Raw genomic sequence first — 288,358 nt, forward strand, 5'->3', positions numbered from 1 at the left:
ACCCGCCAGCGTACAAGAATGAACCTCCGATATGACTCTACTGGTCCAATCATCAGGAACAAACAGTCTACTAGGTGGACAGCGATCAGGTCTATCCGCCTGAAACTCTTGCAAAGCACGTCGCAGATCTGGGGAAATAGCGGATAATATCACCCCATCCTTAAGGATACCTGTAGGTTCCGAATCACCAGGGGAATCAGGCTCAAAACTCCAAGAAAGGGCATCCGCCTTCACATTCTTAGAACCTGGTAGATATGAGACCACAAAATTAAACCGAGAGAAAAACAACGACCAGCGCGCCTGTCTAGGATTCAGGCGCCTGGCAGACTCAAGATAAATCAGATTCTTGTGATCAGTCAAAACCACCACCTGATGTCTAGCACCCTCAAGCCAATGACGCCACTCCTCAAATGCCCACTTCATGGCCAAAAGCTCCCGATTACCGACATCATAATTTCTTTCGGCGGCAGAAAATTTTCGAGAAAAGAACGCACAAGGTCTCATCACTGAGCAATCGGAACTTTTCTGCGACAAAACCGCCCCCGCTCCGATCTCGGAAGCATCGACCTCAACCTGAAAGGGGAGAGAGACATCGGGCTGGCGCAACACAGGGGCAGACGAAAAGCGGCGCTTAAGTTCCCGAAAGGCCTCCACAGCGGCAGAGGACCAATTGGCAACATCAGCACCCTTCTTAGTCAAATCCGTAAGAGGCTTAGCAACACCAGAAAAACCAGTTATAAATCGACGATAAAAATTAGCAAAGCCCAAGAACTTCTGAAGACCCTTTAGAGAAGTAGGCTGCGTCCAGTCACAAATAGCCCAAACCTTGACAGGGTCCATCTCAACAGAAGAAGGGGAAAAAATGTACCCCAAAAAGGAAATCTTTTGAACCCCAAAAACACACTTAGAACCCTTTACACACAGAGAATTCTCCCGCAAGACCTGAAAAACCCTCCTGACCTGCTGAACATGAGACTCCCAGTCCTCAGAAAAAATCTAAATATCGTCCAAATACACAATCATAAATTTATCCAGATATTCACGGAAAATATCATGCATAAAGGACTGAAAAACTGAAGGCGCATTAGAAAGGCCGAAAGGCATTACTAAATACTCAAAGTGGCCCTCAGGCGTATTAAATGCGGTTTTCCACTCATCCCCTTGCTTAATTCGCACCAAATTATACGCCCCACGGAGATCAATCTTGGAGAACCACTTAGCCCCCCTTATGCGAGCAAACAAATCAGTAAGCAGCGGCAACGGATACTGATATTTGACAGTAATTTTATTCAGGAGTCGATAATCAATACAAGGCCTCAGCGAGCCATCCTTTTTAGAGACAAAGAAAAACCCAGCTCCTAAAGGTGATGAAGAAGGACGAATATGTCCCTTTTCCAGGGACTCCTTAACATATTCTCGCATGGCAGCATGCTCAGGTACAGATAGGTTAAACAAACGACCCTTTGGAAATTTACTGCCTGGAATCAGATCTATGGCGCAATCACACTCTCTGTGGGGAGGGAGAGAACCAATTTTAGGCTCTTCAAAAATATCCCCAAAATCCGACAAAAATGCAGGAATCTCAGAGGGAATAGATGACGAGATAGGAACCAAAGGTATGTCCCCATGAGCCCCCCGACATCCCCAGCTTAACACAGACATAGTTTTCCAGTCCAGTACTGGGTTATGAGATTGTAACCATGGTAATCCAAGCACTAAAACATCATGTAAATTATACAACACGAGGAAGCGAATCATCTCCTGATGGTCTGGAGTCATACGCATAGTCACTTGCGTCCAGAACTGTGGTCTATTACAAGCCAGAGGTGTAGAATCAATACCCTTCAGAGGTATAGGAACTTCCAGAGGCTCCAAATCAAACCCACAGCGCCTGGCGAAGGACCAATCCATGAGACTCAGAGCGGCGCCAGAGTCCACATAGGCATCCACGGTAATAACTGATAATGAACAAATCAGAGTTACAGACAGAAGAAATTTAGACTGTAAAGTGCCAATAGAAACAGACTTGTCAACCTTCCTAGTACGTTTAGAGCATGCTGATATAACATGCGCGGAATCACCACAGTAGAAGCACAAGCCATTTTTGCGCCTAAAATTCTGCCGCTCGCTTCTTGACAGAATTCTGTCACATTGCATTTTCTCTGGCGTCCCTTCAGAAGATACCGCCAAATGGTGCACGGGTTTGCGCTCCCGCAAACGCCGATCAATCTGAATCGCCATTGTCATGGACTCATTCAGACCTGTGGGCGTAGGAAACCCCACCATGACATCCTTAACGGCATCAGAAAGGCCCTCTCTGAAATTTGCCGCTAGGGCACACTCATTCCACTGAGTAAGCACAGACCATTTACGAAATTTTTGGCAGTATATCTCAGCTTCATCTTGCCCTTGAGACAGGGCTATTACAGCTTTTTCAGCTTGAATCTCCAAATTAGGTTCCTCATACAGCAACCCTAAAGCCAGAAAAAACACATCCACATTGAGCAACGCAGGATCCCCTGGTGTCAATGAAAATGCCCAATTTTGAGGGTCACCTCGCAGCAAAGAAATCACAATCTTAACCTGCTGAACAGGATCTCCAGAGGAGTGAGGTCTGAGAGAAAGGAATAATTTACAATTACATTTGAAATTCAAAAACCGAGATCTATCTCCGGAAAATACCTCTGGTGTAGGAATCTTAGGTTCAGAAATAGGAGTACGTATAACATAATCTTGTAAATTCTGAACCTTCGTAGCAAGATTATTTAAACCTGCAGCCAAACTCTGAGGGTCCATCCTTAAACCGGAGAGATCAGAGCCATTCAAGGATTAGAAGGAGAGAAAGGCAAGGCTGTAAATAGAGCAGAAATACAACTGAGCCAACTAAGTAGCAAACATGAGAGGAAAAAAAAAAAAAAAAAATCTACAGACTTCTTTTACTCTCCTTTCTTCTGCCAATTACTTTAACAGCGGCCGGTCATACTGTCATGATTCCCCAATGGCATGGGAACATCAGAAACACAAAAATAACAGACTAGCTCTCGGGTGATGGAAACTCAAGCTGACCGTGACCTAAATCTACCACACAACTAACAGTAGCCAGGAAGCATTCCTACGGCTGCCTAGATGTCATGCGCCAGCCGGAGAACTAACTACGCCTGGAAGAGGAAGGAACAGACCTGGCTTACCTCTAGAGAAATTCCCCAAAGATGATAGTAGCCCCCACGTATATTAACGGTGAGTTCAGAGGAAAAGACATACACAGTATGAAGGTAGATTTAGCAAAGCGAGGTCCACTTACTAGATAGAGGAAGGATACAAAAGAGGACTTCACGGTCAGCTGAAAAACCCTTTAAAAAAACCCATCCTGAAATTACTTTAAGACTCCTGTGTCAACTCATGACACAGGAGTGGCAATTTCAGTCCACAAGAGCTTCCAGTAACAGGAAATGACAAAACTGTAAACTGGACAAGAAAAACAAAACAATAAGGACAAGAGTCCACTTAGCTGATCAGCAGACTAGTAGCAGGAACATGCAACTGAATGACTCAGGTTACAATGATGACCGGCAAGGAAGTGACTGGAGAGCAAGGCTAAATAGGGAACTCCCAAAACTGATGGAAGCAGGTGAGCTGAGGCAGAAAAGCACACACAAGTCTCCAGTACCACCAGCCACCACCAGGGGAGCCAAAAAGCGGATCACAACACCTGCTCCTGTGAACCTGTGTGGTGATCCTGCTACTCTGCTCTAAATTCCTGCTGCATACACCAGTTTCCAGTAATCCTCCTTCATCTGCTGCTCGTGTTTACTTCCATCTGCATTTGCTGGACATGTAAGCTGTTTCTGCTCTGCAAAAACCTGAGACTATTAACCAGACCTCCCTGGTTGAGCTAAGATATGATTTGAACTGCCTTATAAGCTTTTCTATCTGTGTTTGGACTTAGACAAGGATTTATTCGTGTCAAGTATCCTCAAGAATAACTGTGCTTCATAGACTTTCTGCGTGATTGCATTTTCCTCTGAAGTTTCCAATAGACTGCTGAGCTGCATTTGATATTTGCACCAAGTGTTGTGGACTTGAGTTTCTCTCTGCACCTGTTTGAATCACCGTGTGATAATATAGACTTTACCACTTATAAAACTGTGTCCTGTAGTTGTCTTGTTCTACGTAAAGAGTCTCCTGAGTTATCCCCTATAATTATTACAGGATACTCTATAGATCAAAAAAAGAGGCAGCACTCCATTTTCAAAAAGGTGCAGGATTTATTCAAATCCACATGTCTATGCGACGTTTCAGCTCTACTGAGCTTTTCTCAAGCCCTTGAGAAAAGCTCAGTAGAGCTGAAACGTCGCATAGACATGTGGATTTGAATAAATCCTGCACCTTTTTGAAAATGGAGTGCTGCCTCTTTTTTTGATCTATACTGAATACTGACGACCGGTGGACGGGTTGCCTGGAGGCTTTGCACCCTAAGATAAGTTACACCAGTGTGCTGTTCCTTTTTTACTATTTTTACAGGATACTCTAGCCATAAAAAAAGGAGACTGCTGGAACAATGACTGCAGAAAGCAGATTAGAGCAGATGTTTTCCATAATTAGATCACTGCAGAAAGATGTGGAAGGTCTGCAAAAGAAGTTTGGAAGCTTTGAACACAATCAACAAGTGTTTGGACAAACTTTGCAGGACTTAAGCAACCGCATGGCAGCCCAGGAAAACAAACTTGCTGGCATAGAGTCCCAATATGGACGGGCTTTTCAGGACATAAGCACGCAAATAGCTGCACAAGTGACTTTACCCTCTGGGCAACCGCCACCAGCTAGCCCACCTAAGTTGCCCCCATTCTGATTTAATGGTGATCGCGACAAATTTTGTGGCTTTGTGAATCAATATATGCTATATTTTGATGTGCATGCTGACCGTTTTCCTACTGATATATCCAAAGTATTGTGTGTAATAATGCTACTGACCTCACGAGCACTCGCCTGGGCGAATCCGATGATTGAGTCTCATGACCCACGGTTAAATAACTTGGATGATATCTTGGCCGCTATGGCATTAATGTTTGATGATCCTAATCGCCGTGCAACTGCTGAATCTGCTTTGCTGTCTTTACGCCAGGCTAAATGTTCTGTTATTGAGTATGCCACTGAATTCAGGAGATTAGCGGTAGATACCAATTGGGACAGTTATGCACAATTGTTTATTTTTAAAAGGGGTCTGTCTAGAATTATAAAAGGTGAACTAGCTCGCTCTGAGTCACCAAAAGAGCTAGAGACATTTATACAGCATTGTGTGCGCATAGACATTCGCCTTACTGAGCGTAGGCAGGAGAAATTTGCTGCATATAACCGTATTTCTAACTTTTCCCTTCCTTCCAAAGAGCCTGCAGGTAAAACCTCTCGGGAGGTGGAGGAGGTGCCCATGTAAATTGATTCCGTTCAGAGGCGCGAGATCAATGAGTGCCGGGAGCATCGCCTTCGTGAAAGTCTATGTTTCTACTGCGGCCAGTCTGACCACTTCTTGATCAATAGTCCTAAGTGTCCTAGACGGCCTAACAAGGTGCTAGCAGCAGTAGGGGAGTATGACAACTGTGATGATGAATCTGACATCTCTGAATGTAGCCTGCCTTTAAACGCTGTATTCCATTCACTTTCTATGACTTCACCGCCCAAGGAGCTGAAGGAGAAGAACTCTCACTGTTCTCTCCCTATTAATATCCTGTGTTCAGGACAGTGGATTTCCAGTGCAGCTATGATTGACTCAGGTGCAGGTGGCAATGTCATGGATATCACATTTGCCAAGGAACATGGTATTGAAATTCAGCAAAGAGCCTCTCCAATTACCATGGAAACAGTGGATGGGTCACCTTTAATCTCTGGGCCTGTGGATCAGGAGACCGTACCCCTTGATATTTTGTTGGAGCCTAATCATCAGGAGCAACTTTCTTTCTTGCTAATTTCTTCTCCTCATTTACCTGTGCTTTTAGGCATTCCTTGGTTGCATTCTCAGAACCCAATTATCAACTGGGAGACCAAGGAGATTATCTTTCCAACAAGGAGCAACTCAGCGTTAACAGAAGCTGTCCCTGAGTCCACGGCTACGGAACCACATGTACAGGTATTTTCTTTACCTCCAGCATATAAAGAGTTCTCTGACATCTGTGACAAGAAGAATGCAGACCAGCTTCCTCCACACAGGCATTATGACTGTCCCATTGAGCTGCTTCCTGGGGCAGCTATTACTTTTGGTAACGTATACCCTTTGGCGGCACCTGAGCTTCAAGCCTTAAAGGAGTATATTGATGAAAATCTGGCCAAAGGCTTCATACGTCCTTCTTCCTCACCAGCAGGGGCACCTATATTTTTTATAAAAAGAAGGATGGGACCCTGAGACCCTGTGTTGACTATCGGGAACTCAATAAGGTAACCGTACGAAACCGTTACCCTTTGCCTCTGATTCCCGAATTACTGGAAAGAGTCCTCCATGCTAAGGTGTTCTCTAAACTGGATCTTCGTGGGGCTTAAAATTTAGTGCGTATTCGTCCAGGGGATGAGTGGAAGACAGCATTCCGATGCCGGTATGGACACTTTGAATATCTCGTGATGCCCTTCGGGCTTTGTAATGCCCCTGCAACGTTTCAACACCTTGCTAATGACATTTTCAGAGATTTGTTGGACCAGTTTGTGGTGATCTATTTGGACAATATTCTAATCTTTTCTGACTCTCTACAGGAACATGAAGAACATGTCAAAGCTGTTTTAAGACGTCTGAAAGAGAACCATCTGTATATCAAGCCGGAGAAATGCGAGTTCCATCGTTCTGAGATACAGTTCTTAGGTTATATCATCTCTCCCCAGGGGCTGAACATGGAATCTGGTAAGATTCAGGCTATCCTTGACTGGTCGGTACCCAAGAACGTTAAGGAGGTCCAACGTTTTATTGGTTTTGCAAATTTCTACAGACGCTTCATTCGAAATTTTTCTGATATTGTCCGTCCCATTACTTCCTTGACAAAGAAGGAAAAGCCCTTTAAGTGGTCACCACAGGCTCAAGAAGCTTTTGATCGGCTTAAGATCTGTTTCACATCGGCACCGCTGTTGATACAACCAGATCCAACACTTTCATTCATTGTGGAGGTGGACGCTTCTGATAATGCTTTGGGGGCTATTCTCTCCCAAAGAACTGGAGAGAAGGGTCTGCTACATCCTTGTGCTTTCTTTTCCCGTAGACTAACCTCAGCAGAGAAGAATTACGATGTGGGAGACAAGGAATTGCTGGCTATTATTGCGGCTTTCAAAGAATGGAGGCATCATCTGCAAGGAGCTGCACAACAGATCATAGTGCTAACTGACCATCGCAATGTAGAGTTCCTTAGATCCGCTAGATGTCTTTCTCCTCGTCAGGCTCGTTGGAACTTATTTTTAAATCAATTTAACTTTGTTATCTCGTACCGTCCAGGTTCTCGTAATGGGAAGGCTGATGCTTTATCCCGAATCAATGCTGCGGATTCCGTACCTGGAGCCCCGTCCAAGACCATTTTATCTGTTGCCAATTTCATCGGAGTTATCCACGATCAGGACTTGTGGAAGAAGTGCAGGGAGGCCTATGATGGTGATGTATTTCTAGCCAACCCACCTGTGGATATTAATCTTGTCTTTAAGGGTGGCATGTGGTTCAGAGATCGACGTATCTACGTCCCTGAGGTCGTCCGTCTGCAGATCCTCAAGTTGGTACATGACTCCAAGTTGGCTGGTCACAGGGGGGTACAGAAGACACAAGAGTTCCTGAGCCGATTCTTCTGGTGGCCAACTTGCCTGAAGGATACCAAGGACTATGTTCTCTCTTGCGAGGTATGTGCCCGTTACAAGACTCCTCATGTGGCACCTACGGGTCTTCTACAACCATTACCTGTTCCGTCCCGCCCTTGGGGGTCTATATCAATGGACTTTATTGTGGAGCTGCCTACATCGGGGGGCATGAATACATTCATGGTAGTAGTTGATCGCCTGACTAGAGCTGCTCATTTTGTTCCATGCACCGGCCTCCCCTCAGCTAAAGATACAGAGAACTTGGTTATACAGAATGTCTTTCGGTTGCATGGGGTTCCGGATGAGATCATCTCTGACCGTGGAGTATAGTTCACTTCAAGATTCTGGAAGGGGTTTTGCTCTGCACTCAATATTAATGTCTGTCTCTCTTCCGCTTACCATCCCCAAACAAATGGTCAGACTGAGCGTACCAACCAGACGCTGGAACAATATCTAAGATGCTATGTCAGCCATCTCCAGGATGATTGGTTGAAGTTGCTGCCGTTAGCCGAATTTTCATATAATAATTCTCAGAGCCTCCACTAAATTTACACATTTCTTTGCCAATCTGGGTTATCATCCGTGTATTTTACCTAGGTCTCCAATTAATTCTCCGGTTCCGGCAGTGGAAGAAAGGCTGACTACGATGAGACAAAATCTGGAGGTTCTGAAGGAATCCCTGACCACAGCTCAAGAACGTTATAAGAGATCGGCTGATAGATTCCGTAAACCTGCACCCATGTTCAAGGTAGGAGATTCCGTGTGGTTAGCAACTAAGAATCTGAAGTCAAACGTTCCTTCACAAAAGCTTGGACAGAATGTAATACTATTGTAGGAACTCAAGGATTCTGATAGCATGGGGCAATGAACAGACAGAGACGGGTTTCTTTAGTGCAAATAGTGTATTTATACAACAGCAATAACACCCAAAACAATATACTGATAACCCACAGTGTCCTGAAATGAAACGAGTCCTTGAAATATATACAGCGAATCGGCGGAGTTCTTAAGGTAGAGTCCTCAGCAAGGTGAGTGTGATAGGTGACGTGGTGCAGATCCAAACACTGTCGGCACAGAAAGAGTCAAATCCAGGTATGAAGTAAACACAGGGAAGTCCAGAACAAGTCCGCAAGTACATCCCAGGTGTGGCATGAACACGGGTAAGTCCAGAAACTAGTTCACAAGTTGATCCCAGATGTGGCATAAACACGGGTAAGTTCAGAAACAGGTTCACATTAAAGTATTATACTGGTGTTGTTTCCAACAGCTCCCACCGGGGGGAGTAAATGAAGGATTAAGTAGCAACACACAGTCCCAAAACAAGTCCCGAAACAAAGTTCCCAAAACACAGTTCTCACCAGAAGGAGTGAACCGAGGGTTAAGTTCCAAGTCAGCAGACTAATGATAACCTAGAGAGTGTAGCTTACAAATGCAGGAAATGTCCAGAGCCAGAGACACACTCAGAACCAGCAGCTGAGCTGAAGGAGAACAGAATCAGAATACTCCAGCAAAGAGGCTGACACCTGACCCGGGTTTTAAACAAACGAACAGGAAGTAGGGCAGACAAAACAGCAAACTCCATCTTAACAAAGGGCAAAATCATTCACAAGGTGACTTAGAAAACCCGGAATACTGACACAGAAATTAATTGGCCCTTTCAAGATCAACGGTATTGTGAGCTCTGTGGCCTGCTGGCTGAAGCTGCCTAGGACTATGAAGGTACATCCAGTTTTTCATGTATCTTTACTAAAGCCTGTATCTCCTAATACCTTCCAGGGACGTGTTGTGCCACCTCCGCAGCCTGTGGTGATTGATGGGCAAGAACAATTTGTGGTGGAGGAAATTGTTGATTCCAGGATTCGCAGGAATCGGCTCCAATATCTGATAAGATGGCAGGGATATCCCCCTGAGGAAGACTCCTGGGAGAATGTGGAAAACATCAATGCCCAACGGAAGATTTCTCGTTTTCATCAGAGATTCCCTGAGAAACCAGGTCCAGGATCGTCCTGAGGCCGCTTCTAAGGAGGGAGTAATGTCAGGATTCTGAACATTTTTTATTACCTTTTGTGCATTACTGCCCTTTTCCAAGATGGCGTCTTTGGTCTCATGTGCAATGTGTCTTCCTGCTATAAAACTCCACCCCAGCCATCAGTCTGTGCTAGAGTATTCTGCCTTGCATCCAGCTCCTGACCTCTGGTGACTCCCTGGCTATATACCTTGTCATGTTCTCAATGGCAAGAGAACATAGCATCAGCATATATAGAAACTAGCTCTTGGAAGATGGGAACTGAGCTGACCATGAACTAAACCTAACGCACAACTAGCAGTGGCCGGGTAGCATGCCTACGTTGATTCTAGATGCCCAGCACCAGCCGGAGGACTAAATAATGCTAGCAGAGGAAAATATTAGTCCTAGCTCACCTCTAGAGAAATACCCCGAAAGGAGACAGAGGCCCCCCACATGTATTGGCGGTGAATTAAGATGAAATAACAAACGTAGTATGAAAATAGGTTTAGCAAATTTAAGGTCCACTTACTACATAGCAGAAGACAGAAAGGACACTTTCATGGTCAGCTGAAAACCCTATCAAAATACCATCCAGGAATTACTTTAAAACTCTGGCATTAACTCATAACACCAGAGTGGCAATTCCTGTTCACAAGAGCTTTCCAGACACAGTAACGAAACTACAGCTGTGAACTGGAACAAAAATGCAAAAACAAACATGGACAAGAGTCCAACTTATCTAGTAGTTGTCTAGGAGCAGGAACAAGCACAGAGAGGCTTCTGATAACATTGTTGACCGGCAAGCAACTAACAGAGCAGCAAGGTTATATAGCGACTCCCACATCTTGATGGGAACAGGTGAACAGAGAAGATGAAAACACCAGTTCAATTCCACCAGTAGCCACCGGGGGAGCCCAGAATCAAAATTCACAACAGTACCCCCCCCTCAAGGAGGGGGCACCGAACCCTCACCAGAACCACCAGGGCGATCAGGATGGGCCCTATGAAAGGCACGAACCAGATCAGAGGCATGAACATCAGATGCATTCACCCATGAATTATCCTCCTGGCCGTATCCCTTCCACTTGACCAGATACTGGAGTCTCCGTCTGGAAACACGAGAGTCTAAGATTTTCTCCACAACGTACTCCAACTCACCCTCAACCAACACCGGAGCAGGAGGCTCAACGGAAGGCACAACCGGTACCTCATACCTGCGCAATAATGACCGATGAAAAACGTTATGAATAGAGAAGGATGCAGGGAGGTCCAAACGGAAGGAAACAGGGTTAAGAATCTCCAATATCTTATACGGGCCGATGAACCGAGGCTTAAACTTAGGAGAAGAGACCCTCATAGGGACAAAACGAGAAGACAACCACACCAAATCCCCAACACAAAGCCGAGGACCAACACGACGGTGGCGGTTGGCAAAAAGCTGAGTCTTCTCCTGGGACAACCTCAAATTGTCCACCACCTGCCCCCAGATCTGATGCAATCTCTCCACCACAGCATCCACTCCAGGACAATCCGAAGATTCCACCTGACCAGAGGAAAATCGAGGATGAAACCCCGAATTACAGAAAAACGGGGACACCAAAGTGGCAGAGCTGGCCCGATTATTGAGAGCGAACTCTGCCAATGGCAAAAAAGCAACCCAATCATCCTGGTCAGCAGACACAAAACACCTCAGATATGTCTCCAGGGTCTGATTAGTCCGCTCGGTCTGGCCATTCGTCTGAGGATGGAAAGCGGACGAAAAAGATAAATCTATGCCCATCCTAGCACAGAATGCCCGCCAAAATCTAGACACGAATTGGGTCCCTCTGTCAGAAATGATATTCTCAGGAATACCATGCAAACGAACAACATTTTGAAAAAACAGAGGAACCAACTCGGAAGAAGAAGGCAACTTGGGCAGAGGAACCAAATGGACCATCTTAGAGAAACGGTCACACACCACCCAGATGACAGACATCTTCTGAGAAACAGGCAGATCTGAAATAAAATCCATCGAGATGTGCGTCCAAGGCCTCTTAGGAATGGGCAAGGGCAACAATAATCCACTAGCCCGAGAGCAACAAGGCTTGGCCCGAGCACAAACGTCACAAGACTGCACAAAGCCTCGCACATCTCGTGACAGGGAAGGCCACCAGAAGGACCTTGCCACCAAATCCCTGGTACCAAAAATGCCAGGATGACCTGCCAACGCAGAAGAATGAACCTCAGAGATGACTCTACTGGTCCAATCATCAGGAACAAACAGTTTATCAGGTGGGCAACGATCCGGTCTATCCGCCTGAAACTCCTGCAAGGCCCGCCGCAGGTCTGGAGAAACGGCTGACAATACCACTCCATCCTTAAGGATACCTGTGGGCTCAGAGTTACCAGGCGAGTCAGGCTCAAAACTCCTAGAAAGGGCATCCGCCTTAACATTCTTAGAACCCGGTAGGTATGACACCACAAAATTAAACCGAGAGAAAAATAATGACCAGCGCGCCTGTCTAGGATTCAGGCGCCTGGCGGTCTCAAGATAAATCAAGTTTTTGTGGTCAGTCAATACCACCACCTGATGTCTGGCCCCCTCAAGCCAATGGCGCCACTCCTCAAAAGCCCACTTCATGGCCAAAAGCTCCCGATTCCCAACATCATAATTCCGCTCAGCGGGCGAAAATTTACGGGAAAAGAAGGCACAAGGCCTCATCACGGAGCAGTCAGAACTTTTCTGCGACAACACTGCCCCAGCTCCGATCTCAGAAGCGTCGACCTCAACCTGAAAAGGTAGAGCAACATCAGGCTGACGCAACACAGGGGCAGAGGAAAAACGGCGCTTAAGCTCCCGAAAGGCCTCCACAGCGTCAGGGGACCAATCAGCAACATCAGCACCCTTCTTAGTCAAATCGGTCAATGGCTTAGCAATAGCCGAAAAACCAGCAATAAATCGACGATAAAAGTTAGCAAAGCCCAAAAATTTCTGAAGACTCTTAAGAGAAGAGGGCTGCGTCCAATCACAAATAGCTTGAACCTTGACAGGATCCATTTCAATGGAAGAGGGAGAAAAAATATATCCCAAAAAGGAAATCCTCTGTACCCCAAAAACACACTTAGAACCCTTCACACACAAAGAATTAGACCGCAAAACCTGGAAAACCCTCCTGACTTGCTGGACATGAGAGTCCCAGTCATCCGAAAAAATCAGAATATCATCCAGATACACAATCATAAATTTATCCAAATAATCGCAAAAAATATCATGCATAAAGGACTGGAAAACTGACGGAGCATTTGAAAGACCAAAAGGCATCACTAAATACTCAAAGTGGCCCTCGGGCGTATTAAATGCGGTTTTCCACTCATCCCCCTGTCTGATTCGCACCAAATTATACGCCCCACGAAGGTCAATCTTAGAGAACCACTTGGCCCCCTTTATGCGAGCAAACAAATCAGTCAGCAACGGCAATGGGTATTGATATTTTACAGTGATTTTATTCAAAAGCCGATAATCGATACATGGTCTCAAAGAGCCGTCTTTTTTTGACACAAAGAAAAAACCGGCTCCTAAGGGAGATGACGATGGACGAATATGTCCCTTTTCCAAGGACTCCTTTATATATTCTCGCATAGCAGCATGTTCAGGCACAGACAGATTAAATAAACGACCCTTTGGGTATTTACTACCCGGGATTAAATCTATGGCACAATCGCACTCTCGGTGCGGAGGTAATGAACCAAGCTTGGATTCTTCAAAGACGTCACGATAGTCAGACAGGAACTCAGGAATTTCAGAGGGAATAGATGATGAAATGGAAACCACAGGTACATCCCCATGAGCCCCCTTACATCCCCAGCTCAACACAGACATAGCTCTCCAGTCGAGGACTGGGTTGTGAGATTGCAGCCAAGGCAATCCTAGCACCAAATCATCATGTAGATTATACAGCACCAGAAAGCGAATAATCTCCTGGTGATCCGGATTAATACGCATAGTTACTTGTGTCCAGTATTGTGGTTTATTATTAGCCAATGGGGTGGAGTCAATCCCCTTCAGAGGAATAAGAGTCTCCAAAGGCTCTAAATCATACCCACAGCGTTTGGCAAAGGACCAATCCATAAGACTCAAAGCGGCGCCAGAGTCGACATAGGCGTCCGTGGTAATAGATGACAAAGAGCAAATCAAGGTCACAGATAGAATAAACTTAGACGGTAAGGTGCAAATGGAAACAGATTTATCAAGCTTTTTAGTGCGCTTAGAGCATGCTGATATAACATGAGTAGAATCACCACAATAGAAACACAACCCATTTTTCCGTCTAAAATTCTGCCGCTCGCTTCGGGACAGAATTCTATCACACTGCATACTCTCTGGCGACTTCTCAGTGGACACCGCCAGATGGTGCACTGGTTTGCGCTCCCGCAAACGCCTATCGATCTGAATAGCCATTGTCATGGACTCATTCAGACCCGCAGGCACAGGGAACCCCACCATAACATCCTTAATGGCATCAGAGAGACCCTCTCTGAAAGTCGCCGCCAGGGCGCACTCATTCCACTGAGTAAGCACAGACCATTTACGGAATCTTTGACAGTAAATTTCCGCTTCATCTTGCCCCTGAGATAGGGACATCAAAGTTTTTTCTGCCTGAAGCTCCAAATGAGGTTCGTCATAAAGCAACCCCAAGGCCAGAAAAAACGCATCCACATTGAGCAACGCAGGATCCCCTGGTGTCAATGAAAAAGCCCAGTCTTGAGGGTCGCCCCGGAGCAAGGAAATCACAATCCTGACCTGCTGTGCAGGGTCTCCGGCAGAGCGAAATTTCAGGGACAAAAATAATTTGCAATTATTTCGAAAATTCTGAAACCCAGATCTATTCCCCGAGAAAAATTCCGGCCAAGGAATTCTCGGCTCAGATACAGGTGCATGACAAACAAAGTCTTGCAAATTTTGTACCTTCGTGGCGAGATTATTCAAACCTGCAGTTACACTCTGAAGATCCATTACAAACAGGTGGACACAGAGCCATTCAAGGGTTAAGAGGAGGTAAGAAGCAGCTAGACAGCAATTAAGGGCTAGGCAGCAAAACTCTGAGGGGAAAAAAAAAAAAAAAAAAAAAAATTCCCTTAAACACTTCTTTTTCTCCTGCTTCAGCCCAAACAATTAACACTTTGTGGGCCGGTCAAACTGTCATGTTCTCAATGGCAAGAGAACATAGCATCAGCATATATAGAAACTAGCTCTTGGAAGATGGGAACTGAGCTGACCATGAACTAAACCTAACGCACAACTAGCAGTGGCCGGGTAGCATGCCTACGTTGATTCTAGATGCCCAGCACCAGCCGGAGGACTAAATAATGCTAGCAGAGGAAAATATTAGTCCTAGCTCACCTCTAGAGAAATACCCCGAAAGGAGACAGAGGCCCCCCACATGTATTGGCGGTGAATTAAGATGAAATAACAAACGTAGTATGAAAATAGGTTTAGCAAATTTAAGGTCCACTTACTACATAGCAGAAGACAGAAAGGACACTTTCATGGTCAGCTGAAAACCCTATCAAAATACCATCCAGGAATTACTTTAAAACTCTGGCATTAACTCATAACACCAGAGTGGCAATTCCTGTTCACAAGAGCTTTCCAGACACAGTAACGAAACTACAGCTGTGAACTGGAACAAAAATGCAAAAACAAACATGGACAAGAGTCCAACTTATCTAGTAGTTGTCTAGGAGCAGGAACAAGCACAGAGAGGCTTCTGATAACATTGTTGACCGGCAAGCAACTAACAGAGCAGCAAGGTTATATAGCGACTCCCACATCTTGATGGGAACAGGTGAACAGAGAAGATGAAAACACCAGTTCAATTCCACCAGTAGCCACCGGGGGAGCCCAGAATCCAAATTCACAACAATACCTGCTCCTGTGAACCTGTGTGGTGATCCTGCTACTCAGCTCTGAGTTCCTGCTGCATACACCAGTTTCCAGTAATCCTTCATCTGCTGCTCGTGTTTACTTCCATCTGCATTTGCTGGACATGTAAGCTGTTGCTGCTCTGCAAAAACCTGAGACTATTACCCAGGCCTCCCTGGTTGTGCTAAGATATTATTTGAACTGCCTTATAAGCATATCTATCTGTGTTTGGACTAAGACAAGGACTTATTTGTGTCAAGTATCCTCAAGAATAACTGTGCTTCATAGACTTTCTGTGTGTTTGCATTTTCCTCTGAAGTTCCCTATAGACTGCTAAGCTGCGTTTAATATTTACACCAAGTGATGTGGACTTGAGTTTCTCTCTGCACCTATTTGAATCACCGTGTGATAATATAGACTTTACCACTTATAAAACTGTGTCCTGTAGTTGTCTTGTTCCACACAAAGAGTCTCCTGAGTTATCCCCTATAATTATTACACAGGATTGCAATGATACTAAGGATTATTGAAGATTAAATAACATACAAAATTAGTGACCAAAATATGAAGCTGTAGATATTGGTGACACAGAGGTCACGGGGACGACATAGAACCTAGGAGTGATTATAGGAAGTGTCCGGTGCGACAAACAGGAAGGTCCACGATAACGTGAGAGGCCGGAGCAAGACAAGAAAAGTGCAATGGAGACCAAAGTACGGGACCGTGTGATGGGGAGTAAGAAAAGGAAACTGGAATGCAAAATTAATTAGAGTGGAGGTGAAGGGAGGTGTGCGGTGGAGGCGAAGGGAGTTGTGTGGTGGAGGTGTAGGGAGGTGTGCGGTGGTGGTGAAGGGAGGTGTGTGGTGGAGGTGAAGGGACGTGTGCGGTGGAGGTGAAGGGAGGTGTGCGGTGGAGGCGAAGGGAGTTGTGTGGTGGAGGTGAAGGGAGGTGTGCGGTGAAGGTGAAGGGAGTTGTGCGGTGGAGGCGAAGGGAGTTGTGCAGTGGAGGTGAAGGGAGGTGTGCGGTGGAGGTGAAGGGAGGTGTGCGGTGAAGTTGATTGAAGGTGTGTGGTGGAGGTGAAGGGAGGTGTGTGGTGGAGGTGAAGGGAGGTGTGCGGTGGAGGTGAAGGGAGTTGTGTGTTGGAGGTGAAGGGAGGTGTGCAGTGGAGGTGAAGGGAGTTGTGTGGTGGAAGTGAAGGGAGGTGCGGTGGAGGTGAAGGGAAGTGTGTGGTGGAGGTGAAGGGAGGTGTGTGGTGGAGGTGAAGGGAGGTGTGCAGTGGAGGTGAAGGGAGGTGTGCAGTGGAGGTGAAGGGAATTGTGTGGTGGAAGTGAAGGGAGGTGCAGTGGAGGTGAAGGGAGTTGTGTGGTGGAGGTGAAGGGAGTTGTGTGGTGGAGGTGAAGGGAGTTGTGTGTTGGAGGTGAAGGGAGGTTTGTGGTGGAGGTGAAGGGAGGTGTGCGGTGGAGGTGAAGGGAGTTGTGTGGTGGAGGTGAAGGGAGTTGTGTGGTGGAGGTGAAGGGAGGTGTGCGGTGGAGGTGAAGGGAGGTGTGCGATGGAGGCGAAGGGAAGTGTGTGGTGAAGGTGAAGGGAGGTGTGCGGTGGAGGTTAAGGGTGGTGAAGGGAGTTGTGTGGTGGAGGTTAAGGGAGGAGTGCAGTGGAGGTGAAGGGAGTTGTGTGGTAGAGGTGAAGGGAGTTGTGCGGTTGAGGTGAAGGGAGTTGTGCGGTTGAGGTGAAGGGAGTTGTGCGGTTGAGGTGAAGGGAGGTGTGCGTTGGAGGTGAAGGGAGTTGTGTGGTGGAGGTGAAGGGAGGTGTGCGGTTGAGTTGAAGGGAGTTGTGTGGTGGAGTTGAAGGGAGGTGCGGTGGATGATGGAGGTGGTGGTACATTATATACAGGGGTGATGATGGGGGTGGTGGTACATTATATACAGGGGTGATAGGGGTGGTGGTACATTATATACAGGGGTGATGATGGAGGTGGTGGTACATTATATACAGGGGTGATGATGGAGGTGGTGGTACATTATATACAGGGATGATTATGGGGTGGTTGTACATTATATACAGGGGTGATGATGGGGGTGATTGTACATTATATACAGGGGTGATGATGGAGGTGTTGGTACATTATATACAGGGGTGATGATGGAGGTGGTTGTACATTATATACAGAGGTGATGATGGAGGTGGTGGTACATTATATACCGGGGTGATGATGGAGGTGGTGGTACATTATATACAGGGGTGATGATGGAGGTGGTGGTACATTATATACAGGGGTGATGATGGGGTGGTGGTACATTATATACAGGGGTGACGATGGAGGTGGTGGTACATTATATACAGGGGTGATGATGGGGGTGGTGATACATTATATACAGGGGTGATGATGGAGGTGGTGGTACATTATATACAGGGGTGATGATGGAGGTGGTGGTACATGATATACAGGGGTGATGATGGGGGTGGTGGTACATTATACACAGGGGTGATGATGGAGGTGGTGGTACATCTTGTAGATTGTGAGCCTTCGCGGGCAGGGTCCTCTCTCCTCCTGTACCAGTTATGACTTGTATTGTTTAAGATTATTGTACTTGTTTTTATTATGTATACCCTTCCTCACATGTAAAGCGCCATGGAATAAATGGCGCTATAACAATAAATAATAATAACAATAATAACATTATATACAGGGGTGATGATGGAGGTGGTTGTACATTATATACAGAGGTGATGATGGAGGTGGTGGTACATTATATACAGGGGTGATGATGGAGGTGGTTGTACATTATATACAGGGGTGATGATGGGGGTGGTTGTAGATTATATACAGGGGTGATGATGGAGGTGGTTGTACATTATATACAGGGGTGATGATGGAGGTGGTGGTACATTATATACAGGGGTGATGATGGGGGTGGTGGTACATTATATACAGGGGTGATGATGGGGGTGGTTGTACATTATATATAGGGGTGATGATGGAGGTGGTTGTACATTATATACAGGGGTGATGATGGAGGTGGTGGTACATTATATACAGGGGTGATGATGGGGGTGGTGGTACATTATATACAGGGGTGATGATGGGGGTGGTTGTACATTATATACAGGGGTGATGATGGAGGTGGTTGTACATTATATACAGGGGTGATGATGGAGGTGGTGGTACATTATATACAGGGGTGATGATGGGGGTGGTGGTACATTATATACAGGGGTGATGATGGGGGTGGTTGTACATTATATACAGGGGTGATGATGGAGGTGGTTGTCCATTATATACAGGGGTGATGATGGGGTTGTTGTACATTATATACAGGGGTGATGATGGAGGTGGTGGTACATTATATACAGGGGTGATGATGGGGGTGGTGGTACATTATATACAGGGGTGATGATGGGGGTGGTTGTACATTATATACAGGGGTGATGATGGAGGTGGTGGTACATTATATACAGGGGTGATGATGGAGGTGGTTGTACATTATATACAGGGGTGATGATGGGGGTGGTGGTACATTATATACAGAGGTGATGATGGAGGTGGTGGTACATTATATACAGGGGTGATGATGGAGATGGTTGTACATTATATACAGGGGTGATGATGGAGGTGGTTGTACATTATATACAAGGGTGATGATGGAGGTGATGGCACATTATATACAGGGGTGATGATGGAGGTGGTGGTACATTATATACAGAGGTGATGATGGGGATGGTTGTACATTATATACAGGGGTGATGATGGAGGTGGTAGTACATTATATACAGGGGTGATGATAGGGGTGGTGGTACATTATATACAGGGGTGATGATGGGGTGGTTGTACATTATATACAGGGGTGATGATGGAGGTGGTTGTACATTATATACAGGGGTGATGATGGAGGTGGTGGTACATTATATACAGGGGTGATGATGGAGGTCGTTGTACATTATATACAGGGGTGATGATGGGGGTGGTGGTACATTATATACAGGGGTGATGATGGAGGTGGTGGTACATTATATACAGGGGTGATGAAGGAGGTGGTTGTACATTATATACAGGGGTGATGATGGAGGTGGTTGTACATTATATACAAGGGTGATGATGGAGGTGGTGGTACATTATATACAGGGGTGATGATGGAGGTGGTTGTACATTATATACCGGGGTGATGATGGAGGTGGTGGTACATTATATACAGGGGTGATGATGGGGGTGGTGGTACATTATATACAGGGGTGATGATGGAGGTGGTGGTACATTATATACAGGGATGATGATGGGGTGGTGGTACATTATATACAGGGGTGATGATGGGGGTGGTGGTACATTATATACAGGGGTGATGATGGAGATGGTTGTACATTATATACAGGGGTGATGATGGAGGTGGTAGTACATTATATACAGGGGTGATGATAGGGGTGGTGGTACATTATATACAGGGGTGATGATGGGGTGGTTGTACATTATATACAGGGGTGATGATGGAGGTGGTGGTACATTATATACCGGGGTGATGATGGAGGTGGTGGTACATTATATACCGGGGTGATGATGGAGGTGGTTGTACATTATATACCGGGGTGATGATGGAGGTGGTGGTACATTATATACAGGGGTGATGATGGGGGTGGTGGTACATTATATACAGGGGTGATGATGGAGGTGGTGGTACATTATATACAGGGATGATGATGGGGTGGTGGTACATTATATACAGGGGTGATGATGGGGGTGGTGGTACATTATATACAGGGGTGATGATGGAGATGGTTGTACATTATATACAGGGGTGATGATGGGGTGGTTGTACATTATATACAAGGGTGATGATGGAGGTGGTGGTACATTATATACAGGGGTGATGATGGAGGTGGTGGTACATTATATACAGAGGTGATGATGGGGATGGTTGTACATTATATACAGGGGTGATGATGGAGGTGGTAGTACATTATATACAGGGGTGATGATAGGGGTGGTGGTACATTATATACAGGGGTGATGATGGAGGTGGTGGTACATTATATACCGGGGTGATGATGGAGGTGGTGGTACATTATATACCGGGGTGATGATGGAGGTGGTTGTACATTATATACCGGGGTGATGATGGAGGTGGTGGTACATTATATACAGGGGTGATGATGGGGGTGGTGGTACATTATATACAGGGGTGATGATGGAGGTGGTGGTACATTATATACAGGGATGATGATGGGGTGGTGGTACATTATATACAGGGGTGATGATGGGGGTGGTGGTACATTATATACCGGGGTGATGATGGGGGTGGTGGTACATTATATACAGGGGTGATGATGGAGGTGGTGGTACATTATATACAGGGATGATGATGGGGTGGTGGTACATTATATACAGGGGTGATGATGGGGGTGGTGGTACATTATATACCGGGGTGATGATGGGGGTGGTGGTACATTATATACAGGGATGATGATGGAGGAGGTGGTACATTATATACAGGGGTGATGATGGAGGAGGTGGTACATTATATACAGGGGTGATGATGGGGGTGGTGGTACATTATATACAGGGGTGATGATGGAGGTGGTGGTACATTATATACAGGGATGATGATGGGGTGGTGGTACATTATATACAGGGGTGATGATGGGGGTGGTGGTACATTATATACCGGGGTGATGATGGGGGTGGTGGTACATTATATACAGGGGTGATGATGGAGGTGGTGGTACATTATATACAGGGATGATGATGGGGTGGTGGTACATTATATACAGGGGTGATGATGGGGGTGGTGGTACATTATATACCGGGGTGATGATGGGGGTGGTGGTACATTATATACAGGGATGATGATGGAGGAGGTGGTACATTATATACAGGGGTGATGATGGAGGAGGTGGTACATTATATACAGGGGTGATGATGGAGGAGGTGGTACATTATATACAGGGGTGATGATGGAGGTGGTGGTACATTATATACCGGGGGTGGTCTTTCTCCTTGTTGCTAGGTTACCGCCTCGGCCCCCGCAGGTGACGCTGTAGGGGGCGGGGATTGTGGCTGCAGTGGAGGCTCCGGTGCCCGGTTTTGCCTCTTCCCCGCTCCGGTGCTGCTGTGGGATTGTGGCCGCTCCCGGGGGCGGATTTGTCCGGACCTTCCTTTCTCCGAGCCCCGGGCTCCGTCATCGTGTGACCTGAAGGAGCGTGGAGATGAGGCGGTGACTGCCGGAGCCAGGTGAGGAGCCTGGACCGCCCGCGGGTGAACGTGGGGCCCCGGTCTGGGCCCTACAAGGGCGAGTCACAGGGGCCCCAGTACCGGGCTCTGTATAGAAGAGATGTTTTATCTGTGCTGTTACATGGGGCTGCGAGTAGTATCTTACATTGTGCTGTTACATGGGACTGTGGGTAGTATCTACTACACTGTGGTGTTACATGGGACTGCGGGTAGTATCTACTGCACTGTGGTGTTACATGGGACTGCGGGTAGGATCTACTATACTGTGGTGTTACATGGGACTGCTGGTAGTATCTACTACACTGTCTGTGCTGTTAACATGGGACTGCAGGTAGTATCTTACATTGCGGTGTTATATGGGACTGCGGGTAGTATCTACTACACTGTGGTGTTACATGGGACTGCGGGTAGGATCTACTACATTGTGGTGTTACATGGGACTGCGGGTAGTATCTACTACACTGTGGTGTTACATGGGACTGCGGGTAGTTTCTACTACATTGTGGTGTTACATGGGACTGCGGGTAGTATCTACTACATTGTGGTGTTACATGGGACTGCTGGTAGTATCTACTACACTGTCTGTGCTGTTACATGGGACTGCAGGTAGTATCTTACATTGTGGTGTTATATGGGACTGCGTGTAGTATCTACTACACTGTGGTGTTACATGGGACTGCGGGTAGTATCTACTACACTGTGTCTGCTGTTACATGGGACTGTAGGTAGTATCTACTACACTGTGGTGTTACATGGGACTGCGGGTAGTATCTACTACATTGTCTGTGGTGTTACATGGGACTGCGGGTAGTATCTACTACACTGTGTCTGCTGTTACATGGGACTGCGGGTGGTATCTACTACACTGTCTGCTGTTACATGGGACTGTAGGTAGTATCTACTACACTGTTTGTGGTGTTACATGGGACTGCGGGTAGTATCTACTACATTGTCTGTGGTGTTACATGGGACTGCGGGTAGTATCTACTACACTGTCTGCTGTTACATGGGACTGCGGGTAGTATCTACTACACTGTGTCTGCTGTTACATGGGATTGTAGGTAGTATCTACTACACTGTTTGTGGTGTTACATGGGACTGCGGGTAGGATCTACTACATTGTCTGCTGTTACATGGGACTGCAGCTAGTATCTACTACATTGTGTCTGCTGTTACATGTGACTGCGGGTAGTATCTACTGCACTGTCTGCTGTTACATGGGACTGCGGGTAGTATCTACTACACTGTCTGCTGTTACATGGGACTGCAGGTAGCATGCACTACATTGCCTGTGCTCCGGTGAATACGTGGGGCTGTAGGTGCAGAGCACTGTTGCGTGTCTCCAGCTCTGCTACATCGGTCTCTGTCAGAGGGAGTAGTGGCGGATGCTGGAGGTTGTAGTGGCGGTCAGGAGCGCTCCCTTCCTGTGGAGCAGAGGTGCGGCAGTGACGGTACACAGAGGTGCGGAGCATTTGCTTTCTCCTTCCCCCAAGAACGTGCAGCAGATCCGTGGCTCGGCCATTGTTTGCCTTCTGGTCCAGCTGTGACGTGGTGGAGGCCACGGATTATGGGCTTGTCTGTGGGCAATGGGGGCTCTGTGAGGGGCGCTGCGGGGGCTGGTGAGGAGTGCGGTGTAGGGCGCTATGTAGGATGCTGTGATGGGACACTGGGAGGACGGTGAGGGGCGTTGTGTGTGGACAGTTTTTGGCGCTGTGTGGGGACACTTTTGGGGGCTGTGCAGGACCTCACTGCTGCTCTGCTGCCTCCCAGGGAACCTGCTGCCAGGAGCCCCAGAGCTAGTTTTCTAGCAGCGTGTACAATGTGAGGCCCGGAAGAATATGGAAGTGTCAGGCGTGGATTTCCTGGTTACAGGTGCATCACATACAGCGGGAATCACTGAGCAAATGCATTGGAAAAGCTGCGGCCATGACATAAAACTGTGGCTTGAAAGGGGCATTGGTACGAGGAGCTGTAAAATGCGCCAACTTTGATAACTGCGTGCATCGGCCATGAGAAGTGTAAGAGATAAATGCACCAAATGTCAGTGCGAGCCGGCGATGCCGCGTGGTCTGACGGTGGTGGTTGTTTCTGAGCAGTGGTCACTCCTGATCCGTCCCCCATGGCTTATGTCCTGTGATGTCCCTGTGGCCCCGGACTCTGTGACACTATGGAGCTATGAGCCGGCGATGCCGCGTGGTATGACGGTGGTGGTTGTTTCTGAGCAGTAGTCACTCCTGACCTGACTCCCGTGGTTTGTGTCCTGTGATGTCCCCGGTGGCCCAGGGCTCTGTGACACTATGGAGCTACGAGCCGGCGATGCCGCTTGGTCTGTGGAGGTTGTTTCTGAGCAGTGGTCACTCCTGATCCTTCCCCGTGGTTTGTGTCCTGTGATGTCCCCTGTGGCCCCGGGCTCTGTGACACTATGGATCTATGAGCCGGCGATGCCACATGGTCTGTGGTGGTTGTTTCTGAGCAGTGGTCACTCCTGACCTGTCTCCCGTGGTTTGTGCCCTGTGATGTCCCCGGTGGCCCCGGGCTCTGTGACACTATGGATCTACGAGCCGACGATGCCGCATGGTCTGTGGTGGTTGTTTCTGAGCAGTGGTCACTCCTGATCCTTCCCCGTGGTTTGTGTCCTGTGATGTCCCCTGTGGCCCCGGGCTCTGTGACACTATGGATCTATGAGCCGGCGATGCCACGTGGTCTGTGGTGGTTGTTTCTGAGCAGTGGTCACTCCTGATCCTTCCCCGTGGTTTGTGTCCTGTGATTTCCCCGTGGCCCCGGACTCTGTGACACTATGGAGCTAAGAGCCGGCGATGCCGCATGGTCTGTGGTGGTTGTTTCTGAGCAGTGGTCACTCCTGACCTGTCTCCCGTGGTTTGTGCCCTGTGATGTCCCCGGTGGCCCCGGGCTCTGTGACACTATGGATCTACGAGCCGACGATGCCGCATGGTCTGTGGTGGTTGTTTCCAAGCAGAGGTCACTCCTGATCCGTCCCCGTGGTTTGTGCCCTGTGATGTTCCCGTGGCCCCGGGCTCTGTGACACTATAGATCTACGAGCTGGCGATGCTGCGTGGTCTGACGGTGGTGGTTGTTTCTGAGCAGTGGTCACTCCGGATCCGTCCCCGTGGTTTGTGTCCTGTGATGTCCCCTGTGGCCCCGGGCTCTGTGACACTATGGAGCTAAGAGCCGGCGATGCCGCATGGTCTGTGGTGGTTGTTTCTGAGCAGTGGTCACTCCTGACCTGTCTCCCGTGGTTTGTGCCCTGTGATGTCCCCGGTGGCCCCGGGCTCTGTGACACTATGGATCTACGAGCCGACGATGCCGCATGGTCTGTGGTGGTTGTTTCCAAGCAGAGGTCACTCCTGATCCGTCCCCGTGGTTTTTGCCCTGTGATGTTCCCGTGGCCCCGGGCTCTGTGACACTATAGATCTACGAGCTGGCGATGCTGCGTGGTCTGACGGTGGTGGTTGTTTCTGAGCAGTGGTCACTCCGGATCCGTCCCCGTGGTTTGTGTCCTGTGATGTCCCCGGTGGCCCCGGGCTCTGTGACACTATGGATCTACGAGCCGACGATGCCGCATAGTCTGTGGTGGTTGTTTCCAAGCAGAGGTCACTCCTGATCCGTCCCCGTGGTTTTTGCCCTGTGATGTTCCCGTGGCCCCGGGCTCTGTGACACTATAGATCTACGAGCTGGCGATGCTGCGTGGTCTGACGGTGGTGGTTGTTTCTGAGCAGTGGTCACTCCGGATCCGTCCCCGTGGTTTGTGCCCTGGGATGTCCCCGTGGCCCCGGGCTCTGTGACACTATGGACCTACAGATGACAGACGCCAGCAGGTGGTGGAGAGGCTGTGACCTTAGTGCGGGGCCGTATGTCGCAGGCCGTGGACCTTATACATGGGGGCTGTGGATGTTACATGTGGGGTCCGGCTCTGGTGCCAAGACCTCGATGTTCTTGCTCCGCTCCATTCTTACCCCTTGCTCAGTGTCCTCCAGTTTGTGGCACCGTGTTTTGTACTCTAGTCACATCCAGAGCTGCACGGCGGGTTCGGCCTCTTTCGGCGGCTCTCCCAGTCCTGCCTTGCTGCGGTTGGGAATCTTCTTGCTTTCTTTGGTAGCTGTATGTTCTTCCCTCCTCTTGTTTTGTGAGCAGTTTGTGGGAATCTTTCATTGCTGCCTGTTCCCAGCATTTTCTTCTCTGCAGACCCCATTGTATCGCGCCCCCCTCCTCGTATCGGCTTTCTCTTCTGGGCTCCTCTCACTTCCTCTCAATGAAAAGCTTTCAGAGATCCCATAATAAAGTGTGTGACGGTGATGGCAGCAGCTGAATGCAGCACTCTGGACAGAGGCAGGGGCGGCGGGCGCAGGGGCAGGCGGGTGCGGAGGGTTAGGCATGCTGCCTGCTCCTGAGATCTGGGCAGTGGGGTGGCTGATCCTGCTGTTGGGATGTGCCCTGGTGGGCGTGTGGCCCTGGTGGGCTGGGATTTCCTGCACCTCTGGCTCCTGCTTGTCACTAGTGGGCGCTGATGACCTGTTCGCAATAACTGCTGAGATCTGCACAGCCGGAGGATTGTGGTCTCAGCGGGTGACACAATATTTTTTAATTAAACCAAACATTAAGAATTTATTAGAAAACGCTTCTCAGTGGTGTCCTGCGAGTCTGTAAGTGGGGAGGGGGGAAGTGATGGGGCGCAGGGGGCAGCGCTTCTCCCAGCGCCGGCGTGTCCATCGCTCCTCCGCAGAGTGACCTGGACCGGAGGCTCCTGGACCCAGCAGTTCCCACGCTCCTTTCTCCCCTTCCTCCTGGCTTTTCTTACTCCTCCTATCAGCCCCAGGGTTTCTTGGTGCTGGAGGTCTCTACCTTTGCTCCGCACGGCACTACCTGCATAGCCGAGCCCCCTCCGTCATCTGCTGCCCACCACCTCCGCGGTCGTGCCAGACATGGACTAAGAGCAGCTGACGGTCCGGCTTGTCTGTCACATTTCTTTTGAGGCAGATGTCTGCGGACAATCTCATCAAATCTGGTTCTTTACCTTCCCTGTCCTCAAAGCCTTCCTGTTTGGGATTTCTGGTGCTGGCCATACACTGTTTGCTGCGTGCAATCTCCCCTAGCCCCCCATGCACACTTGTTTCAGCTGAGCATGCACGTGTTCAGAATTGGGAGAGGGAGGAATGTGAATAATCAAGTTATTATTATTTTTTTCCCTCACCTCCCAGATTCTTTCTTCTCAGCTGTGTACAGGGGTCTGGAGCTGCACACAACTTGGGGTGTCACGATGCGGATGAGGCCTCAGTCCAACATCTGGAAGCCATGCATGGGTTGTGAATGCGTCACGTTATACATGGGTCGCGCGTGTGTCATGTATGAGTTGTGTATGTGTCATGTATGAATCGTGTTAATGCGCCATGCGTGGGTCGTGTATGCGCCATGCGTGGGTCGTGTGTGTGTCATGTATGGGTCTTGTATGCAAGGGTCGTGTCTGCGCCAGGCATGGTTCGTGTCTGCGCCAGGCATGGTTCGTGTCTGCGCCAGGCATGGGTCGCATGTGTGTCATGCATGGGTCGTGTATGTGATGCATTATACACTGGTCGTGTATGCGCCATGCCTGGATCGTGTGCGCGCCATGCCTGCGTCTTGTATGCGCCATGTATGGGTTGCGTGTGTGTCATGCATGGGTCGTGTATGGAACGCGTTATACACTGGTCGTGTATGCACCATGTATAGGTTGTGTATGCGCCATGTATGGGTCGTGTATGCGCCATGTATGGGTCGTGTATGCGCCATGTATGGGTCGTGTATGCGCCATGTATAGGTTGTGAATGTGCCATGCATGGGTCGTGTATGTGACGCGTTATACACTGGTCGTGTGCGCCATGCCTGGATTGTGTGCGCGCCATGCCGTTGCTTTGGTGTTTTTCACAGTAAGGTCAAGGACCCATCTATGGCGCCCTTCACATGTCAGATTGATTGGTCCACATAAAATCAGTGCCGTGTCCGTTTTCCGTCGGTCATAGATGGAAATCGCCCACAGACGTCCCTGCGGCTCCTGGACGGCATCAGTCAGTGATTCACCCTGCAGTAGATAGAAGATTGGTCATTTATGTCTCCGGACGTGACCGTCGCTGATGGCCGAGGTGTTACAGACATCTGAATGAGGCCTACGTTTACAACAATAAGGATTGTTCTTCTTCGTTGATGCTGTGTCCCCTCCTCGCCCCACAGTCCGGGTGGTGGGGCCTCGGTTGCTTGGTGCTGGTGTGATGTCATGTCCAGAGAGACAGGTGCCGGCACGACTAGTACTGGGACTGGCGCTCTTTCCTCGGCTCCGGATGGATCCTGGGTGGGGCGCTGTACAGCGACGTTGTGGTGTGTGACCAGCAGTCACTGGTTGTGGGAGCTGCCACATGAGACTATGGAGGGAGCTGTCATGGCAGCGTGGATCGCAGCTCGGCCACTGCAGACAGGGACATTTCACGCTCTGGCCTTATAGAGAACATATACTTTTGAGATCTATTTTTTCCTGGGTCCGCTCCTGGTGATGGACAGGGCCCTTGCTGGCAAAAGCCCTCTGGATATTTAAAGGGGTTGGCCACTTTGCTTTATTCTAGCAGACGTGGTGCAGACATTATTCTGTGGCACTATTATACAGGTATGACAGTCTGTCCTGCTCACACTGCAGCTCTCCTGTCCATACAGTGGCCGCAGGTGGAGGAGCATGTGACTGGACCCTCCCATTAACCTCCTGCAATAGAAATGCAGCTTTCCGGTCACATGCTCCTCAACCAGCGGCCACTGTATGGACAGGAGAGCTGCCACGCAGTGTGTGAGGGAAGCTGCAGGAATAAGAGCAGGAGGAGAACCTGTCATTAATGAGTGGTCTCAGAGTGATAGACCCAACACGTGTGATGAAGATAACCCGGCCGACCCTCACCGGAGCCTGCAGCCAGCCGTAGACAGCAGCACAGCGGCCATAGAGGGAAGAGGGAAATGATTCATGAAACCCCACTGCATGCGTTAAGTAAGAAAAAAAAATGTCCCCAGACATGAACAACCCGATTTAAAATACGTTTCACTGTCGCCGTCATGCTTTTGTTTAGTCCTCCTGGCAGTGGCAGCATCGCCGTCATGTGTTTCTTTAGTCCTCCTGGCAGTGGCAGCGTCGCCGTCATGTGTTTCTTTAGTCCTCCTAGCAGTGGCAGTTGTTGCCGTCATGCGTTTTAGTCCTCCTGGCAGTGGCAGTGTCGCCGTCATGCTTTTCTTTAGTCCTCCTGGCACTGACAGCGGCAGCGTCGCCGTCATGCTTTTCTTTAGTCCTCCTGGCAGTGGCAGTGTCGCCGTCATGCTTTTCTTTAGTCCTCCTGGCAGTGGCAGTGTCGCAGTCATGCTTTTCTTTAGTCCTCCTGGCAGTGGCAGTGTCGCCGTCATGCTTTTCTTTAGTCCTCCTGGCAGTGGCAGCGTCGCCGTCATGCTTTTCTTTAGTCCTCCTGGCAGTGGCAGTGTCGCCGTCATGCTTTTCTTTAGTCCTCCTGGCAGTGGCAGTGTCGCCGTCATGCTTTTCTTTAGTCCTCCTGGCAGTGGCAGTGTCGCAGTCATGCTTTTCCTCCTTCGTGAACAGATTGATTAGGTTAATGATGACGTGATGGTAATGGTGGACGAGGAGGGAGGAGCGGCGACATCTGCCCCATCATGGCAGCCCTGCACAGGAAGCACACGGACGGATCTCTGACCCCAGTGTACCAGGTCCAGGGCGTCTCTGCTGAGGTTCAGTCTCCATCCTGGAGGGGACGCTCTGGTCTGCTGCTGCTGGTAGCCCCGATGGATCCTCTGCTCGGGGGCTGTGTGTGATGTTCCAGCTTCTGATCTTCTGGGGATATCTTGTGAAGCCCCCCGCAGGGCCGTGGAGGGAGGATGGCGGCTTCTTCCTGGCAGCCCTCCAGCCTCTGCTTTTGCTGATGTGATATTTTCTCCTTGCAGAGCATCATGTAGTAAGCGTATAATTGCTGCAGAGCGGCTGCGCCTCGCTGACCTCAGAGCTGCAGTTTGTTGACCGCTCATTTACTTGCATTGACTTTTAGTCAGAAGTGTCTCAGACTGGTGGGAAGATGCCCCTGCAGTATCCTCCGCAGACCCTCAGCGTAGCCCCTCTTGGCTGATCAGGTTTATAGTCGGCAGTGCTCCCCACTTTCTGATATACGAGCAGCGCTGTGTATGACTGAGAGACGAGTGAGATCAGTCGCTGAAAAGCCCCCACTATAGCGGGTAGTGACGGGTGAGCGGCGGACGCATCCCATCTCGTTGTGTCTCTGCGGCGTGGCGGTGACGCTGGCGATGTTGTGGGGCGAGATCGTGTACGTTCTGGGTGACATTGGTGATGCTCAGGGCACAATATGGCTAGGCCTCACGCAGTGGGGGTAGTCTCTCTGCCCTAAATTTGCTGGGTCGTCCTCCAGTCCCGTGGCTTGTCTTACATGGGGGTCTTGTGAACTACCAGGTATTTTTTTTTTTTCCTCCTATTGCCATTTTATTGGGAATTGATGAGTGGACTCTCCATCTCATTTGCTCTGCTACCTTCTATTCCTCATTGCTAATGAGGGGAGACCACCTGTGGAGACCCCCCAATGTGTTCACACCTCTAATAGTGAGAATTGTCCCTAATTACCATCACGGAGTCCCGGAATCAGGGGAAATCTCCTGTGTTTTATCAATGAGGTTCCAGGATAATGTGTGATATTGATTTCTGCTCTCGTGGATCCATTTCACTCATTGATCTTAGCTAATGTCCCTTGTTATGGTTCTCAATGGCAAGAGAACATAGCCCAGCATACATAGGAACTAGCTCTTGGAAGGATGGAAACTTAAACTGACCATGAACTAAACCTGCCGCACAACTAACAGTAGCCGGGTAGCGTAGCCTGCGTTTTATCCCTAGACGCCCAGCGCCGGCCGGAGGACTAACTAATCCTGGCAGAGGAAAATATAGTCCTGGCTCACCTCTAGAGAAATTTCCCCGAAAGGCAGACAGAGGCCCCCACATATATTGGCGGTGATTTAAGATGAAAATGACAAACGTAGTATGAAAATAGGTTTAGCAAAATCGAGGTCCGCTTACTAGATAGCAGGAAGACAGAAAGGGTACTTTCATGGTCAGCTGAAAACCCTATCAATACACCATCCTGAAATTACTTTAAGACTCTAGTATTAACTCATAACATCAGAGTGGCAATTTCAGATCACAAGAGCTTTCCAGACACAGAAACGAAACTGCAGCTGTGAACTGGAACAAAATGCAAAAAACAAACAAGGACAAAAGTCCGACTTAGCTGGAAGTTGTCTGGTAGCAGGAACATGCACAGAAAGGCTTCTGATTACAATGTTGACCGGCATGGAAGTGACAGAGGAGCAAGGTTAAATAGCGACTCCCACATCCTGATGGGAACAGGTGAACAGAGGGGATGATGCACACAAGTTCAATTCCACCAGTGGCCACCGGGGGAGCCCAAAATCCAATTTCACAACAGTACCCCCCCCTCAAGGAGGGGGCACCGAACCCTCACCAGAACCACCAGGGCGATCAGGATGAGCCCTATGAAAGGCACGGACCAGATCGGAGGCATGAACATCAGAGGCAGTCACCCAAGAATTATCCTCCTGACCGTATCCCTTCCATTTGACCAGATACTGGAGTTTCCGTCTGGAAACACGGGAGTCCAAGATTTTTTCCACAACGTACTCCAACTCGCCCTCAACCAACACCGGAGCAGGAGGCTCAACGGAAGGCACAACCGGTACCTCATACCTGCGCAACAATGACCGATGAAAAACATTATGAATAGAAAAAGATGCAGGGAGGTCCAAACGGAAGGACACAGGGTTAAGAATCTCCAATATCTTGTACGGGCCGATGAACCGAGGCTTAAACTTAGGAGAAGAAACCCTCATAGGGACAAAACGAGAAGACAACCACACCAAGTCCCCGACACAAAGCCGAGGACCAACCCGACGCCGGCGGTTGGCAAAAAGCTGAGTCTTCTCCTGGGACAACTTCAAATTGTCCACCACCTGCCCCCAAATCCGATGCAACCTCTCCACCACAGCATCCACTCCAGGACAATCCGAAGATTCCACCTGACCGGAGGAAAATCGAGGATGAAACCCCGAATTACAGAAAAAAGGAGACACCAAGGTGGCAGAGCTGGCCCGATTATTGAGGGCAAACTCCGCTAAAGGCAAAAAAGCAACCCAATCATCCTGATCTGCAGACACAAAACACCTCAAATATGTCTCCAAAGTCTGATTCGTCCGCTCGGTCTGGCCATTAGTCTGAGGATGGAAAGCAGACGAGAAAGACAAATCTATGCCCATCCTAGCACAGAATGCCCGCCAAAATCTAGATACGAATTGGGTTCCTCTGTCAGAAACGATATTCTCCGGAATACCATGCAAACGAACCACATTTTGAAAAAACAGAGGAACCAACTCGGAAGAAGAAGGCAACTTAGGCAGGGGAACCAAATGGACCATCTTAGAGAAACGGTCACACACCACCCAGATGACAGACATCTTCTGAGAAACAGGAAGATCCGAAATAAAATCCATCGAGATGTGCGTCCAAGGCCTCTTCGGGATAGGCAAGGGCAACAACAATCCACTAGCCCGAGAACAACAAGGCTTGGCCCGAGCACAAACGTCACAAGACTGCACAAAGCCTCGTACATCTCGTGACAGGGAAGGCCACCAGAAGGACCTTGCCACCAAATCCCTGGTACCAAAGATTCCAGGATGACCTGCCAACGCAGAAGAATGAACCTCAGAAATGACTTTACTGGTCCAATCATCAGGAACAAACAGTCTACCAGGTGGGCAACGATCAGGTCTATCCGCCTGAAAATCCTGCAAGGCCCGCCGCAGGTCTGGAGAAACGGCAGACAATATCACTCCATCCTTAAGGATACCTGTAGGTTCAGAATTACCAGGGGAGTCAGGCTCAAAACTCCTAGAAAGGGCATCCGCCTTAACATTCTTAGAACCCGGTAGGTATGACACCACAAAATTAAACCGAGAGAAAAACAACGACCAGCGCGCCTGTCTAGGATTCAGGCGTCTGGCGGACTCAAGATAAATTAAATTTTTGTGGTCGGTCAATACCACCACCTGACGTCTAGCCCCCTCAAGCCAATGACGCCACTCCTCAAAAGCCCACTTCATGGCCAAAAGCTCTCGATTCCCAATATCATAATTCCGCTCGGCGGGCGAAAATTTACGAGAAAAAAAAGCACAAGGTTTCATCACGGAGCAGTCGGAACTTCTTTGCGACAAAACCGCCCCAGCTCCGATTTCAGAAGCGTCGACCTCAACCTGAAAAGGAAGAGCAACATCAGGCTGACGCAACACAGGGGCGGAAGAAAAGCGGCGCTTAAGCTCCCGAAAGGCCTCCACAGCAGCAGGGGACCAATCAGCAACATCAGCACCCTTCTTAGTCAAATCAGTCAATGGTTTAACAACATCAGAAAAACCAGCAATAAATCGACGATAAAAGTTAGCAAAGCCCAAAAATTTCTGAAGACTCTTAAGAGAAGAGGGTTGCGTCCAATCACAAATAGCCCGAACCTTGACAGGATCCATCTCGATGGAAGAGGGGGAAAAAATGTATCCCAAGAAGGAAATCTTTTGAACCCCAAAAACGCACTTAGAACCCTTCACACACAAGGAATTAGACCGCAAAACCTGAAAAACCCTCCTGACCTGCTGGACATGAGAGTCCCAGTCATCCGAAAAAATCAGAATATCATCCAGATACACGATCATAAATTTATCCAAATAATCACGGAAAATGTCATGCATAAAGGACTGAAAGACTGAAGGGGCATTTGAAAGGCCAAAAGGCATCACCAAATACTCAAAGTGGCCCTCGGGCGTATTAAATGCGGTTTTCCACTCATCCCCCTGCTTAATTCGCACCAAATTATACGCCCCACGGAGATCTATCTTAGAGAACCACTTGGGCCCCCTTTATGCGAGCAAACAAATCAGTCAGCAGTGGCAACGGATATTGATATTTAACCGTGATTTTATTCAAAAGCCGATAATCAATACACGGCCTCAAAGAGCCATCTTTCTTAGACACAAAGAAAAAAACGGCTCCTAAGGGAGATGACGAAGGACGAATATGTCCCTTTTCCAAGGACTCCTTTATATATTCTCGCATAGCAGCATGTTCAGGCACAGACAGATTAAATAAACGACCCTTAGGGTATTTACTACCCGGAATCAAATCTATGGCACAATCGCACTCCCGGTGCGGAGGTAATGAACCAAGCTTAGGTTCTTCAAAAACGTCACGATAGTCAGACAAGAATTCAGGAATCTCAGAGGGAATAGATGACGAAATGGAAACCAAAGGTACGTCCCCATGCATCCCCTTACATCCCCAGCTTAACACAGACATAGCGTTCCAGTCGAGGACTGGGTTATGAGATTGCAGCCATGGCAATCCAAGCACCAACACATCATGTAGATTATACAGCACAAGAAAGCGAATAATCTCCTGATGATCCGGATTAATTCGCATAGTTACTTGTGTCCAGTATTGTGGTTTATTACTAGCCAATGGGGTGGAGTCAATCCCCTTCAGAGGTATAGGAGTTTCAAGAGGCTCTAAATCATACCCACAGCGTTTGGCAAAGGACCAATCCATAAGACTCAAAGCGGCGCCAGAGTCGACATAGGCATCCGCGGTAATAGATGATAAAGAACAAATCAGGGTCACAGATAGAATAAACTTAGACTGAAAAGTGGCAATTGAAACTGACTTATCAAGCTTTTTAGTACGCTTAGAGCATGCTGATATAACATGAGTTGAATCACCACAATAAAAGCACAACCCATTTTTTCGTCTAAAATTCTGCCGTTCGCTTCTGGACAGAATTCTATCACATTGCATATTCTCTGGCGTCTTCTCAGTAGACACCGCCAAATGGTGCACAGGTTTGCGCTCCCGCAGACGTCTATCGATCTGGATAGCCATTTTTAAACAGGTGAACACAGAGCCATTCCAGGATTAGAAGGAGAGAGAGAGAGGAAGGCTGCAATATAGGCAGACTTGCAAGTGATTCAATTGAAAGCACACTCAGAACTGAAGGAAAAAAAAAAAAAAAAAATTTTTCAGCAGACTTCTTTTTTCTCTCCTTTCTTTGCCAATTAATTTAACCCTTTGTGGGCCGGTCAAACTGTTATGGTTCTCAATGGCAAGAGAACATAGCCCAGCATACATAGGAACTAGCTCTTGGAAGGATGGAAACTTAAACTGACCATGAACTAAACCTGCCGCACAACTAACAGTAGCCGGGTAGCGTAGCCTGCGTTTTATCCCTAGACGCCCAGCGCCGGCCGGAGGACTAACTAATCCTGGCAGAGGAAAATATAGTCCTGGCTCACCTCTAGAGAAATTTCCCCGAAAGGCAGACAGAGGCCCCCACATATATTGGCGGTGATTTAAGATGAAAATGACAAACGTAGTATGAAAATAGGTTTAGCAAAATCGAGGTCCGCTTACTAGATAGCAGGAAGACAGAAAGGGTACTTTCATGGTCAGCTGAAAACCCTATCAATACACCATCCTGAAATTACTTTAAGACTCTAGTATTAACTCATAACATCAGAGTGGCAATTTCAGATCACAAGAGCTTTCCAGACACAGAAACGAAACTGCAGCTGTGAACTGGAACAAAATGCAAAAAACAAACAAGGACAAAAGTCCGACTTAGCTGGAAGTTGTCTGGTAGCAGGAACATGCACAGAAAGGCTTCTGATTACAATGTTGACCGGCATGGAAGTGACAGAGGAGCAAGGTTAAATAGCGACTCCCACATCCTGATGGGAACAGGTGAACAGAGGGGATGATGCACACAAGTTCAATTCCACCAGTGGCCACCGGGGGAGCCCAAAATCCAATTTCACAACAGTCCCTCCAGTTAGGAGCTCGGATGTCCCGGCGGCTGCTCGCCCTGGCCATCACGTGATGCCTCCTGGTCATGTACTCATCACCATGTACAGTGGCATCAAATCATCTCTAAAAGTCCTAACGTTACAGCATTTCATCTTCAGCTAGCTTAACTAAAACAGTAAATCTGACCAGGGGTGCCCAAACTTTTACATGCCACTATACTTAAAAGGTCCGGTGTGACGGATCATACAGGGGATGGGGTGTGTCGACCTCACTGGGGAAGGGAAAGAATGACCCAGCAAGGATCGGCTCTCTGGCACCACCACTTACCCCAGGTCAGTCAGGGAACCGCACCGAGGGCAAATAGTCGCCGGAGAAGCTTCCCTTATAGGTACGAGTTTCTGAGGCGCTCCCAGTGAAGGGGGATATATATCACCAGTCCAGGCTGGGGATACATATATCTAATATATAATTGCCTAGAATACTACTTCCTGCAATTTGTGCCAACTTCCGTGGCTTTGTCCGGAGCTAATGTCCGGAGCTAATGTCCGGAGCTAATGTCCGGAGATAAGTGACGTCACCAGTGTCCTACACCCAGGCAGAGCACAGGGGCCCCAGGCAGCATATGGGGCCCCAGGCAGAGCACAGGGGCCCCAGGCAGCATATGGGGCCCCAGGCAGAGCACAGTGGTCCCAGGCAGAGCACAGGGGCCCCAGGCAGCCTATGGGGCCCCAGGCAGAGCACAGTGGCCCCAGGCAGAGCACAGGGGCCCCAGGCAGCATATGGGGCCCCAGGCAGAGCACAGGGGCCCCAGGCAGCATATGGGGCCCCAGGCAGAGCACAGTGGCCCCAGGCAGAGCACAGGGGCCCCAGGCAGAACATGGGGCCCCAGGCAGAGCACAGGGGCCCCAGGCAGAGCACAGGGGCCCCAAGCAGCATATGGGGCCCCAGGCAGAGCACAGGGGCCCCAGGCAGAGCACAGGGGCCCCAGGCAGCATATGGGGCCCCAGGCAGAGCACAGGAGCCCCAGGCAGCATATGGGGCCCCAGGCAGAGCACAGGGGCCCCAGGCAGAACATGGGGCCCCAGGCAGAGCACAGGGGCCCCAGGCAGAGCACAGGGGCCCCAGGCAGCATATGGGGCCCCAGGCAGAGCACAGGGGCCCCAGGCAGCATATGGGGCCCCAGGCAGAGCACAGGGGCCCCAGGCAGCATATGGGGCCCCAGGCAGAGCACAGTGGCCCCAGGCAGCATATGGGGCCCCAGGCAGAGCACAGTGGCCCCAGGCAGAGCACAGGGGCCCCAGGCAGCATATGGGGCCCCAGGCAGAGCACAGTGGTCCCAGGCAGAGCACAGTGGTCCCAGGCAGAGCACAGGGGCCCCAGGCAGCTTATGGGGCCCCAGGCAGAGCACAGTGGCCCCAGGCAGAACATGGGGCCCCAGGCAGAGCACAGTGGCCCCAGGCAGAGCACAGGGGCCCCAGGCAGAACATGGGGCCCCAGGCAGAGCACAGGGGCCCCAGGCAGAGCACAGGGGCCCCAGGCAGCATATGGGGCCCCAGGCAGAGCACAGGGGCCCCAGGCAGCATATGGGGCCCCAGGCAGAGCACAGGGGCCCCAGGCAGAACATGGGGCCCCAGGCAGAGCACAGGGGCCCCAGGCAGCATATGGGGCCCCAGGCAGAGCACAGGGGCCCCAGGCAGCATATGGGGCCCCAGGCAGAGCACAGTGGCCCCAGGCAGCATATGGGGCCCCAGGCAGAGCACAGTGGCCCCAGGCAGAGCACAGGGGCCCCAGGCAGCATATGGGGCCCCAGGCAGAGCACAGTGGTCTCAGGCAGAGCACAGGGGCCCCAGGCAGCTTATGGGGCCCCAGGCAGAGCACAGGGGCCCCAGGCAGCATATGGGGCCCCAGGCAGAGCACAGTGGCCCCAGGCAGAGCACAGGGGCCCCAGGCAGAACATGGGGCCCCAGGCAGAGCACAGGGGCCCCAGGCAGAGCACAGGGGCCCCAGGCAGCATATGGGGCCCCAGGCAGAGCACAGGGGCCCCAGGCAGCATATGGGGCCCCAGGCAGAGCACAGGGGCCCCAGGCAGCATATGGGGCCCCAGGCAGAGCACAGTGGCCCCAGGCAGCATATGGGGCCCCAGGCAGAGCACAGTGGCCCCAGGCAGAGCACAGGGGCCCCAGGCAGCATATGGGGCCCCAGGCAGAGCACAGTGGTCCCAGGCAGAGCACAGTGGTCCCAGGCAGAGCACAGGGGCCCCAGGCAGCTTATGGGGCCCCAGGCAGAGCACAGTGGCCCCAGGCAGAACATGGGGCCCCAGGCAGAGCACAGTGGCCCCAGGCAGAGCACAGGGGCCCCAGGCAGAACATGGGGCCCCAGGCAGAGCACAGGGGCCCCAGGCAGAGCACAGGGGCCCCAGGCAGCATATGGGGCCCCAGGCAGAGCACAGGGGCCCCAGGCAGCATATGGGGCCCCAGGCAGAGCACAGGGGCCCCAGGCAGAACATGGGGCCCCAGGCAGAGCACAGGGGCCCCAGGCAGAGCACAGGGGCCCCAGGCAGCATATGGGGCCCCAGGCAGAGCACAGGGGCCCCAGGCAGCATATGGGGCCCCAGGCAGAGCACAGTGGCCCCAGGCAGCATATGGGGCCCCAGGCAGAGCACAGTGGCCCCAGGCAGAGCACAGGGGCCCCAGGCAGCATATGGGGCCCCAGGCAGAGCACAGTGGTCTCAGGCAGAGCACAGGGGCCCCAGGCAGCTTATGGGGCCCCAGGCAGAGCACAGTGGCCCCAGGCAGAACATGGGGCCCCAGGCAGAGCACAGTGGCCCCAGGCAGAGCACAGGGGCCCCAGGCAGAACATGGGGCCCCAGGCAGAGCACAGGGGCCCCAGGCAGAGCACAGGGGCCCCAGGCAGCATATGGGGCCCCAGGCAGAGCACAGTGGCCCCAGGCAGAGCACACACCAAATCGGAGGCCGAGGGGCCCCGCCAACCAAATCGGAGGCCGAGGGGCCCCGCCAACCAAATCGGAGGCCGAGGAGCCCCGCCCACCAAATCGAAGGCCGAGCGGCCCCGCCCACCAAAGCGGAGGCCGAGGGGCCCAGCCCCGCCCTCCAAAGCGGAGGCCGAGGGTCCCCGCCCACCAAATCGGAGGCCGAGGGTCCCCGCCCACCAAATCGGAGGCCGAGGGTCCCCGCCCACCAAATCGGAGGCCGAGGGTCCCCGCCCACCAAAGCGGAGGCCGAGGGTCCCCGCCCACCAAAGCGGAGGCCGAGGGTCCCCGCCCACCAAATCGGAGGCCGAGGGTCCCCGCCCACCAAATCGGAGGCCGAGGGTCCCCGCCCACCAAATCGGAGGCCGAGGGTCCCCGCCCACCAAATCGGAGGCCGAGGGTCCCCGCCCACCAAATCGGAGGCCGAGGGTCCCCGCCCACCAAATCGGAGGCCGAGGGTCCCCGCCCACCAAATCGGAGGCCGAGGGTCCCCGCCCACCAAATCGGAGGCCGAGGGTCCCCGCCCACCAAATCGGAGGCCGAGGGTCCCCGCCCACCAAATCGGAGGCCGAGGGTCCCCGCCCACCAAATCGGAGGCCGAGGGTCCCCGCCCACCAAATCGGAGGCCGAGGGTCCCCGCCCACCAAATCGGAGGCCGAGGGTCCCCGCCCACCAAATCGGAGGCCGAGGGTCCCCGCCCACCAAATCGGAGGCCGAGGGTCCCCGCCCACCAAATCGGAGGCCGAGGGTCCCCGCCCACCAAATCGGAGGCCGAGGGTCCCCGCCCACCAAATCGGAGGCCGAGGGTCCCCGCCCACCAAATCGGAGGCCGAGGGTCCCCGCCCACCAAATCGGAGGCCGAGGGTCCCCGCCCACCAAATCGGAGGCCGAGGGTCCCCGCCCACCAAATCGGAGGCCGAGGGTCCCCGCCCACCAAATCGGAGGCCGAGGGTCCCCGCCCACCAAATCGGAGGCCGAGGGTCCCCGCCCACCAAATCGGAGGCCGAGGGTCCCCGCCCACCAAATCGGAGGCCGAGGGTCCCCGCCCACCAAATCGGAGGCCGAGGGTCCCCGCCCACCAAATCGGAGGCCGAGGGTCCCCGCCCACCAAATCGGAGGCCGAGGGTCCCCGCCCACCAAATCGGAGGCCGAGGGGCCCCGCCCACCAAATCGGAGGCCGAGGGGCCCCACCAACCAAATCGGAGGCCGAGGAGCCCCGCCCACCAAAAGTAAGTGCGGCCCCAAAAGTAAGTGCGCCCCCGGGTGCAAAAGTAAGTGCGCCCCCGGGTGCAAAAGTAAGTGCGCCCCCGGGTGCAAAAGTAAGTGCGCCCCCGGGTGCAAAAGTAAGTGCGCCCCCGGGTGCAAAAGTAAGTGCGCCCCCGGGTGCAAAAGTAAGTGCGCCCCCGGGTGCAAAAGTAAGTGCGCCCCCGGGTGCAAAAGTAAGTGCGCCCCCGGGTGCAAAAGTAAGTGCGCCTCCGGGTGCAAAAGTAAGTGCGCCCCCGGGTGCAAAAGTAAGCGCGCCCCCGGCCCCGGGTGTAAAAGTAAGCGCGCCCCCCAGTCCCGTGTGTGAAAAGTGCTGCTGTAAAGCTGGTAGCGCTGTTCAAGCACCATGTATTTCCTTCAGGAAATGCCCATCTAATATATAATTGCCTAGAATACTACTTCCTGCAATTTGTGCCAAGAAAGAACATACCAATATACATAGTTATTGATACATATTATTTATTATTTACATTATTGTTCTTAAGCAAAGAACCGTTGTTGTGGCATTTGCCACAACACGCAAAGTTGTTGTCTGATGTCTTTCATCACTCCCCTCATAAGCATGTTCATGGATCCTGTGTAACTGTACCTTAAATAACAAGAATTGTCAAGAGCTGGTGAGTGCAGCCATTTTTTGTTCTTTCTTACTATTATTTATTAATTGTATTATTCTTACATTTGAATAAATAAAGTATATATGGATTCTAGACTCCCGATTCTTTAGAATCGGGCTGCCATCTAGTCTACTATATAATTGTCTAAGGGGTACTTCCGTCTGTCTGTCTGTCCTTCTGTCTGTGTCTGTCTTTCTTTTTGTCACGGATATTCATTGGTCGCGGCCTCTGTCTGTCATGGAATCCAAGTCGCTGATTGGTCGTGGCAAAACGCCCACGACCATTGCCACGACCAATCAGCGATGCGCACAGTCCGGAAGAAAATGGCCGCTCCTTACTCCCCGCACTCACTGCCCGGCGCCCGCATACGCTGTCCGGTCACCGCTCACACAGGGTTAATGCCGGCGGTAACGGACCGCGTTATGCTGCGGGTAACGCACTCCGTAACCGCTGCTATTAACCCTGTGTTCCCAATTTTTTACTATTGATGCTGCCTATGCAGCATCAATAGTAAAAAAATTTAATGTTAAAAATAATAAAAAAACAAAAAACCTGCTATACTCACCCTCCGTAGTTTGCCAAGCCGCTGGCGCCGGCCGCCATCTTCCGTTCCCGGCGATGTATTGCGAAATTACCCAGAAGACTTAGCGGTCTCGCGAGACCGCTAAGTCTTCTGGGTAATTTTGCAATGCATCCTGGGAAAGGAAGATGGCGGCCGGCGCCAGCGGCTCGGCGGAGCTTCGGTGGATCCCAAGTGTCGATAAACGCTTCCTGGATCCAGGCGCCAACGGAAGGTGAGTATATAACTATATTTTATTTTAATTCTTTTTTTTAACAGGGATATCATGCCCACATTGCTATATACGTGGACTGCGCAATATACTACGTGGGCTGGGCAATATACTACGTGGGCTGCGCAATATACTATATAGGCTGCGCAATATACAACGGCTGCGCAATATACAACGTAGGCTGGGCAATATACTACGTGGACTGCACAATATACTACGTGGGCTGCGCAACATACAACGTGGGCTGCGCAATGTACAGCGTGGGCTGCGCAATGTACAGCGTGGGCTGCGCAATGTACAGCGTGGGCTGCGCAATGTACAGAAAGGGCTGCGCAATGTACAGCGCGGGCTGTGCTATACGATACGCATACATATTCTAGAATACCCGATGCGTTACAATCGGGCCACCATCTAGTGTGTGTGTGTGTGTATATATATATATATATATATATATATATATATATATATATATATATATATATATATATATATATATATATATATATATATATATATATATATATATATATATATATATATATATATCTATCTAACCTCCCAGCTGTCACAGTTTTCCACTAACACGGTACGGTATGCTGCCACCAGTTCCTTGATAGATATCAGCCCCGTCCAACAACAGGCTTATATTGGGTCAGAAACCAACCCTGGGTAGCGTATAATATCCAATCGAGCGTGCAGACATGGGGATTGGTGAATTGAGAAAAAAGAGCAGCCCAAATTTAATTATGTATTTAATCGCCGAAAGGCGCACTAGGAAGATACAGGTATATATGCTAGAACCATATAAAAGTTTACAATCAGGAGTGTAGTACAAGGGTAGGATACAGATAGATTACAATTACAGTGTTATGTAGCATGTGACCACAGGGAGGCGCTGATGAATTACAGGTCCAAATCTTTGTTACGTAATTCTCTGGCTGCATCAGCTAATGGGCCTTCTGCCAGTAGAAAAACTGAGTCCAAAATGAGGAGCTGCCTATTATCCCATAGGCTGCTCCCTCCCACACGCTGTGCCAACTCCTATGGATATCCATAACTTTCCACCCAAAGCTCTAAATGGGTTGGTGGTGGCGTTACTGGGTTCTGCTGGATTTTATCTGTGCAGGGAGACCAATACAGCTACCGTATTTCATTTCTGGTAGCTATGCGTTATAACTCAATAACGCAGAGCTCTAGATGTGGCTGCATGGTATGCGCTTGTGGGGAAAGAAATACAGATTCCGGTTATGTGCTCGGCTAGGTTCATAGATATTGCATTCTTTTATCATAGCCAATTTTCTAGATTCAATATCTCAGGGCCTTGTGCTGTTGAGCGTGGGATCTGCGATGCCAATATGTCAGCCTGAGTCCATCAAAGGAAGCCAGTGGGCTGGTAACTGCACAAGAGTTCACTCCCCTGTGATAATTGCTGGACTTGGTCCTGGGGGACACAGGGCCTATGCCTTTTGGCCCCCCCGGGCAGAGTTTCAAAAGCCTTTTTGTTTGAGCTAATTAAAAAACAAACAAACATTGGTCTGCCCTGTCCAAGGAAGTGCCTTCCCTGGATATGAGGTCCCATTGTTTGATGTGTATTTGACTTCCCTTTTGGCCTGGGGGGAATGCCAAAGGTGGCGGCTGAGTTTGGGAGCAAGGATTTTGGGCCAAACTGTATCTGATAGGGAATTCCATCAGCTGATATCATTTTCCCATATCTTAAATCCTGTCCAGACAGAAAGCTGAATAATGCAGATTTGTCTCCAGTTTTCACATTATAAACTGCTGTTAGACCTGATGAAGCTGTGATACTTACTGTGCCAATCCATATCAAAATATCTGTATAATACTTTGTGAAAGTTTCCTATCAGATATTGAAGATTAGCTCCTGTACAATATAGAACATTGTGCGGCTTGTGATCCGACATGTTAAAGTGGAAGGTCGTGGGCACTTGGGGCGTCGGCGGTGGGCACCTGGCCATCAGCCCCTGATACAAGACATTGCCCTACGTGTGCGTGTCCCTCCTGCCTTTCCCAGCAGAGGTTTGGGTACGTACACCGCTGACCCCGGGGCTTGGAATGGATGACTGCTGTGAATAATTAATAAGTCTCTTACATTACAGGAGTCATTAGTATATAATACGAGGGCGGCTCTCGGGCATCCGAACTACAAGGCTCAGCCAGCACTCTGCATGACTACAGTGGAGAGATATATAATAATGAGTCTGACCAGTCTTCAGATGTAAAGAGCCTGAGAAATCCCTCTCAGAAGGAAACTAGTAAATGTTCAGCATTGTGAGAGAGACAATAACCCCCCATAATTCTCATAATCCCCCCCCCCCCCGGATCGCTCCATACAGCTCCATGGCCGGCTTCACATTGGAGTAGTGTTGTCCCAGTGTGCGGAGCGCCGGCTCCCTGAGGCCCGTCTGTGTCTCCAGCCACAATGATCGTATTGAGAATGGGGCCCTGGCCGGATAATGAGCTATTGACAGTGGTGCCCCCCGCTTCTACCAGCCTGGACCCTCATTTACATGTTTGCTTTTCAGCTTCACATCTGACACACAGCAATGAGACCTCCTTGTCCTAGTGCAAGAAAGTGTGAGCCAGACTGTGCGAATGTGAAAGAGGATCCGTGTCTGAGAACGTCAGGCGCCGTGTCTGGGAGCGTCGGGCGCCATGTCCGGGAGCGTCGGGATCCGTGTCCGGGAGCGTCGGGATCCGTGTCCGGGAGCGTCGGGATCCGTGTCCGGGAGCGTCGGGATCCGTGTCCGGGAGCGTCGGGATCCGTGTCCGGGAGCGTCGGGATCCGTGTCCGGGAGCGTCGGGATCCGTGTCCGGGAGCGTCGGGCGCCGTGTCCGGGAGCGTCGGGCGCCGTGTCCGGGAGCGTCGGGCGCCGTGTCCGGGAGCGTCGGGCGCCGTGTCCGGGAGCGTCGGGCGCCGTGTCCGGGAGCGTCGGGCGCCGTGTCCGGGAGCGTCGGGCGCCGTGTCCGGGAGTGTCCGTCAGCATACACAGCGGTGCAGTCGCTCACAGCAACTGGTCACGGACTGTCTTGATTCCCAGCTGGGATCCGGAGGATACCGTTTCTTTTGTTTGCAAGTTTTGGACATTAAAGCAACGTTTACTTTGAACTTTCCTTGGTCACTGCCTCATCACTGCACAGCGTGGACACTGCTGCACTACAATATAGTCAGAAGCCTTCACTTCTAAAGATGGCCAAACACAACCATGTGGGATAGGACCCACTCATCGTATGGGTGGTGCGACTCTCACCTGGCATTTCATATTGAATCTTCATGCCCAGTCTCCATCTGGAGGAGGATGACAGAGGAGCCTGGAGGAGGAGGATGACGACAGAGGAGCCTGGAGGAGGAGGAGGCCAACAGAGGAGCCTGGAGGAGGAGGAGGAGGCCAACAGAGGAGCCTGGAGGAGGAGGAAGACAACAGAGGAGCCTGGAGGAGGAGGAAGACGACAGAGGAGCCTGGAGGAGGAGGAAGACGACAGAGGAGCCTGGAGGAGGAGGAAGACGACAGAGGAGCCTGGAGGAGGAGGAAGACGAAAGAGGAGCCTGGAAGAGGAGGAGGCCGACAGAGGAGCCTGGAGGAGGAAGATAACAAAGGAGCCTGGAAGAGGAGGCCAACATAGGAGCCTGGAGGAGGAGGAAGCCGACAGAGGAGCCTGGAGGAGGAAGATAACAAAGGAGCCTGGAAGAGGAGGCCGACATAGGAGCCTGGAGGAGGAGGAAGCCGACAGAGGAGCCTGGAGGAGGAGGAAGCCGACAGAGGAGCCTGGAGGAGGAGGAAGCCGACAGAGGAGCCTGGAGGAGGAGGAAGCCGACAGAGGAGCCTGGAGGAGGAGGAAGCCGACAGAGGAGCCTGGAGGAGGAGGAAGCCGACAGAGGAGCCTGGAGGAGGAGGAAGACGACAGAGGAGCCTGGAGGAGGAGGAAGATGACAGAGGAGCCTGGAGGAGGAGGAAGCCGACAAAGGAGCCTGGAGGAGGAGGAAGACGACAGAGAAGCCTGGAGGAGGAAGATAACAAAGGAGCCTGGAAGAGGAGGCCGACATAGGAGCCTGGAGGAGGAGGAAGCCGACAGAGGAGCCTGGAGGAGGAGGAAGCCGACAGAGGAGCCTGGAGGAGGAGGAAGCCGACAGAGGAGCCTGGAGGAGGAGGAAGCCGACAGAGGAGCCTGGAGGAGGAGGAAGCCTACAGAGGAGCCTGGAGGAGGAGGAAGCCGACAGAGGAGCCTGGAGGAGGAGGAAGACGACAGAGGAGCCTGGAGGAGGAGGAAGATGACAGAGGAGCCTGGAGGAGGAGGAAGCCGACAAAGGAGCCTGGAGGAGGAGGAAGACGACAGAGAAGCCTGGAGGAGGAGGAAGACGACAGAGGAGCCTGAAGGAGGAGAGGACTGGACCTCTAGCTCAACCTGAATATCGGCCCTTTAACAAGCCATGTCTCATGACTTGGGATAAAAGCCAAACCAGAATCTCCATTTACAGACATGTTCCTGGGACATTGCCACTCATCAGTGCACAGCAGAAGATGTGATTGGGCTGTATCAGATGCCTCTGACAGGAGTCTAAGGGTCTCCCCTTGTGGAGAGTGACATGGCGGTCGGTGTAAGGAGACTTCTAGGCCGTGAAATGCTCCACTGGGAATTTAAAAATACAAATGTGCTGCTCAGAGGGTAATTTGTGGGATCCGTTAGGATCCTCTGGGATTTTCTCCCCATGGTCTCATCTCTGTCATAGGTGAAGCCTGTCGGTCACCTCTGACTCCCAGATTTTGTCTTTCAGGTTCAGCGTTAAATTAGTCAGTGGATAGGAAAGTGCCGGAAGCCATTTCTGCTCTCATTTAGCGTCTCCCACAGGAACTGTCTTAATTGGATCTTTTTTAGCCGTCCGCCTCTGATCCGCATTCACACGGCTGCTTACAGGAGTTTCTAGGACGGCGCTCCCGGGAAGCTTTTGTTTCTTTCATGTAAAAGGTACAAACGGATTTGACCTTTTATAAAACCTATTTTTGAGAAACTGCAGATTGTGGATGATGGGAGTGATACATCTCAAAGATTGTAAGTGGGATACAGGGCGTATGCTTCACCTTATATGCAGCGGGATAGAGGGCCTACGCTTCACCCTGTATACAGCGGGATACAGGGCGTACGCTTCACTATATATATATATATATATATATATATATATATATATATATATATATATATATATATATATATATATATATACATATATACATATATACATATATACATATATATATATATATATATATATATATATATATATATATATACATATACACACACACACACACACACACACACACACACACACACACACACACACACACACACACACACACACAGCGGGATACAGGACGTATACTTCACCTTATATACAGTGGGATACAGGGCGTATGCCTCACCTTATATACAGCGGGATACAGGGCGTATACTTCACCTTATATACAGCGGGATACAGGGCGTATGCTTCACCTTATATACAGCGGGATACAGGCCGTATGCCTCACCTTATATACAGCGGGATACAGGGCGTATGCTTCACCTTATATACAGCGGGATACAGGGCCTATGCTTCACCTTATATACAGTGGGATACAGGCCGTATGCTTCACCTTATATACAGCGGGATACAGGGCGTATGCCTCACCTTATATACAGCGGGATACAGGGCGTATGCCTCACCTTATATACAGCGGGATACAGGGCGTATACTTCACCTTCTATACAGCGGGATACAGGGCATATACTTCACCTTATATACAGCGGGATACAGGGCGTATGCTTCTTTTTATACACACCGTTATCTTGCTCTCTCATCACACGGTATTTATATGCTGGGTATACATGTTGTTATATAAGGTATATAGTCTCTCACATCGCTCTCTGCTGTTTACAAGCCCCCGTCCGGTCTGGCGGCCATTTGATAGAACTTTGTAGCCTAGTGGCCCTCACCTGTGGCCCCATAAGGGCAGTTCTCATTATCGGGGGTCGATATGTGCAGCATAGATGTGGTTCTGCTCATTTTGGACCCTCCGTAAGACCGAAACAACCTGAACATGTTCCCTGCTGTAAGTAAAAGCAATGGTGCGTATAATGAACACGGGGATGTCGTAAACATTGTGTCTCATCCAAGAACATAAAATCCCTCGCACCCGACGAGGTCCTGGCCTCTAATATTAAAGGGATTAAAATATTAACAGGGCAGAGAAAGTAGGCCTGTGCCGGAGCCGCAGTGTGAAGACAAGAAGACGACGTCATCCTATGAAGATGGGAGGCCCCGGACCGTGACACCCATTGGACCAGACCGCAGCGGGACCGCCCCTGGGTGAGTATAATTATAACACAGGTCAACAAAAAAATTTTTTTTTTCTGGTGTCCAAAATATTTTAATGAATTTGGGGTATTTTTGGGGTGCTGATTCTGAATATGCTATCAGTTTTGCCAGATTGGCTCAAGTTTTTGACATTTTTGGTATCTTATTTATAGCACTTGTTGGTAAATGCGACGCATCATCTCATTAATTTCTTTGGATTAGTACTTGAACTGAGCAGTTCTCAATATAGTTTTGTGTTAATTAGTGTTCTAAAAGTTTGTTCATAGCTTGATTTTTGCACTAACTTTATGTTGTTGTCTGTTTTCCAGTGAAAAGCATGAACTCATCAAGAAGAAGTTGTCTTAACGATCCAGACTCATTCTGTTACATTTGTGGTGAATACACACTGCCAAAACATAGAAGAAACATAACAGACTTCGTAAAAAAAGTGTATTTTGCCTATTTTGGGGTTATGCTTGGGGACCAAGACAAGTTTTGGGCACCACACATAGTGTGCAAAGCATGTATCGAATTATTACGAAAATGGAGCAAAGGACAAAGAAAAAGCTTCAAATTTGGTGTTCCAATGGTGTGGAGAGAGCCAAAAAATCATCATGATGACTGTTATTTATGGTAAACACAGGTACAGGCACATCTTCACAATGAGGGACAGGCCTTCTTGCAGATTCCATGTTACTCCCATTTTCGTTTCTTATGCTTATTGAATCCTTGCACTTGCACTGCACAGAAATAACAGTCATCATGATGATTTTTTGGCTCTCTCCACACCATTGGAACACCAAATTTGAAGCTTTTTCTTTGTCCTTTGCTCCATTTTCGTAATAATTCGATACATGCTTTGCACACTATGTGTGGTGCCCAAAACTTGTCTTGGTCCCCAAGCATAACCCCAAAATAGGCAAAATACACTTTTTTTACGAAGTCTGTTATGTTTCTTCTATGTTTTGGCAGTGTGTATTCACCACAAATGTAACAGAATGAGTCTGGATCGTTAAGACAACTTCTTCTTGATGAGTTCATGCTTTTCACTGGAAAACAGACAACAACATAAAGTTAAGGTACCTTCACACGAAACGACATTATAACGATATCGCTAGCAATCCGTGACGTTGCAGCGTCCTCGCTAGCGATATCGTTTCGTTTGACACGCAGCAGCGATCAGGATCCTGCTGTGATGTCGCTGGTCGCTGAATAAAGTCCAGAACTTTATTTGGTCGTCCGATCGCTGTGTATCGTTGTGTTTGAAAGCAAAAGCAACGATACCAGCGATATTTTACACTGGTAACCAGGGTAAACATCGGGTTACTAAGCGCAGGGCCGCGCTTAGTTACCCGATGTTTACCCTGGTTACTAGCGTAAAATGTAAAAAAAACAAACAGCACATACTCACATTGCGTCCCCTGCAGTCTGCTTCCTCCTCTGACTCAGCGCCGCAAAGTGAAAGTGAAAGCAAGCACAGCGGTGACGTCACCGCTCTGCTCTCACTGTACGGCGCTCAGTCAGTCAGGAAGTGGACGCAGGGGGACGTGAATGTAAGTATGTGCTGTTTGTTTTTTTTAGATTTTACGCTGGTAACCAGGGTAAACATCGGGTTACTAAGCGCGGCCCTGCGCTTAGTTACCCGATGTTTACCCTGGTTACCAGGGGACCTCGGCATAGTTGATCGCTGGAGAGCGGTCTGTGTGACAGCTCTCCAGCGACCAAACAGCGACGCTGCAGCGATCGACATCGTTGTCGCTATCGCTGCAGCGTCGCTTCGTGTGAAGGTACCTTTAGTGCAAAAATCAAGCTATGAACAAACTTTTAGAACACTAATTAACACAAAACTATATTGAGAACTGCTCAGTTCAAGTACTAATCCAAAGAAATTAATGAGATGATGCGTCGCATTTACCAACAAGTGCTATAAATAAGATACCAAAAATCTCAAAAACTTGAGCCAATCTGGCAAAACTGATGACATACTCAGAATCAGCACCCCAAAAATACCCTAAATTCGATGAAATATCTTTGGCACCAAAAATGCTGTTGACCAGTGTAATCTAACCTCTTTTTCTCACCTTTCAGGATACATCGGGGGCTTATCTCCAGCATTACAGAATGCATTCCAGAATGCTGGAGATAAGCCCCTGATGCCGGTGGGCTTAGCTCACCTTCGATTTTGGGGATGACAGGTTCCCTTTAAAGCCTTACTGACGGTATTTCAGTGCACCATTGTCTTTACTTCCAGCTATATTTGTGTCTCCGGCTCTGTCTGGCCAGTGTGAACACGCTCCTGCACGCTGGATATATACTAACCTGTACTCCCCATAATTTGTTTTGCTTTTTAATTTTGGACCTTGCAGAACTGCATGCAGAACTGCATGCAGATCTAGCGTCATAAGTTTTAGATTCCAGTTTTCTGCCCCATTTGGTGACTGTATACAGTTGTGTGACAGTGTTTGCCCCCTCCCTAGTTTCCTATTCTTGAACATTTTAACTTTTTTTTTTTCACAAATTTTACTTCAGACCCCATTTTTTTTGCAAAGGTAACAGGAGAAAATGGACCCTAAAATTTATTGTGCAATTTTTCTTGAGTGTGCCGATACCCCATATGTGGAGGAAATCCACTGTTTGGGCTCATGTCAGGTAGCTTTACCCTTTTTTCTCAGCGCCGTTAAAAAGCATATCCACAGTCAAGGGGTGAAATGTCTCAGATCTCCAAACAAATGTAAATATTAGACAAAGATAATACAAGTAATCACACAATGCATTTTAGAAATGTAGGTTTTTATTATTAAGGGAAAAAAAAATCCAAACCTACAGGGCCCTGAGTAAAAAAAAAAAAAAAAAAAAAAAGTGCGTGCACCCCCGTCACGATAATGTATAAAATGGAGTAAGATTTTTCATTTTTCCTGTTAGCACACATGCTGTGGGCTCTGACCCCCCCTTCTCTCTGTGCTTCTGCCTGCTGATATGTGTCTGTGGGTGAATCCTAAATCTCTCATTCCCTCTCCCCACAAGAATTTTTATGACCTCTGAAGCTGCAGTAGACAATCCTCCCATCTAGTACCAGCTAGAACTGGTATAGTCTTTCTCAAAAGACATGAGGTTCTTTGTTCTATTATAGTGAAATATTGGGCCACCAATTTAGGCTATAAAAATAATTAGTCCATATTGCGAATTTCCATCAGTAGATCTGTCAACCACTGTAAGCGCTAGCAGCTAAACACAACGAGTACAAAGTGCGGATTTCTCCGGAACCGTGTGGAACAACTAGTACAAATTTGATATCAATAGAAAGCTAATTTTAATATAAGATGAATGATGCGTGTGTTGTGACTCTGCTAGATTCGTGAGCCAAGCTATGAGAATGATAATTATTGCTGGTACAATCTGTAACTTTGAGGAGAGGGGAGGGCAGGCAAACCAGTCCCTTTAGTGATGTCACAAGCCTGGAGGTATAAGTTACTGCACTCAACCCAACCTTCATTCTTGCCTGGGATTTCACTACAGAAAGACCTCCTGATGCACTGGGATATTTGGCTCCGCCTACCAGCATAGTTGGCTAGGATGATCTGAGCACATGTAAGTTAATTTCTGTTTTAATCCCTGTTTATTTTGAGATTGCCTTGTACATACTTTGTCTCATATTGTAACATCTTTCTATATTTTTTATCAACACTGCCTAAGTTTTTGGAGTAAACTATAAAACTACTAGTTCGTATTCTTCATGTTCTATGCAAATTTTTCACATACCTGAAGTAATTACGCTACTAATTTGGGTTGGCTCGAACCCCTCTCTGTGAGAAATCTGAGCTGGTGGCAGGGAAGTGTGTTCTGGGCTAGGCAGGTGAGCTGGCAGCGACGGAACGGGGTTATATAAGCTATTGTCTGGCTGCGGCCTGAGAATTTATAGTTCCCTCGCTGCAGCATGCCTGTTAGCCAGTCCACAGGGAAGCGGCCCGTCCGGCGCCTAATTATCCCAGGTGTAGTTCCCTGACTGACCTGAGGGTAAGGGGGGTGCCGGAGAGCTGCAAGTTCCGAAGCAGAACTGGAAAGCAGGATATACATAAATCCCTACAGTTCGTGATATTGTAGCAGCAGTGGGATAACTAAAAGAAGCCCCTGCGGTAAATTGATAGGTCAGTAACCTTGTTTGTGTTTTCATCACATTGTAGCAGTGGAGGGATAACTAAGATAAGCCCCCCTGCACATTTGATAGCCGTGTGCTGGCCAAAGGTCACCCACGATCCGTGACCTATTGGTGTCAGCACGGTGGGAATCGTGACACCCCCATATCTCCCTTTAATACATACATTAACTGTGGTCTATCACATCTTTGGGAAGCGGAGATCAGTTTCTCTAGCCACACCCAGGCCTAATTACTGCCACACCTGTTCTCAATCAAGAAATCCCTTAAATAGGACCTTCTTGACAAAGTGAAGTAGACCAAAAAATCCTCAAAAGCTAGACATTCATGCAAATAAATTGTGGAACAAATGAGCAGCAAAGTAAAAAAAATGTATTAGTCTGTACAAGGTTATGAAGCCATTTCTAAAAGTTTGGAAGTCTAATGAAGAACAGTGATAGCCATTATCTACAAATGACAAAAACATAAAACAGTGGTGAACCTTCCCAGGAGTGGCCGGACAACCAAAATTACCCCAAGAGCGCAGCAACAACTCATCCAAGAGGCCACCCTAACCCTAACCCGCAGGACAATGATTCAAAACACACCAGCAAGTCTACCTCTGAATGGATTAAGAAAAGCAAAATTAAGACTTTGGAGTGGCCTAGTCAATGTCCTGACCATAATCCAATTGAGATGCTGTCCTGACCTTAAAATGGCGGTTCATTCTCGGAGACTCTCCAATGGGGCTGAATTTAAACAATTCTGTAAAGATGAGCGACCACAATTCCTCCAGAGCGTTGTGAAGACTCATTGCCAGTTATCACAGACGCTGGATTGCAGTTGTTGCTGCTAAGGGCCCAACCAGTTATTAGGTTTAGGGGGCAATCACTTTCTCACACAGGGCCCTATAGGTTTGGATTTCTTTTTCCTTTAATAATAAAGACCTTCATTTATAAACTGCATTTTGTGATTACTTGTCTTATCTTTGCCTAATATTTACATTTGTTTGGTGAATGGACACATTTAAGGCTATGTGATTTCTTGCAGAAATTTCCTGAGCAAAACAGGACATTTTCTGCAAGAAATTAGCTTGCGTTGTTCCCGCGTTGTTCTCGCGTTGTTCTCCGTGTTTTTTTGCTGATTTTTCCGGAGGTTCCCAATGCAATAATATAGTGGGAAATCCGCAAAAAATCCGCAAAATTGATGAACATGCTGCGTTTTTTACCGCGATGCGTTTTTTTGCGGAAAAAAACGCATCATGTGCACAAAAATTGCGGAATGCATTCTAAATGATTGGATGCATAATGTATGCTTTTTTTCGTGTTTTTATAGCGAAAAAACGCAAAAAATCTGCAACGTAAGCACACAGTCTTAGAGTGAGAAACATGCAAGACAATAGGAAATCAGGAAGGGGATGAATACTTTTTCACACAACTGTACAAAGAGCCATATCTCCCCAAATGTGCTGGTGTGTCCAGCGTACGTGACACAAGAGGGTATATCCAGTGATTACTTACAAGTAGGCAGGGGTCCAACTGCTGGGAACCCACCCATCAGAACAGAGGCACTTTTATCCCTGTTAACTTGTAATGGAGTTACATGGGGCGAGTTACATGGGACTGCGTCTGCACTCCAATCTAGCAGGGATCATAGTTCTTCCTTTCTTCTGATGGGTTCCCGTCAGTCAGATACCTTGTAACGGGAATATTGTCCGTTTCATCTAGGCGGCCACTTCCAATTATATCCACACAGAGCCTATCCGCTGCATCGACCCTTAAAGGGGTTGTCCCACAAATGAAGTAGATTTTAATTGATCTTTTTTTTTTAAATCAGATATTTTTTATTAAAGTTTTCAGAACATAACAGAATTTTTTCCAAAATACCCCACAGTCTTTTCCCATTCCCAACAACTCCCCCCCCCCCCCCCCCCCAACCCTGGTCCAATGATAAAATATATCACAAGAAAAATACAGACATAGATAAGGCACATATCCCAAGGCACCAGTCATGGAGTACAACTAAATCACTTTCAGGGTGATATAAACATGGTATCACGAGAATAAACTTACAGACGGTAAGCCTGGAACATTCAACCATCCTGCCCAAATTTTCTCAAACACTGCCGGTCTACCCCGTTTAAGATTAATGGCCTTCTCTCTGCATAGTATGAGGTTTAGCTTATTTACATACTCCTTCCTCGTGGGAACTTTATCTGAGATCCAGTGATATGCTATTAATTTTCTAGCAGTAAAAAGCATTCTGGCAACAGCTATTTGTGAATGATCATCTCCTCCCGCCTCCTCAACATATCCAAGCACACAGACAATAGGATCTCTGGGAATATCCTGCTCTGTGGCCATATATATTAAGTTGAGAACCATAATCCAGAATATTTGTATACAGGGACACGTCCAGAACATATGTAGGATATCTGCATTATCGAGCGTACACTTGGGACATTTTGAATTTGGCCTTAGACCTAAATCAAACAGCCACTTAGGAGTCCTATAAACCCTATAAAGGATATATAGTTGAGACAGACGGTTAGGCTCACTGAGAGACAACTTAGGGATCATTTGCATTATTGACTCCCATTGATCTACCGAAATCCCCCCCACTTGATGTTCCCATTTCGCCAATGCAGTCATCGGGTGACCTAATAGCGCCCTCGAGAGGAGCTCCCCGTACACGAATGAAATTAGTCCCCTTGTAGATGCCTGTAAACCGAGCCTATTAATAACAGTATCATGATGTATAATAATAGGGTGTATATGAGTCTGCATTATATAAGCGTGTCTTACTTGTAAATACTGATAAAACATAGAATGCTGAAGTGAGAACTCCCTTCGTAAGTCCTCAAATGATTTAAAGACACCCCCATCTATCAGCTGTGAGAGCCACCAGATACCCACTCGTCGCCATTGCGCAAACCCCTTCAGTGTCCTCAATTGCGGCAGATATGGATTATCCCATATAGGGGTATACCTTGTGAACCCAGTAATTCCCCTTAAACTTTTAATTTTACCCCACACTTTGACCATAAGCATTACCGTCGGAAATTTAGACACCCACGGTTTAAATTTATTTGCCTCTAACTTAGACAATAGGGGACCCCGACCCCCGAGAAACTGAAGAATCCCTCGACCTCCCCCTATTTCCACAGATGTGTCCTCCACTCTACTTGCCAGATGTTGACACTGGGAAGATAAAAAATATAGCCAAGGGTTAGGCAATGCCAACCCTCCTTCCTCCTTACTCCTTTGTAAGTGCTCTAACTTAATTCTCGCACCCTTTTTCAACCATATAAGTTCCCTAAACAGTGCATTAATTTTAAAGAACCTATTTTGGGGAAGCCAAATTGGGGAGTTATGAAGAACATATAAAAGCTGAGGCATAATCACCATTTTCAACAGGTTCACTCTCCCAACTATTGACAAATGTAACTTAGCCCAGGCCTTAATCTTCTGTTTAATCCTAGCCACAAGTGGGGAAAGATTTAAGTGTTCATAAGCTAATATGTTGTTTGATATATTAATACCCAGGTATTTAAAACATGACACTACTGGCACCTGTGGAGATTTTTTAATTGATCTTAGAATAAAAATAAGTTACACAATTGGATGTGAAAAAAAATCTTAGATGTGTCCCTGCTGTGTCCTGTGTAATGGCTGTGTCTGACCCTGTAGAGCTGCTCCAGTCCATGGTCTGAACACAATGCCGCTCTGGGCTAGGCCTCATTTACATGATTATTTCAGAACAGTGACATTTTTTTTCACATCCAATTGTGGAACTTCTTATTCCAAGATCTAGTGATTTAAAGTGCATTTTTGTCTTGTCCCTTTAAGGTACGTTTACACAGACGGACTGACCGCTCTAGTTGACAGCTAATCAATAGATATTTGTTGATCATCAGTGGTCACACAGGCCGACCGCCTTTGTAGATCAGTGCACACAGGCCGCCACATATCGGCAGTGTCCCCGCCGTGTGCACAGGACCATGCGCTGCCGAGAAGGCTCTGCCTGTTCTTGTGCACATTGACTTATTGGGTCGCATCGTTTATTTTGTGGTGAGTTCTCCAGTCCCAGAACCTCTGTAGAACAGTCTGCTCTTGGCTAATATTCCGGGAAACGTTCCACATTCTCTCCTCAGTGATGTATATGGTTAACTTGGCGTATATGAAGCCTTAAATGACATGTGCAATAGAAATGTGGAGTCTGACTACTAATGTACAAGCCCCCCTAGGAGGGCAGCATGTAAGGCACGTCCTATGTTACTGGGAATTCAATACCGAATTCTGGAAAAGAGCTGCCGGGCTGGTTTTGAATATATTATAGGGGAATTAAAGACTTTGAGATCTGGGGATACCTGCAGATGCTATTTTTTGCTACTAACTGACTTTTGCATGTATACATTGTAGCACCTCATATGTGATTGATCTCAGAAATCTATTTACTATATCTGGGGATCTGCAATATCTGCCCATACCGTGGACTCTCTCACTTGTCGTGTCTGTTTTGGCTCTACCATCCTCCCTCTCTGATATGACACCTACCATATGGTATCTCGGAAGCACCTGATGACTAACATGTGGTACCTCATTGTTAAGTCTTTTTGCACCCTGTGTATCTTTATAAGGTCATTTAGGGAGAGGGGGGATCGCTGTCTGAGTGTGCAGGATTGAGGGTGCCAACCTCCGCTGCTAGGCAGAAAGGCAATAGGAACATACTAGGGATTGTTTTCTCTCCTTCCTCCACCCTTACTATTAAACACAGACTTTTTTTTTTTGTGTGTGTGTGGGGGGGGGGGGGAGTTAAACTATACTGTGCTATAATGCAAATTTTATTATTGTATTAAAAGTTGTCTTATAGGAGCTATTTATAATTTGGTGCTATTCGGTCATTTGATTTCATCATCATTCTGCCTGCACTATAGAAGCTGGAACTTACTTTTCAATATTCATTTTTTTTTTACATTTTTTATTTGTACAACTGCCTTGCATGGAATGAATATCCACCTCTGTTCTGTGCCTGTATGCTGATCGACAGACCGGAGAGTGGAGACACAAAGCCCTGCCCCCAATTTTTGGACAAGGCCCCACCCCCACATCCTATATTGGGACAAGATCTCACCCCCACCTCCTATATTGGGACAAGGCCCCGCCCCCACATCCTATATTGGGACAAGACCCCGCCCCCACATCCTATATTGGGATGGGGTCTAGCCCTCAATTCCTGCTGTGAGATCACACGTGATAGCAGGCAGTGAACAGTGATGTACACAGAAGGGAGCCTCCTAGTGGCTGGTTTTCTTGGAGTTCTTTCTATAGATTGCCCTGTCAAGGACCGTGGTGCAGGGCAGTCTAGGCCTCTTGTGGCGCCATATCTTTGGTATTTTCCCGCCGTGGGTGCTGCTGCCTTGCTTGGCATTTCTGCCCTTTCTGCAGTCGTGATGTCCTCCATACTCTGTTACCTGCAGAACATCGCGGGCTTGAATAATCAACCTGTGGTAACCTGTGTGGCAGCATTGTAGTTCTTCCACTACACAGTAATGTCGGCAGTCCCCATAGAGGGTCCTTGGCCTGATTAGTCTCTAGCCCCTGTCCCCACTCCTCCCTCCATGAATTCTTCATCTCCATTTCATGCTTGACTTCACATTGTGTTGTCGCCCTGCACAGTGTAAGCTGCACTCTCTGTGCGCCGTGTTGCCCCGTGCCGTGTAAGCTACGCTCTTCATCGCATGATGGGAGGACATCACCGAGACGCTCTGGACAGGGCGTACATTACCGATCTCTAACCACGTCTTTCATGCAGTGGTTCCTGTTTTAGCACGATGTTACTGCAAACTGATTTTTTAAATTTTTTTATTCTTTGCATTTTTGTTTTTCCCAGAAAATAAAAAATAAAAAGCTGAGTAGCATCATGAGCAAAGCGTCACAAATGCAGGAAGCGACCATCACAGATCTGCACTTGTCTCAGCATTTGCATAAAGCCACAATGTAACTAATTAGACATCTGCTGGGAAATAAGCAACAATTCATACATGCCATAGAGTTACAGCTCACGACGCAACATTCTGCATTTCATCATCAAGTAGAGCGCAAGTCCTGCCCGTCCTTCTAATGCTTCTTGTTAGTGTTGGAGAGACGTGTGGTTAGTCACCTTTCATCTCAATGTTACTAAATTTATTCATAATTCTTATAATGATCTCATTCTCACTTGCCTCCTGTATTATACCGCAGAGCTGCGCTCACTATTCACCAGGAAAGGAGACGACCAGACTAGGGTACCCTAAAAGAAAAGCCCCTCCAGAGGAGAGCGGCCCTCCGTGTGCCCAGTCTCCCATACTCCAGAGCGCGCACCTTCACCAGGTCACCAAGTATGGTCCTAAAAACATCGTCCACTGGGAGGATTTTTCGTTGTGTCGATACTAAGCACCGTGTGTTCCACATGTGAGATACCTAATCACTGCACTAACTAGAAATAAGGGGCAGCGGTTCCGACCACCAAGATCTCCGAATTCTCCATAGGCCCATTCAGCCGAGACAAGCCAGTGGAGGTGCCCACCCTGTTGTACACCTCTGTGTTGAAGGGACAATGAAGCAGGAAGTGGTCCATGCTTTCCAGCATGGTAATACAATGCTCCCGGGGACCCTTCCTGTCCTCAGATCTCCTACACTTCAGATTGTCCCTCACACACAGTTTCCCATGGGTCAGCGCCAAGCCAAGACCTAAAACTTCAAGGGTATCGTGATAGAAGGGTGTCTGGGAGATCAAAACCAGGATCTCCTTCTCCCTGCCAGAGACTCTCACACTTATCCTGGTTGATCTTGGACCAGGATGCCTCCGAGTAGCATCTACTTCTGACATCAGCCACCCTGCCTTCTCACGAGAGGAAACAAAAATAGTGACATCATCGGCGTACACCACCTCCCTCCAGAGTGGCTTCCAATGCTGCATGGTCCATCCCAATCCCAGCCGATGGTCTACGTTCCATCCTCCTAAGAAGTGGGTCAATCGCAAACACGTACAGCAGCGGGCTCAAAAACGTTCCTGGCGAACACCAGACCCAACCTCAAAAGAGCTGGCAATCCAACCGTTCACAAGCGGGAAACTCTCTGCCCCACCGTACAAAGTCTTAAGCCAATCAACAAAACCCCCAACAGGCCATATTTCAGAAGGACGGACCAGAGGTACTCGTGATTAACCCGATCCAACGCTTTTGCCTGGTCCAGTGACAGCATGTACCCCTTCCAGTGACCAGCCCTACCCTGCTCCACTGCCTCTCGGACACAGACACAACACTAAATGTGCTTTGGTCTGGAACAGAGAAATGCTGGGACTCCGAAAGGCGTCAGGGTGCAAATTTCACCAGCTGATTAAACAGCACCTTTGCCAGAACCTTCCTGTTTACATTGAGAAGTACTATGGGATGCCAATTCTCAATGCAAGATGGGTGTTTACCCTTTGACAAGATGATCAGGGCAGACCTCCTCATTGATATCGGCAGAGTGCCCGATGAAAGACTCTCATTGAACACCACAGTCAAGAGGGGAACCAAAACATCCTTAAACGTTTTATAGAATTCAGATGTTAAGCCATCTGGACCAGGTGATTTGTTTGGGGCAAGCCCTTCAATCACCAACTTAACTTCTCTTCCCTGATCATCTCTGTCAAAACGTCAAGAGAGGGGTCTACCCCTGCTTTGGGGACTGCTTCAGCCAGGAAAGCCGACATCTCATCCCAATCAAGATCCCTCTTCCCCAAGAGATGCGAGTAGAAGGATCTGACAACCTCCAGGATCCCTGATCTAGATCGCATCTGGGACCCCTTAATGTTGAACAGTCCTGTAACTACTTTACTATCCACTGACATATTGCAGTTTCTGTAAAGGTCGGGTGAGAGGTACTTCCTGTAATCCCTCTCAAAAACCAAAGATGCGTGTCTACTTGTGAGGTGTCAGTACGATAAAGATTTCACTGTGGAGATCTCCCCTCGGCTTCCTTCAGTTGAGACAAGACGCTTGAGTTTCCTCCTCAGACCCTGATACAGGCGATACATGCTCAGACTCCTGAGGCTCGAGGGCTGACGGAAGAATCTCAACACTTCTTCCTTGAATATCCCCACCACTCTGACTTACTACTACCAAGATCCAGTAAGGATACCTGGCTCTGAAGAAAATCCTCAAAGGACTGTCTTATCTCCGCTTCTTTCAAGAGAGACGATTTTAGCCTCCAAAAGCCTCTTCCCATCCAGAATAGTGGTCGGAGAACTCCACCTCAACAACAGACACTACTGAAGAGACTGCTTCCTCCTTTAACTAATACCTGTCTATTTTATGCCTACAGTTACCTGTATGATAGGTGTGTCTGCATGCAAATTGAGATTCTGGTTTGGCTATTATCCTCAGTCATGTGACAAGGCTCGTTAAAGGGTCGACATTGACTGATAGGATTGTTACTTCCAAAAGGTAGCACTAGAGTTTGAGTCCTCTTCCTCTCTGAAGAGACAATTTGCATAATTCCCAGAGGAGCATTGCAGCTTTAAGTCTCCTCACCTCGACATACTTAACATGTCACTCTCCGCAAGGAGAAACGATACTTCTTGGATCCCTGTATGATAGGTGAAACCCTCCTGGCCTGATGTGTGTCGAATGTGGACATCCACCAGGCGAGCCTCACTAGCTATACTATTAAGGGCGATGCAATCGTAAGTCAGCTTGTCTTTGGAACCTCCACTATCTCGAGGCCTCTTGACAGTGTATAAGTCCCCTCCAAAGAAAACCTGTCGACTTGTAAAAAGGTAGGGCTTGATCCTCCTAAAGAGACACTTCCGGTCCCACTTAGATTGGGGACCATAGATGTTAATGAGCCGGAGCTCTTGTCCCTTCATGAGGACATCTAAGATCAGGCACCTCCCCATTTCTAACTCAATAACCCGTCAGCATTCCACCGATGTGGTAAAAAGGACCGCCACTCTGCTATACGGCTCGGCCACAAGAGACAAATAGGAGGGCCCGAGTCTCCACTCCTTCTTGGCTTTAAACACGTCTGCCATGTTTGGCAGCCTGGTCTCTTGCAAAAACAAAATGTCAGCCTCAACCTGGCTGAGAAAATCAAAGGCCACAAATATAGCTGTATTTGACTTTATGCTGGCGACATTAATGAATGCCAGCGTCAACGGAGTGGGTACCGCCATCATTGGTGTTTGAGTTAGATGGCTTTCTTCTTCCCACTCCCATTATCCTCTGCCTCAGAGGAGGACTCCTTCCCCCTCTTTAACGACACAGAGGTATCCATTCCCACATTTTTTTTCTTTTATATCATCCTTGTTTACAGACTCTGGGCCAGTCCCTCTTTCCAAGGCCCTTACATCCCCAGAAGGAGACTCTGCAACCCCCTCTAAGCCCAGCCGAAGCTGGAACCTCCCCCTCAGCTTCCTCTTTAGAGGAAGAGATGTTCTCAAGGGCTTGGAACTGGTTAGAAAGGGCAACCAGAGGGGAGTCAGTTTTTCATTCCTTAGGTACCTTGGTCAGAGCAGGAGAAGATGTTTTCTCTCCCTTCTTTCTCTTCTTTTTCGTGCCGAGCTTACGCTTGCCTTTAGCTACTGCTTATTATCCTCATCCATATTTTCATAACGGAAGGACTCTGAGGAAGTGGTGCTTACCTCCCTGTGGATTTTCCTGACCTCACCATCCAACTCATCATCCCTCAGGGCCCCAGCAGCAAGACTGGCGTCCAGGACAGGGGCTGTCCCTGTAGCCTGGGGCGTTGCTCGGCTCCCTTTCCTGTCTGCGCTTGTCTAGATGTCTCAGCTGGGCAGGCAACTTTTTATTGCTTTTCCTCCCTGGCCATTCAGCTCCCTCACCCCTGCTAGTCCCTTCCCCAGCAGAATCAACCTCACAGCTTTCTCCCATCGGAGTCACGACTGCATTACCGAAGGAGCAAGGATAACGGCTGTATCGGTGACCTAACTCACAACACAGGTGGTACCTAATCTCCACAAAAGATGCAGCAAGATGGCCGATATCCCCACACAATGCACATTTTTGCACTGTGCAGTTTGCACTGAAGTGTGTGGGGTCGCCGCAAATGTGACAGAACTTTGGTTGCCCCTTGTAGAAGACAAGGATATAATCCCTACCCAGGAAGGCAGTTGATGGAATGTGGGCAACCGTACCACCTGAACGCCTAAGTTTTACCATAAACGTCCAGGCCCCTATATCTAACTTTTCTCAGTTTTCCTTTGGCACTTCTACCACGTCTCCATAGCGGCCAAGCCAAGTCTTGATATCGTTACAAGTCATCACGGTCACTTTCTTGACTTGGTTTTGGCGAGACACCACCTGAATAGCAAAATCTTACTAGCCGGGCTTATTTTTTGTCAACACATAGTTCGACCAGAAGAGCTCAAGCTCCTCTGGCTGAACAAAGCTGACATCAAACTCCGGTGTGGAATAAGGATGTATCAAGGTGTAGATGTCAATCGCCTTGAAGCCCATCCTCAGCAGGAGCTCCACAACCTTAGACCTTGGAGGACACGCATCACTGCCCCTCCACCGAAGACGGACCACATTCCTACGCACACTACCCAGCCCGGCTGTTGGGAGGGACCACACTGGATCCCCCTCTTTGCTCTCGGAAGGCCCGAGGCCATGCTTCTCTATCCAGAAGGATAGATCAACCTCTCGACCCTCTACCATTAGTGATCTCTCCCCCTTCTTTAGAGCCTCCAAGAGACGCCGCTGCAACATGCCATCCCTGGAGACTAGGAGTACACCCTGTTTTCCCCGGAGGTGACAGCGGCATAACTCCTGACTGGAGGAAGGCAAGCGTAGGACCTGATATAAGAGAGATGCCGTAAAGTGGCTATCAGGTACACATAAAATTGGCCATTTTTATGCGCTAAACGCTCTCATTTTTCATATTTCAAGTGCAGTAATGCAGTTCAGTTTTCATGTTTCATGTTTGCATGTCTTAGCGCTGCAGTGTGCTGCCTTTTTTACTTGACTACACATAGCTTACCACTTCCTGCAGCTTTGGCTTGGTGGTTTTCTTTGCCTTTTTCTTCTGGCCTCCAGGTGCCTCCTCTGGTAAATCATCACCAAGATAGAAGTTCTGAAGGCACACTGGGGACTCCAGGAGCTTGATTTCTGCAATTAGCGCCCCTCCCTGGCCGCTGTTGTCACTGTCCTCCTCAGAGCCAGCAGAACTTCGCCCAGATGTCAGTTGACTGTCCTGCAATGAGTAAACTGCACGTGGTTTGCGGGTGACTTTGCGGGCTGGTCGTCATCATCATCATCCACCTGGCTCTCAGGCTGCAGCCCTATCTGCCTTTGCTCTCTGTTATCAACCATTTCTCTAAATCTGTCCTCATTCATTAGTTTTTTTTCTTGAAAGGACCACTCTTCTCTCTTATGAAGGCTTTTCTTACCTCCAGTTAATTTATTTTATGTTTTAGTCTCCTTACCTCCGCCTGGAGTTGCGTCGTCTTAGGTTTGGAGGAACCTACAGCTTTAGCGCTTGTGCAGCGCAGCTCCTCCCGGAGCCTCCTCAGGGTCTTCCTTGCCTTTTCATACTCACGGAGCTCATGACCCGGGAGGCATAGGTGGACAGACTCCCGGGGTCTCTGCAGCGCCCAACCCTCCTCAGTGAGGTCAGCCTCACCTCGGTGAGCACTCAGCTTTCCTCCGGAAGGACCGCCATCTTGCACGCTAGCAGGCTTCTCCTCCATGTTGGAAGCCTTGCGGCTTCTCTGGGTCTCTGCAGACCTGAGGGGAGTAGTAGTCACATTGCTGCAACTCTTGGTGGAGCGTCTCACCCCCGAATCCTCTGATGTGCAGGCTGGATGCTGGTTCCTTCTGCCCCTCGCCGGCCTGGTCCGGGAAGTAGAAGCCTGGGACTTGTCTCCATCGCTCATCCCAGGAAACCCACTTCCTCTCTGGGTAAGAAAGAGAGCAGGTCCCCAGGTAAGAGGTAGTGGTTCTCTGGAGCTCAGGAGCACACAGCAGGATCAGTGAAGAATGCACCCACAATTAGCACATTGAGCAGCAGCTGAGCAGAGCTGCACTCACTATTCTGCTGGTGCAGTCACTGTGTAAATACGTTACATTACTGATCCTGTGTTACATCTTGTATTATACTCCAGAGCTGCACAAACTATTCTGCTGGTGCAGTCACTGTGTACATACTTTACGTTACTGATCCTGGGTTACATCCTGTATTATACTCCAGAGCTGCACTCACTATTCTGCTGGTGCAGTCACTGTGTACATACATACACTATGTTCCAAATTATTATGCAAATGACATTTTTCTCTGATTGTCCTAAATGGTCGGTGCAAATGACAGTCAGTCTAATAAAAGTCATCACCCGTTAGGTTATACATTGAATTTTATTGAAGAAATCTCCCAATGATAACAGTTTAATCTCTCAAATAAATAAAAACTCAAAATGCACTGTTCCAAATTATTAGGCACAGTAGAATTTCTAAACATTTGATATGTTTTAAAGAACTGAAGATGCTCATTTGTGGAATTTGCAGCATTAGGAGGTCACATTCACTGAACAAAAAAGCTATTTAACTCCAAAACATCCTAACAGGCCAAGTTACATGTTAACTTAGGAACCCGTCTTTGATATCAGCCTCACAATTCTTGCATCCATTGAACTTGTGAGTTTTTGGAGAGTTTCTGCTTGTATTTCTTTGCATGAAGTCAGAATAGCCTCCCAGAGCTGCTGTTTTGATGTGAACGGCCTCCCACCCTCATAGATCTTTTGCTTGATGATAACACTGGTCAACAGCATTTTTGGTGCCAAAGATATTTCATCGAATTTAGGGTATTTTTGGGGTGCTGATTCTGAATATGTCATCAGTTTTGCCAGATTGGCTCAAGTTTTTGAGATTTTTGGTATCTTATTTATAGCACTTGTTGGTAAATGCGACGCATCATCTCATTAATTTCTTTGGATTAGTACTTGAACTGAGCAGTTCTCAATATAGTTTTGTGTTAATTAGTGTTCTAAAAGTTTGTTCATAGCTTGATTTTTGCACTAACTTTATGTTGTTGTCTGTTTTCCAGTGAAAAGCATGAACTCATCAAGAAGAAGTTGTCTTAACGATCCAGACTCATTCTGTTACATTTGTGGTGAATACACACTGCCAAAACATAGAAGAAACATAACAGACTTCTTAAAAAAAGTGTATTTTGCCTATTTTGGGGTTATGCTTGGGGACCAAGACAAGTTTTGGGCACCACACATAGTGTGCAAAGCATGTATCAAATTATTACGAAAATGGAGCAAAGGACAAAGAAAAAGCTTCAAATTTGGTGTTCCAATGGTGTGGAGAGAGCCAAAAAATCATCATGATGACTGTTATTTATGGTAAACACAAGTACAGGCACATCTTCACAATGAGGGACAGGCCTTCTTGCAGATTCCATGTTACTCCCATTTTCGTTTCTTATGCTTATTGAATCCTTGCACTTGCACTGCACAGAAATAACAGTCATCATGATGATTTTTTGGCTCTCTCCACACCATTGGAACACCAAATTTGAAGCTTTTTCTTTGTCCTTTGCTCCATTTTCGTAATAATTCGATACATGCTTTGCACACTATGTGTGGTGCCCAAAACTTGTCTTGGTCCCCAAGCATAACCCCAAAATAGGCAAAATACACTTTTTTTACGAAGTCTGTTATGTTTCTTCTATGTTTTAGCAGTGTGTATTCACCACAAATGTAACAGAATGAGTCTGGATCGTTAAGACAACTTCTTCTTGATGAGTTCATGCTTTTCACTGGAAAACAGACAACAACATAAAGTTAGTGCAAAAATCAAGCTATGAACAAACTTTTAGAACACTAATTAACACAAAACTATATTGAGAACTGCTCAGTTCAAGTACTAATCCAAAGAAATTAATGAGATGATGCGTCGCATTTACCAATAGGGTTGAGGTCAGGGAAAGATGGTGGCCACACCATGAGTTTATCTCCTTTTATGACCATAGCAGCCAATGACTCAGATGTATTCTTTGCAGCATGACAGCATGAGATAGTGCATTGTCATGCATGAAGATTCTTCTGCTCCTGAAGGCACATTTCTGCTTTTCATACCATGGAAGAAAGTTGTCAGTCAGAAACTCTATACACTTTGCAGAGGTCATTTTCACACCTTCAAGAACCTTAAAGGGCCCTACCAGCTGTTCTGGACCAAAACACGACTCCTCAACCTCCTTGCTGATGTCGCAGCCTTGTTGGGACATGGTGGCCATCCACCAACCATCCACTACTCCATCCATCTGGACCATCCGGGGTTGCTCGACACTCGTCAGTAAACAAGACTTCTTGAAAAATAGTCTTCATGTATGTCTGGGCCCACTGCAACCATTTCTGCTTGTGATCACTGTTTAGGGGTGGCCGAATAGTAGGTTTATGCACCAAAGCAAGCCTTTGAAGGATCCTACGCCTTGAGGTTTGAGGGACTCCAGAGGCACCAGCAACTTCAAATAACTTTTTGCTGCTTTGTAATGGTATTTTGGCAGCTGCTCTCTTAATTCAATGAATTTATCTGGCAGAAACCTTCCTCAATATGCCTTTATCTGCATGAACTCTGTTTCAGTCATAAATCTCTTCATAGTATGATGATCACTCCTAAGGTTTCGTGAAATATCTATTGTTTTCAAACCTTGTCCATGGCATTGCACTATTTAACACTGTTCAGCAGCAGAGAGATCCTTTTTATTTCCTATATTGCTTGAAACCTATGGCCTGCTTAATAATGTGGAACATCATTTTTAAGTAGTTTTCCTTTAATTAGAATCAACAGGAAAACTAATTATCACATGTATTTAAGATTGATTTCAGTGATCCATTGAGCCCTGAGATACAATACCATCCATGAGTTTATTTGAAAAACAAAACGATTAAATCTTTATGACACTTAAATCCAATTTGCATAATAATTTGGAACACAGTGTACATACATTACTGATCCTGAGTTACATCCTGTATTATACCTCAGAGCTGCACTCACTATTCTGCTGGTGCAGTCACTGTGTAAATACGTTACATTACTGATCCTGTGTTACTTCTTGTATTATACTCCAGAGCTGCACTCACTATTCTGCTGGTTAGTCACTGTGTACATACATTACTAATCCTGAGTTACATCCTGTATTATACCCCAGAGCTGCACTCACTATTCTGCTGGTGCAGTCACTGTGTACATACATTACATTACTGATCCTGAGTTACATCCTGTATTACACCCCAGAGCTGCACTCACTATTCTGCTGCTGCAGTCACTGTGTACATACATTACATTACTGATCCTGAGTTACATCCTGTAGATCTTTTATTATAAAAATGAAAAACATAACAATAATAGTAACAGAAACAAAACAGAAATATCAGCCAGAAAATAATCAGTATAATGAACACTGGTCCAGCCGCTCATCCTCTCCTCTCATACATATTATATGTACAGAATAATAACTAATAATAGCTAACATTAAGTACTTACACCTTCTGGTTCGTCACAAAACTAAATAATAGCAAACAATATAAACAATACCACACAAAAACAAATAAACAATAGCAAACAAAGGCTATATACACATGCATATTTTTTTTTAATTATTTTTATTATTTTTTTATTTATTTTTATAAATAAAATAACCACAAACTATGCAAATATATACAATACTAAGCTAACCACCACCCCACACTCAAGCACACCATTCCCAACCTCCGCACTGACCTGAGAGCTGTTCCTGCGTCTTATGCCTCAGTTCATGTCCAACGTCCATAGGCCAGATCAGGCAGTGCCAATTTTTCCCCCAAACAACCCGTGTCCCATAGTCCCACAAGATAAACCCACCTCCCCCCTTTTCCCACCACCCAACCTAACACCTACACCCAAATCTATATCCCCATATACAATATATACAATATATACAGCAGCACACACCACAATAATCATAAATCACGAAGCCCAAGTTCGGCGCCTGCAGCCCTACATCACTGTATAATGATCAAACAAAACAAAAATCTACAGTGTCAGCAGCAGCCCACCAAAAGGAAAGGAGATGACCAGACTAGGGCACACTAAAAGAAAAGCCCCTCCAGAGGAGCGCTGCACTCCGTGTGCCTAGTCTCCCATACTCCAGAGAGCGCACCTTCACCAGGTCACCGAGTATGGTCCTAAACACATCGTCCACTGGGAGGAATTTTCGTTGCGTCGATACTAAGCAACGTGCGTTCCACGTGTGATACCTAACCACTGCGCTAACTAGAAATAAGGTGCAGCGGTCCCGACCACCAAGGTCTCCGAGTGCTCCATAGGCCCATTCCGCATAGGAGAGACCGGCCAGCAGAGACCAGCCAATGAAGGCGCCCACCCTGTTGTACACCTCTGTGTTGAAGGGACAATGAAGCAGGAAGTGGTCCATGCTTTCCAGCAAGGTACCACAATGCTCCCGAGGACAATTCCTGTCCTCAGAGCTCCTACACTTCAGATTGTCCCTCACACACAGTTTCCCATGGAAGCAGCGCCAAGCCAAGTCCCAAAACTTCGAGGGGATCCTGATAGAATTTAAAAGATGCAAACCCACCCCAAGAACCCGACTTGGGCAGTCCCTGAGCGCCAGAGGCCTCTGGAAATGGGTCAACAAAACCCTATTTTCAAGGAGTTTCCTTGGCAGAGTCCTGATCTCCCACATTCCCAGACCCCACCGACGAATTACCTTCAGAACCAAGGTAGCGTAAGCCGGAAGATGTCCATGCGGTGTGCGATGATCCTTCACTTGCCCTCCTGTCTCCCATTCCTGGAAGAAAGGCTGAAACCATCCCCTACAGGAGCATACCCACAGAGGAGCCCTCTCTTTCCAGAGGTTTGCAATATTGATCTTAATGAAGGTATCCACAAGGAATACCACAGGGTTGACCATACCCAACCCTCCTAGTCTCCTCGTACGGTAAGTAACCTCCCTCTTGACCAGGTTCAATCTATTCCCCCGTAACAGTTGGAAGAACAAACTGTAGAACCGAGTCCAGAGAGATTCCGGCAAGATGCACACACTGCCCAGATAAATCAGTAAAGGGAGCAGGTAAGTTTTGATCAGGTTTACCCTTTCCCTTAGGGTCAAAGACCAACCCTTCCATTGGTTCACCTTCTGAGTGGCGATCTCTAGCCTGCTGTCCCAATTTTGTTTGGGGTAATCCCCCTGGCTAAATTCGATGCCAAGGACTTTTGCAGAGACTTTGCGTCCTGGAAGGGTGTCTGGGAGATCAAAACCAGGATCTCCTCCTCCCAGCCAGAGACTCTCACACTTATCCCGGTTGATCTTGGTAACGATCTACCTCTGACATCAGCCACCCTGCCTCCTCGTGAGTGGAAACAAACACAGTGACATCATCGGCATACGCCACCACCCTCAGAGTGGCTTCCGGTGCTGCCTGGTCCATTCCGATCCCGGCCAACGGTCCACGCTCCACCCTCCTAAGAACACCGGACCCAACCTCAAAAGAGCTGCCAATCCAAACATTCACAAGCGGGAAACTCTCTGCCCCACTGTACAAGGTCTTAAGCCCATCAACAAACCCCCCCCAGGCAGGCCATATCTCAGAAGGACGGACCAGAGGTACTCATGATTAACCCGATCAAACGCTTTTGCCTGGTCCAGTGACCGCATGTACCCCTTCCAGTGACCAGCCCTACCCTGCTCCACTGCCTCTCGGACACAGTGCACAGCACTAAATGTGCTGTGGCCTGGAACAGAGCATTGCTGGGCCTCCGAAAGGAGTCGGGGTGCAAATTTCACCAGCCGATTAAACAGCACCTTTGCCAGGTGCATTGAGAAGCGCTATCGGATGCCAATTCTCAATGCAAGATGGGTCCTTACCCTTTGACAAGATGATCAGAGCAGACCTCCTCATTGACTTCGGCAGAGTGCCCGAGGAAAGACACTCATTGAATACCTCAGTCAAGAGGGGAACCAAAACGTCCTTAAAGGTCTTATAGAATTCAGATGTTAAGCCATCTGGACCAGGCGATTTTTTTGGGGGGCAAGCCCTTCAATCGCCAACTGAACTTCCTCTTCCCTGATCATTTCTGTCAAAACGTCAAGAGAGGGGCCTACCTCTGGTTCGGGGACAGCTTCAGCCAGGAAAGCCGACATCTCATCCCAATCATCCCTCTTCCCCAAGAGGTGCGAGTAGAAGGATCTGACAACCTCCAGGATCCCTGATCTGGATCGTCTCAGGGACCCCGTAGTGTCGACCAGTCCTGTAACTACTTTACTATTCACTGACATCTTGCAGTTTCTGTAAGGGTCGGGCGAGCGGTACTTCCCGTAATCCCTCTCAAAAATCAAAGATGCGTGTCTATCGTACTGACACCTCATAAGCAAAGATTTCACTCTGGAGATCTCCTCGCGGCTACCTCCAGTTGAGACAAGATGCTCGAGTTTCGTCCTCAGACCCTGATACAGGCGGTACCTGCTCAGACTCCTGAGGCTCGAGAGCTGGCGGAAGAATCTCGCCACCCTTTCCTTGAACATCTCCCACCACTCTGACTTACTACTACAAAGATCGAGTAAGGGTACCTGGCTCTGAAGAAAATCCTCAAAGGACTGTCTTATCTCCGCTTCTTCCAAGAGAGATGAATTGAGCCTCCAAAAGCCTCTTCCCATCCGAAGGGTCTCTGTAACATTAAGAGAAAACAAAATTAAACAGTGGTCGGAGAACTCCACCTCAACAACAGACACTGCTGAAGAGACAGCTTCCTCCTTTAAATAAAACCTATCTATTCTGGACCTACAGTTACCTCTATGATAGGTGAACCCCTCGTGGCCTGGGGTGTGCCAAATGTGGACATCCACCAGGCGAGCCTCACTAGCTATACTATTATATAGGGCGACGCTATCATAAGTCAACTTGTCTCTGGAACCTCCTCTATCTCGGGGCCTCGTGACAGCATTGAAGTCCCCTCCAAAGACAACCTGCTGACTTGTAAAAAGGTAGGGCTTGATCCTCATAAAGAGACACTTCTGGTCCCACTTAGATTGGGGACCATAGATGTTAATGAGCCGGAGCTCTTGTCCCTTCATGAGGACATCTAAGATCAGGCACCTCCCCATTTCTAACTAAACCTGTCGGCATTCCACCGGTGCGGTAAAAAGGACTGCCACTCCACTATAAGGCTCGGCCGCAAGAGACCAATAGGAGGGCCGGGGTCTCCACTCCCTCTTAGCTTTAAACATGTCTGCCATATTGGACAGCCTGGTCTCTTGCAAAAAGAAAATGTCAGCTTCAACCCGGCTGAGAAAATCAAAGGCCGCAAATCTAGCTGTATTTGACTTTATGCTGGCGACATTAATGGACGCCAGCGTCAACAGAGTGGGTACCGCCATCATTGGTGATTGAGTTAGATGGCTTTGTTCTTCCCACTCCCCTTATCCTCTGACTCAGAGGAAGAATCCTTCCCCCTCTTTAATGACATGGAGGTATCCAATTTCACATGTTTTTTTCTTTTTATCCTCCTCGTCTCCAGACTCTGGACCAATCCCTCCCTCCAAGGACCTTATATTCCCAGAAGAAGGAGACTCGGCGCCCCCTGTAAGCTCCTCCGAAGCCGGAACCTCACCCTCAGCTTCCTCCTCAGAGGAAGAGATGTTCTCAAGGGCTTGGAAAGACCAACCAGAGGGGAGTCAGTTTTTCCTTCCTTAGGTACCTTGGTCAGAGCGGGAGAAGATGTTTTTTCTCCCTTCTTTCTCTTCTTTTTGGTGCCAAGCTTACGCTTTTCCTGTAGCCACTGCCTATTATCCTCATCCATACTTTCATAATGGGAGAATTCGGAGGCAGTGGCGGTTTCCTCCCTGTGGATCTTCCTGACCTTCTTATCCAACTCATCATCCCTCGGGGCCTCAGCAGCAAGACTGGCATCCAGGACAGGGGCCACCGCAGTAGCCCGAGGCTCGCCCAGCTCCCTATCCTGTCTGCGCTTGTCTAGACGCCTCAGCTGGGCAGTCGTCTTTTTATTGCTTTTCCTCCTTGGCCCCTCAGCTCCCTCACCCCTGCTAGTCCCTTCCCCAGCAGAATCAGCCTCGCGGCTTTCTCCCACCGGGGTCACGACTGCATTAGCGAAGGAGCGAGGACAACGGCTGAATGGGTGACCTAATTCACCACACAGGTGGCACCTAATCTCCACACAAGATGCAGCAAGATGGCCGATATCCCCAGACAAAGCACATTTCTGCACAGTGCAGTTTGCACTGAAGTGCGTGGGATCGCCACACCTGTGACAGAGCTTCGGTTGCTCCTGGTAGAAGACCAGGATACGATCCCTACCCAGGAAGGCAGATGATGGTATGTGGGCAACCGTACCACCTGAACGCTTAAGTTTTACCAGAAACGTCCAGGCCCCTGACCAGATACCAAACTTGTCACGGTTTTTCTTTGGCATCTCCACTACCTCTCCATACCGGCCAAGCCACGTCATGATGTCATAACAAGAAAGCGACTCGTTACATGACTTGATTTTGGCGAGACACCGCCTGAACGGCAAAGTCTCACAAGCCGGGCTCATTTTTTGCCAACTCATAGTTCGACCAGAAGAGCTCAAGCCCCTCCGGCCGAACAAAGCTGACATCAAACTCAGGTGTGGAATAGGGATGTATCAAGGCATAGATGTCAATCGCCTTGAAGCCTATCTTCAGCAGGAGCTCCACAACCTTCGACCTTGGAGGACATGCATCACTGCCCCTCCACCGAAGACGGACCACATTCCTACGCACACTACCTGACCCAGCTGTTGGGAGGGACCACACTGTATCCCCCTCTTTGCTCTCGGAAGGCGCCGAGGCCATGCCTCTCTATCCAGAAGGATAGATCAACCTCTCGACCCTCTACCATTAGTGATCTCTCCCCCTTCTTTAGAGCCTCCAAGAGACGCCGCTGCAACATGCCGTCCCCAAAGCCCAGAGACGAGGAGGATGCCCTATTTCCCCTGGAGGTGACAGCGGCAAATCTCCTGACAGGTGCTGCCACCACCGGGGGGGGGGGGGGGGGCAACCGGACCAGTGACCACATCCACACCAACAGTATCACAATTACCCACCTCCATAACCCCCTCACCCTCCACCAAACCAGCAACCACACCACTAGACAGAGTTTTCCGCATCCATACCCACCACCACATTCACTCCTGCTGGACCAGTGACAACGGAGGATGATACTTTGGCCTCCGCATCATCAAGCACAAGGGGCTGAGTCTCCTCCACAGAACTGGAGGTGACCTCACCCCTGGTTTTATGTGTGCCCTCCGCATCATCAGTTCATATTTTCTGCTGCTTCATGGTTGCTACCAGGTGTCGTTGATCTTTAGCTGCTGTGAGGCACCGCTGATCCTTAGCATCAGGATCTTGTTGACCAGCGGCACCAACACAAAATAGGACTTTGAGAGGACCGGAACTCCCAGCCCCGGTAACCCCCTCACACTGCCGCCGCTCCTCAACTAAGTGATCGGCGGCAACAGTATTCAGGGGCACCGAGGCTACCGAAGCTGCCCCCGACTCCGGGCCGCTCCTCCCTCCCACTGAGGAGCGGACCACAGTATCGTGGCCTGACCGTTCGCCCGCCGCCGAGCCGCCCTCACTGTCCAGCCTCTCGGCTGATGCACCTGCTGCTACGTCCCTGCTACTACAAGCGTGGCACGGTGGCGCAGTGGTTAGCACTGCAGCCTTGCAGCGCTGGAGTCCTGGGTTCAAACCCCACCAAGGGCAACATCTGCAAAGAGTTTGTATGTTCTCTCCGTGTTTGCGTGGGTTTCCTCCGGGCACTCCGGTTTCCTCCCACATTCCAAAGACCTACTGTTAGGGTATTTAGATTGTGAGCCCCATCGGGGGCTGTGATGATAATGTGTGCAAACTGTAAAGCGCTGCGGAATATGTTAGCGCTATATAAAAATAAAGATTATTATTAGAGACGGAGCTCTGCGCCTCATTGCGTTGCTTTGTAATCTCCCCACGCCTTTGCACCGGATCCACAGCAGAAACCGGGCTGGGCTGGGCAACAAGGCTTATACAGCGAGCTGACCCTGTAGCCCACTCAGGGGGTACAGGGAGGGGGGCATACACATAGCTTACCGCTTCCTGCTGCTTTGACTTGGTGGTCTTTGACTTTTTCTTCTGGCCCCCAGGTGCCTCCTCTGGTAAATCATCAACAAGATGGAAGTTCTGAAGGCACACTGGGGACTGCAGAAGCTTGATCTCTGCCATTAGTGCCCCTCCCTGACCGATGTTGTCACTGTCCTCCCCAGAGCCAGCAGAACTGCGACGAGATGTCATTGTCGCCTGTCCTGCAGGGACCTCGCTGCACGTGGCCTGTGACTAAGCAGGCTGCCAGGTGGGGCTTTCTGCTGGTCAACCTCCTCATCATCATCATTCACCTGGCTCTCAGGTTGCAGCCCTATCTGCCTTTGCTCTCTGTTATCAGCCATTTCTCTGAATCGGTCTTCATTTATAAGCTTTTCTTTAAATGGTACACTTTTTTCTTTGATGAAAGCTTTTCTGATTTCAAGCTCATTGATCTCAACTTTCAGTCTCCTTACCTCCGCCTGGAGCTGATTCTTCCTCGGTTTGGAGGAACCTGCAGCTTTGTTGCTTGTGCAGCGCAGATCCTCCCGAAGCCTCCTCAGGGTCTTACTCGCCTCTTCATACTCACGGAGGTGGCTCATGACCCGGGAGGCATAGGTGGACAGACTCCCGGGGTCTCTGCAGCGTCCAACCCTCCTCAGTGAGGTCGGCCTCGCCTTCGGGAGCACTCAGCTTTCCTCCGGAAGGACCGCCATCTTGCACGCTAGCAGGCTTCTCCTCCATGTTGGAAGCCTTGCGGCTTCTCTGGGTCGTTGCAGACCTGGGGGGAGTAGGAGCCACATTGTTGCGACTCGTGGTGCAGCGTCTTACCCCCGAATCCTCTGATGTGCAGGCTGGTTGCTGGTTCCTTCTGCCCCCGCCAGCCTGGTCCGGGAAGCAGTAGCCTGGGACTTGGCTCCTTCAATCATCCCAGGAAACCCACTCACTCCCTGGGTAAGAGAGAGAGAGCAGGTCCCCGGGTGGAGAGGTGGTGGTTCCCAGGAGCTCAGGAGCACACAGCAGGTTCAGTGGCGACCACACCCACAATTAGCACAATGAGCAGCAACTGAGCAGAGCTGCACCCACTCTCCTGCTGGTGCAGTCACTGTGTAAATACATTACTAATCCTGAGTTACATCCTGTATTATACTCCAGAGCTTCTCACTATTCTGCTGGTGCAGTCACTGTGTAAATACATTTCATTACTAATCCTGAGTTACATCCTGTATTATACTCCAGAGCTTCTCATTATTCTGCTGGTGCAGTCACTGTGTACATACATATATCTTTTTATGTATAATTTCTGTGTGGATGTGATGTAATGAGAGCTCCTCTAAAGTCGCTGCTGAACTGTTGTTTTTCCTTTATGGGAATCCTGAATATCGCAGACATGTGTTAACACGATCATGAGGCTTCGCGCACTTTTTGATTTCTGTGAGATTTGCTCGTCGGTGAGACTCGGAATTGCAGAGATCTGCGTGTTGGAGAGTGGAGTGAATGTGAACCCCATGACATAGGATGAAGTGTTACTCATCTTTTTTTCTTCATCCTCCAATCAGAGCTGCTGTCAGTGTAAATGTTGTGCTTCCTCTGGGGTTGCCATAGAATCCTCAACAATCCACCAGTTTTGTGCTTGGCCTTGTCATTTGACCCCTGGACAAGGGAACAGAGTGAGCAATGACCGTGACACATATGCTACCATGGCCACTCCAGAGCAGGCATGATATTGCCAAGGATTCGTAGTATTAGAGTTGGGCGCATCCCCTGAGTGGTCAGGAGATCCGCTGTCTGCAGATCCGCTCTCCGGGCCAATGACCGTGATCGCTCCCATCTGACACCTTTCTTCTCGCTGCTGACGCCACAGATTTTCTATCTCCGTCTTGACGTCTTATTATCTTGCCAGAAACAAGGCTCTCCCTCGATTTCCTGTCACATCCGCCTTTGTTTTCATTATTTTAGCATCTCCTCGTTTTCCTGTCAACAATTATTAGGATTCTCATCATCTCGTGCCCGTTCTCCGCAGCTTCATCCAAGTGCAGCAGAGGAACAGATCAGGATGGATTAATTCATGGGACACTGTCTCCGATCCTGGTGACGTGCAGATGCGCTGCGTGTGATGATCTGATAAATCATTGTGTCTGGACCGTCCCTGCCGGCAGTCGGGAGATGAGACGCTTTTTTTTTATTATCTTTTTTAAGTATCATTTTGTTTTTTGTTTTTTTTTTAACATGCAGCAACAATAAGACAAATAAATCATTGCCAGTCTCTCCATGTGTCTGTCCGTGATACGGTAACACATAGAAGCAGAATGTGTATGACGCGCACAGCCACCCGTCACCTTGTGGATCTTGTACCATGTGTGGTGTGTTCTTGGTCCTGTAGTATCTCTGCGCTGTGTTCTCACCCCTGTAGTATCTCTGCGCTGTGCTCTCGGCCCTGTAGTATCTCTGCGCTGTGTTCTCACCCCTGTAGTATCTCTGCGCTGTGTTCTCGGCTCTGTAGTATCTCTGCGCTGTGCTCTCACCCCTGTAGTATCTTTGCGCTGTGCTCTCACCCCTGTAGTATCTCTGCGCTGTTCTCACCCCTGTAGTATCTCTGTGCTGTGTTCTCACCCTTGTAGTATCTCTGCGCTGTGCTCTCGGCCCTGTAGTATCTCTGCGCTGTGTTCTCACCCCTGTAGTATCTCTGCGCTGTGTTCTCGGCTCTGTAGTATCTCTGCGCTGTGCTCTCACCCCTGTAGTATCTTTGCGCTGTGCTCTCACCCCTGTAGTATCTCTGCGCTGTTCTCACCCCTGTAGTATCTCTGTGCTGTGTTCTCACCCTTGTAGTATCTCTGCACTGTGCTCTCACCCCTGTAGTATCTCTGCGCTGTTCTCACCCCTGTAGTATCTCTGCGCTGTGCTCTCGGCTCTGTAGTATCTCTGCGCTGTGTTCTCACCCCTGTAGTATCTCTGCGCTGTGTTCTCGGCTCTGTAGTATCTCTGCGCTGTGCTCTCACCCCTGTAGTATCTCTGCGCTGTGCTCTCACCCCTGTAGTATCTCTGAGCTGTGTTCTCACCCCTGTAGTATCTCTGCACTGTGCTCTCACCCCTATAGTATCTCTGTGCTGTGTTCTCACCCCTGTAGTATCTCTGCGCTGTGTTCTCAGCCCTGTAGTATCTTTGTGCTGTGCTCTGGGCCAAGTAGTATCTCTGCGCTGTGCTCTGGGCCAAGTAGTATCTCTGCACTGTGCTCTCGGCCCTGTAGTATCTCTGCGCTGTGTTCTCACCCCTGTAGTATCTCTGCGCTGTGTTCTCGGCTCTGTAGTATCTCTGCGCTGTGCTCTCACCCCTGTAGTATCTCTGCGCTGTGCTCTCACCCCTGTAGTATATCTGCGCTGTGCTCTCACCCCTGTAGTATCTCTGTGCTGTGTTCTCAGCCCTGTAGTATCTTTGTGCTGTGTTCTCACCCCTGTAGTAACTCTGCGCTGTGCTCTCGGCCCTGTAGTATCTCTGCGCTGTGCTCTCTGCCCTGTAGTGTCTCTGCGCTGTGCTCTCGGCCCTGTAGTATCTCTGCGCTTTGCGCTCGGCCCTGTAGTATCTCTGCGCTGTGCTCTGGGCCAAGTAGTATCTCTGTGCTGTGCTCTGGGCCCAGTAGTATCTCTGCGCTGTGCTCTGGGCCCTGTAGTATCTCTGCGCTGTGCTCTCACCCCTGTAGTATCTCTGCGCTGTGCTCTCACCCCTGTAGTATCTCTGCGCTGTGCTCTCGGCCCTGTAGTACCTCTGCGCTGTGCTCTCAGCCCTGTAGTATCTCTGCGCTGTGCTCTGGGCCCTGTAGTATCTCTGCGCTGTGCTCTCGGCCCTGTAGTATCTCTGCGCTGTGCTCTCGGCTTTGTAGTATCTCTGCGCTGTGCTCTCGGCCCTGTAGTATCTCTGCGCTGTGCTCTCGGCTTTGTAGTATCTCTGCGCTGTGCTCTCGGCCCTGTAGTATCTGTGCGTTGTGCTCTGGGCCATGTAGTATCTCTGCGCTGTGTTCTCACGCCTGTAGTATCTCTGCGCTGTGCTTCTCGGCCCTGTAGTATCTCTGTGCTCTCACCCCTGTAGTATCTCTGCGCTGTGCTCTCGGCCCTGTAGTATCTCTGCGCTGTGCTCTCGGCTTTGTAGTATCTCTGCGCTGTGCTCTCGGCCCTGTAGTATCTCTGCGCTGTGCTCTCGGCTTTGTAGTATCTCTGCGCTGTGCTCTCGGCCCTGTAGTATCTCTGCGCTGTGCTCTCGGCCCTGTAGTATCTCTGCGCTGTGTTCTCACGCCTGTAGTATCTCTGCGCTGTGCTTCTCGGCCCTGTAGTATCTCTGTGCTCTCACCCCTGTAGTATCTCTGCGCTGTGCTTTCGGCCCTGTAGTATCTCTGCGCTGTGCTCTCACCCCTGTAGTATCTCTGCGCTGTGCTATCGGCCCTGTAGTATCTCTGCGCTGTGCTCTCGGCCTTGTAGTATCTCTGCGCTGTGCTCTCGGCCTTGTAGTATCTCTGCGCTGTGCTTTCGGCCCTGTAGTATCTCTGCGCTGTGCTCTCACCCCTGTAGTATCTCTGCGCTGTGCTCTCACCCCTGTAGTATCTCTGGGCTGTGCTCTCGGACCTGTAGTATCTCTATGCTGTGCTCTCGGCCCTGTAGTATCTCTGCGCTGTGCTCTCGGCCCTGTAGTAGAACTGCTTTTTGACAATGTTTAATAGAAGGCTCTATGTACTTGCCTATGTTAGTGTCACCTCTAAAACATGATGGATGTCAGACATTGTGCCATTTATTAATACAAGCATGAATGATGGGAGTGATGGGGAGATCACCTAAGAACGGGGATAATGGGAGTGATACATGTTGGGATGTGGATGATTCGAGCGATGCATGATGGATGTGGATGATTCAGGCGATGCATGATGGGATGTGGATGATTGGAGCGATGCATGATGGGATGTGGATGTTGGGATGTGGATGATTCGAGCGATGCATGATGGGAGTGATACATGAGGGGATGTGGATGATTCGAGCGATGCATGATGGGAATGATACTTGATGGGATGTAATGCATTATGGGATGTGGATAATTCGAGTGATGCATGATGGGATGTGAATGATTCAAGCGATGCATGATGGGATGTGGATGATTCGAGCGATGCATGATGGGATGTGGATGTTGGGATGTGGATGATTCGAGCGATGCATGATGGGAGTGATACATGAGGGGATGTGGATGATTCGAGCTCTGCATGATGGAAATGATACTTGATCGGATGTGGATGATTTGAGCTATGCATGATGGGATGTGGATGATTTGAGCGATGCATGATGGGATGTGGATGATTCGAGCGATGCTGTCATGATTAAGGGAGCTTAGTCTCCAGACACACGTTGAGATTCTTACCCATATGGTTTGTGCTGAAGTCTGTATCCTCTATGTTTAAAGTTTGTGAATAAAGAAAACTCTCTTTTATGGATTCGGTGAAGCTGGACATTCTCGTCTTTTATGATGGGAGTGATACATGATGGCATGTGGATGATTTGAGCGATGCATGATGGGAGTGATACAAGATGGTATGTGGATGATTTGAGCGATGCATGATGGGAGTGATGCATGATGGGAGTGATGCATAATGGGAGTGATGCATGATGGGAGTGATGTGTAGAAGTTGTCATCACTAGTTAGTAATTGGGATATGCCTGAGACTTGCCGGTGCCCCTCCCCCGGTGACAGGTGGGTGTAATGCGGGGGACACAGCCTTGGGCCCTTTGCAGTCAGGTAGCTGACCGTGGTGCATCCCGTTCTGTGTGGCCCCGTTCCTCCTGGGCCCCTGGGCGGCTGCCTGCTTGCACCAGTGCTGGCTGTAACCTTCCTGATCTGACATGTCCCCTGTACTTGGGCCGCACTCGTCCACCTGTTGGGCTCATTTTGCCCCGATCCTCGTTTTGTCGCCAGAGCCCACACAGATATTGACATCGTCATAGTAACGGGCTGTTTGGTGCCGGAGGATGCCAGGGCTGACGCTTCATTAGGCCGTGGGTGTCCGGTGGGGTGCGATGGATTTGCGGATGAATCAGCAGCCTCATATTTCCAGGCTGACTGTGCAGCTGCTTTCACTCGTTCTTCATCTTTCACGTTTTTTTTTTGCTCATTAAATCCATTCCAGGTTGTAATGAACGGCGGAGACGTCTCATCCGTGGTGTTACTATATGTGTAGGACGCGGTGTCGCTGTGCTCTTGCCTGCCTCCAGTACGCCTTCCTGCAGTTATCTGATCAGCTGTGCATGGTCAGTGGTGGACAGCGGTAGGGTCCTCGTGTGGCGCCCACTATAGACGTGTCGTGCCTCGCCCTAGACGGTGGCGAGAAACCCAAGTCACCTCTTCCAGGTTGTAGCGAGGTACAGAGATGTTCATCTTCCTCTGTTTAGCTCTGGTGGTGGTGTCACAGGCTGGAGGGTTGTTGCAGGCTGGCAATGGTGGGGTCGCAGGCTGGCGGGGTGTCACAGGTTGGAGGGTTGTTGCAGGCTGGCGATGGTTGTGTCGCAGGCTGGCGGGGTGTCACAGGTTGGAGTGTTGTCGCAGGCTGGCAGTGGTGGTGTCGCAGGCTGGCGGTGGTGGTGTCACAGGCTGGCGGTGGAGGTGTCACAGGCCGGCGGTGGTGGTGTTGCAGGCTGGCGGGGTGTCATAGGCTGGAGGGTTGTTGCAGGGTGGCGGGGTGTCACAGGATGGCGGTGGTGGGGTCGCAGGCTGGCGGGGTGTCACAGGTTGGAGGGTTGCCGCAGGCTGGCGGTGGTTGTGTCGCAGGCTGGAGGGTTGTCGCAGGCTGGCGGTGGTGGTGTCGCAGGCTCGCGAGCTGTTGCAGGCCAGCGGAGTGTCTGAGTTCTCATTTCTATCTGTATGAAAGCCACATCAGGTGGGATAAGTGGTCTCACATGTCGGGGCTCATCCCTTACCTGCACACTGCAGCTTTCTTCCATAAGCGATCAGTAGACGGACCCGCCACCATCTCCCTCCTGCACCGATGGAGGGTCCCCTATCATTCTCGGATGTCTTCTGTCCATCACTTGTATCGGTTTCTGGGAAAGCTGGGTGGTCTTCCCATAGAGATGGTCGTTGATTCCGCTCCATCTCCTCGTGTCTCGGCTCCCGGTAACATAAGCAGAGGATATTGGGGCTTCTCCCAGCCGCTCATCCTCCTCTTGTGCATCTCGGTGCTCATCCCAGAGACAAATCTGCCAGTTTTTGCTCTTATTTTATTCCCGCTCCTCCCTTGATTATTCCGGGTTTAATTTTTTCTTTACTATCTGCATCCGACTCCAGAGATGGGGCTTTTTATGGTCCTGTGCGTCACTCCTTGATATCTATGCAGAGCAGCTTAAGACGCCCCCAGAGAATCCTGTGGCCCCACCGCCTCGGTGACCGTACTCGTATGTGCCCTCCACACCCCAGCAGCTCAGGCTGCAGATTTCAGGTAGTGCTGCCCTAGGCAACATCACTGTCCTGCCTGTAGGGGGCGCTCTGGAGAACAGGGGTGATCAGCACAGAAATGTTAATATTCCTCCTGCATGTAGTCTATTATGGTTTCACCGCCTCGCCCTGGTGTCCGACATGTCCTGGGCCGCCCGCTGAACCCGGCCGGGTGGAAGACAATTGCCACTTAGATTTAATACAAGTAAATTGCTCTGAAATGAACGTAAATGGAGGTGTAATTTGTACAGAGGCTGCCGCTCCCCGTCGTCCTGAGTGTCAGTGTAGATCTGTACTGTCAGCACGGATCACAGCCTGGACCCCTCCATAACAACCACATGATTGAGTCACGGCCTGATCCGATCACTACGACTGATCCCAGATCACAGCCTGGACCCCTTCATAACGACCACATGATTGAGTCACGGCCTGATCTGATCACTACGGGACTGATCCCAGATCACAGCTTGGACCCCTCCATAACGATCACATGATCGGGTCACTGCCTGATCTGATCCCAGAGGCCACTGATCTGGCTGGATCCAGCCTAACCGGTACGTAATGCATAGATCACATCTCTGAGGGTCACGCCACCCGTCTCCATCCTGCCACCAGGGTAAAATCACATTACTGGACTTGTTCGGCCAGAATCTTACCATCGTCCTGCACTTGGGCGGATGTAGCGTGGCGATAACTGCTCTCTATGATCTAGTAGCGGGGACCCATCCCTGGCCCCCAAGATCCAGAGCGAAGATTTACTGACGCTGAGCTGCTTTGTATTGCACAGTCCGTTATTATCAGAGTGGCTGCCATGTAATAACATTTCCCTGCAGGTTTCTCATGTCGGACCTCTTTCATACGAGGGGTATTTACATGTGACCGTAATCGTATCTGATTCATTCTATCTTCGGCATTGAATCCTGCATATAGCTATATATGTTAGTCATGTTATTATGCATTTGTTTGTGTTTATAGATATTTAACTCACTTTTGCTTGTCCCTATGTAGAGAGATCACATAACTTTTTCAAAGGGGTTTATGATCCATGCAGACCTGGACATTTGTTTATCTGATCACTACATTTATTGTGTCCTGCTGTCTCAACTGAGTTAGATTGATTGGTAACAAGAGGGGGAGAAACACCCTTTTCCAAAAAAAAAAAAAAAAAAAAAAAAAGTGAGATCTAAGAGCTAGCCTTCTATAAATGTAGACATAGCTTGGGGATGCATTCATTCGTGCACTATTATTCGTGTACTTTTTTTTCAAAGTATGACGCAGTTATAACATGGCAGTTGGGCAGGAGACAGGTAAGACAATCTAAACCTACTCCCTATTCACTTGAAACAGAACAAATATACACCATATGTATCTGTATAATCTATATCCTGGCTGCAGCATTCACTCACCGCCCTTGCATAAACTCTTTAAACTCCATCCATATCGGCCCCTCTGTCCTTGCCTCTCCTATGTATAGCACTCATGCTCTGTTCACATTGCTTAACAGCGCAGATCCATTCAGTCCCACCATCCAACACAAAAGACGCTCTCACAAATCACTTAACCATCTGCTCACTCTTTCTATCCTCCTTCTCCTAGTCGCTGGAGACATCTCTCCAAACCCCGGCCCCCCATGTTATAGCCAGTCAAACCTCCCAATTGCTACACCCAGAAACCCCTCTAACCTTATTAATATTCCCTGCATGCCTTCTGTCTCTTTCAATTGTGCTCTTTGGAATTCTCGCTCTATGTGTGTAATAAACTCTCCTTCACCCATGATTACTTCCTTTCTAAGGCTCTTAATCTCCTGGCTCTTACTGAAACCTGGATCCAGCAGTCAGACACAACCGCTGCTGCTGCTCTCTCCTATGGTGGGCTACACTTTTCTCATACCCCAAGATCAGACAACAGAGCAGGTGGAGCCGTTGGGCTGCTCCTTTCACCCAAATGTACCTTCCAAGTTATCCCCCAAGTACCCTCACTTGTATTCCCTTCCTTTGAGGTCCATGCTGTCAGACTCTACGTCCCCTTCTCCATGCGAGTGGCGGTGGTGTATCGTCCTCCTGGCCCCTCTCATCAGTTCCTGGATCACTTTGCCACCTGGCTTCCACGCTTTCTCTCCTGTGACACCCCCACCCTTATCATGGGTGATTTCAACATCCCCATTGCTTCTCCCCTTTCCCCGTCTGCTTCTCACCTTTTATCTCTAACCTCCTCTTTCGGCCTCTCGCAGCATACTAACTCTCCTTCGCATGAAGATGGAAACTCCCTTGACTTGGTCTTCTCCCGACTTTGCTCAGTGGATGATTTCACAAACACCCCTCTCCCGCTCTCTGACCACAACCTTCTTTCATTCTCTATCAAGAACTGCCATCCCGCTCAGGTCACCCCCACTTTCCACACTTATAGAAACATACAGGCCATTAACACCCAGAAACTTATGAAGAACTTGCCGTCCTCATTGGCCCCAATCTCCTCTATCTCATGTCCTGATTCTGCTCTGAACCATTACAATGAAACCCTGCAAAGTGCCCTGGATGAAGCTGCTCCTCCTATACATAGAGCAACTCGACACAGACGGCGACAACCGTGGCACACGCTGCAAACACGCTTCCTGCAGCGATGCTCCAGGTGCGACGAACGTCTGTGGAGAAAATCTAATCTACCCGAAGATTTCATCCATTTTAAGTTCATGCTAAAAACATACAACTCTGCCCTTCACCTCTCCAAACAAACCTATTTCAACACCCTCATCACCTCACTGTCCAATAACCCTAAACGTCTCTTCGACACTTTCCAGTCCCTACTCAACCCAAGAGAGCAGGCCCCAACCACAGATCTCCGCGCTGACGATCTGGCCAATTACTTCAAAGAAAAAATTGACCACATTCGACAGGAAATCATCTCCCAATCTCTTCATACCAGGCACTGTCTTCCCTCCCCCACTGCATCTAGTTCACTCTCTGACTTTGAACCAGTTACTGAAGAAGAAGTAAGCAGGCTCCTTGCATCTTCTCGCCCTACCACTTGCACCAGTGACCCCATTCCGTCACATCTCCTCCAGTCCCTTTCCCCGGCTGTCACCTCTCACATAACAAAAATATTCAACCTTTCCCTCACTTCCGGTATTTTTCCCTCCTTATTTAAGCATGCCATCATACATCCATTACTTAAAAAACCCTCCCTCGACCAAAACTGTGCCGTTAATTATAGACCTGTCTCTAATCTTCCCTTCATCTCTAAACTCCTGGAACGCCTGGTCCACTCCCGTCTTACCCGCTATCTCTCAGATAACTCTCTTCTCGACCCTCTTCAATCTGGCTTCCGCTCTTTACACTCTACTGAAACTGCCCTCACTAAAGTCTCTAATGACCTACTAACAGCTAAATCTAATGGTCACTACTCCATGCTAATTCTATTGGATCTTTCCGCAGCATTCGACACTGTGGATCATCAGCTCCTCCTCACTATGCTCCGCTCCATCGGCATCAAGGACACCGTTCTCTCTTGGTTCTCCTCCTATCTCTCTGACCGATCCTTCACTGTATGTTTTGCTGGTTCCTCCTCCTCTCACCTTCCCCTTACTGTTGGGGTTCCTCAAGGATCAGTCCTAGGCCCCCTCCTCTTCTCTTTGTATACTGCCCCTATTGGACAAACAATCAGTAGATTTGGGTTCCAGTACCATCTCTATGCTGATGACACCCAATTATACACCTCTTCTCCTGCTTTCACTCCGACCTTCTTAGAAAACACCAGTGATTGTCTTACTGCTGTCTCTAACATCATGTCCTCCCTCTATCTGAAACTGAACCTGTCAAAAACTGAACTCCTCGTGTTCTCTCCCTCTACTATCCTACCTTTGCCTGACATTGCCATCTCTGTGTGCGGTTTCAATCATTACTCCAAAACAACATGCCCGCTGCCTTGGGGTCATCCTTGATTCCGAGCTTTCATTCACCCCCCACATCCGATCACTGTCTCGCTCTTCTTATCTGCATCTCAAAAACATTTCTAGAATTTGCCCTTTTCTTACTTTTGACTCTGCAAAAACTCTTACTGTTTCTCTTATTCATTCTCGTCTGGACTATTGTAACTCTCTACTAATCGGCCTCCCTCTTACCACTCTCCCCGCTCCAATCTGTCCTGAATGCTGCTGCCAGGATCATATTCCTCACCAACCGTTACACCGATGCCTCTACCTTGTGCCAGTCATTACACTGGCTACCCATCCACTCCAGAATCCAGTACAAAACTACTACCCTCATCCACAAAGCACTCCATGGCTCAGCACCACCCTACATCTCCTCTCTGGTCTCAGTCTACCACCCTACCCGTGCCCTCCGCTCCGCTAATGACCTCAGGTTAGCATCCTCCATAATCAGAACCTCCCACTCCCGTCTCCAAGACTTTACACGTGATGCGCCGATTCTTTGGAATGCACTACCTAGGTTAATACGATTAATCCCCACAGTTTTAAGCGTGCCCTAAAAACGCATTTGTTCAGACTGGCCTACCGCCTCAACGCATTAACCTAACTATCCCTGTGTGGCCTATTAAAAATAGAAAAAACAAAACACATAATCAGGTTCCTTGCATCGTGTTCTCATACACTTTATGCAGTTAATAGCCCTCTGTGTTTGTACTGCTATATACTTAGGCAGTTAACTGGTTCATGCAGCTTTACATGAACACCCGAGCCTTACACTATGGCTGGTCCAAATAACTAAAGCAATTGTTACTATCCACCTCTCGTGTCTCCCCTTTTCCTCATAGTTTGTAAGCTTGCGAGCAGCAGGGCCCTCATTCCTCCTGGTATCTGTTTTGAACTGTGATTTCTGTTATGCTGTAATGTCTATTGTCTGTCCAAGTCCTCTCTATAAGTTGTAAAGCGCTGCGGAATATGTTGGCGCTATATAAATAAAAATTATTATTATTATTAATCATCTATGCTATTTTTCCCTGTTATCAGCCATCTCAGTTGTGGAGGCTCTGCAGTATCTTATCAGTGAAGGTCTCTTGTGAAGTGTACAATGGCCTTCCTGGTGATTGACCAGCCACAATCGCTGGATACTACACCATGCACTGGAAGGCCAGGCCGTGCACTGGAAGATGTGTGATCATTGCAAGATTATAATTTGATCATAGGCGTCTTATGGATCATATAAGGGGGACGGGGATTATTCTGAAGCTGCCGCTCGCTCCTATCATGCACCCCCGTGCACTGAGCTCCTCTCTCCTGCAGCCCCCGTGCACTGAGCTCCTCTCTCCTGTAGCCCCCCGTGCACTGAGCTCCTCTCTCTCCTGCAGCCCCCCCCCCCGTGCACTGAGCTCCTTGCTCTCCTGCAGCCCCCGTGCACTGAGCTCCTCGCTCTCCTGCAGCCCCCGTGCACTGAGCTCTTCTCTCTCCTGCAGCCCCCCCCGTGCACTGAGCTCCTCTCTCCTGCAGCCCCCGTGCACTGGGCTCCTCTCTCTCCTGCAGCCCCCCGTGCACTGAGCTCCTCTCTCCTGCAGCCCCCCATATACTGAGCTCCTCTCTCCTGCAGCCCCCCGTGCACTGAGCTCCTCTCTCTCCTGCAGCCCCAGTGCACTGAGCTCCTCTCTCCTGCAGCCCCCGTGCACTGAGCTCCTCTCTCCTGCAGCCCCCCGTGCACTAAGCTCCTCTCTCCTGCAGCCCCCCGTGCACTGAGCTCCTCTCTCCTGCAGCCCCCCGTGCACTGAGCTCCTCTCTCCTGCAGCCCCCCGTGCACTGAGCTCCTCTCTCCTGCAGCCCCCCCCGTGCACTGAGCTCCTCTCTCTCCTGCAGCCCCCCCCGTGCACTGAGCTCCTCTCCTGCAGCCCCCGTGCACTGAGCTCCTCTCTCCTGCAGCCCCCCGTGCACTAAGCTCCTCTCTCCTGCAGCCCCCCGTGCACTGAGCTCCTCTCTCCTGCAGCCCCCGTGCACTGAGCTCCTCTCTCCTGCAGCCCCCGTGCACTGAGCTCCTCTCTCTCCTGCAGCCCCCCCCCGTGCACTGAGCTCCTCGCTCTCCTGCAGCCCCCGTGCACTGAGCTCCTCTCCAGCCCCCCGTGCACTGAGCTCCTCGCTCTCCTGCAGCCCCCCGTGCACTGAGCTCCTCGCTCTCCTGCAGCCCCCGTGCACTGAGCTCCTCTCTCTCCTGCAGCCCCCCCGTGCACTGAGCTCCTCGCTCTCCTGCAGCCCCCCGTGCACTGAGCTCCTCGCTCTCCTGCAGCCCCCCCCCGTGCACTGAGCTCCTCTCTCTCCTGCAGCCCCCCCGTGCACTGAGCTCCTCTCTCTCCTGCAGCCCCCGTGCACTGAGCTCCTCTCTCCTGCAGCCCCCGTGCACTGAGCTCCTCTCTCCTGCAGCCCCCGTGCACTGAGCTCCTCGCTCTCCTGCAGCCCCCGTGCACTGAGCTCCTCTGTCCTGCAGCCCCCCATATACTGAGCTCCTCTCTCCTGCAGCCCCCGTGCACTGAGCTCCTCTCTCTCCTGCAGCCCCCCATGCACTGAGCTTGTCTCTCCTGCAGCCCCCGTGCACTGAGCTCCTCTCTCTCCTGCAGCCCCCGTGCACTGAGCTCCTCTCTCTCCTGCAGCCCCCGTGCACTGAGCTCCTCTCTCTCCTGCAGCCCCCATGCACTGAGCTCCTCGCTCTCCTGCAGCCCCCGTGCACTGAGCTCCTCTCTCCTGCAGCCCCCCGTGCACTGAGCTCCTCTCTCCTGCAGCCCCCGTGCACTGAGCTCCTCTCTCCTGCAGCCCCCGTGCACTGAGCTCCTCGCTCTCCTGCAGCCCCCGTGCACTGAGCTCCTCGCTCTCCTGCAGCCCCCGTGCACTGAGCTCCTCTCCTGCAGCCCCCGTGCACTGAGCTCCTCTCTCCTGCAGCCCCCGTGCACTGAGCTCCTGTCTCTCCTGCAGCCCCCGTGCACTGAGCTCCTCTCTCTCCTGCAGCCCCCGTGCACTGAGCTCCTCTCCTGCAGCCCCCGTGCACTGAGCTCCTCTCTCCTGCAGCCCCCCGTGCACTGAGCTCCTCTCCTGCAGCCCCCGTGCACTGAGCTCCTCTCTCTCCTGCAGCCCCCGTGCACTGAGCTCCTCTCTCTCCTGCAGCCCCCCCGTGCACTGAGCTCCTCGCTCTCCTGCAGCCCCCCCGTGCACTGAGCTCCTGCAGCCCCCCCGTGCACTGAGCTCCTCGCTCTCCTGCAGCCCCCTTGCACTGAGCTCCTCTCTCCTGCAGCCCCCCGTGCACTGAGCTCCTCGCTCTCCTGCAGCCCCCCGTGCACTGAGCTCCTCTCTCTCCTGCAGCCCCCCCGTGCACTGAGCTCCTCGCTCTCCTGCAGCCCCCGTGCACTGAGCTCCTCTCTCCTGCAGCCCCCGTGCACTGAGCTCCTCTCTCTCCTGCAGCCCCCCCCATGCACTGAGCTCCTCGCTCTCCTGCAGCCCCCCGTGCACTGAGCTCCTCTCTCCTGCAGCCCCCCCGTGCACTGAGCTCCTCGCTCTCCTGCAGCCCCCGTGCACTGAGCTCCTCTCTCCTGCAGCCCCCGTGCACTGAGCTCCTCGCTCTCCTGCAGCCCCCGTGCACTGAGCTCCTCTGTCCTGCAGCCCCCGTGCACTGAGCTCCTCTGTCCTGCAGCCCCCCCCGGTGCACTGAGCTCCTCTGTCCTGCAGCCCCCCCCCATGCACTGAGCTCCTGTCTCTCCTGCAGCCCCCGTGCACTGAGCTCCTGCCTCTCCTGCAGCCCCCGTGCACTGAGCTCCTGTGTCTCCTGCAGCCCCCCTGCACTGAGCTCCTTTCTCTCCTGCAGCCCCCCGTGCACTGAGCTCCTCGCTCTCCTGCAGCCCCCGTGCACTGAGCTCCTCTCTCCTGCAGCCCCCCGTGCACTGAGCTCCTCTCTCCTGCAGCCCCCCCGTGCACTGAGCTCCTCTCTCTCCTGCAGCCCCCGTGCAGAGCTCCTCTCTCTTCTGCAGCCCCCGTGCACTGAGCTCCTCTCTCCTGCAGCCCCCGTGCACTGAGCTCCTCTCTCTCCTGCAGCCCCCGTGCAGAGCTCCTCTCTCTCCTGCAGCCCCCGTGCACTGAGCTCCTCTCTCCTGCAGCCCCCCCTGCACTGAGCTCCTCTCTCTCCTGCAGCCCCCCGTGCACTGAGCTCCTGTCTCTCCTGCAGCCCCCGTGCACTGAGCTCCTCTCTCCTGCAGCCCCCCGTGCACTGAGCTCCTGTCTCTCCTGCAGCCCCGGTGCACTGAGCTCCTCTGTCCTGCAGCCCCCCCCCCGTGCACTGAGCTCTTGTCTCTCCTGCAGCCCCCCGTGCACTGAGCTCCTCTCTCCTGCAGCCCCCATGCACTGAGCTCCTCTCTCTCCTGCAGCCCCCGTGCACTGAGCTCCTCTCTCCTGCAGCCCCGTGCACTGAGCTCCTCTCCTGCAGCCCCCCCCCGTGCACTGAGCTCCTCTCTCTCCTGCAGCCCCCGTGCACTGAGCTCCTCTCTCCTGCAGCCCCCCGTGCACTGAGCTCCTCTCTCCTGCAGCCCCCGTGCACTGAGCTCCTCTCTCCTGCAGCCCCCCCCCGTGCACTGAGCTCCTCTCCTGCAGCCCCCCCCCGTGCACTGAGCTCCTGTCTCTCCTGCAGCCCCCGTGCACTGAGCTCCTCTCTCCTGCAGCCCCCCGTGCACTGAGCTCCTCTCTCCTGCAGCCCCCGTGCACTGAGCTCCTCTCTCTCCTGCAGCCCCCGTGCACTGAGCTCCTCTCTCCTGCAGCCCCCCGTGCACTGAGCTCCTCTCTCCTGCAGCCCCCCGTGCACTGAGCTCCTCTCTCTCCTGCAGCCCCCCGTGCACTGAGCTCCTGTCTCTCCTGCAGCCCCCCGTGCACTGAGCTCCTGTCTCTCCTGCAGCCCCGGTGCACTGAGCTCCTCTGTCCTGCAGCCCCCCCCCCCCCGTGCACTGAGCTCTTGTCTCTCCTGCAGCCCCCCGTGCACTGAGCTCCTCTCTCCTGCAGCCCCCATGCACTGAGCTCCTCTCTCTCCTGCAGCCCCCGTGCACTGAGCTCCTCTCTCCTGCAGCCCCGTGCACTGAGCTCCTCTCCTGCAGCCCCCCCCCGTGCACTGAGCTCCTCTCTCTCCTGCAGCCCCCGTGCACTGAGCTCCTCTCTCCTGCAGCCCCCGTGCACTGAGCTCCTCTCCTGCAGCCCCCCGTGCACTGAGCTCCTCTCTCCTGCAGCCCCCGTGCACTGAGCTCCTCTCTCTCCTGCAGCCCCCGTGCACTGAGCTCCTCTCTCCTGCAGCCCCCCGTGCACTGAGCTCCTCTCTCCTGCAGCCCCCCGTGCACTGAGCTCCTCTCTCTCCTGCAGCCCCCCGTGCACTGAGCTCCTGTCTCTCCTGCAGCCCCCCGTGCACTGAGCTCCTGTCTCTCCTGCAGCCCCGGTGCACTGAGCTCCTCTGTCCTGCAGCCCCCCCCCCCCCGTGCACTGAGCTCTTGTCTCTCCTGCAGCCCCCCGTGCACTGAGCTCCTCTCTCCTGCAGCCCCCATGCACTGAGCTCCTCTCTCTCCTGCAGCCCCCGTGCACTGAGCTCCTCTCTCCTGCAGCCCCGTGCACTGAGCTCCTCTCCTGCAGCCCCCCCGTGCACTGAGCTCCTCTCTCTCCTGCAGCCCCCGTGCACTGAGCTCCTCTCTCCTGCAGCCCCCCCGTGCACTGAGCTCCTCTCTCCTGCAGCCCCCGTGCACTGAGCTCCTCTCTCCTGCAGCCCCCCCCCCGTGCACTGAGCTCCTCTCTCTCCTGCAGCCCCCCCGTGCACTGAGCTCCTGTCTCTCCTGCAGCCCCCGTGCACTGAGCTGCTCTCTCCTGCAGCCCCCCGTGCACTGAGCTCCTCTCTCCTGCAGCCCCCGTGCACTGAGCTCCTCTCTCTCCTGCAGCCCCCGTGCACTGAGCTCCTCTCTCTCCTGCAGCCCCCCGTGCACTGAGCTCCTCTCTCCTGCAGCCCCCCGTGCACTGAGCTCCTCTCTCCTGCAGCCCCCGTGCACTGAGCTCCTCTCTCCTGCAGCCCCCCGTGCACTGAGCTCCTCTCTCCTGCAGCCCCCCCCCCCGTGCACTGAGCTCCTCTCTCTCCTGCAGCCCCCCCCCGTGCACTGAGCTCCTCTCCTGCAGCCCCCGTGCACTGAGCTCCTCTCTCCTGCAGCCCCCGTGCACTGAGCTCCTCTCTCTCCTGCAGCCCCCGTGCACTGAGCTCCTCTCTCTCCTGCAGCCCCCGTGCACTGAGCTCCTCTGTCCTGCAGCCCCCCCGTGCACTGAGCTCCTCTCCTGCAGCCCCCCCAACACTGAGCTTCTCTCCGCTGCAGCCCCCGTGCACTGAGCTCCTCTCTCTCCTGCAGCCCCGTGCACTGAGCTCCTCTCTCCGCTGCAGCCCCCGTGCACTGAGCTCCTCTCTCTCCTGCAGCCCCGTGCACTGAGCTCCTCTCTCCTGCAGCCCCCCCGTGCACTGAGCTCCTCTCTCCTGCAGCCCCCCCCCGTGCACTGAGCTCCTCGCTCTCCTGCAGCCCCCCGTGCACTGAGCTCCTCTCTCCTGCAGCCCCCCCCCCCGTGCACTGAGCTCCTCGCTCTCCTGCAGCCCCCCGTGCACTGAGCTCCTCTCTCCTGCAGCCCCCCGTGCACTGAGCTCCTCGCTCTCCTGCAGCCCCCGTGCACTGAGCTCCTCGCTCTCCTGCAGCCCCCGTGCACTGAGCTCCTCTCTCCTGCAGCCCCCCGTGCACTGAGCTCCTCTCTCCTGCAGCCCCCCGTGCACTGAGCTCCTCTCTCTCCTGCAGCCCCCCGTGCACTGAGCTCCTCTCTCTCCTGCAGCCCCCCGTGCACTGAGCTCCTCTCTCTCCTGCAGCCCCCCGTGCACTGAGCTCCTCTCTGTCCTGCAGCCCCCCGTGCACTGAGCTCCTCTCCTGCAGCCCCCCCAACACTGAGCTTCTCTCCGCTGCAGCCCCCCGTGCACTGAGCTCCTCTCCGCTGCAGCCCCCTGTTATCCCGGCGGGAGGGGTTAGTGCAGGGAGCCGCCTGTGCCTGCCTGGGCTTGCAGCGTTGTGGGCAGGTATGTGACGGAGGGGCAGAGCCAGGAAAGCGCAGGATCCCGCTCGGCCGCCGCCGTGTCTGTGCTGCCCGGTGTGGACGCGTGGTGCTCGGTGTGTGGCTGGAGACGTCGGTACCCACCCTCCTCCGCCCGGACCCTGCGGGGAGCAGCTGAGCGCCTGACCCTGGATGCCCGGCAGACGGCGGCGCAGCATGAGCGGCCCCGGGGGATAGTGGCCGGCAGCATGGAGGGAGGGACCGGAGCCTTCCTGGCGCTCCCCGCTTTGCAGGCGGCCCCGTCCTCGGTGGGCAGGATGGCATCAGGCGAGGACCTGCAGGAGCTGGAGAGGTGAGGGCCGGAGACGTGCGCTGCCCCTCAGTCATAGAGTCCCAGGAGTCTGCACCTGACGGGGGACACCGCGATCTCTACTGCAGGGAGCCAGGGACTGTACCTGTGTAATGATGAGGGATGGGGCAGTATGGGGGTCAGAAATGGGTGTAATTATGGTCAGGGTGCAGTATGGGGGTCAGATATGGGTGTAATGATGGCTGGGGGCAGTGTGGGGGTGTCGGAAATGGGTGTAATGAGGGTCAGATAGGGGTGTAATGACGGCTGGGGGCAGTATGGGGGTCAAAAATGGGTGTAATGATGGCTGGGGTCAGAAATGGGTGTAACGATGAGGGAGGGGGCAGTATGGCGGTCAGAAATGGGTGTAATGATGGTCAGGCTGCAGTATGGGGGTCAGATATGGGTGTAATGATGGCTGGGGGCAGTGTGTGGGTCGAAAATGGGTGTAATGATGGCTGGGGGCAGTATCGGGGCCAGAAATGGGTGTAATGATGGCTGGGGTCAGAAATGGGTGTAACGATGGTCAGGGGTCAGTATGGGAGTCAGAAATGGGTGTAATGATGAGGGAGGAGGCAGTATGGCGGTCAGAAATGGGTGTAATGATGGGCAGGGGGCAGTATGTGGGTCAGAAATGGGTGTAATGATGACTGGGGGTAGTATTGGGGTCAGAAATGGGTGTAACGATGGTCAGGGGTCAGTATGGGAATCAGAAATGGGTGTAATGATGAGGGAGGGGGCAGTATGGCGGTCAGAAATGGGTGTAATGATGGTCGGGCAGTATGGAGGTCAGATATGGGTGTAATGATGGTCAGGGGGCAGTATAGTATGGGGGTCAGAAATGGGTGTAATGATGTTCAGGGCGCAGTATGGGGGTCAGAAATGGGTGTAATGATGTTCAGGGGGCAGTATGGGGGTCAGAAATGGGTGTAATGATCAGGGGGCAGTATGAGGGTCAGGCATGGGTGTAGCTATGGTCAGGGGGTAAGTATGGGAGTCAAACATAGAGGTGATGATGGCTGGGAGCAGTATGGGGGTCAGAAATGGGTGTAATGATGTCTGGGGGCAGTATGAGGGTCAGACATGGGTGTAACGATGGTCGGGACATTATGGGAGTCAAACATAGGTGTGATGATGGCTGGGGGCAGTATGGGGGTCAGAAATGGGTGTAATGATGGCTGGGGCAGTGTGGGGGTCAGAAATGGGTGTAATGACGGTCAGTGGGGCAGTATGAGGGTCAGACTTTGGTGTAATGATGGTCAGGGGTCAGAATGAGGGTCAGACATGGGTGTAATGATGGTCAGGAGGCATTATGGGGGTTAGACTTTGGTGTAATGATGATCAGGGGCAGTATGAGGGTCAGCTCTGGGTGTAATGATGATCAGGGGGCAGTATGAGGGTCAGACATGGGTGTAGCTATGGTCGGGGCAGTATGGAAGTCAAACATAGATGTGATGATGGTTGGGGGCAGTATGGGGGTCAGAAATGGGTGTAATGATGGCTGGGGGCAGTGTGGGGGTCAGAAATGGGTGTAATAATGGTCAGTGGGGCAGTATGAGGGTCAGACTTTGGTGTAATGATGGTCAGGGGTCAGTATGAGGGTCAGACATGGGTGTAATATGGTCAGGAGGCATTGTGGAGGTAAGATATGGGTGTAATGATGGTCAGGAGCAGTATGGGGGTCAAACATGGGTGTAATGATGGAATAGTTAAAACTAGCACAGTCCAATGTGATGCAAAAAAGGGGGTATTTAATATACATACGGTAACCACAAACGTTTCGGTCTGCAGTGGACCTTCATCAGTGTGCTAAATGTAGCATGAATGGTATATATAGTGGAACCCCGATAGGAATTAACTGATTCGCATCAAAATGTAAGTTTTACTGGAAAAATTGCACTGAATACAGTTTTGAATGGTAGGTCAGTCCGGCTAGCGGGAGAGGAAGAGACACGAGAGCCACGCGGTATCCACCGCAAGTGGAGTGAGGGCCCTTTTTCCAGTAAAACTTTGGAGTGTGCTAGTTGTAACTATTCCACGTATTAAGGTTTGGGAACCTATATCTATGCACCTCTTCTTTTAGGCTGTGCTGAACATTTTCTATATCATGGGTGTAATGATGGTCGGGCAGTATGGGGGTCAGATATGGGTGTGATGATGAACAGGGGGCAGTATGGGGGTCATACATGGGTGTAATGATTAACGGGGGGTCAGTATGGGGGTCATACATGGGTGTGATGTTGGTCAGGGAGTCAGTATGGGGGTCAGGTATGGGTGTGATGATGAACAGGAGTCAGTATGGGGGTCAGGTATGGGTGTGATGATGAACAGGAGGCAGTATGGGGGTCAAACATGGGTGTAATGATGGTCAGGGGGCAGTATGGGGGTCAGACATGGGTTTTATGATGGTCAGGGGCAGTATGGTGGTCAGATATGGGTGTGATGATGAACAAGGAGTGTATGGGGGTCATACATGGGTGTGATGATGGTCAGAGGGCAGTATGGGGGTCATACATGGGTGTTATGTTGGTCAGGGAGTCAGTATGGGGGTCAGGTATGGGTGTGATGATGAACAGGAGGCAGTATGGGGGTCAAGCATGGGTGTAATGATGGTCAGGGGCAGTATGTGTGGGTCAGAAATGGGTGTAATGATGAGGGAGGGGGCAGTATGGGGGTCATACATGGGTGTAATGATTAACGGGGGGTCAGTATGGGGGTCATACATGGGTGTGATGTTGGTCAGGGAGTCAGTATGGGGGTCAGGTATGGGTGTGATGATGAACAGGAGGCAGTATGGGGGTCAAGCATGGGTGTTATGATGGTCAGGGGGCAGTATGGGGGTCATACATGGATTTTATGATGGTCAGGGGCAGTATGGTGGTTAGATATGGGTGTGATGATGAACAGGGGGCAGTATGTGGGTCAGATATGGGTGTGATGATGAACAGGGAGTTAGGCCATGTTCACACGCTGCGGTTTTTACCGCGGAACCGCCGCGATTTTGATGCTGCGGGTCCGCAGCAGTTTCCATAGCGTTTACATTAACATGTAAACCCTATGGAAACCGCAAACCGCAGTGCACATGCTGCGGGAAAAACCGCGCAGAAACGCAGCGGTTTACAACCCGCAGTATGTCACTTCTTTGTGCAGAATCGCTGCAATTCTGCACCCATAGAAATGCATTGAACCGCTTACTTCCCGCATGGGGCTGTGCCCACGTTGCGGGAAGTAAGCGGATAATGTGCGGGTGGTACCCGGGGTGGAGGAGAGGAGACTCTCCTCCAGGCCCTGGGAACCATAAAATAGTGTAAAAAAAAGAATTAAAATAAAAAATGAAGCTATACTCACCTCTCAGCGCTGCCCGCGGCCGTCCGGTCTCAGTTGCTGTGCCGAACAGGACCTGTGGTGACGTCGCGGTCACATGACCGTGATGACGCCGCGGTCACATGACCGTGACGTCACGAAGGTCCTTGTCGGCACAGCCGCTTGCAGCGCCGGGGAGATCGCGACGTCAGAGGGTGAGTATAGCCAATTTTTATTATTTTTTACATTACTATTGATGCTGCATATTGCTGCATATGCAGCATCAATAGTACAGCAGTAATCCCGCAGCGGAAACCGCGGAACAAACCGCGATAAATCTGCAGGGATAACCACAGCGGTTTTGCCCTGCAGATTTTCAATTCCGCTGCGGGATTAACCCGCAGAGGAACCCGCAGCGTGTGAACATGGCCTTAGTATGGGGGTCAGACATGGGTTTTATGATGGTCAGGGGCAGTATGGTGGTCAGATATGGGTGTGATGATGAACAGGGGGCATTATGGGGGTCAAGAATGAGTGTAATGATGGACATGGGGTCTGACATGGGTTCGTGCCTGTAGGGGGAAGTGTGAGGTTCTGCCATGGTTGGCCTGTGCTGTCAGTGCTGATGTTTCTGATATAGCTGCAGGATATGGGGCGAGGGCGGTGTGTGGCCCCGTACACCACCGTGCAGAGCGCCAGTGAGCTCCTCCGCTGTGCCAGTCCTCCTGGTAGGTAGCGCCATTCACAGTGATTATTGGGTCTGGTAATTCATCAGGGCGGCCCCCTCAAACAGGAAGGTGAATGGGACCCTTTTTTCTTCGGTGCCCCCTCGTGTCACCTGTGTGGGGTGTCGGCTCTTGGCGTTTTCTGTCTCCGTGTGGCCACGGAGTCGTTCATTGTGACTAATAGATGATGAGTCTGTAATTAGTGGTTTCCTGTAAGAATAGCGGCAGCATGTCAGCACACGAGAGGGGAGCGCAGGAGCTGCCAGCACTGAGGATCCCGCTGTGTCCGGACCCCCGGGTATCTCTGACCCCCTGGTGTGTGATCTCGGAGAGGCCTGTGGATACCCGCCACTGTCTGCCAAGGGGGTGGCATGTCCTAGTTATGACTGTTCTGAGTATTTTGGGGTTTTGCCTCGCCCTGAGGTTGGTCGGGGGGAACCTGTCCTGCCCTCTGCACATGGGGGGCTTGGATCTTTGTCAGGAAAGTGACTAATAGTGTGTGACTTGTGGAGCGTTTGTCTGTGCGCTGTCACTGCCCTAATTATCTGGGCCCCTCTGCAGCATGACCGACCTTCCAGTACTGATGCCCCTGCCAGTCTCTGGGCCTTCCCTCAGGTCATGGGGGGCCAGGAGATTTCTAGGGTTATTCTCACCTAATGTTACATTTTATCTCTTATTAAATAACTGCTCTGTTCCCAATTATGGAAGGATTTGCAGTTTTATAATTTAGGAATTGTTACCAAGGTTACCGGCCACTTCAGTCTCCGTGATGGCTAGTCACAGAGCTGCTCCCCAGCAGGCAGGATGATGGGCCAGTGTGATCCTGAAGATCCCACAACCATCTATATTCGCTTCCCGCTGCCGCAACGTTTTAGTCAAGTCAGTGCTGCTGATGTTGTGTCACGTGACCGCTGCAGCCAATCAGTGGCACCTCTCATCAATATTCCATCAGAGTGGGCGATTGATTGAAGAGTGCTTGTGTAAAAGGGGCTCTCATCCTGGCTGTCTCGAGACCCCCAGCATGAAGCTGTTACTGTGAGTGCCCACCATGTAATACCCGTGAAATCAGCTGTTTGCCAGGAGAAAGTGTCCGTCCACGAGGCCGTCCAGGCCCAAAGCCTGAAGCTGCACTACTGCAGGCGGCCGTGAGGAGCAGCTCCGCAGCCTCATCAGTATCTTCCTAGCGGTGGCAGCGCTGGTTACTGTGCGGACTGTGATGGATTTGTGACACCGCTCTGCAGCACAGATGTCCTGTGTATGTGGCAGTGTGACATGATTGCCCAGGTACTGGGCTGCAGGGTCTGTGTCCATGGCTCTGTCCTCCTGGTACATGGGACCCTCCGGTGGTCCGGACGCTGGCAGTGTGTGACATGATTGCCCGGGTACTGGGCTGCAGGGTCTGTGTCCATGGCTCTGTCCTTCTGGTACATGGGGACCCTCGGGTGGTCCGGACGCTGGTAGTGGGTGACATGATTGCCCAGGTACTGAGCTGCAGGGTCTGTGTCCACGGCTCTGTCCTCCTGGTACATGGGGACCCTCCGGTGGTCCGGACGCTGGCAGCGGGTGACATGATTGCCCAGGTACTAGAGTGCAGGGTCTGTGTCCATGGCTCTGTCCTCCTGGTACATGGGACCCTCCGGTGGTCCGGATGCTGGCAGCGGGTGACAAGATTGTCCAGGTACTGAGCTGCAGGGTCTGTGTCCTTGGCTCTGTCCTCCTGGTACATGGGACCCTCCGATGGACCGGATGCTGGCAGCGGGTGACATGATTGCCCAGGTACTGGAGTGCAGGGTCTGTGTCCTTGGCTCTGTTGTCCTAGTACATGGGTCCCTCGGGTGGTCCGGACGCTGGTAGTGGGTGACATGATTGCCCAGGTACTGGGCTGCAGGGTCTTTGTCCATGGCTCTGTCCTTCTGGTACATGGGGACCCTCAGGTGGTCCGGACGCTCGTAGTGGGTGACATGATTGCCCAGGTACTGGGCTGCAGGGTCTGTGTCCATGGCTCTGTCCTCCTGGTACATGGGGACCCTTCGGTGGTCCGGACGCTGGCATTGTGTGACATGATTGCCCAGGTACTGGAGTTGCGGGTCTGTGTCCATGGCTCTGTCCTCCTGGTACATGGGGACCCTCCGGTGGTCCGGACGCTGGCAGCGGGTGACATGATTGCCCAAGTACTGGAGTGCAGGGTCTGTGTCCATGGCTCTGTCCTCCTGGTACATGGGACCCTCCGGTGGTCCAGACGCTGGCAGCGGGTGACATAAATGCCCGGGTACTGGAGTGCAGGGTGTGTGTCCATGGCTCTGTCCTCCTGGTACATGGGACCCTCCGGTGGTCCAGACGCTGGCAGCGGGTGACATGATTGCCCGGGTACTGGAGTGCAGGGTGTGTGTCCATGGCTCTGTCCTCCTGGTACATGGGACCCTCCGGTGGTCCGGACGCTGGCAGCGGGTGACATGATTGCCCAGGTACTGGAGTGCAGGGTCTGTGTCCTTGGCTCTGTCCTCCTGATACGCAGGGACCCTCCAGTGGTCCGGATGCTGGCAGGGTGCCACAGCAGAGTACTGGCATTCTCGCCATTATGAGGCTTGCTGTAAGTGGCCGCTGTGCCAGCGTCTGTGCCCTCTTGCGGCTTCGTACTGGGGCATTTCAGCGTGGCCTCTGTAGCTGGAGAGGCCCATGGGGCAGCTGTGACGTGCGGCACATAACGGCCTCATCCAGCTGCTGCTCTCCAGATCTGCTGTCCCCCAGAATGCAGCGTCCAACAATGGGGCCTTGTTCATACACAATGTGGAAGGAATGTGAGGAGGAGACGCAGGAATCTGTACAAAAGCCATTCAGGGAGGAGAACAAAGGTGGCTCCACCGTCCTCATGAATGGAAACCAGGTCCTGATCATTTGTTTATGTGGATGTGTGAGCCTGTGTAGTCACACCGTGGGGGGTGCGAGGCACCTGCAGCCTCCGTCCTCTGAGGGGGTCACCTGGCAAATACAACCTGTGATTATTGGCTGCTTTCGTTTTGCACCAATTAGATTCCTCCCTTCATTCATAAAAGGTCTTATAAAGAACAGAAGAAGCCTCGTGATTGGCTGCCGGCACAGTGCTCGCTTCACCTCGCCTCGGGTTTTAGTCTGTTTCTCCTGTAGTTTTCGGGATTTGTCGTCTCTGAGCATGCTGCTGAGCGGAGATCAAGCAGCGACTAACGGAAACTCGCCTTATCCACACTGGTAAAGGCTTTGGCTAGAAATGATTTTTCAGCTCCATCCGTTTTTCCCTTACACAAGTGTCAACTGCATAAAACACAGTGAGCTGCAGTCACAAGTCTGGAGGCTTACTTATTCAATTTCTAAATCGTAAGTGACTCACAGGAGCAAAGGTTTTTGAGGATTATGTTCACAAATGTTTGGAATAGTTTTAATTACAACCAGCAGAATAGTGAGAGCAGCTCTGGGGTATAATAAAGGATGTAACTCAGGATCAGTAATGTAATGTATGTACACAGTGACTGCACCAGCAGAATAGTGAGTGCAGCTCTGGGGTATAATACCGGATGTAACTCAGGATCAGTAATGTAATGTATGTACACAGTGACTGCACCAGCAGAATAGTGAGTGCAGCTCTGGGGTATAATACCGGATGTAACTCAGGATCAGTAATGTAATGTATGTACACAGTGACTGCACCAGCAGAATAGTGAGTGCAGCTCTGGGATATAATACAGGAGGTAACTCAGGATCAGTAATGTAATGTATGTACACAGTGACTGCACCAGCAGAATAGTGAGTGCAGCTCTGGGGTATAATACAGGATATAACTCAGGATCAGTAATGTAATGTATGTACACAGTGACTGCACCAGCAGAATAGTGAGTGCAGCTCTGGGATATAATACAGGAGGTAACTCAGGATCAGTAATGTAATGTATGTACACAGTGACTGCACCAGCAGAATAGTGAGTGCAGCTCTGGGGTATAATACAAGATGTAACTCAGGATCAGTAATGTAATGTATGTACACAGTGACTGCACCAGCAGAATAGTGAGTGCAGCTCTGGAGTATAATACAGGAGGTAACTCAGGATCAGTAATGTAATGTATGTACACAGTGACTGCACCAGCAGAATAGAGAGTGCAGCTCTGGGGTATAATACAGGATATAACTCAGGATCAGTAATGTAATGTATGTACACAGTGACTGCACCAGCAGAATAGCGAGTTCAGCTCTGGGGTATAATATAGGAGGTAACTCAGGATCAGTAATGTATTGTATGTACACAGTGACTGCACCAGCAGAATAGTGAGTGCAGCTCTGGAGTATAATACAGGAGGTAACTCAGGATCAGTAATGTAATGTATGTACACAGTGACTGCACCAGCAGAATAGAGAGTGCAGCTCTGGGGTATAATACAGGATATAACTCAGGATCAGTAATGTAATGTATGTACACAGTGACTGCACCAGCAGAATAGCGAGTTCAGCTCTGGGGTATAATACAGGAGGTAACTCAGGATCAGTAATGTAATGTATGTACACAGTGACTGCACCAGCAGAATAGCGAGCTCAGCTCTGGGGTATAATACAAGATGTATCATAGGGCATAACCAGTGACCCTTCTAGGGAGAGCTGCACCCATGGTCTTTCCTTCTCTCCTCTCGGGGTGGGGGCTCCTTTTTTGCTGGTCTCAGCATTTCTTGCACCTGGAAGGGGCTTCACGTCTTCACCTGTCTGAACGCCGGTAATTGTCAGATTTTTTGAGGAGCTGTGCCGTCTCTGACCTTGTGATAATGAGCCAGACTGGACGAGGTGCAGTGGAGAGCAGCATCTTAGACCCTGCTCAGCCGCTCTGCATGTTGCGCCCATCCAGGGGAGTCTTCGTGCTCCACATGACTGTGGGGGGCGTCTTTTGGATGGCAGCAGATTTCCATCATGTTGGGGTCTGCTTACACGGACTGGCCGGCAGCACTTTTTCTCTTACTTTCTATCTGGACATCTGCATGTTTTGGAGTCTTAAATTGGAGCTCCAGCTTTCTGCTCGCAGTTACTTTTACTACTTTTCTTGTCATTCATTGATGTATTGTAGTGAGGAAAGTCCTGAAATCTGCAGTTGAGCCGCAGAGGAGGCAGCGTGGGAGATGTTGGGCTGTAGCCTCCGCTTACGTCATGTACTGGTAGAAGCCATGTCCCCGGCTTTGCACAAATGTTACTTTCTGATCCTCCTCGGAGTAGAATATGGTTTAGTTCCGTGCGTTTTTGAGACTTTGATGTTGACCTGACAGTGAGGTGCCACAAGTAGAGTCCTCGCCCCCATTCCGTCTGTGGTTTGCGGCCCATGTGCTCCTGACCGGTAGCCCAGCAGTGCTGCAGAGCCGCGACGCGTGGGCTCCATGATCCAACTCCTGGTTACTGATCAGCCGTCTCTTCTCTTACAGAATAATGAAGTCCTCGTTGCACTTAGAGGAGGATGACTTTGTGCCGGAGCTTCCCCGCAGTATTCACCCCCGGGAGAGGCCGGACTGGGAGGAGACCATCAGCGCTATGGTAAGTCCATCATCCATGGCTAATTCCACACACATACCCCACATTGTTATTCCCCCGGAGATTGCCATCTGGTTTCCCAAATTAAATGGGAGCAGGATGCTGGCGGGAAGAGGCGGCACAGCCATCGCTCCGGGGACATAGTTCAGATACTCCTGTGCTGCCCGGAAATGAAATGTTTCTCCATGAGCAATACACCGGGCATAATGTCCCCCCTACTGCCCGCCCGTGATACATTGTACCCCCTCTCCGTGTAGCTGAGCCACCTGTGATACATTGTACCCTTCTCCATGTAGCTGAGCCGCCTGTGATACATTGTTCCCCTCTCCGTGTAGCTGAGCCGCCTGTGATAACATTGTACATCCTCTCCGTGTAGCTGAGCTGCCTGTGATACATTGTTCCCCTCTCCGTGTAGCTGAGCCGCCTGTGATGCATTGTTTTGCTCTCCGTGTAGCTGAGCCGCATGTGATACATTGTTCCCCTCTCCGTGTAGCTGAGCCGCCTGTGATAAATTGTTCCCCTCTCCATGTAGCTGAGCCGCCTGTGATACATTGTTCCCCTCTCCGTGTAGCTGAGCCACCTGTGATACATTGTACCCCCTTTCCCTGTAGCTGAGCCGCCTGTGATACATTGTACCCCTCTCCGTGTAGCTGAGCCGCCTGTGATACATTGTTCCCCTCCATGTAGCTGAGCCACCTGTGATACTTTGCTCCCCTCCGTGTAGCTGAGCCGCCTGTGATACTTTGCTCCTCTTCGTGTAGCTGAGCCGCCTGTGATACTTTGCTCCTCTTCTTGTAGATGAGCCACCTGTGATACATTGTTCCCCTCTCCGTGTAGCTGAGCCACTTGTGATACATTGTACCCCCTTTCCCTGTAGCTGAGCCGCCTGTGATACATTGTACCCCCTCTCCGTGTAGCTGAGCCGCCTGTGATACATTGTTACCCTTTCCGTGTAGCTGATCCGCCTGTGATACATTGTTCCCCTCTCCGTGTTGCTCAGCCGCCTGTGATACATTGTACCCCTCTCCGTGTAGCTGAGCCTCCTGTGATACATTGTACCCCCTCTCCGTGTAGATGAGCCGCCTGTGATACATTGTTCCCCTCTCCGTGTAGCTGAGCCGCCTGTGATACATTGTTCCCCTCTACATGTAGCTGAGCCGCCTGTGATACATTGTTCTTCTCTTCGTGTAGCTGAGCCGCCTGTGATACGTTGTACCCCTCTCAATGTAGCTGAGCCTCCTGTGATACATTGTACCCCCTCTCCGTGTAGCTCAGCCTCCTGTGATACATTGTTCCCCTCTCCGTGTAGCTGAGCTGCCTGTGGTACATTGTTCTCCTCTCCGTGCAGCTGAGCCGCCTGTGATACATTGTTCCCCTCTCCGTGAAGCTGAGCCGCCTGTGATACATTGTTCCCCTCTCTGTGTAGCTGAGCCGCCTGGGATACATTGTTCCCCTCTCCGTGTAACTGAGCCACCTGTGATACATTGTACCCCCTTTCCCTGTAGCTGAGCCGCCTGTGATACATTGTACCCCCTCTCCGTGTAGCTGAGCAGCCTGTGATAAATTGTTCCCCTTTCCGTGTAGCTGAGCCGCCTGTGATACATTGTACCCCCTCTCCGTGTATCTGAGCCGCCTGTGATACCTTGTACCCCTCTCCGTGTAGCTGAGCCGCCTGTGGTACATTGTTCCCCTCTCCGTGTAGCTGAGCCGCCTGTGATACATTGTACCCCCTCTGTGTAGCTGAGCCGACTGTGATACATTGTTCCCCTCTCCGTGTAGCTGAGCCGCCTGTGATACATTGTACCCCCTCTCCGTGTAGCTGATCCGCCTGTGGTACATTGTACCCCCTTTCGGTGTAGCTGAGCCGCCTGTGATACATTGTACCCCCTCTCCGTGTAGCTGAGCCGCCTGTGGTACATTGTTCCCCTCTCCGTGTAGCTGAGCCGCCTGTGATACATTGTTCCCCTCTCCGTGTAGCTCAGCCGCCTGTGATACATTGTACCCCCTTTCTCTGTAGCTGAGCCGCCTGTGATACATTGTTCCCCTTTCCGTGTAGCTGAGCCTCCTGTGATACATTGTACCCCTCTCCGTGTAGATGAGCCGCCTGTGATACATTGTTCCCCTCTCCGTGTAGCTCAGCCGCCTGTGATACATTGTACCCCTCTCCGTGTAGCTGAGCCGCCTGTGATACATTGTTCCCCTCTCCGTGTAGCTGAGCCGCCTGTGATACATTGTACCCCTCTCCGTGTAGCTGAGCCGCCTGTGATACATTGTTCCGCTCTCCATGTAGCTGAGGCGCCTGTGATACATTGTTCCCCTCTCCGTGTAGCTGAGCCGCCTGTGATACATTGTACCCCCTCTCCGTGTAGCTGAGCCGCCTGTGATTAATTGTTCCCCTCTCCATGTAGCTGAGCAGCCTGTGATAAATTGTTCCCCTCTCCGTGTAGCTGAGCCACCTGTAGTACATTGTTCCCCTCTCCGTGTAGCTGAGCCGCCTGTGATACATTGTTCCGCTCTCCGTGTAGCTGAGCCGCCTGTGATACATTGTACCCCTCTCCGTGTAGCTGAGCCGCCTGTGATACATTGTACTCCTGTCTGTGTAGCTGAGCCGCCTGTGATACATTGTTCCGCTCTCCGTGTAGCTGAGCTGCCTGTGATACATTGTACCCCCTCTCCGTGTAGCTGAGCCGCCTGTGATACATTGTTCCCCTCTCCGTGTAGCTGAGCCGCCTGTGATACATTGTACCCCCTTTCCCTGTAGCTGAGCCGCCTATGATACATTGTTCCGCTCTCCGTGTAGCTGAGCTGCCTGTGATACATTGTACCCCTCTCCGTGTAGCTGAGCCGCCTGTGATACATTGTTCTGCTCTCCGTGTAGCTGAGCCGCCTGTGATACATTGTTCCGCTCTCTGTGTAGCTGAGCCGCCTGTGATACATTGTTCCCCTCCATGTAGCTGAGCCACCTGTGATACTTTGCTCCCCTCCGTGTAGCTGAGCCGCCTGTGATAATTTGCTCCCCGTCGTGTAGCTGAGCCGTCTGTGATACAATGTTCCCCTCTCCGTGTAGCTGAGCCGCCTGTGATACATTGTTCCCCTCTCCGTGTAGCTGAGCCACCTGTGATACATTGTACCCCTTCTCCCTGTAGCTGAGCCGCCTGTGATACGTTGTACCTCTCTCCATGTGGATGAGCCGCCTGTGATACATTATACCCCCTCTCCGTGTAGCTGAGCCGCCTGTGATACATTGTTCCCCTCTCCGTGTAGCTGAGCCGCCTGTGATACATTGTACCCCTTCTCCCTGTAGCTGAGCCGCCTGTGATTCGTTGTACCTCTCTCCATGTGGATGAGCCGCCTGTGATACATTGTACCCCCTCTCCGTGTATCTGAGCCGCCTGTGATACATTGTACCCCCTCTCTGTGTAGCTGAGCCGCCTGTGATACATTGTACCCCCTCTCCCTGTAGCTGAGCCGCCTGTGGTACATTGTACCCCCTTTCCCTGTAGCTGAGCCGCCTGTGATACATTGTTTCCCTCTCCGTGTAGCTGAGCCGCCTGTGATACATTGTACCCCCTCTCCCTGTAGCTGAGCCGCCTGTGGTACATTGTACCCCCTTTCCCTGTAGCTGAGCTGCCTGTGATACATTGTACCCCCTCTCCGTGTAGCTGAGCTGCCTGTGGTACATTGTTCCCCTCTCCGTGTAGCTCAGCCGCCTGTGATACATTGTACCCCCTTTCTCTGTAGCTGAGCCGCCTGTGATACATTGTTCCCCTTTCCGTGTAGCTGAGCCTCCTGTGATACATTGTACCCCTCTCCGTGTAGATGAGCCGCCTGTGATACATTGTTCCCCTCTCCGTGTAGCTGAGCCGCCTGTGATACATTGTTCCGCTCTCCATGTAGCTGAGCCGCCTGTGATACATTGTACCCCCTCTCCGTGTAGCTGAGCCGCCTGTGATACATTGTTCCCCTCTCCGTGTAGCTGAGCCGCCTGTGATACATTGTTCCCCTCTGTGTAGCTGAACCGCCTGTGATACATTGTTCCCCTCTCCGTGTAGTTCAGCCGCCTGTGATAAATTGTTCCCCTCTCCGTGTAGCTGAGCCGCCTGTGGTACATTGTTCCCCTCTCCGTGTAGCTGAGCCGCCTGTGATAACATTGTACATCCTCTCCGTGTAGCTGAGCCGCCTGTGATACATTGTTCCGCTCTCCGTGTAGCTGAGCCGCCTGTGATACATTGTTTCCCTCTCCGTGTAGCTGAGCCGCCTGGGATACATTGTTCCCCTCTTCGTGTAGCTGAGCCGCCTGGGATACTTGGCTCCCCTCTCCCTGTAGCTGAGCCGCCTGTGATACATTGTACCCCCTCTCCATGTAGCTGAGCCGCCTGTGATACATTGTTCCCCTCTCCGTGTAGCTGAGCCGCCTGTGATACATTGTACCCCCTCTCCGTGTAGCTGAGCCGCCTGTGATACATTGTACCCCCTCTCCCTGTAGCTGAGCCGCCTGTGGTACATTGTACCCCCTTTCCCTGTAGCTGAGCCGCCTGTGATACATTGTTTCCCTCTCCGTGTAGCTGAGCCGCCTGGGATACATTGTTCCCCTCTTCGTGTAGCTGAGCCGCCTGGGATACTTGGCTCCCCTCTCCCTGTAGCTGAGCCGCCTGTGATACATTGTACCCCTCTCCGTGTAGCTGAGCTGCCTGTGATACATTGTACCCCCTCTCCATGTAGCTGAGCCGCCTGTGATACATTGTTCCCCTCTCCGTGTAGCTGAGCCGCCTGTGATACATTGTACCCCTTCTCCCTGTAGCTGAGCCGCCTGTGATACGTTGTACCCCTCTCCATGTGGATGAGCTGCCTGTGATACATTGTATCTTCTTTCCCTGTAGCTGAGCCGCCTGTGATACATTGTACCCCCTCTCCGTGTAGCTGAGCCGCCTGTGATACATTGTTCCCCTTTCCGTGTAGCTGAGCCGCCTGTGATACATTGTACCCCTCTCCGTGTAGCTGAGCCACCTGTGATACATTGTACCCCCTCTCCGTGTAGCTGATCCGCCTGTGGTACATTGTACCCCCTTTCGGTGTAGTTGAGCCGCCTGTGATACATTGTACCCCCTCTCCGTGTAGCTGAGCTGCCTGTGGTACATTGTTCCCCTCTCCGTGTAGCTCAGCCGCCTGTGATACATTGTACCCCCTTTCTCTGTAGCTGAGCCGCCTGTGATACATTGTTCCCCTATCCGTGTAGCTGAGCCTCCTGTGATACATTGTACCCCTCTCCGTGTAGATGAGCCGCCTGTGATACATTGTTCCCCTCTCCGTGTAGCTGAGCCGCCTGTGATACATTGTTCCCCTCTCCGTGTAGCTGAGCCGCCTGTGATACATTGTACCCCTCTCCGTGTAGCTGAGCCGCCTGTGATACATTGTTCCGCTCTCCATGTAGCTGAGCCGCCTGTGATACATTGTACCCCCTCTCCGTGTAGCTGAGCCGCCTGTGATACATTGTTCCCCTCTCCGTGTAGCTGAGCCGCCTGTGATACATTGTTCCCCTCTCAGTGTAGCTGAGCCGCCTGTGATACATTGTTCCCCTCTCCGTGTAGTTCAGCCGCCTGTGATAAATTGTTCCCCTCTCCGTGTAGCTGAGCCGCCTGTGGTACATTGTTCCCCTCTCCGTGTAGCTGAGCCGCCTGTGGTACATTGTTCCCCTCTCCGTGTAGCTGAGCCGCCTGTGATAACATTGTACATCCTCTCCGTGTAGCTGAGCCGCCTGTGATACATTGTTCCCCTCTCCGTGTAGCTGAGCCGCCTGTGATACATTGTTCCGCTCTCCGTGTAGCTGAGCCGCCTGTGATACATTGTTCCCCTCTCCGTGTAGCTGAGCTGCCTGTGATATATTGTACCACCACTCCGTGTAGCTGAGCTGCCTGTGATACATTGTTCCCCTCTCCGTGTAGCTGAGCCGCTTGTGATACATTGTACCTCCTCTCCGTGTAGCTGAGCCACCTGTGGTACATTGTACCTCCTCTCCGTGTAGCTGAGCCACCTGTGATACATTGTACCCCCTCTCCGTGTAGCTGAGCCGCCTGTGGTACTTTGCTCCCCTCTCCGTGTAGCTAAGCCGCCTGTGATATATTATACCCCCTTTCCCTGTAGCTGAGCCGCCTGTGGTACATTGTACCCCCTTTCCCTGTAGCTGAGCCACCTGTGATACATTGTTTCCCTCTCCGTGTAGCTGAGCCGCCTGGGATACATTGTTCCCCTCTTCGTGTAGCTGAGCCGCCTGGGATACTTGGCTCCCCTCTCCCTGTAGCTGAGCCGCCTGTGATACATTGTACCCCTCTCCGTGTAGCTGAGCTGCCTGTGATACATTGTACCCCCTCTCCGTGTAGCTGAGCCGCCTGTGATACATTGTTCCCCTCTCCGTGTAGCTGAGCCACCTGTGATACATTGTACCCCCTCTCCGTGTAGCTGAGCCACCTGTGATACATTGTACCCCCTCTCTGTGTAGCTGAGCCACCTGTGGTACTTTGCTCCCCTCTCCGTGTAGCTAAGCTGCCTGTGATACATTGTACCCCCTTTCCCTGTAGCTGAGCCGCCTGTGGTACATTGTACCCCCTCTCCGTGTAGCTGAGCCGCCTGTGGTACTTTGCTCCCCTCTCCGTGTAGCTAAGCCGCCTGTGATACATTATACTCCCTTTCCCTGTAGCTGAGCCGCCTGTGGTACATTGTACCCCCTTTCCCTGTAGCTGAGCCGCCTGTGATACATTGTTTCCCTCTCCGTGTAGCTGAGCCGCCTGGGATACATTGTTCCCCTCTTCGTGTAGCTGAGCCGCCTGGGATACTTGGCTCCCCTCTCCCTGTAGCTGAGCCGCCTGTGATACATTGTACCCCTCTCCGTGTAGCTGAGCTGCCTGTGATACATTGTACCCCCTCTCCGTGTAGCTGAGCCGCCTGTGATACATTGTTCCCCTCTCCGTGTAGCTGAGCTGCCTGTGATACATTGTACCCCCTCTCCGTGTAGCTGAGCCACCTGTGATACATTGTTCCCCTCTCCCTGTAGCTGAGCTGCCTGTGATACATTGTATCCCTCTCCGTGTAGCTGAGCCGCCTGTGATACATTGTTCCCCTCTCCCTGTAGCTGAGCTGCCTGTGATACATTGTACCCCCTCTCCGTGTAGCTGAGCCGCCTGTGATACATTGTTCCCCTCTCCGTGTAGCTGAGCCACCTGTGATACATTGTACCCCCTCTCCGTGTAGCTGAGCCACCTGTGATACATTGTACCCCCTCTCTGTGTAGCTGAGCCCCCTGTGGTACTTTGCTCCCCTCTCCGTGTAGCTAAGCCGCCTGTGATACATTATACTCCCTTTCCCTGTAGCTGAGCCGCCTGTGGTACATTGTACCCCCTTTCCCTGTAGCTGAGCCGCCTGTGATACATTGTTTCCCTCTCCGTGTAGCTGAGCCGCCTGGGATACATTGTTCCCCTCTTCGTGTAGCTGAGCCGCCTGGGATACTTGGCTCCCCTCTCCCTGTAGCTGAGCCGCCTGTGATACATTGTACCCCTCTCCGTGTAGCTGAGCTGCCTGTGATACATTGTACCCCCTCTCCGTGTAGCTGAGCCGCCTGTGATACATTGTTCCCCTCTCCGTGTAGCTGAGCTGCCTGTGATACATTGTACCCCCTCTCCGTGTAGCTGAGCCACCTGTGATACATTGTTCCCCTCTCCCTGTAGCTGAGCTGCCTGTGATACATTGTATCCCTCTCCGTGTAGCTGAGCCGCCTGTGATACATTGTTCTCCTCTCCCTGTAGCTGAGCTGCCTGTGATACATTGTACCCCCTCTCCGTGTAGCTGAGCCGCCTGTGATACATTGTTCCCCTCTCCGTGTAGCTGAGCCACCTGTGATACATTGTACCCCCTCTCCGTGTAGCTGAGCCACCTGTGATACATTGTACCCCCTCTCTGTGTAGCTGAGCCCCCTGTGGTACTTTGCTCCCCTCTCCGTGTAGCTAAGCCGCCTGTGATACATTATACTCCCTTTCCCTGTAGCTGAGCCGCCTGTGGTTCATTGTACCCCCTTTCCCTGTAGCTGAGCCGCCTGTGATACATTGTTTCCCTCTCCGTGTAGCTGAGCCGCCTGGGATACATTGTTCCCCTCTTCGTGTAGCTGAGCCGCCTGGGATACTTGGCTCCCCTCTCCCTGTAGCTGAGCCGCCTGTGATACATTGTACCCCTCTCCGTGTAGCTGAGCTGCCTGTGATACATTGTACCCCCTCTCCGTGTAGCTGAGCCGCCTGTGATACATTGTTCCCCTCTCCGTGTAGCTGAGCTGCCTGTGATACATTGTACCCCCTCTCCGTGTAGCTGAGCCACCTGTGATACATTGTTCCCCTCTCCCTGTAGCTGAGCTGCCTGTGATACATTGTATCCCTCTCCGTGTAGCTGAGCCGCCTGTGATACATTGTTCCCCTCTCCCTGTAGCTGAGCCGCCTGTGATACATTGTTCCCCTCTCCGTGTAGCTGAGCCACCTGTGATACATTGTACCCCCTCTCCGTGTAGCTGAGCCACCTGTGATACATTGTACCCCCTCTCTGTGTAGCTGAGCCCCCTGTGGTACTTTGCTCCCCTCTCCGTGTAGCTAAGCCGCCTGTGATACATTATACTCCCTTTCCCTGTAGCTGAGCCGCCTGTGGTACATTGTACCCCCTTTCCCTGTAGCTGAGCCGCCTGTGATACATTGTTTCCCTCTCCGTGTAGCTGAGCCGCCTGGGATACATTGTTCCCCTCTTCGTGTAGCTGAGCCGCCTGGGATACTTGGCTCCCCTCTCCCTGTAGCTGAGCCGCCTGTGATACATTGTACCCCTCTCCGTGTAGCTGAGCTGCCTGTGATACATTGTACCCCCCTCTCTGTGTAGCTGAGCCACCTGTGATACATTGTTCCCCTCTCCCTGTAGCTGAGCCGCCTGTGATACATTGTATCCCTCTCCGTGTAGCTGAGCCGCCTGTGATACATTGTTCCCCTCTCCCTGTAGCTGAGCTGCCTGTGATACATTGTACCCCCTCTCCGTGTAGCTGAGCCGCCTGGGATACATTGTTCACCTCTCCGTGTAGCTGAGCCACCTGTGATACATTGTACCCCCTCTCCGTGTAGCTGAGCCACCTGTGATACATTGTACCCCCTCTCTGTGTAGCTGAGCCCCCTGTGGTACTTTGCTCCCCTCTCCGTGTAGCTAAGCTGCCTGGGATACATTGTACCCCCTTTCCCTGTAGCTGAGCCGCCTGTGGTACATTGTTCCCCTCTTCGTGTAGCTGAGCCGCCTGTGATACATTGTACCCCCCCTCCGTGTAGCTGAGCCGCCTGTGATACATTGTACCCCCCCCTCCGTGTAGCTGAGCCGCCTGTGATACATTGTACCCCCTCTCCGTGTAGCTGAGCCGCCTGTGATACATTGTACCCCCTCTCCGTGTAGCTGAGCCACCTGTGATACTTTGCCCCGTCCCCTCCGCCTGGTTTGCGGCTCGTGCAGGTCGTGGCTGTTGCTGCTGGCTTTCTTGTCCATGATGACGCACGCGGCTCTTGGATGTTTAGCTATGTCGGCCTGTGCACACACCGCATCATTTCTTCTCTCCGCTCACATCTAGAGCTGCGTTCACCGGCCGCTGGGGCGCAGTGCATTGTGGGAGCACAGCTTACATTGGGCTTCTCGGTGCGGTGGCCATTTACTAGATCCCTGGGACGACCTGTAATAATTGTGGGATCAGGTGGGATCCTTTTTCCATTCACCGTAGCTGCGGCTGCAGGAGGGAAAGAGCCACCAACATTGGTAAATTCACCGTTATGGATGGTGGACAGGGATTACTGGTTTTACCAGTTTCTTTTTTTTTTTTTTCTTTGGAAAAAGTAAATTTGTTGCTTTGCTAGTTCACTCTCTGGATCCAGTGTGGGTGATCCGGTCTTTGTAGAACCAGCCAATCAGGGGTGTTTGCAGTGTGGTGACTCGGTGATGCCACAAGCACGGCGCAAGACCATGGAGACCAGGCACTTGCAGCTACGCTGGACCATCGGCTCTGGATGGGGGGGTTGGAAAGCGTTGTTTTTTTTCTAACCACACATCCCCCTGTGATGAACATGAAAATATTCTTCCTACTCCCTTAAACCAGTTGTTGCTTCATTTCCAGCCGCTGCACGGGGCGTTCATTGTACTAACGTACATCCATGGCTGTCCGGACACACTGAGAGCGGAGCCTTCAGCCTCAATCGTGTCATGTAGGCGCCAGCAGGAGGTCACCCCTGTGATCTTCAGGCTGAGGACCCTGCGGTGGGCACCCTGCCGCACTCTCTACCGCTCTGGTCTGATGATTGGTGCGGCATGATGGGACCAGGGTTCCCGCTTCTTCTGCTCCTTCCATAGTCTCCTTTGTGGCTAACGGCGTCGGCTGGCACATGTTTGACCGTGAAAACTGGGACTAGCGTCTGCTCCTGAGGGACGTCTCCTGAGTCCATATACGATTTAATAGTAAATCCATGAAGCATATTGCCCCTGAAGAAGTGTGGACAAAACGTGCGTCGGGGTGGAGGGACACAGCACGGACGCCACACACCCAGTAAGTATACACATTGAGGTTCATGGCTTGCGTTCCAGCGAGTTGTGGCGTTATGCCTTTATAATAGTAGGGCCTGCTGACCCATAGGCCTCATATTGTGAGCAGTTTAGGTGTAATACCATTCTGTCAGTTATTTGTGGACTTGGGTTTATAGTGGTTTCCTTTCCTCAGCACATGCACTTTATTTCAGTGTAGTTCCATCTGCTTCTAGCTCATTTAATTCAGTTTTGGCTGCTTTCCTCCCTTAGAAATGTATGCAATATGCTGCATGGATTTACTTTTAGTATACGGACTGGGTGTGATTAATGGAGTCTGTAGCAAAATGTCTCTCGCATCACAGGTTACTTTGATTTTCATTATTTTTGCTTTCATTGAATATTTAATAAATAATTACCTATTAGGCTATGTGCACACTTTGCGGGGTCCTCTGCGGGTTCTCCCGCAGTGGATTTGATAAATCTGCAGGGCAAAACCACTGCGGTTATCCCTGTAGATTTATCGCTGTTTGTCTTCCAGTTTCCGCTGCGGGTTTTACTCTGCAGCATCAATAGTAATGTTAAAAATAATAAAAAATAGTTATACTCACCCTCTGACGTCCGATCTCCTCGGCGCTGCACGCGGCGATCCGGTTCCAAAGATGCTGTGTGAGAAGGACCTTCGTGACATCACGGTCATGTGACCACGGCGTCACGGCAGGTCCTGCTCGCACAGCAACCCTGAGACCGGACAGCTGCGTGCAGCGTTGAGAGGTGAGTATATCATTATTTTTTATTTTAATTCTTTTTTTTTTATACAAATATGGTTTCCAGGGCCTGGAGGAGAGTCTCCTCTCCTCCACCCCGCGTACCATCTGCACATGATCCGCTTACTTCCCTCATTGTGGGCACAGCCCCATGCGGGAAGTTAGCGGATCAATGCATTCCTATGGGTGCAGAATCGCAGCGATTCTGCACAAAGAAGTGACATGCTGCGGGTTGTAAACTGCTGCGTTTCTGCGCGTTTTTTCCCGCAGCATGTGCACAGCGGATTGCTGTTTCCATAGGGTTTACATGTAAATGTAAACGCAATGGAAACTGCTGCGGACTCGCAGCTGCAAAAAAGCTCCGGATCCGTGGTAAAACCCGCAAAGTGTGAACATGGCCTTATAAAATTGATTGTTATATTTGTGCTTTCTCTAACTTTTCACAATGTGATATTGGGTTTGACCGCCGGGTTATATAATTGCATGCTGAGCACATGACAATTTATGTGGATCTTTGATTGATATAGCTCATTTTGAGGGGATGTAGAAAAGAGGCGTCAGGGAAATGAGTGACTTAAAATGGCATCAACGCGCCAAAGTTCAGTGCAAATATAAGTCAAACCGTGAGTGGTGTAAGGCTTCTGGTCACTCACTCCCCATGCATATCGGCGGGGACAGAGGAGAGAGGCTGCCAGACCGTAGGCGAGGCGTTGGCATGGCGGAGCGACGGGCAGGCCGTGGGCATCTCGTGTGTTGGGAGATGTACAGCGGGCCCCACACAAATGATCAATGTGTCGTCCTGCCGGCTCCGCGGTGATACATTTATCCTGGTTTCTACTGTCTCGGATCTCTGGGAGGTGGCTGAGCAGCAGTGGACAGCGACCCCCATCCTCCGCCCTCTCATGTCCTGTGTACACTGTTAGGGTACTGTCACACTCTGCAACTTTCCAAAGATCACGACCAGCGATACGACCTGGCCGTGATCGTTGGAAAGTCGTTGTGTGGTCGCTGGGGAGCTGTCACACAGACCGCTCTCCAGCGACCAACGATGCCGAAGGCCCTGGGTAACCAGGGTAAACATCGGGTTACTAAGCGCAGGGCCGCGCTTAGTAACCCGATGTTTACCCTGGTTACCATCGTAAAAGTAAAAAACAAACAAACAGTACATACTCACATTCCGGTGTCCGTCAGGTCCCTTGCTGTCTGCTTCCCGCTCTGACTGAGTGCCGCCGTAAAGTGAAAGCAGATCACAGCGGTGACGTCACCGCTGTGATCTGCTTACTTTACGGCCGGCAGTCAGTCAGAGCGGGAAGCAGACTGCGAGGGACCCTGACGGACATCGGAATGTGAGTATGTACTGTTTTTTTTTTAAACTTTTACGATGGTAACCAGGGTAAACATCGGGTTACTAAGCGCGGCCCTGCGCTTAGTAACCCGATGTTTACCCTGGTTACAAGCGAACGCATCGTTGGATCGGTGTCACACACACCGATCCAACGATGACAGCGGGAGATCCAGTGACGAAAGAAAGTTCCAAACGATCTGCTACAACGTACGATTCTCAGCAGGGTCCCTGATCGCTGCTGCGTGTCAGACACAGCGATATCGTATGGATATCGCTGGAACGTCACGGATCGTACCGTCGTAGCGACAAAAGTGCCACTGTAAGACAGTACCAAAGAAGAAGAAAAAGAGACATACCAAAATATGGGGAACACCCTGAATATGAAAATATATGAAAAAAGTTTATTTATTGTCATCCAAACAACACATATCACATGAAAAATAGTAACCTAAAACCATGAGCATTAAAAACATCTATAGTAAAGACCACCTCAAGGAAAAGAGGGGTGAAGACCCCTGGACCCAGGGTCAGGTGCACACAATAATTCCAGATAATTTAATAACCATATTGTTATGGAACATGACAAAATGTGCTGAAATGACTGGCAAACAGAGTAGAGATACTGTATAGATAGGGCTCGATGCCTCAGTATGCTGATTGTTGCCAGGAATAAGATATCATGATCTATCTATATTCAATTGAGAAGTCCACTGAAGTGTGTGGACCCTATACAACCAGCCAAACTTAAATAAGACCATTCAATACCTGTAACCCAGTAGAACATAGGTTGGCTTGTCCAGCACTCAGTATATTCAGTAAGGGAGATGTTTAACAAACAGATATATAATAATTGTGTGTGGCCAATAGGTGTGTAGCATATATGAACAAACCCCTCAATTCAAGTAGATGAGACAATACACCCAATGCAATAATTATGTCCAACAAATGTAGAAAACAGATGCATGTACCACCTGTGAGCATTCATGAGGAAGGTAACTGCTGTCTGCATAAACCTAAGCCAAAATTACAACCAGCATCTAGAGCATAAATAGATGGGGGGAGGGTGGATACATGACCTGTAAAGGTGCAACGGAGCAGTCCAAGATAGAGGGTGTCGCTGCCAACCTACATCGCCGCACTGCAAGTCCCATTACTCATGTCCATAGTAGGAGTGTGCACGACTTCAAAGAAGGTCCAGGGGGGAGAAAATTAAGAACCCGACGCGTGTCGCCACCGCTGTGGCTTCATCAGGGGTAGGAAATGGTATCACATACCATTTCCTACCCCTGATGAAGCCACAGCGGTGGCGACAGCGGTGGCGACACGCGTCGGGTTCTTAATTTTCTCCCCCCTGGACCTTCTTTGAAGTCGTGCACACTCCTACTATGGACATGAGTAATGGGACTTGCAGTGCGGCGATGTAGGTTGGCAGCGACACCCTCTATCTTGGACTGCTCCGTTGCACCTTTACAGGTCATGTATCCACCCTCCCCCCATCTATTTATGCTCTAGATGCTGGTTGTAATTTTGGCTTAGGTTTATGCAGACAGCAGTTACCTTCCTCATGAATGCTCACAGGTGGTACATGCATCTGTTTTCTACATTTGTTGGACATAATTATTGCATTGGGTGTATTGTCTCATCTACTTGAATTGAGGGGTTTGTTCATATATGCTACACACCTATTGGCCACACACAATTATTATATATCTGTTTGTTAAACATCTCCCTTACTGAATATACTGAGTGCTGGACAAGCCAACCTATGTTCTACTGGGTTACAGGTATTGAATGGTCTTATTTAAGTTTGGCTGGTTGTATAGGGTCCACACACTTCAGTGGACTTCTCAATTGAATATAGATAGATCATGATATCTTATTCCTGGCAACAATCAGCATACTGAGGCATCGAGCCCTATCTATACAGTATCTCTACTCTGTTTGCCAGTCATTTCAGCACATTTTGTCATGTTCCATAACAATATGGTTATTAAATTATCTGGAATTATTGTGTGCACCTGACCCTGGGTCCAGGGGTCTTCACCCCTCTTTTCCTTGAGGTGGTCTTTACTATAGATGTTTTTAATGCTCATGGTTTTATGTTACTATTTTTCATGTGATATGTGTTGTTTGGATGACAATAAATAAACTTTTTTCATATATTTTCATATTCAGGGTGTTCCCCATATTTTGGTATGTTTCTTTTTCTTCTTCTTTGGTTTATTAAATTTGCTTGACATACCTTTGGGCAGATCCCCTGTATTATTCGGCCATTACTATTGATGGTGCCCTCCCTTTTTGTATATAAACTGTAAGACAGTACCCTTACACTTTGTTGTCTGTCCTCCATTATTTGCATGTACAGCTTCAGGGTCCGCCGTCGCTCCAGTCCACATGTACCCTACAGGCTTATGCGTGGGGTGTACTAGATTTGTGTTATGATGGTGTTGAGAATCCCAAAAATTGTGGCGCTGTGTAGAAAAAATATAGTTACATAAGGTGAAATAAGACCCCGGTCCGTCAAGTTCAACCTTTCTCCACGAATTATAAATTTTTTTCAATAAATTACAGTAACTATAACCCACAAAGTGATCTGGCACAGAGAACAGATTAGCGCATTTAGAAGTCGGTGGTGGCATCACCAAGCCTTTGTGCACGGCCCGTGTCCCACCACATTGTACCCGGGTTGTCGCACATTATGTAGCATCGTCTCTTGTTCTCACCACAGTCTGTAAACGTCGGGGAAATGAGGGGACAACTGCTGGAGTTTTGGGAGAGGAAAGCTGTCCCTGTCTTGTCTGATGCTCATTTCATAGTATACCGTGCTTCCTGTTGGTGAAGGGTCTGGACTGCAGTGGAGCCGTGCGGCTGTGATGGGGCAGTATGGGGTTTACAATCCTGCACCCGGTATGGTATGTACCCATATGTGAGGTCTTCCCTGAAATAGACATTGGCTGGATGGAGCAGATGTCATTCTATCACCTGTACTGTATATAACGCTCAGCATTAATGTCCCTTCTCATGTATGTGCTTCCCCTGTCATAGGCACTCATGCCCCCGATACATCCGAGATGTGAACTGTGTGTTGATATCAAGATTGATGGTCCCTCTCCCTCTCCTCCATAACAAGCTGGATGATCCCTCTCCTCCATAACAAGTTGGGTGGTCCCTCTCCTCCATAACCAGCTGGATGGCCCCTCCTCAATAATAAACTGGATGGTCCCTTTCTTCGATAACATGCTGCATGGTCCCTCTCTCCTCCATAACAAGCTAAGTGGCCCCTCTCTCTCCTCTATAACTAACTGGGTGGTCCCTGTCTCTCCTCTATAGCAAGCTGGGTGGTCCCTGTCTCTCCTCTATAACAAGCTGGGTGGTCCCTGTCTCTCTATAACAAGCTGGGTGGTCCCTGTCTCTCCTCTATAACTAGGTGGGTGGTCCCTATCTCTCCTCTATAACAAGGTGGGTAGTCCCTGTCTCTCCTCTATAACAAGGTGGGCGGTCCCTGTCTCTCCTCTATAACAAGGTGGGTGATCCCTGTCTCTCCTCTATAACAAGGTGGGTGGTCCCTGTCTCCTCTATAACAAGGTGGGTGGTCCCTGTCTCCTCTATAACAAGGTGGGTGGTCCCTGTCTCCTCTATAACAAGGTGGGTGGTCCCTGTCTCTCCTCTATTACAAGGTGGGTGATCCCTGTCTCCTCTATAACAAGGTGGGTGGTCCCTGTCTCCTCTATAACAAGGTGGGTGGTCCTTGTCTCTCCTCTATAACAAGGTGGGTGGTCCCTGTCTCTCCTCTATATAACAAGCTGGGTGGTCCCTGTCTCTCCTTTATAACAAGGTGGGTGGTCCCTGTCTCTCCTCTATAACAAGCTGGGTGGTCCCTGTCTCTCCTCTATAACAAGCTGGGTGGTCCCTGTCTCCTCTATAACAAGCTGGGTGGTCCCTGTCTCTCCTCCATAACAAGCTGGGTGGTCCCCCTCTCTCTCTTTCCTCTATAGCAAGCTGGGTGGTCCCTGTCTCTCCTCTATAACAAGCTGGGTCGTCCCTGTCTCTCCTCTATAACAAGCTGGGTGGTCCCTGTCTCTCCTCTATATCAAGCTGGGTGTTCCTTGTCTCTCCTCTATATACAAGCTGGATGGTTCCTCTCTCTTCTCTATAACAAGCTAAGTGGCCCCTCTCTCCTCTATAACTAGCTAGGTGGTCCCTCTCCTCCAAAATAAGCTGTGTGGTCCCTCTCTCCTCTATAGCAAGCTGGGTGGTCCCTGTCTCTCCTCCATAACAAGCTGGGTGGTCCTTCTCCATAATAAGCTGGGTGGTCCCCCTCTCTCTCTTTCCTCTATAGCAAGCTGGGTGGTCCCTGTCTCTCCTCTATAACAAGGTGGGTGGTCACTGTCTCTCCTCTATAACAAGCTGGGTGGTCCCTGTGTCTCCTCTATAGCAAGCTGGGTGGTCCCTGTCTCTCCTCTATAACAAGCTGGGTGGTCCCTGTCTCTCCTCTATAACAAGCTGGGTGGTCCCTGTCTCTCTATAACAAGCTGGGTGTGCCTTGTCTCTCCTCTATATACAAGCTGGATGGTTCCTCTCTCTTCTCTATAACAAGCTAAGTGGCCCCTCTCTCCTCTATAACTAGCTAGGTGGTCCCTTTCCTCCAAAATAAGCTGTGTGGTCCCTCTTTCTCTATAGCAAGCTGGGTGGTCCCTGTCTCCTCTATAACAAGGTGGGTGGTCCCTGTCTCTCCTCTATAACAAGCTGGGTGGTCCCTGTCTCTATAACAAAGTGGGTGGTCCCTGTCTCTCTATAACAAGGTGGGTGGTCCTTGTCTCCTCTATAACAAGGTGGGTGGTCCCTGTCTCTCCTCTATAACAAGGTGGGTGGTCCCTGTCTCTCCTCTATAACAAGCTGGGTGGTCCCTGTCTCTATAACAAGCTGGGTGGTCCCTGTCTCTTCTCTATAACAAGCTGGGTGGTCCCTGTCTCTCTATAACAAGCTGGGTGGTCCCTGTCTCTCCTCTATAACAAGTTGGGTGGTCCCTGTCTCTTCTCTATAACAAGCTGGGTGGTCCCTGTCTCCTCTATAACAAGCTGGGTGGTCCCTGTCTCTCCATAACAAGCTGGGTGGTTCTTCTCCATAATAAGCTGGGTGGTCCCCCTCTCTCTCTTTCCTCTATAGCAAGCTGGGTGGTCCCTGTCTCCTCTATAACAAGGTGGGTGGTCACTGTCTCTCCTCTATAACAAGCTGGGTGGTCCCTGTCTCTCCTCTATAACAATCTGGGTGATCCCTGTCTCTCCATAACAAGCTGGGTGGTTCTTCTCCATAATAAGCTGGGTGGTCCCTCTCTCTTTCTTCTATACCAAGCTGTGTGGTCCCTGTCTCTCCTCTATAACAAGGTGGGCGGTCACTGTCCTCTATAACAAGCTGGGGGTCCCTGTCTCTCCTCTATAACAAGGTGGGTGGTCCCTGTCCTCTATAACAAGCTGGATGGTCCCTGTCTCTCTATAACAAGCTGGGTGGTCCCTGTCTCTCCTCCATAATAAGCTGGGTGGTCCCCCTCTCTCTTTCCTCTATAGCAAGCTGGGTGGTCCTTGTCTCTCCTCTATAACAAGCTGGGTGGTCCCTGTCTCTCCTCTATAACAAGCTGGGTGGTCCCTGTCTCTCCTCTATAACAAGCTGGGTGGTCCCTGTCTTTCCTCTATAACAAGCTGGGTGGTCCCTGTCTTTCCTCCATAACAAGCTGGGTGGTCCCCCTCTCTCTTTCCTCTATAGCAAGCTGGGTGGTCCCCCTCTCTCTTTCCTCTATAACAAGCTGGGTGGTCCCTCTCTCTCCTCTATAACAAGGTGGGTGGTCCCTGTCTCTCCTCCATAACAAGCTGGGTGGTTCTTCTCCATAATAAGCTGGGTGGTCCCCCTCTCTTTCTTCTATAGCAAGCTGTGTGGTCCCTGTCTCTCCTCTATAACAAGGTGAGCGGTCACTGTCTCTCCTCTATAACAAGCTGGGTGGTCCCTGTCTCTCTATAACAAGCTGGGTGGTCCCTGTCTCTCTATAACAAGCTGGGTGGTCCCTGTCTCTTTTCTATAACAAGGTGGGTGGTCCCTGTCCTCTATAACAAGCTGGGTGGTCCCTGTCTCTCTATAACAAGCTGGGTGGTCCCTGTCTCCTCTATAACAAGTTGGGTGGTCCCTGTCTCTCCTCCATAACAAGCTGGGTGGTTCTTCTCCATAATAAGCTGGGTGGTCCCCCTCTCTCTTTCCTCTTTAGCAAGCTGGGTGGTCCTTGTCTCTCCTCTATAACAAGCTGGGTGGTCCCTGTCTCTCCTCTATAACAAGCTGGGTGGTCCCTGTCTCTCCTCTATAACAAGCTGGGTGGTCCCTGTCTTTCCTCCATAACAAGCTGGGTGGTTCCCCTCTCTCTTTCCTCTATAGCAAGCTGGGTGGTCCCCCTCTCTTTCCTCTATAGCAAGCTGGGTGGTCCCTGTCTCTCCTCTATAACAAGCTGGGTGGTCCCTGTCTCTCCTCCATAACAAGCTGGGTGGTCCCTGTCTCTCCTCTATAACAAGCTGGGTGGTCCCTGTCTCTCCTCTATAACAAGCTGGGTGGTCCCTGTCTCTCCTCTATAACAAGCTGGGTGGTCCCGGTCTCTCCTGTATAACAAGCTGGGTGGTCCCTGTCTCTCTATAGCAATTTAGAGGGAAAGGCGTGCACTCTGTAAGAGTGGAGCTGGTGCAGGCTGAACCTGGAATAGATCCAGTAGACTCATAGATTTGGACAAACAGCCGCACTCAGAAAATGTATTCAGATTGCATCAAAAGTGTGAAGAATTTATTGATACAGGAAAGATATATATCTCGGCACCGTGTTAGCCAGTAGATAGAAAAATGTTTAGAATTGAGAGTCCTCAGTGGTTGATACCTTTTAATGGCTAAAAAAAAAACCACCACCGCCTTTTTTTTTCTTCTTTCCTCCTGCTTGACCCACAATGCCTCTAGGGACCCTGCTCCCTGTCTGTGCCGTACCGGACCCCCGCACCTTCCAGCTATCTCTGTGGAGCCATTGCCTCCGTTCGCTGGACTAGCTTCTTCCTCTCTCCCCTATCATTCTCTACTTATTAAGTGAGGTTTGAAAAAGACCCTAAGGGTCGAAACGTTACCTCAGAACCCCATTGATCACTGTGGTGTTATTCAATAAATTCTTCACACTTTTGATGCAATCTGAATAAATTTTCTGAGTGCGGCTGTTTGTCCGAATCTATATCTCCTCTATAGCAAGCTGGGTGGTCCCTGTCTCTCCTCTATAGCAAGGTGGGTGGTCCCTGCCTCTCCTCTATAACAAGCTGGGTGGTCCCTGTCTCTCCTCTATAACAAGCTGGGTGGTCCTTGCCTCTCCTCTATAGCAAGCTGGGTGGTCCCTGTGTCTCCTCTATAGCAAGCTGGGTGGTCCCTGTCTCTCCTCTATAACAAGCTGGGTGGTCCCTGTGTCCCCTCTATAGCAAGCTGGGTGGTCCCTGTCTCTCTTCTATAACAAGCTGGGTGGTCCCTGTCTCTCCTCTATAACAAGCTGGGTGGTCCTTGTCTCTCCTCTATAACAAGGTGGGAGGTCCCTGCCTCTCCTCTATAACAAGCTGGGTGGTCCCTGTCTCTCCTCTATAACAAGGTGGGTGGTCACTGTCTCTTCTATAACAAGCTGGGTGGTCCCTGTCTCTCCTCTATAACAAGGTGGGTGGTCACTGTCTCTCCTATAACAAGCTGGGTGGTCCCTGTGTCTCCTCTATAGCAAGCTGGTTGGTCCCTGTCTCTCCTCTATAACAAGCTGGGTGGTCCCTGTCTCTCTATAACAAGCTGGGTGGTCCCTGTCTCTCTATAGCAAGCTGGGTGATCCCTGTCTCTCCTCTATAACAAGCTGGGTTGTCCCTGTCTCTCCTCATCTCTGGATTGTGCTGATATTCGGCTTCTTCGTTACATGATGCAGCTTTCTATTACATTTGTGGATTGTTCAGACGATGATTTCTGGATAGTTCCTGAGCCCATGCAGTGATTCGTGCCTGGAGTTAGCCCAGTACGGCCTTAGGACCATTAGATCACGAGCCTCTAATACTAACCGTCGTCTGTTCTTCCTTCTGCACATGGATTTCCCAGAATAGCTGATTTTTTGGTGGGGTATTAAGTGCTGTAGATGGGGGATATTCACTTTTCTGAAATCGTTCCACTGTTGTTAACCGCAGTTCAGAGCGGTCACCTCTGACCATTTTGGCTTCGGAGAGACTCTGCCTCTCAGTCATGTGACTTGCCCCGCCGGCTGTTCTTCATTAGCACCACTTACTTTTCCAACCTTTCGTTGTCCTGTCAATACTCTGAGATGTATCTCCACCATTGGTTTCTGAATGGGTAATTTATCAAGCGTCCGATCTGTTCTGTGTGATGAAATGTAAACGTTATTCTGGTTTTCTCTACATTTTCACAGAGGAAGAACTGATTTGTTACTGGGATTGTTTGATGTTGGGGGTTGTAATGTTCTGTGTGTAATGTTTTATGATGCTGCATGAGTAGTAGTTCCGCTTGGGTGTTGTGGTTCTTGTGTTTCTCATCTCTGCGCTCCAGTCCTTTATTTGTTGTGATGATATAATTAGCATTTCCTCGCCCTGTGTGGTTTATTGGTAGGTGGGACGGGCGATAATGCCGCGGTTCACTCACCATGGGTTTGTATCTGCTTTTATTGGCATCAGGAGCTGTTTATGGCGACGCTGGGAAGGTCCTGGTGGTGCGGGCTTCGTCCTGTGTCTGCCCCATCATGTTACTGTCTGTGAATGTCTTCATGGTGACAGTGTACCCGCAGCTGTAACGGTGTAGAGATCTGTTCACGGAAACTTTACATGGCGCTCGTGACGAATCTGCCGTCTCTGCAAATAATACCAAGGAGGCTACATGTGCCCTATATTCACTAGCCACAAATGCAACATTACTGACGAGCATTTCATTAATAAGAGGTCGCTGATATCTGCTGCTGCTCTGGACTGTAATAAGAGGATGCTGATATCTGCCGCTGCACTAGTCTGTAATAAGAGGACGCTGATATCTGCTGCTGCTCTGGACTGTAATGAAGGCCACTGATATCTGCTGCTGCTCTGGGCTGTAATAAGAGGTCACTGATACCTGCCGCTGCACTGGACTGTAACAAGAGGACGCTGATATCTGCTGCTGCTCTAATAATCTCTGGACTGTAATGAAGGCCGTAATAAGAGGATGCTGATATCTGTTGTTGCTCTGGACTGTAATAAGAGGACGCTGATATCTGTCGTTGCTCTGGACTGTAATAAGAGGACGCTGATATCTGTCATTACTCTGGACTGTAATAAGAGGATGGTGATATCTGTCGTTGCAGTGGACTGTAATAAGAGGACGCTGATATCTGCCGTTACTCTGGACTGTAATAAAAGGACGCTGATATCTACCGTTGCAGTGGACTGTAATAAGATGACGCTGATATCTGTCGTTGCTCTGGACTGTAATAAGAGGATGCTGATATCTGTCGTTGCTCTGGACTGTAATAAAAAGACGCTGATATTTGTCGTTGCTCTGGACTGTAATAAGAGGACGCTGATATATGTCGTTGCTCTGGACTGTAATATAAGGACACTGATATCTGCTGCTGCTCTAATAATCTCTGGACTGTAATGAAGGCCGTAATATGAGGATGCTGATATCTGCCGTTGCTCTGGACTGTAATAAGAGGTCGCTGATATCTGCTGCTGCTCTGGACTGTAATAAGAGGATGCTGATATCTGCTGCTGCTCTGGACTGTAATAAGAGGATGCTGATATCTGACGTTGCTCTGGACTGTAATAGGTCGCTGATATCTGTCTTTGCTCTGGACTGTAATAAGAGGACGCTGATATCTATCGTTGCAGTGGACTGTAATAAGAGGACGCTGATATCTGTCGTTGCTCTGGACTGTAATAAGAGGATGCTGATATATATCGTTGCTCTGGACTGTAATAAAAGGACGCTGATATTTGTCGTTGCTCTGAACTGTAATAAAAGGACGCTGATATCTGTCGTTGCACTGGACTGTAATAAGAGGACTCTGATATTTGTCGTTGCTCTGGACTGTAATAAAAGGACTCTGATATTTGTCGTTGCACTGGACTGTAATAAGAGGTCGCTGATATCTGTCGTTGCTCTGGACTGTAATAAGAGGACGCTGATATCTGTCGTTGCTCTGGACTGTAATAAGAGGACGCTGATATGTCGTTGCTCTTGGCTGTAATAAGAGGACGCTGATATCTGCCGTTACTCTGGACTGTAATATAAGGACACTGATATCTGCTGCTGCTCTAATAATCTCTGGACTGTAATGAAGGCCGTAATATAAGGATGCTGATATCTGCCGTTGCTCTGGACTGTAATAAGAGGTCGCTGATATCTGCTGCTGCTCTGGACTGTAATAAGGGGTCGCTGATATCTGCTGCTGCTCTGGACTGTAATAAGAGGATGCTGATATCTGACGTTGCTCTGGACTGTAATAAGAGGACGCTGATATCTGATGTTACTCTGTACTGTAATAAGAGGTCGCTGATATCTGTTGTTGCTCTGGACTGTAATAAGAGGACGCTGATATCTGATGTTACTCTGTACTGTAATAAGAGGTCGCTGATATCTGTTGTTGCTCTGGACTGTAATAAGAGGTCGCTGATATCTGTATTTGCTCTGGACTGTAATAAGAGGACGCTGATATCTGATGTTACTCTGTACTGTAATAAGAGGTCGCTGATATCTGTTGTTGCTCTGGACTGTAATAAGAGGACGCTGATATCTGATGTTACTCTGTACTGTAATAAGAGGTCGCTGATATCTGTTGTTGCTCTGTACTGTAATAAGAGGTCGCTGATATCTGACGTTGCTCTGGACTGTAATAAGAGGTCGCTGATATCTGACGTTGCTCTGGACTGTAATAAGAGGACGCTGATATCTGTCTTTGCTCTGGACTGTAATAAGAGGACGCTGATATTTGTCGTTGCTCTGGACTGTAATAAAAGGACGCTGATATTTGTCGTTGCACTGGACTGTAATAAGAGGTCGCTGATATCTGTTGTTGCTCTGGACTGTAATAAGAGGACGCTGATATCTGACGTTGCACTGGACTGTAATAAGAGGTCGCTGATATCTGTTGTTGCTCTGGACTGTAATAAGAGGACGCTGATATCTAACGTTGCTCTGGACTGTAATAGGTCGCTGATATCTGTCGTTGCTCTGGACTGTAATAAGAGGTCGCTGATATCTGTCCTTGCTCTGGACTGAAATAAGAGGTCGCTGATATCTGTCCTTGCTCTGGACTGAAATAAGAGGTCGCTGATATCTGTCGTTGCACTGGACTGTAATAAGAGGACTCTGATATTTGTCGTTGCTCTGGACTGTAATAAGAGGACGCTGATATCTGTCGTTGCTCTGGACTGTAATAAGAGGACGCTGATATGTCGTTGCTCTTGGCTGTAATAAGAGGACGCTGATATCTGCCGTTACTCTGGACTGTAATATAAGGACACTGATATCTGCTGCTGCTCTAATAATCTCTGGACTGTAATGAAGGCCGTAATATAAGGATGCTGATATCTGCCGTTGCTCTGGACTGTAATAAGAGGTCGCTGATATCTGCTGCTGCTCTGGACTGTAATAAGGGGTCGCTGATATCTGCTGCTGCTCTGGACTGTAATAAGAGGATGCTGATATCTGACGTTGCTCTGGACTGTAATAAGAGGACGCTGATATCTGATGTTACTCTGTACTGTAATAAGAGGTCGCTGATATCTGTTGTTGCTCTGGACTGTAATAAGAGGACGCTGATATCTGATGTTACTCTGTACTGTAATAAGAGGTCGCTGATATCTGTTGTTGCTCTGGACTGTAATAAGAGGTCGCTGATATCTGTATTTGCTCTGGACTGTAATAAGAGGACGCTGATATCTGATGTTACTCTGTACTGTAATAAGAGGTCGCTGATATCTGTTGTTGCTCTGGACTGTAATAAGAGGACGCTGATATCTGATGTTACTCTGTACTGTAATAAGAGGTCGCTGATATCTGTTGTTGCTCTGTACTGTAATAAGAGGTCGCTGATATCTGACGTTGCTCTGGACTGTAATAAGAGGTCGCTGATATCTGACGTTGCTCTGGACTGTAATAAGAGGACGCTGATATCTGTCTTTGCTCTGGACTGTAATAAGAGGACGCTGATATTTGTCGTTGCTCTGGACTGTAATAAAAGGACGCTGATATTTGTCGTTGCACTGGACTGTAATAAGAGGTCGCTGATATCTGTTGTTGCTCTGGACTGTAATAAGAGGACGCTGATATCTGACGTTGCACTGGACTGTAATAAGAGGTCGCTGATATCTGTTGTTGCTCTGGACTGTAATAAGAGGACGCTGATATCTAACGTTGCTCTGGACTGTAATAGGTCGCTGATATCTGTCGTTGCTCTGGACTGTAATAAGAGGTCGCTGATATCTGTCCTTGCTCTGGACTGAAATAAGAGGTCGCTGATATCTGTCGTTGCTCTGGACTGGAATAAGAGGTCGCTGATATCTGACGTTGCACTGGACTGTAATAAGAGGTCGCTGATATCTGTTGTTGCTCTGGACTGTAATAAGAGGTCGCTGATATCTGACGTTGCTCTGGACTGTAATAAGAGGACTCTGATATCTGATGTTACTCTGTACTGTAATAAGAGGTCGCTGATATCTGTTGTTGCTCTGGACTGTAATAGGTCGCTGATATCTGTCTTTGCTCTGGACTATAATAAGAGGTCGCTGATATCTGTTGTTGCTCTGGACTGTAATAAGAGGTCGCTGATATCTGATGTTACTCTGTACTGTAATAAGAGGACGCTGATATCTGTCTTTGCTCTGGACTGTAATAAGAGGACGCTGATATCTAACGTTGCTCTGGACTGTAATAGGTCGCTGATATCTGTCGTTGCTCTGGACTGTAATAAGAGGTCGCTGATATCTGTCTTTGCTCTGGACTGTAATAAGAGGTCGCTGATATCTGTTGTTGCTCTGGACTGTAATAAGAGGTCGCTGATATCTGTCTTTGCTCTGGACTGTAATAAGAGGACGCTGATATCTGATGTTACTCTGTACTGTAATAAGAGGTCGCTGATATCTGTTGTTGCTCTGGACTGTAATAAGAGGACGCTGATATCTGATGTTACTCTGTACTGTAATAAGAGGTCGCTGATATCTGTTGTTGCTCTGGACTGTAATAAGAGGACGCTGATATCTGATGTTACTCTGTACTGTAATAAGAGGTCGCTGATATCTGTTGTTGCTCTGTACTGTAATAAGAGGTCGCTGATATCTGACGTTGCTCTGGACTGTAATAAGAGGTCGCTGATATCTGACGTTGCTCTGGACTGTAATAAGAGGACGCTGATATCTGTCTTTGCTCTGGACTGTAATAAGAGGACGCTGATATTTGTCGTTGCTCTGGACTGTAATAAAAGGACGCTGATATTTGTCGTTGCACTGGACTGTAATAAGAGGTCGCTGATATCTGTTGTTGCTCTGGACTGTAATAAGAGGACGCTGATATCTAACGTTGCTCTGGACTGTAATAGGTCGCTGATATCTGTCGTTGCTCTGGACTGTAATAAGAGGTCGCTGATATCTGTTGTTGCTCTGGACTGTAATAAGAGGTCGCTGATATCTGTCTTTGCTCTGGACTGTAATAAGAGGACGCTGATATCTGATGTTACTCTGTACTGTAATAAGAGGTCGCTGATATCTGTTGTTGCTCTGGACTGTAATAAGAGGACGCTGATATCTGATGTTACTCTGTACTGTAATAAGAGGTCGCTGATATCTGACGTTGCTCTGGACTGTAATAAGAGGTCGCTGATATCTGACGTTGCTCTGGACTGTAATAAGAGGTCGCTGATATCTGTTGTTGCTCTGGACTGTAATAAGAGGATGCTGATATCTAACGTTGCTCTGGACTGTAATAAGAGGACGCTGATATCTGATGTTGCACTGGACTGTAATAAGAGGTCGCTGATATCTGTCTTTGCTTTGGACTGTAATAAGAGGACTCTGATATTTGTCGTTGCTCTGGACTGTAATAAGAGGTCGCTGATATCTGTTGTTGCTCTGGACTGTAATAAGAGGACGCTGATATCTGCCGTTGCACTGGACTGTAATAAGAGGTCGCTGATATCTGTTGTTGCTCTGGACTGTAATAAGAGGTCGCTGATATCTGACGTTGCACTGGACTATAATAAGAGGACGCTGATATGTCGTTACTCTGGACTGTAATAAGAGGACGCTGATATGTCGTTACTCTGGACTGTAATAAGAGGTCGCTGACATCTGTTGTTGCTCTGGACTGTAATAAGAGGTCGCTGATATCTGTCTTTGCTCTGGACTGTAATAAGAGGACGCTGATATCTGATGTTACTCTGTACTGTAATAAGAGGTCGCTGATATCTGTTGTTGCTCTGGACTGTAATAAGAGGACGCTGATATCTGATGTTACTCTGTACTGTAATAAGAGGTCGCTGATATCTGACGTTGCTCTGGACTGTAATAAGAGGTCGCTGATATCTGACGTTGCTCTGGACTGTAATAAGAGGTCGCTGATATCTGACGTTGCTCTGGACTGTAATAAGAGGACGCTGATATCTAACGTTGCTCTGGACTGTAATAGGTCGCTGATATCTGTCGTTGCTCTGGACTGTAATAAGAGGTCGCTGATATCTGATGTTACTCTGTACTGTAATAAGAGGTCGCTGATATCTGTTGTTGCTCTGGACTGTAATAAGAGGACGCTGATATCTGATGTTACTCTGTACTGTAATAAGAGGTCGCTGATATCTGACGCTGCTCTGGACTGTAATAAGAGGACGCTGATATCAGTCTTTGCTCTGGACTGTAATAAGAGGACGCTGATATCTCTTTGCTCTGGACTATAATAAGAGGTCGCTGATATCTGTCGTTGCTCTGGACTGTAATAAGAGGACGCTGATATCTGACGTTGCTCTGGACTGTAATAAGAGGTTGCTGATATCTGTCGTTGCTCTGGACTGTAATAAGAGGTCGCTGATATCTAACGTTGCTCTGGACTGTAATAGGTCGCTGATATCTGTCGTTGCTCTGGGCTCTCTGCACTTTTCCCTCCGAACAACGCAATGCGATCACGTTGTTCTGATGGTCTCCATGGAGACCCCTGGCACCAAGATGGCCGCCGGGTCCTACAGGGAAGGTGGCTTGTGAGCGGGCACTGGCATGTCTCCTTCCCTGCCTGTCAGATCCTGATATGATGCTCTGCTGTGCAGTGTCAGATCAGGATCTCATGTTATGTAGCGATGTCGCATTGTACGGTAATAAAGTTAGAAAAAATATATTATAATGTGTAAATTTTTTTTTAATAAGAGGACGCTGATATCTGATGTTACTCTGTACTGTAATAAGAGGACGCTGATATCTGTCTTTGCTCTGGACTGTAATAAGAGGACGCTGATATCTAACGTTGCTCTGGACTGTAATAAGAGGTCGCTGATATCTGATGTTACTCTGTACTGTAATAAGAGGTCGCTGATATCTGTTGTTGCTCTGGACTGTAATAAGAGGACGCTGATATCTGATGTTACTCTGTACTGTAATAAGAGGTCGCTGATATCTGACGTTGCTCTGGACTGTAATAAGAGGTCGCTGATATCTGACGTTGCTCTGGACTGTAATAAGAGGTCGCTGATATCTGTTGTTGCTCTGGACTGTAATAAGAGGACGCTGATATCTAACGTTGCTCTGGACTGTAATAGGTCGCTGATATCTGTCGTTGCTCTGGACTGTAATAAGAGGTCGCTGATATCTGATGTTACTCTGTACTGTAATAAGAGGTCGCTGATATCTGTTGTTGCTCTGGACTGTAATAAGAGGACGCTGATATCTGTATTTGCTCTGGACTGTAATAAGAGGACGCTGATATCTGATGTTACTCTGTACTGTAATAAGAGGTCGCTGATATCTGTTGTTGCTCTGGACTGTAATAAGAGGACGCTGATATCTGATGTTACTCTGTACTGTAATAAGAGGTCGCTGATATCTGTTGTTGCTCTGTACTGTAATAAGAGGTCGCTGATATCTGACGTTGCTCTGGACTGTAATAAGAGGTCGCTGATATCTGACGTTGCTCTGGACTGTAATAAGAGGACGCTGATATCTGTCTTTGCTCTGGACTGTAATAAGAGGACTCTGATATTTGTCGTTGCTCTGGACTGTAATAAAAGGACTCTGATATTTGTCGTTGCACTGGACTGTAATAAGAGGTCGCTGATATCTGTCGTTGCTCTGGACTGTAATAAGAGGACGCTGATATCTGTCGTTGCTCTGGACTGTAATAAGAGGACGCTGATATCTGCCGTTACTCTGGACTGTAATATAAGGACACTGATATCTGCTGCTGCTCTAATAATCTCTGGACTGTAATGAAGGCCGTAATATAAGGATGCTGATATCTGCCGTTGCTCTGGACTGTAATAAGAGGTCGCTGATATCTGCTGCTGCTCTGGACTGTAATAAGGGGTCGCTGATATCTGCTGCTGCTCTGGACTGTAATAAGAGGATGCTGATATCTGACGTTGCTCTGGACTGTAATAAGAGGACGCTGATATCTGATGTTACTCTGTACTGTAATAAGAGGTCGCTGATATCTGTTGTTGCTCTGGACTGTAATAAGAGGACGCTGATATCTGATGTTACTCTGTACTGTAATAAGAGGTCGCTGATATCTGTTGTTGCTCTGGACTGTAATAAGAGGTCGCTGATATCTGTATTTGCTCTGGACTGTAATAAGAGGACGCTGATATCTGATGTTACTCTGTACTGTAATAAGAGGTCGCTGATATCTGTTGTTGCTCTGGACTGTAATAAGAGGACGCTGATATCTGATGTTACTCTGTACTGTAATAAGAGGTCGCTGATATCTGTTGTTGCTCTGTACTGTAATAAGAGGTCGCTGATATCTGACGTTGCTCTGGACTGTAATAAGAGGTCGCTGATATCTGACGTTGCTCTGGACTGTAATAAGAGGACGCTGATATCTGTCTTTGCTCTGGACTGTAATAAGAGGACGCTGATATTTGTCGTTGCTCTGGACTGTAATAAAAGGACGCTGATATTTGTCGTTGCACTGGACTGTAATAAGAGGTCGCTGATATCTGTTGTTGCTCTGGACTGTAATAAGAGGACGCTGATATCTGACGTTGCACTGGACTGTAATAAGAGGTCGCTGATATCTGTTGTTGCTCTGGACTGTAATAAGAGGACGCTGATATCTAACGTTGCTCTGGACTGTAATAGGTCGCTGATATCTGTCGTTGCTCTGGACTGTAATAAGAGGTCGCTGATATCTGTCCTTGCTCTGGACTGAAATAAGAGGTCGCTGATATCTGTCGTTGCTCTGGACTGGAATAAGAGGTCGCTGATATCTGACGTTGCACTGGACTGTAATAAGAGGTCGCTGATATCTGTTGTTGCTCTGGACTGTAATAAGAGGTCGCTGATATCTGACTTTGCTCTGGACTGTAATAAGAGGACTCTGATATCTGATGTTACTCTGTACTGTAATAAGAGGTCGCTGATATCTGTTGTTGCTCTGGACTGTAATAGGTCGCTGATATCTGTCTTTGCTCTGGACTATAATAAGAGGTCGCTGATATCTGTTGTTGCTCTGGACTGTAATAAGAGGACGCTGATATCTGTCTTTGCTCTGGACTGTAATAAGAGGACGCTGATATCTAACGTTGCTCTGGACTGTAATAGGTCGCTGATATCTGTCGTTGCTCTGGACTGTAATAAGAGGTCGCTGATATCTGTCTTTGCTCTGGACTGTAATAAGAGGACGCTGATATCTGATGTTACTCTGTACTGTAATAAGAGGTCGCTGATATCTGTTGTTGCTCTGGACTGTAATAAGAGGACGCTGATATCTGATGTTACTCTGTACTGTAATAAGAGGTCGCTGATATCTGTTGTTGCTCTGGACTGTAATAAGAGGACGCTGATATCTGATGTTACTCTGTACTGTAATAAGAGGACGCTGATATCTAACGTTGCTCTGTACTGTAATAAGAGGTCGCTGATATCTGATGTTACTCTGTACTGTAATAAGAGGTCGCTGATATCTGTTGTTGCTCTGGACTGTAATAAGAGGACTCTGATATCTGATGTTACTCTGTACTGTAATAAGAGGTCGCTGATATCTGACGTTGCTCTGGACTGTAATAAGAGGTCGCTGATATCTGACGTTGCTCTGGACTGTAATAAGAGGTCGCTGATATCTGTTGTTGCTCTGGACTGTAATAAGAGGACGCTGATATCTAACGTTGCTCTGGACTGTAATAGGTCGCTGATATCTGTCATTGCTCTGGACTGTAATAAGAGGTCGCTGATATCTGATGTTACTCTGTACTGTAATAAGAGGACGCTGATATCTGTTGCTCTGGACTGTAATAAGAGGACGCTGATATCTGATGTTACTCTGTACTGTAATAAGAGGTCGCTGATATCTGTTGTTGCTCTGTACTGTAATAAGAGGTCGCTGATATCTGACCTTGCTCTGGACTGTAAGGGTACCGTCACACATTGAAATTTCCATCGCTACGACGTTACGATTCGTGACGTTCTAGCGATATCGTTACGATATCGCAGTGTCTGACACGCAGCAGCGATCAGGGATCCTGCTGAGAATCGTACGTCGTAGCAGATCGTATGGAACTTTCTTTCGTCGCTTGATCACCCGCTGACATCGCTGGATCGTTGTGTGTGACAGCGATCCAGCGATGTCTTCGCTTGTAACCAGGGTAAACATCGGGTAACTAAGCGCAGGGCCGCGCTTAGTAACCCGATGTTTACCCTGGTTACAAGCGTAAACGTAAAAAAACAAACCGTACATGCTCACCCGTCGGTGTCCTTCAGGTCCCTTGCCGTCTGCTTCCTGCTCTGAGTGCCGGCCGGAAAGTGAGAGCAGAGCGCAGCGGTGCTGTGATCTGCTCTCACTGTACGGCTGCACTCAGAGCAGGAAGCAGACGGCAAGGGACCTGAAGGACACCGACGGGTGAGTATGTACTGTTTGTTTTTTTACGTTTACGCTGGTAACCAGGGTAAACATCGGGTTACTAAGCGCGGCCCTGCGCTTAGTTACCCGATGTTTACCCTGGTTACCCGGGGACGTCGGCATCGCTCCAGCGCCGTGATTGCAACGTGTGACCGCAGTCTACGACGCTGGAGCGATATTCATACGATCGCTGCGACGTCACGGATCGTGCCGTCGCAGCGATGAAAATTTCAATGTGTGACGGTACCCTAATAAGAGGACGCTGATATCTGATGTTACTCTGTACTGTAATAAGAGGTCGCTGATATCTGTCTTTGCTCTGGACTGTAATAAGAGGACGCTGATATCTGATGTTACTCTGTACTGTAATAAGAGGTCGCTGATATCTGTATTTGCTCTGGACTGTAATAAGAGGACGCTGATATCTGATGTTACTCTGTACTGTAATAAGAGGTCGCTGATATCTGTTGTTGCTCTGTACTGTAATAAGAGGTCGCTGATATCTGACGTTGCTCTGGACTGTAATAAGAGGTCGCTGATATCTGACGTTGCTCTGGACTGTAATAAGAGGACGCTGATATCTGTCTTTGCTCTGGACTGTAATAAGAGGACGCTGATATTTGTCGTTGCTCTGGACTGTAATAAAAGGACGCTGATATCTGTCGTTGCACTGGACTGTAATAAGAGGTCGCTGATATCTGTTGTTGCTCTGGACTGTAATAAAAGGACGCTGATATCTGTCGTTGCACTGGACTGTAATAAGAGGACGCTGATATCTGATGTTACTCTGTACTGTAATAAGAGGTCGCTGATATCTGTCTTTGCTCTGGACTGTAATAAGAGGACGCTGATATCTGATGTTACTCTGTACTGTAATAAGAGGTCGCTGATATCTGTTGTTGCTCTGGACTGTAATAAGAGGACGCTGATATCTGATGTTACTCTGTAGTGTAATAAGAGGTCGCTGATATCTGTTGTTGCTCTGTACTGTAATAAGAGGTCGCTGATATCTGACGTTGCTCTGGACTGTAATAAGAGGTCGCTGATATCTGACGTTGCTCTGGACTGTAATAAGAGGACACTGATATCTGTCGTTGCAGTGGACTGTAATAAGAGGACGCTGATATTTGTCGTTGCTCTGGACTGTAATAAAAGGACGCTGATATTTGTCGTTGCACTGGACTGTAATAAGAGGTCGCTGATATCTGTTGTTGCTCTGGACTGTAATAAGAGGACGCTGATATCTGACGTTGCACTGGACTGTAATAAGAGGTCGCTGATATCTGTTGTTGCTCTGGACTGTAATAAGAGGTCGCTGATATCTGACGTTGCACTGGACTGTAATAAGAGGACGCTGATATGTCGTTACTCTGGACTGTAATAAGAGGTCGCTGACATCTGTTGTTGCTCTGGACTGTAATAAGAGGTCGCTGATATCTGTCTTTGCTCTGGACTGTAATAAGAGGTCGCTGATATCTGTCCTTGCTCTGGACTGTAATAAGAGGACGCTGATATCTGATGTTACTCTGTACTGTAATAAGGTCGCTGATATCTGTTGTTGCTCTGGACTGTAATAAGAGGTCGCTGATATCTGTCTTTGCTCTGGACTGTAATAGGAGGACGCTGATATCTGATGTTACTCTGGACTGTAATAAGAGGACGCTGATATCTGATGTTGCTCTGGACTGTAATAAGAGGTCGCTGATATCTGACGTTGCACTGGACTGTAATAAGAGGACGCTGATATGTCGTTACTCTGGACTGTAATAAGAGGTCGCTGATATCTGTTGTTGCTCTGGACTGTAATAAGAGGTCGCTGATATCTGACGTTGCACTGAACTGTAATAAGAGGTCGCTGATATCTGACGTTGCTCTGGACTGTAATAAGAGGTCGCTGATATCTGACGTTGCACTGGACTGTAATAAGAGGACGCTGATATCTGTCGTTACTCTGGACTGTAATAAGAGGTCGCTGATATCTGACGTTGCACTGGACTGTAATAAGAGGTCGCTGATATCTGACGTTGCACTGGACTGTAATAAGAGGTCGCTGATATCTGTTGCTCTGGACTGTAATAAGAGGTCGCTGATATCTGACGTTGCTCTGGACTGTAATAAGAGGACGCTGATATCTGACGTTGCTCTGGACTGTAATAAGAGGTCGCTGATATCTGTTGTTGCTCTGGACTGTAATAAGAGGTCGCTGATATCTGTTGTTGCTCTGGACTGTAATAAGAGGACGCTGATATCTGATGTTACTCTGTACTGTAATAAGAGGTCGCTGATATCTGTCTTTGCTCTGGACTGTAATAAGAGGACGCTGATATCTGATGTTACTCTGTACTGTAATAAGAGGTCGCTGATATCTGTTGTTGCTCTGGACTGTAATAAGAGGACGCTGATATCTGATGTTACTCTGTAGTGTAATAAGAGGTCGCTGATATCTGTTGTTGCTCTGTACTGTAATAAGAGGTCGCTGATATCTGTTGTTGCTCTGTACTGTAATAAGAGGTCGCTGATATCTGACGTTGCTCTGGACTGTAATAAGAGGTCGCTGATATCTGTCTGCTCTGGACTGTAATAAGAGGTCGCTGATATCTGTCTTTGCTCTGGACTGTAGTAAGAGGTCGCTGATATCTGTCCTTGCTCTGGACTGTAATAAGAGGTCGCTGATATCTGTCGTTGCACTGAACTGTAATAAGAGGTCGCTGATATCTGACGTTGCTCTGGACTGTAATAAGAGGACGCTGATATCTGACGTTGCTCTGGACTGTAATAAGAGGTCGCTGATATCTGTCTTTGCTCTGGACTGTAATAAGAGGTCGCTGATATCTGTTGTTGCTCTGGACTGTAATAAGAGGTCGCTGATATCTGTTGTTGCTCTGGACTGTAATAAGAGGACTCTGATATCTGTTGTTGCTCTGGACTGTAATAAGAGGACGCTGATATCTGACGTTGCTCTGGACTGTAATAAGAGGTCGCTGATATCTGTTGTTGCTCTGGACTGTAATAAGAGGTCGCTGATATCTGTCTTTGCTCTGGACTGTAATAAGAGGTCGCTGATATCTGACGTTGCTCTGGACTGTAATAAGAGGTCGCTGATATCTGACGTTGCTCTGGACTGTAATAAGAGGACGCTGATATCTGACGTTGCACTGAACTGTAATAAGAGGTCGCTGATATCTGACGTTGCACTGGACTGTAATAAGAGGTCGCTGATATCTGTCTTTGCTCTGGACTATAATAAGAGGACGCTGATATCTGACGTTGCTCTGGACTGTAATAAGAGGACGCTGATATCTGACGTTGCTCTGGACTGTAATAAGAGGTCGCTGATATCTGTTGTTGCTCTGGACTGTAATAAGAGGTCGCTGATATCTGTCTTTGCTCTGGACTGTAATAAGAGGTCGCTGATATCTGTTGTTGCTCTGGACTGTAATAAGAGGTCGCTGATATCTGACGTTGCTCTGGACTGTAATAAGAGGACGCTGATATCTGACGTTGCACTGAACTGTAATAAGAGGTCGCTGATATCTGACGTTGCACTGGACTGTAATAAGAGGTCGCTGATATCTGTCTTTGCTCTGGACTATAATAAGAGGACGCTGATATCTGACGTTGCTCTGGACTGTAATAAGAGGACGCTGATATCTGACGTTGCTCTGGACTGTAATAAGAGGTCGCTGATATCTGTCTTTGCTCTGGACTGTAATGAGAGGTCGCTGATATCTGTTGTTGCTCTGGACTGTAATAAGAGGTCGCTGATATCTGTTGTTGCTCTGGACTGTAATAAGAGGACTCTGATATCTGTTGTTGCTCTGGACTGTAATAAGAGGACGCTGATATCTGACGTTGCTCTGGACTGTAATAAGAGGTCGCTGATATCTGTTGTTGCTCTGGACTGTAATAAGAGGTCGCTGATATCTGTCTTTGCTCTGGACTGTAATAAGAGGTCGCTGATATCTGTCGTTGCACTGGACTGTAATAAGAGGACGCTGATATCTGACGTTGCACTGGACTGTAATAAGAGGTCGCTGATATCTGTTGTTGCTCTGGACTGTAATAAGAGGTCGCTGATATCTGACGTTGCTCTGGACTGTAATAAGAGGTCGCTGATATCTGACGTTGCTCTGGACTGTAATAAGAGGACGCTGATATCTGACGTTGCTCTGGACTGTAATAAGAGGTTGCTGATATCTGTCGTTGCTCTGGGCTCTCTGCACTTTTCCCTCCGAACAACGCAATGCGATCACGTTGTTCTGATGGTCTCCATGGAGACCCCTGGCACCAAGATGGCCGCCGGGTCCTACAGGGAAGGTGGCTTGTGAGCGGGCGCTGGCATGTCTCCTTCCCTGCTTGTCAGATCCTGATATGATGCTCTGCTGTGCAGTGTCAGATCAGGATCTCATGTTCTGTAGCGATGTCGCATTGTACGGTAATAAAGTTAGAAAAAATATATTATAATGTGTAAAATTTTTTTTCTCTAGTCACCTTCCACGACGGCATATGGAGGTTGTCTCTTTGCCCTAATGGGGAACAGGAAACACAGAGGTTAAAAGGACCTCCCACCTCCCACTTGCCAGTGTCTTTCCTGTTCCCCATGGGACAGGTAGAGGTTTCCTCATGTGCTGTAGTGGCCGGTGGCTACGGTACCTTGCAGGCGCTGCCTGTTTAGCCGGGCAGCAGATGGTCGCCTCTGGCCTCCTTCTCATGCTGCTCCCGTCGTTCCTGCTTGCAGGGCCTCGGGACCCCCGCCCGGCCTTCCCGCGCCCCCACGAGGGCAAAGCAGGCCGGGGTTCCCTAACCGGGCTCCTCCTGGAGCTGCCCGGCGTCCTCCTCCTCCATGTTGTCGGCTCGGCGTTCCGGAAGTGACGTCAGCGGCTCTCGCGCGTCACTTCCGGTTTCTTCATGCATCCAGAAGCCGGTACTTCCGGGTTTCGCCGGCCGGCGTGTCGGACCGCACAGCTCCCTCACCTGGATTCTGGAGGGGGAGGGGGATTAATCGCTGGAGCAGCTGCTTGGACGGCGTCCATAAAAGCCTGCTGAACCACCACTGAGGTAAGGCTATCTCCTTCAGTATGGAAGGTTCTTCATGCCCCGTATCTGCGGAGCCCAGCGCCACCCCTGCCTCTGTAAGTGTTCGCAGGGATGGGATCCGGGAGGAGTGTAGCAGGGGTTAGAAGTCCTCACCCCTCTCTCCCTTTATATATTTCAGGGAGAAAAACCTGCCCCTAAAGGTGCCTATAGAAAGAAGTGCCCTATCTGTTCCACTAAATGTCCTCCTAACTGGGACAAGAAACTTTGTCAGTCATGTACGGACAAGATAATAAGAGCTGAGCAGCCATCACTATTGGATGAGATTCGCTCATTAGTAAAACAGGAGGTACAATCTTCTCTGGCAGCCTTTACTCCTCCACCCCCACCTCCATCTCCGCAGCCACAACCTCATTCCCCGGCTAAGAAGAGGAAAATTCAGGTTGTGGAATCCGACTCTGATTCGGACCTCTCTCATGCCTCATCTGTTGGCTGGGAGGATCCAGTATCCCCTAAAGCTGAGGTCAGGAAGTACCTTTTCTCCTCAGACTATATTGAGGATCTAGTCTCTGCTGTCCGTAATACCATGGGACTAGAAGAGGAACCTGTACCGCAGTCCATACAGGATCAGATGTTCGGTGGTCTTTCATCGGAGAAGAGAGTGGGCTTCCCAGTTCATGCCAATATCACTAATATGATTAATCAGGAATGGGAACTACCTGAGAGGCGTCTTAGTACCCCTTCAGAAATGAAGCACAGATTTCTGCTTGAGGACGACCTTAAATTAGATATTCCCAAGGTCGATGTGCAAGTGGCTAGAGTCGCCAAGAGAACCGCACTCCCCTTTGAGGATTCTTCTCAATTGAAGGATCCCATGGATAGAAAGATCGAAAGTCTCCTCAGAAAATCATGGGAAACTTCTGCAGCTGTCCTTAAGGCTAACGTCGCCTCCACCTGTGTGGCAAGAGCCCTCTCCTGCTGGCTTGAGAAATTAGAGAATCACATATCTCAAGGTACCTCAAGAGGCGAGATATTGGATTCCCTACCCATTCTGCATAAAGCTACGGGGTATTTGGCGGACGCTTCTCTGGAGTCTGTAAGAGTCGCCGCCAGATCCCTCGTACTTTCCAACTCTGCCAGAAGAGCCCTCTGGCTTAAGCTCTGGAGTGGGGATATCACCTCTAAGTCTAAGCTCTGCACCATACCTTTCAAAGGAGACTACGTCTTTGGTCCTGCCCTAGACGATATTCTCGATAAAGCCACCGACAAAAAGAAGGCGCTCCCTGAGCAAAAACAGCCTAGGAAACGTTTTTTTCGTGGCCCACAACCTCAGCCCTCTCAAGCAAGAGGCAAAGGAAAAACCGGCAGGTGGAGCTACGCAAAGGGCAGGGGAAAGAATATCTTTGTCCCGCAACAGCAGCAGCAGCAACAATCCCAGCAGGACAAACAATGACTCCGACCCGGTGGGGGGAAGACTCTCGAAATATGTGGTTCAGTGGGAGGATATTACCAGCTCCCACTGGGTTCTCAATGTCATCAGAGACGGCCTGTTAATAGAGTTAATTTCTCCCCCACCTCAGGGTCTAAAAGTCACTTCCCTTCCATCATCAAGGGATCGCAGTCTATTGTCCTTAGGTCTCAAAGACCTTATCAGATCAAATGTAATTTCCCCAGTCCCACAATCAGAGTGGGGGAAAGGACACTACTCCCGACTCTTCCTGGTTCCCAAACCTTCAGGAGACGTCCGGATTATTATAAACTTAAAGGGTCTGAACCAGCACGTGAAATATCGCAAGTTCAAGATGGAGTCCGTAAGATCTGCGATTCCTCTGATAGAACATCACTCTTTTATGGCTACCATCGATCTCAAGGATGCGTATTTCCACATCCCTATTCACCCGAGACACAGAAAATATCTCAGGTTTGCGATACAGGGGAATCATCGGGTGGAGCACTATCAGTTTGGAGTCCTTCCCTTCGGCATTTCATCAGCACCGAGGGTGTTCTCCAAGGTGATGGCCGAAGTAGTGTCATTTATCCGAAAGCAAGGTGTCTGTATAGTGCCCTATCTGGACGATCTTCTGATAGTAGCTTCCACCGAGATAACCCTGATAGCACATGTCTCTACCACTCTAGACATTCTGAGATCTCTAGGTTGGATTCCGAACCTACAAAAATCTCATCTTCAACCTGCAAAAACCAGGAGATTTCTGGGAGTAATGCTGGACTCAGCAAAACAAATGTCCTTCCTCCCAGACGATCACAGACTTCCCCTACTAACAAAAGTCAGGAAGTTCAAAGAAACGAGATCTCCTACTCTGCGAGAGGGAATGTCGCTGTTGGGTTCCATGACAGCCTGCATACAGTCGGTGGCTTGGGCTCAAGCTCACTCAAGGACTCTACAAGCCCACATTCTTCACAATTGGGATGGTCAACCTGGCACTCTTGCCAAGAGGATCCACACTCCGGGCAGAGTGAAAGCTTCTTTAACATGGTGGATGAAGCCCAGGAACCTTCTGAAAGGGGTATGCTGGATTCAGTCTCCTCTAACCACCATCAAAACAGATGCCAGCAAAAGAGGCTGGGGAGCCATAGTGAACCATGTCCCCTATCAGGGCCAGTGGAGCCAATCGATTTCCGAGAAATCATCAAATTTCAGGGAGCTCAAGGCTGTGGAAGAGACTCTACTAGCGGCAAGTCATCAGATTTCGGGTCAACATGTACAGATATACTCGGACAACATGACCACGGTGGCCCATATCAGGCACCAGGGCAGTACAAGAACCCTCAGTCTAATAAAAATCTCCGCTCGAATCTTTTCTTGGGCCGAAAAGCACTTATTATCCCTGACGGCAATCCACCTCAAGGGAACTACAAATATTCAGGCAGACTACCTAAGCCGCCAGGAAATCCATCCTGGCGAGTGGAGCCTGGATCCTCAAATATTCAGCATGCTGGTTCACAGATGGGGTCATCCAGACGTCGACCTCTTTGCCTCTCACCAGAACGCAAAGGTCGAAACCTTTTTTTCCCTGAACCCGAGAGGCAATCCCAGGGGGTTGGATGCTTTAACCCAAGATTGGCCGTTTCATCTAGCTTATGCTTTTCCGCCAATCCCCATCCTTGCCAGGGTTCTACGGAAGATACGCCTAGAAAGGACTCCAACTATCCTGATAGCTCCATTGTGGCCCAAAAGGAGTTGGTTCAACCTAATTACCCAACTACAAGTGGATGGACCAGTAATGTTGCCGATAAAACACGATCTTCTTTCTCAGGGTCCCATTCTCCACCCAGACCCTCAGAAGTGGAGCTTGGCGGCGTGGTTGCTGAAACCCAGGTTTTAAGAGCTAAAGGACTATCAATTCCTGTCATAGCTACCCTACAAAAATCGAGAAAACCGGTGACCAACGCCATCTACAACAAGATCTGGAAAAAGTTTTCTTCATTCTGTCTGCCTAACCTTCCAGACCCCCTCAAGCCTAATATACCCGTTATATTGGACTTTTTGCAAAAAGGCTTGGAAATAGGTCTCAGGCCTAGTACCCTCAAGGTCCAGGTCTCTGCACTTAGCGCGGTCTTTGATCAAGATTTAGCGAGTCATCGCTGGATTAAAAGGTTCATGACATCGGCTACTAGAATGAATCCTAGAAAACAGGTCATAGTTCCCCCATGGGATCTCAATATAGTTCTCCAGGGTCTGACAGGCCCACCCTTTGAACCACTATCATCTTGTTCTCCACAAAACCTAGCCTATAAAGCCGTGTTCTTGGTTGCCATTACTTCAGCCAGAAGAATTGGTGAATTACAGGCCTTGTCTACACGAGAACCTTATCTCCTGGTAAGAGATGATTCAATTGTGCTTCGTCTTGATCCGTCCTTTCTTCCGAAGGTTATCTCTGACTTCCACCGTTCTCAAGAGATTTTTCTACCAACCTTTTGCCACAATCCAGCAAACTCGGAAGAAAGAAGATTCAACACCTTGGATGTTCGACGTATTCTTTTACAATACTTGGATCACACCAGTACATTCCGAATTGATCATAACCTGTTTATCCATCTCTCAGGACAAAACAAGGGGAAAAAGGTAGCCAAAAGTACCATCGCTACATGGATCAAGAAGGCTATTACGGAAGCCTATCTCGCTCAAAACAAGTTACCTCCAGTAGGTATCAAAGCCCATTCAACAAGATCCACATCGGTTTCCTGGGCAGAAAGAGCAGGCGCATCTCCGGAGCAGATTTGCAGGGCAGCAACGTGGTCTTCACTCCATACTTTCTCTAAACATTACAGACTAGATGTATTGTCCAACAAGGACTTAGCCTTCGGCCGCAAAGTACTCCAGGCCGTTGTCCCTCCCTAGTGCCAAAATTAGTTGGTATTCCTCCATATGCCGTCGTGGAAGGTGACTAGAGAAAATAGAATTATTCTTACCGTTAATTCGGTTTCTAGGAACCTTCCACGACGGCACTAATTTCCCACCCGATATATATTCCTGGATTAGTTCTGGGATTTTAAAGGTAAACCAGTGCAATGGTCTCAGTTGTAAGTCACTGGCAAGTGGGAGGTGGGAGGTCCTTTTAACCTCTGTGTTTCCTGTTCCCCATTAGGGCAAAGAGACAACCTCCATATGCCGTCATGGAAGGTTCCTAGAAACCGAATTAACGGTAAGAATAATTCTATTTTTTCTTAAATCCCCAAATAAAGAAAAACAAAGTAAATTACCAATAAATACATTTATTTATGTAAATAAAAACAATAAAAGTACACATATTTGGTATCACCGCGTTTGTAACAACCCGCTCTATAAAACTGCCCCACTAGTTAACCCCCTCAGTGAACACCGTAAAAATAAAAAAAATAAAAGAGGCAAAAAACAACGCTTTATTATCATACCACCAAACAAAAAGTGCAATAAAACGCGATAAAAAGATGGATGTAAATAACCATGGTACCGCTGAAAACGTCATCTTGTCCCGCAAAAAACGAGTCACCTTACAGCGGCATCAGCATAAAACAGCAATTCAGGAATTGCTTTTTGTTTTTCATTCTATTCCACGTGTGGTAAAATTGGTAAGACAGCTTTATTCTTCGGGTCAGTACGATTACAGCAATACCTCATTTACATCATTTTTTTTATGTTTTGGTGCTTTAACACAACAATGATTTTATAGAAAAATTATTTTGCATCGCTTTAGTCTAACAGCCATAACTTTTTTACTTTTTTGTTCATTCTGTCTCCCAAAAATCAGAATAGAAAGAGATCGAAAAGTGTCATGTGCCCGAAAATGATACCAATAAAAACATCAACTCGTCCCGCAAAAAAAGAAGCCATAACCTGACTGTCGGCCGAAATATGAAATAATTATAGCTCTCAAAATATGCTGATGCAAAAAACTAGTTTTCGCAATAAAAAGCGTCTTTTAGTGTGTGACAGCAGCCAATCATAAAAACCCGCTATACGTCTGGTATCGCTGTAATCGCACCGACCCGAGGAATAAAGTTGGCTAATCACTTATACTGCATGAGGAACAGCGTAAAAAATAAATAAAACCAATTCTTCACATGCTGTTGATGTTTTAATTCTGCCTCCCAAAGATCGTAGGAAGGCTCGGCGCACATTTATCCTGCGCTCTGCGCTGAGTGCTTACACCGGGGTTTCCGTGTAAATCTCTGAAATACGTGATTCTGACGGAACCTCTGGCGGAAGATTCCCTATAATGAGGCAGATGGAGGCACTGTGGGCGCCATAGGATCTGTGCGGTGTCCATTTTTTAGGATTGCATAAAAGTGCTGTTGGCCACAGTTTTGTGCACCTCTGGAAAAAAAAAAAGGAAACTGCGGAACAGAGGCCAGACGGAGTGCAGAGTAACTCGGCTGCCTCACGATAGTGAATGGATCCATCGAGGTTTTCATCTGAATTACATCACTCAGATTTAGATGGAAACTGCAAAGTAAGTGCTCAGCGTAGAGTGCAGGATAACTGTGTTCCCAATAAAAGCTTCCACTCAATCCACAAAAAAGCAAGTCCCCAATCAGATCTGTCATCTATTGACAGAAATATAGGGGGCTTTTTTGTTACTGTAGCATAAAGGCTCTAGAAAAGCAAAATGGATCTTCCACCGCCAAAAGAAATTTAGCAAATTCTCCGCTCCCAAATCCAAATGCCCCCCTCCCTTCTGATCTCCAGTGTGCCTAAACCACATATAGCGCCCACGTGTTTGGTTTGTAGTGATGAGAGCCCACCTAATTTACAGGTGCGTGTCTCCAGAAGCATGGGCTGGGAAAATGTACTGGTCACTACAGCGTACTGGACACTACAACGTGTACCGGTCATTACAACGGTATCGGTCATTGCAACCTACCGATCGCTACAGCGTACTGGTCACTACAACGGCAGTTTGCAATTTTCACCCCGCGACATCCACTGCTGCCGGTTTCTGGAAAACGCCCTTGGAGTCAAAATCGTTACTACACCTGTAGATAAATTACCAAAGGGTTATAATTCCCAATATGGGGTCACTTGAGGGGGATTCTGCTTTTCTAGCACTTAGGGGCTCTTTTTATGGAATACACAAACCAGTCTGGATAATCTGCACTCCAAGAGGCAAATAGCGCTCCGTCCCTCCTGAGTCTCTCCGTATGGCTAAGCAGTACTGTACAGCCATATGGGGTATTTCTACGTTCAGCAAAAATTGTGGGACACATTTTGGTGCCATTTTTACCCATTTCCCAGTGTGAAAATGTAAAACTGGGGGCTAAAGGTACCTTCACACGAAACGACATCGCTAGCGATCCGTGACGTTGCAGCGTCCTGGCTAGCGATATCGTTTCGTTTGACACGCAGCAGCGATCAGGATCCTGCTGTGATGTCGCTGGTCGCTGAATAAAGTCCAGAACTTTATTTGGTCGTCCGATCGCTGTGTATCGTTGTGTTTGAAAGCAAAAGCAACGATACCAGCGATGTTTTACACTGGTAACCAGGGTAAACATCGGGTTACCAAACGCAGGGCCGCGCTTAGTAACCCGATGTTTACCCTGGTTACCAGCGTAAAAGTAAAAAAAACAAACAGTACATACTCACCTGCGCGTCCCCCAGCCTCTGCTTCCTGACACTTACTGATCGCCGGCCCTAAAGTGAAAGTGAAAGCACAGCGGTGACGTCACCGCTGTGCTGTTAGGGCCGGAGCTCAGTCAGTGTCAGGAAGCAGACGCTGGGGGACGCGCAGGTGAGCATGTACTGTTTTTTTTTTTTTACTTTTACGCTGGTAACCAGGGTAAACATCGGGTTACTAAGCGCGGCCCTGCGCTTAGCAACCCGATGTTTACCCTGGTTACCCGGGGGCCTCGGCATCGTTGGTCGCTGGAGAGCGGTCTGTGTGACAGCTCTCCAGCGATCAAACAGCGACGCTGCAGCGATCGGCATCGTTGTCGCTATCGCTGCAGCGTCGCTTCGTGTGAAGGTACCTTTACACACAATGTTGGTGGTAAAAATGTAAATTATTTTTTCTTCACTTCCCAATGGTATAAAATTCTGTGACACACCTGTGGTGTCAATATAATCACTGCACCGCTAGATGAATTCGTAGAGAGGTTTAATTGGTAAAATGGGGTCACTCATGGGGGTTCTGCAGTTCTGACACCTCAGGGGCTCTGCCAATGTAACATGGCACCCTCAAACCAGTGCAGCAAAATCTGCACTGTAATATGGCGCCTCTTCCCTTCTGAGCTTTGCACTGCTCCTCAAAAGTAGTTTTCGAGCACACATGCAGGATCGGTGAACTCAGGAGAAATTACACAACAAACTCTGGGGTCCATTTTCTCCTTTTGCCCTTGTGAAAATACAAAATTTGTAGCTAAAAAAAAAGGTTTTTGTGGGAATTTTGTTTTTCACGGCTTAACGTTATAAACTTCTGTGAAGCATGTGGGGGTTCAAGGTGGTCAATACACATCTAGATAAGGTCCCAAAGGCGTCTTTTTTTCCAAAATGGTGTCACTTGTGGGGGGTTTCCACTGTGTTTAGGCGCATCAGGGGCTCTCCAAACACGACCTGTCAAATGGCACTCCTTCCGAGCCCTGCCGTGCGCCCAAACTGTAGATTTCCCCCACATATGGGGTATGTGCATGCTCAGGAGTAATTACACAACAAATTGTATGGTCCATTTTCACTTGCGAAAGTTAAAAAAAAATAAAAATAATAAAATAAAAAATTAGGTCTAAAGGAAAATTTTTGTGAAACAAAAGTAAATGTTCATTTTTTCCTTCCACATTGCTTTAGTTCTCCTGAAGCACTTGAAGGGTTAATAAACTTCTTGAATGTGGTTTTGAGCACCATGAGGGGTGCAGTTTTTAGAATGGTGTCACTTTTGGGTATTTTTTGTCGTATAGACCCCTCAAAGTGACTTCAAATGTGATGTGGTCCCTAAAAACATGGTGTTGTAAAAATGAGAAATCTCTGGTCAACTTTTAACTCTGCGGAATTCCTAACAAAAAAAAAAAAAATAGTTTCCCAAATTGTGCTGATGTAAAGTAGACATGTGGGAAATGTTATTTATTAATATTTTGTGTGACATATCTCTGATTTAATTTAAGGGCAAAAAAATTCAATGTTTGAAAATTGTGAAATTTTCACCAAATTTTGTGTTTATTTATGAACAAAATAAAGTAATATCAAAGAATTTTTAACGTTTTCATAAAGTACAACATGTGATAAGAAATAATTCTCGGAATCATCAGGATCTGTTGAAGCTCCAGAATCATTACCTCATAAAGGGACAGTCATCAGAATTGTAAAAATTGGCATGGTCATGAAGGTGAAAACAGTGTAGGTCTGAAAGGGTTAAAGAAACCACATTTCCAACTGGGGGGAATTGTGATTGGAGCTGTAGCAATGGAGGATGATGGTGGGGCTGTATTGTAAGGTCACCAGTGGAGGAAGCTCACCAAGGCGGACATTAACCTGCAGCGTCCATAGTCCGATGACAAGCCGCCTGTGATCTCCTCGGCTTGGCTGAGCAGTCGCATGTTTCCTATTGAGGAGAGCGGCCCCAGACCCAGTATCACTCTCCCCATAGGAACCCATGATCTCACTGCAGCCCGTCACACTGACCTGGTGGAGGTCTGCTGCCCCCTGCTGGCGAGTGATCACCACTAACCTGGTGGAGATCTCCAGCCCCCTGCTGGCGAGTGATCACCACTGATCTGGTGGAGGTCTGCTGCCCCCTGCTGGCAACTTATCATCACTGACCTGGTGGAGGTCTGCTGCCCCCTGCTGGCGAGTGATCACCACTGACCTGGTGTAGGTCTGCTGCCCCCTGCTGGCGAGTGATCACCACTGCCCTGGTGGAGGTCTGCTGCCCCCTGCTGGCAACTTATCATCACTGACCTGGTGGAGGTCTGCTGCCCCCTGCTGGCGAGTGATCACCACTGACCTGGTGTAGGTCTGCTGCCCCCTGCTGGCGAGTGATCACCACTGCCCTGGTGGAGGTCTGCTGCCCCCTGCTGGTGAGTGATCACCACTGCCCTGGTGGAGGTCTGCTGCCCCCTGCTGGCGAGTGATCACCACAGCGAGTGATCACTGTAAATAATTCAGCTGAGGTGATGAAAACTAAATCTCCGAGCACTAAAAACTACTCGGAGGACCCCCGAGCATGCTGGGAAATCTCCAGTAACGAGTATATTCGCTCATCAGTAGTTATCGTGTCATCAGCCACGTGGTTTGATTAGATGTTTTTTAGACTTGGATGTTTTTACTTGTGAAGGACCATTAGTGTTCAGCACCTCCTCTCAAACAAGAAAGAGGCCGGTGCCCCCGACTCCAGAGGGGTCCGCGGGGTCCTATGTGTTGGGCATAGGATGGAGCAGTAGTCAGGGGCCCGGGCTCCGCTCCTCGGCTGCATTACTTTGCTGCTGGTCACACTTTTGCTGTATTGGGTTTATTTATTTATTTTGTCACGTTCTTCACCCATTAATGAGCTGATAGTGTTGGACCTGAGGAGCGGAGCACGTCTATGTGCTGTGTGCGGTCAGGTCCTGCCCACGGTGTACATGGTGCTGGCCGGAACAGCACTCGCGAGGTGGATCTCGATTCCTTTGTGATTACGCTTCCTATTGATCCCTTTAACCACGTGACACACGATGGCCTCGTCCCATCTCAGCCATAATCTCTCCTGGTGTCGGCGTTGTTCCAAAGCCACAAGTGCTGGTCTGTTAATTAGGAGACATTAAGTGGTTTCTAATGGCGCGGTTTCTTCTTCCTGGCAGGCACGAGGAGCCGACATTCCGGTTCCTGGAGAGATTCCCATTGCCACGGAGCTCCCGACCAGATCCGGCAGTCACACCGCAAGCATGAAAGTCAAGAACGTCAAAAAGTGAGTAGTGTGTGTAATGCTGCGATGGCGCATGTACAGTGCGACCCGGAGGAGGGTGGTCTCCAGAGGGCACAATGCGGCCCCCCAGAGATGCAGCGACTGAGCGGCCTCCATGTGGCGGGTGCAGTGTGACGGTCACCTAAGAGCTCGTTCACATGTTGTGTTTTCGCTGCTTTTTTTGTGTGCGTTCTTCAGTGTAAAACCTCCCAGCGTTTTACAATAACTGCAAAATGAGATTTCTAAATTCTCATTCACTTAGTGCATTTTTTTTCCCATTCAGTTGAATGTATATGAAAAACACCTCGGAGACGCAGGTAATGCACGCAGTGGTGCTGCTGCAGAAAAAAAGGCCTCCAAAAAGCAACGTGTGAACATCTGTAAATCTCCATCAGAAATCCTAGGGTCTACCCAAACTCTGTGGCGTACAATGATTATTGCCATGTAGGCCCTAGGCTGGCCAGTGGCTCCCCCTGTTGGTGCCAACTCAGCGTTTCATAATTTCTTTAACCCCTTTCTGACATCAGACGTAATATTCTGTCCATGTCACCTGGAACAATTTGACCATGGGCAGAATATTATGTCATCGCAATCACCCGCGGTCACTGTGTGTACGTGGACGATCACCGCCGCGTGTCAGCTGATTCTGACACCCAGCAAACCTGCTCAGCATGCATGTGCTATGACTGTGACACGCCGCGACACATGCCGCTGCGGCACCCATCAGCTGATCGAGCGGCACGATCCAGGAAGCCGGGTTTCCTCTGCAGCTTATTTGGCAAGCGCTATAGTTTGAAGAATAAGAGGGAACCTGAGCAAATTCGCTCATCTCTAATGAATACTCCCATCCGCCACTCCTGCTGTCACTGTTATTAGCAGCAGGGGTAGGCTGATGGGAGTAATAGTCCGGTCAGCCGCCGCCTGTTGTCTGTTTTATCACTTAAATGTAACTCTCATCATTCTCCCCTGATCGCCGGCAGAGCAGGGGAGAATGATGAGAGCCGTGTACAGCACCCGGCACCGGGGAACAGAGCTTACTGTAACGCTTCTTCCCCGGCGCCGATGCGCGTTACCCAGATGACATCCATGTTATTTATGTGTATTCACGTGTGCTGGATGTTTTGTGGCCTGTGCTGACATTAAAAAAGTGGACATGTCAGCGTGTTTTGCCCACGGACACACGGTCCATAGAAACACACTCACACACGGTCCATGGAAACACACTGGCATGTGCACAGACCCATTCACTTGAATAAGCAAATATCGCTCCGTTCCTCCCGAGTCTCTCAGTATGGCTATGTAGTACTGTATAGCTACATATGGGGTATTGCCACGTTCAGGAGAAATTATGGGACACATTTTGGTGCCATTTTTTACCTACTTCTTGTGTAAAAATGTAAGATCTGGGGCTAAAACTAAATTTTGGTGGTAAAAATGTAGTTATTTTGTCTTCACTGCCAATAGTATAAAATTCTGTGACACACCTGTGGGGTCAATATGATCACTGCACCCCTAGATGAATTCATTGAGAGTAGTTTGTAAAGCGGGGTCACTTATGGGGGGTTCTGCTGCTCTGGCACCTCATGGGCTCGACCAGTGGGTCATGGCACCTGCAAACTGTGACAGTAAAATCTCGCGCTCCTTGCTCTCTGAGCTTTGCACTGTGATCAAAAAATATTTCCCGATTAGATGTAGGATATTGGCGCACTCAGGAAAAAATGGATCTCAGTTTGTTGTAAGAAAAATTCCTATTAGCCATTAGAAAAATTTAAAAATTAGGGCTGAAACAGCATTTTAGTGGTAAACATGTAATTTATTCTTTCCTCACCGCTCAGTGGTGTTAAATTCTGTGAGGCACATGTGGTGTCAATATGATCACTGCATCCCTAGATGAATTAATTGGGGAGTGTAGTTTGTAAAATGAGTTCACATATGGGGGGTTTCTGTTCTGGCCCCTCAGGGGCTCTGCCAGTGTGACATGGCACCATCAACCCAAACCAGCAAAATGTGAACTCCAATATGGCCCCTCTTCTTTTCACTGTGCCTCAAAAGTAGTATTCCCCCACATATGGGGTATCGGCGTACTCAGGAGAAATTGCTCAACAACATTTGGGGTCCAATTTCTCTTGTTACCCTTGGTGAAATAAAAAAATTGGGGGCGAAAAGATCATTTTTGTGGAAAAAATGTGATTTTTTATTTTTACAGCTCTACATTATAAACTTCTGTGAAGCACTTGGTGGGTCAAAGTGCTCACCACACATCTAGATAAGTTCCTTAGGGGGTCTACTTTCCTAAATGGTGTTACTTGTGGGGGGTTTCAATGTTTAGGCACATCAGGGGCTCTCCAAACGCAACATGGCGTCCCATCTCAATTCCAGTCAATTCTGCATTGAAAAGTCAAACGGCACTCCTTCCCTTCCAAGCTCTCCCATGCGCCCAAACAGTGGTTTACCCCCACATATGGGGTATCAGCGTACTCAGGACAAATTGTACAACAACTTTTGGCGTCCATTTTCTCCTGTTACCCTTGGTAAAATTAAACAAATTGGAGCTGAAGTAAATTTTTAGCGAAAAATAAGTTAAATGTTCATTTTTTTTTCCTGTGAAACACCTGAATGGTTAATAAACTTCTTGAATGTGGTTTTGAGCACCTTGAGGGGTGCAGTTTTTAGAATGTCACACTTGGGTATTTTCTATCATATAGACCACCCTGTGGTCGGCGCTCACAGCACACCTGATTTTCTGCTGCATAGCAGCGATCTGATGATCGCTGTTATGTAGCAGAGGCGATCGAGTTGTGCCTGCTTCTAGCCTCCCATGGAGGCTATAGAAGCAGGGCAAAAGTAAAGAAAAAAAGTTAAAAAAAATGTGAAAAAAATAAAACAAAACATAAAAGTTTAAATCACCCCCCTTTCGCCCCAATCAAAATAAATCAATAAAAAAAAAATCAAACCTACACATATTTGGTATCGCCGCGTTCAGAATCGCCCGATCTATCAATAAAAAAAAAAAACATTAACCTGATCGCTAAACGGCGTAATGAGAAAAAAATCCGAAACGCCAGAATTACGTTTTTTTGGTCGCCGTGACATTGCATTAAAATGCAATAACGGGCGATCAAAAGAACGTATCTGCACCAAAATGGTATCATTAAAAACGCCAGCTCGGCACGCAAAAAATAAGCCCTCAACCGACCCCAGATCATGAAAAATGGAGACGCTACGAGTATTGGAAAATGGCGCATTTTTTTTTTTTTTTTTTTTTTTTTTTAGCAAAGTTTGGAATTTTTTTTCACCACTTAGGTAAAAAATAACCTAGTCATGTTAGGTGTCTATGAACTCGTAATGACCTGGAGAATCATAATGGCAGGTCAGTTTTAGCATTTAGTGAACCTAGCAAAAAAGCCAAGCAAAACACAAATGTGGGATTGCACTTTTTTTGCAATTTCACCGCACTTGGAATTTTTTTCCCGTTTTCTAGTACACGGCATGGTAAAACCAATGATGTCGTTCAAAAGTACAACTCGTTCCGCAAAAAATAAGCCCTCACATGGCCAAATTGACGGAAAAATAAAAAAGTTATGGCTCTGGGAAGGAGGGGAGTGAAAAACGAATACGGAAAAACTGAAAATCCCACGGTCATGAAGGGGTTAAATGACTTCAAATGTGATGTGGTCCCTAAAACAAAATGGTGTTGTAAAGATGAGAAATTGCTGGTCAACTTTTAACTCTACTGAGTCCCTAACTAAAAAAAAACTGGTTCCAAAATTGTGCTGATGTAAAGTAGATATGTGGGAAATGTTACTTATTAAGTATTTTTTGTGACATATCTCTGTGATTTAATTGCATGAAAATTCAAAGTTGGAAAATTGTAACATTTTAAAATTTTCGCCAAATTTCCGTTTTTTTCACAAATAAACGCAGGTAATATCAAAGACGTTTTAACTGTAACATGAAGTACACACAATAAGGATCCAGCCTTCCCTAAACCTGTCCGATAACAAATACTCGAGCACACGTACCTGTGTGACTGGCGTTCTGCTCAAGCCCTGTTTGTGTGCGGCCCCTCCACAATGTGCTAGGTGTGGGGGGCTGTTCTCATCAGTAGTTTGCCCCCGTGCTGCCCTTGCCTTAACCAGTGGGGGCTGCTGCATCCTGCTTGTGGATTTGTCGGACAGGTTTGGGGGGAAAGCTCCATCCTTATGGTATGTGTTGTTTTTATTTTTTCTATATTAGCTGTTTTTTACTCTAACATGAAGTACAATATGTCATGATCCATGGAAGCTCCAGAGTTATAACCTCATGTAGGGACAGTGGTGAGAATTGTGCAGGGTCGGAGCTGTCAGGATGTCACTCACTCTCCCTCCTACATGTCTCCTCCAAGCAGAATATCCTTCACTAAGGGACACTTCCCGAAACTGGCCGAGTGCGCTCACTTCCACTACGAGAACGTCGACTTCGGCAGCATTCAGGTAAAACTCCCATCCTCCACTTTTATTTCATAGTTATATTTGCATTGCTCCAAAAACACATTGATTGTCTGTGTGATAAATTACATTGTGAGCTCCTGGGGTCGGGGATGATGGGAGTAGTTATATACTGTGAGCTCCCGGGGGTCGGGGATGATGGGAGTAGTTATATACTGTGAGCTCCCGGGGGTCGGGGATGATGGGAGTAGTTATATACTGTGAGCTCCCAGGGTCGGGGATGATGGGAGTAGTTATATACTGTGAGCTCCCAGGGTCGCGGATGATGGGAGTAGTTATATACTCTGAGCTCCTGGGGTCGGGGATGATGAGAGTAGTTATATACTGTGAGCTCCCGGGGTGGCGGATGATGGGAGTAGTTATATACTGTGAGCTCCCGGGGTCGGGGATGATGGGAGTAGTTATATACTGTGAGCTCCCGGGGTCCGGGATGATGGGAGTAGTTCTATACTGTGAGCTCCCGGGGTCAGGGATGATGGGAGTAGATATACACTGTGAGCCCCTGGGGTCGGGGATGATGGGAGTAGTTATATACTGTGAGCTCCCGTGGTTGAGGATGATGGGAGTAGTTATATACTGTGAGCTCCCAGGATCACAGATGATGGGAGTAGTTATATACTGTGAGCTCCCGGGGTCGGGGATGATGGGAGTAGTTATATACTGTGAGCTCCCGGGGTCCGGGATGATGGGAGTAGTTCTATACTCTGAGCTCCCGGGGTCGGGGATGATGGGAGTAGTTATATACTGTGAGCTCCCGGGGTCAGGGATGATGGGAGTAGTTATACACTGTTAGCTCCGGGGTCAGGGATGATGGGAGTAGTTATACACTGTGAGCCCCTGGGGTCGGGGATGATGGGAGTAGTTATATACTGTGAGCTCCCGTGGTTGAGGATGATGGGAGTAGTTATATACTGTGAGCTCCCAGGATCACAGATGATGGGAGTAGTTATATACTGTGAGCTCCCGGGGTCGGGGATGATGGGAGTAGTTATACACTGTGAGCTCCCGGGGTCGGGGTTGATGGGAGTAGATATACACTGAGCTCCCGGGGTCGGGGATGATGATAGTAGTTATATACTGTGGGGTCAGGGATGATGGGAGTAGTTATATACTGTGAGCTCCTGGGGTCGCGGATGATGATAGTAGTTATATACTGTGGGGTCAGGGATGATGGGAGTAGTTATATACTGTGGGGTCACAGATGATGGGATTAGTTATATACTGTGGGCTCCTGGGGTCGCGGATGATGATAGTAGTTATATACTGTGGGGTCAGAGATGATGGGAGTAGTTATATACTGTGGGGTCACAGATGATGGGAGTAGTTATATACTGTGAGCTCCCGGGGTCGCGGATGACGATAGTAGTTATATACTGTGGGGTCAGGGATGATGGGAGTAGTTATGTACTGTGGGGTCAGGGATGATGATAGTAGTTATATACTGTGGGGTCAGGGATGATGGGATTAGTTATATACTGTGGGCTCCTGGGGTCGCGGATGATGATAGTAGTTATATACTGTGGGGTCAGAGATGATGGGAGTAGTTATATACTGTGGGGTCACAGATGATGGGAGTAGTTATATACTGTGAGCTCCCGGGGTCGCGGATGATGATAGTAGTGATATACTGTGGGGTCAGGGATGATGGGAGTAGTTATACAATGTGAGCTCCTGGGGTCGTGGATGATGGGAGTAGTTATATACTGTGAGCTCCTGGGGTCGTGGATGATGGGAGTAGTTATATACTGTGAGCTCCTGGGGTCGCGGATGATTGGGAGTGTACAGCAGTGGATCACCATCATGGTGAGGATCGGTTCTCGGCGTTGTGACCTCGCGGATCTCCCTGTATGAATCCTGTGATCACACATCGCTCTCATCCCTCCCTGTGCTGCCATCTTGTATGTATTCGGGGTGCAGACGGGTTGTGCCCCCCTAGCCCGGCAGCTGGCGCCCCCCATATCTAGTGAATTCCATGGGTCATTGCACGGGGCGGCTTCTCTATAAGAAACTGATGTAAGGCCGATGAATAGCAGGAAGTTCTGTGTCCAGGCGATTACTGGGGATGTACTAGAAATCCCAGCATGCGGCTCAGGAGCGGAGAGTAATCGTCTCTGGAACCACTGCCCCTGCCGAAGAGCAGACGAGCCCTCAGACACCCATCAGAGGGTCCTATAATTGGAGCAATGGCTGCAGATGACAGGACATGCTGGGAGTTGTAGTTTCATAGAGGCTGTAGAGAAGGCAGGTGGGGACATTGAGGTGGAGCGTGTGGTTCGGTGGGGGGCTCCTGCTGCCCTGGTACCTGCTCTATATGTACGTACATGATGGGCCGGACTTATACTGACACTCGTCTGGTCTCTGTGGACATTTAATGCTTTGGATGACGTCACGATGCTGCAGTTTCACTTGCGACCATTAGGGGCCAGTATAAGAACACAGAACTGATGATTACCCTAACTCTTTGTGTGTGACTGGATGGAAGAGCTGAATGATGTCATACAGAGAACGTGGAGTGACTGTCACCATGACTGCAGAGTTCACACCTGAGGACGCTCATACGCTGGGGTCTCACAGGGGGCCCCTCCTGCAGAATCCATCACTGGGCGCCTATCAGCTCGGCATTGTCCCCAGAGACACGTGAAGTGAGCTCTATACTGTAAGAGCGGTCACACTATAGAGCTCTGTACTGTAAGAGCGGTCACACTATAGAGCTCTGTACTGTAAGAGCGGTCACACTATAGAGCTGTGTACTGTAAGAGCGGTCACACTATAGAGCTCTGTACTGTAAGAGCGGTCACACTATAGATCACTGTACTGTAAGAGCGGTCACACTATAGAGCTGTGTACTGTAAGAGCGGTCACACTATAGAGCTCTGTACTGTAAGAGCGGTCACACTATAGAGCTCTGCTGTGAGAGCGGTCACACTATAGAGCTCTGTACTGTAAGCAGTCACTCTATAGAGCTCTATACTGTAAGAGCGGTCACACTATAGAGCTCTGGACTGTAAGAGTGATCACACTATAGAGCTCTGTACTGTAAGAGCGGTCACACTATAGAGCTCTGTACTGTAAGAGCGGTCACACTATAGAGCTCTGTACTGTAAGAACGGTCACACTATAGATCACTGTACTGTAAGAGCAGTCACACGATAGAGCTGTGTACTGTAAGAGCGGTCACACTATAGAGCTCTGTACTGTAAGAACGGTCACACTATAGAGCTGTGTACTGTAAGAGCGGTCACACTATAGATCTCTGTACTGTAAGAACGGTCACACTATAGACCTCTGTACTGTAAGAGCGGTCACACTATAGAGCTCTGTACTGTAAGAGCGGTCACACTATAGAGCTCTGTACCGTAAGAGCGGTCACACTATAGACCTCTGTACTGTAAGAACGGTCACACTATAGACCTCTGTACTGTAAGAGCGGTCACACTATAGAGCTCTGTACTGTAAGAGCGGTCACACTATAGAGCTCTGTACTGTACGAGCGGTCACACTATAGAGCTGTGTACTGTAAGAGCGGTCACACTATAGATCTCTGTACTGTAAGAGCGGTCACACTATAGAGCTCTGTACTGTAAGAGCGGTCACACTATAGACCTCTGTACTGTAAGAGCGGTCACACTATAGAGCTCTGTACTGTAAGAGCGGTCACACTATAGAGCTCTGTACCGTAAGAGCGGTCACACTATTGAGCTCTGTACTGTAAGAACGGTCACACTATAGAGCTCTGTACCGTAAGAGCGGTCACACTATAGAGCTCTGTACTGTAAGAGCGGTCACACTATAGAGCTCTGTATTGTAAGAGCGGTCACACTATAGAGCTCTGTGCTTTGAGAGCGGTCACACTACAGAGCTCTGTACTGTAAGAGCGGTCACACTATAGATCTCTGTACTGTAAGAGCGGTCACACTATAGAGCTGTGTACTGTAAGAGCGGTCACACTATAGAGCTGTGTACTGTAAGAGCGGTCACACTATAGAGCTCTGTGCTGTGAGAGCGGTCACACTATAGAGCTCTGTACTGTAAGCAGTCACTCTATAGAGCTCTATACTGTAAGAGCGGTCACACTATAGATCTCTACTGTAAGAGCGGTCACACTAGAGCTCTGTACTGTAAGAGCGGTCACACTAGAGCTCTGTACTGTAAGAGCAGTCACACTATAGAGCTCTGTACTGTAAGAGCGGTCACACTATAGAGCTCTGTACTGTAAGAGCGGTCACACTATAGATCTCTTCTGTAAGAGCGGTCACACTAGAGCTCTGTACTGTAAGAGCGGTCACACTATAGAGCTCTACTGTAAGAGCGGTCACACTATAGAGCTCTACTGTAAGAGCGGTCACACTAGAGCTCTGTGCTGTGAGAGCGGTCACACTATAGAGCTCTGTACTGTAAGAGCGGTCACACTATAGAGCTCTGTACTGTAAGAACGGTCACACTATAGATCACTGTACTGTAAGAGCGGTCACACGATAGAGCTGTGTACTGTAAGAGCGGTCACACTATAGAGCTGTGTACTGTAAGAGCGGTCACACTATAGATCTCTGTACTGTAAGAACGGTCACACTATAGAGCTCTGTACTGTAAGAGCGGTCACACTATAGAGCTCTGTACCGTAAGAGCGGTCACACTATAGACCTCTGTACTGTAAGAACGGTCACACTATAGACCTCTGTACTGTAAGAGCGGTCACACTATAGAGCTCTGTACTGTAAGAGCGGTCACACTATAGAGCTCTGTACTGTAAGAACGGTCACACTATAGACCTCTGTACTGTAAGAACGGTCACACTATAGACCTCTGTACTGTAAGAACGGTCACACTATAGACCTCTGTACTGTAAGAGCGGTCACACTATAGAGCTCTGTACTGTAAGAGCGGTCACACTATAGATCACTGTACTGTAAGAGCAGTCACAGTATAGAGCTCTGTACTGTAAGAGCGGTCACACTATAGAGCTCTGTACTGTAAGAGCGGTCACACTATAGACCTCTGTACTGTAAGAGCGGTCACACTATAGACCTCTGTACTGTAAGAGCGGTCACACTATTGAGCTCTGTACTGTAAGAACGGTCACACTATAGACCTCTGTACTGTAAGAGCGGTCACACTATAGAGCTCTGTACTGTAAGAGCGGTCACACTATAGAGCTCTGTACCGTAAGAGCGGTCACACTATAGAGCTCTGTATTGTAAGAGCGGTCACACTATAGAGCTCTGTGCTTTGAGAGCGGTCACACTATAGAGCTCTGTGCTGTAAGAGCGGTCACACTATAGAGCTCTGTACCGTAAGAGCGGTCACACTAAAGAGCTCTGTACTGTAAGAGCGGTCACACTACAGAGCTCTGTACTGTAAGAGCGGTCACACTATAGATCTCTGTACTGTAAGAGCGGTCACACTATAGATCTCTGTACTGTAAGAGCGGTCACACTATAGAGCTCTGTACCGTAAGAGCGGTCACACTATAGAGCTCTGTACTGTAAGCGGTCACTCTATAGAGCTCTATACTGTAAGAGCGGTCACACTATAGAGCTCTGTACTGTAAGAGCGGTCACACTATAGAGCTCTGTACCGTAAGAGCGGTCACACTATAGAGCTGTGTACTGTAAGAGCGGTCACACTATAGAGCTGTGTACTGTAAGAGCGGTCACACTATAGAGCTCTGTACTGTAAGAGCGGTCACGCTATAGAGCTCTGTACTGTAAGAGCGGTCACACTATCGAGCTCTGTACTGTAAGAGCGGTCACACTATAGATCACTGTACTGTAAGAGCGGTCACACTATAGAGCTCTGTACTGTAAGAGCGGTCACACTATAGAGCTCTGTACTGTAAGAGCGGTCACACTATAGAGCTCTGTACTGTAAGAGCGGTCACACTATAGAGCTCTGTACTGTAAGCAGTCACTCTATAGAGCTCTATACTGTAAGAGCGGTCACACTATAGAGCTCTGTACTGTAAGAGCGATCACACTATAGAGCTCTGTACTGTAAGAGCGATCACACTATAGAGCTCTGTACTGTAAGAGCGGTCACACTATAGAGCTGTGTATTGTAAGAGCGGTCACACTATAGAGCTCTGTACTGTAAGAGCGGTCACACTATAGATCTCTGTACTGTAAGAACGGTCACACTATAGACCTCTGTACTGTAAGAGCGGTCACACTATAGAGCTCTATACTGTAAGAGCGGTCACACTATAGAGCTCTGTACTGTAAGAGCGGTCACACTATAGAGCTCTGTACTGTAAGAGCGGTCACACTATAGAGCTCTCTACTGTAAGAGCGGTCACACTATAGAGCTGTGTATTGTAAGAGCGGTCACACTATAGAGCTCTGTACTGTAAGAGCGGTCACACTATAGAGCTCTGTACTGTAAGAACGGTCACACTATAGACCTCTACTGTAAGAGCAGTCACACTATAGATCTCTACTGTAAGAGCGGTCACACTATAGAGCTGTGTACTGTAAGAGCAGTCACACTATAGAGCTCTGTACTGTAAGAACGGTCACACTATAGACCTCTGTACTGTAAGAGCGGTCACACTATAGAGCTCTATACTGTAAGAGCGGTCACACGATAGAGCTGTGTACTGTAAGAGCGGTCACACTATAGATCACTGTACTGTAAGAACGGTCACACTATAGAGCTGTGTACTGTAAGAGTGGTCCCACTATGGAGCTCTGTACCGTAAGAGCGGTCACACTATAGAGCTCTGTACCGTAAGAGCGGTCACACTATAGATCACTGTACTGTTAGAGCGGTCACACTATAGATCACTGTACTGTAAGAGCGGTCACACTATAGATCACTGTACTGTAAGAGCGGTCACACTATAGAGCTCTATACTGTAAGAGCGGTCACACTATAGAGCTCTGTACTGTAAGAGCGGTCACACTATAGAGCTCTGTACTGTAAGAGCGGTCACACTATAGAGCTCTGTACTGTAAGAGCGGTCACACTATAGATCTCTACTGTAAGAGCGGTCATACTATAGATCTCTATACTGTAAGAGTGATCACACTATAGAGCTCTGTACTGTAAGAGCGGTCACACTATAGAGCTCTGTACTGTAAGAGCGGTTACACTATAGATCTCTACTGTAAGAGCGGTCACACTATAGAGCTGTGCACTGTAAGAGCAGTCACACTATAGAGCTCTGTACTGTAAGAACGGTCACACTATAGATCACTGTACTGTAAGAGCGGTCACACTATAGAGCTCTGTACTGTAAGAGCGGTCACACTATAGAGCTCTGTACTGTAAGAACGGTCACACTATAGATCACTGTACTGTAAGAGCTGTCACACTATAGAGCTCTGTACAGTAAGAGCGGTCACACTATAGATCACTGTACTGTAAGAGCGGTCACACTATAGAGCTCTGTACTGTAAGAGCGGTCACACTATAGATCACTGTACTGTAAGAGCGGTCACACTATAGAGCTGTGTACTGTAAGAGCGGTCACACTATAGATCACTGTACTGTAAGAGCGGTCACACTATAGAGCTCTGTACTGTAAGAGCGGTCACACTATAGAGCTGTGTACTGTAAGAGCGGTCACACTATAGAGCTCTGTACCGTAAGAGCGGTCACACTATAGAGCTCTGTACTGTAAGAGCGGTCACACTATAGAGCTGTGTACTGTAAGAGCGGTCACACTATAGAGCTCTGCACTGTAAGAGCGGTCACACTATAGAGCTGTGTACTGTAAGAGCGGTCACACTGTAGATCACTATACTGTAAGAGCGGTCACACTATAGAGCTCTGTACTGTAAGAACGGTCACACTATAGAGCTGTGTACTGTAAGAGCGGTCACACTATAGAGCTGTGTACCGTAAGAGCGGTCACACTATAGAGCTCTGTACCGTAAGAGCGGTCACACTATAGATCACTGTACTGTAAGAGCGGTCACACTATAGATCACTGTACTGTAAGAGCGGTCACACTATAGAGCTCTGTACTGTAAGAGCGGTCACATTATAGAGCTCTGTACTGTAAGAGTGGTTACACTATAGAGCTCTGTACTGTAAGAGTGATCACACTATAGAGCTCTGTACTGTAAGAGTGATCACACTATAGAGCTCTGTACTGTAAGAGCGGTCACACTATAGAGCTCTGTACTGTAAGAGCGGTCACACTATAGATCTCTACTGTAAGAGCGGTCACACTATAGAGCTCTGTACTGTAAGAGCGGTCACACTATAGAGCTCTGTACTGTAAGAGCGGTCACACTATAGAGCTCTGTACTGTAAAGGCCCCGTCACACTTAGCGACGCTAAAGCGATCCCGACAACGATACGACCTGTCAGGGATCGTTGCTGCGTCGCTATGTGGTCGCTGGTGAGATGTCAAACAGTGAGATCTTCCCAACGACGCAGCAGCGATGCAGCGGCCTGTAGCGACCTGTACAACGATGTCGTTGGTCGTTGTGACCCTGTCACATGGCAGCTATTATGACGATTCAGACCTCAATGAGGGACGTCCTGTGTGACGTTGTAGTCAACGAGGTCGTTGGTAAGGTGTCAAACACAGCGATGTGTGCTACCCAGCGGGACCTCAACGATCAAAAAAAGGTCCAGGCCATTCCGACACGACCAGCGATCTCACAGCAGGGGCCTGGTCGCTGCTACGTGTCAAACATAGCGAGATCGTTACTGAGGTCGCTGTTGCGTCACAAAACTTGTGACTCAGCAGCGATCTCGCTAGCGACCTCGCTTAGTGTGATGGGGGCTTAAGAGCGGTCACACTATAGAGCTCTGTACTGTAAGAGCGGTCACACTATAGAGCTCTGTACTGTAAGAGCGGTCACACTATAGAGCTCTGTACTGTAAGAGCGGTCACACTATAATGCTCTGTGCTGTGAGAGCGGTCACACTATAGAGCTCTGTACTGTAAGAGCGGTCACACTATAGATCACTGTACTGTAAGAGCGGTCACACTATAGATCACTGTACTGTAAGAGCGGTCACACTATAGATCACTGTACTGTAAGAGCGGTCACACTATAGATCACTGTACTGTGAGAGCGGTCACACTATAGAGCTGTGTACTGTAAGAGCAGTCACACTATAGAGCTCTGTACTGTAAGAGCGGTCACACTATAGATCACTGTACTGTAAGAGCGGTCACACTATAGATCACTGTACTGTAAGAGCGGTCACACTATAGATCACTGTACTGTAAGAGCGGTCACACTATAGAGCTCTGTACTGTAAGAGCGGTCACACTATAGAGCTGTCTACTGTAAGAGCGGTCACACTATAGAGCTCTGTACTGTAAAAGCGGTCACACTATAGATCACTGTACTGTAAGAGCGGTCACACTATAGAGCTTTGTACTGTAAGAACGGTCACACTATAGAGCTGTGTACTGTAAGAGCGGTCACACTATAGAGCTGTGTACCGTAAGAGCGGTCACACTATAGAGCTCTGTACCGTAAGAGCGGTCACACTATAGATCACTGTACCGTAAGAGCGGTCCCACTATGGAGCTCTGTACCGTAAGAGCGGTCACACTATAGAGCTCTGTACCGTAATAGCGGTCACACTATAGATCACTGTACTGTAAGAGCGGTCACACTATAGATCACTGTACTGTAAGAGCGGTCACACTATAGAGCTCTGTACTGTAAGAGCGGTCACACTATAGATCACTGTACTGTAAGAGCGGTCACACTATAGAGCTCTGTACTGTAAGAGTGATCACACTATAGAGCTCTGTACTGTAAGAGTGATCACACTATAGAGCTCTGTACTGTAAGAGCGGTCACACTATAGAGCTCTGTACTGTAAGAGCGGTCACACTATAGAGCTCTGTACTGTAAGAGCGGTCACACTATAGATCATTGTACCGTAAGAGCGGTCCCACTATGGAGCTCTGTACCATAAGAGCGGTCACACTATAGATCACTGTACTGTAAGAGCGGTCACACTATAGATCACTGTACTGTAAGAGCGGTCACACTATAGATCACTGTACTGTAAGAGCGGTCACACTATAGATCACTGTACTGTAAGAGCGGTCACACTATAGAGCTCTGTACTGTAAGAGCGGTCACATTATAGAGCTCTGTACTGTAAGAGTGGTTACACTATAGAGCTCTGTACTGTAAGAGTGATCACACTATAGAGCTCTGTACTGTAAGAGTGATCACACTATAGAGCTCTGTACTGTAAGAGCGGTCACACTATAGAGCTCTGTACTGTAAGAGCGGTCACACTATAGATCTCTACTGTAAGAGCGGTCACACTATAGAGCTCTGTACTGTAAGAGCGGTCACACTATAGAGCTCTGTACTGTAAGAGCGGTCACACTATAGAGCTCTGTACTGTAAAGGCCCCGTCACACTTAGCGACGCTAAAGCGATCCCGACAACGATACGACCTGTCAGGGATCGTTGCTGCGTCGCTATGTGGTCGCTGGTGAGATGTCAAACAGTGAGATCTTCCCAACGACGCAGCAGCGATGCAGCGGCCTGTAGCGACCTGTACAACGATGTCGTTGGTCGTTGTGACCCTGTCACATGGCAGCTATTATGACGATTCAGACCTCAATGAGGGACGTCCTGTGTGACGTTGTAGTCAACGAGGTCGTTGGTAAGGTGTCAAACACAGCGATGTGTGCTACCCAGCGGGACCTCAACGATCAAAAAAAGGTCCAGGCCATTCCGACACGACCAGCGATCTCACAGCAGGGGCCTGGTCGCTGCTACGTGTCAAACATAGCGAGATCGTTACTGAGGTCGCTGTTGCGTCACAAAACTTGTGACTCAGCAGCGATCTCGCTAGCGACCTCGCTTAGTGTGATGGGGGCTTAAGAGCGGTCACACTATAGAGCTCTGTACTGTAAGAGCGGTCACACTATAGAGCTCTGTACTGTAAGAGCGGTCACACTATAGAGCTCTGTACTGTAAGAGCGGTCACACTATAATGCTCTGTGCTGTGAGAGCGGTCACACTATAGAGCTCTGTACTGTAAGAGCGGTCACACTATAGATCACTGTACTGTAAGAGCGGTCACACTATAGATCACTGTACTGTAAGAGCGGTCACACTATAGATCACTGTACTGTAAGAGCGGTCACACTATAGATCACTGTACTGTGAGAGCGGTCACACTATAGAGCTGTGTACTGTAAGAGCAGTCACACTATAGAGCTCTGTACTGTAAGAGCGGTCACACTATAGATCACTGTACTGTAAGAGCGGTCACACTATAGATCACTGTACTGTAAGAGCGGTCACACTATAGATCACTGTACTGTAAGAGCGGTCACACTATAGAGCTCTGTACTGTAAGAGCGGTCACACTATAGAGCTGTCTACTGTAAGAGCGGTCACACTATAGAGCTCTGTACTGTAAAAGCGGTCACACTATAGATCACTGTACTGTAAGAGCGGTCACACTATAGAGCTTTGTACTGTAAGAACGGTCACACTATAGAGCTGTGTACTGTAAGAGCGGTCACACTATAGAGCTGTGTACCGTAAGAGCGGTCACACTATAGATCACTGTACTGTAAGAGCGGTCACACTATAGAGCTCTGTACTGTAAGAGCGGTCACACTATAGAGCTCTGTACTGTAAGAGTGATCACACTATAGAGCTCTGTACTGTAAGAGTGATCACACTATAGAGCTCTGTACTGTAAGAGCGGTCACACTATAGAGCTCTGTACTGTAAGAGCGGTCACACTATAGAGCTCTGTACTGTAAGAGCGGTCACACTATAGATCATTGTACCGTAAGAGCGGTCCCACTATGGAGCTCTGTACCATAAGAGCGGTCACACTATAGATCACTGTACTGTAAGAGCGGTCACACTATAGATCACTGTACTGTAAGAGCGGTCACACTATAGATCACTGTACTGTAAGAGCGGTCACACTATAGATCACTGTACTGTAAGAGCGGTCACACTATAGAGCTCTATACTGTAAGAGCGGTCACACTATAGAGCTCTGTACTGTAAGAGCGGTCACACTATAGAGCTCTGTACTGTAAGAGCGGTCACACTATAGATCTCTACTGTAAAGGTACCTTCACACGAAGCGACGCTGCAGCGATAGCGACAACGATGTCGATCGCTGCAGCGTCGCTGTTTGGTCGCTGGAGAGCTGTCACACAGACCGCTCTCCAGCGATCAACTATGCCGAGGTCCCCTGGTAACCAGGGTAAACATCGGGTAACTAAGCGCAGGGCCGCGCTTAGTAACCCGATGTTTACCCTGGTTACCAGCGTAAAATCTAAAAAAAACAAACAGCACATACTTACATTCACGTCCCCCTGCGTCCACTTCCTGACTGACTGAGCGCCGTACAGTGAGAGCAGAGCGGTGACGTCACCGCTGTGCTGCTTTCACTTTCACTTTGCGGCGCTGAGTCAGAGGAGGAAGCAGACTGCAGGGGACGCAATGTGAGTATGTGCTGTTTGTTTTTTTTACATTTTACGCTAGTAACCAGGGTAAACATCGGGTAACTAAGCGCGGCCCTGCGCTTAGTAACCCGATGTTTACCCTGGTTACCAGTGTAAAATATCGCTGGTATCGTTGCTTTTGCTTTCAAACACAACGATACACAGCGATCGGACGACCAAATAAAGTTCTGGACTTTATTCAGCGACCAGCGACATCACAGCAGGATCCTGATCGCTGCTGCGTGTCAAACGAAACGATATCGCTAGCGAGGACGCTGCAACGTCACGGATTGCTAGCGATATCGTTATAATGTCGTTTCGTGTGAAGGTACCTTAAGAGCGGTCACACTATAGATCTCTATACTGTAAGAGTGATCACACTATAGATCTCTATACTGTAAGAGCGGTCACACTATAGAGCTCTGTACTGTAAGAGTGATCACACTATAGATCTCTACTGTAAGAGCGGTCACACTATAGAGCTCTGTACTGTAAGAGCGGTCACACTATAGAGCTGTGTACTGTAAGAGCGGTCACACTATAGAGCTCTGTACTGTAAGCGGTCACTCTATAGAGCTCTATACTGTAAGAGTGATCACACTATAGAGTTCTGTACTGTAAGAGCGGTCACACTATAGAGCTCTGTACTGTAAGAGCGGTCACACTATAGATCTCTACTGTAAGAGCGGTCACACTATAGAGCTCTGTACTGTAAGAGCGGTCACACTATAGATCATTGTACCGTAAGAGCGGTCCCACTATGGAGCTCTGTACCGTAAGAGCGGTCACACTATAGAGCTCTGTACCGTAAGAGCGGTCACACTATAGATCACTGTACTGTAAGAGCGGTCACACTATAGATCACTGTATTGTAAGAGCGGTCACACTATAGATCACTGTGCTGTAAGAGCGGTCACACTATAGAGCTCTATACTATAAGAGCGGTCACACTATAGAGCTCTGTACTGTAAGAGCGGTCACACTATAGAGCTCTGTACTGTAAGAGCGGTCACACTATAGAGCTCTGTACTGTAAGAGCGGTCACACTATAGATCTCTACTGTAAGAGCGGTCACACTATAGATCTCTATACTGTAAGAGTGATCACACTATAGAGCTCTGTACTGTAAGAGCGGTCACACTATAGAGCTCTGTACTGTAAGAGCGGTTACACTATAGATCTCTACTGTAAGAGCGGTCACACTATAGAGCTGTGCACTGTAAGAGCAGTCACACTATAGAGCTCTGTACTGTAAGAACGGTCACTATAGATCACTGTACTGTAAGAGCGGTCACACTATAGAGCTCTGTGCTGTAAGAGCGGTCACACTATAGATCACTGTACTGTAAGAGCGGTCACACTATAGAGCTCTGTACTGTAAGAGCGGTCACACTATAGATCACTGTACTGTAAGAGTGGTCACACTATAGAGCTGTGTACTGTAAGAGCGGTCACACTATAGATCACTGTACTGTAAGAGCGGTCACACTATAGAGCTCTGTACTGTAAGAGCGGTCACACTATAGAGCTGTGTACTGTAAGAGCGGTCACACTATAGAGCTCTGTACCGTAAGAGCGGTCACACTATAGAGCTCTGTACTGTAAGAGCGGTCACACTATAGAGCTGTGTACTGTAAGAGCGGTCACACTATAGAGCTCTGCACTGTAAGAGCGGTCACACTATAGAGCTGTGTACTGTAAGAGCGGTCACACTGTAGGTCACTGTACTGTAAGAGCGGTCACACTATAGAGCTCTGTACTGTAAGAGCGGTCACACTATAGAGCTGTGTACTGTAAGAGCGGTCACACTATAGATCACTGTACTGTAAGAGCGGTCACACTATAGAGCTCTGTACCGTAAGAGCGGTCACACTATAGAGCTCTGTACCGTAAGAGCGGTCACACTATAGATCACTGTACTGTAAGAGCGGTCACACTATAGATCACTGTACTGTAAGAGCGGTCACACTATAGAGCTCTGTACTGTAAGAGCGGTCACACTATAGAGCTCTGTACTGTAAGAGCGGTCACACTATAGAGCTGTGTACTGTAAGAGCGGTCACACTATAGAGCTCTGTACTGTAAGAGCGGTCACACTATAGAGCTCTGTACTGTAAGAGCGGTCACACTATAGAGCTCTGTGCTGTAAGAGCGGTCACACTATAGAGCTGTGTACTGTAAGAGCGGTCACACTATAGAGCTGTGTACTGTAAGAGCGGTCACACTATAGAGCTGTGTACTGTAAGAGCGGTCACACTATAGAGCTCTGTACTGTAAGAGCGGTCACACTATAGAGCTCTGTGCTGTAAGAGCGGTCACACTATAGAGCTCTGTACTGTAAGAGCGGTCACACTATAGAGCTCTGTACCGTTAGAGCGGTCACACTATAGAGCTCTGTACCGTAAGAGCGGTCACACTATAGAGCTCTGTACCGTAAGGGCGGTCACACTTTAGAGCTCTGTACCGTAAGAGCGGTCACACTATAGAGCTCTGTACTGTAAGAGCGGTCACACTATAGAGCTGTGTACTGTAAGAGCGGTCACACTATAGAGCTGTGTACTGTAAGAGCGGTCACACTATAGAGCTGTGTACTGTAAGAGCGGTCACACTATAGAGCTCTGTACTGTAAGAGCGGTCACACTATAGAGCTCTGTACTGTAAGAGCGGTCACACTATAGAGCTCTGTACTGTAAGAGCGGTCACACTATAGAGCTGTGTACTGTAAGAGCGGTCACACTATAGAGCTCTGTACTGTAAGCGGTCACTCTATAGAGCTCTATACTGTAAGAGTGATCACACTATAGAGTTCTGTACTGTAAGAGCGGTCACACTATAGAGCTCTGTACTGTAAGAGCGGTCACACTATAGATCTCTACTGTAAGTGCGGTCACACTATAGAGCTCTGTACTGTAAGAGTGGTCACACTATAGATCATTGTACCGTAAGAGCGGTCCCACTATGGAGCTCTGTACCGTAAGAGCGGTCACACTATAGAGCTCTGTACCGTAAGAGCGGTCACACTATAGATCACTGTACTGTAAGAGCGGTCACACTATAGATCACTGTATTGTAAGAGCGGTCACACTATAGATCACTGTACTGTAAGAGCGGTCACACTATAGAGCTCTATACTGTAAGAGCGGTCACACTATAGAGCTCTGTACTGTAAGAGCGGTCACACTATAGAGCTCTGTACTGTAAGAGCGGTCACACTATAGAGCTCTGTACTGTAAGAGCGGTCACACTATAGATCTCTACTGTAAGAGCGGTCATACTATAGATCTCTATACTGTAAGAGTGATCACACTATAGAGCTCTGTACTGTAAGAGCGGTCACACTATAGAGCTCTGTACTGTAAGAGCGGTTACACTATAGATCTCTACTGTAAGAGCGGTCACACTATAGAGCTGTGCACTGTAAGAGCAGTCACACTATAGAGCTCTGTACTGTAAGAACGGTCACACTATAGATCACTGTACTGTAAGAGCGGTCACACTATAGAGCTCTGTACTGTAAGAGCGGTCACACTATAGAGCTCTGTACTGTAAGAACGGTCACACTATAGATCACTGTACTGTAAGAGCTGTCACACTATAGAGCTCTGTACTGTAAGAGCGGTCACACTATAGATCACTGTACTGTAAGAGCGGGCACACTATAGAGCTCTGTACTGTAAGAGCGGTCACACTATAGATCACTGTACTGTAAGAGCGGTCACACTATAGAGCTGTGTACTGTAAGAGCGGTCACACTATAGATCACTGTACTGTAAGAGCGGTCACACTATAGAGCTCTGTACTGTAAGAGCGGTCACACTATAGAGCTGTGTACTGTAAGAGCGGTCACACTATAGAGCTCTGTACCGTAAGAACGGTCACACTATAGAGCTCTGTACTGTAAGAGCGGTCACACTATAGAGCTGTGTACTGTAAGAGCGGTCACACTATAGAGCTCTGCACTGTAAGAGCGGTCACACTATAGAGCTGTGTACTGTAAGAGCGGTCACACTGTAGATCACTGTACTGTAAGAGCGGTCACACTATAGAGCTCTGTACTGTAAGAACGGTCACACTATAGAGCTGTGTACTGTAAGAGCGGTCACACTATAGAGCTGTGTACCGTAAGAGCGGTCACACTATAGAGCTCTGTACCGTAAGAGCGGTCACACTATAGATCACTGTACTGTAAGAGCGGTCACACTATAGATCACTGTACTGTAAGAGCGGTCACACTATAGAGCTCTGTACTGTAAGAGCGGTCACATTATAGAGCTCTGTACTGTAAGAGTGGTTACACTATAGAGCTCTGTACTGTAAGAGTGATCACACTATAGAGCTCTGTACTGTAAGAGTGATCACACTATAGAGCTCTGTACTGTAAGAGCGGTCACACTATAGAGCTCTGTACTGTAAGAGCGGTCACACTATAGAGCTCTGTACTGTAAAGGCCCCGTCACACTTAGCGACGCTAAAGCGATCCCGACAACGATACGACCTGTCAGGGATCGTTGCTGCGTCGCTATGTGGTCGCTGGTGAGATGTCAAACAGTGAGATCTTCCCAACGACGCAGCAGCGATGCAGCGGCCTGTAGCGACCTGTACAACGATGTCGTTGGTCGTTGTGACCCTGTCACATGGCAGCTATTATGACGATTCAGACCTCAATGAGGGACGTCCTGTGTGACGTTGTAGTCAACGAGGTCGTTGGTAAGGTGTCAAACACAGCGATGTGTGCTACCCAGCGGGACCTCAACGATCAAAAAAAGGTCCAGGCCATTCCGACACGACCAGCGATCTCACAGCAGGGGCCTGGTCGCTGCTACGTGTCAAACATAGCGAGATCGTTACTGAGGTCGCTGTTGCGTCACAAAACTTGTGACTCAGCAGCGATCTCGCTAGCGACCTCGCTTAGTGTGATGGGGGCTTAAGAGCGGTCACACTATAGAGCTCTGTACTGTAAGAGCGGTCACACTATAGAGCTCTGTACTGTAAGAGCGGTCACACTATAGAGCTCTGTACTGTAAGAGCGGTCACACTATAATGCTCTGTGCTGTGAGAGCGGTCACACTATAGAGCTCTGTACTGTAAGAGCGGTCACACTATAGAGCTCTGTACTGTAAGAGCGGTCACACTATAGATCACTGTACTGTAAGAGCGGTCACACTATAGATCACTGTACTGTAAGAGCGGTCACACTATAGATCACTGTACTGTGAGAGCGGTCACACTATAGAGCTGTGTACTGTAAGAGCAGTCACACTATAGAGCTCTGTACTGTAAGAGCGGTCACACTATAGATCACTGTACTGTAAGAGCGGTCACACTATAGATCACTGTACTGTAAGAGCGGTCACACTATAGATCACTGTACTGTAAGAGCGGTCACACTATAGAGCTCTGTACTGTAAGAGCGGTCACACTATAGAGCTGTCTACTGTAAGAGCGGTCACACTATAGAGCTCTGTACTGTAAAAGCGGTCACACTATAGATCACTGTACTGTAAGAGCGGTCACACTATAGAGCTTTGTACTGTAAGAACGGTCACACTATAGAGCTGTGTACTGTAAGAGCGGTCACACTATAGAGCTGTGTACCGTAAGAGCGGTCACACTATAGAGCTCTGTACCGTAAGAGCGGTCACACTATAGATCACTGTACCGTAAGAGCGGTCCCACTATGGAGCTCTGTACCGTAATAGCGGTCACACTATAGATCACTGTACTGTAAGAGCGGTCACACTATAGATCACTGTACTGTAAGAGCGGTCACACTATAGAGCTCTGTACTGTAAGAGCGGTCACACTATAGAGCTCTGTACTGTAAGAGTGATCACACTATAGAGCTCTGTACTGTAAGAGTGATCACACTATAGAGCTCTGTACTGTAAGAGCGGTCACACTATAGAGCTCTGTACTGTAAGAGCGGTCACACTATAGAGCTCTGTACTGTAAGAGCGGTCACACTATAGATCATTGTACCGTAAGAGCGGTCCCACTATGGAGCTCTGTACCATAAGAGCGGTCACACTATAGATCACTGTACTGTAAGAGCGGTCACACTATAGATCACTGTACTGTAAGAGCGGTCACACTATAGATCACTGTACTGTAAGAGCGGTCACACTATAGATCACTGTACTGTAAGAGCGGTCACACTATAGAGCTCTATACTGTAAGAGCGGTCACACTATAGAGCTCTGTACTGTAAGAGCGGTCACACTATAGAGCTCTGTACTGTAAGAGCGGTCACACTATAGATCTCTACTGTAAGAGCGGTCACACTATAGATCTCTATACTGTAAGAGTGATCACACTATAGATCTCTATACTGTAAGAGCGGTCACACTATAGAGCTCTGTACTGTAAGAGTGATCACACTATAGATCTCTACTGTAAGAGCGGTCACACTATAGAGCTCTGTACTGTAAGAGCGGTCACACTATAGAGCTGTGTACTGTAAGAGCGGTCACACTATAGAGCTCTGTACTGTAAGCGGTCACTCTATAGAGCTCTATACTGTAAGAGTGATCACACTATAGAGTTCTGTACTGTAAGAGCGGTCACACTATAGAGCTCTGTACTGTAAGAGCGGTCACACTATAGATCTCTACTGTAAGAGCGGTCACACTATAGAGCTCTGTACTGTAAGAGCGGTCACACTATAGATCATTGTACCGTAAGAGCGGTCCCACTATGGAGCTCTGTACCGTAAGAGCGGTCACACTATAGAGCTCTGTACCGTAAGAGCGGTCACACTATAGATCACTGTACTGTAAGAGCGGTCACACTATAGATCACTGTATTGTAAGAGCGGTCACACTATAGATCACTGTGCTGTAAGAGCGGTCACACTATAGAGCTCTATACTATAAGAGCGGTCACACTATAGAGCTCTGTACTGTAAGAGCGGTCACACTATAGAGCTCTGTACTGTAAGAGCGGTCACACTATAGAGCTCTGTACTGTAAGAGCGGTCACACTATAGATCTCTACTGTAAGAGCGGTCACACTATAGATCTCTATACTGTAAGAGTGATCACACTATAGAGCTCTGTACTGTAAGAGCGGTCACACTATAGAGCTCTGTACTGTAAGAGCGGTTACACTATAGATCTCTACTGTAAGAGCGGTCACACTATAGAGCTGTGCACTGTAAGAGCAGTCACACTATAGAGCTCTGTACTGTAAGAACGGTCACTATAGATCACTGTACTGTAAGAGCGGTCACACTATAGAGCTCTGTGCTGTAAGAGCGGTCACACTATAGATCACTGTACTGTAAGAGCGGTCACACTATAGAGCTCTGTACTGTAAGAGCGGTCACACTATAGATCACTGTACTGTAAGAGCGGTCACACTATAGAGCTGTGTACTGTAAGAGCGGTCACACTATAGATCACTGTACTGTAAGAGCGGTCACACTATAGAGCTCTGTACTGTAAGAGCGGTCACACTTTAGAGCTGTGTACTGTAAGAGCGGTCACACTATAGAGCTCTGTACCGTAAGAGCGGTCACACTATAGAGCTCTGTACTGTAAGAGCGGTCACACTATAGAGCTGTGTACTGTAAGAGCGGTCACACTATAGAGCTCTGCACTGTAAGAGCGGTCACACTATAGAGCTGTGTACTGTAAGAGCGGTCACACTGTAGATCACTGTACTGTAAGAGCGGTCACACTATAGAGCTCTGTACTGTAAGAGCGGTCACACTATAGAGCTGTGTACTGTAAGAGCGGTCACACTATAGAGCTGTGTACTGTAAGAGCGGTCACACTATAGAGCTGTGTACTGTAAGAGCGGTCACACTATAGAGCTCTGTACTGTAAAAGCGGTCACACTATAGATCACTGTACTGTAAGAGCGGTCACACTATAGAGCTTTGTACTGTAAGAACGGTCACACTATAGAGCTGTGTACTGTAAGAGCGGTCACACTATAGAGCTGTGTACCGTAAGAGCGGTCACACTATAGAGCTCTGTACCGTAAGAGCGGTCACACTATAGATCACTGTACCGTAAGAGCGGTCCCACTATGGAGCTCTGTACCGTAATAGCGGTCACACTATAGATCACTGTACTGTAAGAGCGGTCACACTATAGATCACTGTACTGTAAGAGCGGTCACACTATAGAGCTCTGTACTGTAAGAGCGGTCACACTATAGAGCTCTGTACTGTAAGAGTGATCACACTATAGAGCTCTGTACTGTAAGAGTGATCACACTATAGAGCTCTGTACTGTAAGAGCGGTCACACTATAGAGCTCTGTACTGTAAGAGCGGTCACACTATAGAGCTCTGTACTGTAAGAGCGGTCACACTATAGATCATTGTACCGTAAGAGCGGTCCCACTATGGAGCTCTGTACCATAAGAGCGGTCACACTATAGATCACTGTACTGTAAGAGCGGTCACACTATAGATCACTGTACTGTAAGAGCGGTCACACTATAGATCACTGTACTGTAAGAGCGGTCACACTATAGATCACTGTACTGTAAGAGCGGTCACACTATAGAGCTCTATACTGTAAGAGCGGTCACACTATAGAGCTCTGTACTGTAAGAGCGGTCACACTATAGAGCTCTGTACTGTAAGAGCGGTCACACTATAGATCTCTACTGTAAGAGCGGTCACACTATAGATCTCTATACTGTAAGAGTGATCACACTATAGATCTCTATACTGTAAGAGCGGTCACACTATAGAGCTCTGTACTGTAAGAGTGATCACACTATAGATCTCTACTGTAAGAGCGGTCACACTATAGAGCTGTGTACTGTAAGAGCGGTCACACTATAGAGCTCTGTACTGTAAGCGGTCACTCTATAGAGCTCTATACTGTAAGAGTGATCACACTATAGAGTTCTGTACTGTAAGAGCGGTCACACTATAGAGCTCTGTACTGTAAGAGCGGTCACACTATAGATCTCTACTGTAAGAGCGGTCACACTATAGAGCTCTGTACTGTAAGAGCGGTCACACTATAGATCATTGTACCGTAAGAGCGGTCCCACTATGGAGCTCTGTACCGTAAGAGCGGTCACACTATAGAGCTCTGTACCGTAAGAGCGGTCACACTATAGATCACTGTACTGTAAGAGCGGTCACACTATAGATCACTGTATTGTAAGAGCGGTCACACTATAGATCACTGTGCTGTAAGAGCGGTCACACTATAGAGCTCTATAGTATAAGAGCGGTCACACTATAGAGCTCTGTACTGTAAGAGCGGTCACACTATAGAGCTCTGTACTGTAAGAGCGGTCACACTATAGAGCTCTGTACTGTAAGAGCGGTCACACTATAGATCTCTACTGTAAGAGCGGTCACACTATAGATCTCTATACTGTAAGAGTGATCACACTATAGAGCTCTGTACTGTAAGAGCGGTCACACTATAGAGCTCTGTACTGTAAGAGCGGTTACACTATAGATCTTTACTGTAAGAGCGGTCACACTATAGAGCTGTGCACTGTAAGAGCAGTCACACTATAGAGCTCTGTACTGTAAGAACGGTCACTATAGATCACTGTACTGTAAGAGCGGTCACACTATAGAGCTCTGTGCTGTAAGAGCGGTCACACTATAGATCACTGTACTGTAAGAGCGGTCACACTATAGAGCTCTGTACTGTAAGAGCGGTCACACTATAGATCACTGTACTGTAAGAGCGGTCACACTATAGAGCTGTGTACTGTAAGAGCGGTCACACTATAGATCACTGTACTGTAAGAGCGGTCACACTATAGAGCTCTGTACTGTAAGAGCGGTCACACTTTAGAGCTGTGTACTGTAAGAGCGGTCACACTATAGAGCTCTGTACCGTAAGAGCGGTCACACTATAGAGCTCTGTACTGTAAGAGCGGTCACACTATAGAGCTGTGTACTGTAAGAGCGGTCACACTATAGAGCTCTGCACTGTAAGAGCGGTCACACTATAGAGCTGTGTACTGTAAGAGCGGTCACACTGTAGATCACTGTACTGTAAGAGCGGTCACACTATAGAGCTCTGTACTGTAAGAGCGGTCACACTATAGAGCTGTGTACTGTAAGAGCGGTCACACTATAGAGCTGTGTACTGTAAGAGCGGTCACACTATAGAGCTCTGTACCGTAAGAGCGGTCACACTATAGAGCTCTGTACCGTAAGAGCGGTCACACTATAGATCACTGTACTGTAAGAGCGGTCACACTATAGAGCTCTGTACTGTAAGAGCGGTCACACTATAGAGCTGTGTACTGTAAGAGCGGTCACACTATAGAGCTCTGTACCGTAAGAGCGGTCACACTATAGAGCTCTGTACCGTAAGAGCGGTCACACTATAGATCACTGTACTGTAAGAGCGGTCACACTATAGATCACTGTACTGTAAGAGCGGTCACACTATAGAGCTCTGTACTGTAAGAGCGGTCACACTATAGAGCTGTGTACTGTAAGAGCGGTCACACTATAGAGCTCTGTACTGTAAGAGTGATCACACTATAGAGCTCTGTACTGTAAGAGCTGTCACACTATAGAGCTCTGTACTGTAAGAGCGGTCACACTATAGATCACTGTACTGTAAGAGCGATCACACTATAGAGCTGTGTACTGTAAGAGCGGTCACACTATAGATCTCTACTGTAAGAGCGGTCACACTATAGAGCTGTGTACTGTAAGAGCGGTCACACTATAGATCTCTACTGTAAGAGCGGTCACACTATAGAGTTGTGTACTGTAAGAGCGGTCACACTATAGAGCTCTGTACTGTAAGAGCAGTCACACTATAGAGCTGTGTACTGTAAGAGCGGTCACACTATAGAGCTCTGTACTGTAAGAGCAGTCACACTATAGAGCTGTGTACCGTAAGAGCGATCACACTATAGAGCTCTGTACCGTAAGAGCGGTCACACTATAGAGCTCTGTACCGTGAGAGCGGTCACACTATAGATCACTGTACTGTAAGAGCGGTCACACTATAGATCACTGTACTGTAAGAGCGGTCACACTATAGAGCTCTGTACTGTAAGAGCGGTCACACTATAGATCACTGTACTGTAAGAGCGGTCACACTATAGATCACTGTACTGTAAGAGCGGTCACACTATAGAGCTCTGTACTGTAAGAGCGGTCACACTATAGAGCTGTGTACTGTAAGAGCGGTCACACTATAGAGCTCTGTACCGTAAGAGCGGTCACACTATAGAGCTCTGTACTGTAAGAGCGGTCACACTATAGAGCTGTGTACTGTAAGAGCGGTCACACTATAGAGCTGTGTACTGTAAGAGCGGTCACACTGTAGATCACTGTACTGTAAGAGCGGTCACACTATAGAGCTCTGTACTGTAAGAACGGTCACACTATAGAGCTGTGTTCTGTAAGAGCGGTCACACTATAGAGCTGTGTACCGTAAGAGCGGTCACACTATAGAGCTCTGTACCGTAAGAGCGGTCACACTATAGATCACTGTACTGTAAGAGCGGTCACACTATAGATCACTGTACTGTAAGAGCGGTCACACTATAGAGCTCTGTACTGTAAGAGCGGTCACACTATAGAGCTGTGTACTGTAAGAGCGGTCACATTATAGAGCTCTGTACTGTAAGAGTGGTTACACTATAGAGCTCTGTACTGTAAGAGTGATCACACTATAGAGCTCTGTACTGTAAGAGTGATCACACTATAGAGCTCTGTACTGTAAGAGCGGTCACACTATAGAGCTCTGTACTGTAAGAGCGGTCACACTATAGAGCTCTGTACTGTAAGAGCGGTCACACTATAGATCTCTACTGTAAGAGCGGTCACACTATAGAGCTGTGTACTGTAAGAGCGGTCACACTATAGAGCTCTGTACTGTAAGAGCAGTCACACTATAGAGCTGTGTACTGTAAGAGCGGTCACACTATAGATCACTGTACCGTAAGAGCGATCACACTATAGAGCTCTGTACCGTGAGAGCGGTCACACTATAGATCACTGTACTGTAAGAGCGGTCACACTATAGATCACTGTACTGTAAGAGCGGTCACACTATAGAGCTCTGTACTGTAAGAGCGGTCACACTATACAGGTCCTTCTCAAAAAATTAGCATATAGTGTTAAATTTCATTATTTACCATAATGTAATGATTACAATTAAACTTTCATATATTATAGATTCATTATCCACCAACTGAAATTTGTCAGGTCTTTTATTGTTTTAATACTGATGATTTTGGTATACAACTCCTGATAACCCAAAAAACCTGTCTCAATAAATTAGCATATTTCACCCGGCCAATCAAATAAAAGTGTTTTTTAATAACAAACAAAAAAACCATCAAATAATAATGTTCAGTTATGCACTCAATACTTGGTCGGGAATCCTTTGGCAGAAATGACTGCTTCAATGCGGCGTGGCATGGAGGCAATCAGCCTGTGACACTGCTGAGATGTTATGGAGGCCCAGGATGCTTCAATAGCGGCCTTAAGCTCATCCAGAGTGTTGGGTCTTGCGTCTCTCAACTTTCTCTTCACAATATCCCACAGATTCTCTATGGGGTTCAGGTCAGGAGAGTTGGCAGGCCAATTGAGCACAGTAATACCATGGTCAGTAAACCATTTACCAGTGGTTTTGGCACTGTGAGCAGGTGCCAGGTCGTGCTGAAAAATGAAATCTTCATCTCCATAAAGCATTTCAGCCGATGGAAGCATGAAGTGCTCCAAAATCTCCTGATAGCTAGCTGCATTGACCCTGCCCTTGATGAAACACAGTGGACCAACACCAGCAGCTGACATGGCACCCCACACCATCACTGACTGTGGGTACTTGACACTGGACTTCAGGCATTTTGGCATTTCCTTCTCCCCAGTCTTCCTCCAGACTCTGGCACCTTGATTTCCGAATGACATGCAAAATTTGCTTTCATCAGAAAAAAGTACTTGGGACCACTTAGCAACAGTCCAGTGCTGCTTCTCTGTAGCCCAGGTCAGGCGCTTCTGCCGCTGTTTATGGTTCAAAAGTGGCTTTACCTGGGGAATGCGGCACCTGTAGCCCATTTCCTGCACACGCCTGTGCACGGTGGCTCTGGATGTTTCCACACCAGACTCAGTCCACTGCTTCCTCAGGTTCCCCAAGGTCTGGAATCGGTCCTTCTCCACAATCTTCCTCAGGGTCCGGTCACCTCTTCTCGTTGTACAGCGTTTTCTGCCACATTGTTTCCTTCCAACAGACTTACCATTGAGGTGCCTTGATACAGCACTCTGGGAACAGCCTATTTGTTGAGAAATTTCTTTCTGGGTCTTACCCTCTTGCTTGAGGGTGTCAATGATGGCCTTCTTGACATCTGTCAGGTCGCTAGTCTTACCCATGATGGGGGTTTTGAGTAATGAACCAGGCAGGGAGTTTTTAAAAGCCTCAGGTATCTTTTGCATGTGTTTAGAGTTAATTAGTTGATTCATAAGATTAGGGTAATAGGTCGTTTAGAGAACCTTTTCTTGATATGCTAATTTATTGAGACAGGTTTTTTGGGTTATCAGGAGTTGTAGGCCAAAATCATCAGTATTAAAACAATAAAAGACCTGACAAATTTCAGTTGGTGGATAATGAATCTATAATATATGAAAGTTTAACCCCTTCCCGACCCATGACGCCTATGTGGCGTCATGGAATGATCGTGTCCCTGCAGATCGGGTGAAAGGGTTAACTCCTATTTTACCCGATCTGCAGGGAGAGGGGGAGTTGTACTTCAGCCCAGGGGGGGTGGCTTTGCCCCCACGTGGCTACGATCGCTCTGATTGGCTGTTGAAAGTGCAACAGCCAATCAGAGCAATTTGCAATATTTCACCTATGAAAATGGTGAAATATTGCAATCCAGCCATGGCCGATGCTGCAATAGCATCTGCCATGGCTGGAAATCATGTTCTGCCCCCCCCCCCCCCACCGCCCCCGATCTCCTCCCCAGTCCTCCGTTCTGTCTGGTACCCCCCTCCGTCCCCCTGTCCGCTCCCCCGTGCTCCTGTCCGCTCCCCCGGTCCTCCGATCCCCCCCCCTGTGCTCCGATCCACCCCCTCATACTTACCGAGCCTCCCGAAGTCGGTCCATCTTCTCCCTGGGCGCCGCCATCTTCCAAAATGGCGGGCGCATGCGCAGTGCGCCCGCCGAATCTGCCGGCCGGCAAAGTACATTTTGATCGCTGTGGTAGGTTCTATCACAGCAATCAAAATAAAAAAATAATAAATAAACCCCCCCCTTTATCACCCCCATAGGTAGGGACAATAATAAAATAAAGAAAATATATATATATTTTTTTTCCACTAGGGTTAGGGTTAGAACTAGGGTTAGAACTAGAACTAGGGGTAGGGTTAGGGGTAGGGTTAGGGTTATGGCATGTGCACACAGTGCGGATTTGGCCGCGGATCCGCAGCGGATTGGCCGCGGATCCGCAGCGGATTGGCCGCGGATCCGCAGCGGATCCGCAGCGGATTGGCCGCTGCGAATTCGTAGCAGTTTTCCATCAGGTTTACAGTACCATGTACACCTATGGAAAACGAAATCCGCTGTGCCCATGGTAAGGAAAATTCAGCATGTCAATTCTTTGTGCGGATTCCGCAGCGTTTTACACCTGTTCCTCAATAGGTATCCGCAGGTGAAATCCGCACAAAAAAACACTGGAAATCCGCTGTAAATCCGCAGGTAAAACGCAGTGCCTTTTACCTGCAGATTTTTCAAAAATCGTGCGGAAAAATCTCACACGAATCCGCAACGTGGGCACATAGCCTTAGGGTTAGGGTTGGAATTAGAGTTAGGGTTGGAATTAGGGCTAGGGTTGGAAATAGGGTTAAGATTAGGCTTGTGGTTAGGGTTACGGATAGGGTTAGGGGTGTGTTGGGGTTACAGTTGTGGTTAGGGTTGGGATTAGGGTTAGGGTTGGGATTAGGGTTAGGATTAGGGTTAGGGTTGGAATTAGGGTTACGGGTGTGTTGGGGTTAGGGTTGTGGTTAGGGGTGTGTTGGGGTTAGGGTTGTGATTAGGGTTATGGCTACAGTTGGGATTAGGATTAGGGGTGTGTTGGGGTTAGTGTTGAAGTTAGAATTGAGGGGTTTCCACTGTTTAGGCACATCAGGGGTCTCCAAACGCAACATGGCGCCACCATTGATTCCAGCCAATCTTGCGTTCAAAAAGTCAAATGGTGCTCCCTCCCTTCTAAGCCCCGACGTGCGCCCAAACAGTGGTGTACCCCCACATTTGAGGTACCAGCGTACTCAGGACAAACTGGGCAACAACTGTTGGGGTCCAATTTCTCCTGTTACCCTTGCAAAAATAAAAAATTACTTGCTAAAACATAATTTTTGAGGAAAGAACACTTATTTTTTATTTTCACGGCTCTGCGTTATTGACTTCTGTGAAGCACTTGGGGGTTGAAAGTGCTCACCACAAATCTAGATAAGTTCCTTCGGGGGTCTAGTTTCCAAAATGGTGTCACTTGTGGGGTGTTTCTACTATTTAGGCACATCAGGGGCTCTGCAAATGCAAGGTGATGCCCGCAGATCATTCCATCAAAGTCTGCATTTCAAATGTCACTACTTCCCTTCCGAGCCCTGACGTGCGCCCAAACAGTGGTTTACTCCCACATATGGGGTACCAGCACACTCACAACAAACTGGGCAACAAATATTGGGGCCCAATTACTCCTGTTACCCTTGTGAAAATAAAAAATTGCTTGCTAAAACATCTTTTTTGAGGAAAGAAAAATGATTTTTTATTTTCACGGCTCTGCGTTGTAAACTTCTGTGAAGCACTTGGGGGTTGAACGTGCTCATCACACATCTAGATAAGTTCCTTGGGGGGTCTAGTTTCCAAAATGGGGTCACTTGTGGGGTGTTTCTACTATTTAGGCACATCAGGGGCTCTGCAAATGCAACGTGATGCCCGCAGATCATTCCATCAAAGTCTGCATTTCAAATGTCACTACTTCTCTTCCGAGCCCTGACGTGCGCCCAAACAGTGGTTTACCCCCACATATGGGGTACCAGCACACTCACAACAAACTGGGCAACAAATATTGGGGCCCAATTTCTCCTGTTACCCTTGTGAAAATAAAAAATTGCTTGCTAAAACATCTTTTTTGAGGAAAGAAAAATGATTTTTTATTTTCACGGCTCTGCGTTGTAAACTTATGTGAAGCACTTGGGGGTTGAACGTTCTCACCACACATCTAGATAAGTTCCTTGGGGGGTCTAGTTTCCAAAATGGGGTCACTTTTGGGGGGTTTCTACTGTTTAGGCATATCAGGGGCTCTGCAAACGTAGCATGATGCCCGCAGACCAATCCATCAAAGTCTGCATTCCAAAACGTCACTACTTCCCTTCCGAGCCCCGGCATGTGCCCAAACAGTGGTTTACCCCCACATATGGGGTATCAGCGTACTCAGGAGAAACTGGCCAACAACTTTTGGGGTCCAATTTCTCCTGTTACCCTTGGGAAAATAAAAAATTGTGGGCTAAAAAATCATTTTTGAGAAAAGAAAAATTATTTTTTATTTTCATGGCTCTGCGTTATAAACTTCTGTGAAGCACTTGGGGGTTCAAAGTGCTCACCACACATCTAGATTAGTTCCTTGGGAGGTCTAGTTTCCAAAATGTGGTCACTTGTGCGGGAGCTCCAATGTTTAGGCACACAGGGGCTCTCCAAACGCGACATGGTGTCCGCTAATGATTGGAGCTAATTTTCCATTCAAAAAGCCAAATGGTGTGCCTTCCCTTCCGAGCCCTGCGGTGCGCCCAAACAGTGGTTTACCCCCACATATGGGGTATCATCGTACTCAGGACAAACTGGACAACAACATTTGGGGTTCAATTTCTCCTATTACCCTTGGGAAAATAAAAAATTCTGGGCTAAAAATCATTTTTGAGGAAAGAAAAATTATTTTTTATTTTGACGGCTCTGCGTTATAAACTTCTGTGAAGCACCTGGGGGTTATAAGTGCTCACTATGCATCTAGATAAGTTCCTTGGGGGGTCTAGTTTCCAAAATGGGGTCACTTGTAGGGGAGCTCCAATGTTTAGGCACACAGGAGCTCTCCAAACGCGACATGGTGTCCGCTAACGATTGGAGCTAATTTTCCATTCAAAAAGTCAAATGGCATGCCTCCCCTTCCAAGCCTTGCCGTGCACCCAAACAGTGGTTTACCCCCACATATGAGGTATCGGCGTACTCAGGAGAAATTGCCCAACAAATTTTACGATCTATTTTATCCTGTTGCCCATGTGAAAATGAAAAAATTGAGGCTAAAATAATTTTTTTGTGAAAAAAAAGTACTTTTTCATTATTACGGATAAATTTGTGAAGCACCTGGGGGTTTAAAGTGCTCACTATGCTTCTAGATAAGTTCCTTGGGGGGTCTAGTTTCCAAAATGGGGTCACTTGTCGGGGAGCTCCAATGTTTAGGCACACGGGGGCTCTCCAAACGCGACATGGTGTCCGCTAAAGAGTGGAGCCAATTTTTCATTGAAAAAGTCAAATGGCGCTCCTTCCCTTCCGAGCCCTGCCGTGCGCCCAAACAGTGGTTTACCCCCACATATGAGGTATCAGCGTACTCAGGACAAATTGGACAACAACGTCCGTGGTCCAGTTTCTCCTTTTACCCTTGGGAAAATAAAAAATTGTTGCTAAAAGATCATTTTTGTGACTAAAAAGTTAAATGTTCATTTTTTACTTCCATGTTGCTTCTGCTGCTGTGAAACACCTGAAGGGTTAATAAACTTCTTGAATGTGGTTTTGAGCACCTTGAGGGGTGCAGTTTTTAGAATGGTGTCACTTTTGGGTATTTTCAGCCATATAGAACCCTCAAACTGACTTCAAATGTGAGGTGGTCCCTAAAAAAAATGGTTTTGTAAATTTTGTTGTAAAAATGAGAAATCACTGGTCAAATTTTAACCCTTATAACTTCCTAGCAAAAAAAAAATTTGTTTCCAAAATTGTGCTGATGTAAAGTAGACATGTGGGAAATGTTATTTATTAACTATTTTGTGTCACATAACTCTCTGGTTTAACTGAATAAAAATTCATAATGTGAAAATTGCGAAATTTTCAAAATTTTTGCCAAATTTCCGTTTTTTTCACAAATAAACTCAGAAATTATCGACCTAAATTTACCACTAACATGAAGCCCAATATGTCACGAAAAAACAGTCTCAGAATCGCTAGGATCCGTTGAAGCGTTCCTGAGTTATTACCTCATAAAGGGACACTGGTCAGAATTGCAAAAAACGGCAAGGTCATGAAGGGGTTAATTGTAATCATTACATTATGGTAAATAATGAAATTTAACACTATATGCTAATTTTTTGAGAAGGACCTGTAGAGCTGTGTACTGTAAGAGCGGTCACATTATAGAGCTCTGTACTGTAAGAGCGGTCACACTATAGAGCTCTGCACTGTAAGAGCGGTCACACTATAGAGCTGTGTACTGTAAGAGCGGTCACACTATAGATCACTGTACTGTAAGAGCGGTCACACTATAGAGCTCTGTACTGTAAGAACGGTCACACTATAGAGCTGTGTACTGTAAGAGCGGTCACACTATAGAGCTGTGTACTGTAAGAGCGGTCACACTATAGAGCTCTGTACCGTAAGAGCGGTCACACTATAGAGCTCTGTACCGTAAGAGCGGTCACACTATAGATCACTGTACTGTAAGAGCGGTCACACTATAGATCACTGTACCGTAAGAGCGGTCCCACTATGGAGCTCTGTACTGTAAGAGCGGTCACACTATAGAGCTCTGTACCGTAAGAGCGGTCACACTATAGATCACTGTACTGTAAGAGCGGTCACACTATAGATCACTGTACTGTCAGAGCGGTCACACTATAGATCACTGTACTGTAAGAGCGGTCACACTATAGAGCTCTGTACTGTAAGAGCGGTCACACTATAGAGCTGTGTACTGTAAGAGTGATCACACTATAGAGCTCTGTACTGTAAGAGTGATCACACTATAGAGCTCTGTACTGTAAGAGCGGTCACACTATAGATCTCTACTGTAAGAGCGGTCACACTATAGAGCTCTGTACTGTAAGAGCGGTCACACTATAGAGCTCTGTACTGTAAGAACGGTCACACTATAGAGCTGTGTACTGTAAGAGCGGTCACACTATAGAGCTGTGTACTGTAAGAGCGGTCACACTATAGAGCTCTGTACAGTAAGAGCGGTCACACTATAGATCACTGTACCGTAAGAGCGATCACACTGTAGAGCTCTGTACTGTAAGAGCGGTCACACTATAGATCACTGTACTGTAAGAGCGGTCACACTATAGATCACTGTACTGTAAGAGCGGTCACACTATAGAGCTCTGTACTGTAAGAGCGGTCACACTATAGAGCTCTATACTGTAAGAGCGGTCACACTATAGAGCTGTGTACTGTAAGAGCGGTCACACTATAGAGCTCTGTACTGTAAGAGCGGTCACACTATAGAGCTCTGTACTGTAAGAGCGGTCACACTATAGATCTCTGTACTGTAAGAGCGGTCACACTATAGAGCTCTGTGCTGTGAGAGCGGTCACACTATAGAGCTCTGTGCTGTAAGAGCGGTCACACTATAGAGCTCTGTACTGTAAGAGCGGTCACACTATAGAGCTCTGTACTGTAAGAGCGGTCACACTATAGAGCTCTGTACTGTAAGAGCGGTCACACTATAGAGCTCTGTACTGTAAGAGCGGTCCCACTATGGAGCTCTGTACTGTAAGAGCGGTCACACTATAGATCACTGTACTGTAAGAGCGGTCACACTATAGATCACTGTACTGTCAGAGCGGTCACACTATAGATCACTGTACTGTAAGAGCGGTCACACTATAGAGCTCTGTACTGTAAGAGCGGTCACACTATAGAGCTGTGTACTGTAAGAGTGATCACACTATAGAGCTCTGTACTGTAAGAGCGGTCACACTATAGATCTCTACTGTAAGAGCGGTCACACTATAGAGCTGTGTACTGTAAGAGCAGTCACACTATAGATCTCTGTACTGTAAGAACGGTCACACTATAGAGCTGTGTACTGTAAGAGCGGTCACACTATAGAGCTGTGTACTGTAAGAGCGGTCACACTATAGATCACTGTACCGTAAGAGCGATCACACTGTAGAGCTCTGTACTGTAAGAGCGGTCACACTATAGATCACTGTACTGTAAGAGCGGTCACACTATAGATCACTGTACTGTAAGAGCGGTCACACTATAGAGCTCTGTACTGTAAGAGCGGTCACACTATAGAGCTCTATACTGTAAGAGCGGTCACACTATAGAGCTGTGTACTGTAAGAGCGGTCACACTATAGAGCTCTGTACTGTAAGAGCGGTCACACTATAGAGCTCTGTACTGTAAGAGCGGTCACACTATAGATCTCTGTACTGTAAGAGCGGTCACACTATAGAGCTCTGTGCTGTGAGAGCGGTCACACTATAGAGCTCTGTACTGTAAGAGCGGTCACACTGTAGAGCTGTGTACTGTAAGAGCGGTCACACTATAGAGCTCTGTACTGTAAGAGCGGTCACACTATAGAGCTCTGTACTGTAAGAGCGGTCTCACTATAGAGCTCTGTACTGTAAGAGCGGTCACACTATAGAGCTCTGTACTGTAAGAGCGGTCACACTATAGAGCTCTGTACTGTACTGTTCTCCTGATTGATGCATCTGTCCTCCGTGTTTTTCTGATATTGGCATCTGTCCTTCGTGTTTTTCTGATATTGGCATCTGTCCTTCGTGTTTTTCTGATGTTGGCATCTCTCCTTCGTGTTCTCCTGATGTTGGCATCTTTCCTACTTGTTTTCCTGATATTGTCGGCCCTCCTCAGTGTTCTGCACACACGATCGTTGGTGCTGGAGATTTCCATGTTATAACTGATGGCATCAGTAGCTTATATGAAGGTAATTGTGAGCAATAATTTGTTGTTTTGGACAATGGAGATGTTATGTGCTTGTCCCGGAAATGATTTGTAGACTAGTTAATACCATTGTTTTAATTTCTGTGACACAATATTGCAAGTTGTAGCTACATTGTCTGTAATCCAGAATCCTGGGGCTTAATTTGCAGAATAGTGTCAGATCTGAGACGTCCGGCAGATGAGCCCCTTCCACCGCACATGTGACACTTGTGTTACTACAGTGATTTGTAACTTGATATGTAGAAATGGAGAAATAAAACCTCTGAACCCAACTGTTTGCCCCAACACCGTCTGCATCTAATGCTTTCTCTGATTTTTCCTTCATGTTGGTGTTGAGTTTTTTTTTTGCTGCTACAGTAATAAGGCACTTCGGAAGGGTTTGTCTATGAACTGCACATTTACTATAGCTTTGCTGTGTGGGACTAAGCTTTCTCTTTACAGAAGCGTTATTGTTATTTCACCCTTTGCTTTTTTTTAATAATCTTGTGACGCATGGACTGTGATGCTTTTTGTCTGGTTTTCTCTCTGGTCCGGGTTAGTCGTGACTCGGGAGATATGGAAGACACGTCTGTTTCATACAAGGTGGTGAGTGAATGGGAGATGCTGGGAGTGGCTCCTGCCAGGAAAGGGAAGTATTTCACAGTGAAAAGGTTTCCGTGCTTCATGCCAGGGAATTCCTGTTTCCTTCTCCAATATTGCTGCTGTTAAGCCTCGCTGACTAACTCTGCTGCATGGTCCATTAACTCTATCAGTGAACCACAGCTCCACTCCATCTAATGGAAATTGAGACTTTTCAGCCACATGTGATTTTCACCAGGACATTTTGCCCCAGCTATGTGCTGCACATCTCCATAGTCCTTCGGTGCTCTGCCTCTCCTGCAGGACAGACAGCTCCACATAGTAGTCATTTTACACAGAGTGTGGCCACGTGGCAGGCGAAGAGCAAGGTTATGTGCATTATAAATAATATATGCGTCATTGTTAATCTCATTCCATGACACGTGCCACAGATGTGACAGAACAAGTGGCAGACTATTAGTGTACATGTATAACAGCCATGGAGAAGCAGTATATTGCTCAATAAGGAGTTCTTCTTGAGAAGCCGCGCCATGAATTTGTTTCTTTACATATGTATATATGTGTATGTAGTGTTGTCTTGAGTGTATTCATATCCTCGCCTACCACCACCTTCTCCGGTATCCAGCGCCGTTGTGCGCCTCTTCTCGGTGAGGTCACCGCGTGTCAGACTGTACGTCTCACTCCACATTGGACCTGGCAGTCTCTTTTACATAGACTTATGCTATGTTCACACTTTGCATTTTTTGCTGCATTTTTTTGTGTGCAATGTTTAAGCTGCTTTGCAATAAGTAGATTTTCCTTAGTTTTTGTCAGGGTACATTTGTCTCTTGTGCGCGATGGTAAAGTTTAGTGCATAAAAAAAAATCTGATTCAACTTCATAAGATTGTGTCTCTGAAAATGCAGCAAAAAATAACTGCCTTTTTGCACTTACCCATTGCTTTCAATGGGTGAAAAATGCTGAAAGTGGTGACATTCTGCATTTTGCACAACCAAGCCCTGCATGATATTTCTGAATCTCATAGACTTTGCTGGTAATGTGAAACACAGTTGAAAATTTGCATAAAAAATATGCAGCAAAAACGCAGCTTGTGAACATAACTTTGTATTGTAAAAGCCACTTCTGGGTCACGCAGAGAACAGCGCGGGATCCAGGAGAGCGGTGGTAGAGGAGTATATTAATAAACTCACATCACACACCATAAAAATACACACATTTAATGAAAAAAAATATCTTGGGGGGCATCTTTACTTTTTGGACCACTCTCTTGACAACCCAAGAGTGTTGGTGATCTGGAGGACTGGGCTAAGAAGCTGGAGTCTATGCATCGTGTTTTCAGCAGGTCATAACAGCCAGACGGCTCTATTAGTAAAGACCCTAATGATGAAGCATTGAATAATTATGTGGTCCCTGAAGTGATGATGCAGGTCAGCCCGCAGCGAGCAGCCACTGTATGTGGAATCCCACCATTCAGCGTACCCCCTGTAATAACGTAGAACAGCCGCCATAGTCTCTGTAGGCTGGCAGTGATCCAGAATGCCGGCGTTCTCCATACACCCTGTCTAGCATGGTGGTGGTACTCCTCTTATCCCGGACCCCCTCCTCAGCCTCTCTGTAGGTGCAGGGACACTCGGGATCATTGCATTTTCATCCCTTTGTGGATGCAGGAGGTCTGCGCCCACATCATGTCTGCACCCCGGGGGCCTGACACAGTGGTCTCGTACTGTGTCCATGTCTGGTCTCTAGACTGTTATCTCCTATTCCAGATGACCCCTCTGAGACTAAGAACGGTCTGGAACGTGTTGCCATTAATGGTGTCCCTATACTGGACTGAGAGGTTTCGAAGGGTCTGTCTACTCTGTACACTCCATGGACTCTCCAGCGCCTCTCTTCATTACCAGCTCCAGTTTCATGTTTTTGGAGGGGCAATTCATGATCTTGGGCTCATGTTGTACCAAGTAGTAAAACAATTACATGGTTACAACAGATTTGTTTTCCTCTCTGTCCTCAATGATCATTTCCTCACAGCAGGCAGAAACCTCCGTCTATAAATCCTGCTATCTCAAGTGAAAGGGGCAAGAACGTTCCTGGATGTAAATCACTGACGTGAAGAAAAAAGACCGATCAAGGAAGACGTCAAAAATACTCATATGAAGCAGTTTTGTCAGCTGTCATGGTGTGCAGACTCATAGCACCTTTACCTGCTCCCAGAGGTTCTGCTGCGGGGAGCGGACTCTGCTGCGGGGAGCGGACTCTGCTGCGGGGAGCGGACTCTGCTGCGGGGAGCGGACTCTGCTGCGGGGAGCCGACTCTGCTGCGGGGTGCCGACTCTGCTGCAGGAAGGTCCATCCGCCTCTTGATATTTGCTGCCATGAAGATAGAGCGGCCCTGCTCTGATCTCGAGGATTTGGAGCGACTCTCTACTGGTTATAGAGTAACGTCATTGTACTCCAGAGGATGAAACCACCAGAGCTGACATGGCACGAAGAATGGAAACTTGGCTGCCAGGAGCTGACTCACCCACTGGCCATACATCTACACCCGCCCTTGGGGGCATCGCTCAGCTGCTCCGTCACAATGCAGCTGCTTAAGTTGAGGGTTTTTGCTCTGAATCCAGCAATAGTTATAAACGAATACTTTTGCCTTCTCTTCCTCCCTAACCCCTTTCCTCTCTTCCTGTGCTCGGTTACCTTCCTTTCCCTTCATTGCTGTCCTGTCCCATTACCCCCTATACTGTAAAAATCCTCTAATAAAAGAATACTTTGATTTTTATGTAGCACAATTATTTTCTTAAGGGTACATTTCCACTGCCGAGAGACAAATCGGTCCGTAATCTGGACCGAAAAAACGGATGTAGCGTATGCGATTGTCATGTGAGTGTAATGCGAGTGCAATGCGATTTTTAATCGCACCATCCGTTTTACATCCGTATGACATCCGTATTACTGTCCGATTTGTACGCACCGGTGTCCTTTGAAAAGCCGGCAAATCAGTGCTGTGTACAGTAAAATCACACTGACAGGTTAGAATAGAATAGATATATACACATAGAATAGGTATATATACACTCACCGGCCACTTTATTAGGTACACCATGCTAGTAACGGGTTGGACCCCCTTTTGCCTTCAGAACTGCCTCAATTCTTCGTGGCATAGATTCAACAAGGTGCTGGAAGCATTCCTCAGAGATTTTGGTCCATATTGACATGATGGCATCACACAGTTGCCGCAGATTTGTCGGCTGCACATCCCAAAGATGCTCCATACAAGGCAGGATGGATCCATGCTTTCATGTTGTTTACGCCAAATTCTGACCCTACCATCCGAATGTCGCAGCAGAAATCGAGACTCATCAGACCAAGCAACGTTTTTCCAATCTTCTACTGTCCAATTTCGATGAGCTTGTACAAATTGTAGCCTCAGTTTCCTGTTCTTAGCTGAAAGGAGTGGTACCCGGTGTGGTCTTCTGCTGCTGTAGCCCATCTGCCTCAAAGTTCGACGCACTGTGCGTTCAGAGATGCTCTTAGGCCTACCTTGGTTGTAACGGGTGGCGATTTGAGTCACTGTTGCCTTTCTATCAGCTCGAACCAGTCTGCCCATTCTCCTCTGACCTCTGGCATCAACAAGGCATTTCCGCCCACAGAACTGCCGCTCACTGGATTTTTTTTCTTTTTCGGACCATTCTCTGTAAACCCTAGAGATGGTTGTGCGTGAAAATCCCAGTAGATCAGCAGTTTCTGAAATACTCAGACCAGCCCTTCTGGCACCAACAACCATGCCACGTTCAAAGGCACTCAAATCACCTTTCTTCCCCATACTGATGCTCGGTTTGAACTGCAGGAGATTGTCTTGACCATGTCTACATGCCTAAATGCACTGAGTTGCCGCCATGTGATTGGCTGATTAGAAATTAAGTGTTAACAAGAAAAGAAATTGGACAGGTGTACCTAATAAAGTGGCCAGTGAGTGTACATATATATATATATATATGTCAGTGAGACACCTATATATGTATATTTATATTTAATGCAGCGCTAGATAGCATTAAAGCCGCTAATTCAATTACCGGCTTTTTCTTTCTCCTTCCCAAACCCGACAGGATATGAGACATGATTACATACAGTAAACCATCTCATATCCCCTTTTTTTTGCATATTCCACACTACTAATGTTAGTAGTGTGTATGTGCAAAATTTCGGCGCTGTAGCTATTAAATTTAAGGGTTAAATCGCGGAAAAAATTGGCGTGGGCTCCCGCGCAATTTTCTCCGCCAGAGTAGTAAAGCCAGTGACTGAGGGCAGATATTAATAGCCAGGAGAGGGTCCATGGTTATTGGCCCCCCGTGGCTAAAAACATCTGCCCCCAGCCACCCCAGAAAAGGCACATCTGGAAGATGCGCCTATTCTGGCACTTGGCCACTCTCTTCCCACTCCCTGTAGCGGTGGGATATGGGGTAATGAAGGGTTAATGCCACCTTGCTATTGTGCCAGATTAATAATGGAGAGGCGTCAATTATGACACCTATCCATTATTAATCCAATAGTATGAAAGGGTTAAAAAAACACACACACATGATTAAAAAGTATTTTAATGAAATAAACACACAGGTTGATTTAATATTTTATTGCTCTCTCAATCCATGTGATGACCCTCGCTTGGAAAAATAATAAACCAACAATATACATACCCTCTCTGATGAACTGTCACGTCCCACGATGTAAATCCATCTGAAGGGGTTAAAATATTTTACAAGCAGGAGCCCTGCTATAATGCAGCTGTGCTCGTGCTTGTAAGCCCCGGGGAATGAAGGAAATGTAGGTCAATTACCTATAGTTACCTTCAGTCGCGGTGATGCGCCCCCTGGTGGATGTCCTCATATGACCTGGAGCGTGGGAAAAAGTTCCCAGGCTGCAGTTCATGAGAACATCCAGCAGGGGGCGCATCACCGCGACTGAATGTAAGTATAGATCACTGCTTTCCTTTCAGCACCCGGGGATTACAGGCACCAGCGAGTGCCTTAGCACAGCTCCTGCCTGTAATATTAGTTAACCCCTTCAGATGGATTACCTCGTGGGACGTGACAGTTTATCGGAGGGTATGTATATTGTGTGTTTATTATTTTGCCAAGCGAGGGTGTTGCTGATGGATTGAGAGAGCAATAAATTATTAAAACAACCTGTTTGTTTCTTTCATTAAAATACTTTTTAATCATGTGTGTGTGTGTTTTTTTAACCCTTTCATACTATTGGATTAATAATGGATAGGTGTCATAATTGACGCCTCTCCATTATTAATCTGGCTTAATGTCACCTTCCAATAGCAAGGTGGCATTAACCCTTCATTACCCCATATCCCACCGCTACACGGGAGTGGGAAGAGAGTGGCCAAGTGCCAGAATAGGCGCATCTTCCAGATGTGCCTTTTCTGGGGTGGCTGGGGGCAGGTGTTTTTAGCCACGGGGGGGCCAATAACCATGGACCCTCTCCTGGCTATTAATATCTGCCGTCAGTCACTGGCTTTACTACTCTGGCGGAGAAAATTGCGCGGGAGCCAACGCCAATTATTTCCGCGATTTAACCCTTAAATTTAATAGCTACAGCGCCGAAATTTTGCACATACACACTACTAACATTAGTAGTGTGGAATATGCAAAAAAAAGGGGATATGAGATGGTTTACTGTATGTAATCATGTCTCATATCATGTCGGGTTTGGGAAGGAGAAATGAAAAGCCGGCAATTGAATTAGCGGCTTTTATGCTATCTAGCGCTGCATTAAATATAAATATACATATATAGGTGTCTCACTGACATATATATATATGTATATATACCTATTCTATGTGTATATATCTACTCTATTCTAACCTGTCAGTGTGATTTTACTGTACACCGCGCTGAATTACCGGCTTTTCAAAGGACACCGGTGCGTAAAAATCGGACAGTACTCGCATGGTGCGAGTGCTGTGCGATTTTTTTCTCGCACCAATTGACTTGCATTGGCGAGTCTCGTCCGAGAATCGCAGCAAATCGCAGCATGCTGCGATTTTTTTCTCAGTCCGATTTCGGCTGAGAAAAAAATCGCAAATGAAAAGACACCTATTGAATAACATTGGTCCGAGTGCAATCCGATTTTTTATCGGATTGCACTCGTCCGTTTTCCTCGCCAGTGGAAATGAGCCCTAATTCTCAGACTTGTAGCGTTTACCTCCTGGACCATCTTAATTGCTGGATGAGATCCATGTGGAGCATCCTGGTCGACTACTGGGGACAATAAAGAACCATTTTAGAAAACAAGGCTTGTCCTTTACTGCAAGCCCGTTCAGCGTGATGGCGTCCTCTACTACTAGACTCTGGGCATGTATAGTAAGGAGACGATTAGCATTTGATGGGCCGGCCACGCGCCCAGACTGTCTAGGTAATGATGAGCACATGGTCCAGGAGCAGTAAAGCGCTAATGCACCCATCCTTATCTGTGCTACTAAAACGCATCCAATATACGTCCAGATTCTCAGCCATGAGGTTGGTCCCGGCAGGTCCTCTTCTGGTCTAAGCTTCACACAGAGGAGCGTTTCATGTCAGCAGTGATGTGTATGAGGGGGCTGGCTGACTGCTCATCTCAGTAGCTAAACCAGCCCCCTCCACACACAGCCCTGCTCACTGCCAGCACTGGAAAACGCTCCCGTCTTCTGAAGTTGTTGGAACCACTACCGAGCGTTAAAGATGAGCGCAACCTTAGAAATACAATTATATATGTAAGTTGTATTTATTTTCTGGTCCCAGGTTGGGAGGGTTTTTTGTTTACATCTAAAGCTCCCATTTACACAGAATTCTGATCTGCAGGATGCTTGTCTCCCGGCCATTGCCCCGCGCAAACAGACGAGCTCTCGTGTTAGCTGCTCGCATCTTTTATGCTGCCAAAGACTTCCCCTGTGCACATCTCCCTACTATCCTGCATCCTGACATGACGGAGCGGAGCAGCCTCCTCACTACGGCTCCTGCCTCCTCCATGGTGGGCTCTGCTCTGCTTCTATCCTGCATCCTGACATGACGGAGCGGAGCAGCCTCCTCACTACGGCTCCTGCCTCCTCCATGGTGGGCTCTGCTCTGCTCCTATCCTGCATCCTAACATGACGGAGCGGAGCAGCCTCCTCACTACGGCTCCTGCCTCCTCCATGGTGGGCTCTGCTCCTATTCTGCATCCTAACATGAAGGAGCGGAGCACCCTCCTCACTACGGCTCCTGCCTCCTCCATGGTGGGCTCTGCTCTGCTCCTATTCTGCATCCTAACATGATGGAGCGGAGCAGCATCCTCACTACGGCTCCTGCCTCCTCCATGGTGGGCTCTGCTCTGCTCCTATCCTGCATCCTAACATGACGGAGCGGAGCAGCCTCCTCACTACGGCTCCTGCCTCCTCCATGGTGGGCTCTGCTCCTATTCTGCATCCTAACATGAAGGAGCGGAGCACCCTCCTCACTACGGCTCCTGCCTCCTCCATGGTGGTCTCTGCTCTGCTCCTATCCTGCATCCTAACATGACGGAGCGGAGCAGCCTCCTCGCTACGGCTCCTGCCTCCTCCATGATGGGCTCTGCTCCTATTCTGCACCCTAATATGAAGGAGCGGAGCAGCCTCCTCACTACGGCTCCTGCCTCCTCCATGGTGGGCTCTGCTCTGCTCCTATTCTGCATCCTAACATGACGGAGCGGAGCAGCCTCCTCACTACGGCTCCTGCCTCCTCCATGGTGGACTCTGCTCTGCTCCTATCCTGCATCCTAACATGACGGAGCGGAGCAGCCTCCTCACTACGGCTCCTGCCTCCTCCATGGTGGGCTCTGCTCTGCTCCTATCCTGCATCCTAACATGACGGAGCGGAGCAGCCTCCTCACTACGGCTCCTGCCTCCTCCATGGTGGGCTCTGCTCCTATTCTGCATCCTAACATGAAGGAGCGGAGCACCCTCCTCACTACGGCTCCTGCCTCCTCCATGGTGGGCTCTGCTCTGCTCCTATTCTGCATCCTAACATGATGGAGCGGAGCAGCATCCTCACTACGGCTCCTGCCTCCTCCATGGTGGGCTCTGCTCTGCTCCTATCCTGCATCCTAACATGACGGAGCGGAGCAGCCTCCTCACTACGGCTCCTGCCTCCTCCATGGTGGGCTCTGCTCCTATTCTGCATCCTAACATGAAGGAGCGGAGCACCCTCCTCACTACGGCTCCTGCCTCCTCCATGGTGGTCTCTGCTCTGCTCCTATCCTGCATCCTAACATGACGGAGCGGAGCAGCCTCCTCGCTACGGCTCCTGCCTCCTCCATGATGGGCTCTGCTCCTATTCTGCACCCTAATATGAAGGAGCGGAGCAGCCTCCTCACTACGGCTCCTGCCTCCTCCATGGTGGGCTCTGCTCTGCTCCTATTCTGCATCCTAACATGACGGAGCGGAGCAGCCTCCTCACTACGGCTCCTGCCTCCTCCATGGTGGACTCTGCTCTGCTCCTATCCTGCATCCTAACATGACGGAGCGGAGCAGCCTCCTCACTACGGCGCCTGCCTCCTCCATGGTGGGCTCTGCTCCTATTCTGCATCCTAACATGAAGGAGCGGAGCACCCTCCTCACTACGGCTCCTGCCTCCTCCATGGTGGTCTCTGCTCTGCTCCTATCCTGCATCCTAACATGACGGAGCGGAGCAGCCTCCTCGCTACGGCTCCTGCCTCCTCCATGATGGGCTCTGCTCTGCTCCTATTCTGCACCCTAATATGAAGGAGCGGAGCAGCCTCCTCACTACGGCTCCTGCCACCTCCATGGTGGGCTCTGCTCTGCTCCTATTCTGCATCCTAACATGACGGAGCGGAGCAGCATCCTCACTACGGCTCCTGCCTCCTCCATGATGGCCTCTGCTCTGCTCCTATTCTGCATCCTAACATGACGGAGCGGAGCAGCATCCTCACTACGGCTCCTGTCTCCTCAATGGTGGGCTCTGCTCTGCTCCTATCCTGCATCCTAACATGATGGAGCGGAGCAGCCTCCTCACTATGGCTCCTGCCTCCTCCATGGTGGGCTCTGCTCTGCTCCTATTCTGCATCCTAACATGACGGAGCGGAGCAGCCTCCTCACTACGGCTCCTGCCTCCTCCATGGTGGGTTCTGCTCTGCTCCTATTCTGCATCCTAACATGACGGAGCGGAGCAGCATCCTCACTACGGCTCCTGCCTCCTCCGTGGTGGGCTCTGCTCTGCTTCTATCCTGCATCCTAACATGACGGAGCGGAGCAGCCTCCTCACTACGGCTCCTGCCTCCTCCATGGTGGGCTCTGCTCCTATCCTGCATCCTGACATGACGGAGCAGAGCAGCCTCCTCACTATGGCTCCTGCCTCCTCCATGGTGGGCTCTGCTCTGCTCCTATTCTGCATCCTAATATGACGGAGCGGAGCAGCCTCCTCACTACGGCTCCTGCCTCCTCCATGGTGGGTTCTGCTCTGCTCCTATTCTGCATCCTAACATGACGGAGCGGAGCAGCATCCTCACTACGGCTCCTGCCTCCTCCGTGGTGGGCTCTGCTCTGCTTCTATCCTGCATCCTAACATGACGGAGCGGAGCAGCCTCCTCACTACGGCTCCTGCCTCCTCCATGGTGGGCTCTGCTCCTATCCTGCATCCTGACATGACGGAGCAGAGCAGCCTCCTCACTATGGCTCCTGCCTCCTCCATGGTGGGCTCTGCTCTGCTCCTATTCTGCATCCTAATATGACGGAGCGGAGCAGCCTCCTCACTACGGCTCCTGCCTCCTCCATGGTGGGCTCTGTTCTGCTCCTATTCTGCATCCTGACATGACAGAGTGGAGCAGCTTCCTCACTACGGCTCCAGCCTCCTCCATGGTTGGCTCTGCTCTGCTCCTATTCTGCATCCTAACATGACGGAGCGGAGCAGCCTCCTCACTATGGCTCCTGCCTCCTCCATGGTTGGCTCTGCTCTGCTGCTATTCTGCATCCTAACATGACGGAGCGGAGCAGCCTCCTCACTTCGGCTCCTGCCTCCTCCATGGTGGGCTCTGCTCTGCTGCTATTCTGCATCCTAACATGACTGAGCGGAGCAGCATCCTCACTATCGCCTCCCATCCTCCCTCCCTCCCTGATTCTCCTCCGCTCCTGAGAGTGTCCTCCGGGACCCCCGCAGCCAGCTAGAGAGGGAGCGAGTAGAAGAGAATAAGGATCACTGCTGATTTTCTGTAGTAGAAATTGAGCATGAAATTGCCAGTGTTCAGGCAGCAGACAGGATCCAGGAGGCCCCGAGCCCGGAGCTGCCGGCCATTTGTATGGAAGGGCTAGCGCAGCGGAAGATTCTGTTCCGTGACCTCCATATGGTCACTGCTTTCTCCAATGTCTTCTGCAGCCGGGACTCGGACACCAGAGCGTAGACCTGGGGCCTGCACAGGGTACCCCCATCGTTCTGCGCAGAGCAGCGCTCTGTGCTGGAGGTGAGTGACATCCCTCTCAGCCTTTGCTTTTATCTGCTAATGATCAGAAGCAATACACCTCCTTCCAGGCAGGATGCAGATCCCGGGAAACAAAGGATCCATCTCCAGGGCTCCGGCACGGCACAATGCACCCAGCGGGCGCTCTGCCCTCTCAGGCGGTGTGTGTAGACCGTGCAGATCCCAGAAATCCTCTCGGGATCCGGGAGAGATCGCACATGTGTCTGATTATCTGTTACCCCGGAGACTTGGTGGAATGTGAGGGAATGTGCTCCTTTCTTTGCCGCCACAAAAGGGTTAAACAATTTAGTCATCATTTCCTGTGCTTCAGACTGGAAGTTTAGACCAAATGCTGCCATATGGATCTCTGATCCTGTGCCATCTTACCGGAGCCTGTTAACTCTCTCCACCCCACGCATTCTCCCACTGCCGGCTCTCAGAGGTGTCCTCTTACCCTTCTCGTACCCTTATTTATATCAGTCCTATAGGGATTCATGGATCCCGCATCTTGTGGATGATCAACAGGCAGTCGCAGGCCTGGTCTGACTTTGTGTGGAGTGTTAGTGATGGATGCATTGTACATGATGTGCATGGCCGGGTTCATCAGGAATCTTGTGGGATCCATTGATTGCAGCGGCCTTCGGGGCTATGACGGAAGCGCTTATTCACCTAATACCACAGTAAGGAGGCAGATCAGTATCTGGAGCAGTGAGCGCGGTCAGAGGACGGCTCGGAGGTTCAGCAGACCCGGTCGGCCTTTTTTTGCTGGTGCAGAGAAGTGATGCTTTGTGTCTAAGGCCGGTTATCACCGCTCTCCCTCTTACCGTCTGTTGTCGGTGATTGTTATTCGTCTTCTGGACAGCTCAGGTAAATGTGGAAATCTGGCAGCTGCTTCTGCCATCAGATGATTCAGGACATCACAGGTTAATTGTGTAACGCGGGGATTTCTAGAGGCAGCTCCTACCACTGAGGACAAACCTGATCTGCTTAATCCACTTACCCACCTGCCCGGTCACAGCGCCCTTCTTCATGGGCCATAATGCCATTGCTGTCAGGATCCTGATACACAATGGCGTCGGCACTTCATCCGCCATGAAAATGCCGGATTTCTTGGTCGGTGGCATAGAATAAAAGATTAAGCTGACCCTCTGCTGGTGTCACCAGTCTGACATGGCTGGAAAAAGGCCGATGGACATGGACCGAAGGGCTAATAGATTGATACATGACCCCAAGCGGTTTCCATGTTTGCAGGTTTTGGGCTTCTGGTCCCCAGATGTTCAGGTTCTTGTTTGGTGGTGGCTGTGGATCCACTCCTGATTACCGGTGCCCATATGAACATGTAATGTGCCCCGCTCGTGGCTGCCGCTTTCTCGGTGACTTGTGCAGTGACGTTAGTGACGTGAGGACCCCAGAGATGGCGATTACTCATCAAAGGTGTGAAGTTTGTGGAGCGGAGGTGGTGAGAACATCTGCGAGGAGCGATTCATGTATCTCACCCACCACCTGTAAAGATGGATCCCTGCCGCTCAGCGCTGGAGCGTGGCACGGCCTGTTCTTTAGCAGACTAGGCTCCGATCTCCTGACATTACGGTGTATGTTCAGCGTGTTTGTCTACACGCCCATAGACTGGTGCAGGCCATTAGTGTTTGACGCCTCTGGCACACTGGCCTGCTTGTCGGGCATTGTTCTACTATGGGAGTGAATTGTCTGTATGTACAGGTGTAGGGGGATATCATATATAAAATGTGTGTGGTAGAAAGCTTCCTGCTTCTGTGACTGATGGCGCCATGTGCAGGAGATGCTTTGGTACCTTGGGGTCACATATACAAGAAGCAGTGGGATTTCCTCCGTTCTGGCGCTCTCCTGCAGTCCACATCATTCACTGGCGGATGTTGCCCCCATTCTCCCGACGTCCAGGCTTGTTCCCTTCTCCCTGATGCCTCCATAGTAGAAGTTTATCTTGGGCTCAGAGCTTTGTGTTGATTTTTCGCCTGTTTTTCCGGCTCAGGGCTCTTACTTCTTGGCTCCTTACTTCATTAGTCTCCGCAGCTCTGTGAACACATTTGTATGGAGATTTGGTAATTTAATATTAAACATTCATTGGCCGTTCCCTGTGCGAGGTCTCAAGTTGGGGAAGTTCTCAGATCAACATCGGTCACGTCCCTGCAGACGGCATTACCATTGGTCACATTATTAGGGAGTCACGTACACCAGTATGTGCCGAGGACAGACCTGCCCCTGCCACACATCAGCCGGATTCTCAGAGATGGCCGATGCCTGAAACATCGCTCGATATATAGACAGAACATTGAGCGTTCACGCGGATGCTTCCAGTTATAGGAGCCCTGAGCAGTGTTTGATATGAGCATGGTCGCCCTCCGCAGATGAAGGCTCCACCAGGGACTGTCAGCATCTGGTCAGCAGCTGCATCCAAACAATTGTAACCGTCAGATCGGTACATTTGTATCAAAAGAGGCCGGAAATGAGCTCCTCGTCATCCTCTGTGCTGCCTCCGATGTCCTGACACTAATGGATGATGTGTACAAGCTCCTCGTCATCCTCGGCCTCCGATGTCCTGACACTAATGGATGATGTGTACGAGCTCCTCATCATCCTCGGCCTCCGATGTCCTAACACTAATGGACGATGTGTACGAGCTCCTCGGTGCGGCCTCCGATGTCCTGACACTAATGGACAATGTGTACTAGCTCCTTGGTGCGGCCTCCGATGTCCTGACACTAATGGACGATGTGTACGAGCTCCTCGTCATCCTCGGTGCGGTCTCCGATGTCCTGACACTAATGGACGATGTGTACGAGCTCCTCGTCATCCTCGGCCTCCGATGTCCTGATACTAATGGACGATGTGTACGAGCTCCTCGGTGCGGCCTCCGATGTCCTTGACACTAATGGACGATGTGTACGAGCTCTTCGTCATCCTCGGCCTCCGATGTCCTGATACTAATGGACGATGTGTACGAGCTCCTCGGTGCGGCTTCCGATGTCCTGACACTAATGGACGATGTGTACGAGCTCCTCGTCATCCTCGGCCTCCGATGTCCTGATACTAATGGACGATGTGTACGAGCTCCTCGGTGCGGCTTCCGATGTCCTGACACTAATGGACGATGTGTACGAGCTCCTCGTCATCCTCGGCCTCCGATGTCTTGACACTAATGGACGATGTGTACATAGTTACATAGTTATTAAGGTTGAAGGAAGACTTTTAAGTCCATCTAGTTCAACCCATAGCCTAGCATGCCCTAACATGTTGATCCAGGGGAAGGCAAAAAAAACCCCATGTGGTAAGAGTAAGCTCCATCATGGGGAAAAAAATCCTTCCCGACCCCACATACGGCAATCAGACTAGTTCCCTGGATCAACGCCTTATCAAGGAATCTAATATATATACCCTGTAATATTATACTTTTCCAGAAAGGCATCCAGTCCCCTCTTAAATGTAAGTAATGAATCACTCATTACAACATCATACGGCAGAGAGTTCCATAGTCTCACTGCTCTTACAGTAAAGAATCCGAGAGTACGAGCTCCTTGGTGCGGCCTCCGATGTCCTGACACTAATGGACAATGTGTACGAGCTCCTCTGTGCGGCCTCCGATGTCCTGACACTAATGGACGATGTGTACGAGCTCCTCGTCATCCTCGGTGCGGCCTCCGATGTCCTGACACTAATGGATGATGTGTACGAGCTCCTCGTCATCCTCTGTGCGGTCTACGATGTCCTGATACTAATGGACGATGTGTACGAGCTCCTCGGTGCGGCTTCCGATGTCCTGACACTAATGGACGATGTGTACGAGCTCCTCGTCATCCTCGGCCTCCGATGTCCTGACACTAATGGACGATGTGTACGAGCTCCTTGGTGCGGCCTCCGATGTCCTGACACTAATGGACGATGTGTACGAGCTCCTCGTCATCCTCGGTGCGGTCTCCGATGTCCTGACACTAATGGACGATGTGTACGAGCTCCTCCGGGAGTCGTGTAGTGGGGTCTCATGTATGATCAGTGGTCTGTGCACGTCCTCTGGATTCTGCAGTGACTCAACTTCTCATATTTATTCATCATACATCTGTAATCCACTCTGTGGTCTGTGTTTTTAATATTCACCGCCGTATTTCGGCAATATTTGTTCGTTGTTTGAGCTCAGTCAGCGGAGACGTTACATAAGATGTGTCTTCCTCACTAGGATCAAGGCTGCCCTTCAAGACTCCTTGCACCTCCAGTAATTGATGGCTGGAGGCTCGTCCTTGCTCCTTCGCTGCTCAGCATTAATGTCCCTGTGTCTGAGCTGCTGCATGTCGTCCCTGATTCACCCCATGTATAACATTGGTGGCTTATTGTACGGGCTGTGGGCCACACCAGGTGACTTGTAGAAGTCACTCCAGCCATTAACTAAAAGAGGGACCCAAACAAGATGGACTAAAGCCATGGAAGAAAGTCACGTGTGCAGACCTTTACCATCAGATGGAGAGTGTGACGAACAACGTCCACTCGCTCCACACGTGGCTCGACTGCAGGGCCGGACTGCGACAAACATCAGCTATGGCACACAAACCCCACCAGCCCACGTTCTGTAACAACCACCCCCGCCATCAAGTTACATTTCCGGGTTCAGGAAATATTGCTTTACGTGGTCATACCCCTCACCACTCTCTTATTTAAGAAATCACTTGTGAATGGAGCAGCCGTTCACAAGATCGACCACCGCTCCATTCACATGCATCAGAGCCGTGGTTCTCGAGATCAGTGTGATCCCCTAATCCAACCACTTTAAAAAAAAAAAAAAAGTTTTGTGCTGGGTATAAAGTATACACTGTGCCAGGATTAAGGAATTGGCTCACGAGATCGCGGTCAAATGGGCGCTGAAGGCACAGTCCGGTTTGGTATAACTGTCTGTAACTGGTTTTATTGGTTCTGTACAACAACAAAAATACAAAGTGCCCAATTCATCAAGACTGGTGACTTTTCATGAATCGGGAGCAGTGTGCACCTCTGGGTGCAGTCCCCTGCTGGAGTACGATTTGTTGTAGTGAACGCTGCCACCCATCAGGAACCTGACGAGTGGCGGTTGTCACACCTCCGTCTCACTATGTCGGAGCTAAGTAAGAATTGCGTGAAAACATCAAGTGTCGGGCCCCCCTGACGAAGAACAGGTTCTGAAACGCGCGTCGGGGTGTGCTCCGCACAGTGATCACTACACCCAGATAACGCACTGCTCCTTCACTGGTTGGGTTAACATATTTTATTTGCAGTTGGCTAATATTGGCTATACTTCTGCAATATAATCATTGATTTGTTCCCCCATTCACTATACTGCATGTGCGGGATCTATAGCACCCTGGTCCAGCCAGTTGATCACATATTGTAAACAATCATTTATTTTTATTTTATCCCCCTCCCTTTTTTTGCACTCACACTTAATTTTTGAGACGTGTTTACAGTGCTAATCGTATAATATTTATTATCAGCATTATTTTCCCTAATACATATTTTTTTTTTTATGCAAGTTTCTTTAAAACAGTCCTGCTATTGTTCTCTATTTTCACTTTTTGCACTTGCACCTTATTGTGTGACAGTTTTGGTTATTCTTGATTATTTTTTATCAAATTTTGCTACTTTTGCACACACTTTTTTATACTATATTAGTGTCTCTTACATTTGATTTTTCCAGCACTTCTTGCCTGTCTACGCTGAGTTAAGTGACATCACCTTCTCGTGGCTTCAGCATATACAGTCATTGGTGCTGGACCTCATCTGAGCAAACACTTCACCCATTTATTAAAAAAAGACATGTTTAATGATGGGTTTGGTGACTTTTGCACAGTGCTCATTTTGTGCTGTACAGGCCATGTTCATAGTGGCCATCCAAAGATTTTTTTTGGAAACGTGGGCTTGTCTGTGCCTTCTGACCAGTCCATGAAGTAATAAATTTAGTACACTTCTCCGTGACCCCTTCTGATGATCGTCACCGGACTTTGTGAGTCTTCAGTACGTTTTGCTTTGGGCTTTGGTCGTCCGTTCACTTTGTGTCAGGTTGTTTGACCTACTTGATGGGATGGGGTTTAATGAAGCGCGCGGGATGTGATCAGGCCATTGCTGCACGGTGGAGATGTCAAGTCTACTTCACTGTGATGTCCTTACTGAGAGGTAAATGGAGTATAAAGTGTTGCTAGAAATATGACACGTTCTCCGAGCGCTTAACAGGGAACGTTCCACTATTTTCTTGTGTCGTCTGAGTAGCACTCGAGTCCGGCAGGTGTAGAGGTCTGTGCCGCATACATATTGTATATTATAGGTAGTGGTCCAATCCTGGGGGGCGCCATGTTGTGACATACCAGCTTGTAACAGCAGGTTTATACTGTCTAACCTGACATCAGTGAACTTGCATTATACTCTCCATCCCTGCTGCTTCCTCCAACACCGCGGCCGGGGAGCCTTCATGTTCTGGTTGCGTCATCCATTATTATGTGCTGTTCTTCCTGCCTCTTATAGTAGTCTCTTATTGTTGTCTTTTTTTGTCGCTTATCATTTTCTTTTTGTCGCCCCCTCTTTTTGTCGCCTCTTCTTGTCGCCCCCCTCTTCTTGTCACCCCACTTTTCTTATTGCCCCCTCTTTTTGTTGCATCTTCTTGTTGCCGCCTCTTCTGGTCGCCGCCTCTTTTGGTGGCCGCCTCTTTTGTCACCGCCTCTTCTTGTCACCTCCTCCTCCTCATGTCATCACCCCCTCTTCTTATTGCCCCCTCTTTTTGTTGCATCTTCTTGTCACCCCCTCTTGTCGCCCCCTGTTCTTGTCGCCCCCTGTTCTTGTCGCCCCCTGTTCTTGTCGCCCCCTGTTCTTGTCGCCCCCTGTTCTTGTCGCCCCCTGTTCTTGTCGCCCCCTGTTCGTCGCCCCCTGTTCTTGTCGCCCCCTGTTCTTGTCGCCCCCTGTTCTTGTCGCCCCCTGTTCTTGTCGCCCCCTGTTCTTGTCGCCCCCTGTTCTTGTCGCCCCCTGTTCTTGTCGCCCCCTCTTCTTGTCGCCCCCTCTTCTTGTCGCCCCCTCTTCTTGTCGCCCCCTCTTCTTGTCGCCCCCTCTTCTTGTCGCCCCCTCCTCTTGTCGCCCCCTCTTTTTGTTGCATCTTCTTGTCGCCGCCTCTTCTTGTCGCCCCTCTTGTCACCTCCTCAGATTCTTGTCACCTCCCCCTCTTCTTGTCACCTCCCCCTCTTCTTGTCACCGCCTCCTCTTCTTATCACCCCCTCTTTTTGTTGCATCTTCTTGTCGCCCCCTCTTATTGTCGCCGCCTCTTATTGTTGCCCCCTCTTTTTGTCGCCTCTTTTTGTTGCATCTTCTTGTCGCCGCCCCTTATTGTCGCCTCTCATGTTTTTTAGCTCACACTGACCGAGGAGCAGAGCGAACAAAGCAGAAACGGCTGTGAATCTAAGGAGCTGGTCTTCCTGGTACAAGTGGCATGTCAGGTAAGGGTGGACGTGCTGCAGAGAGCACCCCCATCTGGTCTGTATCCTCATTTAGCTTAGTTGTTCCACTAAAAAAAGCAGCGGTATGTCACTTCACAGAAAAGGACATCCAATCCAAAACATTACAGGAAAAAAGTGACCATACTTGCCAAAACTTGGAAACAATACCGGTGTCCGCAGGATGCGTCAAACCCCAATGTACATGCGATGATGGCCACCACATCTACCATCCATGAGGAGGGTGGGTGCCCAATGCACACAATTAAGGCTTGTATTGGGTGCCAGTCACACAGACGTGTAGTGCACTGCGCCGGCTTACAGCCTATAGGCCATACGGTTATATCAGGAGGGCCGCCAGCTATGTATAAGTGCACCCCTCAAGGCCAGACACCCCTATCCCCCTAACCCAGCAGGGCCTGTCTACATCCTGCCAACATGAAGACTGGCGTTGGTGACTGCGGCCGCCTCTATTTTTTTGTGATGTTTAGATGAATATATTTGTTCTCTGCTCATTTATTGGAAACAGCCGAGGAGATGTAAAGGAAATAATACGTGTCCACATTACCCTGAGTATTCAGAAAGTCACCAATAATCCCCAATGTGTCCCTCTCATCATGTGGAGAAAGTGCAGCTCCCAGCGGCTGTGGGCCTGGAGCACTCAGGATGGCGGGTCACGGTGACTTCATGAAAGACCAGATCAGTACGTCTCCGGTAACGCGGGAGCACGACATGAGGCTACCCAGCTTCAATTTACTGAAGAGGACTTCTCCAATCTCGTAATGTCTTATTTGGCTTCTATTCAATATTCAGGTGTCTGGAAAACCACAGCGCCCCTGTCGCGGCACAGGCCGGCCCCTGTCGCGGCACAGGCCGGCCCCTCCCGCCGCACAGGCCGGCCCCTCCCGCCGCACAGGCCGGCCCCTCAGTCACTTACATCTGCAGGAAAACTGTAAACAGGTCGTCAGATGGTCTGTAATCTAGAAGTGGAGGTAATGTCTTTATACAAGTGGAAAATGAGCACAAGTCCTGCTACCATAGAGAAACTCACGGAAGAGGTAGTGCCATAACTGTGCCCCAGACTAATGCAATTCTACATGCTGTTCCCCCAACTAATGCACACACTCTCTCACGTGTGTGTATGGCTTTTAGCAGAGCTAGTGTATAGTGACTGCTCCGTGTCAGGGGCATGATTTGCCGGAGGCCTCTCCGGTTCTGAGTTTTTCCCATCTTGCCGTTCATCCTGTTAACCAATTCAGTAGATAGCGTCCATCTTCCCCCCCCCCCCCCCCCCCGCTGTTCCCTCGACCCCTGTGTGGACCAGTCACTTCAGCAGAGGTGAAAAGATTGGACGTCTTCCTGGCTGTCTCCACGTGTAACGCAGGCGATGGTTCACCGTCAGTTGTGCTGAGTGCTGCAGAGATTTCTGACATTTTCCCTATTACTTCTGTTACGGACAATGAGACTGTAGCGTTTCCACCTGCGGAGGACTGCCGACCGCGCTCTGACGATGGCGACCTGTCCCTGAGAAAGCACTGAGGACGATGACCTCATGGCAGCGCTGCACATACCACCGTCCACCTCGCAGACTCCACACCGACCAGATGGGGAAGCAATAAAGAGTTTTATATGGCCGATTGGGGGTGGGCTAGTATCTGCCGCTTCCCAACTATGGATTTTAACCCATAATGCTCCAGTCAGGCACCACAAGTCTCAGAATACTTTATCATTTGTCGCCCAGGGCCGCAGCTGGATAGTAAAACGAAGTTATGAAGATTTCCGGGTGCTGGACAAACACCTTCATCTGTGTATATATGACCGCCGCTTCTCTCAGCTCTCAGAGCTGCCCCGGGCCGACTCCGTGAAAGACTGTCCAGAGGTAAGAAGATCGTCCGCAGGTGGGGCAGTCTGTACCTTACAACCGACACGTCATGTAGGGAGGTGTCTGTACCATACAGCCTGCACATCATGTAGGGAGGTGTCTGTACCTTACAGCCGACACGTCATGTAGGGAGGTGTCTGTACCTTACAGCCTGCACATCAAGGAGGGAGGTGTCTGTACCTTACAGCCGAGACATCATGTAGGGAGGTGTCTGTACCTTACAGCCTGCACATCAAGGAGGGAGGTGTCTGTACCTTACAGCCGGCACATCATGTAGGGAGGTGTGTGTACCTTACAGCCGGCACATCAAGGAGGGAGGTGTCTGTACCTTACAGCCGACTGATGAGTCCGTGTCCCCCATTACACAGCAGGAGTGGGCACATAGATGAAGACTGATGAGTCCGTGCCCCCCGTTTTGTCATGTTCTTGTCTCATTTCAGCCGGTCACGCAGATGCTGATGGCTTACTTGTCACGCCTGTCAGCCATCGCCGGGAACAAGATCAACTGTGGACCTGCTCTGACGTGGATGGAGGTAAGAAGTCTGAGATCCAGGAGCCGATGTTTGCATAAAGCTTTCCGCTGATTACACCGCGATCCCTTCTCTTCAATAGATCGATAATAAAGGGAACCACTTACTTGTGCACGAAGAATCGTCCATCAATGTCCCGGCCATCGCGGCCGCTCACGTCATCAAACGCTACAACGCACAAGCTGCTGATGAGCTGTCCTTTGAGGTAAAATAATATATTAGGACTCCGAGTCCTTGTAGTCCTCACCGTGTGTGGCCGATGCTATTACACCTGGACTGTCATGTGACTCTAAAGTCTCCATTCTTCTAAAGGTTGGAGATATCGTATCTGTTATTGATATGCCGCCAAAAGAGCTGACCACGTGGTGGAGGGGAAAGCATGGATTCCAGGTAAGAGACAGCCACAGCTCCATTTATACTTCTCGTCATCATATCATATACTCTGTGCTGTGTAGGGAATTATTTATCTGCTGTGTGCACATATTACATCACTGATCCTGAGTTACATCGTGTATTATACCCCAGAGCTGCACTCACTATTCTGCTGGTGCAGTCACTGTGTACATACATTACATTACTGATCCTGAGTTACCTCCTTTATTATACCCCAGAGCTGCACTCACTATTCTGCTGGTACAGTCACTGTGTACATACATTACATTACTGATCCTGAGTTACCTCCTGTATTTTACCCCAGAGCTGCACTCACTATTCTGCTGGTGCAGTCACTGTGTACATACATTACATTACTGATCCTGAGTTACATCCTGTATTATACTCCAGAGCTGCACTCACTATTCTGCTGGTGCAGTCACTGTGTACATACATTACATTACTAATCCTGAGTTACCTCCTGTATTATACTCCAGAGCTGCACTCACTATTCTGCTGGTGCAGTCACTGTGTACATACATTACATTACTGATCCTGAGTTACCTCCTTTATTATACCCCAGAGCTGCACTCACTATTCTGCTGGTACAGTCACTGTGTACATACATTACATTACTGATCCTGAGTTACCTCCTGTATTATACTCCAGAGCTGTGCTCGCTATTCTGCTGGTGCAGTCACTGTGTACATACATTACATTACTGATCCTGAGTTACACCCTGTATTATATTCCAGGGCTGTACTCACTATTCTGCTGATGCAGTCACTGTGCACATACATTACTTTACTGATCCTGACTTACATCCTGTATTATACTCCAGAGCTGCACTCACTATTCTGCTGGTGCAGTCACTGTGTACATACATTACATTACTGATCCTGAGTTACATCCTGTATTATACTCCAGACCTATGCTCACTATTCTGCTGGTGCAGTCACTATATACATACATAACTGATCCTGAGTTACCTCCTGTATTATACCCCAGAGCTGCACTCACTATTCTGCTGGTGCAGTCACTGTGTACATACATTACATTACTGATCCTGAGTTACCTACTGTATTATACCCCAGAGCTGCACTCAGTATTCTGCTGGTGCAGTCACTGTGTACACACATTACATTACTGATCTTCAGTTACCTCCTGCATTATATTTCAGAGCTTCACTCGCTATTCTGCTGGTGCAGTCACTCTGTACATACATTACATTAATGATCCTGAGTTACATCCTGTATTATACCCCAGAGCTGCACTCACTATTCTGCTGGTGCAGTCATTATATTTCAGCGCTGCACTCACTAATAGCTGGTTCTTATTTGAGCTGCTATTAGGCTTGTGATCAGAGATCTGTGCTGGGAGATGTAGTGCCCGGTGCCTATGGCCTCAGTTGACATGCTCCTTTCTTCCACAGGTCGGCTTTTTCCCCAGTGAATGTGTGGAATTAATCAATGATAAGGTTCCGCAGTCAATGACCAACTCTGTCCCCAAACCAGGTGAGCGGCAGATGGAACTAACCAGCGTGTTGTGTGGTTAATGCTCCTGTCCTATAACCTGTCCGTCACTGTCCTGTCTTCAGCCAGTTGGTGCCCTATACTCCTAAGTGTCGAGATGTAGCAGAGCTGACACCGCGAGTCATGTATGTTTGTCGTGTAGTGTGATGTTTGTGTGTTCTTACAAATCTATAGTGCTAACAGATCACAAACATCATCTTGTGGTGTCCGACCTCCAGCCTGAGTGTCAGCAGGGAATGTGGGTCGTCCGGGCCCCGTCATTAAGTAGCTTCCAGTCCACGTTTCATCTCGTCAGTGTAGAGCCTGCCCATGATGTGGGGTTAGATTTGCTGCTTGGATCTTTGTACATCAGAATTAAAAGTGTATTGTATGTGACGAAGGACAAGTGGCGTAAACCGGAGTCAGTGTTACCTACACTTTCTGACTTGCTTCAGCTTTCATGTTCTGTTTTCAAGATCTCTGCTTTCTGTCAGTGAAGCAGTCACTGTAGGACAAGGGCTGGTCATGTGACAAGATGGCGACATGGCTTTGCAGCGTCTAATGATTGTCAGTGTGGCCAGAGTTGTTACTTCATAACTTTTTAGGTTTTTTTGGTAGCACATTATACGTAATTTTGCTGTCATAAATCGTTGTGTAAGTCACATGAGGCTTCATGAGACCTGATTGCAAATCCTTACTATGAAACCTTGGCCTGCCAAGAAGGAGCAGACACTCTGCACACATATTGCGCCCTGCCAAGAAGGAGCAGACACTCTGCACACATATTGCGCCCTGCCAAGAAGGAGCAGACACGCTGCACACATATTGTGCCCTGCCAGGAAGGAGCAGACACACTGCACACATATTGTGCCCTGCCAAGAAGGAGCAGACACTCTGCACACATATTGTGCCCTGCGAAGGAGGAGCAGACACTCTGCACACATATTGTGCCCTGCGAAGGAGGAGCAGACACTCTGCACACATACTGTGCCCTGCCAAGAAGGAGCAGACACGCTGCACACATATTGTGCCCTGCCAGGAAGGAGCAGACACTCTGCACACATATTGTGCCCTGCCAAGAAGGAGCAGACACTCTGCACACATATTGTGCCCTGCCAGGAAGGAGCAGACACTCTGCACACATATTGTGCCCTGCCAGGAAGGAGCAGACACGCTGCACACATATTGCGCCCTGCCAGGAAGGAGCAGACACGCTGCACACATATTGTGCCCTGCCAGGAAGGAGCAGACACGCTGCACACATATTGTGCCCTGCCAGGAAGGAGCAGACACACTGCACACATATTGTGCCCTGCCAAGAAGGAGCAGACACGCTGCACACATATTGTGAGTGTGGCACGATTTTGAAACTTTATCTCTCACAAGCCGTGTTTCCAAGTCACTCTGGTCTAATGGGGTTTTCCAGCCTTACTAACCAAAGAAAAACAGCAGCAGCGCAGCCAAATGTCTGGAGATATTCACGGTGCTCAGTACTGAAGCATTAGGAAGTCCGCAGCAAGGGCAGAGGTGCACGCGTGGAGTAAAGTATCAATCATGTGGAAGAAGAAACAATAAACGCGGCAGCACTCACCGATCCTTTTAGTTCAAGTGTCCTTTATTGAAACACGCAACAAGGCATCTTCACGGCTCGGGGGAGTAGAAGGAGTGAGGAGTGTGACGGTGTCTCGCCCGTCACACTCCTCACTCCTTCTACTCCCCCGAGCCGTGAAGATGCCTTGTTGCGTGTTTCAATAAAGGACACTTGAACTAAAAGGATCGGTGAGTGCTGCCGCGTTTATTGTTTCTTCTTTTCCAGCCTTACTGTTGTGCCGAAGGTTTTGATTTGTTGGCCATTTTTACAAAAGTAATAAATGTGCTGAACCTGGGAAAAGTGCTACTGCTCCGAAAACTACGATAAGACTGCACGAGATACATTTTTCACAAGCATCTCAGCCCTTACATCTCAATTCCCTTTAAAAGGACAGACTGCCCATTTGTGTTGTGGCCACAATCCGCGTGTCTGGTCAACTGGTGTTTAATTAGCATACAAATCCTGAGCATGTTCAGATAGGGAGCGTGCGGGGAGGGTTACACTTCACCAGTCTGGATGGGTTTTTCACCTGTGAGCTAAATCAGGGATGTTTGGGTTCACTGATGGCAGGTAAGGGTGTATTCACAAAGCAGGTTTCATTTAATTTTTTTTGAGAAAATGTTTTTTTTTGTACATGTGTATTGGTTAGATTCTGCATCAGGCGCAGGGAATTCTGCAATCCCTGTTCAGAAGAATGGGTCAGACGCAGAAATTTCTGGAACAAGCCTCTTGCCCTCTGAGTAGACCTCAGGGGTCTTGAAAATGGTGTGGAGTAACACAAAAATAATAGAATTACAACACACGGTAATAATTGTCACCGTGCGATCAGTCTGTGTTCTTGTCGGGAGTGTTGCTTTGTGCATGGTACATAGACATTGGATCTGCTGTTCTTCTCACTACATGGGGCGCATTACTTTACACAGCACATATGAGGCTCAGGAGCTTCTGATCTAGAGGGATTGATTTGGATGGGAGCTAAGAAATAATTTCCCTTTTTTGTTTTCCCAAAAACCAGGGATTGTAGATGTTGGACCCACCAATTGCATTAAGCTTGGGATCGCAGGTGTTGGGTTTTTTAGCCAAAGTCCAGAGTTAGCAACACAAATGAATGGGAAATGTTAAGGAAACCCTGCTCCTTCCATCTCCAACAAAGTGCATGCAGGTTTTGACCGCCCGAGCGAGGAGACCCCAATATTGAGTTGGAGTGGAAGCTGCTGTATTTCTCTGAGAATAGGGAAATGTCCAGGTTTGTGGAGGAGAAGCAGGCACCAGGAAGCTCATTAGACCTTGAGGGGGGGAGTGTTCAACTTTGCATATGTTCATCTCCCCCAGATAAGTCACTGCAGATGGACAGCAGCATTCCATGGGATGGATTCCCAGCTGTAGTGTGTACGGGGCCCTGGACGTGATGAGATCTGGGGTGGATTCTCAGCTGTAGTGTGTACGGCGCCATGGACGTGATGAGATCCTGGGGTGGATTCCCAGCTGTAGTGTGTACGGGGCCCTGGACGTGATCTGGGGTGGATTCTCAGCTGTAGTGTGTATGGGGCCATGGATGTGTTGAGATCTGGGGTGGATTCTCAGCTGTAGTGTGTACGGGGCCATGGATGTGTTGAGATCTGGGGTGGATTCTCAGCTGTAGTGTGTACGGCGCCCTGGACGTGATGAGATCCTGGGGTGGATTCTCAGCTGTAGTGTGTACGGGGCCGTGGACGTGATGAGATCTGGGGTGGATTCTCAGCTGTAGTGTGTACGGCGCCCTGGACGTGATGAGATCCTGGGGTGGATTCTCAGCTGTAGTGTGTACAGGGCCCTGGACTTGATGAGATCTGGGGTGGATTCTCATCTGTAGTGTGTACGGGGCCGTGGATGTGATGAGATCCTGGGGTGGATTCCCACTTGTACTGTGTATGGGGCCCTGGACGTGATGAGATCCTGGGGTGGATTCCCAGCTGTAGTGTGTACGGAGCCCTGGACGTGATGAGATCCTGGGGTGGATTCCCAGCTGTAGTGTGTACGGGGCCCTGGACGTGATGAGATCCTGGGGTGGATTCCCAACTGTAGTATGTACGGGGTTCTGGACGTGATGAGATCCTGGGGTGGATTCGCAGCTGTAGTGTGTACTGGGCCTTTGACGTGATGAGATCCTGGGGTGGATTCCCAGCTGTAGGGTGTACGGGGCCCTGGACGTGATGAGATCTCGGGTGGATTCCCAGCTGTAGTGTGTACGGGGCCCTGGACGTGTTGAGATCTGGGGTGGATTCCCAGCTGTAGTGTGTACGGGGCCTTGGACGTGATGAGATCCTGGGGTGGATTCCCAACTGTAGTATGTACGGGGTTCTGGACTTGACGAGAACCTGAGGTGAATTCCCAGCTGTAGTGTGTACGGGGCCGTGGATGTGATGAGATCCTGGGAAGGATTTCCAGCTGTAGTGTGTACGGGGCCCTGGACGTGATGAGATCCTGGGGTGGATTCCCAACTGTAGTATGTACGGGGTTCTGGACGTGATGAGATCCTGGGGTGGATTCACAGCTGTAGTGTGTACGGGGCCCTGGACGTGATGAGATCTGGGGTGGATTCGCAGCTGTAGTGTGTACTGGGCCTTTGACGTGATGAGATCCTGGGGTGGATTCCCAGCTGTAGGGTGTACGGGGCCCTGGACGTGATGAGATCTGGGGTGGATTCTCAGCTGGACGTGATGAGATCCTGGGGTGGATTCCCAGCGTACGGGGCCCTGGACGGTGTCGTGCTGTGTTGTCAGTCTCTCATCTCATCGTACTAACACAGGGGTCATGCAGTGCTCCCGCCGCTGCCTGCAGGACACATTTGTGCTGTTTCTGTTCTTCGCTCCTGAGCGCTGTCGTCCCGTCCCTCTGTGTTGTCTGTAGATGTTTCTTCAGGTGTCGTCCTTTGCTTGTTCCATTAATGTCAGTAAATGATCTGATTCTGAGGGAAAACTACAGTAGGAAAGGTTAAAGTTGTGCTTTGCTTGTTTGCCTTTTAATCCTTTGTTGTGATCTGTTCCCTCCAGTCTCCCCTGCACACGGAATGAGGCCGGCGTCCTGGAGCTACTTCCCCCCGTGTACGGTTCCATGTCTTCTTTCTCTCCCTTCCCCTTTCTCTCTCATGCATTTGCTACAGTATACAGGGTAAGGCTACTGCATATACAGGGGACATTAAGAAGCACGAGCCAGAATGTAGGATCTGGAGCAGGCTATGTGGCCGACTGATTATAGACTATTCCTGCGAGCCGCCTCCACACCTCAGGATGTTGTATCCAGAATATTGCAGCTTCTCACACACAGACCCCAGTGTAGCTGAACAGATCCTGCAGGTTGCACTCAGGCATAGCAGCAGTCGTACCCTAAAGAGCCCCAATCATTGGGCAGTCGATCGCCCTCATTATACACAGCAATGATTGTGTGATCATTAGTCCCCTCTCCTGATACACTGTGGCCATGGGATTGTTAGACGGGCAGTGATGGGGAACCAAGGCCTCAGTGCTCATAGCCGACGTTCTGCAGCGGTGGTCCATCACACCACCATAGTATCACATGGTCAGGCTGTCATCATCACTGTCATGCCCTCAGTCTGTTTTTCCGCTTTTCTTCATGTTCATTATCCTTCCTGATCTCATGTGTCTTCCCTCTCCCTTCCCCACACAATCGCAGATTTGGAGATGGATAGTGTAAGGCCAGGGCCAGCATGCGTTTCTGAGGTTCCCAGCCCCTACAAGCCCAGCTCAGGTATTGCTTCCATGTATGTCCTTGTATCTTCAGCCAGCTCCTGTGCCAGAGAGTCCTGGGGGATTCATCTAGGGCTAGAAATGGCGGCCATCCCCACTGAGCCAGGTGTACTACCAGCTTACACCCAGCGGTCATAGATGACTGCAGCGAATAGGATCATATGTACGGGAACCTTTTCACCCCGCTACGATGTCAGCAGGGATCCATCATGTGGGATCTGATGGATTACTAGACCGATGCGTTCCCTGCAGGACTCTGCACAGGGCCTGGCTTTCTAACTCCGATGTAGTCTAGATCTAGAATTTTTACTAACCAGCATCCTCCCATGTGGGGCATGATGACGAGACGTCACTCTGTCCTTGTGTGTGATCCATTCTGGAGCTATCCACATCCACGCTGCGCCACAGAGCAGGACTCCGATCTCATCCATGGGGCGGCCCATGATTCGCACCCTCACTGCTTCTTACAATTACTGGGCTGCTTTCTTCACCAAATATTCATCATATCAGTTCAGAATCATTCACTGGATGCTATAAATGTGCTACGGACACGTAATAATACTGGCAACCATTATTACCAGAATGGGGAAACTGTCAACAAAGCAAATAATGGAACAAACATCGAAAGCCACAAGACCCAGTAATAAATGTTCTTTGCGTTCCCATTGGGAGAGTTGTAGGGTTAATTTGAGGCTTTCATTGTATGGAGCAGAGGTAGGAATGTCAGGCATCTGCCAGGAGGACAATAGTCAGGAGGCGCAGGCAGACGATCAGTCTGGGGAGTCATCCGCTGACTGATGATACAGTGGTCCTCTGTTACTGCCATACAGCAGGGAGGGGTGGGCTGTGCAGGGAGCACACAGCCAGACCGTGGCGGGGCGGGGGTGGTTCCAGACAGTGCACCTGGTAAAGAGAGGCAGGAGCCTGAAACTGAGGTGTGACTGCAGGAGAGCCGAGGAGGAGCAATTACCTGAGCCGAGTGCAGCAGAGAAACAGGAAAATGCAGTGGAAGTGATCAGTCAGGGACAGGAGGAGCCGCGGCGTGGATAGAGGGTCCGGAGTGCACTTATGGTCAGGGTCCATGAGGTCTGTGCTGTTTAGTAGAAGACGCAGGCAGTAGAGACCTGGGGCAGCGTACAGTGCGAGCTCCTCAGCCATCCACAGGTCTGCGCAGTTCACTTACAAAAGGAAAGCCGATGGTGACAGTCTGTGCTGTCGACGAGGGGCAGTCACCTGTGGGACTCACAAAGGACCAGGTAAGAACGCACGAATGTGTATGAACACTATTTCCAAGTGGCTGGGACGGATCCTCTTTCCTTCCTCTTAACACGGTCAGAAGCAGATAGGGGCGAGAGGTGGGCACAGAAGCGGTGGGCACAGGTGCAGGCACTTCCTGGAAAGGTCTACATCCTAATGATCCAGTGAGACATGATCACAGAGTTTAGGATATTTGGTTTCATTAGCTGTGGACAGAGAATTTCCCAGGTAATAGCTAGGACCACAGGTTCAGGAGGTAAAGACTTCTAGATTTTTTTCTCCTCCTCTGACCGTGAGTAGATTTTGTCTCTCCATCCATATTCCACCGTCTCAGCTGTCAAGCTCAGGAGAGGTCACTTTTGGTGATGGGCGCAGTAGGATTAGGTGATTGCGTTACTCGTCTATTTGTCACAGCGAGCGCAGATCCCTCCTGTATGTAGGATTCGGTGATAGTGTTACTCGTCTATTCCAGAGTGTGCAGCTCCCGTCACAGCGAGCACAGATCCCCTCCTGTATGTAGGATTCGGTGATAGCGTTACTCGTCTATTCCACAGTGTGCAGCTCCCGTCACAGCGAGCGCGGATCCCTCCTGTATGTAGGATTCGGTGATAGCATTACTCGTCTATTCCACAGTGTGCAGCTTCCGTCACAGAGAGCGCGGATCCCTCCTGTATGTAGGATTCGGTGATAGCATTACTCGTGTATTCCAGAGTGTGCAGCTCCCGTCACAGCGAGCGCAGATCCCTCCTGTATGTAGGATTCGGTGATAGCATTACTCACCTATTCCAGAGTGTGCAGCTCCCGTCACAGCGAGCGCAGATCCCTCCTGTATGTAGGATTAGGTGATTGCGTTACTCGTCTATTCCAGAGTGTGCAGCTCCCGTCACAGCGAGCGCAGATCCCTCCTGTATGAATCTGCTGGATTTGACTTTTATTGAAGCCTCGGTGTGATGTCCTGCGGTTGTGGTGACCGCTCTGTGTTGGCTCTTACACCATGGTGCTTTCTCCAGTGCCGGTCTGATCTGTGACTGGCACCTGGATATAAATGAGATGATTGTATGTATACAGCGGGCGCTGGGTAAGATTCCGAGATGAAGAGGATGGCTTCGCTCCAGCTTCTGTGATGGCAGTTGCCTGCCGATCCTCCGGGGACATAGCACTTATAGAGCGTTTCATGTGTCACTGGCGCTGGCCGCAACCGATTTATCAGAATTATCTTATTTTATGTTTAAAGGGATGGAGTAAATCCCACCTATAATTATTAGTAGATCAGTGGTGTATTGGCAGAATGTGTGGAGCTTATACCCTGGCACGTCTCATGGTGACCCTCCTCCACAGATAAACTCAGCCATTGTTGTGTGGTCAGTGTCCGCCTCTGTCAGATGATCAGGTGATGAGCGAGCAAAAATACATAAGCACCAAGGCCAAGCTCTCCCCGGTATTAAGCCTAATTACACAGACTGCAGAAAACAAAGACCCAACAGAGATTAACAAGGAGATAAGTCAGAGGCCGCATAGCAGGGTACAGTCATGGAGACATTGCTGAGCACACGGGGCAGTAGGGTATGGTCATGGTGGCATTGCTGAGCACACTGGGGCAGCAGGGTACGGTCATGGTGGCATTGCTGAGCACACGGGGCAGCAGGGTATGGTCATGGCGGCATTGCTGAGCTCACGGGGCAGCAGGGTACGGTCATGGTGGCATTGCTGAGCTCACTGGGCAGCAGGGTACGGTCATGGCGGCATTAGTGAGCACACGGGGCAGCAGGGTTACAGTCATCAGGGTACGGTCATGGCGGCATTGCTGAGCACACAGCGGCATTGCTGAGCACACGGGCAGCAGGGTACAGTCATGGCGGCATTGCTGAGCACACAGAAGAGTACGGTCATGGCGGCATTGCTGAGCACACGAGCAGCAGGGTATGTTTATGGCGGCATTGCTGAGCACACGGGACAGAAGGGTACCGTCATGGCGGCATTGCTGAGCACACGGGGCAGCAGGGTTACAGTCATGGCGGCATTGCTGAGCACACGGGGCAGCAGGGTACGGTCATGGCATTACTGAGTACATGGGGCAGCAGGGTACGGTCATGGCGGCATTGCTGAGCACACGGGGCACAGTCATGGCGGCATTGCTGAGCACACGGGGCAGCAGGGTACGGTCATGGCTGCATTGCTGAGCACACGGGGCAGCAGGGTACGGTCATGGCATTGCTTAGCACACGGGGTAGCAGGGTACGGTCATGGCGGCATTGCTGAGCACACAAAGCAGCATTCCGGTCCTAATCCATAAAAATGTGATGCAAAAATGTTCGTAATGCAGCAAGGGTTAGATAAACATGTAAGACGTGGAGAATGCACATCCGTTCCGGCGACATATCACCGCCATAGGGAAGCTCTGGCTTCTAGTTAGGAAAGATGAGCACCATCAGCTGTTACAGATCTTTATTACACTGTGTAAGGTGAGGATAGTGTCTCCTATTGTGCTATTGAAACCATCAGCAAGTTGCTGTGTATAGATCTGTTATGTGACAGCTTTCCATTTTATGAAGATGGTGTCTGGCTGTAATTAGGCCGTGGCTCCACATCACCAGTGCAGGGATATTACCTTGATGTATAAGTGGCTCCTTACATGATGTTTTGGCGGTCACTAGCCTGCTTGCTGACAGTTTCCAGGTAGCAGTACAATGTATTTCTGTGATCAGGATATTGCATACTGAGCTGTTCTGGGTACAGTCACCATCCCTTGCCGGGCTCCGTGTGACGCGGCTCTGATAATGAGCTTGTTGCTCTCTTCATTATAGTAATTGGTGGTGACATGCTTGGGGTCGCCTCCTGCTCTCTGTGCTTTGTACCCAGACGCAGATTTGGGTAATGAATGGATTTGGAAAGCTCTGAATGGCGGTTTCTTCCTCCATGTGCAGTGCTGTGTGCGGCCATCAGAGATATCCCTGATTCAGCCAAATAATGAGATGTGCCGGGTCCTCGGCTCTGGAATCATTGACTCTTCATGCACTGATCCATAATGGGGGGTGTTGTCCATTCATCCGTACAATGTCTGTCTGTGTCTGTAACATTCGAGAACAATTGTGTTTGTTTTTTAACTAATGTGGATTTCATACTTTGTGCGCAGTGTCCCGGAAACACGGCAAGCTCATCACATTCCTCAGGACCTTCATGAAGTCCAGACCCAGCAAGCAGAAGCTGAAGCAGCGAGGGATCCTGAGGGAACGTGTGTTCGGCTGCGACCTTGGAGAGCATCTGCTGAACTCTGGCCAGGATGGTAAGACCCCCTGGGGTGCTGGAGTCCCAATATTTGGGCATTGCTTCCATCTGTCTTCCTAAGTGTGGGGGGTGGGCTTCTCCTCTCATGTAGATGGTGAACAGGTGATGGTGAACAACACCGTGATGGGGACAGCAGTGGGAGACTGCAGGCAGCACGGAGAGCCGCACGTGTGTGAGCTAATTACAGGGCAGAGCTGCCTGGGATGGGTGTGACCCCTGGGAACAATCACTGGATACACTCAGAAAACCTGAAACCAGGTGTGAGAGTTACACCTGGAAGGAAAACGTCTCCTCCTGCCGCCAGTATTGTCAGCTCTTCCTGGGGTGACGGGAGGGATCGTCAGCGCCTGTTTACCGCGGTGAACTGGAGCATGCGGCTCAGTGTCACGGTTTATCCTGTTCTCTACTGGTTTGTCCACTCCTATGTGAGAGGAATGGCAGATAGTTTGTTACAATGTATCGGGAGACTGTGAGGTCTTCAGAATTTCTGCCACTTGATCTGATAATGATGACCTGGGACCTGTGGCCAGAACAGTAAGGAAACATTGCTCCCCGGCTGTCCTTATGACCCTGGGTGAGGAATGAATAGGGGATTTTACAGAATTGCCGATTAGTCTTTTGAGGCGTAGAGATAATGATCATCTAAGACTGTGTGCACACGTCCGGAATTTCCGCAACTGTGCCGCGAGTAAAACTCATGCGGAATTGGCATGCGTATTCCCGCTAAACACTAGCGTTTTACAAGTGATCTGTAGCATCGCTTGGAAAACTGATTGACAGGTAGTGTTTGACAAGTGTGACCAACTTTTTACTATTGATGCTGCCTTTGCAGCATCAATAGTAAAAAGATAGAATGCTAAAAAAAAAATAAAAATCGTGCTATTCTCACCTTTCGGCGTCGCCCACAGCCTTCACACTCCTCGCGATGCTTCTGTTCCCAGTAATGCCTCGCAGCAATGACCCCAGATGATGTAGCGTCACGCGAGACCGCTACATCATCACAGGTTAGTGCCGCGAGGCGTTACTGGGAACGGGAGCATTGCGAGCATCGGGAGGGCTGCGGGGGCCGCCCGAAGGTGAGCATATCACGATTTTTTATTTCAATTCTTTTTTTTTTTTACAATTATATGGCTCCCAGGGCCTGGAGGAAAGTCTCCTCTCCTCCACTCTGGGTACCAACCGCACATGATCCGCTTACTTCCCGCATGGTGGGCATAGCCACATGCGAAAAGTAAGCAGATCAATGCATTCCTATGTGTGCAGAATCCCTGCGATTCCGCACAAGGAATGAAGATGCTGCGTTTTTTTCTGGAATGCCATTCCGCCGTGGAAAAAAACGCAACATGTGCACAAAAATTGCGGATTGCATTCTAATAATAGGATGCTTAATGTATGCATTTTTTCACGGTTTTATCGCGAAAAAAAACGCAAAAAATCCTGAACGTGTGCACACAGCCTTAATATATAATTCTGAGTTCTCCTTTAAGGCTGCGGAGTAAAGATCTGCAGATCGGTCTGCTGGGCAGTCATGGTGGTCTTTGTCTTCTAACATCTTGTCCTCTGTGAAGTCCCCCAGGTCCTCCGGAGCTGCACAGAGTTTATAGAGAAACATGGGATTGTGGATGGGATCTATCGCCTGTCGGGGATCGCCTCCAATATTCAGAAGTTGCGGTCAGTCCTAGTCACGGTGTAACGTGTGGAGCGTGGTGGGAGCTGCTGTTGATGATGAAGCCACACATCTGCCTTTCCTTTTTAGACACGAGTTTGACTCTGAGCAGATCCCAGACCTGACTAAAGATGTGTATATCCAGGACATTCACTGCGTGGGATCCCTCTGTAAACTCTACTTCCGCGAGTTGCCCAATCCTCTCCTCACTTACCAGCTGTATGAGAAGTTCTCTGTAAGTATTTGCACCCCAAACCTGATCTGCTCTATCCATAACAAAGGTTTCCAGATGGCGACCGAAAGGTGACGACTGGCATGGCCGCAGAAACTGATGTCACATATCTGTGCAAGTAAAGGAACCTAATGAACCGGGAAGCACAGCCCGCCAATTGTGGTCCTGATAGTGAGGGGTCCATTCATTATTACTACTTGCTGGAAGGGTCCAGGTTAGGTATTTGTTAATATCCCATCATCTGATCTGTTTGGTCACAGGACGCCGTCTCTGCCGCCACAGATGAAGAACGCCTGGTGAAGATCCATGACGTCATCCAGCAGCTTCCTCCTCCGCATTACAGGTCAGTCCCGCAGTCATTATCGCTGATGGTCACATCACAGTATAGTCACAGGAATCGGATTGTTGCAGCTTTCATCTGAATGAGGTTTGCAAACATCAATGCCAAAACCAATGTACAAATGTGGAGCCGAAAGTAAGTCACAGAAATGTCCTAAAGACATCTGCCCTGTGCACTTACCCTATCCCTGTGCTATGGTATGACCTGGGGGGTCCCTGGGGCTGCCCTGTGCACATACCCTATCCCTGTCCTGTGGTATGACCTGGGGGGTCCCGGGGGCTGCCCTGTGCACACACCCTATCTCTGTGCTATGGTATGACCTGGGGGGGTCTCTGGGGCTGCCCTGTGCACACACCCTATCCCTGTGCTATGGTATGACCTGGGGCTGCCCTATGCACATACCCTATCCCTGTGCTGTGGTATGACCTTGGGGGGTCTCGGGGGCTGCCCTGTACACATACCCTAACCCTGTGCTGTGGTATGACCTGGGGGGTCTCTGGGGCTGCCCTGTGCACATACCCTATCCCTGTGCTATGGTATGACCTGGGGCTGCCCCGTGCACACACCCTATCCCTGTGCTATGGTATGACCTGGGGGTCCCTGTGGCTGCCCTGTGCACATACCCTATCCCTGTGCTGTGGTATGACCTGGGGGGGTCTCTGGGGCTGCCCTGTGCACATACCCTATCCCTGTGCTGTGGTACGACCTGGGGGGTCCCTGGGGCTGCCCTGTGCACTTACCCTATCCCTGTGCTATGGTATGACCTGGGGGGTTTCTGGGGGTGCACGCACTGTCCTCATGCTGTGGATAATATACAGTGCAGTATGATAGTCATGGGAACTGAGAAACATGGCTCTAGAATAGAAAATTTAATAAGAAACGATGAGGCTGTATAGGACCTCATCCCCTTCCCATGTCTCAGCTGGCCCCTCAGCGTGGAGGAATGTGGGGGAGGGCGGTCGTGATGGGACATGTCCTCGCCTTGTGTCTGTTGGGAGGTGTTGTGACTACTCTGCTTCACAAATGCAGCAAATTCCTCGGAGCAGCCGGGTGAATTCATCCCTTAGCATTGACTGAAGCCCCCCAAGTGGCCTGTGCAACCCCTCCAGCAGGACAGTTTGAGGATACTACTGCCCTGCACTATAGATTCCAACATCGCCGTATCCTGAAATTACATGGCCGCAGTTCCCGGACTTAGAGAGACATTGCTTGTTACTTGCAGGAAAACGACAACCTGAAAAGTGAAGGGCACCATAAGAATTAAGAGCCGCACAGTCTACAGTAAATGTCCAAAGATAAAATGTGACATCCACGTCTGTTATGAGCAAACCTAGATTAGTGCTAGAATTTGCACACGTTTCTGTCTCTTACAATCCAAAATCTGCTGGACCTTGATGGACCCATCCTGACTCATTCTGCCCGATTCCAAAAAAAGAGGAAAACAGTGGAGAAAGTTGCAAAACATTGTGCAAATATGACATCACTAGATGGTGGCCCGATTCTAACGCATCGGGTATTCTAGAATATGTATGTATGTATGTATATAGCAGCCACATAGTATATAGCACAGGCCACGTAGTATATATAGGAGCCATGTAGTATATAGCAGACAAATACTACGTGGCCTGTGCTATATACTATGTGGCTGCTATATACATACATACATATTGTAGAATAGCCGATGCGTTAATACAGGCCACGCAGTATATAACAGTGGCCACGCAGTATATAACACAGCCCAAACAGTATATAACACAGCCCACGCAGTATATAACACAGCCCATGCAGTACATAGCAGCCACGCAGTATATAACACAGGCAACGTAGTATATAGCACAGGTCACGCAGTATATAACACAGCCCACACAGTATATAACACAGCCCACACAGTATATAACACAGCCCACGCAGTATATAGCAGCCACACAGTATAAAACACAGGCGACGTAGTATATAACACAGCCCACACGGTATATAACACAGCCAACGTAGTATACAGCAGTGTGGGCACCATATCCCTGTTAAAAAAAAAGTAATTAAAATAAAAAATAGTTATATACTCACCCGCCGGGATCCAGCGAAGCTCTGGCGATGCGCGCGGCTGCCGCCATCTTCCGTTCCCAGGATGCATTGCAAAATTACCCAGATGACTTAGCGGTCTCGTGAGTGGTCTGTGTGAGCGGTGACCGGAGGGAAGTATGGAGCCGGCACCGGGCACTGACTACAGGGGAGTAGGGAGGGACTAATCGGACTATGCCCGTCGCTGATTGGTCGTGGCAGCCATGACAGGCAGCTGGCGAGACCAATCAGCGACGCAGGATTTCCGTGACGGAAGTTGCCGACAGAAAGACGGAAGCACCCCATAGACTATTATATATATAGATTTATGACTTTCTATTTAGACAACAGCGGAAAACATTGTAACTTGTTTCTATCAATTTCATCTCTGCTTGCTGTCAGTGAATGCAGACAATGCCGTTGTAGATGCGCTGCCCCCTAGTGAACAATTCCTTCATTATAATCCAGACGTTTGGTGAATTGTGGAGCTTTTTATCAGTCTCAGTCAATGGAAATAGTCTAACCTAAAGCTGCTTCTTTGTTACAAATGTCCTTTGTTACTGGTATTAATGTATTTGTAAGCTCTAGTTACAGGCGCTGATAAATCCATGTAGAATAATTGGTCAATAACACGTCCGATCCTAATGATAATGAACTGCAGTTCATCATAATCGTCTACTGCAAATGGGTTGAATGAACAATTAGCCCAAAAACGTTTGTTTACAGAGTGTGAAATTAATTTACCCAAGTAAAAAAAAAAATCTTGTTCAACTCAAAAAAATTGTGTAATCTAAAAGGAGACTGATCACTCGTTCCTGCATTAGGCCGATAAATGGGAAAGTGGCAACTCGAGTCCTAAATTGGGCTACGGTGTCACAAGGCCATGGGCCAGCAGCAGCATTGGAGCGAGCGCAGATGGTGAACACTGAATTCATGAACATGTGCTCTGTACAGTGTAAGGGGGAATGGTTGTACACTAGTATCATTGGTTGTACATTAGGATCAATGGTTGTTCAGATCGTTCATCATCTAAACGATGATCTGCTGATGTCGATGAATCTTGAGACCCACTGGGCCTGACGCACGTACTGCTCATTGGATACTTTTCGGCTAACGTCCTGGTCCCTTGTGTTACTTGCAGGACTCTGGAGTTTCTCATGCGACACCTTTCCCGTCTGGCAACCTACTGCTCCATCACCAACATGCATACCAAGAACCTGGCCATCGTCTGGGCGCCCAACCTGCTCCGGTATGGGACCGTTATTTCCCGGTATGGTACATGCAGGATGGTTATGGCCTCTCCCTCATCTCAGAACTTTACCTTCTGTTTTCTTCTTGCTATCCTTTCGTATCTGATGTGTCCTGACTTGTGGTAACTGTCTCCGTGGCCAGTAGCACGGTGGGCCGGGTCTGCAGCACGTGTCACATTACTGTGGCTGCTGATCCATAACCATTAACAGCTGTGTCGCTCCTCTAAATTGTGAGGGAAGTGGTTATGGCGGAGATGACAATGATTGGTGCCGAGAGCCGACCTCACCGCAGCTGCAGCTAAACAACACAATCATTAGATTTCGGCTTCCTGTGCTGTTGGGAGCGTTTCTCTGGTATCTTTAGTAATGAATTATATAAGGGTTGGCCGCTGATACGATGCCACACAGATCCTTTTCTATAAATCTTCCCCCACAGGACAGTCTGTGGATCTCACCTGCAGCTTAGATTCTCCGTTTATATGCTTTTTATCTTTTAGATCGAAGCAGATTGAGTCGGCGTGCTTCAGTGGGACGGCCGCCTTCATGGAGGTGCGGATCCAGTCTGTGGTTGTGGAGTTCATCCTGAACCATGTGGAAGTGCTGTTCAGCCCCAAGCTGAGCTCTGTGATCCGCGAAGGAGCAGGTGATGATTGCGGGGCCCTGCGATCATACATGTCATGTGTTGTCCGCGGCTAGAGAAACACTTTGCCGGTCCTGTAGGACATACTCTGCCGCTTTTTAGCTCAGTTTTACAGTGGTACAGCTATTATCAGCGGCTCCAGCTGAGCTGCATCGTCCACTGGAGCTTCAGGTAGTCCATCCCCAATCCTCTAACCAAAGATTCAGGCTGCTCTTCTCTTCTTCCCCATGCTTTACACTGCAGCTCTGCTTGCTTATAGCAGCTCTGCTTGCTTATAGCATCGCTTTTGTTCATGTTTACCTTAAAATGTAACTTCCTTGCCTAACAGAATGAAGCTGCGAAGGAAAAATATATATTTTGCTGAAAACTTGATATTTGGCTCCCTCAAGAAATAGGCACCCAACATCTGAGGTTCATGCTGAGCATTTCTGCCCCGTGTGGACCCGCTGCTGGTCCTCCACAGGACGTTCACCGCCCGCATTATCTGAACTCTACTTTCCCTCTCTTTATTAGGCCACACTTCTCTGTCGCGGCCAAAGTCTCTCCTTGTGTCTTCACCGTCCACGAAACTGCTCAGCCTTGAAGAAGCCCAGGCCCGGACACAGGCTCAAATAAACTCTCCAGTTGTGGCAGACAGTAAATACATAGAAGTGGGAGAAGGGCCGGCCGCTCTGCAGGGGAAGTTCCACACAGTCATTGACTTTCCATCTGAGAGGTGAGAATATGGTGGGCCGGGGTCCATGTGTAGTGCGCCACCTAGTGGGAGGAGGAGCTAGCAGCCAATGCTCTGCTCAGAGTATTCCGCAACTTGTGGCCTGTTCTAGAACTACAACACCCAGCATCCTCAGACAGAGCTTTCACAGCAGGACACAAGTTGCTGACTACTAGTTCATGGAGCAGGATTGTCCGGACAGGCTTTGGCGATCATTCCTCCATGCATACATAATTATTACATTATAGCAGTGTCAGAAATAAAAGCTTCCATTGAGCGCAGTGCTTGTCCTGAAATGTCAACTTCTCGTTTGTAAAACATCAATCATGTATTTACCTTATCTGCAAGAAAAAGGCCGCCCCCCAAGATGAAGAAGTCTCCGGTGGGCAGCTGGCGCTCTTTCTTCAACCTCGGGAAGTCATCATCGTCGTCTTCAATGTCTAAAAGGAAACTAACCCGTAACCCCAGTGAACCCTCCGAGATGAAGGCCATGGCATTAGCGGGTGAGGAGTGGGCGCTCATGACGTTCCACATGATTGGAATCGCTGATCAGTTTTATGGATTGTGGCTATTCCTGCAGGTGGAAGAGGAGACACCGGGACCATGCGCTCGGCTAAGAGCGAGGAGTCGCTGAGCTCGCTGCACGCTACCGATGGTACGTCACCCTGACCTGTCCTTACTCCCAGCATAGAAGTCTTGTGACCTCTTGGGGCATTCTGCACTAAAGTTACCAGTTGCCGTCTATACAGTGGGCATCAGTGGGGTCAGGAGGAGATGAGCAGTAGCTCGCACATCCCGCTGCTTTATTTAGAGTCTGTAGTTTTGAAGATACACCGATAGCCCACCCCTGGCTTATAACTAAGGGGCTACAATGGGTGGGTTTTTAGCTTCTGCAACCAACAAGGTTTTATTTACCTAACTAAATAGTGGGTGGATGAGGGCTTGACAATCGTGCCCCGGCTTAGGCTTCTTTCACACTTCAGTTTTTTGGCGTCAGTCACTTCCAACATAATGACGGATCCGTCACAATAGTTGAAAAAACGGATGTAACGGATCCGTTTTTTTGACGGATCCGTTACTCGGGGGTTGTATATACTTTTTGGAGCATGCGCAATTGAAAAAAATTGAAAAACTGATTGGGGCGACGGATCCGCCGAAATGACGGTCGCGACGGATCCGTCGCCCATAGGTGGCCATTCTATGAAATGACGGACGCGACGGATCCGTCGCGATCCGCCATTTCAACGCAGACAAAAAACGTTGCAATGACCGTCAATGTCTAGATGACGTCCGCCAAATTTTGACGGATCCGTCGCATGACGGATGGAACGGACGACCATCCGTCACAATCCGTCGCTAATGCAAGTCTATGGGGGAAAAAAACGGATCCGTCGAAAAAAAAACCGGATCCGTTTTTTGAGGAAAATGGCGGATTTAGACTGACGCCAAACAACTGAAGTGTGAAAGAGGCCTTAGGAACTCGCAGTGACAGATGGAGTAGATGACGAGTTGCCGTTGTTTGGTCTAACCATGGTTGCCTCTTTATCTTGCAGTGGAGTCCAAGCTTTTCCGACCTCGGCGCCCGCGCTCCAGTAGTGACGCTCTTTCTGCTTCATATAACGGGGATTTACTGGAAAGCTGTAATCGCTGCAATTCCTATGATAATCTGCCTCATGATCCAGACAGCGATGGGGATGAAGGATTGATCCATGTGCCCGCCATGCTATCTACACGCTCTCACGAAGACGAGGATCTCAGTCCGCCTGATATTGGGGTGGCCAGTTTAGATTTTGACCCAATGTCGTTTCAGTGCAGCCCACTAAAACTAGACAGTGAAGGTCTGGATAGTCACAGTATTTTCCTCCTGGACTCCTCCTTGATCAGCAGCAAAGAGAAGCCACAATGTGGACCTCAACCCTCCGCCAGCGGCCTCGGTTCTGAGCCTATGTCCCCATACCAGGAGCGGATCACTAGTCCCTTCCTAACACCGGACCGTAGTCCCAGTGCCGACAAGAGTCCAAAATCCTCGTCTTTTGCAGAAAAGGTGGTACAAGCCTTCTCGCCAAAAGTGGTCCGAAAAGCAATCCGATCTCCGCCATTAACTATTTCAGAACCAGTCACTGTCTCTCTGCCTATCCGCGTATCAGAAATGATTGAAAGTATGCAGGGAAGTGGTGGAGCGGCCCCATCTCTGGTGTGGTGTAAGGATGGCCTCTCCAGAGACCTGGTGACTGTTCCAGCTGTTTCCTGCAGATCCTTGGATTTGGGCCCTGGAGACTTTTTTATATCTACAGCTGCAGAATCGGCCCAGACTGTAGACTCAGTCATAACGTCTCAGTGGAACGGCCCTGGCTATGAGACAGAAGACACTGCAGAAAATGTTTCCCCAGGAATCCCCAATGCGGCCTGTAGCACCGAGCTCTCGTTCACCGACATCTGTGTCCAGGAGTTCGGCAGCAGCCACCAAGCCGGATCTTCTCCCAAGGAGGACACGGACTTATCAGCAGCAGAGAACGTGTGTGTCCCGGCTCTGCCTACACCCCCAGGTATGTAGCAATCCACGCACCCAACTGGCCGGGCCACTGTGTATAATTAGTGTATTATGTAAGTGTGTTATTAGGACGCTGATACAGACGAGGAACCTTCTGTACCCACTGCGGCATCCAATCCACACCATGTAAACTGATGTGTGAGCAGCCGGGAATCAGGGGCAAGTCAGGGTCACGTAACTGAAAGGACAAACCTCGCACAGTCCCGAGGAGCGGCTCACCAGCGCCCCCTGTGACTCCGGAGGGCTTCACTTATCTATTATATCGCCCCATACGGCAGTTAATCTTAAATGATCCATCGTTTTCATTTTTATATTAAATATTTTTTATTTAAATCAATAGTACAAATGAAGATCAGCAACTTTGTAATAAATCTTATTGGAGGAATCTCTGGACTGATCCTTCTCATATGTCAGAGGGTAAAATCTGTCTTCGGTGAATGCAGATTTCCGCTTTGGGGTACGTGCACACAATGTCTTTTTCAGGCAGTCGTCATTCAAAAAGTGGGTAAAAAAATGCTAAAGAGAATTAAGAATGCATTGCTGCGGTGTTTAACCTCATCAGGCTCCAGTGACCCGACCAATGTTCACTGGTTTATATACAGTTACAACAACGCTGACGTGTGCACATAACGTATGGGGATTGGAGAGGACCGTTGCTGCTCATAAGAGTCTATGGAGCGGAGCTAGACGCTGACATTCTGCTACAATGCCTTTACTCTAGCATTGATCCTAGGGTCAGCCTTCTGTTATTGACCCTTAATTTAACCCCTTCACTACATCCACCATACATGGGCGCATTCATGGAGCTATACGCCATGGAGGTGCTGGCCATTCTATTTTTTAGCATTTTGCATTTATGGAGCTGATCACTGCTGTTTCACCAATTAATGTCGGAGATTGTGACACGATTGTGGGGTACAGATTGGTTGCCAAGGAAGCGGTGGTCTTGAAAGTCGCCTCCTTTCGTTTTCCTTTCCCCATGAAGCTCCACTTGTAGCTCGGCATCGTAGGAGATTGCTAACTGCACAGCATAGTGCAAGTGATCAGGTGAAAGAAGTTCACTTGGAGGAATAATAAAAAAAAAAATAAGTTTGGTTCATCAGCTTTTTTCTAATGTATAAAGAAATAAATGGTATTCCCACATCTGCCAAAGTCTGCTCTGTTAGGGTTAAATAATTGTATATTCTAAGGTAAATACCAGTAAGAAAAGAAGAATAAGAATGCCATTAATTTACCATGAAACGTCACCTAAAAATACAGTGCCGGCAAAAAAAACCTTAATATGTAAAATCCGTGTAATGATTTCACTTCTTCAAAGTGCGCTCCATAAGGGAGATAAACTGGCCGGTCGCCTACAGCAAGCAGTCACTGCTCAGCGGTCACTTCCCAATACTAATTATAAGGAAATATTCACAATAAAACACTTGAAGGGTAAGATTTTTTGGCTTAGTTGAACCTGTAAAGTTTTTTTTTTTTTTTTTTACACTACAGAGTGATTGAAACATATGTGCCCCAAGATGGTACCACCAATGCAAGCGACAGCTCGTCACCCCAAAAAACAAGCCGAGATTGCTCTATCGATGGAAAATAGACGATTCTCAGAAAATGCACACAATATTTATTTTACATTCTCAATTTTTCTTTTTCACTACTAAAATATAATAGAACTTAAGATAAAACCAAACTTGTAGTTTCAGATTTGCTTCCATCTGTTTAAGCATCAAGGAGATGGTCATGAAACTTAACTTTTAATTAATATCTAAAAAGAGAAGGGATAAACCGAGGGGAAAACACATAAAAACAAAAGGTGCCTATCCCGATATTGTCAGTAGGCAAATGACCGATAATGGTAGGGGCCGTATATTTCTGTGACCACTATATGGAAGGTGTAGGCGTCCACGGATAGCAGCGATCAGATGTCCCATTAGTCAGGCCCGGCCCTAACAGGGGACTACCCAGGGTGGGTCTGGTTATATTATCCCAAGAAAACACAACTCCCTCCTGCCACGTTTCTGTCTCTGTGATGAGGGGTCATCAGGGAACATGGAAAGGGGAGAGGGGTCTATATGGCTCCAGCAACATAAATTCAGCGAAAGGTAATATACAACTAATATAGAAGAGGCTATCCTATAGTGATGGGTATAGGCTGCTAGGGGCGCAGAATCCTGCACCCTCGTTACCAAAAATCTGAAAGGTCTATGATACCGGTCTATATAGTATCAGATTATGGCTCCTCCATTAAAGGCCTTTACCTCACTTCCCCACGTGTTATAGGCACTTCATCGTGCGGTGTCCCCGTGGTATTGTATCCGGTGTCAGTCTGGCCGGTTAGTTCAGTCTGCAGTCACATTGCTCAGGATAGACTTAGTTGTTATATTAGGGCACGCCGCGCACCCACTACATTTGACACATCCTCTCACTTTCTCAGGTGTTGTGTAAAGTGGCTCTGCACTATTCTGTCCCCACTGGATCGATATTATTTTTTTTTTCCTTTTCAGAAGGTAATCTGGGGCGCTGGCCCTATACTTTCTTTGATGCTTACACTTCCCGAATATTTCTCAATGATGGCCCTTGCTTGTGGGGCCCCATTATCACATGTCGCTAATCTTGGCGGGAGTAAGCAGAGTCTCCCTTTTTGTTTTAGAGTGAAGTGATGGGCCTTCCTCAGACCGGGTGTCACAGGTCGGGCACCTACCATCTTCTTGCGACGTCGCCCTCCTGCTTTCCTGGTGCCTGCGCACTACAGTACTTTACTCTGCCCTCAACAGTGCAGATAAGTCCGCCCGTGCCGGAGCGCCGATGCTGGGGAGCGATGAAGAAGCAGGAGGGCGCCGTCATAAGAACGCCCCCCCCCCCCCGAGATGGCCGAGATGCTTTTTCTTCCTCCTTTTTATGGTGGGAGGTGCTGGGCACTGGTTTCTTGGTGTTGCTGTGATCCTTTTTAGTTACAGCTTTGAACACTTCTGGGTGTAAGCGTTGGAAATGTCTTTTTAGATTGGGAGCTCTCGTAGGAGCATTTTTCTTTTATAGCACTGCCTGAGTATGCAGTGATTGTGAGCTCACAGCTTTTTGTAATCATATAAATCAAGGGAATCATGTATAATTTTGGATAGAAATAAAACAATCTTTGCATAAATCAATAGTACAGATGATGACCAATAGAACATTTGTGATACATGTTATTTATTATTCTGAGCTTTCAGTCTGTCCTTTCTCAGGGTACAGTTCAGTAAATGTTTCACATCATGATGCTTCACAGTCTATGAAGAGGAGAGGAGGGAGCAAGTTTGTGCTGAATCATACCCCAGAAAGAAACTGAAACTGCCAGCACAGCTAATAACATGAAGAGCAACTAACCTCTCCGAACATGAGCTCAGAGGAAAAGCAAACTAAAACATGAAGCATACAGAGAAAACATATACTGGACTATTGATACATGCAGTTTATTGAAAGTTTAGATATGTTTTAAGAAGTATTTGCCTTAATCCTGTTTTCCTGTTTATGCCCGCCGTTCTTGAGATGAGTGCAGGGCTGCAGGCATGCCTTATCAGTGTCTTTTTTTTTCTCTGATCTGTAGAGGAGGAACTTTACTACTGAGCATAAACATAAAGTGCAGCACAGATTCATCTCAACTTAATGCCGAGATCCTTAGATCAGGAATAGAGCAGACATTTAGGCTGTGTGCACACGTTGCTGATTTTTTTTGCGTTTTTTTCGCGTTTTTTCCTGATAAAAACGCTATAAAACAGCATACAATATGCATCCCATCATTTAGAATGAATGCCGCATGTTTTGTGCACATGATGCGTTTTTTTCTGCGAAAAAAACGCATCGCGGTAAAAAACGCAGCATGATCATTATTTTGCGGTTTTTTTGCGGATTTCCCACTATAAAATGCATTGGGAAATGTCCGGAAAAAAAACGCATCAAAAACGCGCAAAAAACTCATGCAGAAAATTTCAGGTTTTTCTCACAAATTTTCTTCAAGAATTCCTGAACGTGTGCACATAGCCTTATAGAGACAATTCATAACTTTCCCAAATTCTTATGAAAGAAAATATTCAGCACATACTGTATTTTCCGCTTTATAAGACGCACCCCAAATTTGGAGGAGAAAAATAGGAAACATTTTTTTTTAATTTTTAAATAAAATGGTGATGCTTCTTATAATGCGTCTTATTGTTTACCGGGGGTGGTGGCTGCGGTGAAGCGGGGACCCAGGGTCGCTGCTGGAGGAGGCAGAAGTGGGGTGATGCTGCAGGCCACAGGCTGGGATGAAGGGGTGTCCGGCAGTGCTGCTAGTGTCTGGCGCTGCTGCCCAGTGCTCTGCGGCGGTCTCCAGTGCTGCCGGGGCTCTGCCGAAATTTTGTTAAAGGCCAGAGCCCCGGCACTCCCATGATTTCCTGTGCGGCGGACTCTGGGAAAATGGCTGCCGAGGGATCAGCGCATGCGCAGATGGAGATCTCGAGAGATGAGATTTCAGCGCCAAAATCTCATCTCCCGAGATTTCCATATGCGCTGCTCTTCTGGCGGCCATTTTCCAGGAGTCCACCGCACAGGAAACCATGGGACTGCCGGGGTTGGCCCCGGCAGCACCAGAGACCGCCGCAGCAGCATCAGGCAGTGCCGGGCAGGCACCTGCAGCATCAGAGACACCGCAGAGCACTGGGTAGCAGCCCCACCGGACACCCCTTCATCCCAGCCTGCAGCAACGCTACTGGTAAGGTACATTCGCATTATAAGAAGCACCCCCATTTTCCCCCAAAATTTTTTGGGAAAAAAGTGTCTTTATAATCCAAAAAATACAGTATGTTATCACACCCAAAGGGACATAACATGCTAAGTGGGCCGACTTATGAACTAGTCATATCAGAAATCCTTTTTGTAAAGATCTGTTTGTGTGTAATGTACAAGGACGGTTAGGCAGGGAATTTATATATGCGGACACAACTGCAGTTGGTTCTCGGGGACTTGACAGGTTCCCTTTAATCAAAAATGAGGTTTTCCTGACATTGCTCTGCCATCCAACAGCACGTCCTACCATGATTTTACTGCGTCTATTCACTGTGACATTAGAGAAGGTCGATAATTTCAGACCAGTCCCGTCAGCATTGAGCCCTACTGGACCGAGCGCCGTCCACGAGAGGACTGCTCTGATGGATTGTACTGGGTTATGTGCCGTAGAAGGTACTGCAGATTTTTACTGGTTTTGAAACATTAAACATTTTTCTTTCCATTACACAGGATTATCGGCCGTGGAGTCTCCACTTGATCATGTCCCAGTTACCAGTGTTTCCTTCATTCCTCCTCCACCCCCTCCCAAAAACGCTGCCCGTATCCTGGCTTTGGCACTAGCGGAGTCTGCACAACAAGCTTCCAGTCAAAAGCGCCCCCCCTACATGCAGTTCATGGAGCTCCCACTGCCTCCCCCACCAGAAGAGGAGCCGCTGCCCGAACTCCCACCTCAGACCGGATTCCCGGCACTAATGTCGACAGCAGCTGAATCTCCCGAGAGAAGTCCCATCTTTTCTACAGTGACCACCCCCATCCCATCGTCCTTCTCCATCAGCACCATCCAGTACAGTCCAGTGAGGAGTCGCAACACTCTGCCAGGACCAAGCCCGTCTGCTGTGACGCCAGGACTCAGCCCCTCATCCCAGGTGCAGACACTTACATCATTGCTTTTGGATTGTATTTAACACTCTGTAGGGGATCCATTGACAAATATGGCTGAAACCCCCCAACCGATCACACATTGTTTTTATGGTATTCATTATGGGGTAAGAATGACTTATCAGCATAGACTTTCCTGATCGACACAATTACAATGATGTCAAACTTGTATATTTTATTTTTATTCAAGAGGCAAAAAATTTCATAAAGAAAACAAAAAAAAATGAGGAACCGATGCATATGACATTGGCCACCAAGCAATTTAAATGCCACTGGCAATGAATACTGCAGTGATTAAACATGTTAAGTCCATGGAGTTCAGCATATGGCTTAAGTCCACCTTCAGCCTTGGGGTGCATTCACATTGCGTTCTGGTCCCCAACGTGGCATATGTCCAAAATCCCCCACAAAACTGTGTCCAGATGCTGCACGGGCCGACGGGGCCAATACACTGTAATGTGGACAAGGCTGTGCGCTTTTTCTGGAGTGTACTACAAGAGGACTGCAGCCGAGTGTCCACCTCATGTAGGAATACACTCCCAAAAAAAGCACACGGCCCATCTCACATTCGCTCTGCGGTCACCATTAGTCTATTGGCCCCGTCGGCCCATGCGTCTGGACCCATTTTGCAGGGGATTTCGGACATGTGCCCCGTCGGGGACACAGAACGCAATGTGAAAGCACCATTCTACTTATGAACCCGATCCTGTCGGTGCGGTTACAGGCAGATGATGGGTTTGGTGCAGGCTCCGCTCTATACAACCACAACCGGTACAAAGACTTGTGGCTTTGCCGGTGGATGTAAATCCCTGTCTTTCATACAAATAATTTTGTTTTCTGGATTTTTTGTGTTCTAGTTTCCCGGATCGATTCCTCCTGAGGAGCTGCCTTCTGGACCATGTGAAGTAAACACCATCCACCCCGTCGAATTGTGTTCTCCACCCCCTTCCTTGGATAGACCCAGTGCAAGGCCTCATTTTCACCAGCGCTCGGAGTCTTTTCCCTCCCATCCTACACATAGCAGCGGACCCCCAGCCCCACCAGTCAGAACCATGGAGAGTCGTCTGGCCACCGCCCTACACTCCAACTATAATGATGCAATCACAGCGAGCAATTACCACTCTTTCCTGAGTACCATCACGCTGCCATCATCTCTGGAGGATGCACTGCCTAGACAAAATTATTCTGCTAATGTGAAGTCTGAGAGCCTGATGGAGCAAGGTGCCAGCTACAGACATCCCCATCCTTCCCAGCCCAAAACTGAAGAGAATATTGAAATTGGGGAGGGATACCAACACTCATATCAGTCCTCCTCCAAGCCAGAGAACATAGAGCTCTCCTACAGAAATCCATATCCTCCTCAAATGGAACCAGACAATCTTAATGAGGCATTTGATGCTTTTGTGCACACTAAGCCATCTTTAGTCCCCAAGTCTTACAAGGCGGACAGTGCTCCACTTCATATGCCAGCACAACCATATGTGTCCCGCTGTGAAACGCCCTCCTCAAATTCTACACTTTATGGCACCTACATCAACCAAGCCAAGCACCCTGGACTACAGCATTCTCGCACAAGGAGTCGACCTGATTATATGTCATCCTTGAGTCCAAGTCTACGTACCTACTCGGAGGAAGCGCCACCATATCCTACAATAAGACGGGTCCAGTCCTTGCACGTGCCTATGCAACCTCCACCACCTCCAATGCGCACAGTCCCTATTTCCAGAACAGAGGTCCCTCCTGATGATGAGCCCGCGTACTGCCCACGCCCGGTCTACCAGTACAAAGCATGCCCACCCTTCAGTTCTTCCTCAGATTATCACGTCACTCAGCTGCAGCCTTACTTTGAGAATGGAAGGGTACATTATCGATACAGTCCCTTCTCGGGCAGCACCACATACTACTCTGCAGATGGCACCTTCTATGATATGGACCCTTACAGCACACTGCGTTTGCGGCAGTACCACCTCTATCCCAGTCGTGACTTTGCCTCTTACACTACAAGACTGCAGCCCAAGTCCACGTATCGGTCACAGGCATTGGCACCGTACCCCAGAGGAAGTCTGCGGGAGCACAATTTCATTAGCAGGGATGTCCCACCTGCGTTACCCCCTGAACACCCGAGACCTAATCACATCTCCTGGGATATGGAGGATATGGACAGGTATAGATTACAGTCTTTGAGACGCGAGAACAGAACACGTCAAAGACCTAAGGGACCGGTTATGTCTCAGTATGATAACGTTACCCCATCCTTAGGGGAGGATATAGCTGGACTGGATGTCATACATCTGAGAAGCAGGTCTGACCCAGGGAAAACGCCAGGACTTCTCAGTGTCGCCGAATCTAAAGATGTCCGCTATGCTGGAAGGGCAGAAGCTGATGAACGTCTACCACATCCTCTCCCATCTTATGGAAACGGGTCCCAGGATAAACCATCCCTTCCCCAGAAGCAAAGTGGGGGGACTAGGAATCGTATACAGCACGACTTTACCTCTGAGCATCGGCCTCCAGCGCAGCAGGATGCTGGACACAGACCGTCCGCTGATGGACACAGACCGTCCGCTGATGGACGCAATGGCCCCCCATTCCCACCTACTGAATACAGTTCCAAGACATTGCCACTGCCTTCTGAAAGCCAATACAAGTCCTCACACACTAAATACAATGTGAATCCCCAGGAACCAATAAGGCTGAATCACAAGGAAATGAGACTGTCCGAGGACAAGGAGCGGTCACTTGCCAGACCGCCCGACAGCTCACACCGAGACTGTTACAGAGAGGACACGGCTCAGTATGTTACCGCTCCACCCAAACCAGAGAGGAGCCACAGCCTCAGGGGCCACAACCCAGAGCTTCTGGAGAGAGACCCTGCCATCTTCTACCCCTACCAAACACTCCATGGAAAGCTGCACAGCTCCATCGGGGCACTGTCCCAGTACGATAACGTGGCAGATTACCATTCCATACCCCACCATCGCTCAACAAGCCAATCTAACCCTAATGCCTTCCCCCTGGCCCATGGCCGGACCTATGCGACTGCACTGGGCCAGGGAGCTTTCCTAGCGGCAGAGTTGTCCCTGCAGAGGCCAGAAGGCAAAGTCCATGCGGAGTGAGGTGCTGCCAGGGAATCGGGCGGGTTCGCGATGGGAAGAGAACTTCATTCTTATTAGGCAGACCCCTGCTGGACAGCGGACTGTTTTATTTTTGCAAATGACAAAATGAAAAAAAAAAAAAAAATTGAAAACCAAATCCTAGTAGAGACACGATATTGTGAGTACACACACACAACTAGCAATACACACTGACACGACACTCCTGCTCTCCATCGTTAGACGACCGTTTTCTGTTGTTAACAGTGATGTCATAATCCTGTAGCGTTCGTCCCCATTGGTGTCCTTCCTAAATGTGAGGAACGCAGAGGAATAAAGATCTGCTATGTAATCCATATTGGGTTTGTGGCCATTTATAACAATGTTCCTTAACGCTGTGGTAAACCCCATTTATCGCCTCTTCACGTGGCTTCCTTCCTCTTAGATTCTATTTGTCACCTATGTAAAGGTTTAGTTATGAATGGTGGTCTCTGGATGGGTATGGTTAACCACTCTCATGCATGTGTACCCCAACATGTATTATACAAACGCTCTGCCCCTCGGAGGAATAGTCGCATGCCCTGTGACCACGGACGATGGCGACCATGGATGATGGCTTCCCCTGCGCCCAGGAGCCGCCATCACTAATCTGACACGAGCAGCCCCTTCCCTTATCTTCCACATAAAGGTAACAGCCATAACTAACAAGTCATAGAAACGTCCTGTGGATTATTATTACTGTGTCTAAGCGCCATTTATTAGTGACCATTTTTTTCTCTTAGGGATCAGGATTGCAGAAAGTCTATATTTTTGTTGTATTCTTGGAATAAAGTTCTCCTCATTGTAGAGTGTTGCAATTATTACATCCGCAATTCACCCAAATCACCAGCTATATTGTCTGCCTCTGTGCTCAAAGTGGTGGGAAATGACTGCCTACCAGGAGGAGCAGAGCAGAACCCTCTCGGGTTGGTGGGGGAGGAGGGGGAGCAGAACCCTCTCGGGGTGGTGGGGGAGCAGAACCCTCTTGGGGAGGAGGGGGAGCAGAGCCCTCTCGGGGTGGTGGGGGAGCAGAGCCCTCTCGGGGTGGAGGGGGAGGAGTAGAGCCCTCGGGGTGGTGGAGCAGAACCCTCTCGGGGTGGAGGGGGAGGAGGAGCAGAGCTCTCTCGGGGTGGTGGGGAGGGGGAGCAGAGCCCTCTCGGGGTGGTGGGGGAGGGGGAGCAGAGCCCTCTCGGGGTGGTGGGGGAGGGGGAGCAGAGCCCTCTTGGGGTGGAGGGGGAGGAGTAGAGCCCTCTCGGGGTGGTGGGGGAGCAGAGCCCTCTCGGGGTGGAGCAGAGCCCTCTTGGGGGGGAGGGGGAGCAGAGCACTCTCAGTGGGGGGGAGGGGGAGCAGAGCACTCTCGGGGGGGGGGGGGAGGGGGAGCAGAGCCCTCTCGGGGTGGTGGGGGAGGAGGAGCAGAGCGCTCTCGGGGTGGTGGGGGAGGAGGAGCAGAGCCCTCTCGGGGTGGTGGGGGAGGGGAAGCGGAGGCCTCGGGGTGGTGGTGTGGGGGAGGGGAACCAGAGGCCTCGGGGTGGTGGGGAAGGAGCAGAGCCCCCTCGGGGTGGTGGGGGAGGAGCAGAGCCCTCTCAGGTGGGGGGCACACATTGTGGATTTGTCTGGAAACTGCAGCATATTACCATTTATCTCCACCCAGCACAAAATATCTGAGGACATTGATCTGCAATGCAGCCTTTACTATACGCAGCATGTCAATTACTTGTATGGAATTTACAATGCGTTTTATCCATTGCACTGAAATCTGTGAAAAATCGACGTGACATGTGCACTATGGAAAAATCAGCTGAAAATTGTCTGTTTGTAGAAAGGTAAAAGGATATTTTAATTTTAGTGAAATGCAGTTTAGATTTTGCACTAAACCTCCCTGTACCAGAGTAGAGCTTCTGGGGTACTGGCCATGACTCGGGGGCTCTGTTTGGGGTCCTTGTGTTGAGCTCCCAGGTCCTGCACCAGACATGACACTCACTATTATGTTCAGTGCTTCTTGTCCTCTGGGTTTATCTCCTGTTCATGCAGCTGATGGGTTGTTACCGTGTAGTGGGGCCGGGGGGTCCGTGTAGTGCCGAGGTGCAGCCGATCTCCTCCTTTTACACGTAATTATAATTATGCTACGCTCATACCATGAGCTTTTGGTAAGTTATCGTTGCTGCAGAATTTCTGCACCTACTAAGTAAAATAGGTTACTTGCATTTTTTTAAAAAATGCGCAGTGAAAAAAAGTCAGCAAAAACCCATTGTGGGAACGTGGCCTTAATGATAGAGGAGGCGCAGCTTCTGCAATCACCCATTAGCGATTGTAATCCAGCAGAAGGACGCGGCCTCTAGTGTGACCTCTGCTGCACATTGTCCACTACTGGTGACCTGGAAAAGGATTTTGCAGAGTTGGAGATGTGTTCTTTGACCATAACACAAAAAAAAACAAAAACACAGCAATTTCCACTAACTCGCTATATATATATATATTCAAGACTTTTAAAATGCTATATTGATCAGTGTTTACATGGAATCTGTCAGCAGGACTTTACCACCTAATCCAAGAGCAGCAAAATATAGAGATAGAGACCCTGGGGAAAAAAGTGTCATCTATGCTTCATCCATATGACGGCTTTCTTCAACTGTTTAATAGGTAGGAAAAACTTGCAGTTTTTATGTATACTTGAAAAACCGGAAACCCCAATGGTAAAAACTAACCACCAACTATCAGTTTGTTTCCCAAAAAAAGACATGTCTTAATGAGGCCGTAAAAGGGGTGGAAATTTAGCCATATTTCCTTAATGTTCTAAACTATTGTGCGCTGACCTGAAGAGTAGCTAGCTGTAGTACTGGCTACCATGGAGCATGTTATAGGGGTGGTTTGGGCACACTGAGCCCCCATAGACCAGTTTTGTTTTTGCTTTGGTGGCCAGATGTAAACACTGAGCGCAGCTCACTTCAGTGTTTAAGCAAAAGAATAAAGCTGTGCTGCAGCAGCTGCTACACTAAGTACACAAAGTATACATCCGGCCACCTCCAGAAGGAAAAAATAAGAAAAAGAGCTGGTCAGTGGGGGTAACAGAGAACCCATCCTGTAAATATGCCTATGTGCGTCATGTGGGGAGTAGGGGTGTCTACATACACCACAAGGTAGATGGGGGGATAATGCCATGGGGTTATTACTGTATGCATCAGATCAGTACACAAGTTTAAGAAATTGGCTTAGAAAGTGGAAACCCTCTTAAATATCTGTTATTATGTCAGTATTTATAAGCCAAAACATCAAAAAGTAGATCCAAAAAACTAGAAGACGTGCAGATCTCTCCATTATCCACCATTTTCCTGGTTTTCCTGATCGCTGACCCCGGCACTGCTTTAGGCCAGTGTCACACCAGTGTAGTACGGCTGCAGTCTCCTCCAGGCCAGAACCACCAGTGTGGTGCGGTCACAGTTGGCCCAGGACATGTGCCAGTTTAAGGTTATGTTACTGTTACGAGTTTTTGATGTTGCAGATTTTCTGCACCCATTAAGTAAAATAACTTGCTTTTAATACGCAGCGTAAAACACTCACCCAAACCTTATTGTGAGAGGGTGGCCTTACCGTACGTGGCCACGATCAGGAATAATAGTGTTTGTGTTTTCACGGAGTCCTAAACGCTGCGTTCTACATGATAAGGACATTGGATGGGACTTCTGGAGATCCCATGCCCACATTGCTTCTTTTTATCACTGTATAAACAGGCCAGGTCTCTGCTTGTCTCATCTATGTACTTTACCATTACCGCCGGTCAGACAGCCGCGGTTCCCACGCTCTTGAATAAACAGTGTGAGCCTGCAGCTGTGATCGGAGTATAAAGTTTACCTCCAGTCACTGGGGATCACTGCGGCTGATGGGAGTATTCATCAGCTGGCGCCAGCACAGTAAATAAATAACAAAAAGAAACCCAATGTGGGTTCCCCTGTATTTTGAGAACCAGCCAGGCAAAAACTCACAGCTGGGGGCTGCAACACTCAGCCGTCCGCTTCAGCAAGGCTGGTTATCAAGAATAGAGGGGTCCTCACACCCACGTCATATTTTTTAATTATTTAAATAAATAATAGTGTGGGGCTCCCACACGACGGCGTGGCAAACACTGGATGTTTGGGTCCGGGTACTGTTCTGGAACTCTGTTCAGCTGGACCCGAACATCCAAGTGTCCGCCCAGCTCTACTTATCATTTCTGAGACCGTTTATAAAGGTTAGGTCCTATAAAAGAAGGAAATACCAACAATACATTAAAGATATACTATAGAATACCAAGAATTGAAGATAAGCCCCAAGAGTTTTCAAAAAAATAAAGATAACAGAAACAACAAATAGACAAGGACATTTTAAATATATATATATAACGCTAATAAGGGGGAAGGGTATGACCAAGAGATCCTAAATTCACCATTCCAATGATATGTGCCTCCACAATGGATGCACAAGTGGCTCCGTGTACACAGGTATAAGAGTATGTGCACACGTTGCGGATTTTGCTGCGGATTTTGAAAATCCGCAGTGCAAAACCACTGTGATTTTCACGCGATTTCTTCTGTGGATTCCTCTGCGGGTTTTCAACTGCACTTTCCTATTGGTGCAGGTTGAAAACTGCTGCGGAATCCGCAGAAAGAAGTGACATGCTAATTTTCCGCAGCATGTGCACTGCGGTTTTTGTTTTCCATAGGTTTACATGGTACTGTACACCGCATGGAAAACTGCTGCGGATCCGCAGCGTCAAATCCACTGCGGATCCGCAGCAAAAACCGCAACGTGTGCACATAGCCCTAATAGAATTATAAGTGTTCTATTAACGTGCATATAAATGAATAATGATAAGCCTATAACCCAACATAAAGGTACGGTAATAAATACTTAGGACACAAAAATACTTAGGACACAAAGTGCTGTGACGTGCAGTTTATGTAGTAAATGACAGAGCTAATTGCTGAGAGGGCATGGTGGGTAATTATTAGAAAGCAATATATGCAAGGACATACCACCACCCCCCGCCATTTTACATGATCTCTTGAACATACCCTTCCCCCCGAGCTGTTTTTTTTATACATTTTTACTATACCCTTGTCTATTTGTTGTTTTTATGCTGTTAGTAAATAAAGTATTTACTGTGAATATTTGCAGTGTTTGGTTAATAAAGGTTCTTCACACCGCAGAGTACACGTTGTTGGTTTTGTAGTATGACACTGAGCTTAGAGCGACCTGTCCCCAGTAAACTGCAGACACTGTCAGGTTGGCGCCGTTCCCCTGATTAACATGATATGGTTTGATTAAATCTGTCTTGTGGTTGCTGTTTAATCTTTATTTGCAGTTAATGAGATTCTCGTGGTTCAGGGTGGGCTGCGGTGGAATCTTTTTGCTGCAAATTTTTTACCTCCCAAAAAATGGCGGTGCATGCGGAGTAGCATCTATTGCCGAAACTTGCTACTGCCATCATGCCAGCGCCAGCTTCAGACAATTTTTTTTTCCTCCAACAAAATGGTGCCGCCAGCGGTGCATGCACAGACGCCATTTTGCTGCAGATCTTTTTTTTTTAAACACCACAATATGAACTGCACAAGTGCAGGATTTAAAATAGCAAAGTTCAGGGCCCTGTCATTTAAGCCCATAAGGATGAATATGTGAACATGGCACCAAAAAAACGCCCTGAAGCCCGAGAATCTCATTAACTGAAAACTGCAAATACAGATTAAACAGCCACAAGACAGCGTCCACCAGCCCAGGTGTCGGTTTAATCAGTGTAACAGCACCAACCTGACAATGCCTGTAGTTTACTTCGGGAAATCCTTATCACAGGTTCAGTGGCATCTGGTATAGCAGCTAGAACATGACTGCCCCAAAGGTAAATACATGGTGTACGGCTGGGGCACTCCGCCTGCAGTGTGTGGGGGGAGCTGGCCCTGTAACGGGCACAGAGCCCCCCCAATTCTCCAGGTGAAGGCTAAAAGCCGACGTTCCGCCTCCGTCTGACAGTGTCAGTCTGTTTTACTGTACAGGAAAGCGCAGACTGCACCTTCCAACACAAGGGACAACTGCAAAGAAAGATATAAGGTTTACGATTCTTTACAATGGTGGACCGAAAAACAAGACCGACTGTGAAGAACAAAAAGTCTCTACCTGTAGCCACTGCCAGGAGTTTACCCCAGAGTACAGATGGAGCACTCGGCATACATCGGCTGCGATCCCCATCATCCTCTTCATATCCGGACTGATCGTCAATCAGAAGAACCTGCTCTCCAATCAATGTAACTAATTGTAGTGTTATACAGCTTCTTAAAGGAATGATAAAAGAAATTGCTTCTACTGATCATAGTTTTATTACCCCTGGTTCCAAATCTTAGTACAGCTGTAACATCTCTGGAAATTCCATTATGAACTAATGGTGCCAACCAAAAGGCTCCAGGTACCACTCACTGGCTGTAGGGCTGCGGAGCTGTTGGTGGAAAGGAAGATTAATGAAGAATTATTGGTGTCAAAGTGACATGATCCACAAACCCCAATAGATGGCATTATATCTACACTCATTCTGGAAGAGGAACATTATGAAGGCCCCAGTGATGAACTGGTTAATGGTATCAGTTGCCTTGCGATTTACAGCGCTCTAGCACCACCTCCTGGCCATAATACAGAATCACAGGGCCTTGTTCTAGTCAATTCAACAAACACATTGACCAATTACAACTGAAGCTCCACACCCGGTCCTCACACTGGGCAGGGGCCCCGGCCATAATGTGCCGGGATCTGTGCAGACCTGCATTGTATTCTATATAAATTGCATCAAAATCACAACATATTTCCCTTTATACACATGACAAAGGTCTGGTACCAGATGTTGAAAAGGGTGCAGGTTAGATTAGAGGTCAGGAAGGAGATGGGCTCAACCTCTAATAATGCCCAGAGAACGGGACAAAAAGAGCATAAAAAACAATGATACTGGGAGCTGATCCTCATGGACGTTCAGGAAGTTTCTAACCAGAGAGCAGTGTAAGAGAAGGGGAACCATGGAGGCACAGTGTAAGGGAGGAACCATGGGAGTACAGTGTAAGAGAGAGGAGGAACCATGGAGGCACAGTGTAAGAGGTACGAAGGGGAATCATGGGAGTACAGTGTAAGAGAGAGGAGGAGGAACCATGGGGGTACAGTGTAAGAGGAGGAGCGAAGAGGTACCATGGGGGCACAGTGTGAGAGAGGAACCATGGGGGCACAGCATAAGAGGAGGAGGAACCAGGGGGACTCAGTGTAAGAGGAACGAAGAGGAACCATGGGAGTACAGTGTAAGAGAGAGGAGGAGGAACCATGGAGGCACAGTGTAAGAGAGAGGAGGAACCATGGGGGTACAGGGTAAGAGGAGGAGCGAAGAGGTACCATGGGGGCACAGTGTGAGAGAGGAAGAGAAACCATGGGGGCACAGTGTGAGAGAGGAACCATGGGGGCACAGTATAAGAGAGGAGGAGGAACCATGGGGCTCAGTGTAATAGAGAGGAGGAACGGAGGACCCATGGAGGGCACAGTGTAAGGGTACCGTCTCACATAACGATTTACCAACGATCACGACCAGCGATACGACCTGGCCGTGATCGTTGGTAACTGGTTGTGTGGTCGCTGGGGAGCTGTCACACAGACCGCTCTCCAGCGACCAACGATGCCGAGGTTCGCTGGTAACCAGGGTAAACATCGGGTTACTAAGCGCAGGGCCGCGCTTAGTAACCCGATGTTTACCGTGGTTACCAGTGTAAAAGTAAAAAAAAACAAACCGTACATACTCACCATCTGATGTCCGTCAGGTCCCTTGCCGTCCGCTTCCTGCTCTGACTGAGATCCGGCCGTACAGTGAGAGCACAGCACAGCGGTGACGTCACCGCTGTGATCTGCTCTCACTTTCCGGCCGGCAGACAGTCAGAGCGGGAAGCGGACGGCAAGGGACCTGACGGACATCAGATGGTGAGTATGTACGGTTTGTTTTTTTACCGTTTACCCTGGTTACAAGCGAACGCATCGCTGGATCGCTGTCACACACAACGATCCAGCGAAGACAGCGGGAGATCCAGCGACGAAAGAAAGTTCCAAACGATCTGCTACGACGTACGATTCTCAGCAGGATCCCTGATCGCTGCTGCGTGTCAGACACTGCGAGATCGTAACTATATCGCTAGAACGTCACGAATCGTGCCGTCGTAGCGATAAAAATGCCACTGTGTGACGGTACCCTAAGAGAGAGGAGGAACCATGGGGGTGCAGTGTAAGAGATAAGAAGAGGAACCATGGGGGCACAATGCAAGAGAGGTGGGACCATGGGGGCACAGTGTAAGAGGAGGAACCATGGGGGCACAGTGTAAGAGGAGGAACCATGGGGGCACAGTGTAAGAGGAGGAACCATGGGGGCACAGTGCAAGAGAGAGGAAGAGAAACCATGGAGGGCACAGTGTAAGAGGAGGAACCATGGGGGCACAGTGTAAGAGGAGGAACCATGGGGGCACAGTGTAAGAGGAGGAACCATGGGGGCACAGTGCAAGAGAGAGGAAGAGAAACCATGCCAGGGGGATCCACTGGGGAACAGTGAAAGAGAGAAGAGGAACCATGAGGGCACAGAGTGTGTGATAGGGGGAACCATGGAAGGCACAATGTAAAAGAGAGCAAAACCGTACACGAGGGAGAAAGGGAACCATGGGGGCACAGTGTAGCAGAGAGGTAACAATGAAGGTACAGTCTGAGAAAGAGGGGGAACCATGGTGGTTCAGTTTATGAGGGAAATATGGGCGAACAGTCTATAAGAGGGAGAATGTGGTGTATGAAACGTGGGACCATGTGGGAGCAGAGAGAGGGCAGGAAGAGAGAGAATAACACCCCCCTCCCCACTGAGAGCAGTGTAGGAGGGAAAGGGTGTGAACAGTGGGGGGGAACAATAGTGGTGCAGAGTAAGGGCTTATTGACATATTAGTTTTCTTCATGTACAAGAAAAATGATCCTAGTTTTATCAGTGAATTTGTTCAGCATTTAATCAGATTTTCATCAGTGTCATCTGAGTTTTAAGTTTTTATTGGATGAGAGGAGAAAAAACAAACATTTTTTTCTACCTTGTCCTAGCCAGTAGCACATAGAGAAATGCACACAAAGTACAATGTAAAATGGTGAAGCTTTTATCATGAACTTGCCCTATGTATTCTACAGGCTTCCTTACATCATATTGAGCTAGCAGCGCTGTGCTGCCATCTAGTGGTGATTTTGCTGCATTCACCCATAGCTTCCCAATACACTCACAAGTTCCTTGTGCGCATTTCTCTAAATGCTCCTAGGTTCCCCATTGCGCTAAAGTGTTTTGATTTGCTCTGCTGCACTATACAGGCCGTATTTAGTCTTTTGTTTCTTGCTAGATATTTGTCCCGGAGCTGCCAGTTTTAGATGTGTATGGGCTGTGATTTTATTGTTGTGTATTCTGCGATCAGATTATTAGAACAGACACATATTTCACATCGCTCAGTTAGTAGCACTAAGACCACAGAGATCTCCGCCTGACACTGATCACTTTCTGGTAGACGCTGTGCTGAAGTACTGACCCTGCACAGCATTTGTATAATGGCAGCATAAACCAGGCCTCCGGCAGCTCTGCCATCACGTTTAGCCACTCATCAGCGGCTCCAAGGTTCAGGAGTAATGGCGCAGCACTTTGTCCTCATTTTCAGCAGTGTCTGCCTTTTACAGGCGAGCTCAAAAACATGGATGCCCGTCTGAAAAAGGAAGGCTCCGAGACCCCATCACTGATTGCATTAAAGGGAACCTGTCCCCCCCCCAGGGCAGCTCTAAGGCTGCATTCTGTGAAGGTGGCTCTTATGTTTATTATCCCTAGGAACGCTGACATAATGAGTTTTATAACTTTCCCGCCATACCTCTAATGAGTCAGGGAGGCATGTTTTCTTCACCTGACTCTACTGCCTCGCAGCCGTCCATCATCCCGCTCTGTCCTCCTTGCGCTGCTTCTCTTTCTCCTGACGTCATCGGCGCCTGCGCTTTGCAATAAGTTCTTGGAAAGCTGAATGAAACAACACCTTCATTTCTGCGATCCATGGTTTTCTTATATCTAAATGAGCAGTTCAGGATTATAGGCGTGGCATAGATCATACCAAAACTCCTCCTCCAGAGTTTACTTTACACGACAGGGAGTGTTACCAGTGTGAGTCATGTAATAACACAGGAGATCTGAACGTTGTCACCATACTAACACATTTGTTGCAGCTCCGCTGTACGGGCTCCTGTGAGATGGTGATCACACACAGCTCCGCCGTGAGAGGAGCAGAGCGCAGACATCACAGGTTACATGGATAACGCCGCCGGTCATGTAAATAACCTCCGGAGGTGAAGATCTAGGACCTGCTCATTGTACGTAACAGCTCAGTTACATATAACCTGGATTGTTACAATGAGCAGGTCCTAGATCTTCACCTCCGGAGGTTATTTACATGACCGGCGGCGTTTTCCATGTAACCTGTGATGTCCGCGCTCTGCTCCTCTCAGCAGTCACACACAGCAATTCGTAGCCGCCCCTCTAACGGTATAGTAATGGCGCACCATGGAGGGGAGCGCTGTACTGCTGCTTCACACCAGTATCCACAGGGACTGGACTGTGAGCTCCTGGGTGCAGGGATGATGGGAGTGATTCCAATCTGTGCTGCACAATACTGGAAGAGACAAGTGAACAATGGGTACAATTACCCCCAACAACTGCTCTGTCAGATGTGATCATTACAGTCAGGTTATTGATCCATCTCTAGTGGCCGTTCTGAAAGCTTCTCGTCACGCAGATGCATGGAATCCATTATCTTGTTTGCTGTCCATGGTTCTAGAGGAAGAAGAAGCCATATACAGGAAAGTGACAGTTAGAGTAACAAAATCTCCATCTAATGCAGAACGGGGGCTCCAAATCCCAGACACCGCCCCGTACAGCCCACATGGGGTCTAGGACAAGGCGCACCTTGGGATCTGGCGTACAACGCACAGACGCCGGCGGTGAATCCGTCTCACAGGATCACTAATATAGGAGAGCTCCAACTTTGTAATCTTAAACCTGGTTGATAAAGAATTAGGCAGCGCCAAGCTCCGGCGGGCAGACCCCAGAGGACAGACGAGGTCCCACGATACAGAACGGCTTATACGGTTATACGATGTCCAGTGAACAAACCGAGGGGCTGAGTCATGAAGGCGTCTAACACAGAATTCTGTCTTCTTCATAAATTGCAGCTTTCAGACTTTTTGTGCCTAAATGATCGAGCATTGCCAATGTGCGGGAGCTGGGACAGGGAATGATGTAGCCTGCCCATCAAATTCATCAAAGCTACACCAGAAATGTTACTCGGGTGCCTGGCTCCAGTGCCTGACTGGAATAACATTGCGGGTGGAGGTATACCCCAGTTGTAAGATGCACCTAGTTCATTAAGTGGCGGGCATAATGTAATGAAGGCCCTCCTTACTCCTGCAGCCCCATTTATTAACATTGGCTTACAAAGCCCCGAGTACCTGTATCCCCAAATACAGCACATGATGTACAGGGACTGAAAGTGTGCAGTCAGATGTGAAGAGAAGCCGCCAACATGTGCAGGTAATAGCAAGTGGTGGCACTGATGTACAGTTGCGTGGATAGGAGGGCGTCCGAGCCTTGAGGCCCCAAATAAACGCTCAAAACAAGGGGCAGAAGTGCTCAGCTCCAGTGTGAGCAGAGTAGGAGACGCTCAATTGGAGTCTACAGGTCCATTGCTCAGCTCCTGTGTGAGCAGCATAGTGGAGAAGCTCAATAGGAGTCTACAGGTCCATTGCTCAGCTCCTGTGTGACCAGAGTAGTGGAGAGGCTCAATAGGAGTCGACAGGACCATTGCTCAGCTCCCGTGTGAGCAGCGTAGTGGAGAGGCTCAATAGAAGTCTACAGGTCCACTGCTCAGCTCCCGTGTGATCAGAGTAGCGGAGAGGCTCAATAAGAGTCTACAGGTCCATTGCTCAGCTCGTGTGTGAGCAGAGTAGTGGAGAGGCTCAATAGGAGACGAGACTACAGGTCCATTCTCAGCTCCTGTGTCAGCAGAGTAGTGGAGAGGCTCAATAGGAGTCTATAGGACCATTGCTCAGCTCCTGTGTGAGCAGAGTAATGTAGAGGCTCAATAGGAGTCTACAGGTCCATTACTCAGCTCCCGTGTGAGCAGCGTAGTGGAGAGGCTCAATAGAAGTCTACAGGTCCATTGCTCAGCTCCCGTGTGATCAGAGTAGCGGAGAGGCTCAATAGGAGTCTACAGGTCCATTGCTCAGCTCGTGTGTGAGCAGAGTAATGTAGAGGCTCAATAGGAGTCTACAGGACCATTACTCAGCTCCCGTGTGAGCAGCGTAGTGGAGAGGCTCAATAGAAGTCTACAGGTCCATTGCTCAGCTCCCGTGTGATCAGAGTAGCGGAGAGGCTCAATAGGAGTCTACAGGTCCATTGCTCAGCTCGTGTGTGAGCAGAGTAGTGGAGAGGCTCAATAGGAGTCTACAGGACCATTGCTCAGCTCCTGTGGGAGCAGAGTAGTGGAGAGGCTCAATAGGAGATGAGACTACAGGTCCATTCTCAGCTCCTGTGTCAGCAGAGTAGTGGAGAGGCTCAATAGGAGTCTACAGGTCCATTGCTCAGCTCCTGTGTGATCAGAGTAGTGGAGAGGCTCAATAGGAGTCTACAGGTTCATTGCTCAGCTCCCGTGTGAGCAGCGTAGTGGAGAGGCTCAATAGGAGTCTACAGGTCCATTACTCAGCTCCCGTGTGAGCAGCGTAGTGGAGAGGCTCAATAGGAGTCTACAGGCCCATTACTCAGCTCCTGCATGATCAGACTAGTGGAGATGCTCAATAGGAGTCTACAGGTCCATTGCTCAGCTCCTGTGTGATCAGAGTAGTGGAGAGGCTCAATAGGAGTCTATAGGACCATTGCTCAGCTCCTGTGTGAGCAGAGTAATGTAGAGGCTCAATAGGAGTCTACAGGTCCATTACTCAGCTCCCGTGTGAGCAGCGTAGTGGAGAGGCTCAATAGAAGTCTACAGGTCCATTGCTCAGCTCCCGTGTGATCAGAGTAGCGGAGAGGCTCAATAGGAGTCTACAGGTCCATTGCTCAGCTCCTGTGGGAGCAGAGTAGTGGAGAGGCTCAATAGGAGTCTACAGGACCATTGCTCAGCTCCTGTGGGAGCAGAGTAGTGGAGAGGCTCAATAGGAGACGAGACTACAGGTCCATTCTCAGCTCCTGTGTCAGCAGAGTAGTGGAGAGGCTCAATAGGAGTCTACAGGTCCATTGCTCAGCTCCTGTGTGATCAGAGTAGTGGAGAGGCTCAATAGGAGTCTACAGGACCATTGCTCAGCTCCTGTGTCAGCAGGGTAGAGGAGAGGTTCAATAGAAGTCTACAGGTCCATTGCTCAGCTCCTATGTGAGCAGAGTAGTGGAGAGGCTCAATAGGAGTCTACAGGTCCATTGCTCAGCTCCTGTGTGAGCAGCAGAGTAGGAGAGGCTCAATAGGAGTCTACAGGTCCATTGCTCAGCTCCTGTCTGAGCAGAGTAGTGGAGAGGCTAAATAGGAGTCTAGAGGTCCATTGCTCAGCTCCTGTGTGATCTGAGTAGTGTAGAGGCTCAATAGGAGTCTACAGGACCATTGCTCAGCTCCTGTGTTACCAGAGTAGTGGAGAGGCTCAATAGGAATCTACAGGACCATTGCTCAGCTCCTGTGTGATCAGAGTAGTGGAGAGGCTCAATAGGAGTCTACAGGTTCATTGCTCAGCTCCCGTGTGAGCAGCGTAGTGGAGAGGCTCAATAGGAGTCTACAGGTCCATTGCTCAGCTCCTGTGTGACCTCAGTAGAGGAGAGGCTCAATAGGAGTCTACAGGACCATTGCTCAGCTCCTGTGTGAGCAGAGTAGTGGAGAGGCTCAATAGGAGTCTACAGGACCATTGCTCAGCTCCTGTGTGAGCAGCGTACTGGAGAGGCTCAATAAGAGTCTACAGGTCCATTGCTCAGCTCCTGTGTGAGCTGAGTAGTGGAGAGGCTCAATAGGAGTCTACAGGACCATTACTCAGCTCCTGCGTGATCAGACTAGTGGAGATGCTCAATAGGAGTCTACAGGTCCATTGCTCAGCTCGTGTGTGAGCAGAGTAGTGCAGAGGCTTAATAGGAGTCTACAGGTCCATTGCTCAGCTCATGTGTGAGCAGAGTAATGGAGAGGCTCAATAGGAGTCTACAGGACCATTGCTCAGCTCCTGTGTGAGCAGAGTAGTGTGGAGGCTCAATAGGAGTCTACAGGACCATTGCTCATCTCCTATGTGAGCAGAGTAGTGGAGAGGCTCAATAGGAGTCTACAGGACCATTGCTCAGCTCCTGTGTGAGCAGAGTAGTGGAGAGGTTCAATAGAAGTCTACAGGTCCATTGCTCAGCTCCTGTATGAGCAGCATAGTGGAGATGCTGAATAGGAGTCTACAGAACCATTGCTCAGCTCCTGTGTGAGCAGAGTAGGAGAGGCTCAATAGGAGTCTACAGGACCATTGCTCAGCTCCTGTGTGAGCAGAGTAGTGGAGAGGCTCAATAGGAGTCTACAGGACCACTGCTCAGCTCCTGTGTGAGCAGAGTAGTGGAGAGGCTCAATAGGAGTCTACAGGACCATTGCTCAGCTCCTGTGTGATCATAGTAGTGGAGAGGCTCAATAGGAGTCTACAGGACCATTGCTCAGCTCCTGTGTGATCAGAGTAGTGGAGAGGTGCAATAGGAGTCTACAGGACCATTGCTCAGCTCCTGTGTGAGCACAGTAGTGTGGAGGCTCAATAGGAGTCTACAGGACCATTGCTCAGCTCCTGTGTGAGCGGAGTAGTGGAGAGGCTCAATAGGAGTCTACAGGACCATTGCTCAGCTCCTGTGTGAGCAGAGTAGTGGAGAGGCTCAATAGGAGTCTCTACAGGACCATTGCTCAGCTCCTGTGTGAGCAGAGTAGTGGAGAGGCTCAATAGGAGTCTACAGGACCATTGCTCAGCTCCTGTGTGATCAGAGTAGTGGAGAGGCTCAATAGGAGTCTACAGGTTCATTGCTCAGCTCCCGTGTGAGCAGCGTAGTGGAGAGGCTCAATAGGAGTCTACAGGTCCATTGCTCAGCTCCTGTGTGACCTCAGTAGAGGAGAGGCTCAATAGGAGTCTACAGGACCATTGCTCAGCTCCTGTGTGAGCAGAGTAGTGGAGAGGCTCAATAGGAGTCTACAGGACCATTGCTCAGCTCCTGTGTGAGCAGCGTACTGGAGAGGCTCAATAAGAGTCTACAGGTCCATTGCTCAGCTCCTGTGTGAGCTGAGTAGTGGAGAGGCTCAATAGGAGTCTACAGGACCATTACTCAGCTCCTGCGTGATCAGACTAGTGGAGATGCTCAATAGGAGTCTACAGGTCCATTGCTCAGCTCGTGTGTGAGCAGAGTAGTGCAGAGGCTTAATAGGAGTCTACAGGTCCATTGCTCAGCTCATGTGTGAGCAGAGTAATGGAGAGGCTCAATAGGAGTCTACAGGACCATTGCTCAGCTCCTGTGTGAGCAGAGTAGTGTGGAGGCTCAATAGGAGTCTACAGGACCATTGCTCATCTCCTATGTGAGCAGAGTAGTGGAGAGGCTCAATAGGAGTCTACAGGACCATTGCTCAGCTCCTGTGTGAGCAGAGTAGTGGAGAGGTTCAATAGAAGTCTACAGGTCCATTGCTCAGCTCCTGTATGAGCAGCATAGTGGAGATGCTGAATAGGAGTCTACAGAACCATTGCTCAGCTCCTGTGTGAGCAGAGTAGGAGAGGCTCAATAGGAGTCTACAGGACCATTGCTCAGCTCCTGTGTGAGCAGAGTAGTGGAGAGGCTCAATAGGAGTCTACAGGACCACTGCTCAGCTCCTGTGTGAGCAGAGTAGTGGAGAGGCTCAATAGGAGTCTACAGGACCATTGCTCAGCTCCTGTGTGATCATAGTAGTGGAGAGGCTCAATAGGAGTCTACAGGACCATTGCTCAGCTCCTGTGTGATCAGAGTAGTGGAGAGGTGCAATAGGAGTCTACAGGACCATTGCTCAGCTCCTGTGTGAGCACAGTAGTGTGGAGGCTCAATAGGAGTCTACAGGACCATTGCTCAGCTCCTGTGTGAGCGGAGTAGTGGAGAGGCTCAATAGGAGTCTACAGGACCATTGCTCAGCTCCTGTGTGAGCAGAGTAGTGGAGAGGCTCAATAGGAGTCTCTACAGGACCATTGCTCAGCTCCTGTGTGAGCAGAGTAGTGGAGAGGCTCAATAGGAGTCTACAGGACCATTGCTCAGCTCCTGTGTGAGCAGAGTAGTGGAGAGGCTCAATAGGAGTCTACAGGACCATTGCTCAGCTCCTGTGTGATCATAGTAGTGGAGAGGCTCAATAGGAGTCTACAGGACCATTGCTCAGCTCCTGTGTGATCAGAGTAGTGGAGAGGTGCAATAGGAGTCTACAGGACCATTGCTCAGCTCCTGTGTGAGCACAGTAGTGTGGAGGCTCAATAGGAGTCTACAGGACCATTGCTCAGCTCCTGTGTGAGCGGAGTAGTGGAGAGGCTCAATAGGAGTCTACAGGACCATTGCTCAGCTCCTGTGTGAGCAGAGTAGTGGAGAGGCTCAATAGGAGTCTACAGAACCATTGCTCAACTCCTGTGTGATCAGAGTAGTGGAGAGGCTCAATAGGAGTCTCTACAGGACCATTGCTCAGCTCCTGTGTGATCAGAGTAGTGGAGAGGCTCAATAGGATTCTCTACAGGACCATTGCTCAGCTCCTGTGTGAGCAGAGTAGTGGAGAGGCTCAATAGGAGTCTACAGAACCATTGCTCAGCTCCTGTGTGAGCAGAGTAATGGAGAGGCTCAATAGGAGTCTACAGGACCATTGCTCAGCTCCTGTGTGAGCAGAGTAGTGTGGAGGCTCAATAGGAGTCTACAGGACCATTGCTCATCTCCTATGTGAGCAGAGTAATGGAGAGGCTCAATAGGAGTCTACAGGACCATTGCTCAGCTCCTGTGTGAGCAGAGTAGTGTGGAGGCTCAATAGGAGTCTACAGGACCATTGCTCAGCTCCTGTGTGAGCAGAGTAGTGGAGAGGCTCAATAGGAGTCTCTACAGGACCATTGCTCAGCTCCTGTGTGAGCAGAGTAGTGGAGAGGCTCAATAGGAGTCTACAGGACCATTGCTCAGCTCCTGTGTGAGCAGCATAGTGGAGAAGCTCAATAGGAGTCTACAGGACCATTGCTCAGCTCCTGTGTGACCAGAGTAGAGGAGAGGCTCAAAAGGAGTCCACAGGTCCATTGCTCAGCTCCTGAGTGAGCAGAGTAGTGGAGAGGCTCAATAGGAGTCTACAGGTCCATTGCTCAGCTCCAGTGTGACCAGAGTAGAGGAGAGGCTCAATAGAAGTCTACAGGACCATTGCTCAGCTCCTGTGTGAGCAGAGTAGTGGAGAGGCTCAATAGGAGTCTACAGGTCCATTGCTCAGCTCCTGTCTGAGCAGAGTAGTGGAGAGGCTAAATAGGAGTCTAGAGGTCCATTGCTCAGCTCCTGTGTGATCTGAGTAGTGTAGAGGCTCAATAGGAGTCTACAGGTTCATTGCTCAGCTCCCGTGTGAGCAGCGTAGTGGAGAGGCTCAATAGGAGTCTACAGGTCCATTACTCAGCTCCCGTGTGAGCAGCGTAGTGGAGAGGCTCAATAGGAGTCTACAGGCCCATTACTCAGCTCCTGCGTGATCAGACTAGTGGAGATGCTCAATAGGAGTCTACAGGTCCATTGCTCAGCTCCTGTGTGATCAGAGTAGTGGAGAGGCTCAATAGGAGTCTATAGGACCATTGCTCAGCTCCTGTGTGAGCAGAGTAATGTAGAGGCTCAATAGGAGTCTACAGGTCCATTACTCAGCTCCCGTGTGAGCAGCGTAGTGGAGAGGCTCAATAGAAGTCTACAGGTCCATTGCTCAGCTCCCGTGTGATCAGAGTAGCGGAGAGGCTCAATAGGAGTCTACAGGTCCATTGCTCAGCTTGAGTGTGAGCAGAGTAGTGGAGAGGCTCAATAGGAGTCTACAGGACCATTGCTCAGCTCCTGTGGGAGCAGAGTAGTGGAGAGGCTCAACAGGAGACGAGACTACAGGTCCATTCTCAGCTCCTGTGTCAGCAGAGTAGTGGAGAGGCTCAATAGGAGTCTACAGGTCCATTGCTCAGCTCCTGTGTGAGCAGAGTAGTGGAGAGGCTCAATAGGAGTCTACAGGACCATTGCTCAGCTCCTGTGTCAGCAGGGTAGAGAGGTTCAATAGAAGTCTACAGGTCCATTGCTCAGCTCCTATGTGAGCAGAGTAGTGGAGAGGCTCAATAGGAGTCTACAGGTCCATTGCTCAGATCCTGTGTGAGCAGCAGAGTAGGAGAGGCTCAATAGGAGTCTACAGGTCCATTGCTCAGCTCCTGTGTGAGCTGAGTAGTGGAGAGGCTCAATATGAGTCTACAGGTCCATTGCTCAGCTCCTGTGTTATCAGAGTAGTGTAGAGGCTCAATAGGAGTCTACAGGTCCACTGCTCAGCTCCTGTGTGAGCAGAGTAGTGGAGAGGTTCAATAGAAGTCTACAGGTCCATTGCTCAGCTCCTGTATGAGCAGCATAGTGGAGATGCTGAATAGGAGTCTACAGGACCATAGCTCAGCTCCTGTGTGAGCAGAGTAGTGGAGAGGCTCAATAGGAGTCTACAGGACCATTGCACAGCTCCTGTGTGATCATAGTAGTGGAGAGGCTCAATAGGAGTCTACAGGACCATTGCTCAGCTCCTGTGTGATCAGAATAGTGGAGAGGCTCAATAGGAGTCTACAGGTCCATTGCTCAGCTCCTGTATGAGCAGCATAGTGGAGATGCTGAATAGGAGTCTACAGGACCATAGCTCAGCTCCTGTGTGAGCAGAGTAGTGGAGAGGCTCAATAGGAGTCTACAGGACCATTGCTCAGCTCCTGTGTGATCATAGTAGTGGAGAGGCTCAATAGGAGTCTACAGGACCATTGCTCAGCTCCTGTGTGATCAGAATAGTGGAGAGGCTCAATAGGAGTCTACAGGACCATTGCTCAGCTCCTGTGTGAGCAGAGAAGTGTGGAGGCTCAATAGGAGTCTACAGGACCATTGCTCAGCTCCTGTGTGAGCAGAGTAGTGGAGAGGCTCAATAGGAGTCTACAGGACCATTGCTCAGCTCCTGTGTGAGCAGAGTAGTGGAGAGGCTCAATAGGAGTCTACAGGACCATTGCTCAGCTCCTGAGTGAGCAGAGTAGTGGAGAGGCTCAATAGGAGTCTACAGGTCCATTGCTCAGCTCCTGTGTGAGCAGAGTAGCGGAGAGGTTCAATAGAAGTCTACAGGTCCATTGCTCAGCTCCTGTATGAGCAGCATAGTGGAGATGCTGAATAGGAGTCTACAGGACCATAGCTCAGCTCCTGTGTGAGCAGAGTAGTGGAGAGGCTCAATAGGAGTCTACAGGACCATTGCTCAGCTCCTGTGTGATCATAGTAGTGGAGAGGCTCAATAGGAGTCTACAGGACCATTGCTCAGCTCCTGTGTGATCAGAATAGTGGAGAGGCTCAATAGGAGTCTACAGGACCATTGCTCAGCTCCTGTGTGAGCAGAGAAGTGTGGAGGCTCAATAGGAGTCTACAGGACCATTGCTCAGCTCCTGTGTGAGCAGAGTAGTGGAGAGGCTCAATAGGAGTCTACAGGTCCATTGCTCAGCTCCTGTGTGATCAGAGTAGTGGAGAGGCTCAATAGGAGTCTATAGGACCATTGCTCAGCTCCTGTGTGAGCAGTGTAGTGGAGAGGTTCAATAGGAATCTACAGGACCATTGCTCAGCTCCTATGTGAGCAGATTAGTGGAGAGGCTCAATAGAAGTCTACAGGTCCATTGCTCAGCTCCCTTGTGAGCAGAGTAGTGGAGAGGTTCAATAGAAGTTTACAGGTCCATTGCTCAGCTCCTGTATGAGCAGCATAGTGGAGATGCTGAATAGGAGTCTACAGGACCATAGCTCAGCTCCTGTGTGAGCAGAGTAGTGGAGAGGCTCAATAGGAGTCTACAGGACCATTGCTCAGCTCCTGTGTGATCATAGTAGTGGAGAGGCTCAATAGGAGTCTACAGGACCATTGCTCAGCTCCTGTGTGAGCAGAGAAGTGTGGAGGCTCAATAGGAGTCTACAGGACCATTGCTCAGCTCCTGTGTGAGCAGAGTAGTGGAGAGGCTCAATAGGAGTCTACAGGTCCATTGCTCAGCTCCTGTGTGATCAGAGTAGTGGAGAGGCTCAATAGGAGTCTATAGGACCATTGCTCAGCTCCTGTGTGAGCACAGTAGTGGAGAGGTTCAATAGGAATCTACAGGACCATTGCTCAGCTCCTATGTGAGCAGATTAGTGGAGAGGCTCAATAGAAGTCTACAGGTCCATTGCTCAGCTCCCTTGTGAGCAGAGTAGTGGAGAGGTTCAATAGAAGTCTACAGGTCCATTGCTCAGGTCCCTTGTGAGCAGAGTAGTGGAGAGGTTCAATAGAAGTTTACAGGACCATTGATCAGCTCCTGTGTGAGCAGAGTAGTGGAGAGGCTCAATAGGACCATTGCTCAGCTCCTGTGTGAGCAGAGTAGTGGAAAGGCTCAATAGGAGTCTACAGGACCATTGCTCAGCTCCTGTGTGAGCAGAGTAGTGGAGAGGCTCAATAGGAGTCTACAGAACCATTGCTCAACTCCTGTGTGATCAGAGTAGTGGAGAGGCTCAATAGGAGTCTCTACAGGACCATTGCTCAGCTCCTGTGTGATCAGAGTAGTGGAGAGGCTCAATAGGATTCTCTACAGGACCATTGCTCAGCTCCTGTGTGAGCAGAGTAGTGGAGAGGCTCAATAGGAGTCTACAGAACCATTGCTCAGCTCCTGTGTGAGCAGAGTAATGGAGAGGCTCAATAGGAGTCTACAGGACCATTGCTCAGCTCCTGTGTGAGCAGAGTAGTGTGGAGGCTCAATAGGAGTCTACAGGACCATTGCTCATCTCCTATGTGAGCAGAGTAGTGGAGAGGCTCAATAGGAGTCTACAGGACCATTGCTCAGCTCCTGTGTGAGCAGAGTAGTGGAGAGGCTCAATAGGAGTCTCTACAGGACCATTGCTCAGCTCCTGTGTGAGCAGAGTAGTGGAGAGGCTCAATAGGAGTCTACAGGACCATTGCTCAGCTCCTGTGTGAGCAGAGTAGTGGAGAGGCTCAATAGGAGTCTACTGGACCATTGCTCAGCTCCTGTGTGAGCAGAGTAGTGGAGAGGCTCAATAGGAGTCTACAGGACCATTGCTCAGCTCCTGTGTGATCAGAGTAGTGGAGAGGCTCAATAGGAGTCTCTACAGGACCATTGCTCAGCTCCTGTGTCAGCAGAGTAGGGGAGAGGCTCAATAGGAGTCTACAGGACCATTGCTCAGCTCCTGTGTGAGCAGCATAGTGGAGAAGCTCAATAGGAGTCTACAGGACCATTGCTCAGCTCCTGTGTGACCAGTGTAGAGGAGAGGCTCAAAAGGAGTCCACAGGTCCATTGCTCAGCTCCTGAGTGAGCAGAGTAGTGGAGAGGCTCAATAGGAGTCTACAGGTCCATTGCTCAGCTCCTGTGTGACCAGAGTAGAGGAGAGGCTCAATAGAAGTCTAGAGGTCCATTGCTCAGCTCCTGTGTTACCAGAGTAGTGGAGAGGCTCAATAGGAATCTACAGGACCATTGCTCAGCTCCTGTGTGATCAGAGTAGTGGAGAGGCTCAATAGGAGTCTACAGGTCCATTGCTCAGCTCCTGTGTGACCTCAGTAGAGGAGAGGCTCAATAGGAGTCTACAGGACCATTGCTCCGCTCCTGTGTGAGCAGAGTAGTGGAGAGGCTCAATAGGAGTCTACAGGACCATTGCTCAGCTCCTGTGTGAGCAGAGTAGTGGAGAGGCTCAATAGAAGTCTACAGGTCCATTGCTCAGCTCCTGTGTGAGCAGAGTAGTGGGGAGGCTCAATAGGAGTCTACAGGTCCATTGCTCAGCTCCTGTGTGACCAGAGAAGAGAAGAGGCTCAATAGGAGTCTACAGGACCATTGCTCAGCTCCTGTGTGAGCAGAGTAGTGGAGAGGCTCAATAGGAGTCTACAGGACCATTGCTCAGCTCCTGTGTGAGCAGAGTAGTGGAGAGGCTCAATAGGAGTCTACAGGACCATTGCTCAGCTCCTGTGTGAGCACAATAGTGGAGAGGCTCAATAGGAGTCTACAGGACCATTGCTCATCTCCTGTGTGAGCAGAGTAGTGGAGAGGCTCAATAGGAGTCTACAGGTCCATTGCTCAGCTCCTGTGTCAGCAGAGTAGTGTAGAGGCTTAATAGGAGTCTACAGGTCCATTGCTCAGATCGTGTGTGAGCAGAGTAGTGGAGACGCTTAATAGCAGTCTACAGGACCATGGCTCAGCTCCTCTGTGAGCAGAGTAGTGGAGAGGCTCAATAGAAGTCTACAGGACCATTGCTCAGCTCCTCTGTGAGCAGAGTACTGGAGAGGCTAAATAGGAGTCTACAGGTCCATTGCTCAGCTCCTGTGTGAGCATAGTAGTGGAGAGGCTCAATAGGAGTCTACAGGACCATTGCTCAGCTCCTGTGTGAGCAGCGTAGTGGAGAGGCTCAATAAGAGTCTACAGGTCCATTGCTCAGCTCCTGTGTGAGCTGAGTAGTGGAGAGGCTCAATAGGAGTCTACAGGTCCATTGCTCAGCTCGTGTGTGAGCAGACTAGTGGAGATGCTCAATAGGAGTCTACAGGTCCATTACTCAGCTCCTGCGTGATCAGACTAGTGGAGATGCTCAATAGGAGTCTACATGTCCATTGCTCAGCTCGTGTGTGAGCAGAGTAGTGTAGAGGCTTAATAGGAGTCTACAGGTCCATTGCTCAGCTCGTGTGTGAGCAGAGTAGTGGAGAGGCTCAATAGGAGTCTACAGGTCCATTGCTCAGCTCCTGTGTAAGCAGAGTAGTGGAAAGGCTCAATAGGAGTCTACAGGACCATTGCTCAGCTCCTGTGTGAGCAGAGTAATGTAGAGGCTCAATAGGAGTCTAGAGGACCATTGCTCAGCTCCTGTGTCAGCAGAGTAGTGGAGAGGTTCAAAGAAGTTTACAGGTCCATTGCTCAGCTCCTGTGTGAGCAGAGTAGTGTAGAGGCTCAATAGGAGTCTACAGGACCATTGCTCAGCTCCTGTGTGAGCAGAGTAGTGGAGAGGCTCAATTGGAGTCTACAGGTCCATTGCTCAGCTTCTATGTGAGCAGAGTAGTGTAGAGGCTCAATAGGAGTCTACAGGACCATTGCTCAGCTCCTGTGTGAGCAGAGTAATGTAGAGGCTCAATAGGAGTCTACAGGACCATTGCTCAGCTCCTGTGTCAGCAGAGTAGTGGAGAGGTTCAAAGAAGTTTACAGGTCCATTGCTCAGCTCCTGTGTGATCAGAGTAGTGGAGAGGCTCAATAGGAGTCTACAGGACCATTGCTCAGCTCCTGTGTGATCAGAGTAGAGTAGTGGAGAGGCTCAATTGGAGTCTACAGGTCCATTGCTCAGCTCCTATGTGAGCAGAGTAGTGTAGAGGCTCAATAGGAGTCTACAGGTCCATTGCTCAGCTCCTGTGTGATCAGAGTAGTGTACAGTCATGGCCAAAACTTTTGAGAATGACACCAAAATTATATTTTCACATGATCTGCTGCCCTCTGGTTTTTATTAGTGTTTGTCTGATGTTTATATCACATATAATATGATTACAATTATATTTCTGTGAGTACCAATAGGTTATATTGACAGTTAGAATGAGTTAATGCAGCAAGTCAATATTTGCAGTGTTGACCCTTCTTCTTCAAGACCTCTGCAATTCTCCCTGGCATGCTCTCAATCAACTTCTGGACCAAATCCTGACTGATAGCAGTCCATTCTTGCATAATCAATGCTTGCATTTTGCCTGAAATTGTTGGTTTTTGTTTGTCCACCCGTCTCTTGATGATTGACCACAAGTTCTCAATGGGATTAAGATCTGGGGAGTTTCCAGGCCATGGACCCAACATCTCTATGTTTTGTTCCATGAGCCATTTAGTTATCACCTTTGCTTTATGGCAAGGTGTTCCATCATGCTGGAAAAGGCATTGTTGGGCGCCAAACTGCTCTTGGACGGTTGGGAGAAGTTGCTCTTGGAGGACATTCTGGTACCATTCTTTATTCATGGCTTTGTTTTTAGGCAAGACTGTGAGTGAGCCGATTCCCTTGGCTGAGAAGCAACCCCACACATGAATGGTTTCAGGATGCTTTACAGTTGGCATGAGACAAGACTGGTGGTAGCGCTCACCTCTTCTTCTCCGAATAAGCTGTTTTCCAGATGTCCCAAACAATCGAAAAGGGGATTCATCAGAGAAAATGACTTTGCCCCAGTCCTCAGCAGTCCACTCCCTGTACCTTTTGCAGAATATCAGTCGGTCCCTGATGTTTTTTCTGGAGAGAAGTGGCTTCTTTGCTGCCCTCCTTGAAACCAGGCCTTGCTCAAAGAGTCTCCGCCTCACAGTGCGTGCAGAAGCTCTCACACCAGCCTGCTGCCATTCCTGAGCAAGCTCGGCACTGCTGGTAGTCCGATCCTGCAGCTGAAACAGTTTTAAGATACGGTCCTGGTGCTTGCTGGTCTTTCTTGGGCGCCCTGGAGCCTTTTTGACAACAATGGAAGCTCTCTCCTTGAAGTTCTTGATGATGCGATAGATTGTTGAATGAGGTGCAATCTTTGTAGCTGCGATACTCTTCCCTGTTAGGCCATTTTTGTGCAGTGCAATGATGGCTGCACGTGTTTCTTTAGAGATAACCATGGTTAACTGAAGAGAAACAATGATACCAAGCACCAGCCTCCTTTTAAAGTGTCCAGTGATGTCATTCTTACTTAATCATGACTGATTGATCGCCAGCCCTGTCCTCATCAACACACACACCTGTGTTAATGGATCAATCACTAAAACGATGTTAGCTGCTCCTTTTAAAGGTAGGACTGCAATGATGTTGAAATGTGTTTTGGGGGTTAAAGTTAATTTTCTGGGCAAATATTGACTTTGCAAGTACAGTAATTGCTGTTAAGCTGATCACTCTGACATTCAGGAGTATATGCAAATTGCCATTAGAAAAAATGAAGCAGTAGACTTTGGAAAAATTAATATTTGTCTGATTCTCAAAATTTTTGTCCATGACTGTAGAGGCTCAATAGGACTCTACAGATCCATTGCTCAGCTCCTGTGTGATCAAAGTAGTGGAGAGGCTCAATAGGAGTCTACAGGTCCATTGCTCAGCTCCCTTGTGAGCAGAGTAGTGGAGAGGCTCAATAGGAGTCTACAGGACCATTGCTCAGCTCCCTTGTGAGCAGAGTAGTGGAGAGGCTCAATAGGAGTCTACAGGAGCATTGCTCAGCTCCCTTGTGAGCAGAGTAGTGGAGAGGCTCAATAGGAGTCTACAGGACCACTGCTCAGCTCCCGTGTGATCAGAGTAGTGGAGAGGCTCAATGTGAGTCTCTACAGGACCATTGCTCAGCTCCTGTGTGAGCAGAGTAGTGGAGAGGCTCAATAGGAGTCTACAGGACCATTGCTCAGCTCCTGTGTGAGCAGCGTAGTGGAGAGGCTCAATAAGAGTCTACAGGTCCATTGCTCAGCTCCTGTGTGAGCTGAGTAGTGGAGAGGCTCAATAGGAGTCTACAGGACCATTACTCAGCTCCTGCGTGATCAGACTAGTGGAGATGCTCAATAGGAGTCTACAGGTCCATTGCTCAGCTCGTGTGTGAGCAGAGTAGTGTAGAGGCTTAATAGGAGTCTACAGGTCCATTGCTCAGCTCCTGTGCGAGCAGAGTAATGTAGAGGCTCAATAGGAGTCTACAGGACCATTGCTCAGCTCCTGCGTGAGTAGAGTAGTGGAGAGGGTCAATAGGAGTCTACAGGTCCATTGCTCAGCTCCTGTGTGAGCAGAGTAGTGGAGAGGGTCAATAGGAGTCTACAGGACCATTGCTCAGCTCCTGCGTGAGCAGAGTAGTGGAGAGGGTCAATAGGAGTCTACAGGACCATTGCTCAGCTCCTGTGTCAGCAGAGTAGTGGAGAGGTTCAAAGAAGTTTACAGGTCCATTGCTCAGCTCCTGTGTGATCAGAGTATTGGAGAGGCTCAATAGGAGTCTCTAAAGGACCATTGCTCAGCTCCTGTGTGAGCAGAGTAGTGGAGAGGCTCAATAGGAGTCTACAGGACCATTGCTCAGCTCCTGTGTGAGCAGAGTAATGTAGAGGCTCAATAGGAGTCTACAGGACCATTGCTCAGCTCCTGTGTCAGCAGAGTAGTGGAGAGGTTCAAAGAAGTTTACAGGTCCATTGCTCAGCTCCTGTGTGATCAGAGTAGTGGAGAGGCTCAATAGGAGTCTACAGGACCATTGCTCAGCTCCTGTGTGATCAGAGTAGAGTAGTGGAGAGGCTCAATTGGAGTCTACAGGTCCATTGCTCAGCTCCTATGTGAGCAGAGTAGTGTAGAGGCTCAATAGGAGTCTACAGGTCCATTGCTCAGCTCCTGTGTGATCAGAGTAGTGTACAGTCATGGCCAAAACTTTTGAGAATGACACCAAAATTATATTTTCACATGATCTGCTGCCCTCTGGTTTTTATTAGTGTTTGTCTGATGTTTATATCACATATAATATGATTACAATTATATTTCTGTGAGTACCAATAGGTTATATTGACAGTTAGAATGAGTTAATGCAGCAAGTCAATATTTGCAGTGTTGACCCTTCTTCTTCAAGACCTCTGCAATTCTCCCTGGCATGCTCTCAATCAACTTCTGGACCAAATCCTGACTGATAGCAGTCCATTCTTGCATAATCAATGCTTGCATTTTGCCTGAAATTGTTGGTTTTTGTTTGTCCACCCGTCTCTTGATGATTGACCACAAGTTCTCAATGGGATTAAGATCTGGGGAGTTTCCAGGCCATGGACCCAAAATCTCTATGTTTTGTTCCATGAGCCATTTAGTTATCACCTTTGCTTTATGGCAAGGTGTTCCATCATGCTGGAAAAGGCATTGTTGGGCGCCAAACTGCTCTTGGACGGTTGGGAGAAGTTGCTCTTGGAGGACATTCTGGTACCATTCTTTATTCATGGCTGTGTTTTTAGGCAAGACTGTGAGTGAGCCGATTCCCTTGGCTGAGAAGCAACCCCACACATGAATGGTTTCAGGATGCTTTACAGTTGGCATGAGACAAGACTGGTGGTAGCGCTCACCTCTTCTTCTCCGAATAAGCTGTTTTCCAGATGTCCCAAACAATCGAAAAGGGGATTCATCAGAGAAAATGACTTTGCCCCAGTCCTCAGCAGTCCACTCCCTGTACCTTTTGCAGAATATCAGTCGGTCCCTGATGTTTTTTCTGGAGAGAAGTGGCTTCTTTGCTGCCCTCCTTGAAACCAGGCCTTGCTCAAAGAGTCTCTGCCTCACAGTGCGTGCAGAAGCACTCACACCAGCCTGCTGCCATTCCTGAGCAAGCTCGGCACTGCTGGTAGTCCGATCCTGCAGCTGAAACAGTTTTAAGATACGGTCCTGGCGCTTGCTGGTCTTTCTTGGGCGCCCTGGAGCCTTTTTGACAACAATGGAAGCTCTCTCCTTGAAGTTCTTGATGATGCGATAGATTGTTGAATGAGGTGCAATCTTTGTAGCTGCGATACTCTTCCCTGTTAGGCCATTTTTGTGCAGTGCAATGATGGCTGCACGTGTTTCTTTAGAGATAACCATGGCTAACTGAAGAGAAACAATGATACCAAGCACCAGCCTCCTTTTAACCCCTTCCTGACATCAGACGTACTATCCCGTCGAGGTGGGGTGGGCCCCCATGACCGCCGACGGGATAGTACGTCATACGCGATCGGCCGCGCTCACGGGGGGAGCGCGGCCGGGTGTCGGCTGCATATCGCAGCTGACATCCGGCACTATGTGCCAGGAGCGGTCACGGACCGCCCCCGGCACATTAACCCCCGGCACACCGCGATCAAACATGATCGCGGTGTACCGGCGGTACAGGGAAGCATCGCGCAGGGAGGGGGCTCCCTGCGTGCTTCCCTGAGACGATCGGTACAAGGTGATGTACTCACCTCGTACCGAACGTCTTCTCCCTGCAGGCCCCGGATCCAAAATGGCCGAGGGGCTGTATCCGGGTCCTGCAGGGAGCACTTCCGGGTCGGAGCAGGCTGCAGATGAAAGCTGCAGCCTGCTCCGATGAAAGTATGATCGCCGATCTGATAGAGTGCTGTGCACACTATCAGATCTGCGATCTGTGATGTCCCCCCCTGGGACAAAGTAAAAAAGTAAAAAAAAGAATTTCCACATGTGTAAAAAAAAAAAAAAAACAATTCCTAAATAAATAATAAAAAAAAAAATATTATTCCCATAAATACATTTCTTTATCTAAAAAAACCAAACAAAAACAATAAAAGTACACATATTTAGTATCGCCGCGTCCGTAACGACCCAACCTATAAAACTGGCCCACTAGTTAACCCCTTCAGTAAACACCGTAAGGAAAAAAAAAAAAAAAAACGAGGCAAAAAACAACGCTTTATTACCATACCGCCGAACAAAAAGTGGAATAACACGCGATCAAAAAGACGGATATAAATAACCATGTTACCGCTGAAAACGTCATCTTGTCCCGCAAAAAACGAGCCGCCAAACAGCATCATCAGCAAAAAAATAAAAAAGTTATAGTCCTCAGAATAAAGCGATGCCAAAATAATTATTTTTTCTATAAAATAGTTTTTATCGTATAAAAGCGTCAAAACATAAAAAAATGATATAAATGAGATATCGCTGTAATCGTACTGACCCGACGAATAAAACTGCTTTATCAATTTTACCAAGCGCAGAACGGTATAAACGCCTCTCCCAAAAGAAATTCATGAATAGCTGGTTTTTGGTCATTCTGCCTCACAAAAATCGGAATAAAAAGTGATAAAAAATGGTCACGTGTCCGAAAATGTTACCAATAAAAACGTCAACTCGTCCCGCAAAAAACAAGACCTCACATGACTCTGTGGACCAAAATGTGGAAAAATTATAGGTCTCAAAATGTGGAGACGCAAAAACTTTTTTGCTATAAAAAGCGTCTTTTAGTCTGGTTTCACACTTGCGTTTTTATCTGCATGCGTTTTTTAAAAAAACCACATGTGTGAAAAAATGCATGTAAACGCGGTAAAACGCATGCGTTTTTATAGAAAAACACAAGAAAACAAGAAAAAAACAAAAAACCCTAACCCTACCCCTAACCCTACCCCTAACCTGAAATACGTGGCACTGAAATACGTGGCACTGAAATATACGTTTATATACGTATATACGTATATAAGTGCCATGATATTTGTGGCCACGTATTTAAGTGCCACGTATTTAAGTGCCACGTATTTCAGTGCCACGCATTTTTCAGTGCCTGAAATACGTGGCACTGAAATATCGTGGCACTGAAATATCGTGGCACTGAAATACGTGGCACTGAAATACGTGGCACTGAAATACGTGGCACTGAAATATCGTGGCACTGAAATACGTGGCACTGAAATACGTGGCACTTAAATACGTGGCTGTTATATACGTGGCACTTATATACGTGGCACTTATGACTGTCAGAAAATGTTCAGTAAACGGTTAGGGGTGAGGTTAGGGGTAGGGTTTCAGGTAGAATTGGGGAGTTTCCACTGTTTAGGCACATCAGTGGCTCTCCAAACGCGACATGGCGTCCAATCTCAATTCCAGCCAATTCTGCGTTGAAAAAGTAAAACAGTGCTCCTTCCCTTCCGAGCTCTCCCGTGCGTCCAAAAAGGGGTTTACCCCAACATATGGGGTATCAGCGTACTCGGGACAAATTGAACAACAACTTCTGGGGTCCAAGTTCTCTTGTTATCCTTGGGAAAATAAAAATTTGGGGGGCTAAAAATCATTTTTGTGGGAAAAAAAATATGTTTTATTTTCACGGCTCTGCGTTGCAAACTGTAGTGAAACACTTGGGGGTTCAAAGTTCTCACAACACATCTAGATAAGTTCCTTGGGGGGTCTAGTTTCCAATATGGGGTCACTTGTGGGGGGTTTGTACTGTTTGGGTACATCAGGGGCTCTGCAAATGCAACGTGACGCCTGCAGACCAATCCATTTAAGTCTGCATTCCAAATGGCGCTCCTTCCCTTCCGAGCTCTGTCATGCACCCAAACAGTGGTCCCCCCCCACAAATGGGGTATCAGCGTACTCCAGACAAATTGGACAACAACTTTTGGGGTCCAATTTATCCTGATACCCTTGTGAAAATACAAAACTGGGGGCTAAAAAATCATTTTTGTGAAAAAAAAAATAATTTTTATTTTCACGGCTCTGCGTTATAAACTGTAGTGAAACACTTGGGGTTCAAAGCTCTCAAAACACATCTAGATAAGTTCCTTAGGGGGTCTACTTTCCAAAATGGTGTCACTTGTGGGGGGGTTTAATGTTTAGGCACATCAGGGGCTCTCCAAACGCAACATGGCATCCCATCTTAATTCCAGTCAATTTTGCATTGAAAAGTAAAATAGCGCTTCTTCCCTTCTGAGCTCTGCTATGCGCCCAAACAATGGTTTACACCCACAAATGGGGTATCGTCGTACTCAGGACAAATTGCACAACAACTTTTGTGGTCTAATTTCTTCTCTTACCCTTGGGGAAATAAAAAAATGGGGGTGAAAAGATCATTTTTGTGAAAAAATATGATTTTTTATTTTTACGGCTCTGCATTATAAACGTCTGTGAAGCACTTGTTGGGTCAAAGTGCTCACCACACATCTAGATAAGTTCCTTAGGGGGTCTACTTTCCAAAATGGTGTCACTTGTTAGGGGTTTCAATGTTTAGGCACATCAGGGGCTCTCCAAATGCAACATGGCGTCCCATCTCAATTCCAGTCAATTTTGCATTGAAAAGTCAAATGGCGCTCCTTTGCTTCCAAGCTCTGCCATGCGCCCAAACTGTGGTTTACCCCCACATATGGGGTATCAGCGTACTCAGGACAAATTGTACAACAACTTTTGGGGTCTATTTTCTCCTGTTACCCTTGGTAAAATAAAACAAATTGGAGCTGAAATAAATTTTGTGTGAAAAAAAGTTAAATGTTCATTTTTATTTAAACATTCCAAAAATTCCTGTGAAACACCTGAAGGGTTAATAAACTTCTTGAAAGTGGTTTTGAGTACCTTGAGGGGTGCAGTTTTTAGAATGGTGTCACACTTGGGTATTTTCTATCATATAGACCCGTCAAAATGACTTCAAATGAGATGTGGTCCCTAAAAAAAAATGGTGTTGTAAAAATGAGAAATTGCTGGTCAACTTTTAACCCTTATAACTCCGTCACAAAAAAAAAATTTGGTTCCAAAATTGTGCTGATGTAAAGTAGACATGTGGGAAATGTTATTTATTAAGTATTTTGTGTGACATATGTCTGTGATTTAAGGACATAAAAATTCAAAGTTGGAAAATTGCGAAATTTTGAAAATTTTCGCCAAATATTCGTTTTTTTCACAAATAAACGCAAGTTATATCGAAGAAATTTTACCACTAACATGAAGTACAATATGTCACGAGAAAACAATGTCAGAATCGCCAAGATCCGTTGAAGCGTTCCAGAGTTATAACCTCATAAAGGGACAGTGGTCAGAATTGTAAAAATTGGCCCGGTCATTAACGTGCAAACCACCCTTGGGGGTGAAGGGGTTAAAGTGTCCAGTGATGTCATTCTTACTTAATCATGACTGATTGATCGCCAGCCCTGTCCTCATCAACACACACACCTGTGTTAATGGATCAATCACTAAAACGATGTTAGCTGCTCCTTTTAAAGGTAGGACTGCAATGATGTTGAAATGTGTTTTGGGGGTTAAAGTTCATTTTCTGGGCAAATATTGACTTTGCAAGTACAGTAATTGCTGTTAAGCTGATCACTCTGACATTCAGGAGTATATGCAAATTGCCATTAGAAAAAATGAAGCAGTAGACTTTGGAAAAATTAATATTTGTCTGATTCTCAAAATTTTTGTCCATGACTGTAGAGGCGCAATAGGAGTCTACAGATCCATTGCTCAGCTCCTGTGTGATCAAAGTAGTGGAGAGGCTCAATAGGAGTCTACAGGACCATTGCTCAGCTCCCTTGTGAGCAGAGTAGTGGAGAGGCTCAATAGGAGTCTACAGGACCATTGCTCAGCTCCCTTGTGAGCAGAGTAGTGTAGAGGCTCAATAGGAGTCTACAGGACCATTGCTCAGCTCCCTTGTGAGCAGAGTAGTGGAGAGGCTCAATAGGAGTCTACAGGACCACTGCTCAGCTCCCGTGTGAGCAGAGTAGTGGAGAGGCTCAACAGGAGTCTACAGCTCCATTACTCAGCTCCCCTGTGATCAGAGTAGTGGAGAGGCTCAATAGGAGTCTACAGGACCATTGCTCAGCTCCTGTGTGAGCAGCGTAGTGGAGAGGCCCAATAGGAGTCTGCAGGACCATTGCTCAGCTCCTGTGTGAGCAGAGTAATGTAGAGGCTCAATAGGAGTCTACAGGACCATTGCTCAGCTCCTGTGTGAGCAGAGTAGTGGAGAGGGTCAATAGGAGTCTACAGGACCATTGCTCAGCACCTGTGTGATCAGAGTAGTGGAGAGGCTCAATAGGAGTCTACAGGTCCATTGCTCAGCTCCTGTGTGAGCAGAGTAATGTAGAGGCTCAATAGGAGTCTACAGGACCATTGCTCAGCTCCTGTGTGAGTAGAGTAGTGGAGAGGGTCAATAGGAGTCTACAGGACCATTGCTCAGCTCCTGTGTGAGCAGAGTAATGTAGAGGCTCAATAGGAGTCTACAGGACCATTGCTCAGCTCCTGTGTGAGCAGAGTAGTGGAAAGGGTCAATAGGAGTCTACAGGACCATTGCTCAGCACCTGTGTGATCAGAGTAGTGGAGAGGCTCAATAGGAGTCTACAGGACCATTGCTCAGCTCCTGTGTGAGCAGAGTAGTGGAGAGGCTCAATAGGAGTCTACAGGACCATTGCTCAGCTCCTGTGTGAGTAGCGTAGTGGAGAGGCTCAGTAGGAGTCTACAGGTCCATTGCTCAGCTCCTGCGTGAGCAGAGTAGTGGAGAGGCTCAATAGGAGTCTACAGGACCATTACTCAGCTCCTGTGTGATCAGAGTAGTGTAGAGGCTCAATAGAAGTCTACAGGACCATTGCTCAGCTCCTGTGTGATCAGAGTAGTGGAGAGGCTCAATAGGAGTCTACAGGACCATTGATCACACTTGAGGATAAGTTGAGCGTTTTTGTGCCTTTTTGACACAATTGTTGGAGTCTCAGGATTCAGATGGCCACAGATCAATTCCACTAAATCGGCTACAATAAATGAAAAACTACAAGTTTAGTCACCTTACAGGCTGCACAATGTGGTTAATATCATTGTCACACTAGAGCCTCAGACAGACAGCAGCGGCTCGCGGCACTCCAGATCACCGGTCAGACTATTAATACGCCGACACTGGATGTGTGCGGTATACTATCTTGTCATTACACAGATACACGCTCTGATATGAATGGACGTCACGCCGTGATATTCACAGTATCACATTCCGAGCGTCCTCGCAGTTATCAACTTCAGAAGTGTACAGCGCCTGGACAACGACAAATATCACATCTACAACAACTTCATATCTTTCCCTTATGACAGGTTAAACAATTCTCGTCACAAAACAGCCGTCTCCAGCACCAAAGTGTCATCTCTTCTCACTTTGGGGGCAAATGATCTAAGATTAGGGGACAATGCCCATCATTCTCAGCCACCAGATCAATGCCAGGAGTTTACTGGGTGATGACATTACTTTGCCTCCATTTTTAGAACAAGAGTCCAGACTTAAAATGGTCTGTCAAGGTTAAAAAATAAAAAAAATGTCGCATTGTAATATAGCTTATTTCGGGAAGGTGTTCTAAGTATCAGCGACAGGCCCTGGTCGCAGCAGTCCCGCTTCTGCTTTGTGCGCTTCTTGTACAGGGACAACATGCACGCTGTGTGTGAATAGTGCCGACTGCTCATTTCAGGAGCTAAGCCAGCCCCCTTCTGCGATTGTGAATGTCCAGCACTCGGCTCATTAGGTGGACGTCACTGAGCACCTGAGGGCGCCATACTATGTAAGGGAACATCAGAACGCTGCATTGCTTTTATATGCCTTTAAATGGAAAATCTCATTTATTTTTTTATGACCTGTACAATAAATATACTGTATATCCCGGGCAGCACAGCCTCTTCCAACCAAAGTTCTCCCTTTTGGATTCAGTAATATGTCAGCAGATGGGTGTCGGTTACACATGGCCGCAGTTCGTGCGATGGCCGCACCTATATTACACATGCAGGCGCTCGTCCTATACACAATGCTACTTTCTGCCACACATACTGTGTCCAATGCTTTGTCCGGCAGTCCCCTGGATCAGGCTGTTAGAATGCCAGACACAACCATGGAGAATTGTGACACAACCATGGAGAATTCCTTTCAGGTCCAGTAAATCACAGCACAGCGCAGTCTGTAAATATAACGTTCGGGCGTATTGCGGCTTTAGTCCTGGGTCCACGGACAGGGAGATACCATGGAAACATCTGTCAATCCTCTCAGGTCAGCTGAGTTCTTGCAGTCAAGGACATCTTGACACATGACTTTAAGAAGTCATCCAGAGCGAAGGGGATTTGCAAAAAAAAAAAAGTCTTACTTTTAAGAGGAGTCACCGGGAGCAAGTTACATTACCTGCAGGCGAGGAAGCAGTAAAGATCACTGACTTGGAAACAGAAGCTTTATGTGAATTTTTATTGCGATTCAGGCATAAATCAATCTACGGTATGCAAACAGCTAGGAAGAAGAGGGGAAGGGGGCGAATAACCATAATGGGGTGTGCGGGTGACGGAGACGGAGAGGTATGGGGAGAAGCTCAGGGCCATATCATAGCAATGGTGAACGTATTCTAAATGCCATTTACAGACACCGAGCAATGGGGCAGACATCACATTATTTCCTACAGGTTGAAACACACACTGGGAAATCTGCTGCGCTTTACAGGGGCCGACAAGTGCTGAGGATGGAGGATCTGCGGGGGCTTCCCTGTGCCGGCTTCACAGCAATATCCAGCCGGACATCTAGAGGAAGCCCACTCGGGTGCGGATCAGCGCAGGGACCCCCCACAGTGGGTCACAGACTGACATCTTCAGGAGATACTCACGGGTCTCACAGCAGGTTTACTAATGTAGCAAAGTAAAACCCATGAGGAATCTGCAAGTAATTTGTATCTATCGAAAGTTACAAAGCAAATTTCCAGCTGAAACATCCACTACTTGAGGATCTACCTTCAAAACTGACATTATTTTCACCTGGACAGGCATAACTTGGCGTTCCTGGCCCCATTATAATATATACAGGGTCCCCCAACATGTGTCTTCCTATCTGGCAGAAGGGAACACACAGACACCACATATATCTGAGCACTAATGCGCGCCATATGCCGGCACCTTCATGGTGTGATATCATTCCCATAAGACGTGTACCACAATAGGAAACACGAGCCAACTTCAGCACAGTAACACCGGGATGCAGCAGTGCAACGTACTGCAGCGTGCTGGGACGGAAAAGGCCAAAGACCCGACGCCTGCGCACTGCAGGACTTTACTGTGCCCTCAACAGGACAGAGAACGCCGGCGTTGGAGCGACGAGTCATCCACACGAAGCAAGGAGGAGGACGGCGATCATAAGAAGATGGGAGGCGCCGGACCAAGAAGAGAGGCCCCCCAGACCGGACCGCCCCGCAGGTGAGTATAGGTTACTTTTCTTCTCTTACAGGTCGGTTTGGGGGCTTATATACCATATTATAGAATGTCGTATAGCAGCCCTGGAAGGTGATGGCCGTAACTTAGATTGTCCCGGATGGCACTAATAAACCTACCGTGGGTATGGAAAGTATTCAGACCCCTTTACATTTTTCACTCTTTGGTTCATTGCAGCCATTTAGTAAATTAAAAAAAGTTAAATTTTTCCTCATTAATGTCCACTGCACCCCATCTTGACTAAAAAAAAACAGAAATGTAGAAATGTTTGCAAATTTATTAGAAAAGAAAAACTGAAATATCCCATGGTCATAAGTCTTCAGCCCCTTTGCTCAGTATTGGGTAGAAGCACCTTTTGAGCTAGTACAGCTATGAGTCTTCTTGGGAATGATACAAGTTTTCACCCCTGGATTTAGGGATCCTTGGCCATTCTTCCTTGCAGATCCTCTCCAGTTCCGTCAGGTTGGATGGTGAACGGTGGACAGCCATTTTCGGGTCTCTCCAGAGATGCTCCATTGGGTTTAGGTCAGGGCTCTGGCTGGGCCGGTCACGAATGGTCACAGAGTTGTTCTGAAGCCGCTGCTTTGTTATTTTAGCTGTGTCACTGTCTTGTTGGAAGGTGAACCTTCGGCCTAGTTTGAGGTCCAGAGCACTCTGGAAGAGGTTTTCACCCAGCATATTTCTGTACTTGGCCGCATTCATGTTTCCTTCAATGGCAACCAGTCGTCCTGTCCCTGCAGCTGAAAAACACCCCCATAGCATGATGCTGCCACCACCATGTTTCACTGTTGGGATTGTATTGGGCAGGTGATGAGCAGTGCCTGGTTTTCTCCACACATACCACTTAGAATTATCACCAAAAAGGTCTATCTTCATCTCATCAGACCAGAATCTTATTTCTCATAGTCTGGGAGTCCTTCATGTGTTTTGTAGCAAACTCTGTGGGAGCTTTCATATGTCTTGCACTGAGGAGAGGCTTCCGTTGGGCCACTCTGCCATAAAGGCCCGACTGGTGGAGGGCTGCAGTGATAGTTGACTTTGTGGAACTTTCTCCTATCTCCCTACTGCATCTCTGGAGCTTAGCCACAGTGATCTTGGGGTTCTTCTTTACCTCTCTCACCAAGGCTCTTCTCCCATGATTGCTCAGTTTGGCTGGACGGCCAGGTCTAGGAAGATTTCTGGTGGTCCCAAACTTCTTCCATTTAAGGATTATGGAGGCCACTCTGCTCTTAGGAACCTTGAGTACTGCAGAAAATCTGCTGTAACCTTGGCCAGATCTGTGCCTTGCCACAATTCTGTCTCTGAGCTCCTTGGCCAGATCCTTTGGCCTCATGATTCTCCTTTGGTCTGACATGCACTGTGAGCTGTGAGGTCTTATATAGACAGGTGTGCGCCTTTCCAAATCAAGTCCTATCAGTCTAATTACACACAGCTGGACTTCAATGAAGGAGTAGAACCATCTCAAGGAGGAGCACAAGGAAATGGACAGCATGTGATTTAAATATGAGTGTCTGAGCAAAGGGTCTGAAGACTTATGACCATGTGATATTGGTTTTTGTTTTTTATTACATTTGCAAACATTTCTACATTTCTGTTTTTTTTCAGTCAAGATGGGGAGCAGAGTGTACATTAACCCCTTCCCGACATGTGACGGTATAGTACGTCACATGTCGGGACCCCCGCTTTGATGTGCGCTCCGGCGGTGAGCGCACATCAAAGCCGGGACCATGTCAGCTGTTTTGAACAGCTGACATGTGCCCGCAATAGGCGCGAGCAGAATCGCGATCTGCGCGCGCCTATTAACTAGTTAAATGCCGCTGTCAAACGCAGACAGCGGCATTTAACTACCGCATCCGGCCGTGCGGCCGGATATGAGCGCATCGCCGACCCCCGTCACATGATCGGGGGTCGGCGATGCTCCTCCATTGTAACCATAGAGGTCCTTGAGACCTCTATGGTTACTGATTGCCGGTGGCTGTGAGCGCCCCCCTGTGGTCGGCGCTCACAGCACACCTGCAATTCTGCTATATAGCAGCGATCTTATGATCACTGCTGCATAGCAGAGCCGATCGGGCTGTGCCTGCTTCTAGCCTCCCATGGAGGCTATAGAAGCATGGCAAAAGTAAAAAAAAAAAGTTTTTAAAAATGTGAAAAAAATAAAAAAAATATAAAAGTTTAAATCACCCCCCTTTCGCCCCAATCAAAATAAATCAATAAAAAAAACCCCAACCTACACATATTTGGTATCGCCGCGTTCAGAATCGCCCGATCTATCAATAAAAAAAAAGCATTAACCTGATCGCTAAATGGCGTAATGAGAAAAAAATTCGAAACGCCAGATTTACGGTTTTTTGGTCGCCACGACATTGCATTAAAATGCAATAACGGGCGATCAAAAGAACGTATCTACACCAAAATGCTATCATTAAAAACGCCAGCTCGGCACGCAAAAAATAAGCCCTCACCTGACCCCAGATCACGAAAAATGGAGACGCTACGAGTATCGGAAAATGGCGCAATTTTGTTTTGTTTTTTGCAAAGTTTGGAATTTTTTTTCACCACTTAGGTGAAAAATAACCTAGTCATGTTAGGTGTCTATGAACTTGTAGTGACCTGGAGAATCATAATGGCAGGTCAGTTTTAGCATTTAGTGAACCTAGCAAAATAGGCAAGCAAAAAACAAGTGTGGGATTGCACTTTTTTTGCAATTTCACTGCACTTGGAATTTTTTTCCCGTTTTCTAGTACACGACATGCTAAAACCAATGATGTCGTTCAAAAGTACAACTCGTCCCGCAAAAAATAAGCCCTCACATGGCCAAATTGACGGAAAAATAAAAAAGTTATGGCTCTGGGAAGGAGGGGAGCGAAAAACGAAAACGGAAAAAGCTCCGGGGGTGAAGGGGTTAATGAGAAAAAATGAACTTTTTTGAATTTACCAAATGGCTGCAATGAAACAAAGAATGAAAAATGTAAAGGGGTCTGAATACTTTCCGTACCCACTGTATGCCGCCGGCCACCTCCACGGCGCTGCTGTTGCTTCTGTAAAGGATCTTTACCCCATCACCATGAAGATGAAACATGCATACATTATGTATGGATGCGCTTATGGAGTAAGGCAGCTTTTCGCCTAGGAGAATTACATTACAGAGCCAAAGTGAAGGGAATCTCCACTGATGTCCATGAACTGTTGCTTGTAATGATGATTATTAGCAATAAAGTGCTGCCACATATCTGCACAGCATTGACCTGGGGTCGGCTTGGTAAATGCTGCTCTCCACACTGATCCATGCTGCAATGATGAGGGTTGTCACAGTTCCCCTCATTTAACTATTCCCATTAGTAGAACAGCTTGGATCAGGGCCATTGAATGTAGAAAAGGTGGGCGAGAAAAACCGGAGGGAACATGGATCCCTGTTCTTTGATAGATAAATGTGACGACAATTGTCTATTGTCAACAGGATTGTATTGAGCAGAAGATCTGCTATTGTACGGTACGTGGTGCAGCTGAATGTGAATAGGACCCATAGAGAATGACATACAAAAAAGGTTGCACTCTATCGTGCCAAATCATGTCTAATATGAAATATGAATAGCAAAATGGCTTTTGAACATTAGGAAAATATTTGAGAGACGCTTTGCACAGAATTTGATCAAATAGTGTGAGCCCATCAACTATCGTCAAGGTGGTCTCATTAAACTGATGGGTCCCTGACCTCCCTGTCCAAATGTGTTCAAAAGCCATTTTGCTATTCATATTTCATGTATTTCATATTAGACATGCTTTGGCACGATAGAGTGCAACCTTTTTTGTATATTGTGTATGGAGGTAGCTGCTCCTGGTTTGCACCTATTCACACTAGTTTGGATGTGCCAGTCTTTTTTCTGTCATTTCCATAGAGAATGACGGTATCTGGGCAAGTTATTGCTCCACACACATACAGACCTGGACCTCTGACACCTGCCATCACCAGCTCTGGCACACCTTAGGATTTCACCCCTTTAGGAAACCTTTCTGGTGAAAGCGGGAACTTGTGCATGTTCTCAGCACGACCCCCTGTGTGAGCAGGGGGGCAATTATATACGGTGGACTACAACCTTGGAAACTGGCAAAACCAAAACTCACTAAATCTCAAACAGGGGGAGAAGTCACATTGTCCAATGCATCCCAATGGTGGGGGATTGTGTCCCAACCTGTGCTCTGCAATGGGAGAGAAAAACACCTTGTTGGGGTGTCGAGGTTACAGAACGACGGTCACTATGGGAGAAAGCTACAGATCCAGGCACTAAAATGGCCGTCGCCTTCATGTCTGTGCAGTGTCTCACCTAGGAGAATGCGAAGCACTGTGGCCTCCAGACCCACAAGACTGGACGCTTCTTCCCATGCACAACAACCCCCAGCAAATCTAAGCAGTAACCCCCCACAAGTCTGGTGGGCAACACAGGCAGAAACACATTGATAGCGGAACAGATTACGGCACATGTCCTTGTAGAAATAGAACATTCTCATTGAAGAGGAAAAGGGCAAAAACTGAAAACTTCTAAAAGTCCAAAAGAAGCAAAATTGTGTGGTCACCGCTACTCACTGCACACACAAGTAGTGGAGAGCAGGAGAGCTACTCTTCACACCCTTAAAGGGATTGTCCACTGTAAGAAAAAAGCCTGGGGCCGCGCGATGTCACAGCAGACGGCTGAATCTTGACAGCGCGAGTATGCGTGTGCGTATGTACATATATATATGTGTGTCTGTGTGTATGTATGTTATATATATATATATATATATATATATATATATATATATATGTATGTGTGTATGTTATATATATGTGTGTGTGTGTTATATATGTATGTGGATTTTTTTTTTTATACTGTTCACAATAAACGAACCATCTGAATTACTTCTGCAGGTAATAGGTCATTTGGACACCTAAAGTGTAATTTTATTTTACCCTTTGTGCAATCCATGGTGTTTTCTACTAAGTAATCATTCACTGATCACTACAGCAGAGCAGACAGCACGGTGATCATCTCCTCCTTATCTACTACAGCTCCATTTAACTGCAGTTAAATTGCTAAAATGCCCCATGTAAAATTAAAAAACCACTATATGCCCACCAGCGCCATTCCAGAAATATTGGCCCTGTCTTCCAGGTTTCATGTGAGATTGTTAGGTCACATGACCACTGCAGCCAATCAGCAGTGGCAGTCTTCACACGTCCGTTAGCTGGGAGCCTCTGTGGCACAGTGCAGGAATGGTGCTGGTCCAGGAGATGAGTGTAGGTCTCTTTTCATCCTATGTGGGGCACTAGAACTTTTATTAAGAAGGAATAAAGGAAAAGCCTTTAATGCTGTGTCCCCAAAAGACGATGCTGTGGACTCGGGAACTGCGCCACCTGCCACAAAAACAGCCGGTGTAATGTCCCACTGATATGCAGGTCAGGAGAGGAGACACTTCATTTTCTATAATTTATTTCATCCATTCTGGTGATTACAACATTAGTAAACGTTACCCCAATATACGGAAACTATCTGGCCCACAACACAGCATTTCTGAGTGCTCACAAGTGACAGAGAAAACCAGACTACTCCACTCAGTGTAAAGTAAGAAGTATTGGGATGTCCCCCCGGTCACCACTGACCATGTTACCTGATACAGGCCGCCTGCATGTGTCCTACTTTCTGTGAAGCAGAGAAGACCCCACACTCCACTCTGTTCTTCATACTAATGAGTCTTCATTCATCTGACAGAGATCGTCAGGATCTAAGATCATACCTCTTGTACCTGGAGACAACGTCATCTAGTGTCTCTCCGCTTAATGTGACATTGGCCCGATGTTGCCATCCTCTGAGCTGCGGGCACCATTCTGCAAACCTTTGCTCCTATGCAATGTGTAGAGTGGGTGGACGAGATGTTCCTCGCTCTGTGCTTCCTCCAACTCTTTGGCACTACAGGTGGGTGTGGGGGTCTCATAGGTGTGATGAAAGGTTGTATAATCCACTTCATAAAATCCTTTTTCCAGGGTCAGGACTGGGGTGAACCGATGTCCCCATAAAACCTCTGTGTCCACATAGGAGCAGCGTGCTTGGCAAGTCATTCCTACAAGCATCAGAAAAAAACATGAGAGTGGGAATGCAGGAAAATCTCTAATGTCTGTCACCCATGGCAGTCTTCTGTCCGTAATCAAGGGGTTTCAGTCTGCGGCTCTTGTGCTACTGAATGGCCTGTGTTATTTATTGTCCTGCTTAATGTCCCTTGAAACAGGGAATAAAGTTAGTTTTAGAGCCAACCTGGGAGTCACAGGGGTCAAATAATGATTTATAGGTTCTTGTGCCAAACAACGTTATAGGAGTCTCACAGTAGACACATTCTCTAGTTTGTACTCAAGTCACAATCATTGCAGGAACAAGGATGGAAAAATATCGACAAAGTCATGGAAAGTAATGGAGACCATGGCTAAGAATTACATCAGGTGCCATGTGATGGTCCGAATGCATCAGAGGGAATATTATCAGGATACAAAATGTATATAAAGATGGTAAGTCAAAGGGGAGGGGGCGATTGTGCGGTTGGATGTTCCCCCTGCCAGCTGGGTCAGATGCAGGAAGGTGCAGAGGCCATTGGATAGACCGGGCTGTCACCCCTCATTCTCTAGTCTGATCGTATGTAGGGGGTGTTCCACACACAGACCACCAATCCACAGGAGAGATGATGAATGTCTGTTGGAGTTAGCCCGCTAAGACCGCCACTGATCTTAGCAACACGGGTCCAAAGTCTCCAATATAAGTGAGCATGTGAGACCCCACAAATATGTCGCTGGTCAACAAAAGTAAGGCTTAAACTCCTCAATTAGCGCACTTCAGACGAAGCGTTTACGAAGCCACGAGCTACACAGAACGTTAGTCAGTAAGTGGCAAGTTCTGTCCAACAACAGTCACGATGGAGAAAGCGTTACTGATTCATGCGGGGGATAATGTGAGACGAGCACAACGAAATCCATGAACCACAGGTGACGACTTCACGGCTGATACAGTGTTATACCATAAGCTAATGATGACCCATAACGAGATTTACGCCATTGTAAGAGATCGCTCACTATCAAAATGGAAGATCTGATCATGGAGATTAAAGTCTAATGATTTAACATGCAGAAACCAGAAGTCGTTGGTTTTGTGATATTGTGAGGTGATGGCGCGACCCTAGGACAGGAGGCCACAATATAGAGTCAGTGTTCAGCCAAGACTCACATACTAGGAACTCGCTAGACTTGTCTCTAACTGGTGAAATCTATGATATGGACAAGGGTTCCTGCAACTATTCCACACACCCGCCGGTGTAGACTGCCCCCCCTATAAAGTAATAATGCCCCCAGTCACCCCTCATAAAGCAGCGAGTGCCACCTGCATAGTAATAATGTCCCACTGTCACTGACATAGCTGAGTGTGGTATAAATCATGGTTGGCATTAGTTTGATAACAAACTCCCCCCCCCCCCCCAAAAAAAAAAAAAAAAAAAAAAGAAATCAGACATGAGGGGATAAATTATGCTAAATAATAATTACATTATTACTTTGTAGTAACGCTTGTTGGTATAAACAATCATATATATATATATAACCAAAGAAACAAAGAAATAGAAACCCAACCCAATGCCCACCGTACATGAATTACTACTGGTGTCCACCCTGCTCTGAGCGTGTGACACTGGGACCCTAGAAGACTCCTCGGAGGACATTACTGCTGCTCAGCTTCTCTGTCAGACATGTAGTAGGGATTATTGCACTCTGATAGACCCCGCAACATAAAGAAGCCTACATAATCCCCAGAATTCAGGGCTGCCGGCAGATATGTGTAACAGTGGGCTATCGCTGTACATCATCAGGAAGGAGAAGAAGAATGATGGCGGTAATGATGGGAGCAGTAAGTGATCGCTCCTGGCCCGTCCTGTAGGAGACAAGTGCAGGCGGCTCTGGAGACATCACAGTCACATCTGATGTGGTCAGATAGAGCCAGGCAGAAAATGAGAAAACCACAATGTCCCCCGGCAGCCCTGAACACATTTATGTGCCGGGATCCACACGGACAGGCCACTCACATTTATACACCACTCACGGTAAATGCTGTCAGATCACTAGGGGTCTCCATGAGAGGCTGCTAGGGCCATATTTATAGGCCTTATGTTCCATCTAACTATACACCATCTGACAAATGATGAGAGGATGCATATACCAACACATATTACTAAAGCCTAGATTTATAAATAGCCCTTAGTATAAGGCCTGAAGCCTACAGATGGTCTCTTCACCAATGGGGACGGCAGTTTCAAGGTTTTAGAGGGAATAAAACGAAAATGAAAGCGATGTATGCACGATGGGCCGAGCTCCTCCATGTGTTATAAGAAGTCGTATCGTCTGCCCCTTCTCTGTACAATATTATATACACTTACCCGTCGCTTCCACCATGCCTTCCAATATGACGACAATTTCAAAGTTTTCTGCTTCCAGCTGAGAACGAGACAGCTCCCAGAACGGGCTCTTCTCATTGATGTCATGTGAAATGATCAGCGGGGAGACGAGGAAGAGGCGGTCGTCCCCTGTGTCAAAGCCAACATTGATGTCCGTCTGGTTGAGCGGGATAAATTCTCCTTCCTTAGTCTGCTTGGATTGGATGAGTTTGGCTCTGATGGAGGCTTCCACGATATGGGAACTGCGGAGATCTCCTACACGAAACATCAGACACATTTTCCCATCCCTGAGGGAGATAACTGCGTTATTAGAGAACATGAGGGTCTCTGCCCGTTTCTTGGGTTGGCTTATCTTTACAAACATGCAACCGACCATCAAGGCATTAACAATGGAGCCCAGAATGGCCTGAATTAACAACAAGATGATTCCTTCCGGACACTTCTCCGTTATCACCCGGAATCCGTAGCCAATAGTGGTCTCAGTTTCAATGGAGAAGAGAAAAGCAGACACAAAGCCGTTGAGATTTTCTACACAAGGGACCCAGTTTTTATCACCTACATGTTCAAGATCTCCTCTGATGTAAGCAATCAACCACCAAATAACTCCAAAAAATAGCCACGTGACCGTGTATGCCAGGGTGAAGATGAGCAGGCTGAAATGCCACTTGAGGTCCACTAGGGTCGTGAAGAGGTCACTGAAGTATCGGTAGGTCTCCTTCACATTGCCATGGTGAACATTGCACTTGCCATCTTTCTCCATGTACCTCTGCCGCGGCTTTCTGTGCTCGTAGAACTGATTGGAGCGCTCGACATTTAAGCCCGGGTCCTCTCGAGCCTGTTTGGGTAACTTTTTAGGCTCCCTGGGGATTATATCAACTGTAAGGTCCTGGTCCATGGAATCTCTTGAGTCTCTTGCCATGATGGGTATGTTGCTGCTGGATGAGAAAACAAAAGACTCATTGAAATCAACGTATGACAAGCTAATCCAACGCAAGTTACTAACGAAGTGATTATATTTATAGAGCCCGGTCAACAGCAGACTAAGGGGGACTTTATACAGGGTGGTTTTATGTAAAAACAAAGCAATTTCTCTGCCATTTTTGCAAACCAATCCCATAAGTAGATACAAAAGGAAGGATGTATAAAGCAAGGATTTAGACTTCTCCGCTTCATTGATCCAATTCTGGCTTAGGCTCAAAAAACTCCATGAAAAACTGCATTGTTATTATGTCAAAACAAAACACTGGATGAAACCAATACAATAAAGGCCCCAACCAACAAGTCATGGGCGTCTCTGCCCAACGGATGATGTCGGTGGGAAAGAAGGCTCTGACCTGTAGAATTACAATGGCGGCTCGTTTTGTTTGCCGCCAATATAAGACTCACGGCACAAGACTACACAGGAGTGCTCGGCCAAGTATGAGGAGAACCACGTGTCTGGGAGCCTCTATTGTGAGCGCGGACATCCACATCATCTGTGTATTCTGGAGATGTCAGATATAACTGCATCTCCCCTACACAAAAAGTATAAGGCAGGAATCCAATAAAAGGTGGCGGAAAAGGAGCAAAACACAAAGTCACCCAGTATCTGATGGAATAACTGGGCCGCAGCTGCTCTACAGGGCATCACATTCCCACGGAACGCAGAATATACATAGATAAGGCATCACTTTTTTTGTTTTACATTTTGTAGCAGAGTCTCCAAATTTCTCCAGTTCTGACACCCCTAACCAGTGACAGGGAGACAAATCTAGCTCTATGTATCCTGAAGATGAAGCAATCAGGCCAGTAAAGCAGTGTCCAGCTCCGGCCAGCGACATAAAGTCACATCAATGGAAGAAAACTATGCTGCAAGACCCCTTTAGTAATGGCTAAAAGCAGCGTTCATTCTACCAACATTAGATCTTATTCCCAGAAACCATTGAGAAACACGCAGGCTGCAGTCTATCACACACAAACTATTAACTCAAATTAGAACACAATGCTAAATAAATGGACATAAAAAAAGCAGAAACAAAACCAGGAGCAAAAATTACAGATCTGCTCCTTTCAATCAATCAATGTCAGGAAACCCTGAAACCCCACCGTGCACATATAATCTAATAATAAAATCTGTATATATCTAATAATAATAATATATACAGCATATATATAATATCCACAGAATGTATAGGCGACGGGAAGATGCATTTCACACATTAGGATTTATTTGTGGATTCTCAGGTGTGCAGATGATGGATGTACAGGACGGCAGCGAGCATGCTCTCCATAACTAAGAAATGGATTCCGCACCATTATTACTTTATAACGCCAGCTTTCCATTTATATGCTGGATGAATATGAGACACCTGGAGATGTTGGAAATGTTAAAGTGTCCTCCTATATTCTTCAGGCCCGGACTCCACAACACAGACTACAGCCAGTGGAGGCTGATCAGAGACAATGATGTACAATATGAGCAGCGAATGTCACTGACCTGAGTAAGGGGGATATCATAGTGTCACCTTAACAAATCATCATGCAGCAATATAAGCACCAACACTTTGCACTATGACCTGTGACTAAACATCTTTGCAGAGATTCATATAATAATAAGATTAATAATCCACCCTGCAGCTTCATCTCCCAAGGAAGCCAAGCATGGAGCATGTAGGGATCCGCTCACACGCTGTATCCGCGCACCACGATCTCTGGAACAAATATATACATGGTACCTTCTTGTAGATCAGACAATGACAAATCTCATTATCAGGACCAATTAGTAATAAAAGGTTTTGCTGCATCACTCAGTGGGATCAAGTATCATCCTTCCATCACTTACATAGATACGGCCAAGTGGCCCAAAACACCCTGAACTCCCCAAGGTGCAGGACACGTAATGCTTAGAGCATAGCCGTCTTCTCCATCTAATCTCAGCAATCCCCAACAAATCCACTGACACTGACCAAGATGAGGAAAATTTCAGCAAATGACAGATGGGTCCTGCATTAGGGCATGTTCACACATAGAGGATATGCTGCAGATTGTCCTGGATTTGCAGGAAGAATATCCACAGTGTATTGCTACAAGGGTGAACTGAACCAGGTTTTGAATGGTTTTATCCCCACGCTGCAAAGACATTTTGAAGCAGAAATTGGCACGCGGTTCTAAATCTGCTGCATGTCAATTCTTTCTGCAAATTCTCACTTTGGATTTCACCCTTTGCAATAAGTTGGATGAAATCTGGAGCAAATCTGCATCAAAATCCCCATGTAATGCCTGGAAGTTTGCTGCAGATGCCTGACAAAATGTTACCATTCACAATGGATTTCTTGGCGTCACATGTGGACATAGCCGTACTCCATCAGATCGGATCCATTCTGTGGCTATGCTCCATCACAGAGATCGCTTCCTCCATCGGTTTACTGCAAGGTCCTGGAGACGACCGCTCTGTGGGCAGAAGCAGCAGCTTTTCATCGCTGGCCCTATAGAACACGAGGATCACTGTGTAATAATCATCTTCTGAAATGCCTTTTAAACCCGAGCAAACAAGTTCCCATTACTGGATACCAAGTAGTCATCTGAGCACTGGAAATGACGCCCATCTGTCCCCATGATCCTCACAGAAGCAGTGATATCATCGGAGATCGTCACTAACTATGTGATAGCCCGTTCTCGCCACCAAAGAATAGGTCTATACTGAGATTTACCAAAAGTACACAGAAAAGCACCTTACACTAGTAAGCCAACCTGAGAGGAGTGCCCAAACTACTACTACTCCCATCAGGACGACACATTGTGTCACCAATCCTTAAGGAGCTGGAACCTCTACACAACACAAGAGGGATGTTATCACGGTGTAGATGACTTCCCTCACACAGCTGCACCTTATTCTATGTGTCAGCATTTACATTACTAGGTCTGTGCACATCTCTACTATACACACAGAAATCACACAGCGTCACAAGAGTTAATGAAACCGGTCCTCACCCAGCCTTATGAGAACGAGCGGTGCCCTCACATCACAGGTGCCAGCGGTGCCCTCATAGCAGCAGGTGCCAGCGGTGCCCTCACAGGTCCCAGCGGTGCCCTCACATCACCAGGTGCCAGCGGTGCCCTCACATCAGCAGGTGCCAGCGGTGCCCTCACATCAGCAGGTGCCAGCGGTGCCCTCACATCACCAGGTGCCAGCGGTGCCCTCACAGGTGCCAGCGGTGCCCTCACAGGTGCCAGCGGTGCCCTCACATCACAGGTGCCAGCGGTGCCCTCACATCAGCAGGTGCCAGCGGTGCCCTCACATCAGCAGGTGCCAGCGGTGCCCTCACAGGTGCCAGCGGTGCCCTCACAGGTGCCAGTGGTGCCCTCACATCACAGGTGCCAGCGGTGCCTTCACATCACCAGGTGCCAGCGGTGCCCTCACATCAGCAGGTGCCCTTCACACAATAAGTCCCTTCCTCCCTGTGATTCCAGTCTCTCCTGCTCTGACATTCCCCATCCTCTGTCTCTGGCAATGTGATTAACCCCTTCACTCACTACTCCACTCCAGAAGGCTCCATTATGGCATAACTAGATGAGGATTCCCACAACAAGTATCTACCCCCATTGACCTGAGACCTTTACCGCCGCCCATCCCCCAGATGGACACACAGGGCTGCAGTGCAGATCTTCATGTTTTATGTATGTCTTGTGTTATTCCATCAGGATGGGTTTTGCTGGAGAAGAACAATAGGTCTCCACTTCCATTGCCAAGTTTAACACTTTGATGCCAGGTCTCTATTGTGGAACATACGGCTTGCTACAGTTTGAATTTTTTTACTGATTGCTTTTGCTACTTATATCCATTCAGAAGATGGGGCAGATCCCAGAGGTGAAAGGGTTACTGAGAGGCAATCCCTCCGCAGGCGTCACCTGACAGTATGAACAGGGCGCAATGTGAGGATTGTCGCCCACCGCCTGCGATCCGGGCATCTTCCCACCAACACAGGAGCGATGCAGACACCATTCTATCCTAGAGGGCACGGTTGGTTTCGGGGGTCACAATTGTGCAGTTTACTACATTTTTCTGCAATGATACATTTAATACTTTAACCAAATCGACTGGATCCATCGGGACGGTTAGTCTTCCACTAGGACACGGATACATCAGGAAGGTGCAGGCGCAGTGGTGGCTAAAGATGTGGCTACTTCATGAAGCTACAGTGTATCACCACTGAGCCGGAAATCTTCCCATCACTTGTGATTCTTTTACTGAAATCAGCACTAAAAGGGGCAGTGCCCCCTCAAAAAACTAAAACAAAGAGGACTTGGCTCCTATAAAAAAAAACCTCATACTTTTACTGAAGATTTTTAGCTTTCTATAAGCCTGCCGTAGATTCCCAGCCCTGCACACACTGACACTGCAGGAGCGGAGCGCACACTGTGTATGTGCACGAGCGGAGCGCACACTGTGTATGTGCAGGAGCGATCACAGGCCTCTCCTGTCTGCAGAGGCCGCTTGCTGCACACAGGATCACAACGGAGCCTGCGCCCAGTGACAGGGCTGGGGA

At 48.8% G+C, this 288,358-nt stretch overlaps 2 protein-coding genes across 26 annotated transcripts in view; one reads left to right on the forward strand and one right to left on the reverse strand.

Moving 5' to 3' along the window:
• Positions 1–21,719: 21,719 nt before the first annotated feature.
• Positions 21,720–239,278, forward strand: ARHGAP32 (Rho GTPase activating protein 32). 16 transcript variants are annotated; one of them, XM_077249402.1, is made up of 24 exons: positions 21,771–21,942; positions 102,443–102,551; positions 149,618–149,724; positions 154,106–154,193; positions 205,961–206,047; positions 207,786–207,923; positions 208,367–208,459; positions 208,539–208,661; positions 208,769–208,846; positions 210,261–210,342; positions 214,963–215,013; positions 215,603–215,677; positions 220,067–220,216; positions 221,787–221,889; positions 221,975–222,119; positions 222,377–222,459; positions 225,656–225,784; positions 226,262–226,407; positions 226,918–227,119; positions 227,465–227,619; positions 227,697–227,771; positions 228,670–229,662; positions 234,912–235,327; positions 236,198–239,278. In XM_077249402.1, the coding sequence occupies exons 2-24, from the start codon at positions 102,447–102,449 to the stop codon at positions 238,454–238,456; spliced, it is 5,883 nt and encodes a 1,960-aa protein (XP_077105517.1). In that variant the 5' UTR covers positions 21,771–21,942; positions 102,443–102,446; the 3' UTR covers positions 238,457–239,278. The 16 variants fall into 16 exon arrangements, with proteins under 16 accessions (XP_077105524.1, XP_077105517.1, XP_077105521.1 ...); XM_077249410.1 differs by lacking the exon at positions 21,771–21,942 and adding an exon at positions 92,677–92,991; XM_077249398.1 differs by lacking the exon at positions 21,771–21,942 and adding an exon at positions 92,737–92,991 and having other exon boundaries at positions 227,471–227,619.
• Positions 239,279–279,824: 40,546 nt separating this feature from the next.
• KCNJ5 (potassium inwardly rectifying channel subfamily J member 5) overlaps positions 279,825–288,358 on the reverse strand; it is a 125,318-nt gene continuing 116,784 nt past the window's right edge. For 5 of the 10 annotated variants that reach the window (XM_077249422.1, XM_077249423.1, XM_077249424.1 and 2 more), the window contains 2 exons: positions 282,816–283,768; positions 279,825–280,469 (listed from right to left, as the gene is read on the reverse strand). In XM_077249422.1, coding sequence (XP_077105537.1) covers positions 280,186–280,469; positions 282,816–283,768 — 1,237 coding nt within the window. In that variant the 3' untranslated portion in view covers positions 279,825–280,185. Of the gene's footprint in view, positions 280,470–282,815; positions 283,769–286,127; positions 286,263–288,358 lie in introns of all 10 variants that reach the window. The other 5 variants (XM_077249425.1, XM_077249427.1, XM_077249426.1 and 2 more) reach the window with 2 other exon arrangements.

This window comes from Ranitomeya variabilis, chromosome 4, assembly GCF_051348905.1.
Source record: "Ranitomeya variabilis isolate aRanVar5 chromosome 4, aRanVar5.hap1, whole genome shotgun sequence".
NCBI lineage: Eukaryota > Metazoa > Chordata > Amphibia > Anura > Dendrobatidae > Ranitomeya > Ranitomeya variabilis.

Coding starts and splice junctions, on each gene's coding strand:
- ARHGAP32 (XM_077249410.1), top strand. CDS start 92,888: ATGGAGGGAGGGACCGGAGCCTTCCTGGCGCTCCCCGCTTTGCAGGCG. Junction 102,552..149,617: donor AGGAGACCATCAGCGCTATG/GTAAGTCCATCA, acceptor TCTTCCTGGCAG/GCACGAGGAGCCGACATTCC. Junction 207,924..208,366: donor CCGTGAAAGACTGTCCAGAG/GTAAGAAGATCG, acceptor GTCTCATTTCAG/CCGGTCACGCAGATGCTGAT.